This window comes from Ochotona princeps, chromosome 33 (assembly GCF_030435755.1).
Source record: "Ochotona princeps isolate mOchPri1 chromosome 33, mOchPri1.hap1, whole genome shotgun sequence".
In the NCBI taxonomy this organism is placed as follows: Eukaryota; Metazoa; Chordata; class Mammalia; order Lagomorpha; family Ochotonidae; genus Ochotona; species Ochotona princeps.
In genome coordinates, this window is record NC_080864.1 from 4608999 (window position 1) to 4871422 (window position 262424).

The 262424-nt window shown below is 66.1% G+C and overlaps 23 protein-coding genes across 56 annotated transcripts; 12 read left to right on the plus strand and 11 right to left on the minus strand.

The window, feature by feature from the left end:
* The first annotated feature begins 2914 nt into the window (after positions 1-2914).
* TLE6 (TLE family member 6, subcortical maternal complex member) lies at positions 2915-7799 on the plus strand. Its single transcript, XM_058657639.1, has 15 exons — positions 2915-3000; positions 3087-3132; positions 3576-3617; positions 4582-4632; positions 4709-4979; positions 5087-5115; positions 5285-5357; positions 5450-5523; positions 5601-5638; positions 5837-6074; positions 6168-6418; positions 7002-7143; positions 7254-7404; positions 7526-7602; positions 7695-7799. Exons 1-15 carry the CDS (start codon positions 2915-2917, stop codon positions 7797-7799), a joined length of 1674 nt encoding a protein of 557 aa, XP_058513622.1.
* A 5215-nt stretch (positions 7800-13014) lies between these two features.
* Positions 13015-23587, minus strand: TLE2 (TLE family member 2, transcriptional corepressor). Of its 3 annotated transcripts, none has more exons than XM_058657954.1 (20): positions 23195-23587; positions 23022-23119; positions 22857-22920; positions 22550-22594; positions 22003-22065; positions 20719-20760; positions 20396-20552; positions 20244-20263; positions 19256-19378; positions 18638-18682; positions 18399-18548; positions 17249-17387; positions 16570-16718; positions 16397-16473; positions 16025-16274; positions 15579-15826; positions 15344-15491; positions 14743-14893; positions 13727-13803; positions 13015-13248 (listed from the first exon to the last, which is right to left on the minus strand). In XM_058657954.1, the coding sequence occupies exons 1-20, from the start codon at positions 23216-23218 to the stop codon at positions 13141-13143; spliced, it is 2178 nt and encodes a 725-aa protein (XP_058513937.1). In that variant the 5' UTR covers positions 23219-23587; the 3' UTR covers positions 13015-13140. The 3 variants fall into 3 exon arrangements, with proteins under 3 accessions (XP_058513937.1, XP_058513936.1, XP_058513935.1); XM_058657953.1 differs by having other exon boundaries at positions 20396-20549; positions 20686-20760; XM_058657952.1 differs by having other exon boundaries at positions 20686-20760.
* An 8971-nt stretch (positions 23588-32558) lies between these two features.
* TLE5 (TLE family member 5, transcriptional modulator) lies at positions 32559-37309 on the minus strand. Of its 2 annotated transcripts, none has more exons than XM_004595670.2 (7): positions 37120-37309; positions 36269-36366; positions 34634-34697; positions 34211-34255; positions 33732-33794; positions 33252-33326; positions 32559-32900 (listed from the first exon to the last, which is right to left on the minus strand). In XM_004595670.2, the coding sequence occupies exons 1-7, from the start codon at positions 37144-37146 to the stop codon at positions 32682-32684; spliced, it is 591 nt and encodes a 196-aa protein (XP_004595727.1). In that variant the 5' UTR covers positions 37147-37309; the 3' UTR covers positions 32559-32681. The 2 variants fall into 2 exon arrangements, with proteins under 2 accessions (XP_004595727.1, XP_004595726.1); XM_004595669.2 differs by having other exon boundaries at positions 32559-32903; positions 37120-37307.
* Positions 37310-45805: 8496 nt separating this feature from the next.
* GNA11 (G protein subunit alpha 11) lies at positions 45806-56218 on the plus strand. The gene is made up of 7 exons (XM_058657991.1): positions 45806-46141; positions 52014-52198; positions 53643-53797; positions 53952-54080; positions 54776-54905; positions 54989-55142; positions 55575-56218. The coding sequence occupies exons 1-7, from the start codon at positions 46006-46008 to the stop codon at positions 55763-55765; spliced, it is 1080 nt and encodes a 359-aa protein (XP_058513974.1). The 5' UTR covers positions 45806-46005; the 3' UTR covers positions 55766-56218.
* A 2838-nt stretch (positions 56219-59056) lies between these two features.
* On the plus strand, positions 59057-69125 carry GNA15 (G protein subunit alpha 15). Of its 2 annotated transcripts, none has more exons than XM_058657990.1 (7): positions 59057-59429; positions 64966-65150; positions 65945-66096; positions 66185-66313; positions 67592-67721; positions 68153-68306; positions 68606-69125. In XM_058657990.1, exons 1-7 carry the CDS (start codon positions 59288-59290, stop codon positions 68809-68811), a joined length of 1098 nt encoding a protein of 365 aa, XP_058513973.1. In that variant the 5' UTR covers positions 59057-59287; the 3' UTR covers positions 68812-69125. The 2 variants fall into 2 exon arrangements, with proteins under 2 accessions (XP_058513973.1, XP_004595729.2); XM_004595672.2 differs by having other exon boundaries at positions 59059-59429; positions 65942-66096; positions 68606-69124.
* A 1622-nt stretch (positions 69126-70747) lies between these two features.
* NCLN (nicalin) lies at positions 70748-77244 on the plus strand. 2 transcript variants are annotated; one of them, XM_004595673.2, is made up of 15 exons: positions 70748-71041; positions 72744-72934; positions 73294-73438; positions 73587-73681; positions 73859-73939; positions 74115-74218; positions 74377-74465; positions 74668-74807; positions 74899-75077; positions 75194-75281; positions 75399-75437; positions 75534-75697; positions 76143-76196; positions 76297-76375; positions 76491-77244. In XM_004595673.2, exons 1-15 carry the CDS (start codon positions 70858-70860, stop codon positions 76548-76550), a joined length of 1692 nt encoding a protein of 563 aa, XP_004595730.1. In that variant the 5' UTR covers positions 70748-70857; the 3' UTR covers positions 76551-77244. The 2 variants fall into 2 exon arrangements, with proteins under 2 accessions (XP_004595730.1, XP_058513946.1); XM_058657963.1 differs by having other exon boundaries at positions 70771-71041; positions 72744-72928.
* Positions 77245-81819: 4575 nt separating this feature from the next.
* On the plus strand, positions 81820-102283 carry CELF5 (CUGBP Elav-like family member 5). 16 transcript variants are annotated; one of them, XM_004595674.2, is made up of 12 exons: positions 81820-82072; positions 85384-85466; positions 93956-94007; positions 94839-94967; positions 95574-95653; positions 96690-96836; positions 97119-97260; positions 97642-97788; positions 97918-97980; positions 98255-98335; positions 100252-100395; positions 101061-102283. In XM_004595674.2, exons 1-12 carry the CDS (start codon positions 81820-81822, stop codon positions 101186-101188), a joined length of 1449 nt encoding a protein of 482 aa, XP_004595731.2. In that variant the 3' UTR covers positions 101189-102283. The 16 variants fall into 16 exon arrangements, with proteins under 16 accessions (XP_004595731.2, XP_036354041.2, XP_058513957.1 ...); XM_036498148.2 differs by having other exon boundaries at positions 93956-94004; XM_058657974.1 differs by lacking the exons at positions 81820-82072; positions 85384-85466 and adding an exon at positions 92429-92561 and having other exon boundaries at positions 93956-94004; positions 101061-102282.
* A 3028-nt stretch (positions 102284-105311) lies between these two features.
* Positions 105312-145084, plus strand: NFIC (nuclear factor I C). Of its 5 annotated transcripts, none has more exons than XM_058657968.1 (10): positions 105314-105483; positions 126913-127444; positions 137322-137393; positions 138887-138961; positions 139650-139773; positions 139990-140114; positions 141503-141628; positions 141787-141971; positions 143275-143360; positions 144844-145084. In XM_058657968.1, exons 1-9 carry the CDS (start codon positions 105388-105390, stop codon positions 143323-143325), a joined length of 1386 nt encoding a protein of 461 aa, XP_058513951.1. In that variant the 5' UTR covers positions 105314-105387; the 3' UTR covers positions 143326-143360; positions 144844-145084. The 5 variants fall into 5 exon arrangements, with proteins under 5 accessions (XP_058513952.1, XP_058513951.1, XP_058513954.1 ...); XM_058657971.1 differs by lacking the exon at positions 105314-105483 and adding an exon at positions 116947-117217; XM_058657970.1 differs by lacking the exon at positions 105314-105483 and adding an exon at positions 122061-122158.
* Positions 145085-149213: 4129 nt separating this feature from the next.
* Positions 149214-150717, minus strand: SMIM24 (small integral membrane protein 24). Of its 2 annotated transcripts, none has more exons than XM_004595942.2 (4): positions 150592-150717; positions 150294-150405; positions 150127-150192; positions 149214-149650 (listed from the first exon to the last, which is right to left on the minus strand). In XM_004595942.2, exons 1-4 carry the CDS (start codon positions 150656-150658, stop codon positions 149530-149532), a joined length of 366 nt encoding a protein of 121 aa, XP_004595999.2. In that variant the 5' UTR covers positions 150659-150717; the 3' UTR covers positions 149214-149529. The 2 variants fall into 2 exon arrangements, with proteins under 2 accessions (XP_004595999.2, XP_058513980.1); XM_058657997.1 differs by having other exon boundaries at positions 150148-150192; positions 150592-150683.
* A 1138-nt stretch (positions 150718-151855) lies between these two features.
* Positions 151856-152495, minus strand: SMIM44 (small integral membrane protein 44). The gene is made up of 2 exons (XM_058657640.1): positions 152309-152495; positions 151856-152088 (listed from the first exon to the last, which is right to left on the minus strand). Exons 1-2 carry the CDS (start codon positions 152493-152495, stop codon positions 151856-151858), a joined length of 420 nt encoding a protein of 139 aa, XP_058513623.1.
* A 1662-nt stretch (positions 152496-154157) lies between these two features.
* DOHH (deoxyhypusine hydroxylase) lies at positions 154158-156502 on the minus strand. Its single transcript, XM_004595675.2, has 5 exons — positions 156305-156502; positions 155421-155709; positions 155163-155239; positions 154812-155049; positions 154158-154727 (listed from the first exon to the last, which is right to left on the minus strand). The coding sequence occupies exons 2-5, from the start codon at positions 155692-155694 to the stop codon at positions 154408-154410; spliced, it is 909 nt and encodes a 302-aa protein (XP_004595732.2). The 5' UTR covers positions 155695-155709; positions 156305-156502; the 3' UTR covers positions 154158-154407.
* Positions 156503-159137: 2635 nt separating this feature from the next.
* Positions 159138-168466, plus strand: FZR1 (fizzy and cell division cycle 20 related 1). 2 transcript variants are annotated; one of them, XM_058657964.1, is made up of 14 exons: positions 159138-159335; positions 164482-164609; positions 165165-165290; positions 165374-165437; positions 165511-165638; positions 166382-166464; positions 166616-166799; positions 166892-166957; positions 167132-167234; positions 167317-167501; positions 167577-167810; positions 167896-168000; positions 168110-168202; positions 168295-168466. In XM_058657964.1, exons 2-14 carry the CDS (start codon positions 164499-164501, stop codon positions 168334-168336), a joined length of 1524 nt encoding a protein of 507 aa, XP_058513947.1. In that variant the 5' UTR covers positions 159138-159335; positions 164482-164498; the 3' UTR covers positions 168337-168466. The 2 variants fall into 2 exon arrangements, with proteins under 2 accessions (XP_058513947.1, XP_058513948.1); XM_058657965.1 differs by having other exon boundaries at positions 164482-164567.
* A 969-nt stretch (positions 168467-169435) lies between these two features.
* On the plus strand, positions 169436-172649 carry TEKTIP1 (tektin bundle interacting protein 1). Its single transcript, XM_004595943.2, has 4 exons — positions 169436-169573; positions 171883-172121; positions 172209-172334; positions 172461-172649. The coding sequence occupies exons 1-4, from the start codon at positions 169491-169493 to the stop codon at positions 172637-172639; spliced, it is 627 nt and encodes a 208-aa protein (XP_004596000.2). The 5' UTR covers positions 169436-169490; the 3' UTR covers positions 172640-172649.
* A 351-nt stretch (positions 172650-173000) lies between these two features.
* MFSD12 (major facilitator superfamily domain containing 12) lies at positions 173001-179243 on the minus strand. The gene is made up of 10 exons (XM_058657966.1): positions 178862-179243; positions 177124-177334; positions 176205-176346; positions 175938-176120; positions 175704-175796; positions 174979-175071; positions 174435-174605; positions 174061-174155; positions 173238-173368; positions 173001-173084 (listed from the first exon to the last, which is right to left on the minus strand). The coding sequence occupies exons 1-10, from the start codon at positions 179160-179162 to the stop codon at positions 173062-173064; spliced, it is 1443 nt and encodes a 480-aa protein (XP_058513949.1). The 5' UTR covers positions 179163-179243; the 3' UTR covers positions 173001-173061.
* Positions 179244-183380: 4137 nt separating this feature from the next.
* On the plus strand, positions 183381-187744 carry HMG20B (high mobility group 20B). Of its 2 annotated transcripts, none has more exons than XM_058657992.1 (10): positions 183381-183687; positions 183936-183980; positions 184744-184843; positions 185127-185330; positions 185555-185675; positions 186323-186372; positions 186554-186626; positions 186757-186972; positions 187142-187274; positions 187372-187744. In XM_058657992.1, the coding sequence occupies exons 1-10, from the start codon at positions 183578-183580 to the stop codon at positions 187382-187384; spliced, it is 1065 nt and encodes a 354-aa protein (XP_058513975.1). In that variant the 5' UTR covers positions 183381-183577; the 3' UTR covers positions 187385-187744. The 2 variants fall into 2 exon arrangements, with proteins under 2 accessions (XP_058513975.1, XP_058513976.1); XM_058657993.1 differs by having other exon boundaries at positions 183599-183674.
* Positions 187745-189432: 1688 nt separating this feature from the next.
* Positions 189433-192832, plus strand: GIPC3 (GIPC PDZ domain containing family member 3). The gene is made up of 6 exons (XM_058657642.1): positions 189433-189687; positions 190028-190213; positions 190726-190906; positions 192011-192123; positions 192476-192557; positions 192658-192832. Exons 1-6 carry the CDS (start codon positions 189433-189435, stop codon positions 192807-192809), a joined length of 969 nt encoding a protein of 322 aa, XP_058513625.1. The 3' UTR covers positions 192810-192832.
* Positions 192833-195704: 2872 nt separating this feature from the next.
* TBXA2R (thromboxane A2 receptor) lies at positions 195705-197227 on the minus strand. The gene is made up of 2 exons (XM_004595679.2): positions 196409-197227; positions 195705-196128 (listed from the first exon to the last, which is right to left on the minus strand). The coding sequence occupies exons 1-2, from the start codon at positions 197189-197191 to the stop codon at positions 195880-195882; spliced, it is 1032 nt and encodes a 343-aa protein (XP_004595736.2). The 5' UTR covers positions 197192-197227; the 3' UTR covers positions 195705-195879.
* Positions 197228-201571: 4344 nt separating this feature from the next.
* CACTIN (cactin, spliceosome C complex subunit) lies at positions 201572-207240 on the minus strand. Of its 2 annotated transcripts, none has more exons than XM_058657955.1 (10): positions 207084-207236; positions 206205-206664; positions 205690-205785; positions 205267-205412; positions 204954-205116; positions 204347-204461; positions 203881-204073; positions 203411-203533; positions 202832-203133; positions 201572-202331 (listed from the first exon to the last, which is right to left on the minus strand). In XM_058657955.1, exons 1-10 carry the CDS (start codon positions 207185-207187, stop codon positions 201841-201843), a joined length of 2193 nt encoding a protein of 730 aa, XP_058513938.1. In that variant the 5' UTR covers positions 207188-207236; the 3' UTR covers positions 201572-201840. The 2 variants fall into 2 exon arrangements, with proteins under 2 accessions (XP_058513938.1, XP_058513939.1); XM_058657956.1 differs by having other exon boundaries at positions 201573-202331; positions 206205-206613; positions 207084-207240.
* Positions 207241-208848: 1608 nt separating this feature from the next.
* On the minus strand, positions 208849-228899 carry PIP5K1C (phosphatidylinositol-4-phosphate 5-kinase type 1 gamma). Of its 4 annotated transcripts, XM_058657961.1 has the most exons (19): positions 228733-228899; positions 222243-222274; positions 221302-221394; positions 220941-221071; positions 219542-219659; positions 219027-219179; positions 217849-218148; positions 217390-217595; positions 216681-216764; positions 215623-215671; positions 214008-214092; positions 213631-213792; positions 213356-213494; positions 213234-213266; positions 213043-213147; positions 212389-212497; positions 211757-211834; positions 209715-209798; positions 208850-209582 (listed from the first exon to the last, which is right to left on the minus strand). In XM_058657961.1, exons 1-19 carry the CDS (start codon positions 228824-228826, stop codon positions 209580-209582), a joined length of 2058 nt encoding a protein of 685 aa, XP_058513944.1. In that variant the 5' UTR covers positions 228827-228899; the 3' UTR covers positions 208850-209579. The 4 variants fall into 4 exon arrangements, with proteins under 4 accessions (XP_058513942.1, XP_058513944.1, XP_058513941.1 ...); XM_058657959.1 differs by lacking the exon at positions 211757-211834 and having other exon boundaries at positions 208849-209582; positions 213362-213494; XM_058657958.1 differs by lacking the exon at positions 211757-211834 and having other exon boundaries at positions 208851-209582.
* Positions 228900-231214: 2315 nt separating this feature from the next.
* Positions 231215-244416, plus strand: TJP3 (tight junction protein 3). Of its 3 annotated transcripts, XM_058657951.1 has the most exons (22): positions 231215-231442; positions 236126-236182; positions 236268-236383; positions 236948-237050; positions 237204-237555; positions 237750-237853; positions 238203-238368; positions 238465-238573; positions 239427-239485; positions 239810-239894; positions 239990-240146; positions 240580-240688; positions 240893-241124; positions 241581-241792; positions 242027-242122; positions 242553-242623; positions 242843-243053; positions 243129-243229; positions 243390-243507; positions 243544-243698; positions 243964-244010; positions 244253-244416. In XM_058657951.1, exons 2-22 carry the CDS (start codon positions 236135-236137, stop codon positions 244353-244355), a joined length of 2754 nt encoding a protein of 917 aa, XP_058513934.1. In that variant the 5' UTR covers positions 231215-231442; positions 236126-236134; the 3' UTR covers positions 244356-244416. The 3 variants fall into 3 exon arrangements, with proteins under 3 accessions (XP_058513934.1, XP_058513932.1, XP_058513933.1); XM_058657949.1 differs by having other exon boundaries at positions 231223-231442; positions 243390-243698; XM_058657950.1 differs by lacking the exon at positions 231215-231442 and adding an exon at positions 232652-232709 and having other exon boundaries at positions 243390-243698.
* Positions 244417-244457: 41 nt separating this feature from the next.
* APBA3 (amyloid beta precursor protein binding family A member 3) lies at positions 244458-248990 on the minus strand. The gene is made up of 11 exons (XM_058657962.1): positions 248733-248990; positions 247487-248077; positions 247361-247400; positions 246357-246502; positions 246181-246267; positions 245896-246057; positions 245637-245810; positions 245340-245552; positions 245041-245160; positions 244756-244896; positions 244458-244667 (listed from the first exon to the last, which is right to left on the minus strand). Exons 2-11 carry the CDS (start codon positions 248048-248050, stop codon positions 244596-244598), a joined length of 1719 nt encoding a protein of 572 aa, XP_058513945.1. The 5' UTR covers positions 248051-248077; positions 248733-248990; the 3' UTR covers positions 244458-244595.
* A 231-nt stretch (positions 248991-249221) lies between these two features.
* On the plus strand, positions 249222-250551 carry MRPL54 (mitochondrial ribosomal protein L54). Its single transcript, XM_004595949.3, has 3 exons — positions 249222-249374; positions 249994-250150; positions 250357-250551. The coding sequence occupies exons 1-3, from the start codon at positions 249257-249259 to the stop codon at positions 250487-250489; spliced, it is 408 nt and encodes a 135-aa protein (XP_004596006.1). The 5' UTR covers positions 249222-249256; the 3' UTR covers positions 250490-250551.
* A 3134-nt stretch (positions 250552-253685) lies between these two features.
* MATK (megakaryocyte-associated tyrosine kinase) lies at positions 253686-259342 on the minus strand. The gene is made up of 13 exons (XM_004595682.4): positions 259247-259342; positions 258214-258257; positions 257743-257856; positions 257330-257445; positions 256828-257047; positions 256149-256242; positions 255460-255525; positions 255060-255159; positions 254858-254942; positions 254682-254755; positions 254316-254511; positions 254050-254136; positions 253686-253952 (listed from the first exon to the last, which is right to left on the minus strand). Exons 2-13 carry the CDS (start codon positions 258220-258222, stop codon positions 253698-253700), a joined length of 1416 nt encoding a protein of 471 aa, XP_004595739.1. The 5' UTR covers positions 258223-258257; positions 259247-259342; the 3' UTR covers positions 253686-253697.
* Between the last annotated feature and the right edge of the window lie 3082 nt (positions 259343-262424).

The window sequence follows — 262424 nt, forward strand, 5'->3', positions numbered from 1 at the left end:
CGGCCTGGTAGCAGGGACCCCCGGGAAGTTCCCGCACACGCTGGCTCACTCCCATGTGGCTGCCACGGCATGCTCCATCCGGCTCGCCCCATGGGTGCAGGGGCCCAGCACCGGGCTGTTCGCACTATTCTCCCTGCCATCAGCAGGGAGCAGCCGCACCCAGCTGGCTCCCTCCCTTGGGGTGCGGGCGCCCCTGGCCACGGCAGGCCCTTCAGCGTGACGTTCCAACCCACAGCCTTTGCTTGCTCAGTCTGAGGACGCGCGTAACTGGACAGCCGCCCTTGCGCCGGACACCTAGCCCCACAGGGTCTGTGCTGGGGCTAGGGGGGCTAGGGGTGCGGGCTTCCATGACCCCAGAACTGGGTTGCCATCTGTGAAAACCCTGGAGGACTGGAGCTGGGGGCTTGGGAACAGTCGGGGTGTTGGTGGTGGGCACTGCCTGGAGTGCCAGTCACTGCCCCAGCTGTGGCCCGGCCCGGGGCTGAGGCCTCCTGAGGGCAGAACCCACAGAGGAACAGCTCTGTGTCTGTAACTGCCTGTGGGGCGCATCCTTGAGATCGGCCGGGGTCTCCATCACACACAGGTGCCCCTGCCAGGGGAGAGCCAGAGTGACAGCACGGAGCCCCGCCCACACCAGGGGAGAGCCTGAGTGACAGCACGGAGCCCCGCCCACACCGGGGGAGAGCCTGAGTGACAGCACGGAGCCCCGCCCACACCGGGGGAGAGCCTGAGTGACAGCACGGAGCCCCGCCCACACCGGGGGAGAGCCTGAGTGACAGCACGGAGCCCCGCACACACTGGGGGAGAGCCTGAGTGACAGCACGGAGCCCCGCCCACACCGGGGGAGAGCCTGAGTGACAGCAGGCAGCCACTGTCGGGTCCACAAGGTCACCCAGCCAGGACTTCCGACTCCCAGCTAGGACCACTGCCCGCCCCCCTGCCTGCCTGCCTGGGCCTGGCCCCAGCACCGCCTGCTACAGCACCCCCATGTGCAGGAAGGGTCACCCCTGTGAGGGCCCGGGATGCGGCACAGTGGGGAAGGACACTGTCTGCGATGCCGGTTCAAGTTTAAAATTCCCTGAAAGGGGGGCTCCCTGCTGATGCTGCTGGGAAAGCAGAAGCTGGTCCCATGGCACCCCAGTCATGGGAGACCCAGATGGAGCTCCTGGCTCAGGCCTGGCCTCTCTGGTCGTTTGGGGAGTGGCCCACCACTTGAAAGCCCTTAACCCTCCCAGCCCAGCTGCGAGGCCCTTCCCACACTCTCCAGCCTGGCCCCCATGGCACCTGCCCCAGGTGTATGTGGTTTCGGCTGCTTGCATGAGCAGGAGGTGGCAGCCCCAGCCCTTAGTGCACCCTAGCTGACTCAGGGAGCTGTCCCCGCTCGCCCCCCGCACCTGGGAGGTGAAGTCATGCTGCTGCAGCTGGCGGCCCTCCTGCAGGTCCCAGCAGCGCACCGTGTTGTCCAGGCCGCCTGTCCACAGCCGGGTGACATCTGTGTAGCCTTGGAACTGCCTGGAAGGGCTCCACCATCTCCCCGCCACACAGGTCCCAGACCACAATGTGGCCAGACCTTGGTGTTGGAGCTGATTGCCAGGGCGTAGCAAGCGGGGGCCAAGGAGGTCAGCTTGATGCGGGGCGTGGGCGCTGCCAGGTCCCAGATGGAAAGGGTGCTAGCCTCGACACCCACAATCGGGCTCCAGCCATCCAGCTTGCAGGAGCGGATGTAGTTGTCTCTGTTCTGGGGTCGGGGAAGAGAAGAGGTGGGCTGGCCCCTGGGTGGGGTCCGGGAGCAGCCAGGACAGGGTCATGGGGCTCTGAGTTCTGCTCCTAGGCACAAGCCCCACCCAAGCCGGTCAGCTTGCTGATAGTGGCCTTCAGGTGCTGCCCTTATTGGGGAGGCTGTTTCCCACCTGTAGTTACTTCGAGACCTCGGGGTACAGGTGCAGGGGGCGTGGTCTGGGCTGAGAGGGGCGGAGCAAGGCAGGTCAAAATGCCGGCATGGGTGGGAGGGGAAGGAGGCGCTGGCTGGCTGAATCTGCTGGCCACTGGGACTTCCTGAGCCTGCACGCCTCACCAGGTTTGTGTGGACTCCCACGCTGGAAGGAAGGGTGCCAGGCAGAACCAAGGGCTGGCGGCGTCGGGGAGAGAGAAAGCAAGCATTTGCTTTCTGGGGTCCCGGAGGCCACCCTGCCCGCCCTTCCCTGGCCAAATTCTTCTCACCGCACAGGACCTCTCTTGGCCACTACCTGTCCCCTCGCTTCAAGAAGCTGTGCGAAACCGGGCTCGCCCATCCTGCGCTGTGTGCGGGCCCATCTTCCCTGCACCTTGGGGCCCCGGGGGACTCCTATGGCTGCCGGGCGGTAGGGTGTTTGGGGAGGACCTGGCCTGACTTTGTGCCTTGGGCCTGTAGGGTCAGCTTCATCTATGTGAGCCCTGGCTGCCGTGGTCTAGGAGGTGTGTGTGTGTGCGCATGTGTGGGGGGTGCTAGCTTTGTCACTGGGACCTGCCTTCCTGGTATCTGTAGGGTCTTTGGCCACACCGTGGACATGAGGACTCAGGAATTGCTTAGATCGGGGCAGACTCTCACCCTGGCTGCTAGCCAGGTAAGCAGGGCCCCAGCGTGGCGGTGAAGAGGGGCTGCTGGTGGCCACCTGTGCCTGGCCTCCCTGGCAGCAGCTAGAAGCAGTTAAAGCCCCTGGCTGCCTCACCTAGAGACACGCGTAAAAGCCGACAGGTGCATCCAGTAGCCCCTGGTTGCAGGGAAACGCCCCCTCTGCAGTGTGCTGAGGACAGGTTCTGAGAGGGCTCGACGCCCCTACACCCAACCCTGGGGGTGGTCAGACCCCAGGTGGGGTGCCTCTTGGGTAGGTGGGGTTTGCAGCTGCCCGCCTGGCTGGCCCCGCCCCATCTCACCATGGAACTCCTGCCCACTGCCCACCAGGAACTGCCCGTCCGGAATGGTCGGATCATGGTGGACGAGCTCCAGCAGCAGCTTCCCAAGTGAGGGGCGCTCCAGGGCTGGAGAGCGGGCGGCTGAGGGGAGGGGAGTGCTCCAGCCCGCTGTCTGTCCCTGCTCCGTCCCGCAGATTATCACTGAAGGTGACGGCACTGTTGGAGAACATTTACTACTTCGTAAGTGGCAGGGGAGCTGGGGAAGGGTCAGCCCTGTGTGCCGTCTGCCTCACCGCTTTCTAGAGCGTTCCAGAAGGCTCCCTAACCCCAGTGTTGTACAAGGGACCCTAGGAAACGGTTGAGGCCTTGCAAACACAGCTGATAGGGCTGAAGAACTCATGTTTTCCTGCTCTGGAAACTTGGCGGAAAGGCAGCGTGAGAGATGGACAGTTTAACAGGTCCTCCATGCGCTGGCTCACTCCCCACATGGCAGCAACAGCCAGAGCTAGGCGAGCCAGAAACCGGGAGCCAGGAGCCCTGTCCAGGTCCCCTACGGGGGAGCAGGCCCCAGCACTCAGGCTTTCCTGGTTCTGCAGGTGTGGGTGGAGAGCGTGGCGCCCAGGGCCTCATGGGGCTCGGCCCCTACCCCTGCTCCCTGGTGACCTCTGTCCTTCCCCCTGTAGTGCCACAATGTCCGGCGTGACCTCCAGGAGTTCCGGGAGCTGGTGAGCTGCCCAGCTGGGTCACCCCCCTCCAGGGAGCACACGGGGAGTGGGGGGCACCTGTACCCAGAGCCCAATGGGTCCCCCGTCCTCAGGGGGCCAGGGCTCTTGCATGGGTCAGCTGCTTCAGCTCAGAAGGGCCGGCGTTTGTCCCTGGATGCCACGGGCTGGGGTGTGTGGCTGCCACAGGCTGGGAGGGGTGTGTGTGTACGCATAGGTGGGGGTTGCAGCGTGTGCAGGCCCCCCTGCTTCCTCCAGGATGCCCAGCCAGCCGGCCACAACGCGCCCTCCTGCCACCTGGCCTCCTTCCTGCCAAGCTGCTGGCCGGGCCAGCTGTGAATGGCAGGCAGCCAGGGCCATGTCTGCGCCTTAGCAGGGGCCTGGTGTGGGGAGCAGGGGGAGGGCCAGGAAGCCACTGGAACATGGTGATTCATTCATCCAGTCTTTATCCAGTGCCTGAGTGCCAAGGGCTGTCGCGGGTACCAGGATGCCCCAGCCGAGCGCCTTTGGGGTGAGGGGAGTGTGTCCGTCATGGGGGCCTGTCCCCCCATGGGATCTGTCAGGGGCCTGGGTGGACATGGTTCAGCGGCTGAGGGGGTCAGGTGAGGTTACAGCCAGGGGTTACCTGGGTCAGACCTAAGCCAGGAGCTCCATCTGGGTTTCCTGTGGGTACGGGACCCTCACTGCTGCCCCCACAGCAGGGAGCCAGACCAGAAGTGGACTGGAGCCCACCCAGAGGGACGTCGGGGGGGGGGTCTCAGCTTCTGCCCCTCCCCCTCCTGCAGATGCTGGGCCCAGGGGTGGTGCCCTTGGGCGGGCAGACTGGCAGGCAGAGGATGCTTGGGCTGGCAGACTGGCAGGCAGAGGATGCGATCTGCTGGGTGACTGCCCCCGGCGGCCCTGGCTCTGCGTGGGGTGTCCCCCGTGCACCCCTGGACTTGACCCTGACCCTGTCCACCCTCCTCAGATGGACAACTTCTCCGAACTCCTCAAGGCCTGCGACATCCCGTCACTGGAGGTAATGTACTGAGCCCCCGGGGGGTGGGGGGCAAGTCCCCAAGCCTCTCGTGACACCCCTCCCCCCTGCCCCACAGCCCGGGGTGGCCATCCCCTCGCCCAGCATCAGTGATGACACAGACCAGGTGGTACCTGACCTGGTGCCCGAGTCGGAGCCAAGCAGCCCCGAGGCCGCCCAGGAGGTGGACTTCGAAGCCGTAGCGAGAAGCAAACTATCGTCCGACTGGCCAGACCTGGCCTGGGCCCAGGACAGTGAGCCCTGGCTTTGGCAGGATGTGCTCAGCTGGCAGCTGTGGCGGGTGTTGGCAGGACCTGGCCAAGGTAGAGACAAGGAACCCAGGGACCTGAGTGAGTGTCCCGGGGTGCAAGGGGCAGGGCTGGGGGCTGGAGGGGCCTCAGGCAGCACTGTGATCGTCCCCCACCCTGCTGTCCCCCCACTTCCCGCCTCTCTGCAGCCCCAGAGAAGGAGGAGGAACTGGGACTGGTGAGTGAACTGGATCACCGGGACCCTGTGGGCTGCCTGGGCTGGGACACACAGCAGAACTTGACACTAACCTTGGCAAGAAGTGGGGTCCCCGGGCAGTGCCTGTTCAGGCCACCTGAGCTGCCAGTCGGGCAGTGGGCCTGACTCAGGCCTCCGTGTCTGAGGGCAGGAGGACCATGAGCTGGAATCTTGCGACTTGGGCACCAGGGCCAAAGATGTCAGGGCCAAGGACACCAACTCGCGTAAGCTTCATTGGGAGTGCGAAGGGGCCGACGGCTCAGCCCTAGGGCCACCCCTGTGCTCACTGCCCTGCTGGGCCACTGCCTCTCCCCAGCTCCCCAGCCCCCGGAGACCTCCAGCTCCTCTGAGGAATCCCCAGACACCCGAGCAAGCCCGGGCCTGTCCGACGTAAGACCCGGGGCTATAGAGGTGGGGGCAGGTGCACGGGAGTGGATGGGGCAGCTGTGCTCTCCCCCCACCTGCAGGAGCCCGTGGGGAAGGTCCAGCGGCTGCTGAAGCTGCTGTGAGTGTGGGCTAGGTTGGGGAGCTCCCTGAGGAGGGCGGGACTATGGGAGGAGGCCTCCCCCAGATGGGGCAGGGATGACGGGTGGGCAGGAGTTGGCCCTCAGGAGACAGAGCCTTCCAGGCAGGAAGGGGAGTGGGCAGAGGACCCCCCCCAAACCTGCCATCAGGCAGGTCACCCCAAGCCTCCCCTCTCAAGCTCCTGGGACCCCGAAGACTTTGAAGGTGCCGACCGGCGATGCTGGCGCCTGGGGGTCCCGAGCAGGCTGGACAAGAGGTGGACGCTGCTTCATGGGGAGCCAGTGCTGGCTGTGGGGGTGAGCAGCTTCACTCGGCACGCCTTCACCTGCGGCCGGGCCGGCATCAAGGTGTGGAGCCTCGCGGGCCCGGGGGTCGAGGCCCGGCTCCCAGAGAGCTGCTTGTTCCCGCCAGCACAGGTGAAGGGCAGCTGGGCATGTTGCCAAGGTGGGGGTCTGGGGAAGTGGACACTCGGCGGCGAGTGGACACTCACGACTGCCCTGACCCCGCAGAGCTGCGAGGCCTACCTGCGCACCTGCCTGCTCACCTCCAATAACAGGAGCCTGCTCGCAGGTGGCCACAGCCTGACCAGCGTGAGCATGTGGGACCTGGCGGCACCCTCCCTGCGGATCTCACACCAGCTGCCTTGTGCAGGCTATACCTGCCAGGCCCTGGCCGCCAACCTGGATGAAAACCTGGCTTTCGCCAGCTTCACCGATGGCACGGTCAGGATCTGGGACCTGCGCAGTCAGAGCGTGGTCAGGTGCGCCCAGAGCAGGGTCCTTCCCTCACACCCCAGCAGCCTTAGCCCCCAGTGTGCTCTGCCCTGCCAACTCACTCCCAGCATGCCCTGCTGCCCTCATGCCCAGCAGCCCTCACTCCCAGCATGCCCTGCCAACTCTCCAGCAGCCCTCACTCCCAGCATGCCCTGCTGCCTCACTCCCAGCATTCTTGAGCCCGAACTGGAGACAGCAGGAAGCATGGTGTCATTGCCCACATTCGCTGGCCTCAGTTTGTGCCTGTGGCCAGGTGGTTGACATACACAAGGGTTCTGGGGAGGGAAGAGTTGCACGAGCTCGTGGCGCCCGCATCAAGGTCGCCGTGCATGTGGGAGGGATACAGGGCAGCCCCAGCCTCGTCGCTGGTCCCAGAAGGTGGGTCTGGCGGCTGTGCAAGCTGTGTCCTTCCACTTCCCAGCGCATGTGAACTAGAGCTGCCCAGGGTGCAGCTCTGGGATCCCATGTCACGTCAGAGCCCTGGGTACCCTGGGGCGAGCTGGGAGGGTGCAGAGGTGGCCACGGGCAGACAGATGCTGGACACTCAGCCCCACTCCGCCCTCACTGCAGGGACTTCCACGGGCCGCCCCACAGTGCCAAGAGCCTGGTGGTGAAGGCCCAGCAGGTGTGGACAGGAGGCCTGGATGCCTGCTTGCGGGGATGGGACTTCCGCGCCCCAGCCGAGCCCCTGCAGTGGCCCACGGAGTCTCAGGTCTGGGGGTCCAGGGTTGTTCCGAGGGGCACTATGGGGAGGGGTGGGGTCTGCGCTATTCAGGAGACAGGCGGTCGCTCACCCAAGCTGCTGTCCATGTGCCCCCTCAGATCATGAGCCTGGCCCACTGCCCCAACGAGGACGGAGTGGTCCTAGGCCTGGCCAGCGGCGAGCAGTGGCTGCATCCAACCAAGAGCGGCAAGATGTGTTTGCTGGGCAGCCAGGAGAGTCCCATCCTTGGCCTCAAGTTCTCCCCGTTTGGTAGGCAGCTGGGCTGGGGGGCTTGCATCCGCTGTACACAGTCTAGCTTCGTGCCCAGCCCCGCCCTGTCCACCTCGCTGTGCCACCTGCGGCCAGCACCCTACCCCGTTTCTCCTACCAGGCCGGTGGTGGGTGAGTGTGGACACTGAGGGCCTGATCAGCGTCTGCTCCATGCCCCTGGGAGCCAAGGTGGTCCAGGTAGGGTGCAGGGTGTAGCCTGGGTGGGTGCCGGGCTCGTGCCGGGTAGGCGCCGCCCCCACCCCTCAGCTCGCACCCTGTCTCCCACCCAGGTGCCCGAAAACTCGTCCACCATGTGCTGTGACGTGTGTAGCAACAGCTCCCTGGTGGCCGCGGGGACCGGGGACTGCGCTTTCGTGTACCAGGTCGCCTACTGAGTGGCTGCCCCCCGCCATGGGCTCCGGCCCCTGTAATGAGCCTTGAGGGGTTGACGGGGTCTTGTCGACACTGTGAGGTTTAAGTTCGGGGTCTCAGGTCTTTGCTGTGGGTCACGAGGAATAAAGCATTCAACAGAAGGCAAGAGGGGTTCCATGCTGGCCCGGGGGAGGATGGCTCGCCTGTGGTCGCCCTGCCTGGGCCCAGTCCAGCCCCGGGCCTCTGGGGGTGGGTGCTGTGCCCATCAAAGCTATCTTTAGGCCAGAGCCAGGAATGCCAGGGCTTGAGTGGGTGGGGGCAAGGGTTGGCCCTTCCCATGGTGGGAACCCCAAGGCCTAGGGGCCACAGACAGAGCAGAAGGACAGATGCGTGCCTGGGTCACTTGCAGTGCCCCCACCCAAAGCTGCCCCCAGGAGGCAGCACATGCAGGCCCAGGGCTTGGGCCCCTGCACCCAGTGGGAGACCCAGATGGAGCTCCTGGCTTCAGCCGCTCAGCCCTGGCCGCTGGGGGCACCTGGGGAGTTGCCCAGCAGGTGGGGGCTCTGTGAGCAGCCAGGGGGCCAGCTGTGACTGTTGTCACTTGGTAATGGACAGAGGTCGGCCACCAGGTTCCCTCACCTGCACCTGTCTGTGGTGACCAGGGACTCCGAGCATGCCCCGCTGCCCTGGCAGAGAGCCCCTGAGACAGCACCCTGAGGCAGCACCCTGAGGCAGCTGTGATCAATGTTTATTTGCATCCAGGAAGGGCAGGAGGGAGGCCCTGCGATCCTTCAATCTCCACTTCCCTTCTGCCAACCATGCTTTGGGGGTGTGGAGAAGGGCTGTCTTTGGGGACGTCTAAAAAGATGAGGCTCAGGCAGCCTCAGGGTACAGGACGCCTGTGTGAGGCCACCAAGCGTCCCCCCAGCTTGACAGCAGGTGCCAGGCAGGACAATGTCCCAGTCCCACCCAGGGCGCCCGCGACAAGTTCCGGTCCTGTACAGCAGAAGGAAGTTGGGTGGCCTGGGTATGTGCCCGTGGGCACGAGTGTGGAAGCTCAGGAATACACCCTGCCCCAGCACCCATCAAGCAGGGGGTGGCCTCACCATGCCCCCCAGCCAGCCTGGGGGTGACATCACACGTGATGGCATGAGGACGCAGCCACAAAGACCCGCCCCATAGATGGCGACAGAGACCATGAGTTAGCCCCAACCGACCTCAGAGGGTTGTTTTCCGTTTTTGTTTTGAATTTGAGAAGCAGAGACAGCCAGGGAAGAGGAGAGCTCCCCTCTGATTCAGGGTCCCCCCCCCAACTTCCCCAGAGGCTGGAACAGCCTGAAAAGGAGGGGAGGGGACTGGGGGCAGGAGCTGCACTGGGGTCAGCGTGACCACCCCCCACACAGCGAGCCGGACCCAGAGCTGACCCGGGGCTGACAGTGACTGGTAGGGATGGCAGAGGTGGAGATGGAAGCCGGCACTGTGCCTGGGCCAGGTGCCCGAGCACAAATGCAGAGGCGGGGAGTCCACACAGCTCCCTGGGGTCCCCTCTCGACCCTGCACTGCTTGTGGGGGACATGCAGTGTGGTGTGTGTGTTTGGAATCCACTTCCCTCCTGGTTGCTCACCACGGCACCCCTGCACCCATGGGGGAGACCCGGATGGAGCTCCTGGCTGCTGTCATCAGCCTGGCCTGGCCCAGCTCCGGCCGTGGCGGCCATCGGGTGACCCACTGGACAGACTCTGAAGAGGCAGAAGGGTCGGTCAGGTCAGCCGGCCATGCGAGAGCCGCTCAGACCTTGGCCCTTCCTCCACGTCATCGCCGGAGGTGCCTCGCCAGGTAGGGAGCACGCCTGACCGTGTCCACTCCACAGCAGCATGAGGCCCCGCCCACCAGCCTCCAGACCCCGCCCTCTGATGCTCCGCCCCTCACAGACCACCCCCACAAAGGCTCCAGGTCCCGCCCCTCTCCAGCTCCTGTGTGCAGGGGAGGCCAGGGTGGCGCAGGCCAGTGGAGGGCACAGAGGCCCGGGCAGCGCCCCAGGGATCCCAGCATGGGCACAGCACAGAACTCAGCCGGTGCCAGGGAGCCTGAGTGGGCTGCTTCCTGCCTGTGGGCCCTGCAGGTACAACCATTCCCATCCTCCCCTCCCCTAACCCAGCTCAGTGCCCTGCCCAGCCCGGGGCCGCTGGGAGAGGCAGGGCTGGCCAGGGTTCTGTTGGCATCCCCTCTTGCCTCTGTCTGGAGTTTTGTAGTATGTTTCCTTTATTGAAAGATGTATTTATTTTTATTGGAAAGTCAGATATACAGAGAAGACGATCTTCCATCTGCTGATTCACTCCCCAAGTGGCCACAACGGCTGGAGCCAAACTGATCCAAAGCCAGGAGCCAGGAGCTTCCTCCAGGTCTCCCACGCGGGTGCAGGGTCCCATGGCTTTGCGCTGTCCTTCACTGCTTTCCCAGGCCACAGGCAGAGAGCTGGATGGGAAGTGGAGCAGCCGGGACTCGAACCGGCGTCCCTGTGGGATGCTGGCACTGCAGACTGGGGATTAACCTGTAAAGCCAGCATGCGGGTCCCCTGAGACTTTGTTTCAAAGCAGCCCTGGGCCAGGAAGCAGTGGGGACCCTGTCCTCCGGTACAGCCCGATGGCTCCCCCACCCCAACCCCTGCCTCTCCAGGTGTCCCAGCCAAGCTTCAAATCCCTGCACACCCCCATCCTGACCAGCAGCCCCCCACACAGTGGGGGAGGAGAAAGACGAAGAGCAGAGGGTCCCGGTAACAGAGCCTGCTTCCGGGAAGGCCCACGGAGTGCCAGAGGAACAGACCGGCCTTGGCTGTGACCCCACAGCTTAGCCACAAAACCCTGGTTCCTGGGGCGAGATGTTTTCATCGTGGTTCCCAGGGGCAAAGCACCTGTTCTGGGGGGGGTGGGTTTCTGTCCCAGATCATAAGGGATGGGGGAGAGTCCTACCAGGGGACCCCAGTGAGGAGGGGGCTACATAGCAGGAGACCAGGGAGGAAAAGGAGGGGGTGGGGTTGAGGTGTAGCTCTCCCAGAGCAGGGCCTGTGTCCCTGGCAGCTGAGAAGGTCGCCTACAGCCCAGCACTCTATGCTCTTCTCTAATACCCCCTTTCCCCAGCAACGCCACAAAGGGTCAGAGACCAGCCCCTCTCCCAGTCCTGCCCAGGGTGACCCTGGCCATGCCCACAGTTGCCCCAGGCCCCGCACACACCTGCCCATGGGGCATCGGAAGTCCCCCGTCTGAGAAACCCACCCCACCTGCATCTAGTCCATCCCCCACACCGTTTGCTCCTCGCTGCTGGGACTGCAAGGGTTACAGGAGAGGCTCTGTGCTCACTGAATGACAGCCAGGCTGGAGGGCCAGGCACAGCTGGCCAATGGGCGCCGGTGGGCCGTGACACACGTGGGCCAGCAGCCTGGCGATTGGTGGGTGCCGCTTGCCAGCCCACGTGCGGACCCAGGGAGCAGGCCTCGGGGTACAGGTGCAGGGGGCGGGGCCTGGTGTGAGGGGTGGGGCCAGGCTGCACCTGCTGGCCCCTGGCTCCCTGGGCCTGCACCCTTGCCAGGCCTGTGGGCTCCTGCGCTGCAAGGAAGGCTGCCAGGCAGAACCAAGGGCTGGCGGTGTTGGGGAGAAAAAAAGCATTTGCTTTCTGGGGTCCCGGAGGCCACCCCGCCCGCCCTTCTCTGGCCAAGTTCTCTTCACTACATGGGACCTCTCTGACCACTACCTGTCCCCACGCTTCAAGAAGCTGTGTGAAACTAGGCTGGCCCATCCTGCGCTGTGTGCAGGCCCATCTTCCCTGCGCCTCAGGGCCGGGGGGATTCTTGTGGTTGCTGGGCTGTAAGGTGTTTGGGGAGGACCTGGCCTGACTTTGTGCCTTGGGCCTGTAGGGTCAGCTCCTCCATCCCGGGGGCCCTGGGCTCTTGCATGGGTCAGCTGCTTCTGCTCAGAAGGGCCGGCGTTTGTCCCTGGATGCCACGGGCTGGGGTGTGTGTGGCTGCCACAGGCTGGGGTGTCTGTGTGCACGCACAGGTGGGGGTTGCAGCATCTGCAGGCCTCCCTGCTTCCTCCAGGATGCCCAGCCAGCCGGCCACAACGCGCCCTCCTGCCACCTGGCCTCCTTCCTGCCGGGCTGCTGGCCGGGCCAGCTGTGAATGGCAGGCAGCCAGGGCCATGTCTGCGCCTTAGCAGGGGCCTGGTGTGGGGAGCAGGGGGAGGGCCAGGAAGCCACTGGAACATGGTGATTCATTCATCCAGTCTTTATCCAGTGCCTGAGTGCCAAGGGCTGTCGCGGGTACCAGGATGCCCCAGCCGAGCGCCCTTGGGGTGAGGGGAGTGTGTCCATCATGGGGGCCTGTCCCCCCCATGGGATCTGTCAGGGGCCTGGGTGGACATGGTTCAGCGGCTGAGGGGGGTCAGGTGAGGTTACAGTCAGGGGGTACCTGGGACAGGCAGGCTCGTAGGTGTGAATGGTGCAGGGACGGGCTTGCCCAGGGAGGACTTGAGTGTTGGGCCCTGTGGGCAGGAGCTGATTCCAGTGGATCCTTGGCACCTGGGGTGGGGAGGCAGAGGGCCCTGCAGCAGCGGGCCCCTCCCCCAGCCCTCTGCCTCCCTTCTGCTTGGGCTGTGCTGCTCAGAGCCACCCTCCCCAGGGAGGCCTGGGAGATGGCAGCAGCACGGCACGGGAGCGCAGTAAAGTGCCGCTAAATTGCACATTAACAAGCCGGGGTGCGAGGGGGAGGACTCCCCTGAGCTTTCTCTGCAGCCAGGTAGACGGGCTCAGCTGGCGGTGTGGGGGGTACACAGCCCCAGGAGGTCAGGGCTGAGTTACGGGGCTCCCAGGAGTACCCCACACCCAGGCCCCTGCAGTGGCCCCCCCAGCTGCCCCTCCCACCCAGCCTCCTGCGGTGCCACCAGAAGGCAGCACATGGGTTGGGCTCCTGCACCCTGTGGGAGACCCAGAAGGAGCTCCTGGCTTCAGCGGCTCAGCCCTGGCTGCGGGGGCACCCGGGGAGCCGCCCAGCAGGTGGGGGCTCTGTGAGCAGCCCGGGGTGGGGGGCAGCTGTGGTTGTCATCAGTTGGTGCTGGAAGGACAGAGACCGCCCCCCCCAGGGTCCCCTCAGGCCTTGTCTGCACCTGTCTGTGGTGACCAGGGACTCCAAGCATGCCCCGCTGCCCTGGCAGAGAGCCCCTGTGCCAGCATCCCGAGTGGCTGTGATCAATATGTTTATTATCCATCCAGCAGGGCGGGAGGGAGGCGGAGGGACATGGGGGGCCGGGCTGTGGCCATGGGGCACCCAGGAGGGCAGGGCTGTGGCCGGGGGCGCTTGGGTGGGGACAGTCCTCAGTACACGACTTCGTACACCGTGGCCTTCTTGTCCCCTGAGCCCGTGACAATGTACTTGTTGTTCCTGGAGATGTCACAGCTGAGGACGGAGGAGGACTCCTTGGACTGTGAGAGGGGGAGAGTTAGAGGGGGTGGGGCACAGCCGAGCGTTCCCATCGTGGGTTACTATGTGGGTTCAAAGTAGGGGGGTTGGGGAGACGGAGTGGGAAGACAGGACAAGCGAGGAAACGCTTTCTGGAGAAAGACCCAGAAAATTAGAGGAAGAGACGGCAAGACAGAGGGAGGCAACATTGCCCAGAGCAGAAGGGGCGAGCTGGCAGCAGCGGGCGCACCCACCCACGGAGCCACAGGTTTCCCACAAGTGCTCCAGCGAGGTGGACCCCCGAGGCCAGCGGGCTGAGGGGTACCCTTTCTTCTATGGGAACCACTCCCGGGACGTCTGAGGCAAGGCAGAGGGTGCTGGGTCCCTGGGACAGGCAGGAGTGGGAGGGGACGGAGCTCCAGGCTGGGGAGAGAAGGTTCTAGAAGCCAGGGCAAGGTGCAGAGAGGTGTTCAGGGCAGGGACCCCCTCTCCAGCCCCAACCTGGAAGATGCTGGCCCCGTACGGCGTCCTCCACGCATTCAGCAGGTTGTCTTTCCCAGTGCTCACGAACCAGCGGCCTGCAGGACACAGTGAGCCGGGGCGGTGGGCTGGAGTAGAGGCCTGGGCCCGCAGCCGGCCCTCTGCACCTGCCGGCCCTGTGGAGAGCAAGGGGCCTCTCTCTGCCTCTACAATTACAGTTACAATTTATATCCCAGGCCAAGGACTGTGGGGCAACCGTGTGAGCTGTTGCCTGTAATGCCACCATCCCGTATCGGAGCCAGTTTGAGTCCCAGCTGCTCCATCTCCTGTCCAGCTCATGCGGAGAACGGTCCAAGGGCTTGGGCCCTGACCGCATACGGGAGACCTGGAGGAAGCTCCTGGCTCCCGATCAGCACAGCTCTGGCTGTTGCAGCCATTTGGGGAGTTAGCCAACACTTGGAAGAACTCTCTAACTTCCTTGTTCAAATAAATTTCCAAAAATGTCTTAGGCTATCACTGTACTGCAGCACATAAGGCCATGGCCTGTAGTGCCGGCTCCACAGAGGAGCGCTGGTTCGAGTCCTGGCTGCTCCACCTGCCATCTGACTCCCTGCTAGCGCACCAGGGGAAGCAAGCAATAGAGGCCACTGCCCCTGCTGTGGCCCGGCCCGGGGCTGAGGCCTCCTGAGGGCAGAACCCACAGAGGAACAGCTCTGTGTCCGTAACTGCCTGTGGGGCGTATCCTTGAGGTCGGCCTGGGTCCCCATCACACACAGGTGCTGGGGAGGGGTGGGCGAAGATGGCATCACCGTGTCTCAGCCTAAGCTGCAGTGGGCACTGGGAGGGCCTCACCTGCGCGGTGGCCCATGCTCACTCATGTGCGATTCCCAAACCTGCAGCACCCTGGGGTCCCTGAGTCCTCGGGTGGAGGGACCACAGGCCCCGCCCCCACCAGGGAAGAGCCTGAGTGACAGCATGGAGCCCCGCCCACACACCCAGGGGTGAGCCTGAGTGACAGCATGGAGTCCCGCCCTCACCGCAGGACGCGAACTTGAGTGACAGCACGCAGCTCTCATGCAGGTGCAGCTGGTACTTCTCCGGCTTCCGCACGTGCAGGATCTCCACGTTGCTACTCTCCATGCCCACAGCCAGCCAGTCCTGGTTGGGGCAGTGCCCCAGCGAGAAAATCTGGGCCAGAGGAGAGGGGACACGGGGAGAGGCCATGTGGGGTGTGTACGTTCCCACAAGCCCCCCCCCCCGTGTGGTCCCCATTTATCCACTGGCAGGGAGGGTGGGGAGGCCGGCAGGGACAATCGCCCCCTACAGCAGATGGCCGAAGCCGGGCGAGGCAGCCAGCGCTCAAGGTCACCCAGCCAGGACTTCCGACTGCCAGCTAACACCGTTGCCTGCTCCCACCGCCTTCCTGCCTGCCTGGGCCTGGCCCGGCCCCAGCAATGCCTGCTACAGGACCCCCGTATGCAGGAAGGGCCATCTGTGTGAAGGTCCTCTCTAGGCTTCGCTGGCGCCTGTCCCCCCAGGTCAACAACTCCCCCAGATGTGTGTCCCTTGGACACAACAGCAGCTGGCAACCCCAAACCTTAGGCCTCCCCGAGCTGACCCAGGGAGCTGCCCCCGCACCTGGGAGGTGAAGTCATGCTGCTGCAGCTGGCGGCCCTCCCGCAGGTCCCAGCAGCGCACCGTGTTGTCCAGTCCTCCCGTCCACAGCCGGGTGCCATAGTCGGAGATGTCAATGCAACTGGCACCATCCGTGTGGCCCTGGAACTGCCTGGAAGGGCAGGAGCCACTGGGCTCCGGCGCCGCCCCCAGCCGCCTGGCTGCCCATGCTGCCCGCCCACCTTGCCACGCATCCCACCTGACCATGGTCTGGTTCTGCAGGTCCCAGACCACGATGTTACCGTCGCTGCAGCAGGAGAAGCAGACCTTGGCGTCGGGGCTGACGGCCAGGGCGTAGCAAGCGGGGGCCGAGGAGGTCAGCTCTGCCTTGATGCGGGGCGTGGGCGCTGCCAGGTCCCAGATGGACAGGGTGCTGGCCTCACCGCCCACAATCAGGCTCCGGCCATCAGGTAACAGCTTGCAGGAGCGGATGTAGTTGTCTCTGTTCTGGGGTCGGGGAAGAGAAAAGGTGGGCTGGCCCCTGGGTGGGATCTGGGAGCAGCCAGGACAAGGTCATGGGGCTCTGAGTTCTGCCCCTTTGAACATAAGCCCCGCCCCCAGGATACAAGCCCCGCCCCTAGGGCACAAGCCCCACCCCATGCCCCTGGATCACCCCAAAACCCCCCTGAACTCCCCGGCCCTCACCAGGCAGTCGAGCTGGGCCACGGGTGTCTTGGCGCCAGGCTGGCCCACGTCCCAGACCTTGACACAGCCCTTGCCCCCGGTGTAGACATGCTGCGTGGAGCCGCTGATGGTGACGGCGCAAACCACCTCTCCATGGGCCAGCGTGTGTACCTGCCGGGCGTGCCGCGGGATGCCGGCTCCCACGAGCGCATCAGATGGAAAGGGCACGGGCTGCACCTGCCCATCAGCGGACACATGGAAGGAGTAGGCCCTGGGGGCAGGGGCCAGGGACAGGAGGCCAGTGTGACGCACCCAGGGTGGCCTGGTGCCTGCTGTGTGGCCCATCAGGCCCCCTCCACGCTGCGTCCACCTACAGTACAACCCGGTACTCACGGCTTCCCACCAGGGATGCTGCTGGGCAGAGGGGAGATGGACGAGCCGCGGAGGTGCGGGTGGGATTCAAAGGCCATCTGGCGGAAGGCAGAGAGGGCATCAGGGGCTGTGGCAATCACAGCCGTGTCCTCCCCGACCCCGTCCTGCAGAGGCCCACCCTGGCCAGCACTCACCATGGGGGAGCGTCCATATAGCACGGAACTGCTGACCTGCGGGGACAGGTGGAGGCTGACGTAGGCACCGGGCACCGAGAGGTCCCCATGGGAGCCGAGGCTGAAGGATGCGGTGAAGGAGCTAGGCACGGTCAGGGGGCTCCGCAGGGCTGAACGACAAGAACAGGGGTCGGGACTCCAGGCTGGACAGCCGGAGCTCGCCCCACTGCTGGGAGGGGCATGCAACTGTGCCTGGGGGTGCTCACCTGGGGCCTGGACACACACACACACACACTCACGACTCCCCCAGCTGGTCAACCAGCCCTACATCTGACAGCTGGGCCTCCTTGTCCCAAGCCCTGTGGCTTCCGAGAGGCAGATAAGCCCACAGACATCCACCTGCTTTCTGCCGGGTCACTCTCCACTTGTCCTCAACAGCTGGGGGCCTGCAGCATGGCCGGGTCTCCCCACTTCCCACAGCTACCTCCCCCCAGAAGCCTGGACTCGCAGCCTGAGGGGTCTCGACAGCCAGGGGCAATGCCTGCCCATGGGGATGCTGGGACACCCCCTCCTCTTCGAAACTCCTTAGCTTGGTTTGGAAGCCCCAGAAGCAAGTCCCACTGGAAGCTGTCCCCGACCGGGGCCTGGCTGCCTCCATACCCCCATGCTCAGTCTCTCTGCCCGACAGGGGGCTCCTCACCGAGGCTGTCGGTGGATGGCGTGGGCTTGGTGGCCAGCTGGCACAGGTGAGCAGCCGAGCTGGGCCCGGGCGTGGGCGCGTCCTGGGGCGGGGAAGAGTCACAGGACTTGGAGGCGGGCGTACCGGTGGGCAGATCGTTCTGGGGTGGAAACACAGGACAGAGGGGCCTCAGGGCTGTGGGGGGGTTACCCTGTGTGCCCGGCCCCTCGTGCTGACAAGGACTGAAACTGGATGCCCTGGGTTACAGACCCCCTCCCCAACTGGGGGCATGGAGAGTCCCCAGTTCCCGACCTAGGGGCAGGCCTGGCACAGCCCGGTCCTCTGTCTGCCCCACTTGGCATGTCCAGGTGTGCGTACCCACACCCCCCCGCCCCCAGCCACCAGTCACAGCACAGGGCGCTTACTGCAGGCCTAGCCGCCCCAGCCTCCTCTGAAGGTCTTCCCAGAACTGGAGCCCCAACCCTTGGCGGCTGCCATGGCAACCTGGGGGGCGGGGAGGCCTGGAAACCGACAGGGCAGCTCCCGGAGAGGGCAAGGCTTGGAGGGGGGAGAACGTGGGGAGGGGGGCACGCAGCTGGCGTGGGAGGGTTCCACCTCTGGGACAGCCTAGGCCTGCCCACTGCCTTCAAGGTCCCTGATGCCTGCCTGGGGTCGCCACAGCCTCCCTGGGCACACTGAGGCCCCTGATGGCTGCCTGGGGTCGCCACAGCCTCCCCAGACACGCCCAGACATCTCTTTATTTCAAAGGCACCTGCTGGTCACTGGGCAGACGCCCATAAGGGCCAGGGATGGCCTGGGCCAAAGCCAGCAGCCCAGAGCTCCATGCACAGCTCCCCTCCAGGCCCCAGCACTTGGGTGGGCAGGGAAGGTTCCCGCGGACCCTGACAGCGGCAGGCCATGCCCCGCGCCTGGGGGACGCACATGGAGCTCCAGGCTCCCGGCTTCGGCACACCCAGGGAAGAGAAGCAATCTGGCCCAGCATCACAAACCTTACCCCAAAGTTGCTTCTGGGGACGACCAAGCCAGGCACCAAAACATCACCAGGAAACCGCAGGCGATGCCTGCCGCCCGACAATGGGATGGCGACCGTTTCTAGGCCCCCCCACCAGGAGAAAGAACGTCTGTTTCAAGGCGTGCCCCCCCTTCCTACCAGGACAAGCTCCTTAGCTCTGGGGAGCGGAGAGCCGAGGCTGGAGGCCAGGGAGGCTGGGCTGTCCACTAGGTCCCGGCGGGCGGGCACGCAAAGGGGCACCTTGCCACAGGGGGTGGTCGCCGGGCTGGGGGGCTCCGAGGGCTGGTCCTAGATGTAAGGGGGTACCACTGAGGCACAGGGGACTCTGCCTTCACAGGACCCCTGCCCACCCGGAGGCCCCCTCCCGCCACACTCACCTCGTCCACCACCAGGTTGTAGTCACTCTTGTCCTCCTCACTCTCCTGGGAGAGGGGGAGAACGCGCTGGGCAAGGTGTACCCCACCCGGGGCCCTAACACCCTCTCCCGGGGCAGCTGTCACTGCTGGGGGCGGGATCGGCTGCCCAGCAGCAGACTCAGGTTTGAGCCCCAAACCAAAGCTGAGACCAGCCCCACACTTAGCTCTGCTCTGTGAGAACCAGGGGGTGGGGGCGGGCAAGGGGTGTCCTACCCCACCCCGATGGCTGCAGCCTAGCCCCACGCAGGGCGGGGCGACTGCAGAGGACGCTACTGCGACTTTATCAGGACTCTGATGGGGCACTAGCTCTGGGGAGGCAGTCAGGGAGGGCTTCCTGCAGGAGGTGGCATCCAGCAGTCCTCCAATATAGAAACTGGCTTCTGAGAGGGGGGGAGGGGAAGGAAACGAGGGGGATGGAGGAGGGAGGGAGGGGGAAAGGAGGAGGGAAGGGTAGGGGCTGCAGCTACAGTGGGAAGTCGGGCACCCGTGGGCCTCCTCATATTGGCCAAGCACCCCAAGAACAACCAGGAGCTGCGGCAGGCCAGGCCAAGCCAGCTCTGGAAGGCCCCCCCAGCTCACATAAGTTCCCGACACCTCCTTGTCGTCCGCCCTCGGCTTGCTGCTGCTGCCCGGGCCACCCGGCCGTTCCTCCTCCACCAGGCTCTCCGGAGGCGAGGGTGACGCACTCCGTGGAGACGGAGGCTGTGCAGGCAGGGACAGAGCTCAGGGGCCGGGGGAAGAGGGATGCGGGGAGCTGGGGGGATCCCCGCTGCTGCACCCGGTGCCTCCAGCTGGGCCCTGCCCTCCCGAGGGGGCCCTGGAGGCCCAGTTCCCTGGCATGCACACACCCGGCACCCGCCTGACCTAGTGCTGGCCCGTGTGGGCACTCGGGAAGTGACCCAGCGGATGAAGTATCACATGCTCTCTTTAGCGCTCCCTCCCTCCTCCCTCTGTGTTTCAAATAAACAAAAACAATCCTGTCGGTAATTCCTCCTGCTCAAAGGTTCAGGCCGGGCAGAAGGCTCGGATGCTCCCTGACTGGCCCTGGTGCTCCCTGACTGGCCCTGGTGCTCCCTGGCTGGGCCCTGGTGCTCCCTGACTGGGCCCTGGTGCTCCCTGACTGGTCCTGGTTCTCCCTGGCTGGCCCTGGTGCTCCCTAGTTAGGCCCCGGTGCTCCCTGGACGACCCCCTTGCTCCCTGGTTGGCCCCGGTGCTCCCTGATTGGCCCCAATGCTCCCTGGTTGGCCCTGGTACTCCCTAGTCAGGCCCTGGTGTTCCCTGGTTGGCCCTGGTGCTCCCTGACTGGCCCTGGTGCTCCATGGTTGGCCCCGGTGCTCCATGGTTGGCCCCAGTGCTCCCTGGCTGGGCCTGGTACTCCCTGGCTGGGCCCTGGTGCTCCCTGGCTGGTCCCATCAAGGTCAAGATGGAAAAATGCAACAAAATCCCCGCTCAGGGGTGTTTGCACTTATAGGAAGGCTCCAGGGCAGAGGGAGAGAGGCTGGCTGGGAGCCCCGCCCACTCAGGGCCCCCACCTCAAAGCCCCCAAACACAGTGGATCTCCACTTACCCTGCTGGAGCCTCTCTCCACTGGCAGGTTCAGGGGAGCAAAGAGAGAGAGAGAGAGGGGAGAGTCGACTCGCACAGAACCCCCCACAGCAGCAACCAGCCTGCAAGCCACCCCCCCACACACACAATCACTACCCTAACCGCCCCACTCACCTCTGGCTGCCTGGGCCTCTGTACCCGCGCGCTCCTCCTTGGCAGCCGCCAGCTGGGCCTGGGCGGCCAGGGCTCCCGACAGCGCCAGCAGCCCGGCCGGGCGTGGGGTGAGGGGTACGGTGGGGGCGTGGTGGGCCAGCGGCTGGAGCTGTTGCTGCTGGAGCGGGGCGGGGGGAGGTGTGTGTGAAGGTGGACAGGGCTGGCCACGCCTCCCCCCTCAATGCCCTCCCGCCTACCGCTGCCTGGGTGGGCAGGGGTGTCTCTGTGCCACAGGGGCCTGGAAGACTCACCCCGATGAGGCTGTTTAGTTCTCCTACAGTCACCTGCTTGGCGCGCTCCACGGCCTGCAGCACCTGCTGCTGATGCTGGGGAAGGGGCAGGGGGGACAACAGGCGCTGAGCCCAGCGGCCAGGGGCGGGGGGACAAGGGGACAGGTGCTGAGCCAGTGGGCAGGGGGGACGACAGGCGCTGAGCCCAGCGGCCGGGGGGACGAGGGGACAGGCGCTGAGCCCAGCTGCAGCAGTGTGCTAACATGGGACACCAACTCCACAGACCAAACGAAAGTCAGGAGCCAGGTGCCTGTGCCAGGCTTTCCCAGTCGTCTTCTGTGGGCAGCTGGGGCGAGGAACACAGCCAGGCTGACCCAGGCAAGCTCCAGCACCGGGCGCGAGGGGCCCAGCCAGCGGCGTCTTGTGAGCTACGCCAAAGGCTGCCTGCACTAATCAACCTCTTATCACTTTATAGACACTTCACGGCCTCAGTCCCCTGCAGGGCAGGAGATGCCAGCTGCGGCTATGCCAACACAGCTGACGGCACGGGGGCATGTGGACGCCAGTTCCTATCCCAGCTGCTCCACTTCCCATCCAGCTCCCTGCTTGTGGCCCGGAAAAGTAGTGGGGGATGGCCAGAAGCCCTGGGACCCTGCTCCCACTTGGGAGACCTGGAGGAAGTTCCTGGCTCCTGGCTCCGGCCTGGCCCAGCCCTAGCTGTTCATTTAGGAAGTGAGCCAGCAGATGGAAAAATCTTTCTGGGACTCTGCTTTTCAAACAAACAGATCTTTAAAAAAAAGAAAAATCACTTTGTTGGCACAGTTCCGAGAGGGCCGGCTTCAGCCTGTGCACCTCCGTGGTGCCTGGCCCAGCAGCTCGCTGGGTGCACCTGTAGTCTCCACGGGTCTCCATCCTCCCCAGAGGCCACCTGGGCCTCAGCCACCACGGTGCACCCCGCAGGCTGCCCTGCGTGACACCCCGCTCCTGGGCCGGGTGGGGCCCTGAAACACAATGCTGGACTTTCTCTGTTGTTACCTTCCAGCTTTCAGACAACTCCTGTCCCCTGCCCGAGGCTCCGGGGAGGCCTGAACACATCCCGCCCCGTGGGCCAACCTTGCACCGGGACACACAACTGAAGCTGCTTCCAGAACCTTCTCTATGTTCCAAAGTCACACTGCAGTCCCCAGCTGCTGGAACCCCCACTCCCCCAAGCAGCCCAATGCCAGGACCTGGGGATGGGGTCGGGGCGGGGGGGTCGGCACTACAGCTCATAGCCCAGGCAGAGAGAAGGGGGAAGGTCCTGGTCTCCCCTCCCCTTATCCGACTTGTGCCCCTCACCTCCTGCGTCAGAAAGGGGATGATCTGGGCGCAAATCCCACTCAGGCGCTTCACAATTTCAGCCTGGAAGGAGGACATGGGCTGGGGGTGTGGACGGTCCACGTGCTGCCCTCCACAGCCCGCCATCCTGGGCATCTGTTGGCTGAGGCGGCAGGCTCGGTGCCCAGGCCTTGCCCCATCCATCCTTCTGCCCATGGCCCCGGCTCTGAGTAGGGGACCCCGGTGTCTTTGCAGCCCTTCCGAGCTCTCCTAGAGCCTCCCCAGCTCTGGAGGCACCTGCGGGCCTCCCACCCCCAGGGCTAGCTCAGGGACCCTAAAGGCCTCAGCACCTCCTATCCCGGGGCGGGGGTGGGGGGCGTGGAGCTCAGAGCTTCCAGTCCAGCTCAGGATCCCGAGGGCTATGATGGGAGTCGGGTGAACCCCAGAAAATGCCAGGCAGCCACAGCAGCCTCTGGTGTGTGTGTGTGTGTGTGTGTGTGGAAGGGGGCAGGTTCAAATCAACAGGGACCACCCCCAACAGCCCGAGCCTGGCCCCGCCCCCAAGCACCTGTTTGTGCATCTCAATGTTGAGCCCGTAGGACATCTCATAGTACTGCAAGGGAGAAGGAAGGCAGCTGGGGTGGCCTGGACCACGCAGGACACCAGCCCCCCACGTCGTGGGGACTGTGTCCCCTCGGGGGCGGCCAGGGGGTGTCCAGCACTTTCCCAGAGGCAGTGGGAGGCTGGCTCCACAGGGACCCCAGGGCCACGGGCAGCCTGCAGGGCCAGCTGGCCCCAGGCACAGGCAGGAAGAACGAGGCTGGCCAACCAGCCTGGCCCGCTGGGGGTGGGGGGGCGGGTAACACGACTCGCACCATCACATAATGTCGCTGCATCTCCGTCTTCTCGCTCGCCAGCTTCTCACATTCCAGTTTGAGACTGCGGGGAGAGAGGGCAGAGGGTCCCCCGGTTTCCCAAGTGAGGGTTCGAGCCTCCCCCTGGGGGCGCGCTCCCCTTCACCCCTGCCCCACCGCCCGCACCTGTGGTACTGGGCCTGCAAGAACTGGAATTCCTCTTTGATGCGGTCGCAGATCTCCAAGACGGAGAACTTGAAGGGCTGGCCCGACTGCAGCGGGGTCTACGGAAGAGGAGGTTTTAGGGGTCCCGAGCGTCTTGTGCCCCCAGCCCCGCAGCCCCAGGCGCCCTCACTCACCGGGTGCCGGCCTTGGGGGTACATCCTGCAGTCGGCTTCCAGAAGCTCCCCCCCTCCAGCAGCGCCGCCACCGTCACCGCCGCCGCCGCAGCTGGACAATGTGGGGAGGCGAGGGGGGCGCGCGGCCGTGGGAGTGCGGGGGAGGCCGGGGTGGGTGAGGGGATCAGAGGAAGAAGAAGAAGAAGAAAAAGAAGGAGGGGCAGGGGTCCTGGAGTCCTGGAGTCCCTGCCTCGGCGGGCGCGCACCCCGCACTCCGGTGGCACGCGCGAGCGCGCCCGGGCGGCCGCGACCCTCCCCGGGCCGGGCGCAGGCGGCGCGGAAGGCGCGGAAGGCGCGGGGCTCGGCGGGGACCGGGGATCGGGGACCCGGGCGCCCCGCGAGGAGCCGCCTCCCTCCGGCGGGACTCGGCTGGGAGCCGCGGGCTCAGTCGCCTTAAGGTGGCGCCGCGCGCGCCGCGCCCCCCGCCCCTGCTCCTGCGCGCCCCGCGGCGGCAACTTTGTCCCCCACCCCCTTTCCCGGGGAGTCCTCCCTCCTTCTCTGCTAATGGTGGTGGCGGTGGAGGGGGACCACGTCGCGTCCCTCGGTTGGAGAGGGCTCACCTCCCGGCATGGCTGAGCTGGGTGACCAGGGTGGTTGGGTTAGGGGGACACGTTCCTTGCCAGCAGTGCAGGGAGGCACTACTGGATTGCTCATGACTGGGAAGGGACCCGAGGGAGCAGACCAGGGCCCCACCCCACCCATCAGGTACCCCGAGAGGGGCCAGGAGCTGTGGCTGTACAGGCCAGGCCATCAGCACCCATGTGGGCACAGCACCCCTACCCCCACCCCCGCTGCTCCACTTCCTGTCCAGCTCCCTGCTGATGTGCCTGAGAAAGAATGGAGGACAGCCCAGTTGCAGGGGCCGCCACCCGGGAGACCCCGATGGAGCGCCTGGCTGCAGGCAAGGTCGTGTGTCACCATCTGTTTAACGCTGTGGCTTGTCCCCTACCACCGGGAACTTGGAGGGCATCCCACACCCCTGCCCCACCCCGGGGACCCCTAGGGACAGATAAGACAAAGGCATAGCTGGGTTACTATGTGGGTGCCAAGGGAGGACTGGGGGATCGGCCACTTAGGTCCACTCGGCCGCTTGGCTGGGCCAGGAGACCTGGTGGCAGAAGTTGGAGGCGGAGGGGGGAGGGGCCCCAGTGTGCCCATCCGCCCCACACACATACCTGTCCTGGTCGGAGCCTGCCCCCACTCCCTCCATAGTAGCCCCCTGCTCCTGCCCACCCCGGGAGGAGGGCTTGGGCCCCTGCCACTCATGGGGGCAGCCCAGATGCAGCTGGGAGCAGCCTGGACTGGTGCAGCCCCAACCACTGCTGTGGGCCTCTGGGCATGAGGCCTCCATTGTCTGTCTCCCTCCACCTCCACAATCTCCAAAACAAGGGAATACAAATTCTTTTTTTTTTTTAAGATTTATTTTATTTTTATTGCAAAGTCAGAGAAGAGGAGAGACAGAGAGAAAGATCTTCAGTCCGATGATTCACTCCCCAAGTGGTCGCCAGGGCCGGTGCTGTGCCTATCCGTAGCCAGGAGCCAGGAATTTCCTCCAGGTCTCCCATGTGGGTGCAGGGTCCCAAGGCTTTGGGCCGTCCTCAACTGCTTTCCCAGGCCACAAGCAGGGAGCTGGATGGGAAGTGGAGCAGCCAGGACTAGAACCGGCGCCCATATGGGATCCTGGCACATTAAGGCAAGGACTTTAGCAGCTAGGCCACATGCCAGGCCCAGAAATCCAAATTCTAAGCCCACACAGGACCCAGAGGCCTCCCTCCCTGCCCCATGGGGTCATGCGGCCACCGCCCCGCATGCCTAGGGGTCCCTGAAGCAGCTGCCAGCAGCCCAGGTCTGGATCCTCCAGACCCCCGCCTCCTGTGGCTGGGAGTTCCAGGGGGAGGTGCTGGCCCCGAGGCCTTTGTGTGTGCGTGGGTTGTTCCCGGCATGGCTCTTGAGTCTGGGCAGAGTCAGGTATACAGTGGGTGCACACCAGGCCACGAGGAGGAGACACCACAAATCCAGCCAGATGCAGCCGCGTCTTCCACTCATTGGTTCTTTGCTCCTTCATTTATGGGTTTGAAAAGACAGAGAGTGAGTGAGCTTCTATCCACTGCTTGACACCCAAGCCAGGAGCCAGATGCTCCCTGCGGCGTGAGTACAGGGCCTGGGGCTGTGCCAGCGGTCTGGGGGTGCAGGGCAGGCGGAGGGGACCTGGCCGGTCCTGGTCCTGACTCCTCCTGCGGGACTTGCCACCCCCACCATGGCCTGCCCCTCCACTCCACACCCCTTCCACCACCTCCTCACCTCCCAGTTCACCCAGCGGCCCCCTCTCCCCTGCCCTCCTAGGCTGGCCCCAAAACCCAAGGTGTTGAGAGGGAGAGATGGGGGGTTCCAGCCTCCAGCCCTGGGGGTACAGCCATCTCCTGAGAAGGTGTCAACTTAAAAAAAAATTGTTTTAAGATTCATTATTATTATTATTTTTATTGCAAAGTCAGATATACAGAGAGGAGGAGAGAAAGAGAGAAAGATCTTCTGTCTGATGATTCACTCCCCAATTCGATGCAATGTCTGGAACTGAGCTGATCTGAAGCCAGAAGCCAGGAGCCTCTTCTGGGTCTCCCACGTGGGTGCAGGGTCCCAAAGCTTGGGCTGTCTTCCACTGCTTTCCCAGGCCACAGGAAGGGAGCTGGATGGGAAGTGGAGCTGCCGGGATATGATCTGGTGCCCCTATGGGATCCTAGCAAGGCAAGGATTTAGCCATTAGGCTACCGCGCCAGGCCCAGGAATCCAACTTTTGCCCTTGGCCCTGGCAGCCCCGGCTGGCCCTCCCGTGTCTGCCACCTTCCCAGGGCACCCAATTCCCTCCTTTGTGGAACAGATCCCCAGGGCCAGAGCTGTCCTGGAGCCTGCAGCCAGCCCAGCTTCCTGCACAGTTCCACCGGAGGCCCCTGCACTGTGATCTCAGGGTACACACACACACACACACACGCATGGGGGACACAGACTTTCGGTGCTGCTGAATGTGGGGTTCACTGCCAGGGTAGTTTCCTGGGAAGAGGAGGGGGTCTGTCCCCAGCAGCTGGGCAAGCCCGCACACACTGCCCAGTGTCAGGGAGGAGGCCCTGGGCAGCCAGAAGCCAACAGCACCGCCAGCTCCCTGCAGACCCCAATTGTGCTTGGAAGCCCCATGCGGCCACAGAGGCCCACCCCCCTCCCGCCTCAGTTTACCCATCTGCAATATGCCAAATGGGGGTGGGGAGGGCCTGGGCCCTTGAGTGCTCCCCTGCGGCTGTCCACAAAGGCTGCTGGTTCCTGGCTGGGATTTTTTATGATGTGGATGTGGGTTTGGGGAGAGAGAGAGGGAGAAAAAAAAAGGAAGAAAGAAAAAAAAAAAAGCTGCGAGGCGGCTCTGGGGCCACGGATGGCGCAGACCACCTTAAATCAGCCCTGCTACTGTGGCAGCGCTCGCCGCTCGGGGTTGGCTGGACGCGGCTGGACGCGCCAGCCAACGGGCGCGCGCTGCTCCCACCTGGGTCCCTGACGTGCCCACGGCCGCCGGCCTATGGGGGCGCGGGCAGCAGCGGCCAATGGCAGGAGGCCCTGGGCTCGCCGCGCCAATGGGGAGGCAGCGGAGTGTCGGGGGGCCGCTTGGAGGAGCGGGGACCCGCGTGGACACCCGCGATCGCAGTGTAGGGGGGACCCTCCCCGTGCCCACGCGTGACCTCGCCCGAGCCGGCCCACGTGTCGCAGATGGGTAAACTGAGGCCAGCAGCGCTAGACACCTCCCAGGGAGGGACCCCCGGGCTCAGCCTTGGATCCCCCCTAGCCCCCACGGAGGGTGCACCTCCAGCCGGGGGTCCCCGGGGCGCGCAGGCCAGCCGGAGGGGCGATGCGCACTGGAGGACTACGCTGCCCAGAAGGCCTCGCGCGCGGCGCCGGCCCGAGCTGTCCGTCAAAGTAACGTGGGGTGCTCCCCCGCCCGCCGCGCCTGCCAGCTCCCGCTCCCTCCCCGCCGGCTGCGGGGCCCGGCGCGGTATAATTACAGCCCATTGATCCGACCCGGGCCGGGAAAGCGGCTCCCTCGGGGGGAGGCCCGGCCTCTGGCTTCCGACACGGCCAACCCCTGCCTGCCGCGCCCCCAGCTGCGCCGCCGGGCCACCAGCCAGGCCTGTCCCCTCCCGCTGGCCAGCGCGCCGGTGACCTCCTCGCAGCCGCTCCTGCGGGCAAGGAGGGGGCTCCTCTACCAGGCCTGGCCTGCACCTTCCTCCTGGAGGTCTGGGGATGAGGACTGTCCCTCTGTGCCTCGGTTTACCCAGGGCTGAGGTGACACTGTGGTGCAGGGGGCGCAGGGACAGTGGCCAGGCTGGAGGAGCCTTACCCCCCCAGAGTTTGGGGGATTGGGTCCTGGCCCTCACATCCCCCTGGAGAGTGTGTGTTGGTGGGAAAGCTGAAGCTGCTGGCCATGGACCTGACCTGCAGAAAGGGGTCCCTGTGCCTGGTGGGGCCAACCTGGCCCCCACCGCCCCCGCTGCCCCTGCCAGCCCTGCACCTTGCCCTGGAGTGGCCTGGCCAGCTCGGGGTGTCCAGGTACTTCCTGTGTGTGTGTGTGTTGGCATAGGGGGAACAGGTGGGTCCCGGCCCAGGGCCAGGAAGGACACCTGCACCCTCAGGTGGACCCTGGCAGGCAGCAAGGACCCCTTCTGCCACCCACGAGGGGGACCTGGCCGGCGGCCACTGTGGGCCAGTGGTTGGGAGTCTCAGACATATAAACAGGTGAGCTCGGAGACCTAGCTTGCCGCAGGCTGGCCATGCAAACACAGCACAGGGTGCTCCGTGACCTGCCCACCTGGGTAGCCGTGGACAGCAGTGGCGAGGGGCCTAGAGCAGTGTCATTCCGCACAGCCCTAACCCTGACATGGGCCCACGTCCAGAGCGCCTACTCACGGCACACGCGCCCCTGGCACCCATCGCGGAGTTGCAGGAGGCACAGCCAGGATCCAGCTCACTTTCCCAGTTCTAGTGGGTGGTCAGACCTGCCATCCTGGCTGGGCCTCGGTCTTCCCTGAGGTTACACCTGCTGAGACTGGCAGCTGTGACACACACGGGCAGAGAGCAGACCCCTTCCCCATTGGGGTCCAGTCCTGCCTCTCCCCACCACTCCCAGGCAGCCCCAGGTTTCAGGGGCCAGGTCCTCCCCTCCCCATGGCCCAAGTGATCCCAGCCCTCCAGCGCCCCCAGCAGCCTTCTTGCTGACAATGTCAGCACCCAGCAGGAGTCAACATGCAGCAGGTAGGTGTACCCCAAAACGCAGGGCCTGACCTGGGGTGAGAAGGCCCTACCTCTTCCTGTCGGCCTTGGTGACCAGCCAGGCCCAGAGACACCCCGCAACTGTCCCAGGGTCACACACGGGCACTCTGGGTGGCCCCCTTGCTTCTCCTGGGGCTCGGGCGGTGGGGGAGGAAGGGCAGGGCCTGGTGGAGTGCCAGTTCCCTGCACGGGCCACCCCCCTTCCTCCGGGCCAGGAAACCGCTGGAACCACAGCCTGGGCCCAACGTGAACCCGGACAGGCCTCAGCAGGCCTGGGACGAGAGGGGAAGGGAGGGTTCCAGCAGCAGTGGGACCCCAGGGGGCCAGGGAGGGGGGTGGCTGAGAGAGTAAGAAAGGCCTCGAAGGGGAGGGCGGGATGGTGGGGTGGGAGTGTGCAGCCCAGAAACCAGGATCAGGGGCTGCGAAGTGGAGGTGTCTGGGGAGGCAGGGGGTCTGGGCACCCTCTCGGCGGCTCTGACCTCAGAAAGCCCCCAAGCACCAGCCAGACCGACCCCATTAGTTCTAAAGGACGGACTGATTGATTGCAAAGGAAGCTGCAGCAAGATGGCAAGGGAATCTTCCAGTTGCTGGCTCACTTTCGCCCCAGAATGCCCAGAGCAGGTAGCGCTGGACCAGCCAGGAGCTTCTTCCGGGTCTCCCACCCACGTGGGTGCAGGGTCCCAAGGCTTTGGGCCGTCCTCCACTGCTTTCCCAGGCCACAGGCAGGGAGCTGGATGGCAAGTGGAGCAGCCGGGACTTAAATTGGCATCCCTATGGGATGCTGGTGCCACAGGCAGAGGATTAGCCGACCATGCCATCATACTGGCACCACAATTATTTATTTTCAAGACAGAGAGAAATCTTCCATCTGTTGGTATGCTCCCCTGATGCCCATGGCAGCCATGAGCCCCCAGCACGGATTCCATCCTCACTGTTTGCTGGGGGTATGGGCAGGAGCTGGTTGGGAAGTGGAGCCACCGGGACTCAAACCTGGTGTGCTGGACGCTGGTTGTGAGAAAGGTGTTGGCGCATTGTGCTACCAGGGTCGCATCCCCTTCAGAGTCTGCCCTCCCCGGGGAGGGTACCTCTCCTCTGCCATCTCCAGCTCGGCCTATCTGTCTACCCTGCCTGAGAACAGGCGGAGCACGGATTCCGCCAGGGGCTGGGGGCATGGGTAACAAGATGGGATGGGGAGCCAGCAAGACGGGCTGCAGGCACACCGCATGCTGCTGGAGGTGAAGACCGGGCTGGCAGCATCCAGGACAGCCCTTGCCCCATCCCGCTGCACCCCTCACCCCTCTACCCCCTTCCCTGGCCGGCCCTGCTGGACGCTGGCTGGTGGGGTTACTGAGGCAGCTGCGCCTCCATGGCCTGGTCCCACCCCCAGAGGATCCTGGGGCCTCTTGTGGTTGCTATGGTTACCGCCGGCTTCCTCTGGCTCCCTGGGAGCCTGGTGGCTGGGGGGCCCTCCCTCTCCGTCCCCCCCACACACCCTTCCTCTGGCCTGGGGACTCTCTCCACCTGTAGCCCGCTGAGCCGTGCCAAGCCCCCTCCCTACATCCTGGCCCGTGGGCGACTGGGGTGCCAAGCAAGGGATGGCACGGTGCTGCGTGCGCCCTGCTCTGCGCGAGAAGCTGGGGGGCGCCTGCTCCTCCTCTCCCTCTCCGCAGCCTCCTTCCCGTATCCCCCCTACGCCCCTGGCTCCCTGCCCGCGCCCTCCCCCGTCCTCCGCCTCATTAGGCGCGGCCGCGGCGCGGGGCCCATTAGCGGATCAATTAGCCGAGGTCGCCGGCGGCGCAGTCGTTAAGCCCCGGGAGGCGCGGCGGGGAGGGGGCGCGCAGCCCGCCCCGATCGCACCCCCCAGACCTTGGACAGGCTGGAGGGGCTGGACGGCAGGACCCCCGAGGCAGGGGCAGGAGCTGGGGGATCCGGCTGCTGACCTCCCCTCTCCGCCGCCCTGCAGGAAGCCCTGGCTGCTCCAGCGACCCCCGCTCCCACACCCGGGGACTCCTTCAGGATCGGAAATCAGCAAAGTGACTTCACTGGCCCCACATCGCTCCGCGGCCGTCACCATCCCAGATCTGCCCCTGCCACCTGGGGAACCTTGCTTGAGGGACCTGGCTTATCTCTTGCCCCCTGTTGAGGGGTTCTGGGTGAGAGAGACCCCAAGGCACCCTGCTGTCACCAAGCTCGTTTTTCTAGATATGAGCAAGCTGGGGAGAAGGGGCAGGCTGTGACACAACAGGACCCCAGGAGGGCACTGGGGCGTGGCTGCAGGGTGCAGGGGACGAGCACCCACTGCCTCTCCAGGGGCCTATAGTGGCCGGAAGCTGAAGTCAAGGGGGCGTCCCAGCCAATGTCTTCAACAGGGACCCTTGATTGCAGAGTATCTGTGTGTTTGGAAACCATGAGGCCTATCTGAGTTGCTCAGGATGGGAACAGAACATTCCAGGGGCTAAGGGAGAAGGGGACACACCCTGGGGGAGTAGCCAAAGGTACCTCACCCACAACCCCCCTTGGCTGGGCCAACCTCCTGGTTCTCCTTGCTGTGTGGTATTCCACTCTGAGGCTGCGGCTTTCAGCATCAATGCACGTGGAGGTTATTTCCAGCTCAGGGCAGCTGGGACCGATGGCAGTGGCCTGCCACACTGGCCAAGGCCTGGCAGAGTCCTGGGGGCGTACTTCAGGGGAACTGACCTGGGAGGGGGCCGTCTAAACTGGAGAGTAGCAAGCGGTTCCCCCACGCAGGTGGCTTGTACAGCTAAGTTCCTGTTTGTTTTATTCCTACTTATTGGACAGAGACAGGGCGAGATCTTCTATCCATGGCTCACTCTGCTCCCCAAACGCCCACCACGGCCGATGCCAGAAGCTGGGAGTTCCCTCTGGGTCTCCCCCGTGGGCCCGCCACTGTTGCCTCCCCTGGCGTGGGTCGGCAGGAGCCGGATGGGAAGCGGCACAGCCTGGGCAACAGGAAGCCCCTACTGGGGTCCCCGCCGGCCACGTGGACAACCAGATGGATGCAGTGGGTACCTGTAAGCAAGTCGGCTGGGCAGGGGTGGGAGGACATACCTAACCCACAGGGAACATAAACGGGGACCTGGCGTGGCAGCCTAGTGGCGGAAGTCCTCACCTTGCATGCTCCAGCATCCCATATGAGCACTGGAGCTAATCCCAGCAGCCCCACTTCCCATCCAGCTCCCTGCCTGTGGCCCGGGAAGGCAGTGAAGGACGGCCCAAAGCCTTGGGACCCTGCACCCATGTGGGTGACCTGGAAGAAGCGCTGGGCTCCTGGCTACAGATCAGCTCAGCTCTGGCCCTTGTGGCCACTTGGGGAGTGAACCAGCAGATAGAGGATCTTCCTCTTTCTGTAAATCTGATTTTCCAATAAAAAACAAACAACATCTGGCCAAATCCAGCTTTGTGTCTTGGGCCTGAAACGGGGTTGCCTCCTCCCCCGCTTCACCTTGTGACACACAGGCCCAGCTCCCCGCAGTAGAGGCCGGCCACGTGGGGGACTGCATTTTCTTAAAAACGTTGGTCTTATTTAAAACAGCTTCTAACGGAGCAGGGCAGCGGGAAGAGGAGGAGCCGGAAGAGGAGGAGCCGGAAGCGAAAGCCAAGAGGAGCTCAGTACCCTCATCTTTATTGGGGGAGGAGGAGGAAGGCTGGGTCACCCACCCCCACCCTGGCTTCTCCCAGCTAAGCTCTGCCCCTCCCGCCCCCCTTTCCCAGGAGGGGGACCCTCATGGAGGAGGTGAGTGGGCAGGGCGTGGAGGAAGAGGAGGGCGTGGCGGGGAGGGGTGGTTGACCTCATGTTGCATGCAGTGCCAGGGCGGGAGGTTGGTGAGGGCCAGGCGGTCGCCCGTGGGCAAGAAGCGGGCAATGCGTGGCTCCCATGGGCCTGGTCCCCTACCTGCCCCCCTGCGACTTAAGCAGGTGTCACCTCTTTGGGCTGCAAGGGGAAGAGGAGGAGGAGGGAGGCCAGGACTGGGGTGTATGTTTGTGTGTGTGTGTGTGTGTGTGTGTGTGAGGGGTACAGGAGCAAAGCCAGGGGGCAGCACACGGATGGGGAGGACCCCGAGTGGACACTGGAGCCGGACGCACTGCCTGGGCTGTCTCCCTGCGCCCCGGCCTCGGCCGTCTGCTAATCCGACTTCTCCCCGTCGTCGTCCTGGTGGGTGTCCCCGTCATGTCCGTTCTTGTCCTCCTTGGAGAGGTGGGCCTGCGAGCCCAGCGCCGACAGTGACAGGAGACCGGTGCCCGCGCTCACGGCAGGCAGTGCCGGCGGCTGCAGCCCCACGGGCAGGGGCGTCAGGGGCAGGGCCAGGGCCTGCAGCTGGGACAACTGGTGAGCCTGGAGCTGCTGCTGCAGGCGGGACACAGGCAGGACTCAGAGGCCTCGTCCAGGCAGCCCTGGGCCCAGGCCCGACCCACACCCAGGCAGCCCCGTCCCCCAGCCACACACCCAGGCAGCCCCGTCCCCCAGCCACACACCCAGGCAGCCCTGTCCCCGTGTCCAGTATCCTGTCCAGTCCTGATCCCCCTCCAAATGGCTGGCTGTTCCCAGCCCCTGTACCCCCTTTCCCTGTGCCTGGCCTGGCCAGCCTTGGTCCCTTGTCCATTGTCCTGGCCAGCCCTGGTCACCCTCCACGTGGCTGGCCATTCCCAGCCCCCGTGCCCCTGTCCCTGGCCTGGCCAGCTCCCGCACACCTACCCTGATGATGGAGTTCAGCTCAGGGGCGGTCACTTGCTTAGCCCTCTCAATGGCGCCCAGCACCTGCTGCTGGTGCTGGTGGGAGGGAGAGGAAGAGGTCAGAGAGTGCCTCCTGCTGCTGGGGCGAGCAAGGGACCCCAAAACCCAGATGCAGGCGGAGCAAGCACCCTGCACTGGCTCTCCACCCCACGCTCCTGGGGTCCCCCAAGCTCCCCCAAAGTCTGGAACGCACCCTCGTCTTCCCTTTCTGCCTTGGCTGTTAGGAAGGCACCCCGAGGTTCAAGAGGTCCAGAGCTAACCTGTCCTCACACTATGACTCTGGGGTGTGGCCACACGTCTGCACACACGTGCTTGTGTGTGCACCTCTGGTGGGGTCGCACCTGCCCCCGTGAGCCCGCTCTTGGGGAGGACCCAGGCGCACAGCCCAGCATCCTGGAAGGGTTCTGCCATCCCCTGCTGCCAGCCCTGGGTGGGCCTTACCTCCTGGGAGAGGTAGGGCAGGACCTGGGCGCAAATCCCATTCAGCCGCTTCACGATTTCGGCCTGGAAGAGAGGACCGGGCAGCTCAGGGAGTGGGGGGGGCCCAAAGCTACCTGAAGGGGAGAGGCCAGGGCTGGGGGCGGAGCCTGTAGCCACCTGTGAGGGGCGGAGTCTATCACCACCTGCACGGGGTGGAGCTAGGGGTGGGGCCTGCAGCCACCTGTAAGGGGTGGGGCTGGGGGCGGGGCACACAGCCCACCTGCAATGACGGTTAGGGGCGGGAGGCACATCCACCTGTAAGGGGCGGAGCTAGGGGTGGTGCCTGCAGCCACCTGTAAGGGGCGGAGCTAGGGGCGGAGCACACAGCCCACCTGCAAGGGGCAGAGCTAGGGGTGGTGCCTGCAGCCACCTGTAAGGGGCTGGGGCGGGGAGTGGGTGTGTGGGTGTGTGCCTGAGGCCGCCTGCCCCCCAGCACCTACCTGCTTGTGCATCTCGATATTCAGGCCGTAGGACATCTCGTAGTACTGTGGGAGGGTGGGGGACAGCACAAGGAGAGGGAGGTGGGGCGGGGACCCGAGGGGAGCTGACGGGCAGGGACAAAGACAGGGAGAGGAGGGCCCAGCTCCGCCCCCCCGCCCGCCCCTGCATTCCCGGGCTTCTAATCTCTGTCTGTGGGTGGGCCCAGACGGCTGGCCGCCAGCCCCTGGGGAACTGGGCCTCCCCGGGGGAGGAAGCCAAGAGGGTAAACAAACCTGGGCCCCACTGCTGACCCGCCCCCCCTGCAGGGCCTTCGGCTTGGGTCTCCCTCCACCCCTGCCAGTTCAAGACCCAGTGGCGGAGGCCCAGGCGGGGGACTCCAGGCAGCAGGAGCTGGGGTGCAGGGGGCGCCCAGGGGTAGTTACCATCACGTAGTGGCGCTGCATTTCCGACTTCTCGCTGGCCAGCTTGTCACATTCCAGCTTTAGGCTGAGCAGGCACAAGGCAGGAGGAAAGGGGTTGTGTGTGCAGGCAAAGGTACCCCCACCCTGACCCCTGGAGGGCAAACACAAGGCACCCCTAAGATGCTGGTGAGGCCTTAGGCTGCCTGTCATTTGCAGTGGGGAGGGGGGATCCCCAACAATGCCATCTTCCTGTAGCTGGGCAGGATCCCAAGGTCGGGGAGCACAGAGCCCTGACACAACACACCCCCTCAAGGGCGGCAGCAAGCAAGGGGGAGTGTCGTTCAGGTGGGGACCCTGTACCTTGTGGGTCCTTCCTTGTGTGCCCCAGCAGGGAACTGGAGTGTGTGAGGGTATGGGACCCCATGGTGCAGACCCCACCTGACACAGCCTGCTCCCAGACCTGGCCCAACATGCACCCTGAAGGAGCAGGGACCACCCCAGGGCTGTGACTGCCTGTACCCAGCCACGGTGGGGAGACCCGCAGGGAGCTCCCCGCTCCCGCCTGGCCCAGTTCTGACCCTGCTGCTGTGGATCCAGTCCCTTTGCACACCTGACAGGAGGCTAGGAGGGTTCAGGGCTCAGGAGTGTACCCCAAAATTTGGGTGTTGGTTGAAAACAGTCCCCCAATAAAACAAGCATGGACACAACAGGTTTCTGTAAGGCTGTTTTCCCTGGGGTGGTCGTCAGGCCAAGGGCAGCTGCGGGCTGCACCACAAACCCCCAGCCACGAGCCCAGGCTGCTCCCCTACCCTACCCTGCTGGGTACACTCACAGCTTTCAGGCCTTCCTGCCCTCTGACCCCAGAGGTGGACAAAATGTATCCATCTAGGGCTGTGGAGGTGCAGGGGGCAGGCTGTGGGGGTGCAAGGAGTAGGCTGTGGGGTGCAGGGGGCAGGCTTGGGGGTGCAGGGGGCAGGCTTGGGGGTGCAGAGAGCAGGCTTGGGGGGTGCAGGGGGCAGGCTGTGGAGGTGCAGGGGGTGCAGGCTTGGGGTGCAGGGGGCAGGCTGTGCAGGGTGCAGGCTTGGGGGTGCAGGGGGCAGGGTGTGGGGGTGCAGGGGGCAGGCTGTGCAGGGTGCAGGCTTGGGGGTGCAGGGGGCAGGGTGTGGGGGTGCAGGGGGCAGGCTGTGGGGTGCAGGGGCAGGGTGTGGGGGTGCAGGGGGCAGGCTGTGGGGTGCAGGGGGCAGGGTGTGGGGGTGCAGGGGGCAGGATGTGGGGGTGCAGGCTGTGGAGGTGCAGGGGGCAGGCTGTGGAGGTACAGGGGGCAGGCTGTGGGGGTGCAAGGAGCAGGCTTGGGGGGTGCAGGGGGCAGGCTGTGGGGGTGCAGGGGGCAGGCTGTGGGGGTGCAGGCTGTGGGGATGCAAGGAGCAGGCTGTGGGGTGCAGGGGGCAGGCTTGGGGGTGCAGAGAGCAGGCTTGGGGGGTGCAGGGGCAAGCTTGGGGGTGCAGGGGGCAGGCTGTGGGGGTGCAGGGGGCAGCCCAGTAGTTGGGCCTCCATGTTCCCATCTGTGTAATGGGGCTCCACGTGGGCTCAGCACGAGTCCCGCAGTGGGGTGCCCCAGGCCAGGCGGGGACCCCCGGCCCCCAGCCCCCAGCTCACCTGTGATACTGTGCCTGCAGCAGCTGGAACTCATCTTTGATGCGGTCACATGAGTCCGACGTGGTGAATTTGAGCTGCTGGGGTAGGTGCGAGGAGCCCTGTGAGAAGGGAGCGTGCTGCCAGGGTTAGGGGTCAAGGCCAGCAGGGGGAGGGGGCGGGGCGCCCCTTCCTACTCCAGGGGGGCAGCTTGCTGTGGAGCCCCCCATCACCCCACTTCCTGGGTCCTGTTTACAGGCGCCTGGGACGGCCCACACCCTCGCTTCCTGCCCCCACTCTCCCAGGAGAAGCTGAGGGGGGACCTGGGAGCCTGGAGCTGCCCCCCAAGCTGCGGGGAAGCCTTGGAGGACCCGCCCTCGGCAGAGGGGATGGGGCGGGGAGACTGGACATGTTCCCAAGTTGGAGGGGGGTGCGGGTGGCGAAATCTAGCAAAGAAGGGCCTATCCCAGAGTCAGAAGCCTTGAAGGGGGGGTTCGCCCGCCCCAGATCTCCAGCGCCCCTCCCTCTGGGCCACGCTCTTCCGGGAGGGGGTGCGCTTTGGCTCGCCGTCCCCCCTCCCTCCACAGGCCGCTTCCCCCACCCCCCAACCAAGCAATCCCAAGCTAGACTCCCAGAGCGCCCCAGGCCCGAGGCCAAGGCCGTCCCAGGCCCAGCCTGGCTCGGTGGGGGGGAAGGGGTACGCCAGGCCGGCAACGGGGAGGGGGGGTTGGCAGTGGGTAAGCTGGAGAAGCTGGGGAGCCCCGGAGGGAGGGGTGCGCTCCTGCCCGCGAGCCTGGGGAGGAGGGGGTGCGCTGGGCCCCGGGGCCTGGGAGCCGGGGGTGGGGGGCGCCGGGTCGAGCCGGGCCCCCGCTTACCGAATGCCTGCTTTGTGGAAACATCATGTCCGTCGCGGCGGGGGCGCGGGCTGTGCCCCGGCTGTGCGCCCCGGCTCGGGCTGCGCGGGGCGCGGGGCGGCCGCGCCTTTGTCCCGACGCCTCCCGCGCCCGGCCTCGCCCGCTTCCTGCGCCCCCCTCCCCGCGCGCCCGGCCCCGGCGCGCCCCGGGCCCCGCTTCCTGCGCGCCCCTCCCGCCCCTCCCCGCGCCCCCGGCCGCCGCTGCTATTGTCTAATGGCGGCGACGCCGGCCGTGGCCGCCGCTCGGCTCTGCGGAGACGCTGGGCTCCACCTGCCGCCGCCGCCCGAGCCCCGTGCGCGCCGCCGAGGGGGGCGCGCGCGCCCGGGGAGGCCCTGCGGATCCCCACCCCGGCCCGCCTCCCGGGGCCGGCCCCGCCGCGGTGACCTTGGGCCCCCCGGCCTGGCCTTGCCGGATGCGCCTCGGGGTCCTGTCCACCCCCACGACGCGGGTGCAGGGGGCTGCCTGCGTCTACACCGCCTGCCGTGTCATGGCCGCGCGCCACGGACGCGCCGTGTGACCTTGGCACACGGTGCTTCTCGGTTTCCTGCCATGTGCAGGGGGGGCAGCGGGCGCTCCGCCATTCCACTGCCGGGCAAACACACACACACAGTGGGCGCCTACTGTGTCCCAGGCCCCAACACCCCCACTTCCCTGCTGGGAACGCCCCAAGACAGAGAAGCACCAGAGGGTCCGCTGGCCACCACCGTGGACACCGAGGTGTATGCGTGTGAGCGAGCCAGACCAGTGGGCTGCCCGAGGACGGGGGGGGGGGGGGGGGGCGGGAAACGGGGGGACAGGCTGGACAGAGCCCCCCACTCTGGGCTGGTGAGCCTGTCCATCTCTGGCCTGCTTGTGGCCACTTGGGGAGCACCCCGAGTGACCCCAGCAGCTGTCAGCAAGATCTGGGGCAGATTTATGTAATATTCCAGAGAGAGTGAGTTAGCTTCCGTTCACTGGTTCCCCCACTACATCGCCTCTACAGCCAGCACTGGGCCTACCAAAGCCAGGAGCCTGGAGCCTCTTCCGGGTCTCCCCGGTGGGTGCAAGTGCCTCTGGAGGCCTTGGGCCGTCCTCCACTGCTGTCCCAGGCCACAGCAGGGAGCTGGATGGGACGTGGAGCCGCCCGGGATTCGAACTGGCGTTCTCACAAGCGATGCTGGCACCTCGGGCTGGCTGAATGCCTCTGAGCACTGTCCCTTCACCCTCCCCTCCACGTGGCAACAAGGACTTGCCAATTCCTTGATATTTCTGAGAGAGGAGAGTTTGTAGCAGTCACTCCAGTCTGAGGCCCTGGTGGCCTTCGGGGGGTGGTGGGAAGGCCAGAGCTGACCCCTATTCTGGCTGTGGCGAGTGCTGAGCCTGGAACGTGGGTCAGGCCTCTGAGACCCCAAACAGCAAAGCAGCAGGCAGGGGCCGGCAGGACACCCCATGTCAGGGTGCGTGTTCCAGTCCCGATCGGTCCTGTACATTTGAACACTGTGAAATAATAATAATGATCCTAACCCAGTCAGCGTGTGTGGGTCGCGACAACCTTGAAGGGCCAGCGGGCTTGTCTGTTCTGTGTTTGAAAAAATATATATAAAGTTTTATTCCACTGAAAGGCAGAATTTGAAGGAGAGGCTCTTCTGTCTACTGGTTCACTCCCCAAGTGGCTTCAAAGGCCGGAGCTGCGCCGATCCGAAGCCAGGAGCAAGGAACCTCCTCCGGGTCTCCCATGCGGGTGCAGGGTCCCAGAGCTTTGGGCCGTCCTCTGCTGCTTTCCCAGGCCACAGGCAGGGAGCTGGATGGGAAGCAGGGCAGCCAGGACTCGAACCAGCACCCATATGGGATCCCAGTGTGTGCAAGGCAAGGACTTTAACTACTACACTATCACCGGCCCCCTAGCAATGTCTTAAAGATGAGAGAATGCAGAGTGGGGGTGGCTGGGCCAGGCCACCCAGCAAGGACTGATTTTGGTCTGGGTTCACTGTGCATGCCGCCCTCAGGGGAGGCAGGATGGCAGAACCAGGCAACGGGGGGAGGGGGGCCCTAGGTGGTGTACACAAGGCTTGGCTTCGTCCGTCCCTCTCTGGATGGGGCCAGGCCCTGGGCTATACTCCATGTGAGCCGTGACAGCCACACCACAGTCCCCAGGCCTGGCTAGCGTCATCCGCTGGGCGGCAGAACGGCCCCCCTAACCCCCCGCTGGGAAGGAACGGGTCCCCTCGGACACTGGCGAGGGACTGTGCCACGCCCATCCCCGACCCTGTGTGCCCACCACCCTGTCTTCCTGTCCCTAGAGGCTACGGGGGTCAAGCAGGGGCCATCGGGCAGCCGGGGTCCAGCCGGCCTCTCACAGTAACAAATGAGTACCGAGATCCCAGGCCCCGGGGGCAGAGCTGGGCGCTGCTGCCGCGTAATGAATGAGTCTGCTGGGCTATTCATCAGAGGCCGGGAGGAAACAGGTGGCCGTGGTGCGCTGGGGGGACCTCCCTCGGCCAGGCCTGCAGGACCATGTGGGGCGGGGGCTGCTGGCCCGGCCACCTGGGGCTGTGCACCACGTGTGTTTACAGCCCAACCCCTGGTCCCAAGGAGTCGCGCTCATTGGTTCATTTCCCAAATGAGCATTTGTGGAGCACTTGCTGTATACCAGGCACGGACGGGGCAGGGGACATCCCAGCTGTGACTAAGGTGACAGCAGCTGTTACTTGCACAGCTTAGGAAAATTAAAATCAGAGTGGGGTGGGGGCCCGCGCTATGCATAGCAGGCACCGGGATCCCGTGGGACACTGGTTCTAATCCCGGCTGCTCCACTCCCCATCCAGTTCCCTGCTTGTGGCCTGGGAATGCAGCAGAGGACGGCCCAAAGCCTTGGGACCCTGCACCCGCGTGGGCGACCCGGAAGAGGCTCCTGGCTCCTGGCTTTGGATCGGCTCAGTTCCAGCCGTTGCGGTCACTTGGGGAGTGAACAGGGGACGGAAGATCTTCCTCTCTGTCTCTCCTCCTCTCTGTGTATCTGACTTCCCAATGAAAATAAATAAATCTTAACAAAAATAAATAAATCTTAAAAACAGTGTTATTCACCTCCACAGTCACTATATATATTTTTTATTTCACTTCGTTTGGAAGGCAGAGAGAGAGAGAGAGAAAGGTCGCTGGGCAGTGTGGCTCACTCCCTGGGCCTGGGCTGAAGCCAGGCGCTCCCCATGGGCCTCCCACGTGGGCAGCAGGGCCCTGGGCCCCTGGGCCTTGCCGGGTGCTTCTCAGTAGGGGGTGGGGGACACAGCCGCTGGGACAGCCACCCCAGGGGGACCCAGCCCAGCGAACACCGCTCCGCCTTCCAACGAATGTAAGTTGGCCTAGAGATGTGTATGTATGAAATAAATGCAAATATTCCCTGGGCAGTGAGACACATAACCCCACGTGGACACGGGAGCATTCTGGAAGTCCTGAGGTCACTTTGTCTTCAGACCTGGACTGTCCCATGCAGCCCGCGGGGGAAAACTTGGGTTCCAAGTTCAAACTCAGTTGCAAACACTTCAGCCCCAAGGGCCAGGTGTTCTATGGAGAGCAGTGGACCTGAACATTCCAGAACCTTCTAGAACGTTCTAGAACGGGGCAGCTACTCAGTCCTAGGCGATCCTTTCCCAATGACCTGGGCACCGTTTCTGGGGACATCAGAGGTTGACAGATCTGGGGGTGCGCGTGTTGTGGAGTGAGATGGGGCCTGAGGATCCCTCCCGACGAGGACAATGCGCCCCGGGTGTCTGTATTACCCAGGCAGGGGCTTCTGTCTGGCTGTGGTAGCCCCAACCACACAAGAGTCCACGCTCCCAGGGCTGAGCAGCCACAGGTGACCCCTCTGTACTGGACAACACCCACACACAGGGCACCCCTGCACCTTCCAGGCTCCTCACCCCATCAGTGCTGCAGTTCCAGCAGAGTCCATGCGAGGGCAGAGTCTCCCAGCAGCTGCACCCCAGGAGGAGATGGGGTGAGCCCGCCAGGCAGGGTGGCTCCCATTGCTGGGCCCTGGCATGCCCTGCCTGCGCAGGGGCCTTGGGGTGCACAGTGAGCCCAGCTGCGAGTCTAGGGTCCACTGCCCAGCGCCCAGCAGTCAGGGTTGCCACCCACTCCTTGTCCCCAGACACGGCCCATTGTGCCCTCCGGGACAGAGTCACCCAGGTTAGAGCTGGCATTCTGTTCACACATTCCATTCAGAAATGGGAGGCACTTCCACTCTTAAAAAATGTATAGCCCTGGGTCCGGCGGCGTGGCCTAGCGGCTAAAAGTCCTCGCCATATGGGCGCTGGTTCTAATCCCGGCAGCTCCACTTCCCATCCAGCTCCCTGCTTGTGGCCTGGGAAAGCAGTCCAGGACGGCCCAAAGCTTTGGGACCCTGCACCCACGTGGGAGACCAGGAAGAGGTTCCTAGTTCCCGGCATCAGATCGGCACGCACCGGCCCGTTGCGGCTCACTTGGGGAGTGAATCATCGGACTGAAGATCTTCCTCTCTGTCTTTCCTCCTCTCTGTATATCCGCTTTCCAATAATAATAATAAAATCTTTAAAAAAAAATGTATAGCCTTGGTGCAGTGGCTCATTGCTAATCCTCCTGTTGCACACGTGGGGATCCCACAGGGGTACCAGTTAAAGTCCCAGCTGCTCCACTTCCCATCCAGCTCCCTGCCTGTGGCCTGGGAAAGCAGTGGAGGACGACCCAAAACCTTGGGACCCTGCACCCGAGTGGGAGACCCAGAAGAGGCTCCTGGATCCTGGCTTTCGATTGCCTCAGCTCTGGCTGTGGCAGCCACTTGGGGAGTGAACCAGCGGACAGATCTTCTCTGTCTCTCCTCCTCTCTGTATATCTGACTTCGCAATCAAAATAAACAAATCTTTAATAGATAAATACATGTAAAATCGTCTTCCTTGACTGACACAGTCCTCTGTCGTGTTCCGTGACCCGAGCTTTGACCCCTGTGTTTTTCCTGCACCTGCCACATTTCTCTAAGCTCTTTCTTTTCATTCTGAGAGGCATTAAGAGAGTTCAGGCCATGCTTGCCGTCCTGCATGCCCACAGGCAAGGCTGGGCCAGGCTGAAGCCAGAAGCGCCATCCAGCTGGACACTGGCCGGTGACTGGCTCGGCCATGGAGCCAGGCCCCAGGTCCCAGGAAACCCAGCCTGCCCCACAGCTAAATGGGCCACACGGAGACTTCCACTAAGGAATTCCATGGAGTAGGCGTCTCAGCACTGGAGGAGACACAGGAGGCCAGGGTTTGAGTCCCGGCTCCTGCCTCAGCGTCCTGGGGTACAGCAGTGACACCGTGGGTACGTGGGTCCGTGCTGCCCATGGGAGGCCCAGGGTACTCCTGGCTCGGGGTGTCACAGCCGTGGTAGCCATCTGGGGAGCCAACCAGGGGCTACAGGATCTCTTATTCCCTCTGGTGCTCTAACAGTGACTTTAAAAAAAGTTATTTATTTTTATTGGAAAGTCAGACATACAGAGAGAATGAGAGACAGAAAGATCTTCTGTCCCCTGGTTCACTCCCCAAGTGATCACAATGGCCGAAGCTGAGCCGATCCAAAGCTAGGAGTCAGGAGCCTTTTCCGGGTCTCCCACACGGGTGCAGGGTCCCAAGGCTTTGGGCCGTCCTCCACTGCTTTCCCAGGTCACAGGCAGGGAACTGGATGGGAAGTGGAGCAGCCGGGACTCGAACCGGCACCTATATGGGATCCTAGCACTTGCCAGCTGAGGACTTAGCCACTAGGCTACCACATCAGGCCTTCTAACGATGATTTTTAATGTAACTCTCTTCTATATAGGGACCAGCTTAGGGTGGGAGGTCAGAAAGGGGGCAGCGTGGTGGACAATCCCCGTTACTGGAGAGAAGGGCCGGGCCTATGGGTGTCCGGGGGTGGGGTGGGGTTTGGCAGCTTCAGTGGCACCTGCCCTGGGCCCTGAGGCCTTGGTTCAGTGCCCCGGCATCCTGGGCACCCCGGTGTCCCTGGGAGCAGCCCGTCTGCCTGCCTGCCCACTCTGCCTTGCACCTGGGCAGCTGTGTCCAGTCCCGGCCTGTTAGAGCCGGCGGCAGCCGTGGAGCTGGGGTTCCCCGTGGGTCGCCAGGGTCCTCACCCGGGAAAACACGGGGCGTGCCTGCGGTTTTCTCCCTGTGTATCTTCGTCTAACAGGATAAGGGCACTGGCAGAAAAGGCAAGTAAAAGATGGGTTCATTTTGCTGTAAACTTTTTAAAAAGATTCATTTTAAATTTCATTTTGTAAAAAATTGATTTATTTTTACTGGAAAGGCAGAGTCACAGAGAGAAAGATCTTTCATGTTCTGGTTCACTTCCCAAGTGGCGCAACGGCTGGAACTGAGCCGATCCGAAGCCAGGAGCCAGGAGCCTCTTCTGAGTCTCCCATGCGGGTGCAGGGTCCCAAGGCTTTGGGCCGTCCTCGACTGCTTTCCCAGGCCACAAGCAGGGAGCTGGATGGGAAGTGGAGCAACCAGGATACAAACTGGCACCCAGATGGGATCCTGGTGTGTGCAAGGCGAGTATTTAGCCATTGAACCATTGCACTGGGCCCTGATGTGAGCTTTGCTTAAAAAATCATCAATTTAGGGCCAGTGTGGTAGACTAGCAGCTAAAGTCCTCACCTTGCACGCTCCAGGTTACCATATGAGCATTGGATCTAATCCCAGCAGCCCCACCACCCATCCAGCTCCCTGCCTGTGGCCTGGGAAAGCAATTGAAAAGGGCCTAAAGCCTTGGGACCCTGCACCCGCGTGGGAGACCCAGAAGAGGCTCCTGGATCCTGGCTTCAGATTGATCAGCTCAGTGGCCGTTGCAGTCACTTGGAGAGTGAATCAGAAGATGGAAGATCTGCCTCTCTGTCTTTTCTCCTCTCTGTATATCTGCCTTTCCAATTAAAAAGAGAGAGAGAGAGAGAGAGAGAGAGAGAGAGAGAGAGAGAGAGATGCCATTAAAAAAAAAATCCATTTGAAAGACACACAGAGAGGGAGAGAGATCTTCCACCTGCTGGTCCCCTCATCAGATGCCTGCACTGTCTGAAGCCAGGCCAGGTGGGAGCCAGGAGCTCCGTCTGGGGCTCCCACGTGGGTGCAGGTGCCCAGCACCTTGAGCCCTCCCTGGTGGGCGTCAGCAGGCAGCTGGGTGGGAAGTGGAGCAGTTGGGGAGCCCCAAGTCAGGCAGGGCCCTGGTGTGCCGTTGGAGCCTGTGGGGTGATGTTCACCCCAATCTGACCCCGTAAAGCCTCCCTCGTGGCCTTGGACCCTTCCTAAGTCCCAGCTCCTCCAGGTCCAAGGCCATGTTCCAGGGAGGAGCCCCCGCCCCCCACCACAAGGCCACTAGGCCCCGGGTGGCCCAGACTTTGTCCTTTTGGGTGGGGCAGCTAGTGTCTGTCAGCTCCTGGCTGGGCTCCAGGGCTGGCCTAGTTTCCCCTATGTGCCCACCCCAGCCACTGCTGGGCGTCGAGGAGACAACCGCCCCTGTCTTTCTGCCCCTGCACAAGACCTGGACACAGCCTGGGGTGGGAAGGCGAGGGTGTCCTGGGGTTCCTCTCACAAGGCCTGTGGCACCGGTTCAAGCCCCGGCTACTCCACTTCCCATGCAGCTCCTTGCCTGTAGCTTGGGGAGGCAGTGGAGGACAGCCCGTGTGGGCCTTGGGACCCTGCACCCGAGTGGGAGACCCTCATGGAGCTCCCTGCCCCTACAGCAGCTTCTGTCTTCCCAATCTATAATCAATATATGGCTTGTCTGTTGCTGATGGCTGCGAGTTCTTCTTGGCATACAGCCTTCCGCGTGTATTTGTGCTGTATAGCCAGGTGCGACTTTGGGGTACCCCCGTCCTGGCTGGGAGTATCAGGCTAGGGTGCTGTCCTACCCTCATCAAGTAATCAATGCAGACTTTGGCCGCGTCTCCCCAGGCCCTTATCTGTGCAGGAAGGAGGGCTGGGCAGCGGGATAGGTGGGCACCCAGGTCGAGGGAGACAGGGCCAGGGCAGGGCAGGGCAGGGCTGGCTCTCAGTCCTGCACGCCCAGCAGCGTGTTCCTCCTCTGGATCAGAACATGCTGAGTGAGCACCTAGGGGAGTGGGGTGCCATGTGTACTTCCCCCAAGGACGTGGGGCCACGTCGGGGAACATGGTGGAGCAGCAGGCCATAGCTACCTTGTTGCAATGTCCCAATGCCTGCCCTAAGGGAAGCCAGCCAGATTCGGTGCATGCGTGCATGCGTGCCGTGGGCCTGGTGCACGTCCACACGTGGGCAGAGATGCCCACAAGCGGTGCCACCTTCCTGCCTGACCCAGGCCTGGCTTCCAGAGTTGGTCCTTGGCTCCTCCACCGCCGTGGAGCAGGCCAGGAAGACTTGAGCTGCTGCCTGCCGCCCCCTCTCCCTGCCTGGGGAGTGGGAGGACCCGAGCGGAGCCGAGCGCATCCGAGCCGAGCCGAGTGCACCCGAGCAGACCCAAGCCGAGCCGAGCGCAACGAGCCGAGCGCACCCGAGCCGAGCTGACCCGAGCCGACCCGAGCGCACCCGAAGTCGCTGCCCCGAGTCCGCCACGCTCCCACAATCCCCGGCGGCCCCGCCCCGGAGCCCCGCGCCGCGCAGGCCCCGCCCCCGGGCCCGCGCGCTCCTCCCATTGGCCGCGCCGCCTGTCCGTCCGCCGCGGGCTCGGTCGTCCGGCGCTGGCGCTCGGTGGCGGCGGCGGCGGGGACGCGGGTTCGAGCGCGGGCGGCGGCGGACGGCGGCGGGCGCGGCCGGGCGGCGGCCGGAGGGGCGGCGGACGCGGCCGGGCGCAGGGCCGAGGCGGAGGCCGAGAGGCCCCGGCGGGCGGGCGGCCGCGACGATGACGCTGGAGTCCATGATGGCGTGCTGCCTGAGCGACGAGGTGAAGGAGTCCAAGCGCATCAACGCCGAGATCGAGAAGCAGCTGCGGCGGGACAAGCGCGACGCGCGGCGCGAACTCAAGCTGCTGCTGCTGGGTGAGCGCTGGCCAGGGGCAGCGGTGCCCTGAGGTGGGCAGCCCTGGGCCGTGGGCAGCCCGGGGCCCTGCAGCGGTCAGCCCGGGGCCGTGGGCAGCCCGGGGCCTTGCAGCGGTCAGCCCGGGGTCCTGCAGTGGGCAGCCCGGGGCAGCGGGGCCCTGCAGTGGGCAACCCTGCAGTGGTCAGCCCGGGACCGTGGGCAGCCTGGGGTGGCGGGGCCCTGCAGTGGGCAGCCCTGCAGTGGGCAGCCCGGGGCCATGATCAGCCTGAGGCCCTGCAGTGGGCAGCCTGGAACAGTCGGTAGCCAAGGGCCTTGCAGTGGTCATCTCTGCAGTGGGCAGTCCGGGGCCGTGGACAGCCTGATTCCCTGCAGTGGTCAGCCCCAGGCCGTGCGCAACCTGGGGCTGCAGGATGCTGGCTATGGTCAGCCCGGGCCGTGCAGTGGTCAGCCCGGGGCTGTGGTTAGCCTAGGGCAGCAAGACACTGGCCACGGTCAGTCTGGGGCAGCTTGACAGCGGCTGTGATCGTGGGGTCGTGTCAGCCTGGGGCAACAGGGCCATGGCTGTTGGCAGCCGGTGGCTTCTGGGTTGTGGGCAACCCAGGGAAGCGTGGCATTGGCTGTGGGCAGCCAGTGATGGCGAGGTCGTGGGCAGCCCAGGGCAGCAGGACTGTAGCCATGGGCAACCCTCTCCTTCATGCCCATGGGGTTCCCCCTGCTCCAGCCGCTGACAGGCTTGGTCCTCCCTGGGCCGTTACCTGGGGGGTCAGCCCATCTGAACCCTCCACAGCGGTCAGTCCGGCCCTGCTGCCCTCCAGGCCGGGCTGGTGGTCCGTCTCACCCATACATCCCGGGTGGCCCGGAGCTAGCCAGCTGCTGTCCACTCAGCCCGGCAGGGTCCCTGGAGCACCCCTACTACGAGGCCCCTCACCTGCTGGGGTTTTCACCTAGCCCTACGCCCTCCCCTCACACGCTGCTCCCCGACCTGGCTCCCTGCCCCTCCTGGAGGGGGTTCAGAGGGTTGTTATCACCCCAAATAAGAACCTCACCAGCGTTTATACAACAGAGACCCCCCAGCCCTGGAGGGTGAGGAGGGGTGCAGGCCACTGTGTGTGGTGGGCAAGCGGGGTGCCCCATCTGAGGGCAGGGTCGTGGGCCTGGCCAGCCTGTGGGGGGCATGTTGCCAGAGCTCAACCCTGCAGTACAGAGGAGTCCAGCACCCAGGGGTGTGTGTGGTGGGGGCCGCAGCGCCTGCCTGGCCCTGTGTGGCTCCGCCCCCACAGCCTCCACTGCCCACGCCCAGCCTCCTGTGGACTTGAGATGGACCCAGGGTCAAGGCCGTGGGCCTGGCGCTGATAGGGGCCCGGCTGGGCCCCTTGTGCCTGGGACGGGTGTGTGTGTGTCTGTGTGTGCGTGCTGTGGAGTGGCCCAATGGAACCCTAAGCTGGGGAGCCTGTCCCCAAGCAGGGTGTGTGCAGGTGCCAGGCGTGGCCGCATGGCCCCAGGAAGGCAGGCGTGGACATGGGGGCTCCTACGGGGCCCAGCAGCCTTGGGTCTGCATGGAGAGACTTGTGCCCGGGCGGGCTGTTGGGCTGTGGCTGGTGGCGCCAAGAGTCTCCACCTGGGGGAGGCGCTGCAGCAGGAGGCCTGGGGGGCCAAGTCGCCGTGGCGGGGGTCTGCTGGCCCCAGGTATCCCTCACCAAGTCGTGGAGTGGTGGGGCTGCCACCCCCTGACCCCCAGAACTTTCTGGATGGGCAGGCATGGGGCACGCAGGGCTGTGAAGGTGGAGGAAGCCTCAGGCCTGTTCTAGATTTCCACTAGCCTGGCTCTGGGGGCTCCAAGGCTGCCCCCTAGTCCCTCTCCTTCCGGGGGCGCCTGCTAGCGCTGTGGGCATCGGGGCCAGCCTGGGCACTGCAGGCCGTGGAGCAGTGGGTCCGTGTCCACCATGCCCACCCAGCCCACACCCGTCATGATGGCCCCAGGGCTCCTGGGCTCCCTGGGGAGGCAGAATTATGGCTTTTTCCTCTTCGTTTTTTCTTCGAAAGATTTATTCATTTTCACTGGAAAGGCAGATTTATAGAGACAGATCTGTCCCCTGGTTCACTCCCCAATTGGCTGCAATGGCCGGAGTTGAGCCAATCTGAAGACAGGAGGCAGGAACCTCTTCCGGGTCTCCCACACGGGTGCAGGGTCGCAAGGCTTTGTGCCGTCCTCCACTGATCTCCCAGGCCACAAGCAGGGAGCTGGAAGGGAAGTGGAGCAGCTGGGACTCAAACCTGCATGCACAAAGAATGTCACACTTGGGGTAGAGAATTAGCCAGTTGAGAATTGCACCAGCCCCTCCTGTTTGTTTTTAAAAAATATTTGAGGAGAGATCTTCCATGCTCTGGGTCCCTCCCCAAACGCTGGCGACAGCTGTGGCGTGCCCAGTCAGAAGGCAGGAGCCGGGCGGAAGCTATGTCTGGCACTCAGGCGTGCAGGGGCCCAAGCCCTCGGGCTCTCCCAAACGGGGGTCAGCATCACACCTTGGCCCTCTGTGCCCCAGAACCTCCATCTGTGGGCCCGCCGTGCGGGTGATGTGTGTGTGTGTCAGGAGCTCAGGTTTGGGGTGTCCTGTCTGCCATGCCTGCTGCACCCCGTCACTGAGTGTGTCTGCACGCTGACACTCCTGTGGCCAACAGGAGTGGGAAGGGGCTGAAGGCTCCCATGGGCCTGCCTGGCCGCTGGTCCCCAGCACTGCCTATCGGTCCGCCTATGATTGGAGAACCCCCGACCCTGGGTTGCCTGCCCAGGAGGCCCGTGTTGGGCCGGGCCTGCTAAATAAAGCGGGGTGGTGGCTCACTCTGGAGGCTTCCTGTCCGGCCCGTGCTGGCCGGGAAGAGGGCAGGATTTAGTGTGGTATGGGCGGCAGGCAGCCCCTTGGGGAAGTGGTGGGGCGGGGACTGTGGGAGCAGGAAGCGGCCCTTTGTGACCTGGGCGGCTCTGGACCCCCTGGCGGCCCCTGGCTCAGGCCTCTGCCCCGCCCCTGTTCCAGCTGAGCCTGGAGTGGCCATGGAGGAGCCCAGCACCAGGCTCTCTTGGCCCCTGCTCCCAGCTCCGGCTGCTGCAGTTACTGCCGGGGAAGCACTTCCCCCATGATGTTGAGCTGTGGGAAGTTTCCTTGCTGATTTCTGTGGGGGCCCCATGGTGGGTGGGGGTGCCCTGTGCCCTTCCCTGTGGATGGAGGGTTTCCAGGGGTGCCCCAACTTTAGGATGGGGATCCTGTGCCTTTGGGTGCCTGGCTGTGCGATCCCCTTGGCCTGCTGTCTGCCCCAGCATGGGTCTTGGCCTCTTGGGCACTTCCAGGGTACTAGAAGGTCTCCCAGGCCCAGCTGTGGCCAGGAGGCCCATGGCACTGTCACCGGCTCTGGTCATTTACGGGGCTCATGCCATTGTCCATTCCACACTCTCCTCCCGCCACGCTCCTGGCCTCTCAGGGCTGTGTCCAGACCCCAGCCGTGCAGGGTGAGGCTGGGTGGGGTGTAGGGCCAGTGCAGGTGCTATTCAGAGGCCCCTCGGGAGCTGTGTGGCTACCGGTCTGCTCTTGGCATGCTGTGACCATGTGACCATGGGTGCTGTGTGTCCATCGAGGTCTCCCCTCCTGGCTGTGGCTGTGAGGGCTGGGGGACATTCTGGACTCCGCCTCTCTGAGCTGGGAGTTTCCCTGGACCCCAGTCGGCATCCTAGAACCCGGATGCCTGGGTCCTGTGGGTGCATGATGCAGTGGAGGGGAGTATGGTGGGCATTTGGCCTGGCTACCTCGCGGCATGCCCTGGGCACTTCCTGGTGCCCCCCACACCCTGGATGCTCTCATAGTGGGCGCTGGGTGAGCCAGGCAGGTGCAGGTATCCTACCCATATCTCGGGGCTGCAGGGCACCCCCAGTGTGGGGATAAGGGAGTGTGGGCTCTGGGAGGCAGACTCAACCCCGAGCTCTCTGCCCCTTGCTCCCGGGGCCTGCTGGCTCCTGTGTCCACATCCCTTCCTGCCCCACGCTCGGCATGTCTGGTGGTCCCCTGGCGTCAGTGGTCTGTGTCCCCCTGGGGAGCTGGGTCCATGATGAGTGGCTGTGGGTGGGGGCCGGTTCTGTAAAGATGACCAGATCGGCTGCTTCTGCAAAAGGACCACAGGGGACCACCTGTGACACAGGAGGGGGCTCTGGGTGGTGTGGGGACCACCTATTACCCAGGAGGGGCTCTGGGTGGTGTGGGGACCGCCTGTGACACAGGAGGGGCTCTGGGTGGTGTGGGGACCACCTGTGACACGGGAGGGGACTGTGGGTGGTATGGGGATCACCTGTGACACAGGAGGGGCTCTGGGTGGTGTGGGGACCACCTGTGACATGGGAGGGGACTGTGGGTGGTGTGGGGACCACCTGTGACACGGGAGGGGACTGTGGGTGGTGTGGGGACCACCTGTGACACGGGAGGGGACTGTGGGTGGTGTGGGGACCACCTGTGACACGGGAGGGGACTGTGGGTGGTGTGGGGACCACCTGTGACACAGGAGGGGCTCTGGGTGGTGTGGGGACCGCCTGTGACACAGGAGGGGCTCTGGGTGGTGTGGGGACCACCTGTGACATGGGAGGGGACTGTGGGTGGTGTGGGGACCACCTGTGACACGGGAGGGGACTGTGGGTGGTGTGGGGACCACCTGTGACACGGGAGGGGACTGTGGGTGGTATGGGGACCACCTGTGACACGGGAGGGGCTCTGGGTGGTGTGGGGACCGCCTGTGACACAGGCGGGGCTCTGGGTGGTGTGGGGACCACCTGTGACACGGGAGGGGACTGTGGGTGGTGTGGGGACCACCTGTGACACGGGAGGGGACTGTGGGTGGTGTGGGGACCACCTGTGACACGGGAGGGGACTGTGGGTGGTGTGGGGACCACCTGTGACACGGGAGGGGCTCTGGGTGGTGTGGGGACCACCTGTGACATGGGAGGGGACTGTGGGTGGTGTGGGGACCACCTGTGACACAGGAGGGACTGTGGGTGGTGTGGGGACCACCTTGACACGGGAGGGGGCTCTGGGTGGTGTGGAGACCGCCTGTGACATGGGAGGGGCTCTGGGTGGTGTGGGGACCACCTGTGACACAGGAGGGGCTGTGGTAACCTTTCTCCCTCCGTCTCCCGTGATGGGTGCAGGACAGTTCCCAGCACTGCCTCTGTAGTCTAAGTCCTGGGTGAGGGTGAAAGCTCTGACTGGGGACAGCCCACCCGAGGTCCCTTTTCACGGTGTCTCCTGGGGCCAGCAGGCGGCCACGGGACCAGCTGTCTGTCACCTGTTGGTTCCTCTTAGGGCAGGTGCCTGGACAGAGAGGTCGTGGCTGTGTCCATCTCTTTCCCCCACCTGGACCCAGGTGGATGAGGTAGAGCTGTATAGGTGCCCACCTGCTGAGAACCCAGAGCCCCGCTGGGCCCAGCCACGGCAGCTCTAGGGTGCCCGGGTGTGAGAAGCCTCTCGCCAGTCTTGTTGCTGGGTGACGGTGGCGGGGAGCCCTGGTGGCTGTAGGGACTGGGCAGGGCCGAGGAATGCTAGGTTGGTGTAGGTGTGCTTTGTGACCGCAGGGCGTGACCAACCCAGATGCTGCCCACAGCCTCATCTTGGGGCCTGGCATGGCTGAGTGCCCTGGGGCAACGGGAACCCCGAAAGTGGAGGCCGTGGCCCAGCACTCTGCTTCCTGACTGGCCGCTCTGTGCCCACGGGCACCTCCTTGCCCTGGACGCCCATCGCATGGCGGGGAGCGGGTGGGGGCCAGGGCAGGGCTCGGGGCCCAGGAGCCCCCCAGTGCCTGGGCTCACGCCCGTCCCCGCCTGTCCCCCCACCGCCCCAGGCACGGGCGAGAGCGGCAAGAGCACCTTCATCAAGCAGATGCGCATCATCCACGGCGCCGGCTACTCGGAGGAGGACAAGCGTGGCTTCACGCGCCTGGTCTACCAGAACATCTTCACGGCCATGCAGGCCATGATCCGCGCCATGGAGACGCTGAGGATCCTGTACAAGTACGAGCAGAACAAGGTGAGCCCAGCTGCGCGGCCCCGGGACGCGGCCAGGGCTCTCTGCCCATGCAGGCGCAGTGACGCGGCCCCCTCCACCCCTGCCCCTGGGGGCCTCGAGGCCCCTCCGGGCTCTGGAGTTCCCCGTGCTGGGCAGTCTGTGGAGCGCACGCTGGGTGCTCAGTGTGCACTCCCCCAGCACGCGTGTCTGAGCTGTGTGATGCCCTGTGCGGAGGGACCCCCGGTGGCCCCTCCCCCGATAGCATATGCCGAGTTCTGCCCTCCTGTTGGCTGCTGTGAATGTCTGAGTGTGTGTGTGGATCGTGTCTGTGGACAGGGATGTGTGTGTGTGGATGGAGATTTGTGTGTGTGGACGGGTGTGTGTCTGTGTGGACAGGTGTATGTGTGTAGTGTGTGTGTGTGGATCATGTCTATGGACAGGGTATGTGTGCGTGTGTGTGTGTGGATTGTGTCTATGGACAGAGATGTGTATGTGTAGACAGGGGTTTGTGTGTGTGTGTGGATCGTGTCTGCAGACAGGGGTGTGTGGTTGTGTCTGTGTGTGTGTGGATCGTGTCTATGGACAGGGTGTGTGTGTGTGTATGTATGTATCATGTCTATGGACGGGGTGTGTGTGTGTGTGGGCACAGGGCTCTGTGCGGGGCTGGTGAACGTCCATTCCGTCCCGTCCGGGCTCCGTCTGCCGTCCCAGGCGGTGCTGCTGCCCCTGGGCGGGGCCTGGTGGCTGGCCCGGTCTTGGCGCAGAGCTACCGTGTCCGCTTTGGTGGCAGTCGGCAGGCGCTCTGCGGGTGACAGCGCTGCCTGTGTTGAGTCCCCGCTCCTCAGCTTCCGGTTGGCTTCCTGAAGGCTCCGTGCCGGGCTGGAGCTGCGGCTCATGCGGAGGGCTGAGCTGGCATGCGGGGGGAAGCTCTCGCCTGGTGGCGGGGCTGGACATCACGTGGGACACCAGTTCCACAGCTGCTCACGTGGATTTGGCTGAGTCCATGCCGTGCAGTGGGCTGTAGGGTCCTTGCTGGCGGTGTTGAAGATTGGCTTGTTTTGATTCGAGAGAGTTCCGTCTGTAGGAGAGACGGACAGAGAAGTCTTCCTTGTGCTGGCTCACTCCTCAGGCGCCCACATAACGAGGAGCTCCGTCCGGGTCTCCCACGTGGGTGCAGGAGCTGTCCTCCACATCCCTCCTGGGCCATCAGGGAACTGGATGGGAAGTGGAGCAGCAGGGAGCTGAGCCACTTGCCTGGGGGATTCCGGAGGCTTAGCGTGCTCTGCCAGCCCCATCCCCCTCACTTGGACTTAGAGAAGAACAGGTTTTAGTTTGTTCCTGCTGGTGTCTTCCAGCCAGCAGGTGCAAGGGCCGCCCCACCCCGCCTCTCCCTGGCACGTCCTCAGCCTGGCGCCCCATGAGCCCCCTGTGAGCCCACGGCCTCTCCATCTGCCCCCCCGCACAGGCCAACGCGCTGCTGATCCGGGAGGTGGACGTGGAGAAGGTGACCACGTTCGAGCAGCAGCACGTGCAGGCCATCAAGATGCTGTGGGAGGACCCTGGCATCCAGGAGTGCTATGACCGGCGGCGCGAGTACCAGCTCTCGGACTCGGCCAAGTAGTGAGTGCCCGGTCCCGCCCGCGCAGCTGCCTTCTCTGGTGGGCAGCCCGCTGAGCCCACCGGCCCTGGTGCCCTCCCCAGTGGGCTGCCTGCTGAGCCCACCCCACTGTCCTCCCCAGTGGGCAGCCCACTGAGCCTGCCCTGCTGCCCACAGCTACCTGAGTGACGTGGACCGCATCGCCACCTCGGGCTACCTGCCCACCCAGCAGGACGTGCTACGGGTCCGCGTGCCCACCACGGGCATCATTGAGTACCCCTTCGACCTGGAGAACATCATCTTCAGGTACCCGCGGCCGGGGCGGGGAGGGGGCCGAGGCCGTGAGTCTGTGGGGAGTCCGCAGGGCATGAGGTCAGTGTGGGCTGCACGTGACGCTGCGCCCGTGTTGGCAGGGGCAGCAGGATCACAGCTCGGGCTGGGAGTCGTGGGCAAGTGTGTCAGAGCCGGCTCCCTCCCAGGCCCCAGCCGCTTCCACTCAGCCCCGCGTGCCAGTGTCCAGGTCCCCACCAGGGAGAGAGCCTGTCCGCTTCTGGTGGCCGCGTGCCGGCCAGCTGTCCTGGCAGACCCCTTGCCTAGTGGGTGCCTGCCCTGGGTTCCACGGTAGCCGTCCCACCCCTCCCGCGCTGGCTGGTGCTGATGCTGGCGGGGAGGCAGTGTCCATTTCCCCAGCCTCCCATGAGCTCAGCGAGAGCTGGCATCCCCTCAGGACAGGGTGGTGTGGCTGGCACCGTTTTCTGGTCTTTCAGCCTTCTTGGCCTGTGGTCCGAGGCCGTAGGGTGCTGGCCAGGTGTCCCTGCTGGAGGGCTCCAAGGGCAGGGTCCCAGCAGCCAGGCAGCAGGAATGTCTGTGGAGTGATGCCCAGCGCTGCAGGTGGCTGCTGGGGCAGAGCACTGGCCCTCTGCGGTGTGGTGGGCACAGAGCCCCGGAAGCCAGCACTCCTGGGGACGGCCCTCCCGTGCTGAGCGGGGGTGCCCTTGCAGGATGGTGGACGTGGGCGGGCAGCGCTCCGAGCGGAGGAAGTGGATCCACTGCTTCGAGAACGTCACGTCCATCATGTTCCTCGTGGCCCTAAGCGAGTACGACCAGGTCCTGGTGGAGTCGGACAACGAGGTGGGCACAGGGGCCCCCGGGGGCACGCCGGGCAGGGCGCCTGTGCCCCAGGCCCCGTCCGAGCCACTGTCCACCCCCCGCAGAACCGCATGGAGGAGAGCAAGGCCCTGTTCCGTACCATCATCACCTACCCCTGGTTCCAGAACTCCTCCGTCATCCTCTTCCTCAACAAGAAGGACCTGCTGGAGGACAAAATCCTCCACTCACACCTGGTCGACTACTTCCCCGAATTCGACGGTGAGCAGGGCAGGGGCGACTGTGGTGTGTGTTGAGAGGCAGGGAGGGGGCGGGCAGCGCAGGGTGGGACAGGCAGGGCAGGGGCAGGCGGGGCAAGGGGCTGGTGGGGCAGGGCAGCAGGGTAGGGCAGGAGGCAGGCAGGGCAGGGTGGGACAGGCGAGGCAGGGCAGGGCAGGGCAGGGCAGGTAGGGCAGGGGCAGGCGGGGCAGGGCAGCAGGGTAGGGTGGGACAGGCGGGGCAGGTAGGGCAGGGGCAGGCGGGGCAGGGCAGCAGGGTAGGGTGGGACAGGCGGTGCAGGCAGGGCAGGGTAGGGGGCAGGTAGGGCAAGGGCAGGCGGGGCAGGGGGGCTGGTTGGGCAGGGCAGCAGGGTAGGGCAAGGCGGAGCAGGCGGAGCGCTCCGTGCCCAGGGAGCCTCACGCCTGCCTTCCCCAGGGCCGCAGCGGGACGCGCAGGCGGCTCGTGAGTTCATCCTCAAGATGTTTGTGGACCTGAACCCCGACAGCGACAAGATCATCTACTCACACTTCACGTGCGCCACGGACACGGAGAACATCCGCTTCGTGTTCGCCGCCGTCAAGGACACCATCCTGCAGCTCAACCTCAAGGAGTACAACCTGGTGTGAAGCTGCCGGACCCCGCAGGGCAAGGGGCTCCCACCGGATACCGGACACACGGAACCCCCCCCCCCGGGGCTGCACCCCCAGCCCCACGCCCACTCCCGGACCCCCCAAGGGGGCAAGGGGCGCCCGCCGCCTGCCCTGGGAAGTGCCTACATTTTTTTTTTTTTTAAATTTTTATTTGTTCTCTTTTTCCGGGGAAACAAAGGCAGCCTGGCCGCGAAGCGTCGCGGGCACCCCAGGTTGCGGGCATGGGGGGTGGGCAGTACTTTTCCTCGTGGTGTGACCAACGTGGGGGCTGATGGGAATCCCGGAGGCTTCTCAGGTGTGTCCTGGAGAAGCAAGGGGGACCCCATGGCTCTCGGGCTTGGGGCCAGTCCCCTGGGGCGCCCCTGTACCCCCGAGGCCTGAGCCAGGGCCGGGGGGGGCGGTTTCCCTGGGGCACCCCTGTGTCCCTGTCCCCCCCCCCCCGGGCAGGGGGCACCCCCGGGGTTGTGTTGAGCACTACAGCGCCTCCTTGCTCCGGAGGGTCAAGTTTTCTTTGCACAGTCACAGGCAAGAGTGCCGAGTGGCGCTGCCCAACAGTTGACTCAAAAAAAGATCCCAGCCTGGGGTCATTGGCGCCCCCTCCTCACAGCCCCGGTGGGGGCAGCGATGCTCCGGGGCCTCCGTGCCAAGCATCCGCCCCCGGTGGCGGGGAGCGGCAGGTGCTGCTGGTGGGGCGGGGGGGGGGGTTGGTGGTCCCACTTGCATGGCCAGGAGGCTTCTGGGATGGCTGTACCGGCCTCTCAGAGGCACTGAGCTCGCCAGTGGGCTCATATAGGGGCAACCAGCACCCCTGTGGGCCAAGCCAAGTGCATGTGCCAACGCCGCCCACGGGGTGGGGAGTAGGGCACCTCCCAGGAGCCGTGTGCCCCAGGGCGGCCAGACCCCTTGTGCAGTGCCCCGCCTGGCGGCTGTGTCGGGGCGCAGCCAGCCGGCACCTATTTAAAAAGTACCCCGTGCGACGCTCCTTTTAAACCTTTTGTCCTCGGAGACGCATGTGCTGTTTGTCAGGCGCCGAGGGGCCTGCCCCTCGCCCAGCGCTGCCTGGCGCCCACCGACTTTTCATATCTTTCTCCTGAAATGAATTCTGTTTTAAATTGGAATAAATTGTGTTCCTAAACTCTGTGGCCTTCTTTCGTGGTTGGCTTCCTGTTCCTGGGCCCCAGCACCTGCACAGCCCTGGGCCGGCTCTCCCGCACCTCCCAGCTCATGGTCCCCACCCTCCCCACGCACGCACGCACGCGGAAATCATGGCATCTCCTAGCCACCCGCTAGCCCACCTGTGCACATCCAGGACAAGGCAGAGCCACAGACAGGCAGAGTTTCCGTCCCCTGGCTCATTGACCGCATGACCGACCCAGGACTAGAACCAGGGACGTAGCCCACTGCGCCACAGCCATCTCTTACTGCAGGCCTTAGCAATAAGTTCCTTAAGTACGCTAGAGGGACAGATAAACTTCACCTCACAACTCCACTCCCCAAATGGTTCCAACAACCCTGGGTGGGGCCAGGTCCAAAGTCAGGAGCTGCTTCTGGGTCTCCCACGCCGGTGCAGGGTCCCAAGGCTTTGGGCTGTCCTCCACTGCTTTCCCAGGCCACAAGGAAGGAGCTGGATGGGAAGTGGAGCAGCTGGGACTCGAACCGGCAAAGCAGTGCCCCTGTGGGATGCGGCTCAGCGGGAAGCAGCCTCCTTGTCTGTCCATCTCTAAAACTGGCTCTACTTTCCAACCTGGAGCTATGTTAGGGTTAGAGTCCCCCATCCCCAGATGGCTTCCTGCCTGGGACCAAAGACCCTGGGCTGTCAGCGTCCTCTGGGGACATTTGCCCACATCCCTTTTCTGCACCCACATACCCTTTCCTGAGGTGCCCCAGAACCTGGGGCCCTACCCCTGATCACCGCTTAGGATGGGGTCCCCGCACCCTCCAGTGTGGGGTCTGCACACCTGTGTATGGACCCCGTGAGCAAAGTGGACGGGCTGCTGAGCCCGGGGTGGTGCTGAGGCGTGGCAGGACTGGGCCCAGGGAGGGAGAGGAGGCTGGCAGAGGTATGGGGGTGAAGAGAGCCCGGGGGAACTCCCTGAAGCTGAGGGGGAAGGCAGTGTCCTGCCACCAGCATCCAGCAGGTGTCGCCCGAGGCAACGCCTTGATCTGACCCTAACGCTAGAACCCTGCGTGTGTACTCTCTAGGACGGGGGTCCCCAGGGCTCCGCCAGTTGAGAGACCCCTCCTGGGTGTTGGGGTACCCAGAATTGAGACTGACCTTCCGCCGAGCTGTGTGAGTGGCAGTGATGGAAGGGTGTCATGAGAACCAGTGGGGTGTGGGGGGGTGGCTCAGGGGTCCCTGGTGACCCTGGGATGCTGAAGGGGAGAGGAAGCGAATCTTGCCAGGACATCATGGCCACAACTGACTGGACTGGGCAGGTGTGTGACCGGAAGGCAGGACCAGTGTGACAGGTCCCGGGGCGGGGGGGCAGGAGAAAGGGGCACATTGCAAATTCAGTTTTGAGAAGCTGTGATACTTCAGGGTCCCCAGTGGTCTTGTACCCCAATACTGTCTGCCTTTAGCCCCCCAACACCCAGCTGGAGCCCGGGCGGGCATCCCGCCCGCTCACCCCAGTAACCCCGCCCCTGGTGCACTTCCCACGTGCTGCTATGAATCAGCATCGTCTGAGGGGAAGCCACACATGCTAACCAGACAAGCGGGGGCACACCCTCTCTGCAAACCTCAAAGCGCCAGCCTCAGGGCTCCCCCACCCCCAACGGTGGGAGGTTGATCCAGAACTTTCTAGAACTTTCCAGCTTCCAAGCTCCCATGGGCTCATTCACTCTTCAGATATCCAGAGCTGAGCGAGGCCAAAGCCAGCAGCTCCATCCGTGTCTCCCTCGCGGGTGGCTGGGCCAGGGACCTGCCCTGGTGTACACCAGCAGGGAGCCGGGATCAGGAGCTGGAAGCGGGACTCGAACCCCGGACCCCAGGAGGTGGGCCCATGAGGGCTCAGCACCGGCTCACTCACAAATGGTCCTATGTTAGGAAAGGTGTGCGGCATCTCGCTTGCTGGAAGGTTGTCACGTGCGTGACCTTGGTGAGCCCAACCCCCCAGGGTCCCCGGGGTATACAGCTGGCGCTTCCTAAGTGTCCCCTCCTGGAAGCCGCAGTGATGCTGGGAGCCGGGGAGCTGGGTGTCATCCCCTGCCCACCCCGGGGTGCGGCAGAGGAGGCAGCCCCGCGGTGGCGTCACTGCTTGGGCAGAATGAGGAAGGAGGCCGGGCAGGCCCCGCAGGACCAGTGTGCGTGCAGGCCAGCTTCCGCCCCACCCCACCTCACCCAGGGGCCCCGCCTCACCCCTCCCGGGCGCCCTGGGACCTGCCAGGCCCGGTTTGGGCAGGTCGGAGCGGTGGGGTGTTGGGGGAACCAGCTCCCCTGGTGCCTTACCGCACCCGAGGGGAGCAGCGGGGTCCCCCACGGGGTGATGCCCACCCGGCATGGCCCACACCCTGAGCTGGCGTTGCTGCTGGTGCCTGACCGAGGAAGAGAAGGCGGCGGCCCGCGTGGACCAGGAGATCAACAAGTTGTTGTTGGAGCACAAGAGGCAGGTGCGCGGCGAGCTGAAGCTGCTGCTGTTGGGTGAGTTGGTGGGCACCCAGGCTGCAGATGCCACCACTGAGCCCACGGAGCCAGCAGGGCCTCTGTGTGCGAGGGGCTGGCAGCGGCACAGGCAAGCCCAGCCCGTCCTACCTGCTTGGATCACTGCGAGCCCAGGCCCGCGTGGGAGGAACACGGCAGCTGCCCAGGGCCCAGGCCCCGCTCTGCTCTGCTCTGCTGCTGCAAGGGGCAGGGGAGGGTGTGGGGTCCGGCCAGGGTCGGCCGTAGGTGGGTGGGTTTCTGCCGACCTGAGGAGTTGCTGCGTCAGCCTCGGGGGACCCCGGCGTGGGCTCACCCTGCGCCCAGGCAGACAGTATAAGGGAATGTGGTCATTTCTGCGGCAGGAAGGGCCGGGAGGGAACAGCCCTGCTGGGGCGGGCGGGCTCACCGCCCTGCGTGTTTCTGTGGCTGGCAGACGAATCTTGCATGTCTGTTTCATTCCCCTAGCACCCACAGCAACAGCCGGGGCTGGGGTGTGTCGTGCACACCCAGGAGGTGGCAGGGAGAGCTGGGGGTTCCCTGGGGGGCCTCCCCCGTGGGTGGCAAAGGCCCGGGCATGAAGCTGCCACCTGCCAGGACTGGAGATGGGTTGTGGGCTCCCCTCGTACCGCCCCCACCCAGCCTCATAGGTCCTCATCTCCTGGGAGACACGGGGTCGTATCGGACCCGGCCACCACCTTTAGGAGTCCCAGCCTTGCTTCCCATCCAGCTCCCTGCCTGTGGCCTGGGAAAGCAGTGGCAGTGGAGGACGGCCCAAAGCCCTGGGACCCTGTAGCTGTGTGGGAGACCTGGAGGAAGCTCCAAGCTCCTGGCTGGCCATTTGGGGAAGCCCTCTCCCTCTCTTGATCACTCTTCCCAGTAAGTCTCCCGTAGAGAAGGCCAGCCCCCTCTGGCTCTACATCCTGTGCCTCCAGCGGCCACCCTGCAGTCTCCCAGCAGCTGCAGCTTGATTGCAGGTGCCAGGCGTGTCATTGTGGGGCCTCTTAGGCCATCTCCTTTTTTATATTCATTTCTCTACATTAAAGACACACAGACTCTTCCACCTGCTGGGTCACACCCCCAGATGCCCACAGGAGCCAAGGCTGAGCCTGTCCAAAGGCAAGAGCTCCACTCGCCTGTCCCCCCTGGGTGCAGGGCCCCAGCTCTGAGGCCGTCTGCCGCCCTCCCGGGTGGGTGCATGAGCAGAGGGGCTGGATGGGAAGTGGAGCAGCCGGGGCTCGACCCCTGCGCATCCAGCAGAGCACACGGGGTGGAGGGTGTGTAACTGCCAGGACAAACGCCCACCCGTCGCTCAGGGACCACTTGCAGGCAGGAAGCGCCGGCCGCACACAGCCTTCCCGCCTCCCGCAGCCCTCAGTCCCCCTTCCTTCCTCCTATGGCAGTTCCTTTTTCATGTCTTTTTAAAAGAAAGATTTATTTACTTTTATTGCCAAGTCAGATTTACAGAGAGGAGGAGAGACAGAGAGGAAGATCTTCCATCCATGGCAGCCACAACGGCTGGAGCTGAGCCGATCCAAAGCCAGTAGCCAGGAGTCAGGAATCTCTTCTGGGTCTCCCACACCGGTGCAGGGTCCCAAGGCTTTGGGCCGTCCTCTACTGCTTTCCCAGGCCACAGGCAGGGAGCTGGATGGGAAGTGGAGCAGCTGGGATGCGAACTGGTGCCCTTAAGGGATGCCGGCTTCATGGCTGTGGCTTCACTTGCTATGCCAGCTCTCTTTTTGTCCCTGGCCACACTGGTGAGGGGCTTGTCGCCTGCTGTCCCCCTCTTCTCCTCGGGCTCCTTGTACCGGCTGCCGCCCACCGTCTATGGTCATACCCTCCCTGTGTCACCCTGTGTGCGGCTTCCACTCTGCGCCCCCTCGCGCAGGGAGTGTGCCGGCCACCCTGGCTGTCGCCGAGCCCCAGCTCCCTCCTGCGCCCACATGGCCTGTCGCTGCCTGCATGGCCTGCCCGGTCACCCAGCGGACGACATGCATGTGTCACTGCCCCCACGGGCACTGGCGTGAGCATGTGGGGACCTGGACCCAGCAGCAGGTGCTCAGCCAAGGCTTTGCGAACAATGACAGTGTGACTGGACGAGGGGCCCCGTCCTGACCACCCGGCGTGGGGAGCCCTCCTGACAGGGGGGCCATGAAGGGCAAGGGTGCCAACAGCTCGCCAACACCCTGACCCCATCACCTGGAAAATGGGAACTGAATCCAGAAGTTGCTTTTTCCTGGTCTGTTTGAGGAAGGTGCAGAGAGTGCTGGGGGGCTGGGGGGCAGGGAGGGGTCTCAGCAAGGCCACAGGGAGCTAGCCCCCACATGGAGTTTCTGGCCTAGCTGCTTGCTGGTGTGCACCCAGGAATCGGCAGTTAACGGCCCAGGTATTGGGGTCCCCGAACCCCCAGGGAGACCCCAATGGGGCTCCTGGCTTCTGCCTTCCGTGTGGCCCAGCCCTGGCTGCGGTGCCATTTGGGGAGTGAACCATCTGATGAAAGATCTCTCTCTCTCTCTCATTTTTCCATTTAAATATATAAAGCAACCAAGGGTGGCTAGGACCGGCCAAGCCCCTAGCCCTGACTCAGGGCTGCCCAGGTGGGCCCCAGGTTCCTGTCATGGACAAGGTGCTGACCCACACGATGCCCAGGGGCCTGGCACGCTGCCCCCGGCTCCTCCCTGGCAGCTGCTGGGCAGGCCCCACTTCCCCCTTGGCCCTCGGGACAGAAGCAACCACTTCCCAGTGTCTGGACTGCACGCCCCTCATGGTATCTCCCTGCAACCGGCCGGGACCCCTGGCCTCCCTGGGACTAGCTCCCTGGGACTGGCCATCCCCAGACCTGTGAGTGACAGGACACAGGCAGCCTGCTCACAGTGTGACACCGCCATGGCCCGGGTGCCTCATTTTACACCCCTGGGCTGGAGCTGAGGCCCTGAGAGCTGGGGTCCACAGACGACACTCCTTGCTTTTTGTTTTGTAATGAAGATCTTTCCCCCACTGTTTCACTCCCCAAATGGCCGCAGTATCAGCCGGAGCTGAGCTGATCCGAAGCCAGGAGCCTGGAGCTCCATCCAGGTCTCCCACACAGGTGCAAGGTCCCAAGACCTTGGGCCGTCCTCCACTGCTTTCCCAGGCCACAAGCAGGGAGCCAGGTGCCTAGCCTGTATGCCCTGAGAGCCTGGGGGTCCCCGTCCCCCACCAGCTCTCTTTGGGGCAGAACCCCCAGGTCCTAATTTTGCTGCCTGAGAAGCTGCCCAGTGTGTGTCCAGGGGAGCCGAGAGGGGCGTCGGGAGAGCAGAGGGACCCATGCGGAGCCCCTTGCAGGGCCCAGGGCTCGGGAGAAGGGAGCGGGTGGACTCCTGGCTACTGTGCTATGAGTGTCACTGTGGAGGCCACATGAGGAAGTCCAGACACACGGAGGGAACAGAGGTACAGCTTGCCACGTGGTGGCACACAGCTCTCAAAATACAGGGTGGGTCCAGCTCGGTAGCCTTGCGGCTAAAGTCCTCACCTTGCACGCACTAGGATCCCATATGGGCACCGGTTCATTTCCCGCCTGCCCCACTTCCCATCCAGCTCCCTGCTTGTGACCTGGGAAAGCAGTGGAGGACGGTCCAAAGCCTTGGGACCCTGCACCTGCGTGGAAGAGGCTCCTGGCTTTGGATCAGCTCAGCTCCAGCCATTGTGGCCACTTGGGGAGTGAACCAGCAGGTGGAAGATCTTCCTCTCTGTCTCTCCTCCTCTCTGTAAATCTGACTTTCCAATAAAAGTAAATAAATCTTTAAAAAAAAAAAATACAGGAGGGCATGGGTCTGGGGCTGGCATGGTGGGTTAAGCCTTTAGCTGCAGCACCGGCATCCCATGTGGTTGCTGGTTTGAGTCCCAACTGCTCCACTTCCGATCCAGCTCCCTGCCCATGCACGTGGGAGATGGACCCCACCTCCCACCCCTGCCCCCCGGGAGACCAGGATGGAGCCTGCTGGGGCCCAGCACCCTGCTGGACCCACGCGGGTCGGTCCCCGCCTGGGCTGCCCACCTGTCGGTGCGTGGGCGACAAAACCAGCAAAAGCGGGTGAGAGCCGGGAAGTTGGCCGTGACAGCCTCTGGCAACGGAGGGGGGCAGACAGGCCGCAGCAGTCGCTGGCAGGTGCACAGGCGCCAGGCAGGCACGGGGACAAATGACGCCTGGGTAATAGAAACCCCTGGGCACGATACAGCGCACACGCACCCCCAACGGGAAGCGCCCACGGGCTGTGCAATCACGGTCGCGTCCACGCATCCATTCGTCACGCACTTTCAGAGAATATGTACGCCTTTGGTGGAACTTCTTTTTTTTCAATTGGAAAGGCAGATCAGATTGAGAGACAGAGAGGAAGATCTTCCACCTGCTGGTTCACTCTCCATGTGGCCGCCTAGGCACCCCCGGCTAGGACCTGCTTCTCTGCTGCCCTGCCGTCCCTCACAGGAGGGGGGTGTATGCAGCCAAGGCTGGGGTTCCCCCTGGCTGATTTCTCCTGTGGCACCTACTGCACCCTCACCCCAGGGGGAGACACAGGCCGTCCTGTCCTATGCTCCCCTTCTCCAGCCCCTGGCTGGCCCCACACTGAGGTATCCACACCTCCCTTTGCTGGGGGAGGTCTACAGAGGCAGACCCAGGGCTCTGATGTCTGAGAGCTGGCTGCCCAGAGCCCTGGCCAGCTGAGTGCCCCCCACGCCAGGCCTGGCAGGCTCTGTCCCCCGAGACCTGGTGAGCTCTGTCCCCCAGGCCTGGCAGTCTGTCCCTGGGACCTGGCAGGCTGTGTCCCCTGAGGCCTGGTGAGCTCTGTCCCCTGAGACCAGGTGGGCTCTGTCTACCTGAGGCCTGGAGGGCTCTGTCCCCTGAGACCTGAGGCGCTCTGTCCCCCGAGACCTGGTGAGCTCTGTCCCCTGAGGCCTGGCGGGCTCTGTCCCCTGAGACCTGGTGAGCTCTGTCCCCTGAGGCCAGGCGGGCTCTGTCCCCTGAGGCCTGGCGGGCTGTGTCTCTTGAGGCCTGGTGAGCTCTGTCCCCCAGGCCTGGCAGTCTGTCCCTGGGACCTGGCAGGCTGTGTCCCCTGAGGCCTGGTGAGCACTGTCCCCCGAGGCCAGGAGGGCTCTGTCCCACCCCTCTGAGACCTGGTGCGGTCCCCAGCTCCCGCTGTACCCCTCAGTCCATCTGAACCTCTGGGGGTTGGTTCTGCCCGCTGCATCTTTGCCCTGGGCTCGTGCCTGGCCAGCTGGCACCCCCCAAGTTCTTCTGCCTGCTGAGCTTGGTCACTTGACCACCCGGAGCCTCCTTCATGATCCAATTCCCAGTTTGTCCCCACAAGTCATCGCAGAAGATGAAAGTGCCCCGGGCCCCTCGCTACCCGCCCTGGCCCACGCTGCCCGCCCCGGGCTGGGGTCCACGTGCTGTACAGACGGGGCAGGGTCTGCTCCCAGCAGGGCGGGGGTCTCGGGTCTGTGTGCCCAGGCCGAGCTCCCACGGTGCAAGGCTGAGAGGTCGCCCGGTCCCCACTTCCAGGGCCCGGCGAGAGCGGCAAGAGCACCTTCATCAAGCAGATGCGCATCATCCACGGCGCCGGCTACTCGGAGGAGGAGCGCAAGGCCTTCCGGCCACTCGTCTACCAAAACATCTTCGTGTCGGTGCAGGCCCTGCTGGACGCCATGGGGCGGCTGCACATCCCGTTCAGCCGGGCCGAGAGCCAGGTGGGCGGGGCCAACAGCCAGGGGCGGGGCCGAGAGCCAGATGGGGCGGGGTCGAGAGCCGGTGGGGGCGGGACCGGGAGCCAGGGTGGGCGAGGCTGAGAGCCAGGCGGGAGCGGGATCAACCAGAATGGGCGGGACCAGCAGCCAGGGGCGGGGCCGGGAGCCAGGGTGGGCGTGGCCAGAACCAGTGGGAGGAGCCAGTGAGTCCGTGCATGGGTGAGAGCCATGTGGGCGGGCCCTGGCGGATCAGGGGCGGGGCCAGCCTGAAAGCCCCGCCCTCCCCGCCACTGGGATCCGGGTCCTGAAGCCTCCGGAGTTGGATCCAAAAACATAAGTTCTCACTTGTTATGATTGTTACTTGAGAATGTTGTAGACATTTCCTAAGAAAAGAAAGGACTTTCTGCAGATTTCTTTATTCTGAAGTTTGAGAGACAGTAAAGGAACCGTCCGCTGGTTCACTTTCCAAGTGGCCATAATGGCCTAGCTGAGCCGATCCGAAGCCAGGAGCCAGGAGCCTGTTCCAGGTCTCCCACGTAGGTGCAGGGTCCCAAGGCTTTGGGCCGTCCTCCACTGCTTTCCCAGGCCACGGCAGGGAGCTGCATAGGAAGCGGGGCTGCTGGGACACGAACCGGTGCCCATACGGGATCCCAGCACACATGGTCACTTGAGCTGACCACCCTGCTCCGAGGTGCCTGGGCAGGAGGCCAGGGAGGCTGGCGGGCAACGCTGGGCAGGCCACTCCTATCCCCCCAGGGCTCACCTGGCCTGGCCCTTCCCTGTGTTCCCCACAGCAGCACGCCAGGCTGGTCATGAGCCAGGACCCCTACAAAGTGACCGTCTTCGAGAAGTGCCTGGCCACGGCCATGCAGAGCCTGTGGCGCGACGCCGGTGTGCGGGCCTGCTATGAGCGCCGACGCGAGTTCCACCTGCTTGACTCGGCCATGTAGTGAGTGTGGGGGTCTCAGGGTTCGGGGGCCGGACGGGGGCTCTTCCCAGTCCACTCTGTGAATCCAGCAGCATCCCCACCTGTGCAGCTACCTGTCACACCTGGAGCGCATAGCGGAGGAGAGCTACGTGCCCACGGCACAGGACGTGCTGCGCAGCCGCCTGCCCACCACGGGCATCAATGAGTACTGCTTCTCAGTGAACAAGACCAACCTGCGGTGAGTGGACACAGAAGGTGCCCGGGGCAGGGCCAGCGCCCAGGGAGCCGCAGGCTGGAAGGGACGGTGCCGAGGGCTCCAGGGGACAGCACAGGCAGAGGGTGCCCGGGGCAGGGCCAGCGCCCAGGCCAGCACCCACGGAGCCACAGGCCGGAAGGGCTCCAGAGGACAGCAAGGGACAGCACAGGCAGAGGGTGCCCGGGGCAGGGCCAGCGCCCAGGCCAGCACCCAGGCTCACCCCCTGGAGCCAGCCGCATCAGGCAGGGGCTGGGCAAGTGGGCACTGGGGTTCTGGAGCGCAGGGTGCAGCAGCGCTGAAGGGGAGGCCTGCCAGGGAGGGCATCAGAGCTGGTGGTGGGGCGATGCTGTTATCCAGCTGGGAGTGTGGACAGAGGAGCCAGGGTGAGGGCAGGAGTGTGGCGCTGGAGCCAGACCCAGAGGTGCCTGGGGAAGGGGTGTGGGGCCGGCCCATGGGCGGGGCAAGCAGAGGAAATGAGGCAGGTGGTTGTCAGCGACCCAGTTGCTTGGGGGTGCAGGCTTCTGCGTGCTGTGGGGTGTGCATGAACCTGAACCAATTGGGAAGGAGGGTGCACCTGCCAGGGTGCAGAGAGGAAGGCTGAGCGTTAGAGCCAGCAGCACCCCAGGGTGGGCCTCCTATGGGCCACCGTGCCCTCACCTCAGCCTTCCCATCCTGGGAGCTCAGCCCCCATCAGCCCTGCACCCCAGTCCCCCTCAGCCCTGCACCTCCTGCACCCCAGCCCCACTCAGCCCTGCACCTCCTGCACCCCAGCCCCCCTCAGCCCTGCACCCCAGCCCCCCTTAGCCCTGCACCTCCTGCACCCCAGCCCCCCTCAGCCCTGCACCCCAGCCCCCCTCAGCCCTGCACCCCAGCCCCCCTCAGCCCTGCACCCCAGTCTCTCTGTCCTGGGTCCCCTAGCCCCCAGCCCTGCACCCCAGCCCCCCTCAGCCCTGCACCCCAGCCCCACTCAGCTCTGCACCTCCTGCACCCCAGCCCCCTCAGCCCTGCACCTCCTGCACCCCAGCCCCCTCAGCCCTGCACCCCAGCCTCGCTGTCTTGGGTCCCCCAGCCCCCCTCAGCCCTGCACCCCAGCCTCCCCAGCACCCGGAGGCCTGGACCTTCCACCGTGGGGGACAGGCCAGCGGCCCGGGGCGTGTCCTCCTGCGTATGCAGTGTCAGCCGTCGTTCCTGGCGCACCCCGCATGCAGCCTGGGGTCCCCGTGAGCTCTGAGCTCTGAATGGGCCCTGGTCCCCACGCAGGATCGTGGACGTGGGAGGCCAGAAGTCGGAGCGCAAGAAGTGGATCCACTGCTTTGAGAACGTGATCGCCCTCATCTACCTGGCCTCGCTGAGCGAGTACGACCAGTGCCTGGAGGAGAACGACCAGGAGGTGAGGGTGGGGGCGGGGCCTGGGGAGGGCGGGGCCTGGAGGAGGGGCGGGGTCTGGATGGAGGGGCCTGGAGAACAACCAGGAGGTGAGGGCGGGGCCTGGAGGAGGGGTGGGGCCGGGAGTGAGGGCGGGGCCTGGAGGAGGGGAGGGTGTGGCCTGGAGGGGTGAGGGGGGGGCCTTGGCTGAGCTGGTCCCTTCCCCATGGGCTGTGTGTGTGTGTGTGTGTCTGTCTGTCTCTCTGTCTGCGCTGAGCTGGCCCTTTCTCCACGGGCTGTGTGTGTGTATGTGTCTCTGTCTGCGCTGAGCTGGTCCCTTCCCCATGGGCTGTGTGTGTGTGTGTGTCTGTCTGTCTGCGCTGAGCTGGCCCTTTCTCCACGGGCTGTGTGTGTGTATGTGTGTCTGTCTGCGCTGAGCTGGCCCCTCCGTCCCAGAACCGCATGAAGGAGAGCCTGGCCCTGTTTGGCACCATCCTGGAGCTGCCGTGGTTCCAGAGCACCTCCGTCATCCTGTTCCTCAACAAGACAGACATCCTGCAGGACAAGATCGCCACCTCCCACCTGGCCACCTACTTCCCCAGCTTCCGAGGTGAGTGCTTCCAGAATGTTCCATGCCCTCGGCCCCCTGCACCGCCCCAGCTCCCTGGCCTCAGGGCTCCCCTTGGCCCCCCTGCACCACCCCAGCTCCCTGGCCTCAGGGCTCCCTGTGTCTCTGGGGCTAACACCCCCCAGCACCTGTCACCCGCCTCCTCCTCCTCTCTGGGCCCCTCCATGTCCCGTGGGCTCCTGGGCGCACCTGCCCTGATACTCCCATTGCTTTGGGCAGCACCCTGTGTGACCCAAGCAGGGTCTTGAGCCCCCCACCCTGCACCCCACTTCCCCACCCAGGCCCCAAGCAAGACGTGGAGGCCGCCAAGAGGTTTATCCTGGACATGTACACCAGCATGTACGTGGGCTGTGCCGCCGGCCCGCGCTCACGCCGCCTGTTCAGCCACTACACGTGTGCCACGGACACGCAGAATATCCGTACGGTGTTCAAGGACGTGCGTGACTCTGTGCTGGCGCGCTACCTGGACGAAATCAACCTGCTGTGACAGCCAGGGACCCGGGGGGCCCTGCGGGGACGCCCCACCCCACCCCGTGCACCGCAAGGGTCGTCCCAGTGGACTCTGGGTGCCCCACGTGGCCAGCGGCAGGAGGGCAAGGCCTCCTCTGCATCTGTATTTATTTCCCCCCTTGGCATGGCCCCTGCCGGACACACGTTAAAGAACGACATTGTGGAATTGGCACGGTGGCCTGATGGCTAAAGTCCTCGCCTAGCACGCCAGGGATTCTCTGTGGGCGTCGGTTCTAATCCCAGCAGCTCCACTTCCCATCCAGCTTCCTGCTTGTGGCCTGGGAAAGCAGTGGAGGATGGCCCAAAGCCTTGGGACCCTGCACCCGCATGGGAGACCTGGAAGAGCTCCTGCCTTTGGATCAGCTCAGCTCCAGCTGTTGCGGTCACCTGGGGAGTGAACCACTGGACAGAAGATCTTCCTCTCTGTCTCTCCTCCTCTCTGTGTATCTGACTTTTCAATAAAAATAAAATAAATCTTAAAAAAAAAAAAACCAAACAAATGACATTGCAGGCTGTGACACGGTGTGTCCTACTGTCCCTGCTGGGTGACTGGCCCCGGCTAGGTGTGTGCAGGGAGAAGCGGGAGCTCCCCACTGGGAGCTGCTGCACCCCGCCATTTGGGCACTGACCCTGCCCGGCTCCCTGGCCGTTTAACCTGGTGGCGACGAGCAGTGCCTGCTGGACGACACACGTTGGGCACCTGCTGCCTGTTGGGCTTGGCTTGGGAAGCGGTGGGGGGCTCAGGGTACCCACAGGCTGACAGTTCAACATTCATTCCCTGCAGGGTCCCCCTCCTCAACAGGAAGTGATGGGCCAGTAGGAGGGACCCCGTGTGCCACGGCCAGGTGGAGCAGGTGGCCGGCTGCCCGTCCGGGGACAGCTTCTTCTGCACATGCGAGCTGCTGGCCAGCGTGTCCAGGAGGGCAAGGATTGCCACCTGGCCTGACGCCAGGTGAGTCGTGAGGGGTGCTGGCTGGCAGGGAGGGGGATGCGGTGGCTGCTGGCCGCCTGCAGCCACCAACAGGAAACATCTCCAATTCTGCTTTTCCGCACGCCCCCTTGGCTGTCCCCCGACTCCTGTGGCAGATACGCCCCCTCTCTGCCCTCCTGCGTCCACCCCGGGGGTTCCTGCCCCTCTCCTCTGCACATCATTACCTCCAGTCAGGCCTGCATTCTGGGGTCCCTGCGAGTGGAGTCGGAGTGTGCACCCCAGGACTGGGGCCCCTCTCCCTGTTCCTGTGTGTAGCTGGGAGGCTCCCAGGCTTCCCCTTCCTGCCATGACAACAGCCCTTCCTGGTCCTGCTCGCAGCCTGGGGCAGCCTCACCTCCTCCAGGAAGCCTCCCAGGGTCTCCCTGCCTCCCTGGGCCCCCTGGGAGGGGAAGTAGCCGGGAAGGACCAAGACCCCGGGCAGTTGGGAGCTCGCCCCTCAAGGAATGAATGAATGAATGAGTGAATGAATGAATGAATGAGACTGGTCCCTCGCTCTCCGCCCAGAGGGGTCCCATCCCGGCGCCCCTCTGCGCCCCGGGGCCCACCCGGCCAAGGACACCGGGCTGCGGACCCCAAGGACCTCCGTGCACCCTCAATGGACAGAGCACCCCGACACTGCTTCGGCCTTGGGGGGGCTCCGCGTGGACCCCGACACTGCTTCGGCCTCGGGGGGGGCTCCGAGGGGACCCCGACATTCCCCTCGCCAGTCTGAACTCCCCTGGCTTCCGAGTCCCCTCTGCACCTGCAGAAACTTCTCCGGGGACTACAACTCCCACGAGCTCCTGTGCCCGGGCGACTACAACTCCCAGCAAACCCAGCGCGCTCGAGCACCACTTTCCGCTTCCCCGTCTTCCCCATTTCCGGCTCCCGGACTACGAGTCCCAGGCCGCAGCGCGGGCGGGGCGCTGCCCGCGGCGCCCGCAGGACCCCGGCGTGCGGCTGGGCTGCCCGCGGCACGCCTGCAGGACCCCGGCGGCCGTGCACGCCGAGCCGAGCCCCCGGTCGCCGTGCCCGGTTCCCCCGCCGGCCACGATGCTGGAGGAAGCGGGTGAGGTGCTGGAGAACGTGCTCCGGGCGTCGTGTCTGCCGCTCGGCTTCATCGTCTTCCTGCCAGCCGTGCTGCTGCTTGTGGCACCGCCGCTGCCCGCGGCCGACGCGGCGCACGAGTTCACCGTGTACCGCATGCAGCAGTACGACCTGCAGGGCCAGCCGTACGGTGCGTGCCGGGGGGGGACCCCAGCCCGGGACCGATCCCGGGACTCCGATCCCCGGGACCCCGAGACCTCGAGACCCTCGGGACCCAGAGCCCCGGGACCCTCAGGACCCCCGGGACCCCGAGCCCCGACTCCCGGGACCCCGATTCCCCCAGGATCCAGAACCCCGGGACCCCCAGGACCTAGAACCCCAGGACCCTGACCCCCGATTCCCCCGGGACCCCGAGCCCCCAGGACTAGAACACCGGGGCCCTGACCCCTGGGACCCCGATCCCCGACCCCCCAGAACCCCGAGACCCCGAGTCCCCAGGACCAGAACCCCGAGTCCCCAGGACCAGAACCCCAAGACCCTGAGCCCCGCGACCCTGGCACCCCGAACCCACCCAGGACCCCCAGTACCCCCAGATCCGCAATCCCCAGGACCCTGACCCAGGCCTGGTCCCCCAGGTCACCAGGTGCATGCCTGGTCACCCAGGTCCTCCGTGTCCACTCCCACCCCCCGTTCCTAGCTGCTGTCCACTGGCAGCCGGTGTCCCCACTCTTAGGCCTGGGGTGCATGCTGCGGCCACCCGCGGTCAGCTAGTCCCTGGCCAGCCCGTCCCTGGCCAGCCCGTCCCTGGTCACCCTGTCCCTGGTCAGCCCATCCCTGGTCAGCCCATCCCTGATCAGCTCGTCCCTGATCAGCTCGTCCCTGGTCGGCCCGTCCCTGGTCGGCCCGTCCCTGGTCACCCCGTCCCTGGTCACCCCGTCCCTGGTCGGCCCGTCCCTGGTCAGCCCGTCCCTGGTCACCCTGTCCCTGGTCACCCCGTCCCTGGTCAGCCAGTCCCTGATCAGCCCGTCCCTGGTCACCCCGTCCCTGATCAGCCCGTCCCTGGTCACCCCGTCCCTGATCAGCTCGTCCCTGGTCGGCCCGTCCCTGGTCACCCCGTCCCTGGTCACCCCGTCCCTGGTCGGCCCGTCCCTGGTCAGCCCGTCCCTGGTCAGCCCATCCCTGGTCACCCTGTCCCTGGTCACCCCATCCCTGGTCAGCCAGTCCCTGATCAGCCCGTCCCTGGTCAGCCCGTCCCTGGTCACCCCGTCCCTGGTCAGCCAATCCCTGATCAGCCCGTCCCTGGTCAGCCCGTCCCTGGTCAGCCCGTCCCTGGTCAACCCGTCCCTGGTCAGCCCGTCCCTGGTCAGCCCGTCCCTGGTCAACCCCGTCCCTGGTCAACCTGTCCCTGGTCACCCCGTCCCTGGTCAGCCTGTCCCTGGTCAGCCCGTCCCTGCTTCCGGCTTTCTGCACACGGACCCCGTTCCCCACCTGGAGATGGCTGGCCACTCCTCAGAAGGCCAAAGCTGCGCCTGCACGGGGTCACCCAGGTGGCTGTGGGGTGTGGCTGACCCCGAGCCCCTGACCCCGAGTCCCTGGCTGACCCGGAACCCCTTGGCTGACCTGAGCCCCTGACCTCGAGTCCCTGGCTGACCCGAGCCCCTGACCTCGAGTCCCTTGGCTGACCCGAGACCCTGGCTGACCCTGAACCCCTTGGCTGACCTCGAGTCCCCCGTCTGACCCGGAGTCCCTGGATGACCCCGAGGCCCTGGCAGACCCCGATTAGCTGGCTGACCCTTAGCTCCTGGCTGACCCCGCTGCCCTGACCCTTACCCCTGGCTGACCCCGATCCCCTGGCTGACCCCGCTGCCCTGACCCTGGCCGCCCCTCTCTAGGCACGAGGAACGCCGTGCTCAACACCGAGGCGCGCACCGTGGACGCGGCCGTGCTGAGCCGCCGCTGCGTCCTCATGCGCCTGCTGGACTTCTCGTACGAGCGCTACCAGAAGGCGCTGCGGCAGTCGGCGGGCGCCGTGGTCATCATCCTGCCGCGCGCCATGGCGGCCGTGCCGCAGGACGTGGTGCGGGTGAGGGGCGGGGCCTGCGGGTAGGCGGGGCCGAGGGGCGGGGAGAGACCTGTGGGGGCGGGGCCATGGCGGCCATGCTGTAGAACTTCCAGTGGGTGTGGGGCAGGGCCGGGGAGGATCCCGTGATGTGTGGATGGAGTCAGGGGAGGAGCCATTGCTTGGTGGGCGGGACCATGGCAGCTGTGTTGGGGTGGGGACTGTGTGGGCGTGGCAACGGAGGAGCCAGTGCTTGGTGGGCGGGGCCATGGCAGCTGTGTTGGGGTGGGGACTGTGTGGGCGTGGCAACGGAGGAGCCAGTGCTTGGTGGGCGGGGCCAGGGAGCCTGCCCATCACCCCGCCCTGCCCCACGTCTCCCACAGCAATTCATGGCGGTGGAGCCCGAGATGCTGGCCATGGAGACCGTGGTGCCCGTGTACTTCGCCGTGGAGGACGATGCCCTGCTGTCCATCTATGAGCAGACGCAGGCCGCCTCCGCGTCCCAGGGCTCGGCCTCGGCCGCGGAAGGTGGGGTGCCGGGGGTGCAGCACCCCAAGCCGGGAGGGGCCGCGTCGGTGGGCGTCGGGGTGGAAGGCTTCTGGAACGTTCTTGTGCCTCGGTCTGTGGGGTGACCCCCACCTGGGGTCCCCATGACCGAGACTGCGTCCCCCGCCAGTGCTGCTGCACACGGCCACGGCCAACGGCTTCCAGATGGTCACGAGTGGGCTGCAGAGCAAGGCCCTGAGTGACTGGCTCATCACCAGCGTGGAGGTGAGCGCCATGCCCGGGCGCCTCTGCCCCACCTGCCCTGCCCCTGCCACCCTATGCCCCTGCCCTGCCCCTGCCACCCAATGCCCCTGTCCTGCCCCTGCCGCCCCACACCCCCTGCCCTGCCCTGCCACCCCATGCCCCAGCCCCGGCTGCCCTGACCTGTCTCCCCCTCCTCAGGGCCGGCTGACAGGCCTGGGTGGAGACGACCTGCCGACCATCGTCCTGGTGGCACACTACGACGCCTTTGGAGTGGCCCCCGTATGTCCGCCCTCCTGTCCCTGGGACCCCGTGGGGCGGCCGAGTCAGGGGTGGCCCCGTTTTCTGTGGGGCGGACGGGGACAGGGTGGCCCTGTTCCCACCCTTGGGGCAGAGGCCCCTGGGGCCGAGCTGTGCCCTGTGTCTGCCGGCCTGCTGACCGGCCCCTGCCCCGCAGTGGCTGTCGCTCGGCGCAGACTCCAACGGGAGCGGCGTTTCGGTGCTGCTGGAGCTGGCGCGCCTCTTCTCCCGCCTCTACACCTACAAGCGCACGCACGCCGCGTGAGTGCCCCCAGTGTGCCTGCCCTGCGCCCCGGGTTCGGGACCCCCTTGCTGCACGTGCAGGTCCAGGCTGGGGGGTGGCCCAGGGTCACCCCAGGTCCTGCGCATCCTTGGACAGGCCAGTGACCTCCAACCGCACCATCCCCTCTCCTACGCAGGTACAACCTGCTGTTCTTTGCTTCCGGAGGGGGCAAGTTTAACTACCAGGGCACCAAGCGCTGGCTGGAGGACAACCTGGACCACACGGGTGCGGCCTGCGGGAAATGGGGTGGGGGGGGCTTGGCTCTCGCCCCGCCCCTGGACCCTGGACCCGCCCTCTGTCCTGGCCCCGCCCACTCTGACACAGGCTCCACACGCTGACCCCGCCCTCTGTCCTGGCCCGGCTGTCGGGCCCTGACTCCGCCCCTAGCCCCGCCCAGCCCCTGAGCCCGCCCACCTGCCGCCCGCAGACTCCAGCCTGCTGCAGGACAACGTGGCCTTCGTGCTGTGCCTGGACACGCTGGGCCGCGGCAGCAGCCTGCACCTGCACGTGTCCAAGCCGCCGCGGGAGGGGACGCTGCAGCACGCCTTCCTGCGGGAGCTGCAGACGGTGGGCGCCGGGAGAGGGGGTGTCCGCGGGGTGGTGCGCCGGCCGCTGACCCCCGACCCCTGGCCCCTGAGCCCTGCCCCGACCCTTGCAGGTGGCCGCCCACCAGTTCCCCGAGGTGCGCTTCTCCATGGTGCACAAGAAGATCAACCTGGCGGACGAGGTGCTGGCCTGGGAGCACGAGCGCTTCGCCATCCGCCGCCTGCCGGCCTTCACGCTGTCCCACCTGGAGAGCCACCGCGACGGGCAGCGCAGCAGCATCATGGACCTGCGGTGAGCGGGCGACAGGCCAGGGCCTGGACCCAGGGCGGGCGCAGCAGCCCCCAGAGCTCACCCCACCACCCGAAGCGTCAAGCCCCCTGAGTTCACCAGCTCCCCTCCCCAAGCAGGTCCCGGGTTGACTCCAAGACCCTGACGCGCAACACGCGCATCGTGGCTGAGGCCCTGACCCGTGTCATCTACAACCTGACGGAGAAGGTGCGTCCAGCCCTGGCCGTCCCCCATCCCCTGCCCGCCCCGCCAAGCCCGTCCCCCACATCCCCTGCCTGCCTTGTCCCCAGCTGGCCTGAAACCCCATCCCTGCTCTCTCCCCAGGGCACACCCCCTGACATGCCTGTATTCACGGAGCAGATGGTGAGGCCTGGAGGGTTCGGGGCGGTGGGGGGGGGGTGCCTTCTGGTGGGCGGGGCCGGAGGTGGGGCCAGGCTGTGACAGGCGCCCACCCTGCAGCAGGTGCAGCGGGAGCAGCTGGACTCGGTCATGGACTGGCTCACCAGTCAGCCGCGGGCCGCCCAGCTGCTGGACAAGGACGGCACGTTCCTCAGCACGCTGGGCCACTACCTGGGCCGCTACCTGAAGGACGTGAAGCAGCACCACGTGAAGGCTGACAAGCGGTGAGGCCACCGGGCCCTGCGCCCCACAGCCCTTCTAGACTGTTCTGTCTGCTCCCAGCACGTTACCCCACAGCCCTTCTAGACTGTTCCACCTGCTCCCAGCCTGTTACCCCACAGCCCTTCTAGACTGTTCCGTCTGCTCCCAGACCATTACCCCACAACCCCTCTGGACTGCTCTGTCTGCTCCCAACCCGTTACCCCACAGCCCTTCTAGACTGTTCCACCTGCTCCCAGCCCGTTAGCCATAGCCCTCCTGGACTGTTCCGTCTGCTCCCATTGGTGTTGGGAGAAAAGTAAACAGCAGGCAGGTGCTCCAGTGAGAACCAGGAGGGACTCTCACACCCTGTCAGGTGTTCTGCCTCCTCAGGGCGCCTGACTCCAGGGGACCAGGGTGGGGGAGGGCTCGGAGTCCCCCAACCCACCAAGAGCCCCCATGTCTCTCCAGGGACCCCGAGTTCGTCTTCTACGACCAGCTGAAGCAGGTGATGAACGCGTACAGGTAAGCACCCCGGGTTGCTGGTTGCGTGCGGGGCTGCCCTGCTGGGAACCCGGCCAGGGTGCTTGCCCTGCCCTGACCCCGACGCGCCACAACTTCACAGGGTCAAACCGGCCATCTTCGACCTGCTGCTGGCTGTCTGCATTAGCGCCTACCTCGGGCTGGCCTACACGGCGGTCCAGGTGAGTGGGCCAAGGCTGGGTGGCTGTAGCCTCATGGCACCCCTCCTCACAGCACCCCCTCCTCACGGCACCCCTCCCTGTTCCCTCCTCACGGCGCCCCTTCCCCGCCCCCCAGCACTTCGACCTCTTGTACAAGTCGGTGCAGCGGCTGCTGGTGAAGTCGAAGGCTCAGTGACCATCTCCGCCCGGGCCTCGCTGCCTCCTACCCAGCCATCGGCCTTGTCAGAGCTGAGCCAGCCAGGGTCCCCAGGAACAGCGCCCAGAGGAGCCCTGGCCCCATGGTGACTGGGGGTGCCTGTGGATTCTGCAGCCTCAGGCGTGGGCCTGACCCGGCCTGTGCCCCGCCACCGCACCTGCCCACGACCTGGACGGTCATCATTGCTCGGCCCTCCTCCTGTGGGCAAGGAGATGGGGTGACCCCCAGCCCAGCGCCCAGCGTGCCCTGCCCACCTCTGCTGTGCCCAGGGACCCGCCGGCCCGGCCCACACCACACCTCTGCACTCCCAGCCTCGCCTGAGCGTGCGGTGGGGAAGACACGTCCCACTGCCCCCCGAGGAGGGCAGGCGGAAAGGCAGGCCTGGCCCAGGTGGGGGCGCTGACCTCAGGGAAACCCCGGTGTGCGGCGTCCGTAGCAATAGAACTGGCGAGGGCGCACAGCCCCACAGGTGGGTTCTGGGGTGCGTGGCTCCTTGGCCGGCTGCAGCCGGGGTCCTGTGCAAACCAGTAGGGCCGTCCTGGCACCCCAAGTGCACTGAATGCCCAGGGCAGGGCCACTGTGTGGGAGAACCTCCGGGTTGGCCCGGGAAGGCAGGCCTTGGCTGTTTAGGGGTCCCAGGTGCGTGATGAGAAATAAAGCCATACTGAACGAGTGAGGCCCTTGTTGGGGAGCCCCAGGCTGCAGGAGGGCCGGAGGGCATTGGGTCATGGGGACGGCGGGCTGCGGGAGGGCAGGGTTGGGCCATGGGCCACGGGCAGCGGGCAGCAGTAACCTCTGGGCTGGGGCCCCAGCAGGCGGGCATTGCGGTGTTCAGCTGAAGGGGGCCATATTGCTTGTGGTCAGCCTGATCCTGGAGTCTCCGTCTGTGGGCAGGGTCCTCAGCTCCTTGGGGGCCCAGGAGAGATGGGATGGCTCCCCCCAAGGCAGGCCTGAACCCGGAACACCAGGGAGGGCAGACAGGAGCTAGCCGTGTGGCTGGAGTGCAGGCTTGGGGATGCTGAGGGTAGAGCTGCACCCCGACTCCATTCCAGGGGGACAGAGAAGAGCTGCCCCTGACTGCAGTCCCCACAGCACCCCCTGGTGGTTGGACTGGTCCTGGGGGGGACAGACTGAGATCCTGAAGGGGTCAGAGCCTGAGGGTTCCAGGGCTGTGTCTCCCCCACCCCCGCCCGCGGGGTAAGCTGTCAGAGCTGCCCCGGGGGAACAGCCCTAGCGCTGTGACGTTCTGGTGGGATGACGCTGCTCTGTACCTCTCAGTGGACCTGGGGCACAGCCCCGGCAGGTGTACCAGCCCTGGCTGGGGCAACCGGATGGCTGGTGGCAGACCGCCAGAGCAGCCACCCGCTGGGGGGATGGTTGGGGGGTGTCTACTCCTCCCCCAGGCATCTGGTCCACTGGTGTGCCCAGGCTGGGCCAGCTGCAGCCAGGAGCCCCATCGGGGTCCCTGCCCCTGGGCTGTCCTCCACTGCTCTCCTGGACGCACCAGCAGGAAGTGGAACAGCTAAGACTTGAGCAAGTGCCATGTAGGGTGGAAGGGGGCAGCTCCACCCGCTGCACGCTCACCCCTTCGGACAGACATGGGGTGCAGGGGGAGGCTCTGCGGGTAGCCAGCCTGCAGTGGGGGGCCTCTGAATGACAAGGACATTCAGGGATCGGCCAGTTCCCACAAGGCAGCACGGTGCCTGGACACCCCGGCCATGCGGTCCAGGAGCAGCAGCTGGACAAGACGTGCCCTGCAAGGACACCCGGGGAGGTGGTGGCCAGTGGCTGTGGTCACTTCCTGAGTGGAGGTCTCCTGCAGGGCCCTGCCAAGGGCATGCATGCTGCACATGCGTGTTCAGGGCTCGGTGATGTCACACACAGCAGGGGCCCTGGGCCCTGTGAGCCTTCCCTGGTGGTGGGCACACACAGCTGCTCATGAGGACTAACTCCTGCCTTGCCCTCTCCTTGCCCCTGCCTCTGCCCTGTGGAGACCAGATGGCACCCCTGGCTTCCTTCCGCCTGGCCCCTTGTGGGCAGGGAGGGGGTGAACCAGTAGAGAGAGGACCCCTATCTCCCCACTTTGGTTCTGTGCCCCGAGTGACACTTCTGCAGCCCAAGGGTCTTGGATGTGAGCCCAGGGCAAGTCCAGTGGGAGCACACCAGGGGGGATGGAGCCATGTTCAACCCTACATTCAGGGTGCTGAGTGCCAGAAACCCAAGGACCTGGGGTGCAACAGGCTGGTGGGCCCCACCAGGCCTGGAGAGGCTGGGGTTCGGGCCGGGTTTGCCCAGCAGGTTGAGGGGGCACACTCAGGCCTCTGGAATGTGCTAGAAAGAGTTGTGGGCAGCCTGCTGTGTCCCGTCACCCTGGTAACGGCAGCGGTGAGCCGCTGCTCCCTGGGGGTGCAGGTCTTGCAGGTGGCCTCGAACAGTAGGTCAGCGGGTCGGGGACCCATGCGGTGCCCAAGGCCACGGGACGGAACCCCAGCCACAAGGCAGCTGACTGGGCACACCGTCCCCCTCTGGTCTCCTTGGAGACGCCGCCGCCCCTGCACCTGCATTGTTCTAGAATTTCTGTGAAAAGCAGAGCGGTCTTTCTGGGTCTCCCACGTGGGTGCGGGGACCCCAGCACGCTGGGCATCCTTCACAGGTCCCCTCGCGGGGGGAGCTACACTGGAACCTGCACTGTGACACGGGATGCTGTGGCAGGCTGAAGGCGGGACCTGCGCTTGGACCCTGCCCTACAAGCTGCCTTTTGGGGGGGACATGGCACTACACCCGATTTGGCCAGGGCGTCAGGAGTTGGTCTGTGGGCTGGGGGAGTTTGGCTCCCCACACCTGTGTTGTGTAAATGCCCTGGGCACACTGGGATGAGGGTGGCCGGGCAGCCAGGTGGCTGGGCAGCCTAGCGGCCCTGTCTCTGTTCCTAGCTCACATTTAAATGGAAAAGAAAGCATGGAAATGCAGTAAAACGGAAATGTGAGACCAGGGGCCAGTGGGGTGGCTCAACAGGCTAACCTGCACCTGCACTGGGATCCCATATGGGAACTGGTTCAAGTCCTGGCTGCCCCACTTCCCATCCAGCTCCTTGCTTGTGGCCTGGGAAAGCAGTCAAGGATGGCCCAAAGCCTTGGGACCCTACATCCATGTGGGAGACCCAGAAGAGGCTCCTGGCTCCTGGTTTTGGATCAGCTCAGCTCCAGCCATTGCGGCCACTTGGGGAGTGAATCATCAGATGGAAGATCTACCTCTCGTCCTCTCTGTATATCTGAATTTCAAATTAAAAAAAAAAAGCCTTTAAAAAGAATATGAGATGCAACTCGGGGCGGGCACAGCCGTGGGGTGCAGACCTTGGGTGTAGCTAGATCTGGGTGTCCTGGGAGCTTCTGCAGGGGTCCCCGGTATCTCATTTATTTGAGATTCGGAGTCTTCGCTCCCCTGCTTCATGCCGCAGATGCCCACAGCATCCCAAGGTTAGGCCTGGCCGGACCCAGGAGCCAGGAGCTGCAGCCGGCTCTCCCATGTGGGTGGCAGGGCCCGGGCGCAGGGGAGCCCCCCCACCTGCTGCCTCCCAGGGTGGGCGTCCACGGGCAGGGAGCACCCAACCCCAAGAGCTGTCTGTGTCCATGCTGGAAGAAGCTGTGGGGGGACAGCAGGGCCAGTGAGGGGGTGCAGTGAGGGGCCAGGCCAACCCAGGCCAACCCAGCAGCCATGGGGAGTGATGGGGTAGGGGGAACTGTGTCTTTCAGATGGGTGAATGACCAGGGACACAGCCTGCAGCTAGGGGGCTGCTCTGTGAGGTCGGGGTCCTGGGCAGTGATGTGCCCGGGCATCTGCCCAAGGTGTCCCTGCTGCTGCTTGTGCCACTGTGGCCACAGGACTGCAGGTTCCAGGGAGCCAGGGTACTGGGGTGTCAGGGTACCAAAGTGCTGGAGTATCAGGGTGCCAGGATTCTGGGGTGCTGGAGAGTTGCAATGCTGGGGTATGTGCTATGCCCAAGGTGTGGGATTATCGGGGTGCACACCTGGGGTGCTAGGATTCCAGGGTGCTAGGGTACCAAGATGCCAAGATTCCAGGGTGTGCAGCTGCGGAGCTGTGATATTGAGATGCAGGGGTGCTTGGAAGCCCGTACTGGAGTGCGTGGGGTGGGGGTTAGGGTGCAGTGGAGCTGGGGTGCGCACCCAGGGAGTCGGAGTTGGGGAGCTGGGGTGCGTGGGGAGCTGGGGTGCATGTCCAGAGAGCCAAGAAGTTCTGTGGTATTGGATAGCATAGGTGCCATGGACCTGAGGTGCATGCCTGGGGTACCGGCGTGTGGGCAAGGTGGGGTATGTGTTGGGCAACCAGAGGCCGAAATGTTGGGAAACTGGGGTGCATGCTCAGGGTGCAGTGGTGTCAGGGTGTCAGGGTGTCAGGAAGCCTGGGTGCTGTGGAGCTGGGGTGTGAGCCTGGGGTGTCGGGGTATCAGGGTATCCTGGTGCTGGGGTGCCAAGGTGCCATGGAGCTGGGTGCGCACCTGGGTTACTGGGGTGTCAGGGTGCCTAGGTGCCAGGGTGTTGGGTTGCTGTGGAGCTGAGGTGCCAGGATGTTGGGGAGCTGGGGTGTTGGGGAGCCCTGTGCCATGGTGCTAGAGTACTAGAGTGCCATGAGCTAGTGAGCCTAGGTGCTGAGGTGCGGGGGTACCAGGGTGTTGCGGTGCCGTGGAGCTGGGGTGTGTGCCTGGGATGCCAAGGTACATGGATGTTGAGATGCTGGTGCCGGGGTGTCGAGGTGCCATGGAGCTGGGGTGCCATGGAGCTGAGTGTGCACCTGGGATGCCAGGGTACTGGGGTATCAGGGTGCCATGGTTCTGGGGTACCAGGGTGCTGTGGTTAGGGGGTGTGGGAAAGCTGGGGTGAGTGCCTGGGGTGCCGGGATATTGGGGTGTTGGGATGCTGGTGCCGGGGTGTCAAGGTGCCATGGTGCTGGGGTTCCGGTGTGCCATGCATGGAGTTGGGTGCGCGCCTGGGGTACCGGGGTGCCATGGAGCTGGGTGCGCGCCTGGGGTACCCGGGCGCCATGGAGTTGGGTACGCGCCTGGGGTACCGGGGTTCCGGGGTGCCACGGAGCTGGGTGCGCGCCTGGGTACCGGGGTGCCAGGGTGTCGGGGAGCCCGCGTGCGCGGCCGGCAGAGGCCGCTGCCGAGCCGCCTTTGTGGTCCCGCGGGCGGCGGGCGGGCGCGGGGGAGCCGCTCGGTCCCGCGCCCGCCATGGCCCGGCTGACGGAGAGCGAGGCGCGGCGGCAGCAGCTCCTCCCGCCGCGGCCGGCGCCCCTGGGCAGCAGCGGCGGGCCCGAGCCCCACGGCCGGCCGGCCGGCATGAAGGACCTGGACGCCATCAAGCTGTTCGTGGGGCAGATCCCGCGCAACCTGGACGAGCAGGACCTCAAGCCGCTCTTCGAGCAGTTCGGCCGCATCTACGAGCTCACGGTGCTCAAGGATCCCTACACCGGCATGCACAAAGGTGGGCGCCCGCCCGGCACTACGGCCTCGTCGTCGGTCGGCGGCCCGGCCAGCCGGGGACATGGATGGACCGACGCCCCCCGGGCGGTGACTACAAAGGGAGAGGCGGGGCGGGCGAAGGCCGCGGCTGCGCCCCCTCCAGTGGACCCTGGCCGAGGCCAGCAGGACAATGAGCGAGCCTGGAGCAGCCTGGGCTGGGCGGGCGGAGGCGGCAGGCGAGGGGGTGCCCAGCACCCTGGCTCTGGTCATGGCCTCGCTTGCTGGGGTGCGGTGGGCCGAGCTGCCCCGGAGTGGGTGGGGGACACTGGACGGTGGCTTCGGGGAGGGGGGCCCAGGACTGGACCGGCTGGTGACCCAGTTCACACCCGGCTGACTCCCGGGGCTGCCCCTGCCCAGTGTGCCTGCAAGCTGTTTGTTGAATGAATGAATGAATGATCGAGCGCAGGGGTGAGAAGGGGTGATGCCCTGGCCCTGCCAGGTATGTGGAGGGGGGAGGTGGGGGAGCGGCTCTCCCATCCCCCTCCCATCCATGGGGCCTGGGAATCCGAGGGGGGAGCCCAGCTCTGCTGGGGAGCATGGTGCTAGGCGCCTGCTGCTTCTAGAAGGATTCCCCTGGGCCTGGGGTCGGGTGCCTCAGGAGGGCAGCGGGGGAGCAGGGTCTGGGTCTGTTGGGGGACTCAGACTGCACTTTGGGGGTCCCCAGGAGGGCCACACCCCTGTCAGCCCTCTGTCCCATGGGATGGGGGTGGTGGTCTACCCCTCAAGCGAGGCCTGCCAGTGGAGGTGGGGGGGGCAACCTCCGGCCCACATGTACCTGGTTGGGCAGCACCCCCCGGGTGGCCCTGGGAACCGGGGTGGGGCACACCATGGGACCCGAACCAGTGCCAGGACAGACTTCCAGTGCCATCCAGCCCCACCCCGCTGGGGGGCTATTGGGTCCGCCTCCCAACAGGAGCTCAGGTGGGTTTCAGGGCCAGGCACGTGTTCAGGAGATGGAGGCGCCTGCTGGGCGCCCACAGGCCCCCATCTCACCTGCCTCCCAGACAGCAGGAGGCAGATGGTGTCTGTGGGCGAGGAGGGGTGTGACAGTTCCCACCCCAGGGGGCGGCCCCCAGAGATGGCAATGAGGAAGGGAGGGCTCAGAGTGTTAGAGCAGCCTTCTGGTGGCTGAGGGACCCGAAAGGGCAGGGCAGGGCAAAGGGCAGGGCAGGGCAGGGCAGGGCAGAGCTGGGCAGGGATGGGCGGGGACAGGCAGGGCAGGGCATGACAGGGCATGGCAGGGCAGGGGAACCCAGTGTAGCTGTGTGGCCTTTGGGGAGATGGAGTCAGGGCGAGCATGGGGCTGCTCCTGTCTGTGCCGAGCCTTGGCCACAGACGATGGACCCTGGTCCCCGTGCCGCCTGGGCTGGTTCCCCTCCCGCGCCCTCCTCCAGGGACCTCCCCTGGGATGGCAGGATGCTGAGCTGTCCCGGCCAGGGATGCCCGAGCATCCCAGGCAGCCACTGGCTTCCACACGCGGCCCTGTGGATGGTAATGGCGTTGGAATTTGCATGTTAATGCTAATATTTGTCTTAAAGTGGAGGTTGTGCTGGAGGCTGGGGGTCGGTTTCCATGGGAACAGTAGCTGCCAGCTCAGGGCAGCCACCAGGGGCCGCTGTGGGCTGCACGGGTCAGGGCAGCGGGGCCCACTGGGCTAATGTCCAGAGCTGCTTCCCCAGAGGCCATTGTTCAACTCTGAACTGCCATCCACGCGGATCTGTCAGAGAGACAGAGAGAGAGTGTGGGGAGGGTCCTACCCCCGACATGCCTCCATGCCCACAGCAGCTAGGGCTGGCCAGGCGGGAGCCGGGAGCTCCACCCCGGGCAGAGCAGCCACGCCTGGCTCAGGGTCTGAACTGAGGACCTGCTGTGCCAGAATGCCCGGCCGCTCACTCAGGCAGGGGACAGGCGGCATCTACCGGGGGCCGGCCCAGGGCGGGAGGCGGGGTGCAGGGGCTGCACGGTCATCTACACGTGTGACCCCATGTATTATGCACCGGCTGGGTACCAGGTTCAGTTTTAGACTTGGGGTGGTCCCAGAGCCGCTTCCCCAGGCGGAAGGGGTGAGGGTCCCTGGTCCTGGTGGGGGGCAGTTCCCAGGGACTTCTTTGAAGGGAACATGGAACCTTTCACTTTTTACTCCTGTCCCTGGCCAGTGAGGCTGGACCGTGGAGGTCACCCTGTAGGGTCCCCCTATCCATCCATTCAGCCAGCGCACCCTCAGGAAAGCATTCCTGTCCCCTCCAGAGTTGGACCCAAAGCCCCTCCTCGCTGAGCCCACCTCTGTGGGGGCCCGAGAGCAGAGGGAGGGCGAGCCGGTAGCGAGTGAGTGGGACAACACCTCAGGCTGCAGGGGGAAGCCAGAGAACCCCAACACGACAGCTGGGAGAGGCAAGGGCAGAGGAGCTGTGGGCAGGGGTGTGGCTGGACATTGTCCTGCCGAGTTTCTGGCCACCCCCGAGCACACAGGGCTGTGGGGGGCAGCACCCCTTGTTCTGCTCAGGGCTTCAGTCCCTGCACGCCACAAACTCAGGCCTGGAGGCAGAAGGCAGAGACTGGCTCAGCTTCAGCCTCGAGAGCCGCCTGCTTCCTCTCCAACTATGGACGTGGCGGGCATCCTGGCGACTGCACACCTGCTGGTGTCAGTGCTGGGGGTGAAGGCGTGGGCAGGGCTGGCCTCCCCAAGGCGGGGGGACTCCAGCAGCCCTGGGCATGTCCTGCAGCTGTCAGAGGTTCGCCCATCCCTGCTCCCATGTCTGCGTGCCTTATTCCCTGTGTCTGCCCCGGGCAGCTGGGCCAGAAGGGCAGCGATCAGCACCGAGGACAGCGGCCCTGGCCCTGGCCAGCCCCTCAGGCAGCTGCAGGGGCGCCCGTGGGCTGTGCAGAATGACCAGGGCGCGTGTATCCCACTCCCCCGAGGGGCTGCTGGGCCCCGTGCGCCATGGGGGCCACAGGGGGGGACACGGATGGCCGTTGGTGACCCCCTTCCCTGCCGGTCAGGGGGCGTGTGTGTTTTTTCTTCTGTCACTCGCGTGTTGTGCAGCGATCACAGTCCCAGCTTCCCCAGCGTGGGTGGGCAGTCACCTTCCTGGGTGTGGCCAGCTCCCCTGGGCTGTGGCTGCATCGCGCTGGGCCCCTCTGGCAGCATCGCTGTCCCTGTCCTGTCCTCACCCCTTCACCCCCTCACTCCTCGTCCCCCCGCCTGCCCTCGCTCCCTCACTGGACAGCGCCCCTGGCCGTCCTGGCCCTCACTGCCCTCCCCTCTCCCCTCAGGCTGCGCCTTCCTCACCTACTGCGCCCGGGACTCGGCCATCAAAGCGCAGACGGCGCTGCACGAGCAGAAGACCCTGCCCGGGGTGAGTGGGGGCAGGGGCGGGGCCTGCCGCTGGCAGAGGGCGGGGCTGCAGAGGGGCGGGGCCTCCCGCTGGCAGAGGGCGGGACTTACGGCGTGGGTGGGACTGGTTCTGGCAGGGCGGGGGCTTACTGTGGGGGCGGGACCTGCGGTGGGCAGTGCATGCTGGGGTGGGGCCTTCAGGGCTGGGTGAGGACCCTGGGCTGAGCAGGTGTGACTCCCCGAGGGCAGCCACTCCGGTCCTGACCTGCAGAGAGGGTGGACACGGAGGCCCCCTGAGCAGGGCAGGGTGGGAGGTGGACAGTGGGGAGGCAGAGTGACCGGAACCGGGGGACGGCCAGGGATGGGCAGGGGACGGGCAGGGGTCAGGCAGATGACAGGCAGGGGACAGGTAGGGGATGGGCAGGGGACGGGCAGGCTGTGGGCAGTGTGGACCCCGTCCAGGGGCAGAGGCAGGGGACGGGCAGGGGACAGGTAGGGGACAGGTAGGGGATGGGCAGGGGACGGGCAGGCTGTGGGCAGTGTGGACCCTGTCCAGGGGCACAGGCAGGGGACGGGCAGGCTGCTCAGCTGACACCTTTGGTGGAGGGGCCCCAGCATTCGCTCCTGGGCTCTGCAGGTCCCCCTCCCTTTGGACGTCCCAGGGTGATGGGTGCCATCCATCCCTGGAAGGGGCTGGGAGCCACGGCGTGGCTGCTGGCTTCCCCCACGGGGCACCTCGATTCTGTCGTCGCAGGGCAGGGTGCAGAGCAAGGGCCGAACGAGGCCCCTGCAGAGGTTTGATCTCGGGGCATGGGGGAACCAGCTTGGTGCTGACTTGGGAGGGTCCAGGCAGTAGGCTGGAGGCAGGGCAGGGCAGGGCAGCTGCAGGCCCCAGGCTGTGAACAGGCCCACTGCCTGGGCCCTCAGTGTCCAGGGGCCGGACGCTATTCCCTCTGGGCGGGGCCCGAGCTGGGTGGGAGATCTGTCAGGAGGGGGTCGGGTGGACGGATCTGAACAGCGACAGCCACACGCCCCCACCCCCCGGGCCCTGCCTGCCTGCCTCGCCAGGCCGCCGTGGCCCCTGTAGGCTCAGAGGATGCCACAACAGCCCTTCCCCGTCAGCCCTGAGCGTCCTCTGTCCTCTCCCTGCAGATTATCCTGAGGCCATCCCATTGATGAGATGCCATCCACGCCCCTCTTCACCTGTGCTCATTCACCACCCAGCTGCCTGTGACCACTCCCCTACTGACCGCTCCACCCACCCACCCATCCACTCACCCACCCATCCATCCATCTACCCACTCACCCATCCACCTATCCATCCATCCACCCACCCATCCACTCACCAACCCACCCACCCATCCATCCAGCCAGCCAGCCACTCATCAGCCCACCCACCAACCCGTCCACCCACCCACCCACTCATCCATCCATCCATCCACCCACCCATTCATCCATCCACCCATCCATCCATCCACCCACCCACTCATCCATCCATCCACCCATCCATCCATCCACCCACCCATCCATCCATCCACCCATCCATCCATCCATCCACCCATCCATCCATCCACCCACCCATCCATCCATCCACCCATCCATCCATCCATCCACCCATCCATCCATCCACCCACCCATCCATCCATCCACCCACCCATCCATCCATCCACCCATCCATCCATCCATCCACCCATCCATCCATCCACTCATCCATCCATCCACCCACCCATCCATCCATCCACCCATCCATCCATCCACCCACCCATCCATCCATCCACCCATCCATCCATCCACCCACCCATCCATCCATCCACCCATCCATCCATCCATCCACCCATCCATCCATCCACCCATTCATCCATCCATCCACCCATCCATCCACCCACCCACTCATCCATCCACCCATCCATCCACCCACCCACTCATCCATCCATCCATCCACCCACCCATCCACCCACCCATCCATCCACCCACCCATTCATCCATCCACCTATCCATCCATCCATCCATCTACCCACTCACCCATCCAACCCATCCATCCACCCACCCACCAACCCGCTCACCCACCCACCCATCCACCCACTCACCCACCCACCCACCCACTCATCCATCCACCCACCCATTCATCCATCCACCCATCCATCCATCCACCCACTCATCCATCCACCCACCCCCATCCACCCATCCATCATCTACCCACCTGCCATTTTTCCAGCCACCAAATGTCATCACCATTTCTGACTGAGCAACTTGGCAGACCCAACAGGGCTCCGACTGGCCCGACATCGCGCTGGACCAGCTCTTCCTGCAGCTCTGGGCATCACCACCCTGGCTCCTCTTCGCATTGCCCCATAGCCTGTGCCCTCCTCCCCCACCACGGCATTACAGGGCTCCATGCTTGTCGCCTCCCTTCTCCGCCTCTGAGCTCCCTGAGCTCCAATCCCAGCCCCACCCTCTGGAGCAACACGGCTCCCTCCAGCCAGCACATCACCTCCTCCCTCTGCCCAAATTAGAGGGAAGATTTCAGGAGGCAAGGGGAATGTGGATGCCCACTTGCGGGGAGGGCCACCCCTTAACATGGGTCTCTGGCCGCCTCTCCCTGGGTGGCAGGTCATTCCACCGGGGGCTGGAGAGGAGCCCAATGGAGTCCAGAGATCTCAGGTTAGGACAGGTCAGCTGTCACTAGCCGGGGCAGCCCTGTCCCCCAGGGAGTGTTGGGCAGAGCCTGTGCCTGTGTGGGGATCATGATGGGGAGCGGGCAGGAGCTGTGCACCTTGCAGTGCCCAGCACAGCCCCACCCCAGGGTCCGCGACGTGAGCAGCAGGGCCTGGGCCTAGCAGAGGGAGCACTTGAAAAACATTCCAGAACTCTGCTGCCTTAGCTTAGGAGCCACATGTATAACCCAGCGTCATCTGGGGGCAGCCATGGGAAGATCAGAAGGCAGCAGTAGGTGAACTCAGCTCCCCACGCACCCGGAACCTTCCCATCTCAGCACGCAGCCGCAGAGAGACACAGGAATGCTGTCTGTGACATTCCGACTGGCTTAGAATGCTGAATGCAACATGCAGCCACTGCCAGAAAGGGAGTCCTGCTCCCGCCCATGCACACCCAGGAGGCGGCAGGGACGGTCGGGATGCTGGGGCCCCCCGCACGCACACGGGAGACCCCCACATGGAGTCCCTGGCTCCTGGCCCTGTCCTGGCTCAGCCCTGGCTGCTGTGGGCATCCGGGCAGGGAACCCGTTGTATGTAAGGTCTAGCAGGCTCTGTCAAATAAGTAAAACTTACATAGATGTACGTGGATAATTTTAACAATGGAGAAAGTACTGTTACGTACCCCAAGCTGTTCTTTCCATTTTTTCTTCATTTGAAAGGCAGATCAGGAGAAAGAGGGAGAGACAGAGAGAGATCAGGGTTCCTCCCGCTGAGTCACTCCTCACATGTCTGCAGCAGCCAGGGCTGGGCCCGGCAGAAGCCAGGAGCTCCATCAGGGTCACCCCAAGCTCGGCATGGCCCAGCATGTAGGTCAGCTCCCTTCTCAGCTGAATCCCTGGCAGGGAGTTGGGTCAGAAACGGAGCAGCCGGGCCTCGAACCAGTGGCTTGTTTTGGCTTCCCAGGCCACACAGCTCGGGGGGAGTATGTCAGAGGTCACAGCTGATGGCCAGACTGGGTACCCTCAATGCTGCAGCAGGGGCTTTGCCAAGGCAGGGTCAGTTGGGGCCAGCTCAGCTGGGGTCAGGTCAGCCAGGGCAGGGTCAGTCAGGGCAGGGTCAGCCGGGGCAGGACCAGGGCCATGGTGTACCCAGTCCTCTCCAAGTTGACGCCCCATGCTGGAGAGAAGCTCCCAGCTCTGTGAGGCGGCCAGTGAGCCCACTGGCCAGGCTTCTTAATATTCTGCATTGTACATGGGGAGGGCACCACTGCGTGGGTGTGGGGCTGGTGGCCACATTCCTGGACAGTGCAGACCTGGCGTGTTACAACAGTGACTCAACTCTGATTCAGAATGTTCTAGGCTGGGGTCAGCTGCATGTCATCACAGACCTGGAGTGTTCTAGGCTGGGGTCGACTGCGTGTTAGCACTGCCCTGGAGGGAATGTTCTAGGCTGGGATCAGCTGTGTCGTCACTGACTTGGAATGTTCTAGGCTGGGGTCAGCTGCGTGTCAGCACTGCCCTGGAGGGAATGTTCCAGACTGGGGCCCTGCTGTCATACTGGACAGCGCTGGTCTTGGGGTTCTGGCTGTGGGAGCCAACCCTGTCTTGGGCCACGCACGCAGCTCTTGGCCATTCTGCACCCAGCTCCGGGTCCTCTTGTACGGTCAGGTCCTGGAGCCAGAGACAGCCCAGTCTGTAGCCGCTGGGCTCTGCGCATGTCTGTAATGAGCCTGCCCGGCCCGGCTGACCTGCCCTGCAGCCACTGACACGCCCCACGCATGCACAGTGCTGGGCCCCTGAGGTGGCACCCCCGTGATGACATCATCATCCCAGTGATGTCACGGCTGTGTCACTCCAGGCACCTAACGTTGCTCTCGCCACCACAGACCCACACACCAATGCCTCTTCACGGCTGTTACCCTCGTGGGTGGCCTGTGGCCACAGCACCGTGGGAACACAGGGTCCTTCCAGGGTGGGGCTCCAGGTCCCTGCCAGCTCAGGCCCTCTTTCTCTCCGTGAGCCTGCTGCCCAGCCCACACTGAGGTGCCCAGCTCACCATCCCCTGGCAGTCCTTGGCAGCCACATACAACAGCTGTGCCAGCCCGGCTGACAGACGCCAGCTCACTGTGCTGGGGAGCGGGAGAGGGCGCTGTGTGTGGCTCAGCGAGGCGGAGGGCAACCAAAGCTACCCAGCCCCACCTCTCGGGGGGCCTTTCCTTGGCTTCTTCGTCCCAGTCTTCTGCAAGCAGGGGCGCTCAGAGGGGCCCCGACCCAAGGCCCAGGCAGCTGGCTCTGCGAGTGGGGCTTGGGATGGCGGAAGCAAGTGCAGCCACCAAGCTGGGGCTGGGGTGCCCACATTCCCTGCCGGGGCCCTGGGTCCCACGCCTGTTGTTTCTCACATAGTTCCTTGCTCATGCGCACCTGGGGGCAGCAGGGGAAGGCTCTAAATTGGGTCCCTGCACCCACATGGGATGCCCAGAGGGAGCTCTTGGCCCTGGACCTCAGGCCCGGCCCAGCCATGCAGATGCCTGGGGCACAAAGCAGCGGGTGGGAGGTGCCGGCCTGCCTCTTCAGTGGGTTCTGTGTACGTAACTTACTGCTCTTGACGGGGTGAGCAGGCACCCTGGTGGCAGTGTTGGGGGTGCCTGGGGGTCCAAAGGGCCTCCTTGCTCCTGGCTGCTGGTTCAGCTGCCTTGGCCGGGGTCCCACCAGCCGTCAGGGTCAGCAGTGGTGGCCAAGCAGGGAGCAGGGCTGGGCCCTCAGTGTGCTCTGTGTGTCCCCTCCCCTCTCCCTCCCATCCGACCCTCCTGGCGGCTGAGTGTGACCATGGCAGGTGTCGGTGGGGGACGCCATTTAATCAAACTGCAGCCTTCTGGAATCGGATCCTAAACTGAATATCACAGAATACAAGCAGGGCCATGCGGGGCCTGGGAATCCAGCTGGGCTGAGACCCCTGCCTGGGCCGCCTGCTGACCACCTGAGGCAGATGCTGTGGACTGGCTGGGAGACCCTGTCCCCTCCCCCAGCCCGCAAGGGAGGTCCCTGAGGGGACACTCCACGTGAGGCTGCAGAGCTTGGCCCAGCTGGGGCCTCACGGTGCTCAGGTCACAAGATTTAACCTCTGTGGGCCTGTTTGCTCAGCTGTGAAATGGGACAGCCCAAGTGTGGCCTCAGGGCCGGACCCTTGGGGTCCACATGGACACGGCCGAGCTTTCATGGTCACTTGTTGTGCCCACAGCAGCTCAGTCAGCCTGACTTCCTGGGCTCCTGGCGGGAAGAAGGGGCAGCCGTGCCCAGTGGCCTTGCTCTAGAGGATGAAGTGTGCAGCAGGGGGAGGAGGAAGGGGTGCCCAGGCTCACTGCTGGCCATAGGGGCGTGCAGAGCCGGGCTGGAGGTGTTGGCAGGGAGCTGGACTGCGCAAGTGGGCCGGATGGCCATTCAGTGAGAGGCCGTGAAGTCACCCCCTTAAGAATGCCCCGTGGCTGGAAGGTCAGCCAGGCCCTCAGGTTGCCCTCCACTCACAGGATAGCCCCGACTCCAGAAAGGAGATGAGTTGGGCCGGGGACATAGGAGAGGAGCGCTCCAATACAGCGCACCATCCCCCCCGAACTCCTACCCCTACTGCAGAGCCCTTGGCGGTGTCTCCATCTGGGCTAGCCCCAGAGATACTTCTGGCTTGCGCCCCATCTGCCCCCTACGTGCCCAGCCTGGGAACCCTCCCCTTGCCCAGACCCCTGGGAGCACCCCGTCCAGCAGGCAGTGTCCCAGCTACTGGGACACACCGGAAATGTTGCTGAATAAATGTTCAGGGACCTTGGCGGGACAGATGGAGAGAGGGAGCCGGAAGGAGGTGGGCAGGGCCAGATGGGCGGGCTGGGGGAGGGCCGGCTCCCTGCCTGGTGCGGCGCAGGGCGCGGGGCCCGGCGTGCGTGCGGCGTGCGCGCCCGGGCGGTGCTGGCGGCACGTGGGTGCCAGCCTGGTGCGCGTCTCCAGGCCGGTGGGTAAGGCGGGCGCCGGGCCGCGGGCTGGGCAGGGCCGGCCTGGGGTGGCAGGTGCAGGGCGCACAGGAGGGGGCTGTCCCGCCAGGCTTCGGGGAGGGACGGGGCACCAGGAGTCCCCCTGGCCACGGCCGCCGCTGCCGGGCTGCTCCAGGAGGTGGGAAGGGGCTTGCCTCCCAGTGCAGGCCCAGCGGCCGGCTGGAATACGGGGGGGAGCAAGGCCCTCTCTGACCCCCCGAGAATGAGAGCAGAGTGTGGGGGGCACCGATTCCGGCCCCCCACGACCGCCCACTCGCCCTCCCTCCCGGGGCCCATCCATCTCCACGAGATTATATTTAAATATCTCTTTTGTGCGAGGCAGGAGCTGGGCTCGCCCCTAAGAGGCGGTTTCCATGGCAACAACAATTGCCGGCTTCCGTGTGGTGAATCAGTGTTGCCGTGGCAACCCCATCCTCCTCTGCTCAAGGTGCTGGGAGGGGGGAGGTGAGGGCCAGCGGAGGCGGGGTGGGAGGGGTGCGGGGAGCCGGGTGTGGGGTGCGGGCAGGTGCCTCCCACCTCCCCGCCCAGGAGCTGGTCCCAGCCGTGAGAGAGCTTCCCTCCTCCCTGCATCCAGTGGGGTGTGGTGCTCAGGTGGAGGGGCCCTGGCGGGGGGGCAGTGGATGGGAGCGGGGAGGGGGTGAGCCCCCTGCAGGTGGCCGGGACCTCTGAGGGTGTGGCTGGGTGTGTGTGGGGGGCTGCTGGTGGACAGAGGCCTCCCTGGTCCTGGGACTGCCAGGGCTGAGCTGATTCTGGGACCCACACTCAGAAACAGGGAGGAGGGAGAAGGAGGGGAATGGGGGAGGGTTCGGGGTTGACCTGGGTTGGGGTCTGGGGAACTAACAGTGGCAAGATGGGGTGCACAGCGGGAGGGGGTGGCCCTTCCCGTGGGAGTGGGTGCATGGAGGTTTGAATCGGCATCAGGAGTACACCTCCCGAGCCCCCCTCCAGCCTTGATATTTTCATCTGTGGGATGGGTGACTGTAGAGCATGCTGGCACACCGGGGACTCAGAGCCGGGGCCCAGGGCACGTCGGCTGCTTCCTCCTGGCCCTTGCTGGTCAGCGGCTGCCTGGGAATGCTCCAGAACCCCCGGCCATGTGTGTATGTATGTGGGAGGGGTGACAGCACAGCTGACCAAGCAGGACGTGGACATGCCAGAGGGGCGATTTGAGGGGCCCCCACCGGGGGGCGTGTCAGCTGGGTTTTGCAGGAAGTGTAGGCATTTACCCCCAGGTCTCCGATGGCTGCCCAGCAGGCTCCATGTTCGCTCGGACACAGGCCTGGGCAGTGCACGGGGCTGGCACGCAGTGGGGCATCAGCTTGGGGGCAGTGACCCCAGCAAGGCTGGTTTGGGGGGTCAGGGGTGCAGTGCAGGCTGGGCGCTGGGGCACGGTAGCCACTCCACCTGGGGCCCAGCGGGGAGTTGGCATATCAATCCCCACCCGGCTGTGCCTGTCTGCATGTTTCGTGGTTCGGTCAGTTCCAGGTGGGCCCCTGGTGGATGGGGCCCTGCCCGTCTGCCCATCTCAGGGTTCCTGGGGACCTCTCCCAAGGCTCCACCACACATTCAGCGCACGCCATGGGCTGTGGTTCTCAGGCCGCGGTGTTGGGGTGAGGCAGTAGGCGCCGCTGTTGGCAGAAGCTGGAGTCCCGTGCCACCCACGAGGACCCACCGTCCTGCTGAGCCTGTGTCACGTGGGGGAGGCAGGGGCTTCCTGGAGGAAGGGGTATTTCTGTTGGGTTTTGAGGGCTGGCTAGGAGCGTGCGCTGGGGTTGACAGTGTGGGTGGGCCGGGGTGGCTGACTCTACGGCTCTCCTGCAGATGGCCCGCCCGATCCAGGTGAAGCCTGCCGACAGCGAGAGCCGCGGAGGTAGTTGTCATCGCTTCGGGGCGTCTCTCTGGGCTGGGGGGCAGAAGTCGCATCTGTCCTGCCCTGCATGTGTGTGGGGGGCTCCCCACTGTGCAACCCAGGGGCCTTGGACTAGGCACAGGGAGCTGCTGGCTGGGGCAGTGGGTGCCCCGGGGATAGGGGAGGCAGGGATCTCCGTGGCTTGGGTCGGCAGTGCGGGGCAGGGCTGGCAGGACCCCCGTGCGTGTGTAGGAGCCCGGAAGGCCGCCTGCGTGGGAGCCACCTGCACTTCTTCCGTGGCTGGTGGAGGGGCTTGGCAGCGGCAGCCCCAGCTCTGTCCTTCCCTCTGGCTGTCTCTCTTTGTGTCGTTGCCTCCAGTTCTGTTTCCATCTCTCTCTCTCCTCCTTTTCTGGTTTCTCTCCGTCTCCCCAGCCTGTGCCCCCCTCCCTCCCACCGCCCTGACTGACAGCTGCTGCTGTGCGGTTTCCATAGTAACCAGCTTGCCATCCCTGGGAGCCCTGGCTGCCACGTCCCTTGGTTACCAGGCAGCCAAGCAATTACCCGCGGGGCAGAGGCGGCCGTGGCCTCTGGCCTTGGCCGGGATGGGGAGCAGGTCCCCAAGTTGGCTGGCCAGGAGGGTGCTTGGCGGGCACCGTGAGGGTGCTAGGCCCAGCAAGGCAGCCCCTGCTGTGTGAGGGTTGCCATGGGTTGGGGGCGCACCGTGGAAGGGGGCTTGTGCCCGAGAGGGTGCACTCCCACGCACACACGCAGGCATGTGCACAGCCCGGGTACCCTGCATTTCCTGGGAGGGCGGGGAAGCCCCGGACGCGGCTGAGGAGGTGTCTCCGCCCCCAGGGGACCGGAAGCTGTTTGTGGGCATGCTGAACAAGCAGCAGTCGGAGGAGGACGTGCTGCGGCTCTTCCAGCCCTTCGGGGTCATTGACGAGTGCACGGTGCTCCGTGGGCCCGACGGCAGCAGCAAAGGTGACGTGTGGGTGCCCGGGACAGGGCGTGCAGGCTGGGAGAGCTCACCGGGGCAGGTGTGTGTGTCAGGTGGGGAGGGCCTGGAGGGAGAGCTGGGGCTGCTGGGCCAGGCCCCTCAAGCCTGGGCAGGGGGCGCTGGGGGCAGGGCCGGTTCCTGGGTGGGAGCGGAGCTGCTGCCCACCAGGCCAGCCCCTGCAGGGTGGGACTGTGTGTCCCCCGGCTCCCGTGTCTGGGGGTGCCGGCCTGTGGTGCCAGGGACTGGATCGGCCACCCAGCGCACGTGTCTCTCCCCATGGGGTCTGGCTGTTTTGACATCCAATTGCTGTAAACCTCATATCCACGCAGTGCTTGGACTCTTGGCTCTTCCACAGCTCCTATGGCCTGCCCTGCGGCCTCTGTCCTCCCGGGTGCCGTGGCCCTTCCATGGCACAAGAGGGGTTTCGTCTCCATCCCTCCCCGGTTGTCCCTCCCTGGCGGGAGTTGTCTTGGTCTGTTTGGCCGTCCTGGTGCCTGGCCACATGTGCCCTGCTGACCGGCTCCCCCAGCTCCCTGCCCCCTCTGCTGTGGCCCTGCGTCACCCCTCACCTCCTGTTCCCCCCATCACAGGCTGTGCCTTTGTGAAGTTCGCCTCCCACACGGAGGCACAGGCGGCTATCCACGCCCTGCACGGTAGCCAGACGATGCCGGTGAGTGGGACCCCAGGTGCACACAGGCGCAGCCCTGGCTTGTGGGGAAGGGTTAGCTGTGTGACATGTTTGTGTGTGACCACATGTGTGAGCACGTGTGTATTAGGTCTGGGTAAGTCTGCGTGTGGGCATGTGTGTGTGGGAGTGCAGGTACGAACTCGCCTGGGGGTTGGGGAACAGTGTATGCGTGTGACTAGGTGTCCACACGTTGGGCCAGGCTGTGTGAGCGTGTCTGTGTGTGTGTGCACAGGGAGAGTGCCATGGGTGTGTGTCTACAAGGGGCTGTGCTGGGCAGTGGGGGCGGGACGGGTACCCCAGGGAGCAGAGGGCGGGACAGCAGACAACAGCAGTGAGACTAAGTGCTGAACCAAGAAAGTGGGGGCCTGGAACGCAGCCTGGGCGGCCTGGAGGGAGACCCGAGCTGAGAAGGGCTGAGTCCTGGGGACCCCTAGGGGTTGAAGCAGAGGCTCACGTGGCAATGGGGGAGGGCTCTGTGCCACGGTCCCTGGACCAGAAAGGCCCCGTTAGCTTCTGGCTGGCACCCCGAGTCCAGCTTGAAGCTGCGGTGGGATGCCTGCCGGCAGGTCTCGTGAGGTATAAGGTGTCCATCGAGCAGGCACCTTGGCCGCATCAGGAAGGCCATGGCCTGGCTCACCAGGAGAAGCCTGGAGGCAGGGTGCGGCTATAGCCGGGCCTACCCAAGCTCAGGGACCGGGCTGCCTGTGGCCACCAGGCCCCACCCCGCTTCAGCTGCAGGGCAGTCTCCCTCCATTCACCCCGTGCAGGATCCGATACCCTGCCTTGACCCAGCTCTGAGCCCTGAGCCCACACGGGGTCCTCTCTGTGCTGCCTAGCTCAGCTCCAGGAGTGGGGGACCCTTGGTCAGCCACATGAACCCGCTCCCGCCCCCTGACACAGCTCTCCGAGCTCAGACGCTGCAGCTGCACAGCCGTGGGTCCCAGGGGACCAAACTGGGAGGGCTGGGGTCCTGCAGCCACCTCCTGCCCCCGCTTCCCACCTGCTGCTGTCCCCGCAGGGAGCCTCCTCCAGCCTGGTGGTCAAGTTCGCGGACACAGACAAGGAGCGGACCCTGCGACGCATGCAACAAATGGTGGGCCAGCTGGGCATCCTGACGCCGTCCCTCACCCTGCCCTTCAGCCCCTACAGTGCCTACGCCCAGGCTGTGAGTGGCCACACGAGCCCCGTCTGCGGGGCTCCAGGGACCAGGTTAGGGGTCTGGCTGGGTCCCCCGCCCCTTGCTCCCTTCCTGCAGAGGCCCCTGCGAGGGTGGCTGCCTGCTGCTGGCTGCGCCTACCCCGCCTGGCCCTGCCAGGGGAGCTGGTCCCGCCCACGCCCTGAGCCTCCTGGCTGACCCTGAAGGCTGAGCCTGGATCCCTAGCCTGAGCCTGGATCCCAGGCCTGCCCTGCCCCTGCCTGAGCCCACTGGCTGCCCTTCCTCCCCTAGCTCATGCAGCAGCAGACCACGGTCTTGTCCACCTCGGGCAGCTACCTGAGCCCCGGCGTGGCCTTCTCGCCCTGCCACATCCAGCAGATCGGGGCTGTGAGCCTTAACGGGCTGCCTGCCACCCCCATCGCCCCTGCCTCCGGTGAGCGAGGGGGGAGGGGGCTGCGACGGGGGAGGGGCTTGGGATGGGCGGGGCCTGGGTGAGAGGGCGGGGCCTGGGACAGGGCGGAGCAGCTGCTGGAGGCAGGGTTGATGGAGGGGGCGGGGACAAGGCTGTGGAAGCGCCCCCTGACCCTGGCATCCCTGGACTCTGGTGCCCTGTGACCCTGGCACCCTCTGATACCCATGCCCCCGACCCCAGTGCCTCTGACTCTGGTGCCCTGTGACCCTGGTGCCCCCTTACCCCTATGCCTTCTGACCCCTGTACCCCTCACCCCAGTCTCCCCTGACCCTGATGCCCCCTGTCCCCGATGCCCCCTGACCCAGGCACCCCTTGACCCCGCACCCCCTGACTCTGGTGCAGGTCTGCACTCGCCACCCCTGCTCAGCACCGCCGCCATGCCTGGCCTCGTGGCGCCCATCACCAATGGCTTCGCAGGGGTGGTGCCCTTCCCCGGTGGGCACCCAGCCCTGGAGACGGTGTATGCCAATGGCCTCGTGCCCTACCCAGGTAGCTCGGGGCAGGGGAGGAGGGCAGCGATTGCACGGTGTATGTGCAGGAGTGGGCAGCGGGCAGCTGGGGCCTCGCTTCAGGAGGGGTGGCTGCTGGCCCCCACTCAGCCCCTCACTCGTCCGGCAGCTCAGAGTCCCACGGTGGCAGACACCCTTCACCCCGCCTTCTCCGGAGTGCAGCAGTACACAGGTACTGGCCCTGCCCTCCAGGGGCTCCCCTGCACCCCCAGGCCCACCCGCCCACAGCCCTGCTCTCCAGGGGCTCCCCTGCACCCCCAGGCCCGCGCTCCCGCGTCTGCACGTGGACTCAGCCTGTATCCCTACAAGGCCCCTCGGACCCCTTCTTTGGTCTTGTGTCCTGTTGTTTCTGCGGGTCACCCGCCATCACCCCTCCACGCATGTCCCCGCCTCCTCTCACCCCCTTTCCATCCTGGCTCCGCCCTCACGGCCTGCTCCGTCCACAGCCATGTACCCCGCCGCGGCCATCACGCCCATCGCACACAGTGTCCCGCAGCCGCCTCCGGTCCTGCAGCAGCAGCGAGAAGGTGAGGGGCCCGATGCCCCCTTGCCTGGCCTCACAGCCCCCTGCCCACCCTCACAGCCCCCTGCCCACCCTTGCAGCCTGCTGCCCACCCTTTGAGCGTCCCTGCCCACGGGGCATCACAGAGCCTGCCTGGTTTGAGGGAGGGGACAGCCGTCACCTCCAGGTTGAGGGTCGGGGGCTTCACTTCCAGAGCGCACAGACAGGGTTATGTGCACCCCCGTTCTGTCCGGTGAGGGCCTGGGTCAGGGAGGTGCAGCTGGGCTCCTGACTACCTGGACTCGCAGGTTGGGGTGGGCAAGGGGCTGGCAGGCTCAGGCCGTTGGAACACGGGTGTCCAGCACGGGGCCTCTGGGCGCTGGGAGGGTCGTGCCAGCAGTGCGGGAGATCCGCTGTCCTTGCCATTGGCACCTATGTTGCCTAGCTACACCCAGCAACAGTAGAAACGTGTGGGTAGGATGGTCCCTCCGTGTCGGGCACCCCGCTGCCCTGTCTCGCTTGATTTGGGGGGCATGATTCTGGGCTGAGCAAGCATGAGCTGCTTCCAACACCCCCCAATGTCCAGCTTGGGGTCAGTGACCAGCGATGAAAAATGCAGGAGCAAGAGGCTAGACGCAATCCAAAACCCTTATCATCTTCCCTGCTCTGGACACGTTGTGGGTTCCACCTGCTTCCCAGAGGGACTGGTCAGCTCAGACCGGGTGGGCATCCGAGGGGTGGCCACCGGGCATGGCCAATGCTGTTGTCATGCTGTGGCCACTCCCGTGTTCCTCGGGGCTGTGCTGAAGAGGGTACAACTCTGATGACACCGCGTGTACGTGACACCTATGTGGGACCTGATGCCACAAAAACCGCCTGCTGGAGGGTCTGGGTCCGAGTCCTGGCTCCAGCTCCCAATCCAGCTCTTGCCAGCACACGCTCTGGCGTAGCCTGGGTGGAGCTGTAAGCTGGGACCTGGCTCAGCCCTGCTCCTTCTGGGCATTTGTGGAAGAAACTAGTTGGTAGGCTCTCTCTAATATATTTTTCTTATGGAGGAAGGCGGGTTGAGAGGAGTCAGGAAATGGTATGTCCCTAGGGAAGTGCCATGTGACCTGTTGCCCATGGGGGTGGGCAGCATCTTCCCCTGCCCCAGCGACATTCTGCAAGTTCATGTGCCACGCTGGGGAGGGAAGGAGGAACTAAGGCACCCATGGGCCCAGCAGCCAGTCAGCGCAGTCCGTCCTCGGCCGTTTGCAACAGCTGTGCCTGCAGAGCTGTGGCCTGGAAGAGAATGTTGCCCAGAGAGGGGGGTCCTATAGCACCTGCCTAGTGCTGGCTCACCTCCAAAAAGGGTCAGGCAGAAGCCAGCAGTTCCCTCCGGGTCTCCCACACGAGTGCAGGGGCCTCCATGACTCTCCCAGGCGCATTAGCAGGGAGTTGAAGGGAAACTGGAGCAGCTGGGACTTGAACCAGCGCCCGTTTGGGCTGCTGGCGTCGCAGGCCTCAGGGCCGGCCACAGGGAGTCATCTGGAGGTTGGCGGGGAGTCACAGGCAGGCAGAGGGGAAGCTGACTGAGATGACCGAGGGGGGCACATAGCTGGCACCCCAGGGCTGCCCTGCGCAGGGCTGACCTTCTGAAAGGCCGGTGCGTGATGTCACGTCTGTACAGCCTGAGGCCGCGGGCTGGCCGGCCTTGGCGAAGGGACAGTCGCCTGTGGCCGAGCGGGTTTGCCGTGCTGGCACCCTGTGAGCCCAGGCAGCTTGCAGGTCCCGGGTACCCGAGCTGGAGGTCAGCGTGGATGGGCTGGGCCCTGGGGGGATTGAAGGTGCAGCTGGGTGTGGAGTTGGATCCCTGTGCCCTGCCCGCCCCTGCCCGTCCCCCCACCCTCAGGGGGCCCCCCTCCCCTCCTGGGAGTTTATGTCTGTCTCTCCCACCCGCAGGTCCCGAAGGCTGTAACCTGTTTATCTACCACCTCCCCCAGGAGTTTGGAGACGCGGAGCTGACACAGATGTTCCTGCCGTTCGGCAACATCATCTCCTCCAAGGTGTTTATGGACCGGGCTACCCACCAGAGCAAGTGCTTCGGTGAGTGCCTTGGCCCCACCCCCGCGGGGCCAGGACACGCCCCCTTCCACTAGCTCCTCCCCCTCCACGGACACGCCTCCTCCTGCCAGGCCCCTCCTCCTCCCCTCTCACGGACATGCCTCCTCCGCCAGGCCCCTCCTCCTCCCCAGGTCCCTCTTCCTCCTGCTAGGCCCCTCCTCCTCCCCAGGCCCCGCCCCCCAGGCCCCTCCTCTCGCTGGACACGCCTCCCTGCTCTGGGCCCAGCTGGGTTCTGTGGGAAGGCAGGTCAGATGTGGGTGGCTCCCATGTCACCCCAGTGTCACCCCTTGGTTTCTCACACTGAGCTTAAACATCTGCAGGGGTTGAAGGTGCAGTTTTCAGGCACCGCACCGTGTCCTATTTAAAATCCAAACCACATCCCATCCTTGTTTGAGAGTGAGTTCCCATGTGCCAGTCCACTTCTAGAATGGACAGCAGTGGCTGCTGGGCCAGGCTAGGGTCCCTCTGGCCCAGGGTGAGCGGGAGCAGACTAGAGCTAGCCGACCATGCAGGGCAGTCCTTGGGTCCGGTTCCTGGCAGACAACCCCAGGTCCTGTTCCTGGCTGTGTGGTGGGGCGGACAGGGAGGGAGACAGGCCCAGGCAGGGTCCTTGGCCCACACAGCTGCCGGCCCCGCGGTCTCCGCAGGCTTCGTGAGCTTTGACAACCCAGCCAGCGCCCAGACAGCCATCCAGGCCATGAACGGCTTCCAGATTGGCATGAAGAGGCTCAAAGTACAGCTGAAACGGCCCAAGGACCCGGGACACCCCTACTGACCCCTCCCCGGGGCGGGTCGGACACAGACCCCTTCAACCCTGGCCTCCTGGAGGGAAGGGAAACCAGGGTCCACGGTGTGTGTGTGTGTATGGAAGCGGGGGCCAGGCCTGCTGGACTTTTGAGAGCTGAATCGGACTTGACCTTAAGGCCTGGGGAGGCTACGATTCCCTTCCGTTACCCACAGACATGCGTAGGCTGCCCATCCTGGACCCCGGCACCCCACATAGGTGACTGCCACCCAGGGCCCACACTGGGGGCATGGGGACTGACCACGCTGCCTGAGCTCACAGCCACCCCATGAGCCTGGGCTGTGGAAAGGGCAGGTGGGCCGGCCCTGGGGACCCTGGCTGGGCTCAGGCCCCACGGGAGCTCCCTGCAGGCCCTGGCCAGCCCCAGCCTCCACCCCCTGCCCCCTTGCACCTGCCACCTTCAGAGAAGATGAGGGTCCTGGGACTCCTAATGCCACCCCTCCCTCCCTGCCCCATGAAATGTGAAGTCCCCAGCGGGGCCGGGTCGGCCGGGCCACCGTCCTCTGTGTATATATGCACATAGCCGCCAAGCGAGAGAGACGCTAGATCTATTTTTTGAGTATGAAACCACGGGACCAAACTTTTTCTCCTAACTCCCTTTGCGCACCCTGTGAGTGAGGACCCCGGGCTGGGGTGTTGGGGGGTGTGGGAGGGGTCCAGGCTCTTCACTGCCAATGCCAAATACCTCTGACACACCCCCTCCCTCCCGGCCCACACCCCTGGAGTCGCTCCGGGCCTGCCCACCCTGCTGCGTCCCTCCATCTTGGCCTTACTCTGCGACCACCGGTTCCTTAGCTTCTGCAGGGTCGGGGTGGGGGTGCGAGCCGGGCAGCCCTCCCTGCCCCGCTCTGGGTGGGTCACCACCCTTCCAAGCCTTCCGATCACCAGCCTCGAGTTTAAGGTCGTGTAGCCCAGGTTGCCCGGGCACCCCTGGGAACACAGTGAACTTAATTTTCATACCTCTGCAGAGAAAAAGAAAAACATTTTTTTTTTCTTTCCTTTTTGGTCTTTCTGAGCAGGTAATAAAGAAGAAACAGACAAACCAGTGGGGGTGGGAGGGGGGGATCAGAGTGGATTCCTGTTTGCCCCGGGAGGGGTGGGTCCCGTGGGCACGTGTACAAAAGCCCAGCCCACCACACCCACGGCCAAAGCACACACCCGGGCCTCGAACCCACGGAGCCCTAACGGAGTAAGCTCAAAAATTAAAAAAAAAAAATTTTCCTTTGTTTCTGCCAAAACGTGTGGACTTGACCTGGAAAAAGAAAAAAAAACAAAAAGCCAGCCCACCACTCTGAGCGTGTGTGCGTCCCGTGTGGTCCCTGGCGCCCACCCGCTGTACATACCGTCTTACACACCTGCTCCTTCCTCCTCCTCTTCCTCCTCCCCTCCCCCTCCTTCCTTTCCTTGCTCCCTCGCCCTTCCATCCTTCCCCCACCGTGGTTTGCACACTGAACCCCGTTTTCTGCTACCAAGTCACTTCAAGCTCTGACTTGCACACGCACGCATATGCCAGGAGAGGGCTCCCGCGGCCGGCGTGTCCAGAGAGCCCTCAATCGCGAAGCGGGGGGTGGGGGGATGTCCCCACGGTTCTCCCTGGTCTAAAAAAAAAAAAACTCAAAAAGTTTATTTAATAAAAGTCTTACTTGCTATAGGGCCGACTCTGCCCCTGACTTGTCCTGCTCCCTCCACTGAGGGTCCTAGCTGGCACCATCCCCTAGGGGCACGGGTTTGAGTCTCGGCTGCTCCACTTCCCTGGCAGCTCCGTGCCTGTGCGTAGACTCAGGTGGAACTCTGCAGCGCCTCTAACACTGCCTGACAGATACATTAGCAGGGATATATATATATATATATTTGTATATACAAATATTATATATATATTTGTGGAGGCCTCAGGCCAGGCCAGCATTTATTAGACCACAAATGTGTGCCAGCCAGGCTCTGCACTGGGGAGGTGATACGAGCTGGGGTGGGGAAAGGCAGGTGGCTGCTGTCCACTAGGCGAGCCTGGTCACGTGCTGGGAGCACCTCCAGAAAGGCTGGCCAGGGTGGAGACACCCCGATCGGCCAGCACAAAGGCCCCGAGGTGGGAATCACCCAGTTGGGGACCCGAGCTTCCCTTCTATTTTGGCCCACAGGGCGTGCGTGTGCCCAGATCTGGACACGCAGGGGACAAAGATGGCAGGAGCTCCTGGCCCTGTCCCCAGCCCATGCCCAGCTCAACAAGCACATCCGGGGGCTCTGTGGAGGCACCCTGGGGTGCCCGCCATCCCAGTGGTCCGTCCTGCCGGCAGCACCCAGGGCTGATGTCCTCCACCCAGAGCCCTCGGAGTGCGGGTGGTGGCCAGGAGTCGGGGTGCGCAGCCATGGCACCAGGATCCACAGGCAGAAGCTGAGGTCCAGCTCCCTGCTGGCCCCACAATCTTCCGTGACTTCCCCCCTTCCAGTCTGAGGGTCATGCTGCTCTCACTGGCGTTTGCCGAGTAGCCCCAGGGGTTGCTCCTCTCCAGACATGGCTGGCCATGGCCAAGGGCAAGGGTAGAGTTGGGGCGGGGCAGGGCAGAGCTGGGCAGGGTAGGACAGGGCAGGGCAGAGCTGGGCAGGGCAGGAATGGGCAGGGCAGAGCTGGGCTGGACAGGGTAGGGCAGAGCTGGGCTGGACAGGGTAGGGCAGGGCAGAGCTGGGCAGGGCAGGGCAGGGATCCACTGGGCAGGGCAGCGCAGGGATGGGCAGGGCAGGGCAGCGCAGGCAGAACAAGACAGATCCCTCTCAGCATCTCCTCTCCCTCCCGTTGTGGTTCTGAGTAAAGTGGGACGAGGCTGGAGGGTAAACTGAGGCACGGGCTGCTGGACGAGGCGGAGCCTGGCCTCCCTGCCCGCCTGTGTGCTTTGAAAACACATGTTTATATGGAGAAAGAGATTGTTCCCCCGCTGGGTCGCTCCGGGGGGCGGGGCCTGATGCAGCCCCGCCCACAGACGCCTAGCCGCGCCGGCCCGGCAGCCCTTACGCATTCACGCACGCACATACGCACGCACGTAAGCTGTCGCCCATGAGGCTCTCCCGCCATTTTGCACGCAGCCCGTGGCGCCTGCGCGCAGCGCTCGCTGTGTCCCAGCTCACCCGGGCGACTTTCAGGTCCTGGGGCGGCTGCAGGCGGAAGTGAGGGGGCACGAGGGTCCCAGATGAGGAGAGGGGCCAGGCCCGTGTCCCCCATGTCCCCGGGGTGAGGAGAGGGGCCAGGCCCGTGTCCCCCATGTCCCCGGGGTGAGGAGAGGGGCCAGGCCCGTGTCCCCCATGTCCCCCATGTCCCCGAGGTGAGGAGAGGGGCCAGGCCATTGTCCCCCATGTCCCCGGGGCGAGGAAAGGGGTCAGGCCCGTGTCCCCCATGTCCCTGGGGTGAGGAGAGGGGTCAGGCCCGTGTCCCCCATGTCCCCCATGTCCCCGAGGTGAGGAGAGGGGCCAGGCCATTGTCCCCCATGTCCCCTTGGCGAGGAGAGGGGCCAGGCCCGTGTCCCCCATGTCCCCCATGTCCCCGAGGTGAGGAGAGGGGCCAGGCCATTGTCCCCCATGTCCCCGGGGAGAGGAGAGGGGTCAGGCCATTGTCCCCCGGGGAACAGGGCAGCCCTGCAGAGCCCGGAACACTGTGCCCGCTACCCACCGTGCAGGCTGCTCTGGGCCGGCCCGGGCTGTGGGTGGGCGGTGGGGGGCGGCGGCCAGGCCCGGGGGAGCGGGCGGGAGTTCCGGGGGGCGGGCCGCATTGGAGCGGCCACGGCCTCATTCACACACACACACACACACACACACACACGCGGCTTGGCAGGCGCTGGGTAACTGGGGGTGCGCAGCCTGGCCTGCCTTCCCTGCTGGGCACCTTGCAGCCCTCTGCATCCTGCAGCCCTCCATCCCTGCTTCGTACCAGCTTGCAGCCAGGCACCCTCTTCTGCCCCCACAGCCCTCTGTCCCTGCTCTGAACCCCACACCCCTCTGCACCCGGCAGTCAGGCACCCTCCTCTGCCCCCACAGCCCTCCCTCCCTGCTCCGCACCCCACAGCCAGGCACCCTCCTCTGCCCCTACCCCGGGGCCATGGGCGCCTGCCACCCGCGTCCCAGTCCCCTGGCCCCGCACGCACCACTGTCCGGGTGACGAGCCGCCCCGCTCCGGCTGCCCCAGCATGGAGGTGCCCGGGCCCCCCGGAGCCAGCAAGCCGGGGGAGACAGCAGTCAAGTGGCAGCTATGCTATGATATGACGGCCAAGATGTGGTGGATGGTGAGTGGGGGGGGTGGTCTGGGGCATTGCTGTGCCCCCATGGGGCTAGGCTGCTGCTCCCCACACCCCAAGAGTGGGGACCCAGCTGGATGCGGGGGGTGGGGGGGGAAGTGATTCCAGGGCAAGCCTGGGGTCCTGGGAGCTGATTGGCGGGCCTCCTGGCCTGGTGGGCATGCTATGGGACCCCACATGGGGGCTCAACCTCTCTGAACTCCCTGGTGGTTGGAGGGGTTCTCAGAGTGCCTCAGGCGGGGCAGACAGGCCTGGAGGGGGCATGAGGCACTTGGGGACATGCCCTGATCCCCCCACAGTCGCCGCCTGTTTGCAGGGATGGGGTGGGGGTCACCCTCGGTTTGGTTTGTTCTCCTTGGGCCAGCATGTACGATGTACCTACAGTATCCCAGCATGGAGGAAGGCAGCGGGAACGGGATCTGGGGGTGCAGGGGCCTGCGTGGCTGTGCCCTGGCTTCCAGTTTTAACAGTTCCTTAGGCTGTTGAGGGTCACCTCTGGGGGAGCCAGTGACAGCAGCCTTGCCCTGGTGTGCGGTCAGCTGGCTGGGCTTGGAGAGGGTCGCGCAGAACTGGGGTTTTCAGCGTGGTCCTGGGGTGTTATCGACAGTACCTGTTCAGGGCCCAACTGGGAGTGGAGGCAGGCAGCACCCAAGCCAGGAGCTGTGGATGTGCACACAGGGAGAGCGGGGATAGAGATGGGGTGCCAGGCCATCTGAGTGGGGCTGCAATGGCTTTGCAAGTTGTGGGCAGGGGTGTCTGTGAGGCAGGCCCAGGGTCTGGGGGCAGCGGGCAGAGCCGTGCAAACGCCCTGGGGCAGAATGGAGGTACCCAGGGGGAGGGGAGGGCTGGGGTGCCCCATCTCCCCAGCCCCCCGGCCCGAGCCCGCCTGGCCGCCGCCCACTCTGCCCACATCTGAGACTCCAAGGAGCCGGCCAGTCTGCAGCAAACCACGGAATGTTTCCCGGAGCGCCGGGGCCGGGAATGTCGTGGCGAGCAGGGCAGGGTGGGGAGGTTGCAGGGGTGAGGCAGGGATGCAGAGCAGGGGTGAGGCTCGTCTGACAGGGGAGGGCCACGTCCACTCCTCACGGTTGTCACAGATGAGGTGGCGTGGGGAGCAGGTGGGTGGGGGCAGTGGTCAGGGGGCACAGGGCACGGTGGCCATTCCTGAAGGCCAGGTGTGTCTGACTCACGTGGCCTGGACTCCAGGTCTCTCAGTAGAAGCCCCTGGTACTGGGGTCTGGGCTGGCGTGGGAGGTGGTTTAGGGGGACACAAAGGCCCCACTCACTGTGGCTGCTGAGAGGAAGAGGGGCCGCACCCCAAGGTTGGGAGGAGGAAGTGAGCGAGACATGTCGGGTCGAAGTGTGTGGGGGGTAATGGCCGAGTGGACCCCAGCCAGGGTGCAGTGGACGGTGGAGGGCCCCAGGCGGGCAGAGAGAGTGTGTTGGGGGCCTGAGGGTGCTCTGGACAGTGGCTGTGCATAGTCATGGAGCCCAGGACAGCGCCTGGAGCGTCCCACGGGCCAGGGATCCGTCACTGTGGTGGGCACGTGATGGACACGTAGGTGAGGGGGTGCAGGGGGTGGGGGAGGAGCAGCCCTCGTGTGTGGGTGCAGGACCTGAGCCCCCCTGCCACCCCCCGTCCCGGCCATGCTCTGGGGGGCCCACCGCAGACAAATCATGGAAAATTAAAATAGTGCCTGTCGCCGGCCATCGCTGCGCGGCCCGGTGCGTAATGACCCCTTCTGGGATTGCTACCAGCTGCAGGGGCTGGGGAGGGCACAGCGCCCACCCAGCCTGGCGTGGGGGGGTGCAGAGGGGGACTCGGGTGCATGGCAGGCCCCGTCTGGTATGTCACTGCCTCGGGGCAGCCCACCCGGGTTAGATGCCCAGAGGCCATGGCCTGGCCCGCTCACCTGGACAGGACTTGGGCAGGGATGTGTGAGGGAGCAGGCACCCGCCCCTCTTGGCTTGCTGCCCTTGGTGGGTGTGTGGCAGGACAGGGATGTTCTGGGCAGACCACAGACATGGACTGCACATGGAGGGACACGCGGGCACACAGGCCCCAGCCATGCCAGTCCCGGATGATGTGAGCAGGCTGCGTCATCAGAGCATGTGGAGTCAGAGCCGCTGAGCCACCACCCGGGCCAACAGCCTCCCTGGCTGCCCCCAGAGGGCACCTGACGGTGGCCACCCCTTGCCCCGGGCTGCAGCCCCTCTGCAGGAGCCATGCCCCCTGCCTGCCGTGCCCTAGCTCTATCTCAGGTCCTGCGCTATCTGCTTGCACCCAGTGACCTAGGGCAGCGGGGACACCTTCCAGGTGCCCCGAGAGGACAGCAGCAGGCACCCCTGGGTGCCCGGCTCTTAGCCCCACCATGTGGGACATGCAGCAGTGGCCGTGTTCCCCCCCCTCCACCGTTGTGTGTCCCCCATTGCGTGTTCTGAGCTCTGTCGGGGCAAAGCTGTGGGGCTATTGCAGACAACTTGGGGGTGGGGTGGTGGCAGGTCCAGCAGGTAAAAGTCAGTCCTTGGTTTCAGGGGTGAGCTTGGCAACCTGGCACTTCCTCTCCCTGCATTCCCCACACCCCCAGGACACGCCAGTGCTGAATCAGGCTGGGAAGCAGGTGAGGGTAGCACCACCGGGCCGCCTACACCCCTGCCCAGTGGGGGCTTGTGTCAGCGTCAACCTGGAGTTCTTCATTTGAAAGGCTGGCCCGAGAGGATTCCATCTTCTGGTTCACTCCCTAGAACAATGCAATGGCTGGGGCCGGGCCGGGCCGAAGCCAGGAGCCCCACGCTGGTCTCCCACGTGCGTGCAGGGGCCCACGGACTTGGTCCGTCACTTGCAGCTTTCCCACAGGCAGAGAACTGATGGGAAGTGCAGCAGCCGGGACTTGAACCGGCGCTGGATGGCATGCCGGTGCTGCAGGAGGCGCTGAAATGGCCTTGCCACAGTGGCAGCTCCCGGAACGGAACGTGCGTTTTCTGGGATGGGTGTGCGTGTGTGCTGAGCGATCAGAACGGAAGGGAGGAAGGATGCGGGACACGCCTTCTAGCAGCCAAGCGAGCGGGCTTTCCAGTTTACAGTGGTGTGGCCCCAGTCACAGGGCCAGCTCCATCCTCCCTCCGTCCCCCATGGCTGGAACTGGGAGCCACAGGAGAGTGCCCCCAGTGGACACAAGGCCACCTCTATCCCCCTCTCCACTCCTGTCCCCTGTCTCCTCTGTTCTCTGTCCCTTCTGTCCCCTGTCCCCTCCGTGCCCTCTGTCCTCTGACCTGTCCCCCTCTGTCCGCTTCTATCCCCTCTGTCCCCTGTCCCTCCTGTCCCCCTCTCTCCCCTCTGTCCACTAGTCAGCTGCCCAGCAGAGCTGCGTCGGTGGCGGCGGCCGGCAGAGGGCAGCAGGGGACCAAGAGACTGACGCAGGATTCCTGATCCTGTGGACACCTCGGGCTCCGACGGGAAGCTCCCCACGTTCCTGCCCCCGTGACCGGCGGGCGGACGGAAAGAACACGGACGGACGCCACAGCGTCCGAGTCCGCGGGCCTGCTGCCCTCCTGGTGGTGCAGTGCCCCGTAAGGCGGGAGGCCCAGGCCCCTAGCGGGGCACGGGGGAGAGATGTGGGATGGGCCCTGCCTGGTGCCCAAGCCTGCAGCCCCAGCTCTGCCTTGGGCCCTGACCACACACCCTGGCCCCGCCCCAGGCCCTTGGCCCACCCCCGTCCTTGCCCCGCCCCTGGCCCCGGCCCCGCCCCCGGGCCCTCACCCGACTCCTGTCCACCCTGTGGCCACTGGGCTGAGGAGCCGACCTGGGAGAACAGGTCGGGCTGGGCCGTAGTCCGTCCTTGGGCCCCAGCGCCCCAGGCAGGGCCTGATTCCCAGACAAGGGCCGGGTGACTCCTCAGGGACCGCAGCTGCTCTCAGCGCCGAGTCATGGGGAGAAGGAGACGGCGGGACAGACACATGTCCACACACACACGCACGTGTCCACACACACAGAGACACGTGTCCACACATACCCATGTGTCCACACAGACACATGTCCACACACACCTGCACACACAGAGACGTGTCCACACACATGTTCCATGCACAGACACGCATCCACACACCTTCACACAGAGACACATGTCCACACAGACACATATCCACATACACACCCTCAGAGACAGACATGTGTCCCCACAAAGACATGTCCACACACATGTTCCACACACACCTTCACATACATACACATGTCCACACACCCTGGCTGTCTGGGGGAGGTGCACCTGGGCCACCCCCGTGGGTGCAGGGGCCCGGCCCTTGGGCTGTCACCAGGAGCCCCTGACACTGCATGTGGGTTTCCTCACCCCGATCCAGCTTCTCCCCCATCCGTGGAGCTTGGCAGCCCCTGTGACCCCCCACCCTGTGGTTTTGTTGCTTGTGTCTGCTGTGGCGTTCCGGGGCCCCTTGTCAGCGTGTGTCTGGAAGACGCTGGGGCCGCCCAAGCCCACATCTTCCCCATGAGCATGCCATGCCTGCCGGCAGCCTCGGCCCCAGACGCAGGAACACAGCCCACGGCCGGCCACCCCTGAACTCCAAAACTGTAGTCAGGTGGCACATGATGGGGCCGGCAAGGAGCGGCGGCTGCTGTGATTTAGCACCGACTATATCCCAGGTTCCAAAACCCCAGAACCCCCACAGACCGACAGGGCCGGCCTTGGGCTGGTGCACTGGTAATGCAGGTGCCGGGGTCACCCCCTCCCCCTCCCAGCTCAGCCCAACTCCTGGGAGCCTCCCTGGGCAGGCCCGCCCCACCCCACCCCCCAGGCTGCCCAGGAAATGCCAGCATCTAAGCCCAGCCGGCCCTGGGCCCCCCGGGAGGAGAGGACGCAGTGTCCCTGTGTGTTTGTCTCCCTGGGGCTGGGGGCGGGGCACGCGGCCAGCCCAGGTCCAGGCTGGGGCGGGCGGAGGCGCCATTGCAAGGACCCTGCCCTGGGGGAGGGGGAACTCAGGGCCAGCTCTGGGATCCAGGACTGACATGGTGGTGGTGGGGTCAGCCCGCCCTGGGGCTGGGGGGCACTGACTCTGGGCAGGGTTTTGCTTTTCAAAAGATTCAGTTGTTTAGAGTGAGCAGACAGATTGCGCAGAAAAGGAGAGACAGAAAGACCTTCCATCTGCCGGGTCACTCCTCAAGTGGCCAGAGCTGGCCCACCAGGAGCCAAGAGCTTTTTCCGGGTCTCCCATGTGGGTGCAGGATCCCAAGCTTTGGGCCGTCCTCCACTGTTTTCCCAAGTCACAAGCAGGGAGCTGGCTGGGAAGCGGGGCCACCAGGATTAGAACTGGTGCCCACATGGGATGCCGGTGCTTGCGAGGGAAAGACTGGCCAGTTCATCATGCTGGGCCCAAGGGTTTTTCTTAAGACCAGGGTGAGAGTTATGGGGGCATTTGGGTTGGCTCTAGGACCACCGTAGCATCTGACTCCCCTCAGGCAGACAGCTCAGAAGTGGGGTCTCCCTGGCTTTGACAGCCGCCTCTACCCGGCAGGTCCCTGAGAGCAGAAAAACCTGTGAGGACCAAGCAGGAGATGCCTGGGTCACAGCCCATGGGATCCGAACCCTGCTCCTCCCTCTGGACCACCTGTGCCTCGGTTTTCCCATCTGTAAACTGGGGACTTGGAGGGGACCCCCTCTTCCTAAGGGGTCACTGAGTAGCACACTCAAGCAAGGGAAATGTGCACTGGGGTGGCCCATGCTGACATGGGTTCACCGAGCCTGGCGGCCAGAGGCAGGTCATGGACTGAGCTGGGAGTTAGGAAACTAAGCCAGGGATCCCCGAACCACCCCCACAGCCTGATGGAGCCTGGGGGTTACGTGGAGTGGCAGGTCGCAGTGTCCAGTCAGTGGCCACCTCCCTGGGAGCTCGAACAGCTCTGGTGGGCTGTCATGTGGGGTGCCTGCAGCCCCCACCCCCACCTCCTTGCTGCCAGACAGGAAGCCAGCCAGCAACTCGCTCTGTGCCCGCCAACTTCCTGCCTTTACCCACCCCACTGCTGCCAGCCGTGTACCTGCCACCCCTGCCTCCAGATCCCAGACCTGTGTTTGCTGGTCCTGGCCTGGGACACCCATTTGGGTGAGGCTGCATGCTGAGCGCCCCTGAGTCAAAGCTCTGGGTTCAGAGGGCACCTATCCAGGTGCAGCCCAGCTGCTGAGGGGGAGACTGTGCCATGCACACCCCGTCCTGGGAAGAAGAAGGGGCTGGAGTGGCGGGGTCACCCAAGGGCATCCGAGAGCCATAGGCACATGGCAAGGTGGTGCCCAGTTTTGGATGAGCACACAGGCGCGGTGTTGGGGCGGAGTGGACTCCTGAGGGCTGAGGCCCAGTGTCCACTCTGGCGTGCATGCTGGGCACAAGGGAATACTGCTGCTAGGTCTAGCCCAGTGGCCGGTGAGCAAGGGAGGGTGGCTGGCTCCAGGGTGCCTGCAGCTAGCCTTGCACGACAGGGTGAAGCTGGGAGTGGCACTGGGGCCTCCTCTGCCACCTCTGGTCCCCTTCCTCTGCCATCTGCACCTGTGCCCCTCACCCCTGGGCCAAGCCCCGTCCCTGCTTGCAAGGTTGGGGGAGCAGAGCCCCAGGGTGCTCAAACCTGCTGGCCATGCCTCCCCATGCCTGGAGAGCCAGGTGCTGTGGTCACTGGGTGATGGGAAAGGTGCAGGCCAAGCCTCAAGTGGCCCCTGGACTCAGGCTCAGGGTACCCCAGGCAGGTGTGTCTGGGGGGGTCTGGTGGGAAAAAGCCCTAGGGGACTCACCTGCCAGGGTCATGCAGGAGTCACCATGGTAAGACATGGAAGCTTCCATGGTGGCCCCATGGGTGGTCATCACATGGGGCTGGGGTGCTCAGTGACAGTTCCATGTGTGCCCCCCGAATTCACCCCGGACATGAGGAAGACCCTCGACCATGTGCAGCACTCCCATTTAGCAGAGGGGAAGGTTGAGCCCCAGAGAGGGCTGGGCGGGGCCCCAGGACAACACACCTGGCCCAGCCAGCCTTCCGGAAACTAGCAGCAGGACATCCGAGGGTGGCGAGCAGCAACCCCGGGCACTGGCCGCCCGGGGGCGCAGGGCTGGGAAGCAGCCGAGGGGTGCACCTTGCGACCTCGCCTCTGTCCAGTGAGCGCGTCCTGCTGAGTGCACCTCCACCCCAGGAGGCAGCACATTGGCTCCTGGGGGCTGGGGGCGGGCTCAGCGCGGGAATGGCATTCATTGAGCGCCTGCTGTATGCCAGGTGCTGTGGGTGGGGTCGGGGGCGGCCACAGGACCTTTGCACACGATGACGGCAGGTGCTGCAGCAGGGCAGGAACCGAGCAAGGATGGGTCTGGGGTCCCGGTGCCTGTGGCACCTCGGCCATCCTCTGCAGGGTCCTGGCACCCGTGACGCCCACTTTGGGAGGCAGCTGACAGTGCGCTGCTCCCATGGGGGAGCATGGCTGTTGACTCTCACAGGAGTCAACACCGTTTAGTAAACCATGGGGAGGCTGGGAAGGGGCCTGGAGCGCGCAGATCCACCCTCTGGGCCCTGCTGCCTACGGGGCGGACTCTGTGCCACCGGGGCAGGGCTTGAGAATCACGGGTATGTCTACCTGCTGGAAACTTGTATATGGTGTCCAGGGTCCTGCCCCTACCAGGAGATGGCCCCGGGAGGAACCAGCAAGGACAGCGCCATCTGCCCACACAGTGCAGGCCTCAACTTCCCAGTCTATAAAGTGGGCACAGGAGGCCGGTTCCTGCGGGTCCGCCCCTGCCACTGTTCCTAGGAGGGGTCACCTAGTGAACTCCCGGGGCTCCTTCAGGGGGCAATTCCACCCAGCAGCGCCACCTCTTCCCCCGGGATCCCCAACATCTGCTCCATGTCTGCATCGTCTGGGGTGGACCTAGGGCAGGCTGCGCGGTGTCCACCAGGGGCAGGGGGCAGCCCCTCTGTGCGGCCACAGTGGCCTTATCGCCTCTCCTTTCCAGCATTGTTCTCGGAAGCCTCACTTTTTTTTTTTAAGATTTATTTTCATTGCAAAGTCAGACATACAGAGAGGAGGAGAGACAGAGAGGAAGATCGTTTGCTCACGGATTCACTCCCCAAGTGACTGCAATGGATGGTGCTACGCTGATCCAAAGCCAGGAGCCAGGAGCCTCTTGCAGGTCTCCCATGCAGGTGCAGGGCCCCAAGGCTTTGGGCCATCCTCCACTGCTTTCCCAGGCCACAGGCAGGGAGCTGGATGGGAAATGGAGCAGCTGGGACTCAAACTACTGCCCCTCTGGGATGCTGGAGCTGCAAGAGATGGCTTACCCCACTGTGCCACTGCAGGTTCATGCAGACAGCGGACACCTTGAGGGCCAGGTGTCCCCCCCAGGATCTGGACTGTGAGGTCTGTGTTTGCCCTGGGACTGAGCCCCATATTCCGTCTGTATGCTGCCTGACCTGGAGGCTCCTGCTGAAATGACGGGGTGCAGCCCCGGTCTGTGGCTTCCTGGGGTTGTGTGTGGGCAGGGCTGTGGGTGGGCCCTGTGCCAGAGCAGACCCACCGCCAGGCCACCTGGGGAGGACAGCTTCGCAGGAGCACAGAGGTCAGGGCCCATCCCAGAACCACATGCTGTCCGCCTGCAGCCGGGCGCATCCTGCCACAGACCGGCTGTTCTGGTCGTTAGGTTATTCTGTTTATTTGGAAGGTAGAGTCAGAGAGAGAGAGAGAGCTCGCTCTCCCCAAAAGCTGCACAGCCAGGGCTGGAACTCTATCTGGGTCTCCCACACGGGAGCAGGGTACCAAAGCTTTGGGCCGTCCTCCACTGCTTTTCCAGGCCACAAGCAGGGAGCTGGATGGGAAGTGGAGCTGCCGGGATACGAACCAGCACTCATTGTGGGTAGCCAGCATTTCAGGTGGTGGCTTAACGAGCTAAGCCATAACAGCAGCCTCCTATCAGATGAAGTGTGTGTGTGAGTGTGGTGGGTCCCTGTGTGTGAGAGGGTCCCTGTGTGTGTGAATGTGAGAAGGGGATCCCTCTGTGTGTGAGGGGGTCCCTGTGTGTGTATCTGTGTGTGCGTGAGGGGTCCCTCTGTTTGTGTGTGTGTGTCATGGGGTCGCTGTGTGTGTGTGTGTATTGCCTCAGTTCTTTCTGGTACAATCGGAGGTGCTGGAAGGCAAGTGAGAAGGGGTGTGGCTCCTGGATGTGACTGCTCCTGGACAGTGTCCCACTGAAGTCCCAGCCGCACCCCAGGAGGCTGTGGTGCCAGGCCCCTGAGCCCCGGCTGGAGCTCCATCCGCCCGGCCATCAGTGAGCAAACGGCACAGAAGGCCCTTCTTTCCCTCCCTCTCGGCTGTAACACTTTTTAAAAGTGACCAGGTCTCCCGAGAAAATGCACAGAATCAAGGGATGCCCTGCTGTCCCAAGGAACACTGCCTTGGAAGCCGTGAACTTGGGGCGCTGTGCTGCAGCTGTTTCCAAGCTGGGGGAGGAGGGACCCTAAGGACCTGCGACCCCCTATGCAGATCCTAAAAGACGCAACAGACCCACCAGTGCTGTAAACCCATCTGGGAAGTGGACCTGCACAGGGTGGAACGCCCAGGCCGGCTTCCTGGGGGTGCACTCCCCAGCCCTGATTCCCCAGGGATTAGCAGGGGAGATTAGAGCGTGGGTCTCTAACCACTTAACCCTTGCCTTTCCAGGCCCACTGCCATCACAGTGTGTGAGGTGGCTCTCCCCCCACCAGTCCTGGGTGGGGCACTGCCCCCCCAGCACTGGGACCCCTGTGGCTCTCCCACACACATGCCAGAGTGGGGCACTGCCCCCCGGAGTACCAGGACCCCTGTGGCTCTCCTACACACACACACACACACATCCTGGGGTGGGGCACTGCCCCTCCCAGCACCAGGACCCCTGTGGCTCTCCTACACACATCCCGGGGTGGGGCACTGCCCCCCCAGCACCAGGACCCCTGTGGCTCTCCTACACACATCCCGGGGTGGGGCACTGCCCCCCCAGCACCAGGACCCCTGTGGCTCTCCTACACACATCCCGGGGTGGGGCACTGCCCCCCCAGCACCAGGACCCCTGTGGCTCTCCTACACACATCCCGGGGTGGGGCACTGCCCCCCCCAGCACCAGGACCCCTGTGGCTCTCCTACACACACATCCCAGGGTGGGGCACTGCCCCCCCCCAGTACCAGGACCCCTGTGGCTCTCCTACACACACATCCCAGGGTGGGGCACTGCCCCCCCCCCCCCGTACCAGGACCCCTGTGGCTCTCCTACACACATCCCGGGGTGGGGCACTGCCCCCCGGAGTACCAGGACCTGTGGCTCTCCTCCGCCCCGCGGGAGGGGGAGGGGGTCGGCCAGTGTGTCAGTGAAGTTAGAGAAGACTCGGCCCTGCGAGTGCGGACATGCAGCGTGCAATAACTCAGCGCCTGCTGTGCTGTGCACACAAGACTGGCTCCCCTCTGTGTCTCAAGTCCCCCCCCACCCCACGCAGCCCCTCGGGATGCCCAGCTTGTCCCGCCCCGAGCCCACTAGCGGCAGGCCCCTCTCCAGCCTCTTCCTGGGGTGCTGCCTGTCCTCAGCGCCCCCAAACCCTGCAGGAAGATATGGGGGTGCTCCTGGAATGCTGCAGCCCGAGCCCCGGAGAGAGGCGCTCCCGACCATAGGGTCGTGGGCAGGAAGTCGTGGTGGCTAAGGGATCCCCTTCCCCACGCTGCACCAGCCGCAGAGCAGGGGGTTGGGGGGAGAGGGGGCGGCGCCAGCTCTGCGGCTGCCGAAGGAGGGGGGCACTGCGGGAGCGCGCTGCAGGAGGGGGCGCTGCGGCAGAGGCGTCGGGGTCAACCCGCCTCGGCCGGCCCCTCCCCCGCTGCGGAGGCCTCTCCGCGCAGCCTCCCTCCCCCTGCGCTCCCCGTCCCCCCATCCCCCACCCCGTCTGGAGTCCCAGGGGAGCCCCCCGCCCCCAGGTCTGTCGTCCTCTACGTCTGTGTCCCCGCGTGTCCCCGTCTCCCCCGCTGCGCGCGTGTCTGTGTATACGGGACACCTGCGGCCTCCCACCCCCGCCAGCTGTGCGCAAGGGCCGGGGTCCTGGCTGGGTGGCGTGTCTGCTGGGGGGCAGCAAGTGCCTGGGCTGTCCCTGTCCCTTCTGGGACTGTCAGGCGGTGTGAGGGTCGGTGTGTGTGGGAGAGGGCTGTCCCGCAGGCTGAGTGCGCTCCCCGGGGCGGAGGTGACCCACAGGAGGTGTGTTCTGGGATACGAGCCCCCCTCCCCGTCCCCAGGGCTGTGGGTTTGCAACGCTGAGCCTGCGGGTGGCGGAGGCCGGAGCCGCGAGTGTCCCCGAGTCGCCTGCGTGTGTCTGTGTGTGGGGCGGGAGGAGGAGGGAGCGAGCGCGCGCGCGCCGCGGCCAAGGTGGATCCGCGAGCCGAGCCCGGGCCTGCGACCCGCCGCCTCCGCCGCTCGGCCTCCCCGCGCGCGCGCGGGCCGGGCCGGCCAAGGGATGCAGCCGCCGCAGCCACCGCAGCCGGAGCGCAGAGCGGCCTGAAGCGCGCGGGCCCGGGGGGAGGGCGGGTCGAGGGGAGGGTCCCGCGGGCCGGGGGGGCGGGCGCGGCGCGCCCCCTCCCTCGCGCGCTCGCGCCCTCCCTCGCCGCCTCCGGCCCCCCCTCGCCGGGGACCGAGCGCGCTCGCTCCGGCGCGGGCCTCGCCTCCTCGCAGCAGCGCCATGGTACGTCGCCGCCCCCACTTTCGTTTTCGCCTGGGGACTTTTTTGGGGTGGTGCGTGGGCTCCGGGCGAAAGTTGCGAGGCCTGGGGCGGGGGGTCATAGGGGCCGCTCGGAGGAAGGACTGGACCCGGGACGCCCCTGTTCCGCCGGTCGCCGCGGGACCCCCACCCGCTGATCGCCAACCCACTCCTCCTCACCCCCCCCCCCGCCGCCGCTCTCCCGGTTGGGGGGAGGCGGGGCGCAGCATTGAGGGGGGACCCCAAGTCGGGGGCTCCTTGCAGGCGCCGTGGAGTTGGCGCGGAGGGCGGGACTCCCGGGAGAAGCCCCCCCCTCCCGCAGCCTGGGGCTCCCGCCCCCTCCCCCGCCCGCCCTGAGGCGGGAGGGCGCGGCCCAGGGTGCACGAACCCCACCGAGCGCGCAGCTTGCGGGGAGTCCCCGGGGCCGAGGAGGGGGCAGCAGGAGGAGCCGTGTGGGGGGCGAGGGTCGTAGCGGGCCCGGTCGGGTGCCCGGGGCTGGCAGAGAGCGGCGCGCCAGCTAGCGGAAAATGGCCGCTGCGGCGAGGGGCGGAGAGCGCGGCGCGGGCCGCCGCCGGGCGCCGTGAACTTGGAGCCGGGCAGGGGGCTGCCCTGGCGAGCGCCCGAGCCCCGCCCCCCACCCACCCGGGCCCTGCTGCGGCTGCAGCAGCGACGCGCACTGGGTCCCAGCTGCCAAGGGTGTCGGGGTCTCTCCCCCCCCCCCCCGTCAGCTGTGGGGGCTGCACCGCTCCAGGCGGGGTGCAGGAGGGGTCAGGAAGGTGCGTGCCTGGACCCCCGGCCCGGGCACCCGCTGGAATGGCCGCGGTCCGTGGTCCCGGCCGTGCGGTACTTGTATATGAGTATGAGCTTCCCCACGCGCCGGGGCGCTCCTTTATGTCCCGCGTGTTTCCGCACACGTGCTGCGTGTTGTGTGTGTGAGCTTTGTGTGGCCGTAGGGCACCGAGGCCTTGTGTCCCCGGGTTACTGGGGTGTTGCCCTGTGAGTCTGGTGAGGGACAGGGGCTGCGTCCCAGGGGTACAGCTGAGGGTGCGTGCCTGGCACAGAGGGTCCTGTGCCCCGGGATGGGTCCTTGCGCCTTGCCTCGCCCTTGCCTCTTCCCTAGTTCCCGTTTTCCTGTAAGTAGTGGGGGCCGTGGCCCTGCCTCCAGCGTGGTGACGCCTAGCTCCTCCTCTGCCCGCCCCTGAAGGCACACCCTCCCTGGCCTCCCCCAGCCCCATGGCCCGAAGTGGTGCCCGGCTTGGGCACGGGTGCGAGGTGGCGCCGGGCTGGGAGCCCTGAGCAGCCGCGATGTCGCCTGCTTGCCAAGGGCTGCGCGTGTGCGGGAACCTGCCCCGGAGGGGGCGGGGTACCGGTCCACACCCCCCTTTTGCCCCCAAGAAGGCTACAGGACTGGGGGGTACTGGCTACGGAGCTCAGGGGCCTGGTGGGATGCAGCAGGCAGGTGAGGGTACCCTCCGCTATTGCCCTTTGGCACCGGGGACACTCTAAGCGCGCCCTGGCGAGGTTCTTCCAGGGGAATCCCCGCCGCGCCCTGCCCCCCCCACACATGAGTTTTACATAATTTCCTAAACAGCTATGCTCTGAGACCAAGCTGGGACACCGCCTCCCCCTCCAATCCTAGGTGTGCACTTAGCGGGGCGATGGGGGCAGGGAGATACCTAGGAGGGGTAGACCCTCAGGGTATCACATACTGCAGGATCCGGCCCAGCCCTTCCTCGTGCTGGGGGTCCCTCACCCTACTAGCCACTGCCTGCCGTGTCTCAACCTGGGAGCGGGCCGGGCTTGACCACGCTCCTAAGCCTGGGACACACCCTCCGGCCCGCGTGCAAGTCCTGCCACACAGGTGCACACGCAGGTGCACACGGGCTGACTCGCGCCTGCACGTGCGTGCGTCTGTGTGTGTGTGTGAGAGAGAGGGAGGGAGGGAGGGAAGACCTACATGGTGCTGTTCCCCTTTGCTGCCTGTAACGATCTGCCCAGCCAAGAACAAGGGGAGCTTGTGAGGGGAAGAGAGGGGTTGAGGGTCTTGTTCGGTGTGCGATCCCCGCGGTGCGATCCGCAACTTGTATCTGCGCCTGGGTGGCGTTCCCGCGAAATCCCTTAGGGATGATGGTGGGCAGAGGAAGGGGGCGGTGGGAGGTTGGGTGCGAGTCAGTCGCATGTCTGCGTGTGACTCGTGTGCGTCTGTGCTGTATGGCTCGGCCTGAGTCCCTTTCTGCCCGCAGATCCTGGATTGGGTCGGGGTTTCCCACCCGTAACATGAGCGGTGGCGCGCCGGGGGTCCCGGGAGAGTGGCCTGTCCCGTGGAGTGCTCCCTCCCGTGTTCCATGTACTGTCGCACCCCCCACCACGCCGCGTACTACTCACTTTGTACAAGTTATTAAACTCGATATCATAGAACCGATCCCTGGTGGAGACGGTCTCCGATGGCGCTGCTCGCCCGAACCGGGTACACCAATATTCCTGGGAAAAGATACAGCGCCTGGCGCGCACCCTCGGAGCAGCCCGCATGCGCACGGCAGCGCCAGCCGGGGTAGCGCTCCGGCAGAGCGCCCGGCGCGCGCATGCGTGTGGGTGGAGCCTGCTGCAGCCGCTCGGTGGCCGGAGGAGGGACTCGGGCACCTGTTACACGGGATGCAGGCGCGCGTTCCGCTACAAGGTGCGCCGCGTTTGCCGAAGGTTTACAGCTGCACGCTCTCGAAGCGGGACCCTCGCTTTGCCCTCCTGGGGTCGTGCAGCGCATTTCCACCCCGCGTGCTTCCCCGAGGGGTCTGGGCCGTGTCTGGGGACATGTGTAGTTGTCCACTACCATGTTCGCCACTGAAACGGGTGGACACGGAAAAGCGGGGGTGTCTGGGGAGGAGGGCACGGCCCTGGTGGCTACCGCGGGAGCTCTTGCTCTGTGTCCGGCGTTGGGAATCGCTGTCCTTTGGCGCAGGCTGGACCCCTTTTGGAAGGGTGGTAGCGCTGCTCTCCGCGGTCCCGCGGCCGCGCTGGGAAGACACCGCGTGCGGCCGCTGCTGCTTCTGAGCTGGCCGTATGTAGTGTGTCGCCGGCAGGCAGGCGGCACCTCGGCGATCCTGTGTCCTGGACAAACCACAGGAAAGCCCGGCTGGGTAACCTTTGTCAAACGTTGAGCACGTGCACCCTGTGTAGACTCCGTGTTTCCCTTCCGGTCCCCCCACACGCAGGTGCACAACCAGCGATGCTACCGCTGCCATAGGGGGAAGGGCTGCCCCTATTTCACAGAACAGTAGATGAAGGAAAAAAGACGTGGACAGGGCGATGGCCTGCGGCCCCCCCGCCCCCCTAGGCTGGCGCGGAAACACGGCGGGCGTGTCCTGCGCGCACTGCTGTGAGTTCTCGGCATTCACACGCGTGTCCGTTGTATGCTCTCTTAGCGTGTTAGGCGTGTGATGTTAGCACCCGGATCCTCACACACACACCAACCAGCGCGTCGCTTTCAATGTTGCCCCCCCTGTAGTTGCAAAGTGTTTTTTTTTCCCCATGCTCATTTATTTATTTATTATTAGTTCGCAAGGCGGGGAGAGAGAGCGTGCGCCCCTGCGCACTGGTTCAGTCCGCACAAGCCGACATTTGGAGCTGGGCCGGGCTAAAGCTGAGCGATGCAGATTGTCCCCCAAGTCTCTCATGTGAATGGCAGGGACCTAAGGACTAAAGCTGCACCCCCTGTTGCCTCCCAGGGTGTGTACCTTAGCAAGGAGCTGGGCTCAACAACTGAGTGGGCCCTAGAACCCAGGCCCCGCAAGGGTGGGACCCTTACACGTGGCGGAGCTGGCCCCTGAGGGAGTGGCCTATGTCCTGCGGGCTTTGGCAGGGAAGGTCGGGGCCGCTGCGCCCCCAGGCCAGAGGGTCCACTGCGGATTTAGCAGGAGTTGCAGGTCTGGCCGCCACTGGGAGGGAGGCAGGCCGGAGGTGGCAGTGACCGCGGGGGTGGGGGCGGGAGCCTGGAGGCGGGAGGGGGAGCAAGCAAGCTCTAGGGGGGTGGGGAGGCAGGGGCTTGTTCCTGGGGAGCCTGTGACCTGGTACCTCAAGTTTCTGGCTCTGTGCAATGGGCACAGACACCTCTTTCCTTGGAAGGACCCCTCTGTGCAGTCAGGGGTCCCACCTTCCTGAAGCCACCCTCTTGGGGTGCTGGGGGTCACCAAGTGGTAGAGGCCACGCCTCCCCACCCTCCCCCCAGGAATGCAGGGCCCCAGGGAGCCTCTGGGACTCCTCCTGGCCGAGGGAGAGGTGGGCGGCCCCGGAGATGTGGTGATTTTGGGCTCGGGGGCTCTGTGGGGCCCCGGGCCGGGAAGGGTACGAGGGTCGCTGCGCCCTGCCGCCCGCCCGGGTCGTGCGTCTTTAAGGGGAAAGTCGCCGGCGGCCTCTGCGCACGTCACTTCGTTCTGTCCCTCCGCCCCCCCTGGCTCGGGTCCTGCCACATCCAGGCCAGCTCCAAGATGGGGGGGGTGGGGGACCATCTGTCCCAGGTCCCCAAAAGCATCCAGCGACACCCCCTTGCCCATTTGTCCCAGTGTATATGTGTGTGCGGTAGTTGAGGGGGGAGACAAGGGCTCCAAGGAACCCGGAGTCGCGTCGGGGATCGGGGTGCTGGAGGGTGGGGGGCGCGCGGTTGCCTCGTTCGCGCTTTTTTTTTTTCCCTCCTTTCTTTGAAAGTTGGATGCGGAGAGGTAGGAGGGGAGAGAAATTGGGGAGAGGCTGCCAGCGGGCGGAGGAGAGAGGGGGCAGGAGGGGGGAGAGGCGGGCGCTGGAGAGAGGAGGGAGGGGCGGGAGGGGGGGCGGGAAAATGACTCAGTGAGTCCCGCGCGCGCCGCCCGCTCCGGCCGCCTGCGCCTCCCGCCGCGCCCGCCCGGGATGTATTCGTCCCCGCTCTGCCTGACCCAGGTACGGCCCGCGCACCCAAGTACCCCAGGGCCCGGGGTACTGAAACCCCAAGAGGCGGGACCGGGTGCTGCTGTGTGTTGGGGCGGGGGTGGGGGAGAAGACACTCGCGTCCCTCGGGCTACTCTGGGTGGAAGGGGCCAGGACACCTCTTGCCTGCGGCCAGCCCGTGGCTGGGGCGGGTGGGGGATGGGCTGGACACTCCGTGGGCCCCACGATTCCCAGAGATTTCCGCATAGCCCCCCGTCGACTGCCCCATCCACCCGCACACCCCGGGGCTGCCTTCCTAGCCCGGACCTGGAGCTCTGGCTAGCCGCTTCTGCCCCCTCCCCACCCGGGCCAGGTGCAGAACAGCACCCTGGACCTGGTCCCCCAAGCACCCCACCCTGGGCAGAGGTTTCTGGCTGAACACTGCTCACCCGTCTCCCTCCAGCTCCCTATAAACGGGGACCCCGCGTGGTGTCCCCCCCACCACAGCGCGAGGCCCGCTGCTCGCTCTGCCCCCACCCCTGGCCCACGTGTGCGTCGGGGCGGGGAGGGGGGCGCCTGCGAAGTTGGAGGCCGGGGCGAGGGGCGAGGGGCGAGGAGGGCGTGTGGGCGCCGGGAGGTCCCGTCGGTGTCCCCCTCCCCCCAGCCCCCATTTCTTTTTTTCTCCGCCGCATCGATTGTGGATGACTGAGTGGCCGCTGCTGCGGGGCGGGGAGGAGCCGGAGGCCGCGGGCGCGCGCGCGGGTCCGGCTCGGGGCCTTGCCACTGCGGCGCTGCGGCCGGCCGCCCTGTCTGCTCCCTGCGCCCCGCACACCTGCCCCTGCCCCCAACCCGCAGCCTCTCACCCCTGGCCGCACTCCCAGACCGCCCTGGGGCTGAGCCTTGTGCAACCATCGACGGCCTAGGCACAGGCAGGGGGAGGGGCTGGCCTGGGGAGGGGGCGCCATCTCTCACCCCACCCCACCCCTGTAGCAGACCCTGTCCCTGGATCTGGATCTTGCTGAGCGTCCTTGGGCCACTGTGAGGGGAGGGGGTCCCCTGCAGGAATGTGAGGGGCTTCCACAGGTGCTGGGGGTGGGGGCGGTGAGGGAGGCAGGGGTCTGTGGCCTTCCTGCAGCCCCTCCCACAGGCCTGGGGCCCAACTATCCCCACCCCCACCCCCGTGGGTGACCTTGGACAAACCCCTGTCCCTGCGCGGGCCTCCTCCCAGCAGACCCACTGGACTGGGGGTGGGGCTGCTGTGTGACCTCGGACAGGCCTGGTGGGCTCTCTGGGCCGCCTGGGTGGCTTCCGCTGCGCCCGCCCCCTGCGCCCCAGCCTCATTGGGAAGGCCGCCTTTGGCGCTGGAATTCCCCCCTGGCCAGCAGGGCCGCCAGGTCGGAAGGCCTGGGTCCTGGGCGCTGGCAGGCGATGGTCTGGGTCGGGGGCTGCACCTCGGTCACCCTGGGAGCTAGAGGGACTCATGGTGGGTGGTGGAAAGGTAGCAACTGGAGGACTCACAGCCGTCCAGCGTGGCCATGTGCGAGTGAGCGACAGGGAGAGAGGAAGGAGAGAGAGATAGCGCGCCTGCGCGCCTGGGCCAGGGTGGGCATAGGGCAGGGGGGTCCCCGCCCCCACCGCAGCCTGTCATGGGCCTGCAGCTGGCTGAAGGGGCCTGTCCCTTCACCTTGGCCTCTGCCCCCTGCTCTGGGCTCTCCCTGTCTCTCCCTTCTCTGTCTCTCTTTCTCTGTCTCCCCCTCCTTGCCTGGCTAATTTTACAACCTGAGCGCAACCTAAAATAGCTCCTTTTGGCTGATCCGCCTGCACCTCCCGTGCCAGCCCGCCTTGTGCCACCCCTCTCCTCCCCCCCCAGGCTGGGCACTGGCCCTGGAGGATCCTGGGACCCCCATCCCCTGGGGGTTTTCACTTTTCCTTCCAAGAGGAGCCGTGCAGGGCGCTTGAGCCCCCATAAATCCTGCCGCGGGAAGCGCCCCGCCCCGCCCTGGCCGTCCTCGTCACTGCCACGTTACTTATTCCGGGTTTGGGGCCAAATCCATCTTGGCTGCGGCAGGCAGGACTCCCCGGGCCTGGGCCACCTCGGCGGCGGCGCCTGCCTCCCGGCCCCTCCTCCCGCATTCCTCGGCCGGCCAGCGCACCTGGACGGACAGGCGGCCTGTCCTCCAGCGGCTGCGGGGAGAGGCCGGGGTGCCCCGGGGGTGCGCAGGGCCCCCTCCCGTGGCCTTGGGTGTTGCTCCCCTTGGAGCGCGGTGTCCCCCTGGCCTGGGTAGGTCCATCCCCGCCCCCCACACTGCGCCACAGTGCCTTCTAGCAGGGCCAGGCGCCCGGTAAATCACCAAGTGCGATTCTGGCCCAGTCAGCGTTCTCTCACGCTCTGCTCCTTTCTCCGTCTCCCTCCCTCTCTCCCTCCCTGTCTGGACTGGAAATGCTGCCAGGGCCTCCTGCCCCCCAACGCCTCAGGTGAGGGCTTTCTCACCTGGTCCCCAGGTCGGAAACCCGCTGTTCTCAGCCAGACTCACCTCCTGGGGCTATCCTTGGGCCTGGTATACAGCGGGTGCTTAATAATCACTGTGGGTGGGGGGAGGGGTGGGGTGATTCCCAGTTCCAACGAAACTGTATCACATAATACAATGTAACCAATGAATTTAAAAAAATCTTAAGAAAATAAATAATCACTGTGGGGGACAGTTCTGGTGATTGGCAAAGGGGGACCCTGGTTTATCCCTCCTGCCCTGGGGACTTCACTGTGCCCGCCCTGTCTTACCCCCAGCACAACCCCTGGTGCCAAATAAATGCTCTGGTGTGGCTGTTGTTGAACCTGCTTCGTGTAAGCATGAACTGGGTTTCTAGTTCTCTGCCACGTTCATTCCCTCACCTGGAGGAGCCTAAGGAGGGGACGGGTGGTCTCAGGGGCCATCAGGGTGCAGGGAGCCAGCTCAGCTCCCTCCTGGCCATGTGGCTTGGAGTGGACACCTTGAGCCTGACTGGCCCACCAGGGGACACATGAGTCTTGAGGGGGCACCCCAGTTAGGGTCTCCCACATTCCCTGACCTGTCATATGTCCGAGTGAATGTGGACTCTGTCCTCCATGAGTAAATGAGAACTTGAGGGGAAGGACTGGGTGCACCCAAGGGGCCTGGGGTGGAGGGGGAGCCCCCCACTGGCCAGCTGCGTGCCCTGCAGGCACCATGGAGAGAGCAGGGGTTAGGACCGAGTGGGGGGGCCCATCCCCAGAGCTGAGGCTCCATGCCAGGACAGGAGGGCCCCAGGGAAGGGGTCCGGTGGGGCACGCAGGAGTGTGGGAAGACGGCAATGCCCGCCAGCCTTGGCTATCAGCTCTTGAGGGCCCAGGTGGGCATGGGGCCTGACTGCAGGCTGTTCGTGGTCAGGACCCCCGGGGTCAGTGGTCAGAGATGAGGAGGGCTGCCTCCCCGCGACCTGCCCCAAGAGGGCACAGGGGGCGGAGCTGAGAGGGGGAAGAGGAGGAGGGGATGGTTACCCCTCCCCCCACAGTCCCAGGAAGCACAGAGCTGGGGGCTGGGCTTTAGCCCCCTCCCAATCGTCCCACTGGACCCTGAACCCAAACTCCACCCACCGTGGGTCCAAGTGACCAGGTGGGGGCAGGGGCCTGGGTTGGGTGGGGACCCTGGAGGTGGCAGCTGTCTTGGTGACGCACACTGGGGACAGTGGCCTGGGGGGGTGCTTGCCGAGCCCTGCCCGCCCCACCCTGGCCTCAGCAGGCCCCAGGGCTATTTCCAGATCTCCAGGGTCAGGCTGCACGGGCACGGCTGGGAGGTGGCTCCAGGCAGGGTGGACAGAGCCCAGAGGGGCGGGAGCAGGGTAGGTGCCCTGAGTGTCCAGGCCTGGGTGAAGTGGGGGTTGGGCACTGACCCCTGGGCCCAAAAGGAAACCTAGGATCTGCCCACAGCTACTCTGAGAAAGGGGGTGACACTACTTCTCCGCCTCTTGGCTAAGATCAAGTGAAAGGGGCCACAGCCGCCGAAGATGGTGGTGGGGGGACCTCAGCCAGTGGGGGCGCCACCCGCTGGGAAGATGGGGTGACCCCAGCAGCAGCACTCACAGGAGTGATGCGTGTGGGGAGGCGAGGACCCGCAGCCCAGGGGGACCCACGCATATGGGAGCTTCCTCCTGCCCCCCAATCCAACCCTGCTGGCTACACCCATTTCTCCTGGTCTCAGTGTTGTCAGCAACAAGATTGGGCACATGGGCCACCCCTCTGTGGAACCACCCAGCCTCCCTGCCGCCCCCCAGCCTCTCTGCCTGGACATGGGAGCGCTTGGGGCAGCCCCTTGTTCTCACTCGTGATTCACACACACAGCTGGCTGCTTTCTCCTGTGTATATTGAACACCACTGTATACCTGGCCCTGCCCCTGCCCCGAGGAGGAGGGGGCTTGCACATCACAGGCCTGGATGCCTGACACTTGTGTCTGCCAATAAAATTTTATTGGGACCCACCGCACGGCCATGTGGTCCCTTCCTATGCGTGTCCGCCGGCCTTGGTCTCCGCGTCCCTGGATTCAGGGTTGCCCATCTGCAGAATGGGTCCTCCTCCGCGGCAGCCTGCTCTGCGCTGGAGATGTAGGACCACCAGTCCAGGGGTTTAAGGTCAGCTGCGACCCCTAACGGCAATGCCGGGGTGCAGCCACTGGCTCCTGGCTCCTGGCTCCAGCTGCGCCCGGCACGGGCACTGCATGGGCATTGAGGGACAGGGTGGCACCCGCTGAGCCCCGCTGTCTCTGTGCCCCCCTAGGATGAGTTCCACCCGTTCATCGAGGCGCTGCTGCCGCACGTCCGCGCCTTCGCCTACACCTGGTTCAACCTGCAGGCGCGCAAACGCAAGTACTTCAAGAAGCACGAGAAGCGGATGTCCAAGGATGAGGAGCGCGCGGTGAAGGATGAGCTGCTGGGCGAGAAGCCCGAGGTCAAGCAGAAGTGGGCATCCCGGCTGTTGGCCAAGCTGCGCAAGGACATCCGGCCCGAGTGCCGCGAGGACTTCGTGCTGGCCATCACGGGCAAGAAGCCGCCGGGCTGCGTGCTCTCCAACCCCGACCAGAAGGGCAAGATGCGTCGCATCGACTGCCTGCGTCAGGCCGACAAGGTGTGGCGACTGGACCTGGTCATGGTCATCCTGTTCAAGGGCATCCCACTCGAGAGCACGGACGGCGAGCGCCTGGTGAAAGCAGCGCAGTGCGGCCACCCCGTGCTCTGCGTGCAGCCCCACCACATCGGTGTGGCCGTCAAGGAGCTTGATCTCTACCTGGCCTACTTCGTGCGAGAGCGTGGTGAGTGCGCAGGGCGGGGCCGGGCGGGGCCGGGCGGAGCGGCCAGGGGGTGTCGGGGGACACCGGGCGGTCTCGGCGAGGACCGGACAGCCAGAGGGAGTCCGAGGGTGGCAAGGTACCACGCGCAGGAGATGGCACAGGTCCGTGGGCACAGCCTGCGTGTGATCGTAGGGGTCTGAGGGCGGCAGGAGCGGGGCAGGTGAGTCCAGGTGAGTCCAGGGCCTTGGGGGTCTGTGCGGGGTTGGGGGAGGAGGGAGAGGAGAGCCCACCCCACCCCGGAGACCTGGGTGTGTGGCTTGTGCCACCTGCTCCAGGTTGGCGCCTGAGCCAGATGTCTGTGCAATGGGTCTTGCATTCCAAATTCAGTTTCTGCCACCCAGCACGCGCGCGCGCACGTGCACACGCACACACACACACACGGATCTGGTGCAGCCCTGGCAGGGCTAGGAGGGGAGCAGCCAGAGGAGCAGGGTGTCAGCCCGAGGCCGCTTGGCTGGCGACGCCATTGTGCGCACACAGTGCACGCCCCCGCCCACCCAGGACACAGACCCTGGAGCACGTGTGAACATGGATGGCTTTGCGCAACCTGACAGGAGTGGGGTGGGGGGTGGGAAGCTGCGGCTGCACACGCCAGTCCTCCCAGGCCCGACCTTGAGCCCTGGCCCTGACTCCGGCCCCGCCCCCACCGCTGGACAGAGCCTGCAGCGGCCGCCATGCGGGGCCTGGCTCCGGGCTCCCGCCCCCGCCTCCGAGCTGCTACCATTTTCAGAGCTAGTTTTCTGCCGCAATCAGCCGGCGCCTCCCCTGCTCCTCAGGCCCCCAGACCTCCCCAGACCTCCCCAGACACCTTCAAGTCCAGCCCCGGCGCCCCCGCAGGAGGGCTGCGCGAAGGTCAGTGCTGCTGCAGGCCCCAGGGGAAGCCTGGCCTGGGGCTGACCGCACGGCTCTCCTCCCATCCGTGATGCGCGGCCCCTCCTCCGGGACCCAGCCGCCTGCCAACCGCTGGCCTCCTGCTCTGTGAAGTGGGAAGCTCCTGGGCAGCGGTTAGCAGGGCATCCCCAGGAGGAGGGGGGGGGCGCCCTGGCTGCTCCACTTCCCAGCCAGCTCCCTGTTCATGCGCAACTGGGAGGCATGCAAGTGAGACCCCTGTCCCCTGGGGCAGACCCACGGCTCCTGGCTCCTGACTCCAGCCCGGCTGCAAGCATTTGAGTGAACCAATGGATGGAAGATCTCTTTCTCCCCCACCGCTGAGCAAGGAGAGAACCCAGCCCCCCTGCAGGGAGCCGGGAACTGCCATGCGGGCGCCTGCAGCCTCTGCAGGTGCAGGCTGGCCTCTGTGCCTGCCCCGCTGTGGAGAGCCAGGTGCTCGCAGGCCCAGCCCTGCCTCCAGCCTCCTTTCCCCTCCGGAGTCCCAACTACCGGCTGAAGCCTGATCAGCCCTGAGGGCAACACAGCTCTCTCTTTTTCTTTCTTTTTAAAAGATTTATCTATTTTTAATGGAAAGGCAAATTTATAGAGAGAAGGGCAGGCAGAAAGAATGACGTTTGGTCGGCTGGTTCACTTCCCAGATGGCTGCCATGTCCGGAGCTGAGGCATTCTGAAGCCAGGAGCCAGGAGCTTCTTCCGGGTCTCCCACACGGGTGCAGGGGCCCAAGGCTCTGGGCCGTCCTCCACTGCTTTCCCAGGCCACAGGCAGGGAGCTGGAAGGGAAGCGGAGCAGCCAGGACAGGAACCAGCATGCAGTGGAATGCTGGTGCTTGTAAGGGGAAGATTAGCCACTTGATCCCCTTGGCAGTTATTTCCCACTTTAAAGATGGAGCAATAGGGGTTACACCGGCTGGCCCTGAGTCCTCCGTGACTGGCAAACGCTCACAGACGGCTGCTGCCCCTGCAAAGCACCACAAGCTGCAGGCAACACGGCCTGTGTGGTTGGGCACCAGACAGAGCCCCAGCTCCAGGGCCTCCATCCAGGAACCCTCCCCATCCCCCATCCAGGGCTGTAGGACCAGCAGGTGCTGGCTGGGCTGGGGACTCCAGGAGCATTGGGGGGTGTGGGGGAAATACCCCCAGAACCCTACATCTCCAGTGGGCAGTGGCTGAGGGACAGTCACAGGGTGGGGGACAGGCTTATATGAACCCCTGGCAGGCACTGGCCTCAGGGTCCGATGGAGCTGCCTCCTCCCCCAGCCCCCCGACTCCTGGGGCTGCAGCTGTACTGGGGGCTGTGCCCTACTGGGGAACCTTGGCCCCCCAAGTCCCCCAGTGTGCTTTGGGGGATAGAACCCAGACCAGTTGGTATGACCTGGTGGAGCTACCAGGGCAGAATGTGGCTGCCCCAGGCGGCATCAAGGTAGTGTCCTGTGGCCACAGGGGCCTGGAGGATGTGGGGGAGAGGGCAAAGCCAGCCCTGGGGTTCAGTTAATGAGGGAACTTGTGCATTGGCGAGGAGCCCTGGGGTGAGGCAGTGCAAAGGCCCGGAGGTCACTGCAGGGAGCAAGGCTAGGGGCATGAGGACTCCCCCCGTAAGGGCAGGAGTGGGACCCCAGGCCCCAAGAGCCGGGCTGCCTGCCCTGGGCCACAGCCCAACCGGGCCGCCCCACCCCCTCGCGGCAGCCTGAGAAACCCGAGGCGCGGGCGGGCACCGTGCCAGGGCTGGGGGGAGGGGCTGCCAAGCCCGCCCCGGCAGCTGCCAGCCCGCCTGCCTGCCCGCACCGGCGGCCCAGATGGTGGCCATCTGCTGAGGCCGCCGCGGGCCTGCGCCCCGAGTGGCGATGTGGGCAGGGGGTCTGACCCCGAGGAGGGTGGCAGGAAGAACGAGATGGCCTGGGCAGTGGGGGTGGTCCGCCATGCAACAGGGGGTGGGAGGGTAGGAGAGCAGCGAGGCAGGCGGCAGCCATGCCAGTTCAGGCCTGCGCATGCCCACCAGGTCTGCTCTCACAGCAACACTGTAGCAAGACCTGCTCCTGGCTGGCAGACAGAGCCAGAGAGGCCAGCCACTGGCCCAGGATCACACAGCAGGAATCCTTAAAACTCCATCAAAAAAAAAAAAAAAAGCAAGTAAAGAATGCAGCAGGGGCCACACCCCAGAGGAGGCGGGACCCAGTGAGAAGCAGGCCTTGGTGGCCAAAAGGAGGGAGTGAGCCAGCCACTGGAGAAGGAAGACGGGCTGGCACGCCCTGGCCTGCTGCAAGCTCTGCCCTGCTCCGGCTTCACTGTGTGACCTCTCTGGTGTGGGCCAGATCAGGGGCAGGCTGCACAGTGCTCCCGAGTCTGCTGGGTGGCCAAGGGGCTCCTGGGGACACCCTGGCACTCTCCCCAGGCCAGACGGCCAGGTGTGCCAGCCCCCCGTTGGCCCATCCATCCGGCTGTGCACCCAGACACCAGCTGAGGTGTATTTATAGCCCCACAGCAGCACCCCCCGGCCTAGGGCAGCAATGGGGGGAGGGGCAGGGGGCACAGTGTGGGTAGCAGGTGGGCCGCCCACTAGGGCTGAGTGCCATGCCAGGAGCGGCCAGGCCTGGGTACCATGCCCTCCCCTGCCAGCCATGTGGCCTTCAGCAAAGAACTCCTCTAGCCTGGCTGCCTGCTTCCTGCCTGGTATGATGAGGTGATTTAAACTATACGTTCATTTATCTGACAGGCAGAGAAAGGGGGAGATAGGGATAGAGGCCCTTCATCTGCTGGCTCACTCCCCAAGTGGCTGCAGTAACCAGATCTGAGCAAGGTACTCCATCCGGGTCTCCCACATGGGGCAGGGGCCCAAGTGCCTCGGCCGCCTTCCGTGGCTGCCCCAAGTGCATCAACAGGGAGCTGGATGGGAAATGGAGCAGCCGGGACTCGAACTGGCGCCCACAGGGGATGCCAGCGTTACAGTCTGAACTTTACATGCTACACCACAGCGCCGGCCAACATGGGGTGATTTTAACAGAGTTGGTGGCTCTGCATTAAGACCGTGTGTACCAAGAGCCAAAACAGCCTGGAATGTGCCCATCTTCAGTGCTCAAAGTACTTATCCTAAGATGGGTTCCAGGCTCAGTGAGATGGCTCAGCTGGCTAATCCTCCCCCTTTAAGCACCGGCAACATATAGGCACTGGTTCCCGTATCAGCTGCTCCACTCCCCTTCCAGCTCCCTGCCTGTGGCCTGGGAAAGCAGTGGAGGACGGCCCAAAGCCTTGGGACCCTGCACCCACATGGGAGACCCGAAAGAGGCTCCTGGCTCCTGACTTCAGATCGGCTCATCTCTGGCTGTGGTGGCCATTTGGAGAGTACAACAGTAGATGGAAGATCTTTCTTTGTCAATCTGCTCTTCCAGTTTGAAAAAGGGGGGTAGGGATTCTATCAGTTCAGCCTGGGGGGCCCTGGACTGTGCTCAGGGAGCGGGCACGCCCCCTGCAGGGCCCAGAGAGAGGAAGTGGACGGGGTGTGCGGGCAGAGGCGGGGCTGCCCAGCTGCTCCCACGGTGAGTTTTCATTTCACCGCAGCTTTTTATGTTGCTGCTATTTGCTGTTCATGCTAAATAGTGAGGTGCATCACGATGCCATAAAAACACGTGATTCGGGCAGGCTGCAGCCACAAGCACAGCAAGCAGGAGCAGGCGACATGGCCCCCCACATCCCAGCTGTCTCACTCTGCGCCCTATTCCGTCAGCCTGGCCCTCACCTGCCCAGATCAGTCAGCCCAGTGCGCAGGCATCCCATGCCGCAGGGCCGGGTTCAGATCCTACCTCCAGCTCCCCAGCTCCCACATGGAGGCTCCGGCAGGACCACTCCCCTGCAGACCCCCAGCAGGACCCCAGGATGGCTCAAGATGCCAATGACACGAACAACCAGGGCGGCAAGGGCACCTCCAGCCCCGTGGATGCCCCAGCCACCTGTCCCCAGGGCACCTCCCCTGGCGCCAGTGCTGGGGTGCACACCGTTGGGGTGTTATGCTGCACCTGCAGCTGCCGTCGTTGTGGCGGGCAGCAGTTGCCATGCTGGCCCCATGCCCAGGAGTCAAGGGGCAGCTAAGGGCAGCTCCGGACAGCTGCCAGGCCAGCCCCTCTCTGTCCAGCTGGGTGTGTGCAGCAAGTCACGGATGACCATGACAGGTGTGTGGGTATAACATGGGGCACCTGGGGACCCGAGGCTCCAAAGGCAAGGAGTAGACCAGGGAGCATCTGCATGGCCATCAGCTGGTCTCAGGAGTCCCAGGGCAGGCCCTTGGGGGAAGAAGGTTCTAGAATCTTGAGGCCAGAAACCTGGGATGACCACAGTGTGGTGGATTCACACTTTGAGGTGTCCCCACCAGGACATGTCCGCTGCCCTGAGGGAGCCCCCTGGGGGGCGCTGTGTCTGCAACACACACTTAGAACTCCCAGTGGGTTCTAGAACATTCCATAGATTGGGCGTGTTGAGACTGCACACCTGTGCTGAGAATGTTCCAGAAAATTTCCCACAGATTTTGGTAGCCCGGGGCTTCCTTGTGTGTGGAGGGTTCCCCACTGCTGCTATGGGGCTGGGAGAAACTGGAAATGGAGGGGGCTGGGGACACAGGCGGGTGAAAGTGTGCTCTCGCGCGTGCCAAGGGGCTGACCACACAGGGGTGCCCAGGGCACAGCCGCAGACCTGACCCCTGCTGGCCTCGTCCCCATCCACGACTGTGTCCTGGCGGCCAGCAGGTGCGGCTCAGTCCCGAGGAAGTTGGGGCTCCCACTCCTGCAGGCCTGGCCAGGCCCCTCCCTGCCCGTGGGCTGGCAGCAGGCAGCTGAAAGGGCCCCTTGTTCCTGGCCACACCCGCCCCTTGGGGTCACCCGGGGACAAGCCTGGGCAGCCAGCTCCCTTAAAGGGCCAGCGCCCCAAAGGGAAGGCGGGATGAGAAAAGGGGGCGCCCCTGTGCTGGGGAGGGGTGTTGGGGCTGCACCTTGAAATAGCAGCCCCCTCCTGCCTCGCCTCAGTTCCCCCTGTAGGGTGCAGCTCCCTCATGGCGCAGCGTCCAGCAGCCACGAGGCCTCAGACAGGCTGCTGGAGGGAATTACAGAGGTCTCCTCCAAGCTGGGCCCGCCAGCTCACATGCATACATAGAGCGCCTGCTGCATACTGGGCCATGTCAGAGGTGGTCATGCTGCGGAGCGGCCCCGGGGCAGGCTGCTGCCCGATGGACAGGCCCAGTGCTCGGCCGTCTTATGTAAGCGGCTTGTGTAAGGGCGGCCGGGCACTTACATAAGGGAGAGGCGGCGCCCGCGGGGCGAGGAGGGCTTACAGGGGTGCCTGCTTGCACCCCCAGGTCCACTTGGGGCCTGGCATGTGTGTGCGGGTGCAAGCTCCCTGTGACCCCCTCCCCCCCCAGCTGTGAGCAGGAGGCCCCAGGGACCCCCGAGGATGGCTGCCGGCTGGGCCTTACTGCCCCGTGGCAGGCACATCCTCCTGGCTTCGCCATGGGGATCCTGGGGCACCCCAGGGGCACCACCTGGGTGGCGACCCACACACACACACCGGCCCCGGGTCCTCCACGAGGCGTAGACAACCCCCTCCGTATCTTTTTTCCTGTCCAGCATTTAGTATGCACCTACTGCATGCCAGGCCCCATCAGGGTGGCAGCTCCGCCCTCTCTGGGCACCCCTGGCTGCGGAGGAGCGCGCGCCGTCCCCGGGGAGGCAGGCCTGGCCCGGGCCGCCTGCCCAGCTCGCTCCCCGCCTTCCGGGCTGGCCTCGGAAGGAAGCGGCGGCGGGGAGGGGTGGCCCCCCGCGCCCACCCGCGCCCCGGGCACTTCCGGCGGCCGCGTCCTCCCCCGGGAAGGCGGCGGCGGCGGCGGCCAGGAACCGCGCGCGCCGTGTAAACAAGCGGGTTATTTTAAGCCACCCCTCCCCCGCGGCGGACACGCTCGCGCGGGGCGGGGCGCGCGCCAGGAGGGTTCCCCTTCTTGCTTCCTTCCTCTCCTGTGGCGGGGCGCCCCGAAAGCCCTCGGCGGGGACTCCCGCCCGCCTCCCCCGAGCGTAGCAGGGGCGGCTGGCTGGGTGGGCTCGGCTCCCGGGGCCCCGTGCCAGGCGCTGCTCCCGAGCGCACAAAATGGCCGCCCCGGGGCCCAGAGAAGCATCTGGAACTGGGGGGGGGGGAGGCGGAGAGAGGGAGAAAAGAGGCGAGAAAATGGCCGCCTGGTGGTGATGTCACGGGGGTGGCGTGGCCTCCCCCCGGGGCCGGGCCGGGCCGTGCGTTGTGTGTCCACGCGCCGGCCGGACACCGCGGCGTGGGCAGCGCGCACGGGAGGGGGGACCCCGGGGCTGCCCCCCGGGGCCAGGGTGGGTCGTGTCGCCGAGGAGGCCGCGCTGCGCGCCTCCTCGACCCTGACCCGCTGGCCCGAGTGTCCACGGGCGAGCAAGCGCACAGGGCCCCGGCCCAGGCCGCGAAGCCGCGTGGGAGGGGAGGGACACTCTGACAGTGACTCGGAGCTGCTGGCTGGAGCCCAGGCCGCCCGGGCGGGGAGAGGAGCTGCAGATGGCGGCCTGGAGGCCTGGGAGGCCGAGGCGGCGGTGGGTGGAGGGCTGCGCGTCCAGGGCTTGTCCATGCAGCCCACCCCGCCTGCCCCAGGAGCAGCCCCGGTGGAGGGGTCCCCCGTGGGCACAGGGGAAGGGGCTCGGACAGTTGGAGGACGAAGGCCAAGTGGGCGGGATCCTCTCCGGAAGCTGGTCAGGGCCAGGCCCCCTGGGCAGGTCACGTGGACGCTTGCCACGCCGGCATCCCAGGCGGGACACCAGTTCGAATCCGAGCTGCTCCATTTCCCCTGCAGCTCCTCGCTCATGACGTAAAAAACAGCAGGGACATATCAACTCCGGGCGCCCCTGCCCCCTACCGGGGCGACCACCCGGATGGACTCCAGCTTTTGGCCTGGCCCTGACCCAGATGCCGCTGTCAGTGTTTGGGAAGGAAGACCCACCTTTCTCTCTCTGCCTTTCCAACACACCAATACATTAAACAGGCCTGCAACGCCCGGAACTCGAGGGCTTGGCTTTGGCTGGGGCCGGAAGGGGCACGTGGGGGGTCCTGGCCCAGCTGCTGGGCAAGCCCTGTGTTTGGAGAGTCATGGTGGACGTCCCTGGACACCCCCCCCCCCCCCGCCCGCCAAGTGCTCCGACCCCATCTGCTTCCAGAACCTTTTCCGGAAGCCATGAGGCTGCAGCTGAGAAGAGCTGGGGCGTCCTAGGGCCCCTCCGTGCTGCGCCCCCCCATGCTGGTCTCCCTCACCCTCTAACTCTCAGGACTTTTCTTTTTAATCCCAAAGAATCGACCCAAAAAAGTGATTTCTAAAGTCAGTTGCATTCCTGATGGCTAGCATGGGCAGTCGAGCCCCAGGTCAGGGTAGGGTCCCCCTCCCCTACCAGGACACCCCCACAAAGTGGGCTTTTTGTTCATATGTGATTGTCTTGTATTTTACTTGAAAAACAGAATCTTCCATCCACTGACTTAGGAGCTCCATCCTGGTCTCCAGTGTTGGGGGGTGTCCAGGGACCCCAAGTGTGGGGGGGGCCTCTCATAGCACCACTTAGGGGATTCCAGAGCAGGGTGCTGGGTCAAACATGAGCACTCAGGACTTGAACCCCCTGACACCCCACGTGGTCACCCACCCAGGAAGTGCAGCTCAGGCTGGGACCACTGTCCCCCAGGGCACAGCATGGGGGAGCTGTGAGTGTGGGCTCCCAGCGGCAGCGGGCAGAGCTAGGGGGGCCAGGGCCCTGCACCACGTCACGGTGTAGCAGCAAGGTGACAGTCGTGGCGATGAGAAGAGAAAGCCAGGCAGGGTGGCCAAGCCACACTTGAGTTCCTGTCGGCCACAGCCCCCTTGGCAGGTGTGGGGGCAGGGTGGAGGGGCAAGCCTGCCTGCTGGACAGGAGCCGTGAGGCCAGGATGACCCAAGGGGATGACTGGATGCCCTTCTGATTCCACGATGCTTGCTCTGGCGCAGGCAGGGGCCAGCTGGGCGCCACTGCCTGCTGAGGCCTGCTGGATGCTGGCTTCCTGTGCCCGAGCGGCCGGCTGCCCAGGCTGGGTCCTTCCCCAGTGGGGCAGCCAGCCGTGCCCAGCCTCAAGGCACTCCAAGCAGGACTGGCCAGCTCAAGGGGCCGCTGGCTGCCCTGCCTGGGCGCAGCGACAGGGCTCAGGGCCCAGCCGGGCACGCTCCCCGTGGCCACTGCCCAGGATGCCCCGAGCCCAGTGGGCCACGCGGGACAGCGAGGACTGCCCCTTCGCTCGGGGCATGAGGGCTGGGCCTGCACGCCTGGGGACACCGGACCTGACCACCATTCTCACCCTCACTTTTCCCTGTCTCTGAGATGGGATCACAGGGTCAGGTGTTTGGGGCTGGCTTAGGTTCCCACTCTGGGTCCCCGCTCACCTACCCAGCGGGGGATGGGGCGGGGTGCAGGGTGGCTCAGTCACTTGGGCCCTGCCAGCCACAGGGGAGACACGGGTGCAGCCCGCGCTGTTGGCTGTGGCTGGCCCAGCCCCCATGGTTACCAGCGTTTGGGGAGTGACCCAGTGGACGACCCCCATCGTCTCTAAGCGTGACGGTGCTCTCACATCAGGTCCCCCCCAACCTCTCACTGCTGGGTGGGGAGCGGGGGTCCTCCCTGGAGGTGGGCCCTGCCCTGCCCCAGGCCGCCTAACAAAAAGCGCTGAGCTCAGCGTCTGCTACCGGCGCCCGCGGCCAAGGAGCCCGGTATTTTTAGATAAGATGGGAGTGGGGGCAGGGCGCAACATCACTTGGGGCTGCAGGCACTGAGGTCCAGGGCCGGGTCCCCTGCCCTCCCCCCCCCCCCCCCGCGTCTGTGAAATGGCCCTGTGGTGCTATGGTGCCCTTCCCACCCGGGAGCAGCTGGTCACCCTGTCTCCCCTTCCCCTGCAGACACAGAGCAGAGTGGCAGCCCCCGGGCAGGCATGGGGACCGACCAGGAGGACAGCAAGCCGGTCACGCTGGGTGAGTCGGAGGGGCAGACCTCACAGTCCTGGGGTGCAGGGAGGGTCTGGAAGCCTCAGTCGAGGCCGTCACAGGTCTCCCCAGGCCCCCTTCTCAGGCCGGTCTCGGGTGGCTGGTGGTCACTTTCCCTGGGGGTTCCTGATGACAGGGTGTCTGTCGTGACCAGCGCAAGGTCCCAGGGGCTGCACATCGGCTTAGGAGGAGCAGAGGCGGGGCCTGGGAGATTGACAGGGGAGGAGTCTGGGGGAGAGGGACAGGGGTGGGACCTGGGGGGAGGGACAGGGGGAGGAGCCTGGGGTTGGACTGGGGAGGGACAGGGGTGGGACCTGGGGAGAGGGACAGGGGGAGGAACTGAGAGAGGGACAGGGGAGGAGCCTGGGGTGGGCAGGGGCAGGGCCTGGAGAGGGACAGGGGCGGGGCCTGGGGAGAGGGACAGGGGGAGGAGCCTGGGGTTGGGCAGGGGCGGGGCCTGGAGAGGGACAGAGGGAGGAGCCTCGGGAAACAGGATGCTGAACCTGGAGACAGGAGCAGCTGACCACGCCTTCCAGGAGGTGGTCTGTGCTGACCAGGGAGTCCCTCTCAGCCACTGCACAAACAGGAAATCCAGAGGGGTGCGGCCAGCAGGAAATGACCACTACCACTTCTTCCGCTGTCCAGGCCGCCATAGGGCTGTGGCCTGAACAGAACACTGGGCCCGCCCGGGGCCCCAGGCGTGGGTTTCCCGCCTCCCAGCAAGGCGCTGGGCCACCAGGTTCACAGATGTGGGTCTCTCCCCTACCCTGAGCAGGACACTGGGGCCACATGCGTGGGTCGCCCTCCTACTCCAAATAGGGCATTGGCCCTGCAGGGGTCACAGGTATGGGTGCTGGCCATTGGTCTCCTGCAGTCCAGGCTGCCCCCAGACCCTGCTGACTGCCAGCCCGGTCCTGCTGCCCCTGCTGCAGCCCAGGGCAGCTCTGGCCCCTGCTGGTCTGACTGACCAAATGAGCTGTAGAAGCACAGGGGACACGTGGGAACCAGGGGCCACTGGATCCATGCAGGTACACCCTGACAAATGGCATCCCATGCTGACCCGAAGCTCCATTCCAGAACATTCCATCATCTCCTGCAACCACACACCCCCTCGCTGTCCCTGGGACTCCCCTGTCAGTGTTCCCTGAGCAGGGTGTCCTCACCTGCCCTCCCTCCTCCAGCCTCCCAGGTGTGGGCTTAACGCTGTGTCCACTCATTCCTTGCTGGATGCCTGACCTATAGTGTGGCCTATGTGGGCACCAGTCGTTACCAACCCCTCCCGTGTGGGGGCCGTCTCCCCGGCCTGCCTGTGTGAAGGGTTGTCACCCTGGCCTGTCCGTGTGGGGGGCCTGCCCATGCCCTGCTCCATGTCCGGCTGCCTCAGGGCACAGCTGGCCCAGGGCCCTGCTGTCCTGGAGCTGTCCCCCAGAAGGGTCCAGGCACCTGGCAGCCCCTCACTGACCCCCACCTCTCCCCTGCAGACACCACTGACTTCCAGGAGAGTTTCATCACCTCCGGCGTGTTCAGCGTCACCGAGCTCATCCAGGTGTCACGCAGTGAGTGTCAGGGGGCCTCTCTGAACACACAACCCCATGGGCACCAGGTCCTGGGGACACACACACACACAGCTCCATGGTGCACCGGGTCCTGGGGACACACACACACACACACAGCCCCATGGTGCACCGGGTCCTGGGGACACACACACACACACAGCCCCATGGTGCACCGGGTCCTGGGGACACACACACACACACACAGCCCCATGGTGCACCGGGTCCTGGGGACACACACACACACACAGCCCCATGGTGCACCGGGTCCTGGGGACACACACACAGCCCCATGGTGCACCAGGTCCTGGGGACACACACACAGCCCCATGGTGCACCGGATCCTGGGGACACACACACAGCCCCATGGTGCACCAGGTCCTGGGGACACACACACACACAGGCCCATGGGCACCGGGTCCTGGGGACACACACACACAGCCTGTCTTGTGCACGTGCACGCACACACACAGCTCCTTGCAGGCACCCCCGCCCCGTCCATCCCTGTGGACCTGCTGGAGACCCCTGCACCCCCTTTCCTCACGGCCTGGGCGTGTCTGGGTCATGGCCCGCCCTGGGACCTGGATGGCCTCTGCCTGGGCATGCCCCTGCCCTGCCCACTGCGGGGTCTCTGCACTTTGGAGGCGCACCCCCGGGCTGGCCCTGAGCGCCCCGCTGTCCCTCCCTGCAGCTCCCGTGGTCACCGGGACAGGACCCAACTTCTCTCTGGGGGAGCTGCAGGGGCACCTGGCCTACGACCTGAACCCGGCCGGCACGGGCGTGCGACGGACGCTCCCCAGCACCTCCTCCAGCGGGTACGTGCCAGCGCCCCGGCACCCCGAGATCGCAGGCCGACAGGCCTGGGGGTGCGAGCTGATCCCGCGTGGACCCCCGACTGTCCTCCCTGGGAACCGGGGGCGGCGGAAACCGCTGTTCCCCGACCTAGCCGGAAGCTCGCCCCGCTCCCGAGCCGGAAGTTGGCGTCTCCGTGGTAACCGGCCGCCGCTTCCCTCCCCCGCCCCGCCCTCCAGGAGCAAGCGGCACAAATCCGGCTCGATGGAGGACGACGTGGACACGAGCCCCGGCGGCGACTACTACACCTCGCCCAACTCGCCCACGAGTAGCAGCCGCAACTGGACTGAGGACATGGAAGGAGGTGGGGCGGGCGGGCGTCCCCGAGGCCGGAACTACAGATCCCGGCAGGCTCTGCGCGGGCGCCGGGTGCCTGGAGCGGGTTTGGGGCCGCGTGGCGTCCTGGGAGTTGTAGTTTCCATGAGCTGAGGCGCCGTGTCAGTGAGGCGGACACTGTGCAGCGGGAGGACGTGTACCTATCTCACCCAGGGTGTCCGGCGCAGGGGACACGGAGGAGCTGGCGCAGAACCCAGCCGTGTCGCACACACACCCAGGGAAATCGCCCCTGGTGTGGCCCTGGGCAGCCCTCCCCGTCCCCCTGTCCTCCCCCCCGCAGGGTCCCTGCCATGCTCTTGTGGGGGCCTGGGCTCCCCGGGGTGCCCCGCAGACAGGAAGAGAAGCTGGGAGCTGGATGGCCATGCCCTGTGGCCGCATCCTCTAACCCTGAGCCACCAACGGTGCCTGGGGGCTGTGATGTGCCTGCTGCGGACACCTGTGGGCGCTGTGGCTCCCACGGAACTGTCCCCAGGGCTGTCCAGGTTGGGGGGTGCTCTACCCCAGGCGGAGCCCCCCAGGAACCCAGAGACTCCTCCCCACTGTGCCGACTTCTGCAGGCCCCATGTCAGCACAGGGAGATATACAGGGGTGCACACACACACCCACAGCCCAGTGCATACACGGCCCACGTGCACACACACACCCACGGCCCAGTGCATACACAGCCCACGTGCACAGATACACGGCCCATGTGCACACCTGCACACACGGCCCAATGTACACATGACCCAGTGCACACATGGCCCAGTGCACACATGCACACACGGCCCACGTACACATACAGCTCACGTGCACTCCATGGCCCATGTACACACAGATACACGGCCCATGTGCACACACAGGGCCGACGTACACACATACCGCCCATGGCCTATGTACACACCCATGCACGCACAGCACCCATGTACACACACAATCCACACACATGCACACATACACATACATGACCTAGTGTACACACCGCCAATGTACACACATATGGCCCACATACACACAGCCCATGTGCACACACACAGCCCACATGCACACACAGGGCCCACGTACACACATGCCGCCCATGGCCTATGTACACACCCATGCACGCACAGCGCCCATGTACACACATGATCCACACACATGCACACACAGCCAATGTACACACATATGGCCCACATACACACAGTCCATGTGCACACACACGGCCCACATGTACACATATGGCCCACGTACACATACACAGCCCACATACACACACACAATCCACATGCACGCAAAGCCACACGCATGTGGGCTGTGCAGGGCCAACCTGGCTTCCACCTCCTTTAGGGCCCCTCAACTCCCTGGCAGTCCCTGACCCCGGCACCTGTCCCCGCACAGGCATCTCTTCGCCGGTGAAGAAGACCGAGATGGACAAGTCACCCTTTCACAGCCCGTCGCCCCAGGACTCGCCCCGTCTCTCCAGCTTCACGCAGCACCACCGGCCGGTGATCGCGGTGCACAGCGGTGAGGACTCCGTGGGCGGCACCTGCATGCCAACCCCGATGGATGGGCGCCCCCTCCCCCCCTTCTGCGGCGTGGAGGCTCCTGTGACCACGCCCCCACCCCACCCCACCCGCGGCACTGGCCGACCCCCTGACCACCTCTCCCTGCCATCCCCGCAGGCATCGCCCGCAGCCCCCACCCGTCCTCGGCCCTACACTTCCCCACCACGTCCATTCTGCCCCAGACGGCCTCCACCTACTTCCCCCACACGGCCATCCGCTACCCGCCTCATCTCAACCCTCAGGACCCGCTCAAAGATCTCGTCTCGCTGGCCTGCGATCCGGCCAGCCAGCAGCCGGGCCCGGTAAGTGTGCGCCGTGGAACTTGCCAGAACAGCCTGGGCTTCGCCGCAGGTGCAGCCTGTCCACACTGCGAGGCTCGTGGGGCCACACGGCGAGGTCACGGATGGCTACATGGGTTAGGACAGGAGAGGGAGATGGGGTGGAGTGCGATCGGGTCCCTGCTGATTCTGCCGTGGCCAGTGTCAGGCTGCCCAACCTTGCGTCCCTGCCAGTGCCCTAGTCCCTTGCCAGCCACCCCAGATGGGCCTCCTAGCCGCGGCTCTGTGTCCCCACAGTGGGAACAGCTCATGCAGCCTCACACCTCCCCCCCCCCCCCGCTTCCTGGCCGGCCTGGCTGAGTCCTGGGCAGCGGGCTGCGGTGTGTGCCCGGGTGGACGTGAGACCTGTGCTGGCCCCAGGTTCGGGACAAGGTGCGGGCCGACCTCCATGCCTGACTCCCAGGGAAAACACTGGTGGCCCATGCCCTGGGGTGGACACCACATGCTTCAGCCGTGGGCGACCGAGCTGACAGGGCAAGAGCGGGAGAGAGCCCTCTACCGATCGGGATGGCTGCGCAGGGCAGGCTGGAACCACGAGCCCCAGCCAAGCCTCCCACCAGGGCCTGGCATCTGTCACTTCCCCTGGGCAATGCACAAGGAGTTGGTTGGGACGTGGGGACCTGTGTTCCTAGAGCGGCTCCAATCCCATGCCCCATGCCCACCCCTGACCCTGGAAGCCCCCCACCCCCACCCCTTCTAGACTTTTCTGTCTGAGTCTCTTGCTCAGTCCTGTCAGGACAGAGGTCCTGGCCTCCTGTGTGACCTCGGGCGTGGGCCTGCCCGCCTGGGCTTGGCCTGACAGGGTCCCGAACCTGCGCCACGCGGGCTTGAATCAGGCGGTGACGGCGTGAGCACGGTAAAGTAGCCACTGGGCTACAGTGGGCACTCAGTAGCTGCACAATGAACAGAGACCCCTCCCCTTAACCGCAGGGTCCCCCAGCGTGGCTGCCCCACTACTCCCACTCGGGGAGCCACTTGGTGCTGACAAAACGCAGCGGGTGAGAGTAAAGTGAGAGAGGCTTGGAGACTGCACCCCCCCGCCCTCTGCAAGAGGAGAATTAATAAATAAATGCCCTCAATAATTGATGCGGGCCCGCGGATAGCGCGGGCTGTGCCACAGCGAGAGGCGAGGCCGGCCGCGGTGAAAGCCGCTGAATAATTCATGGTGGCCAGCTTCCCGGGGAGGGCCGGCTGTGTGACCCTGGGCAGCGCACAGCCTCTCTGGGCCTGGCTGCTAACGGGCTCTCGGTCTCTCTCCTCCCCGCAGCCTACTCTACGCCCGACACGTCCCCTGCAAACCGTTCCTTTGTGGGATTAGCAACAAGGGATTCCGCGGGCGGTGTTCAGGCACAGGTAGGGGCCAAGAGGCCGGCCGCTGGGGGGGCGGGGGGACAGGGCCCCAGAGCTTGCCGGCCAGAGCCGGGGGCTGCTGAGACCCAGAGAGGCAAGGGCATCTGCCCAGAGCCACACAGCGTGGCCGCCGGAACCTCCCCCCCTACACACACCCTTACCTTGCCAGCAAACCCAGCCCAGACAGCAGGGGCTGGGGGCGAGGCCGGGGCTGGGGGCGAGGCCAGGGCTGCACTCCAGCCCAGCCCACCCCCAGCCCCGGCCTCTGGGGGCGTCCCAGGGAGAAGGGGCCCAGCCAGGGCCGGTGGAGCTGCCGTGGCCTCTGCCCCTCCTGCCAGGGGCCGGGAGCTTCTCCCCTGGGTGCTTCTGTAGGCAAAGTCAAGCTAGCAGAAGCCCCCAGGGCGTTGGCCCGGCCCCTACGCCCCCCCAAGCCCCTTGCAGTGCCCCCCACCCCCCAACCCCGGCCTCAGTGGGGACCCAGCTTGGACACAGCAGTGGACGTGCAGGGCCGGCCAGGCAGGGGGAAGAGGGGGCCCACCCCCACGACCGGGGCAGCCACGCCGCGGCGTAGAGGGAGGGAGGCCTGCAGAGTCTAAGAGCAGGGAGGGAGGAAGCCGCCCGCAGGCCCCTCGCCGCCATTCCGCCTCCGTCAGCACTTCCTGCCTCTGACTCTTATTCCTGGCGCCCCGCCCTCTCTCCTTCCTTCTCCCAGCCCCCACCAATCAATACTGATTGATTCCACTCCTCCGTGGGGCTCTCGCCTGTCCGCGCCCCCGCCCAACCCTGAGGCACCCCGACCTGGGCCTGCCGCATGGGCTGCACCCCACGCCCCATCCCTGACACCTGCCCGGGTGACGTGCCCAGAGCCCCCAGGGGGCCGGGGGAGCCTGTCCATCGTGGGGGGAGGGTCACGCCCAGGGCCTGTCTGGTTGCCAACGGAAACCAGACATGAGGTAATGGCCAGGACGAACGTGAACTTGGCTGAAGGGTGGGGGGCTGGGAGCTCGCACTTCCTCGGCGGGATGGCCGGGGAATTGCCTGGTGGGCGGGAGCGCCCCATACGTGGTGGGGAGTGTGTGCGTATAGGGGGCGACGGGGCCTGTCTCCCACTCCAAGCCCGGGGAGGGCGAGCCACCCGCCGCAGCCTGCTCTGTGCCAGGGTCCGCGCCGGCATCTCCCCTTCTCTGAAACAGGGTGCCCCCCTTCTCCTGGGCAAACCAGGGGTGCGAGCAGGGCCCTAGGCACTGGGGTGGCACCGTGGGCCCGGCAGAACCTCAGCGCTCCTCGTCCTCTTGCAGCCTGGGCGAGGGGATCCACGCAGACGCGTCCGCTGGTCATGGGGTGGGAGCTCCCAGTACCCCCAGGTTGGGCAGCCTGGTGCAGGCGGCAGAGCCCGGGGCAGGGAGAGGGTGGGGGCGGCTGGGACGGTGCCCGAGCCTGACCACGCTGTCTTTTTCCATCTCTCTCCTCCCTCGGACCCGCGCAGTCCTGGTACCTGGGATAGCGAAGGTCCTCGTCCCCCCCATCCAACGCCCCTTCTCATCATCCAACGAATCCCAGGGGGCACCCCAGCCAGCGCCCCCTCCCCCACGCCACTCTGTCGGTGGAAAACTAGAGCGAGCAAGAAGAGCCCTGCCACCTCCCAGCCCGGCCGAAAAGACAAAACAGCCACACTGATGCAGGAGGAAGAGGGAGAGCTCCCCGTGGGAGGGGGCGCGGCGCAGAACCCCGCCAGGAAGGCGGAAGGCGCGGGCGCTGCGCTCGAACTCGGTCCCTCCTGCACCTGCCGCGCCGCGTGTCCGGGCCAGGCCCAGGTGAGCTCCGCCCGGCCGGGCCCGCCTCTCCTGGGCCACCGATGGCGGCTCGCGCGATGGTGCTGGAGGGCAGGGGGGTCGGGCAGCCGAGGGGGCCTGGGGAGACCCGATCGCGGGGGTGGGGTGGACCCGGCCTGCCCGCTCGCTCTGACCACCTCTCTCTCCTCTCTGCGCTCTCTGTCCCTGGGGACGGAGGCTCTCCATCCTCCCGCCTGCCCTGTTCTATGCAATTGCCACCCCCAGCCGGCATGGGAGGCCCCGCCCCGGGGACCCCCTCCCCTCCCCCGTTGCACACTAAGAAATGCACTTTCCGAGGGAGGGAGGGCGGGGGCTGGGGGAGGGGAGGGGGCGGACACCAGAGCGAGTGGTTCAAGTGCCTGACCCCCGCCCTTCGTCCAGCCGGGACACCGAGTGGCCGCGGGGCGTCCTCCCCCACCCCGCCCACCTCGCCCCCCACCCCGTCACCTCCACTCATTGCTGCCGCCCCCTCAGAGCTCGAGCTGGGAGCCCAGGGGGGCGCGGGGCACCCGGCCCGCAATGCTGGGGCGCGGAGGTGGGACGTGGGGGGAGCCGGCGGGCACCCCCCTGCGCCTCCTCCGCCAGTGCCTTACAACCCAGAGCGACCCCTCCCAGGTGCCCCCGCCCCGCCGGGGGCCGCCCGTTTGCACTTTCATCCCCCCCACCCACCCACCCACCAATGCGGGGTGCTGCCGGGGGTGGGGGGTCCCCAGAAGGAGAGAGAGAAGGCCGGAGGGCGCAGAGCCGGAGCGCGCGGCAGGGGCGCCAGCATCTTCCCTTGAGCCGCCCCAGAACACTAAGCCGGGGGGCGCCGGCTGCCCCCAACACCTCCCCGTCCCCGCCCCCACTGACTCCCTTCAGCCCGGCGCGCGGAGTGCACCCCACCACTCCCGCGCCCCGCTGCTCCCCCACCTAGGCCAAAGTCATGGTCAGGGGCGCCCCCCGCCCCTCCGGCGGGCGGTGCGGTCCATCCGTCCTCCCGGCAGCGCGGGCCTGTCCCCCCAAAACATGCATGGTGCTTCTAGCGGGAGAACCGCGGCCGCCGCGTGCATGGCAGACCCCGCCCGCCCCCCAAAAGACAAAAACTTAGAAAAAAAAACATAAAAAAAATCCAGAAAAGCTTAAAAAAAAAAAAAAAAGCTCCATGTTTCCTAATTTGCACGAAGTTTTATACCACATGACGTGCCTTGCCTTGGAGAATACGTATTCCGATATCAGCGCACAGGAGCTGCATGCCTGCTTGTAGTTAATCAACGCCGAGAGGCGACCGCCGGGGAGGGAGGTGTTTCTAAGTAAAGCAGAGAGAAACCTTTTTGTTTTTTTTTTTTTTAAGAAAAAAAAAAAAAAGAAAAAAACGGAAAACTGTGCTGGAAGAGAAGTCCCCCCCCCTCGCCCGCCCCGTCGTCCCACGTGCCCATCCGGCGCTGTGGGGCCCTGGTGCTCCCGCGCCCCCAGCCCACCGACCTCAGGGGCCAGTCGCACCCAGGCAGCCCCTGCCCCGGGGCTGGGGAGTCACCCCCCCCAAGGCTGCAGCCCCGGCCCCATCCCACGCCAGGCCCTGCGTCCCCTCCGCGCTCCTCCGGCCTTCCCAGGGGCTCTGGGGGGGGACAGCCCACCGGGGGAGGTCACATATGCAATAGCTTCTGTCCCCGCGCGGCCAGGAGCAGGGAGGCTGGCCGGGCGGCCCCTGTCGTCCTCATCTTGAACTTTTGTGTTATTCTTTCAAGTTCTGGTTTCCTTTGCTTTCCACTCGACCAAAGCTAAGACAATAGCCAGATTGGGGGGGGGCGGGGGCGGGGGCTGGGGGGAGGTGTGGGGAGGCGCCCCCCACCCACCCCCGTGGCAGCGTGAGGGGTGGCCACCCTGGCCCCGCGGCTCGCACCCATGCCAGTGCATCCCCAGGGGACAGTGCAGCCAGCCTTGCTGGGGAGGGGGATGAGGGGCAGCCACGCGGGGTGCAGGGGACCCCAGGGTTCCCCACCATTGCTTCCACGCCCCGGGCCAGCCCTTCCCAGGTGGCTATAGCCCCTTCCTCAGAAAACCTGACCACCACAGACCCCCAAGTTTGGGGGGCGGGGCTGAGGGTGTTTCCTTGTATGAAATTGACATGCTGTCAAACCCGGTGCCCCCCTCAAGTTTCTCCGGGGGAGATGCCGATGTGGGGGTCCCTGAGGCGGGAGGCGGGGAGGCCCCCCCACTCTATGCAAACCTCCCCCCAGCACCCGCCTTGGCGGGCGGCGATGAGAACGGAAGGGCAGGGGCTTCTGGGAGCCCCCACCCCCAGGGCTGGACAATCAGGGTGGGGGAGGCCCCACTGTCCCCTGAGACAAGGGCCAGGGGTCCCCCGCCATCCTGCGTGCGTCTCCCTTTCCCACCCGGCCACACGGCAAGGAGGCCCCGCTGGCGGCCTCCGGCAGGGCTGCCTGTCCCTCCACACACTCACATAGGCGTGTATGTTGATCGTCCTGGAACTTTCTCTCTCCCTTCCTGAGCCTCGGCCCCGTCCGTGCCGTGGGGGTGGGGTGCCGGGGCTGGGGGAGCCACAGCCGCGCCAGCAGCGTTTGTAGTCACCAAACCAAACCCAAGTCCGCTAAAGCAGTGCCTCACGTCTGCTGGTGTGGCTCCGGGGGCCGCCTCCCTCGGCACCCCAGCAGGGCCACGCTCCCACCTGGGAGAGCGGGGCCGGGGGAGACGGCGCCCCACACTGCACCCCAACAGCGTCAGCCCAGGGCGCCCCCTGCACCCCCACGCAGGGGCCGCGCCACCCCGGGGCAGGGCGGGGCGCAGGGAAGAGCGAGAGACAAGGGGTTCCTGCTATGTTTCTTTTTTTTTTCTTTCTTTCTTTCGAGATACTATTTTTTTTTGAGATTTTTTTTTTTGTTTCCATTTTATATTTTTCTGATATTACCAGAATAGCTGTCTCCTGCTTGCCGCACACACAGCACACGCATGAACACCCACGGACACGCACGCACTCACACTGACACGCACACACACACGCACACGCGCTCACCCCCCTCCGACGGGAGAAGCCGCCCTCGGGGTCCGCCAGCACCCCCTGCCCCCTCCACGTCGCGGACGGGGCTGGGGGCTGCGGGGCCCCTCCCCGCCGAGCCCCCTCATAATCTTGTATATTATGCGTCATTTTGGTTTTCAGTCGCGCCTACCTAGGTACCATTTACAGAAAGTCTGCCTGTTGTTTGTTTCCCTATGCAAAACAAAAAACAAAAACAAAACAAAAAAAAAACCACGGGGGTTCCATAAAAGATTCAATAAAAGGCAAAAAAAAAAAAAGAAAAAAGTGTATAAAAAATTAAACAAGCTATGCTTCGAGTTTCTCTGTGTTGAGTCGTCCTTTCTGGGGTCCCATTGGGCCCAGCAAGTGCCAGCGAGACATGGAGAGCAAGTGTTTCCCTGTAGGGGACAGTGGGCAGTATGGGGGGCTGGTGCCACGGGGGATGGATGGGTGGGAGAGTGGGTGCAGGGATGGGAGCATGGGTGGTGGGTGCAGGGATGGATGGGTGGGTGGATGGGTGAGTGCAGGGGTGAAGTGATGAACTGAGGGGAAAGTAGGGTGACAAATGGACAACAGGTGATGTGATGGGGTGGTTACAGGGATCCAGTGTGGGAGGCGTGTCGGGGTTGGTGAGGTCAGAGGGAAGAACCCCCTGGCCCTCCCCAGCACCCTCCCCGGCCCCAAAGGTGCCCCCCAGCCCAGTGCCAAACTACCTGGCAGAGCCCACTGTGACCACCAGCTGAAGGAAGGGGAGCCCAGGGTGTCCTCACCCCATGCGAGCAGCGCAGACTGCAGCAGGAAGCAGGAAGGGCAAGGAGGAGCATGGCTCCCCCTCCCAAGATGCCCACCCTGTGGGGGACAACCGGGGAGGGACAGAGGAGACCCCTGTTAAGATGCAGTCTTGGCCAGAGCCCACCCGGAACACCCCTCTTCCTAAGCTGCTGGGCACCCTGCACCCAGGAGCGTGGGTCCTACTGCACAGCTGCCAGAGGACAGCATGGGGTACGCTCAGGGTTCCAGCTGTTTATTTATGTTTTCATACACAGGCAGGGGGTCTCACAGAAGCCCCTGACCCCACACGCCAGTCACGCACGGAGCTCGCACGTCACTAGGCAGAAGTCCCCGAGACCGCACCAGGGCTCAAAGTCCAGGAGCAGGGGGCAGGTGAGGTGAGGCACAGCAGAGCACGGGGCATGGGGTGGGGCACCCCAGGGAGCCCCGGGGGCAGGAGGGAGGGGCTGAGCCCAGAGCTGCCCGGTTGGGGGGCAGAAGCCAGTGCAACTGGGAGGCAGTGGGGCCTTCAAGGACCGTGGGTGTCCAGGCCTCACAGCTGCGTCATCTTGGTGGTGTCCTCATCTTCCAGCTCTAGCCCCATGTTGTTCTCCCCGGTCTTCTGAGCTTTCTTCTCCTTTTTCTTCTCTTTCTTCCCCTTCTTGGGTTCCCCACTATGGAGAAACATAGCAGATGGGTGGGTGGGTGGGTGGATGGATGGACGGATGAGTAGATGCATGGGTAGATGGATGGATGGATGGATGGACAAGTGGATGGATGGATGGATGGGTGGGTGGGTGAGTGGATGCGTGGGTAGATGGGTGGACAAGTGGATGGATGATGGGTGGGTGTGTGGGCCTGGCTGTACTCTCTCACAACACCTGCTGTCTGCCAGGCCCCCGAATCCAGCACCCAGTGCTCCTCACCCGGTGATGGGCTGATCCAGCTCCCACTGGTGTGCAGCATGGAGAAAGAGTAGAATCCGTGGGCCAGATGCCCGGATGGTGGGGGGATGGAGGGAGAGCCGCTGCCCGGGAGGGGGAGCAGCAGGGGGTGGCGCCCAGGAGCAGGGACAGTGGCCGCGGGGCTCGGTGGGGGAGCAGTCCCCCCACTCCACCCCTCGCAGTCTGCACACACTAAGGCCGGCTACCTCAGACGCGCATCCTGGTACACGCTGTCTTCCATATTGATGCTGGTCTGCTCCTCGTCCTGAGCTCTGAGGACAGAGTTGGGCGTGAGGGTGGGGGACGGTGGCGCCAGCCTGTGTTTGGTGCCCCTAACCCCACCCCAGCGGGTGCACCAAAAGCAGGGCCCCACCTGGCCTTGGAGCACCACACGCGGTTCACCAGCAGCAACACGAAGACGATGAATAAGAATACCACCACGGCCGTCAGGCCCACCAGCCACGGCTTCAGGCGGCGCCCCCTGGCTGCCGAGACGGACGGGGGCGGCTCAGGGGGTGGTGCAGGGCAGGGCACCCCAGGGAGACACGTCCTTGAGGCTGCCCGCCCCTACCTCCCCCTCGCTCCCTCCCTCCCCACTCCAAGGCCTCGGTTTTCCAGGCTGGAAGTTGGGAGACTTGCAGATCCATGAGCCCGTAGGCGGGGGTCCTTACCCTGCTGGGCCTCCGCAGGTGTGAGGAGCAAGGCCACCAGGACGAGCAGGGTCCCCAGGGTCTCCATGGTCGCGGTCAGAGCCAGTGGTGACAGCAGTGGTAACAGCAGTCCCTGGCCAGCGTGTGGGCGAGGCCCTGATAAGGCAGGGGTGGGGCTGGGCGGGGTGAGGGTGGACCTAGGACCCGGGGAGGGGGGTGGCACCTGCCCGAACCCCTCCTCCCCACTGCGAGGCAGACACCTTGCACCTGCTGTAACAATTAACCTAGGGGCGTCCAGCCCCTGCCACCCAGGCCCCCGGGGGACCTTGCTGACCAGATGGGTGTGGGGGCCACCAGCCCAGTCGGACTGTGTCGAGCCATCGCCTCGGGGCCAGCCTCCCTGCATCCTTACCCTTGGTCCCCACCTGATCAGATAAAGCAGCCCTGCCTGGGCAAAGGGAGACCCCACCCCGGCCTACTGCCACGGGGACAGCTGCCGCCCAGCACGTGGCCAGCACAGAGTGAGAACTGTTTACATTGGAAAGAGGGACAGGACTGAGAGCCCACCCCACCTCGGTCAGGCAGTCCAGCAGGTGCAGGGCGCGCTCTCCAGTGTCACCCCACCCGGATCCCAAACACCACGACAAGTAGTGCCCCGGACTCGCACTTTATTTGACCAGGAATTCCCAGACGTCCAGTGTCCCGGTGGGGTCCTTGGGCAGGTGGCGGGAAGTGCAAGAGGCGCTTGGCGGTCACACACACCCATGCGGGGACCCATCTCTGCCGGGCCTGCCCGCCTTGGGCTGCACGCCTGCACACCAATCTGACGCTTTTGGCAAAAAATGGAACTCTGCTCTTCATGGCAATTCCCCACAGACTTTGTCAGGAAACGGTGTCTATTTCCAAGCAGAGAGCAGAGCTTCCAGCCGGCAGGCCCAGCACTGAGCAGCCCGAGACCTGTGTGCTGTGCTGGATGCCCACGCTTTCCGCCAGCTTGGCTCTCCAGGAGGGACAGGAGCGCTCGGGCACTGTGCTGCCCCTCACAGGCTCAGGGAGGACTTTATTAAACGCCTTCTGTGTACTCGACCCAGGGCAAGGCTCCAAGTTGAGATCCTCCCTCCCGCAAACACAGACCCACAGCCGAGCTGGGGAGGGGGTGGGAGGGATGAGGGGCGGCCCGTCCAGGCTAGGTGCCTGCACCAGACTGAGGGCTCCAAGGCCCGGCTGCTGCGTGGTGCCATGCGGGCGCAGCAGCTCCAGGTCGTGTTGGGGTGCAGCTAGGGGCTCAGCTCAGCTTCCAGAAGGAGCCGCTGGCGGGCGGGTCCTTGAAGGCGATGGACGGGCGCCGAGGGTCCGGGGCAGTGGCTTCTGCCGGGGTCGCCTCGCCCTCGCCGTCCTCGTCCTCGCGCCAGGCCAAGGCCAGCTGCAGGTCCAGCTCTTCCAGGTCTTCGCCGGCCAGGCTGGCGCGCAGCTCACGGGGGCCTTCCTCCAGGTCCTGCTTCGGCCCGAAGACCCAGTCTGAGGAGGAGACGCAGCTCAGGGCACCCCAAGGGCGTCATCTCGCACGGAGGAGCTGGGGGTCCCTACCAGGCTGCCCCCTGCGCGGTGCACACAAACCCGGATGTCACCCATGCGTGGGGTGTGCAGACCCGGGGTGCCATCCCCTGCGTGGGGCATGCAGACCCAGTGTGCCATCCCCTGCCGACCCCCCAGTGCGCGGTCCTGGGGCACAGCTCACCAGCCAGGTCATGTGCAAGATCCTTGATGAGGTGTCCGACGATGGCGTAGGCCACGGCCACCACCAGCAGCGCGGCCATGAGCAGGTAGAGCACATAGCGGGGCAGGCGCACGGCGTCCAGCGGAGGTGGCCGGTACTCCTCATACAGCGGTGGGGCGCGGCTCGCATCCTCGGCCGCCGCCGCCATGGCGCCCACCCGCCGGTGACCCACGCAGCGGAAGTATTAAGAAGTATCAAGGGACGCGCAGCTAAGAGGATTCATCCGGCCACTGCCCTGCAGCTGCCATCTGCCCGGCTTAGCACCCAGGAAATCACTCCCCCTGCAGCTGACAGGCTGGCCAGGGTCGGGGGGACAGGCAGGACGTGAGGGGGACAGCCAGGAGGACGTGAGGGAGACAGGCAGGAGGTGAGGTGGACAGCCCAGAGGAGGTGTGGGGGACAGCCAGGAGGTGAGGTGGACAGCCCAGAGGAGGTGTGGGGGACAGCCTAGAGGACATGAGGGGGACAGCCCAGAGGACGTGAGGGGGACAGTCAGGACGTGAGCGGGACAGGCAGGACATGAGGGGGACAGCCCAGAGGAGGTGAGGGGGACAGCCCAGAGGTGAGGATGGGGCAGCTCCCTGGGCGGCTCTCGTGTGCCCTCTGGTGTCTGCTGTTGGGAACACATGCTGCTGGATGGTCAGTGGCCACGGCGGCTCCAGGGATAGGACAGCGCTGCCCTTCGTAGGGGACACTGGTGCCCAGGTAGGGTACATGGGTGCTCTGGTGGGGTCACAGCCACCCTGGGGAGACACTGCCGCCCCCCAGGGCCTGCCTCTATGGTCATGTGTTGCAGAGCAGCCGAGGGCTGGTGAAAGCGTGGGGGCGTTCAGGAGACGTGGGCCGTGTCACACAGCAGTTGCCTGGCCATGGCCACTCCGGCCCAGTGTGTGGCGTGGGCTCATGCGGTCACAATGCTGTTCAGCAGCGTGGAAAGCTGCCAGCAGCCACGGCTGGCTGCCTGCTCTGCCCCAGGAGTGGCCCTGGTGGATGTCCCCCCTCAGGTAGCAGGGTCTCCCCAGAAGGTGGGCCACACTCATCAGGGCTTCTGTCACAGGAATTGGCCGTCCCAGGATGGCCTGCAGCTGGGGGTCCCCCCCGACACCCCAAGCTGGTGGCCCCCCTGCTTCGGCTGCGACCACCGACTGCGTCCGCCAGCGGCTGACCCTGCGTCCCACCGGTGTGCCCACAGCAGGGCCCTGACCCCCACGGAGGGACCCCGACTGGGCTCCTGGCTTGAGCCTGGCCCAGCTTGGAGCTTGCAGGTAAGTGGGGTGCCATCTCTGGAGGTTAGAGGTAGGACCCTGCCCCCACAAGCAAAATGCATAGCCAGCGAGTTCACATCACCGGGTTCAAAAAAATGTATTTAATTATTTAAAAAAAGTGCTGTTCACTCCCCAAGTGGCAGCAACAGCCGGAGCTGAGCTGATTTGAAGCCAGGAGCCTCTTCCAGGTCTCCCATGCAGGTGCAGGGTCTCAAGGCTTTGTGAGGTCCTCGACTGCTTTCCCAGGCCACAGGTAGGGAGCTGGATGGGAAGTGGAGCTTCCAGGAACACGAACCGGCGCCCCATGGGATATGGGTGCTTGGGATGGGAGGATTCGCCTGTTGAGCCATGGTTCCGGCCCCTCGGCAGCCACTTTACAGAGGATGCCACAGGACTTTGTCTTCTGGGAGCCGGGCAGGTGGCACCCCCCGGTCACTGGAGGGAGACCCAGGTGACGACTTTGCAGTGTCTGTAGGACCCCTGGCCACCATTCCTGGGCCCTGCCCCCCAGCGCAGCCCTCCCCCCCACACAGAGGAGTCTGCACTTGCGCAAAAATAATTTATTGTTTCCTGTGGGCAGCACCGTGGCCGCTGTGGATCCCTCTGTGGGCTCCAGTACCCTAGCCCAGGCCACTTCCTGGGACCCTGGTCCCTCCCTGAACACCCTCCACTGCTCAGAACAGCCCCTGGGTCACCCAATGTCCACCCCTGGCACTGGGGCAGCAGCCCGTGGACAGCCAGGTCACCCAATGAGGCTCCGGGTGGCACGGGCACCCGCTGAGCACCCTGGCACCTCTAGCAGGGGTGCGCACGCACGCGCTCCAGCCCGTCTGCATACTGGAAGGCCGGCCCACGCTCATGCTCGTACATGTCCAGGGCCACCTCACAGCTCTCACGCACCACGCGCTCGGGGTCGGCCGCGTGGGCCCGCAGCGCTGCCAGGCAGGCGGGCTGCGCGATGGCACCCAGGGCCTCGGCGCACTCGTGCCGCACCATGGCGTTCTCGGCCCGGCGCGCCAGGGCGGCCGCCAGCTCGGGAATAGCTGCCTCATGCTGCAGCTGGCCCAGCACATAGCCCACCTCGTGCCGAAACAGGGCGCTGCCACAGCGCAGACCTGTGGGACAGGAGAGATGGGGTCATGCATGGGGACCTGGACCCCAGCCACCTGCCCGCCCTGGGACCCTTTCTTCTTCCTCACCCTCAGCCAGCGCCAGGGCAGCCTCCTCACCGCCCAAATTGCGCAGGGCGAACATGGCACGGTAGCGGTCGAAGAGCGGCAGGGCCTCGTCCAGCAGTGTTGCCCGCAGCCGGGCCACGTTGCGCTCTTCGGCCGGTGGGGCGGGGTCCACGGACAGGTAGGGCCCGGCTGCCGGCTCCCCGCCGTGCTGCTGCAGCCACTCCAGCCGCCGCACTGCCAGCTGGCATGTCTCAGCCACCTGTCAGGCGAACGGGTGGGCATGAGGGGCCACAAACGGGGCAAGGAGTATCAGGGTGGCCTGGACGCCCTGTTCCACCTGCTCCACCCTGGGACTGGGAGAGGCCTGCTCACCTCTGGCACCGGGTCCGCGGAATATTCCTTCAGCAGCTCCAGGACCTGGGGGTCCCCGATAGCTCCCAGGGCCTCCCCTGCAAAAGGGGCAGCAGGAGCTCAGGGCTTCCTAGGACCAAGGGGGGGTTCCTGCCCGGGGCCACTGCTGCTGGAGCGGCAGTGGACACAGGCTGCAGGCTGGCCAGGATCTGGAGTGGCACCTGCCGGACCTCCTCAGCCACAGCCCGCACCAGGACACCTGTCCTTCCGGCCACTCACCGGCCTCATGGCGCACCATGGGCTCCTGCGCCTGGTCTCGCAGCACGGTCACCAGCACGGGGATGGCGCGGGCATCCTGCATCTGGCCCAGGCAGTAGGCCAGCTCGTGCTTGAGCAGGGCCGAGTCGTCCCGGAAGGCCTGGCTGATCCAGGAGATGGCACCGGGGCCCCCCAGCCCGCGCAGTGTGAACAGCGCCCGGAAGCGGGCCTGAAGGGGCTGCCCAGGGTCCACCAGCGTGCGCCCGATGGCCTCCAGCTCCGACTCCGTCACCATAGCGTCCACTCAGACCTGCAGCCAAAGGATGGAAATTGGGGGTCACAGACACCCCAGCCCCCAGCTCTGCTAGGCTGCACGCCCCGGGGAGCAGGGGCACCTAGATGGAATTGTGGGCTCGCAGCTTCTGGGGCGATGAGCCAGCAGGCAGAACCACTTAAATACTAACACATTTTGGGGTTCCTTCAAGTTCCCGGAAGGCCTTTTCAAAATCCCAAGTTTAGAGATGTGGGTAAATGAGAACTGGGAGTCTTTTTTGGGGGTTCATGTCTTACCCCCTCGCTTCAGGGAGTCCAGGGTGGAATTCCCGGCCACCTCCAAGCCCCCCATCTCACATCATGGGAATGGGGATGTGCCTTGGGCCAGCAGGGTGATGGGGCTCAGCACCCCCATGCACACCCACCCCACACACCAGAGTCATCCCACAGACCGGGGGAGAGCACCCCTCAAGGGCAGCACTGAGGGAGGGGGTGCCCCGCATCGGGGGACAGGGCTGCGGACCTCCGGACACCCCAACCCCAGGTCCCCCTTCCCTGACCCCCAGGTTCCCCTTCCCCGACCTCCAAATCCCCCTTCCCCGACCCCACACAGCGATCCCCGCTGGACTCACCGACCGCCCGGGGCTGTTCCGCCTTCACTCGCGATGCGCCCTGCAGGCCGCCATCTTCTGCCCACGTGACCGGCGCGGACGGAACCAACGCAGGCGGGCGCGGGGGGGAGCGCAGCGGCGGAGCCGGGTCTGGAAGGCCGAGCAGCCGGACCCGCCGCCCGGCGGCCTCCGAAGCCAGGAACGGTGCTCGGGGAGCGGATAGGGGCCGCGTCGGGCTTTCCTCGCCGGCTTCGCTACCGCCGTCCGCCCGCCAGCGGAGATGGAACTGCCCAGCCAGACGGAGCGGCTAGCCACGGCGCATGCGTGGAGGCGGGGCCAGGCCTGTCAGGTGGGGAACCCCAGGGCCCCCCAAAGGCCGGCGTGGTGTCCTCGCCCTGGGACAGCCGGGGCCCTCGGTGCTGGGGGACCCCAGTGATGCCCTGGAAGGGCGCTGAGCTGGCCACAGCGGAGGGGTGCAGGAGGACCACGGTGGAGGGAGCCTACCCTGCCCTGTCCAGGGATGCAGGAGGACCCCCAGTGGAGGGAGCATTCTGGCCTGCCCAGTCTGCCCAGGGACCCGCCTCTGGCCTGGCTCTCAGGGTCCTCCCAAGCCCATGTGGACGGTGCTCCAGATGCTCATTTCACAGGGGGTGGGTGCGACCCCTTTGGGAACACACACCCTCTCCTGCCGTCCCCCGAGGGAGCGAGGGCAGCCAAAGATGGTGTTGGGGTGCAGTGGGCCGAGCCCCTGTTTTGGTCCACCCTACCTGCCTGGCAGGGTCGCCGGACCTCAGGCCTGGCTGGTCTGCTTCCTGCTGATAGCCGGGGAGGCCAGGCCTGGGTGCTGAGTCTAGCTTGGGCCCTGCCACCCTCCTGGGAGGGACGCACATCAGTGAGTCAGCAGGCAGCAGGCAGAGCTCACTATGTAAATAAACACAAGTTTGTTTGTCTTTAAAGGTGTGTGTGGGGGGGCAGCCTCAAGGGCTAAAATACTCACCATGCACGCCCAGGATCCCATAGAGGTGCTGGTTCTGATCCTGGAAGCCCCACTTCCCATGCAGCTCCTTGCCTGCTTGTGGCCTGGGAAAGCAGTCGACCTCACAAAGCCTTAGGAACCTGCACCCATGTGGGAGACCCGGAATAGGCTCCTGCCCTTGGATCAGCACAGCTCCGCTGTTGTAGCCACTTGGGGAGTGAACCAGCAGATGGAAGATCCTCCTCTCTGTCTGTCCTCCTCTCTGTATATCTGCCTTCCAATAAAAATAAATAAATCTTTTTTTAAGATTTATTTTTATTACAAAGTCAGATACACAGAGAGGAGGAGAGACAGAGAGGAAGATCTTCAGTCCGATGATACACTCCCCAAGTGACCGCCAACGGCCAGTACTGTGCTGAGCCAGGAACTTCCTCCAGGTCTCCCACATGGCTGCAGAGTCTCAAAGCTCCCTGCTTTCCCACGCCACAAACAGGGCCTGGATGGGAAGTGGAGCTGCCAGGATTAGAACCGGCGCTCATATGGGATCCCAGCGCGCCGATAGGCCATGCCATTGGGCCCAAATCTTAAAAAAAAAAAAAGCAAGCATCTAATATGGGCACCAGGGGTCCATCTGCCCCCTACTGATGTGCCTGGGAAAGCAACGGAGGACGCCCCAATTCCTTATGCTCCTGCACCCCTGTGGGGACCCTAATGGAGCTTGTGCCTCAGCTGTGCCTCAGCTGTGCCCAGCAGCGGTCTGCATCCTGCGTGGGCCCAACCTTCTGGGGCGGCGTCCACTGCCTGCCCGGCTGCAGTGCTGAGCAGGGTGGGCAGTACGGCCTGCAAGTCATGCTGCAGGAAGCAGGGAAGAATGGGCGGATGGGCAGCTGGGTGCCAGGCCTTGGGGTCCAGCTGTCTGAATGGCCTGGTCAACCGTGGTCAGGGGTCAACCGTGGTCAGGGGGTCAGCTGTGTCAGAGGTCAGCCGTGGTCAGGGGGTCAGCCATGTAGGGGTCAGCCCTGCCGGGGGTCAGCTGTGTTGGAGGGGGGTCAGCCGTGTCAGGGGTCAGCTGTGTCAGGGGCGTCAGCTGTGTTGGGGGGTCAGGCGTGTCGGGGGGTCAGCTGTGTTGGGAAGGTCAGTCGTGTTGGGGGTCAGCCATGTGTTGGGGGTCAGCCATGTGTTGGGGGGAATCAGCCGTGTCGGGGGGGTCAGCCATGGTCAGGGGCTCAGCCGTGTCGGGGGGTCAGCCCTGCCGGGCGTCAGCTGTGTTGGGGGGTCAGCCGTGTCGGGGGTCAGCTGTGTTGGGAAGGTCAGTCGTGTTGGGGGTTAGCCATGTATTGGGGGTCAGCCATGTGTTGGGGGGAATCAGCCGTGTCGGGGGGGGGGTCAGTCATGGTCAGGGGCTCAGCCGTGTCGGGGGGTCAGCCTTGTCGGGGATCAGTCATGGTCAGGAGGTCACCCATTTCAGGGGTCAGCCATGGTCAGTAGGTCAGCCGTCTCGGGGGGTCAGCCATGGTCAGGGGGTCAGCCGTATTGGAGGTCAGCCCTGTCGGCGTCAAGGGGTGCGGAGGTCCCCGTCCTGCCGCCCCGCCCCAGCCCGGTCCAAACTCTTCCGTCCGCCGTTGCCCTGGGCAACGCGTGGGGGAGCGCTTCCTGTATTGATTCGAATCGGTGTGACATCACTCCTCCCGAGATGCCCGAGGCGCGCAGGCGCCGTGGCGCCCGGGAAAGGGGCGTGTCTGAGAGCGCGCGACACCAGGGGGCGTGGCTGCGTGCGGCGCCGAGGGCGTGCCCTGCCGCAGGGGGCGTGGCTGCGTGCGGCGCCGGGGGCGTGTCCGGCCGCAGGGGGCACGCGCGCGTGCCCGGGCGGCGGCGGGGGCGCGCGCGGCGGCGGCGGGCGGGAGCCGGGCGGCCGCGGAGCAGCGACGCCGCCATATTAAGGCAGCGCGGAAAGCCGGCGTCCCGGCGCGGGGCTGAGGCGGTGGGGCCTGGCGGAACGGCGGGCGGCCCCGAGGCGGGAGCGGCGCCACGCCTGGCGAGGCGGGGCCGGCGGGAGGCCGGCGGGCGGTGAGCCAGGTAAGGACCCGCCCCCCGTGTGGGCGCGGCGGCGACCCCCAGGACCTGCCTGGGACCCCGCTGCCCGGGACCCCCGTGTGTCCCTCCTAGGCTGTCCCCGGCCCCCTGTGTGTCCCTCCTGAGCTGTCCCAGGCCCACTGTCCAGGACCCCCTGCCCTGGCTGCCCAGCACCCCCTGCCCAGGACCCTGCTCCCCAGGACCCCCTGCCCGTGACCCTGTTCCTTGGACCCCCTCCCCAGAACCCTCTGCCCAAGACCACACTGCCCTGGCTCCCCAGGACCTGCTCCCCAGGACCACACTGCCCAGGACCCCCTGCCCAGGACCCCTTGCCCAGTACCCCCTGCCCAGGAACCTTCTGCCCAGGACCCTGCTCCCCAGGACCCCCTGCCCTGCCTCCCTGCAAGCTGAGCCTCCTCTGACGGACCCCCCCACTCTGAAGTCCCCCCCCCCCCGGTGGCCCGCTGAGCCTGGGTCGCCTGCACCCAGGTACCTGCACCAGGTTGGACTGCTTAGGACCCGGAAATGCGCCACTTCCTGGGTGCCCGGGGCTCCGGGGTCACCCCACCTCCCTGCTGCCCTCACGGGCCAGGCAGGTGTCAGCAGGGACCCCCGCACTTGTCAGTCATGCCTGGTGGTGCAGGTGTGCGGCCCCCCAGGGTGCCCCCCACACAGGCACCACGGGTGTGGGGTGCCAGGGGAGCCTGGCTGGGGTTCTGCAGCATCCTGCCTGGGGTGCCCCCTCCTGCCCAGCCGCCCTGTGACCTCTGTGCTCGGCTTCCCTGACTCAGGCAGCAGAGGCGCCTGGGCTGCTGGCTCAAGGTAGCTGTTGACACTAAGAGTGTTGCCAGCTGCGAGTGAGGGGTCGGGGATGCTACCCCACGCCCCGCAGTGCCCGGCATGGGTCCCCACCCTGGAGGGCTGCGTGGGGCTGGAGTGGCCACTGGCCACCTGCAAGTGACCTGGCTTGTCCCCATCCTGTGTGTGGTTGGGGGATCCTGAACCCCGCGATCTCATTGGGGCTTTGGCACCTTGGCTGCTGGCTCTGCCAGCCCCATGTGTCGCTCCTGGGCTGTCCCCAGCCCCGTCTGTCCTTCCTGAGCTGTTCCCCCCCGGCCCCCTGTGTGCCCTTCCTGAGTTGTCCCCTGGCCTCCTGTGTGCCCTGTGTCCTTCCTGAGCTGACTCCCTATGTGTCCTGTATGTCCCTCCTGGGTGGTCCCCTGGCCCCCCGTGTGTCTTTTGAGCTGTCCCTGGCCCCCATGTGGCTCGTGTGCCCCTCCTGAGCTGGCCCCCTGGCCCCCTGGCCCCCTGTGTGTCTCATGTGTCCCTCCTGGGCTGTCTCCCAGCTCCGTGTGCACAGGAGCCAGCCTGGGCCGCTCTGTGTGTTCAGGTCTGCTATTTTAGAGGGGTACCTAGCGCCATCACCCCCACTTCCTGCCCTTGGGTCTCCCACTTGGTGTGTGAGGTGCCTATGGTTGCCAGTGCCCCTTCCCGCAGTGCGCAACTCCTGTCCCTGGCTGTGTAGTGCTCCGCCTGGCTGGGTCCTGCCCGGGGCTCTGCCTGGACCGTGAGGGTGGCCGTAGTGGCAGGTCCTCGCAGGCAGCGCTGGTGCCTGCCTTGGGGAGTGCTTCCCTGGTTGGGGGTCCCTCCCGAGTTGTGTGTGTCTGCTGGCTGTCCTGTGCTCTGGCCACCTGCTGGACGGCTGGGTCCTCTTATGGACTGGATGGGGCTGGGAAGCTCCATACCCCACCACCCCACGAGCTGTGGGGTCTGCAGCGAGGTGGCCGAGAGGCGCTTCCTGCTGGCCTGGCCTGCAGAGTGGTGCCCTTGCTCCACAGCTGCTGCAGGTGCGGGTCCCCTGGGGCGTGGATCTAGGCGGGACCAGCTGGGAAGCGGGCAGTGCCCAGTGAGCGAGCAAGTAGGCCTAGTGCCGTGGGCTGCGGGGTGCTCCGAGTTTGGCCTAGGCCTACCTGTGTATGCCTGTGGCTTGGGTGGGGGATGTGCAGAGGACCTCAGGGCCAGGCAGGAGCCAGGGTGACAGCCAGCAGGTGGGCCAGGGCAGGTGTGGGTGGCGTACAACTGCTGTCCAGAACAGGGAGGGGCCGGGGGCCAGGGCTGCGGGTGAGGGGCCTGGCACGGGTGCCTGCCGGCAGCTGCGGGAACTGGCCTGCAGAGATTTCCAGCAGCAAGGTCTGCCTCGGGGCCGGGTCCCCAGGCAGGGTGGTGGCCAGCAGGGGCTGGGCTGCATGTCCCCACCCCCACTCAGGACTGCAGGGGCTCCTCTGGTTGGGGTGCTGGCCCCCCGGGAGTGCCCAGGCCAAACCCTAGTTGCACTGCCCGAACCCAGGAGCTCGCTGCCTCCTCTCGACCCTTGGAGACAGCCAGCCAGCCAGGACCAGTTCTCCTGGTGAGCTGGGTCTGAGGGACTCTGGTAGAAACTTCCAGAACCCTGGCGTTCGGATCTGAGACTGGACGGGTAGCAGGGAGAACCAGAGCTCACAGCCCCCGCCTGGCTGGGGGCCCCTGGCCCCGGAAGCCACACACTTGTCACTGACTGGCTCAGACCCAGCCCCATGGCACAGCCTGGGGGCACAGAAATGAGGGAGAACAAGTCTGGCCAGTGGACAGCCGGGGACAGGGGCGGGGGAGGGTGGCCTTTGGCCCTACTTGAATTCCAGCAGCTCTAGAACAGGCTCTAGAAGGTCTGTCTATTTAGCTGGAGGAGTTAGAGACGGGGGATAGCCATCTTGCACCTGCTGGTCTGCCCCCAAGGCCACAGTGGCTGGGGCCGGGCCAGGCTGCAGCTGGGAGCTCCCTTCAGGGCCCCAGCACTGGGGTCAGCTTGTGCATTAGCACAGAAATGGATAGGAAGTGGAGGAGCTGGGATTTGAACCAGCGCTCCTGTGGGATGCTGGAACTGTGGGGCCACAGTGCTGGGCCCAGTAGGCTGTTTTGAAGGGGCTAGTTCGTGGCGTTTGTGACAGTGAAGTGTCCACGTGGCCCTTGGCAGAGGAAAGGCCTCTGGGCGAGGGGGACACTGTGGCTAAGAGGGCTGCCCTGACCCAGCAGCCCACGCTGCGCCCCGGCTGGGGGTGAAGGCTCAGGGCTTCAGGCTTGCTGGGCCAGGGAGCCCAGGTCTTGAGCTATGCCAGGGAGAGGAGACATGGGTTCCTGGCCATGGGGGCAGCACAGAGCTGGGGTTCCTTGGTGTGGGGGGCAGCACAGAGCTGGGGTTCCTTGGTGTGGGGGGCAGCACAGAGCTGGGGTTCCTTGGTGTGGGGGGCAGCACAGAGCTGGGGTTCCTTGGTGTGGGGGGCAGGGCCGCACAGAGCTGGGGTTCCTTGGTGTGGGGGGCAGGGCCGCACAGAGCTGGGGTTCCTGGCCATGGGGACAGCACAGACCTGGGGTTCCTTGGTGTGGGGGGCAGGGCTGCACAGAGCTGGGGTTCCTGGCCATGGGGACAGCACAGACCTGGGGTTCCTTGGTGTGGGGGGCAGGGCCGCACAGAGCTGGGGTTCCTTGGTGTGGGGACAGCACAGAGCTGGGGTTCTTTGGTATGAGGGGCAGGGCCGCACAGAGCTGGGGTTCCTGGCCATGGGGGAGCCTCAGGTTGCCAAGTTTCTAGGGAGGATTCTTCGAAGCCGAGCTGGCTGCCAGGGCGTGCTGCTCCCACGCCGCGGGGGTGCTGAGCTGCTGCCTGAGCGCCGTTCACAGCTCCTGCTGGGGGTGTGTGTGTCTGTGTGTGCATGTGTGTAGGCCGCAGCCCTCAGGAGGCGGATGGCTGCCTGGCTGTGTGAATGCATCCTTCTCTTTTTAAAGATTTTACGAATGTACATGAAAGAGTGGCAGAGAGGGAAAGAGATTCCGTGTCCACTGGTGCACTCCCCAGGGCCAGCGTGGACACGGACACTCACACGGAAGCTATGAGCTCCATCCAGGTCTCCCACGTGGATGCAGGGTCCCTAGCACTTGGGCCGTCCTCCACTGCTTTCCCAGGCCACAAGCAGGGAGCTGGGTGGGAAGTGGAGCTGCCGGGACATGAACCTGTGTCCACTTGGGGTGCTGGCATTGCAGACACATCACTCCCATCTTTTCTGGGGTGGCATCTTCTGCTACCCTCCCAAATACCTTCAGCGACAGGGCTGCGTCTGACCCCCTACCCCCACCCCCTCTACAGGGTGCAGGGTGCACCCTGCAGGGTGCGGGGACTGGGTACTGTGTCCGACCCGCTACCCCCACCCCCTAAGGGGTGCAGGGCTGAACCCGGGAGCTGGGTGCTGTGTCCGGCACCTTATGGGGGTACAGAGTCAGGAGCGCTGAGTGGCCCTGTGGCCCCAAGGGGGTGGGTGTCAGTGGGCGCCCTTACTGGCCTCCTAACAGACTGTGGCCCCAGCATGTTGCTGGAGGCTTGGAGCAACCAGGACAAGGACTCAAGGGGTCCCCGGGCTCCTAGGCCCCTCAGCTCGGTCACCTGGCCCTGCACTTGGACATGGCCAGGCCATATGGTTAAAGTGGGACGCCAGTGCTGGGGACCAGCTTATCCACGGTGCTGGGCCTTGGAGTCCGCACTGGCCTTTTCTCTGGTCTGCAGAGCAAACCCTGTGAGGGGGGACCCCAGGCTCTGCCTCCTGGCTGGAGGAGACTGAGGCCACCAGGGGGCGTCCTCCCAGCCTTGCTGCCCTCCCCGGGTGGCCGCTGCGTGTCCCATCCCTGGGGGACGGGACAGGCACCTGCTCCCATGGCCGGAACATTGCACGCAGAAAACTAGCCTTCCGCAGTTGAACTTTTATTGTTAGAGTTTTTTTATTTTACTTGAGAGGGAAAGAGGCCTTCCATGTGCTGGTTCACTCTCTAAGTAGCCCCAGTGGCGGGAGCTGGGCTGGGTGGGCGTGGGGTCAGGTGGGGCTGAGTGCCCATGGGTGCAGAGTGGACAGGTGGGCTGCACGTCCCTGATCCCCGGCTATCCTGCGCTGGCTGCGCCCCCCACTCCTCCATCCCTTCCCGTCTCCACTCTCCAGCAGCCTCCTCTGAGAGGCCCGTTGGGTCCCGCCTCCCTGCAGGCCTTTGGGATAGGTCAGGACCTGGGCTTGGGGGACACAGTCCCATCCCACCCTGCCAGGCCTGAGCCTACCCGCCCTTCCCACTGCAGCTGAACAGGGCCCCGCCATGGACCAGGACTACGAGCGACGCCTGCTGCGGCAGATTGTCACGCAGAAGGAGAACACCATGCCCTGCGTGAGTGCCCACGTCCACCCTGGGCAGCGCCCCCCGCCCTGCGTGAGTGCCCGCATCCACCCTGGGCAGCGCCCCCCACCCTGCGTGAGTGCCCGCGTCCACCCTGGGCAGTGCCCCTGCCCCACCCAAAGGACCACCCCACAGTGCCCCCCCACCTTGCAGGACCATCCTGGGCAGCACCCCCCGCCCTACCCCGTAGGATCACCCTGGGCACACACCTACCCAGCGGGAGGGCCCAGAGACCCAGCCCAGCCCTGCGGGCGCCTGTGCAGTCCTCTCCTGAGCCCCTGGGTGAGCTGTGGGGTAGAGTTGAGCAAGTTGCTGAGGCAGGTGGGTCAGGGTCCCTGAGGGATGGGTGCTGGGGTGGGGGTGCTGAAGCAGGCACCCCATATTGCATCCTCACACAAGGTCCTGCCCATTGCTGCCCCTCCACCTGCAGCCCCAATGGCACAAGGCCCAGAGTACAGTGGGCCCTTCCTGCCCAGGCTCACTTTGGTGCTGATGTGGGGGGGCCCGGGGTGACGGCGTGGCCTGCCCTGGTGCTGGCGTGGGGGGCCTGTGGAGTGGCCCGGGTGACGGCCCGGCCTCCTCCTGCAGGTCTCTGAGCTGCGGCGCACGCTGACGCCCTCCAACTCGCCCGTGTCCTCGCCCAGCAAGCACGGGGACCGCTTCATCCCCTCGCGGGCTGGGGCCAACTGGAGCGTCAACTTCCACAGAATCAATGTGAGCACTGGGCGGACGGCAGGCTGGGGGACGGGCTGCAGCATGGGCTGGGGGGTCCCTCACGCTTACTCTCGGCTCCCCAGGAAAACGAGAAGTCTCCCAGCCAAAACCGGAAAGCCAAGGACGCCACCTCGGACAGCGGCAAAGGTGAGCACGGTGTGCCCAGGTGTGGCCCACTCCCGTCCCCAGCCGCGGTCACTCATGTGCCTGCTCCCCGCAGATGGCCTGGCCTACTCGGCCCTGCTCAAGAACGAGCTGCTAGGTGCTGGCATCGAGAAGGTGCAGGACCCGCAGACTGAGGACCGCCGGCTGCAGCCCTCCACACCCGAGAGGAAGGGGCTGTTCACGGTGAGCCGCCCACTGCGGGCTGTGTGCGTGGGAGGGCTGTGTGCGTGGGGAGGGCTGTGTGCGTGGGGAGGGCTGTGTGCGTGGGGAGGGCTGTGTGCGTGGGGAGGGCTGTGTGCGTGTGGGGAGGGCTGTGTGCGTGGGGAGGGCTGTGTGCGTGGGGAGGGCTGTGTGCGTGGGGAGGGCTGTGTGTGTCTGGGGAGGGCTGTGTGCGTGTGGGGAGGGCTGTGTGTGTGGGGAGGGCTGTGTGGGGAGGGCTGTGTGCGTGTGGCGAGGGCTGTGTGTGTGGGTTGGGCTATGTGTGTGGGGAGGGCTGTGTATGTGGGTTGGGCTGTGTGGGGGAAGGGCTGTGTGGGGGGAGGGCTGTGTGCATGGGGAGAGGGCTGTGTGCTTGTTGAGGGGCTGTGTGCCTCTGGGGAGGGGCTGCCTGTTAGAGGGCTGTGTGTGTGTGGGGAGGGCTGTGTGCGTGTGGGGAGGGCTGTGTGCGTGGGGAGGGCTGTGTGCGTGGGGAGGGCTGTGTGTGTGGGGAGGGCTGTGTGTGTCTGGGGAGGGCTGTGTGTGTCTGGGGAGGGCTGTGTGTGTGTGGGGAGGGCTGTGTGCCTGTTGGGGGGCTCTGTGTGCGTGTACATGCACACATGTGGGGAGGGCTGCAGCCAGAAGCCTGTAGGTGTTGCTCCACGATGCTGCTTCTTGGCGGGGACCCCCACCCTGAGAGCCCGCCCACTGAGCAGGTGCCTGCCCCGCAGTATTCCCTCAGCACCAAGCGTGCAAGCCCCGATGATGGCAACGACGTCTCTCCCTACTCCTTGTCCCCCGTCAGCAACAAGAGGTGGGTCTAGGCCAGGCGGTAGCCGGGCTCCGTGGGCCTGGTGGCGTGCAGGTTGGCTCTGTGGGCGTGGTGGTGGGCGGCGGGGCTCCGTGGGCTGGTGGCGGGCGGCCAGGCTCCGTGGGCCAGGCCTGACCCCTCTTGCTGCCCGCAGCCAGAAGCTGCTGCGCTCGCCGCGGAAGCCGGCCCGTAAGATCTCCAAGATCCCCTTCAAGGTGCTGGACGCGCCCGAGCTGCAGGACGACTTCTACCTGAACTTGGTCGACTGGTCCTCGCTCAACGTGCTCAGCGTGGGCCTGGGCACCTGCGTCTACCTGTGGAGCGCGTGTACCAGCCAGGTGCAGCCGGGGAGCCCACGCCGGCCTGGGCCCCAGGTGGACAGGAGGGCATCCCCGTGGGCAGCGCTGAACTCACACTGGGCTGTCCCCAGGTGACCCGGCTGTGTGACCTCTCTGTGGAAGGCGACTCGGTGACCTCGGTGGGCTGGTCCGAGCGGGTGAGTCTCCCGGCTCCGGGTGGGGTGGGGGAGACCTGGCGAGCACCACCCAGCCACCTCGTGTCCTGAGGTCACCCGTGTGTGGCTGCGGGGCCAGGAGTTGGACTCCAACAATGTCTGCCCTGCTGGGAGCCACAAGGGGTGCCCACGTGTGACCTGACCCCACTCCCACAGGGGAACCTGGTGGCCGTGGGCACGCACAAGGGCTTCGTGCAGATCTGGGACGCGGCGGCCGGCAAGAAGCTGTCGGTGCTGGAGGGCCACACAGCGCGTGTGGGTGAGGCCCGGGCCCTGCTGGGGGGACGGGGGCAGGGGTGCCCAGGCCCGGCCGCCTCGCCGAGCCCGCTCTGCCCTCCCAGGGGCGCTGGCCTGGAACGCCGAGCAGCTCTCGTCCGGAAGCCGTGACCGAGTCATCCTGCAGCGGGATGTCCGCTCGCCACCGCTGCAGTCCGAGCGGCGGCTGCAGGGCCACCGGCAGGAGGTGTGCGGCCTCAAGTGGTCCACGGACCACCAGCTGCTGGCCTCGGGGGGCAACGACAACAAGGTCAGGGGGCGTCAGGACTTGGGGGTGGTGGGCTGCAGGTGTGGGGGCGCTGACGCCCCCCTCTTGCCGTCCCAGCTGCTGGTGTGGAACCACTCGAGCCTGGCGCCGGCGCAGCAGTACACGGAGCACCTGGCGGCGGTCAAGGCCATCGCCTGGTCCCCGCACCAGCACGGGCTGCTGGCCTCAGGCGGCGGCACGGCCGACCGCTGCATCCGCTTCTGGAACACGCTTACAGGCCAGCCGCTACAGTGCATCGACACGGGCTCACAGGTGTGCAACCTGGCCTGGTCCAAGCACGCCAACGAGCTGGTGAGTGTCACAGGGGCTGGGGGGCCCAGGCCAGGGCCTCCCCTGCACCCCTCTGACCGCCCCCCGCCATCCTCTTCCCTCCCAGGTGAGCACCCATGGCTACTCGCAGAACCAGATCCTGGTGTGGAAGTACCCGTCGCTGACCCAGGTGGCCAAGCTGACCGGGCATTCGTACCGCGTCCTCTACCTGGTGAGTGGGACCGCCCGGAGCCTCCCTGTCCCCACCCTCTGCCCCGGGCACCCCTCCCCCCCGCATTTCCCGTGCGTGTGCCCCGAGTGACCCCGGCTCGGCCCCCTAGGCCATGTCCCCCGATGGGGAGGCCATCGTCACTGGTGCTGGAGACGAGACGCTGCGCTTCTGGAATGTCTTTAGCAAAACGCGCTCCACGAAGGTGCGTGAGGCTGCGGGGCTCCATGGAAGGGGCAGCTGGGCTCCCCCAAGGCCGTGTGGTCTTAGCAGCCCCTCCCCCCGTCCTGCCCGCAGGAGTCCGTGTCCGTCCTCAACCTGTTCACCAGGATCCGGTAAAGCCGGGACCGCCACGCCCTTGGCCTGCGTGGCCCCGTGCTCCCCGCACGCGGCCCAGGACGGGCGGCGGCCGGGTGGGGGGAGCTGGCCCGGAGGGAGCCCGGGAGTCTGATTAAACGCCTGATTGTGAGCCGCGGCCACCGTGTCTGGAGGGACTGGGGACCCTCGGACCGCCGAGCACGGACCCCATGACCTCCGGCATTCGCTCCCCGAAGCACACAGCCCGTTGCTCGAGGAGAGTCGGACCAAGTGCTGGACGCCAGCGGCCGTGACCTTGAGGACTCGCGATGTGGGCTTGTCGCGGTGGCCGGAGTGCCCCTACAGGAATGAGCGCTGTGTGTGTGCTCACTTGTGTCTGGGACCTAACTGGGGTCTGTGGCTGGAAGCGGGGTCCTGGAGCCGAGCTGGCCAAGGAGGGCGACCGTGACCCTGACAGCCGGTGGGGCCACGTGGGCGGGGTGAGCCAGGGTGAGGATGATGGCTCTGCCGGGTGGGGGCGCCGAGCCCTGAGGAAGGAGGCAGCCAGACGTGGGTGTAGGGGGCAAAAGCAAGTGGGGAGGGGCCGGACCCCGGGGACCCTGGAGCAGAGGAGGGGGGCCAGGCCCTTCCTCCAGGCGAGGTGGGGACCAGGGTCACGGGCAGGAGAGCAGTGAAGGATGGGCAGGGTGCGAGGGGGCTCAGGACCCCCGGCCCGAGCAGGCAGGTGGGCGGGAGGAGGCTGGCCCGTTTTGTTTACATATCTGTGGTGAAATACACTGATCCAACACGCCTTCCGGAGGTGCGTGCCTGCCGTGTGTGCGTGCCTGCCGTGTGTGCTGCGCCGTCCCCTGGGTGTGTGTGTGTGTGTGTGTGTGTGTGTGTGTGTGTGTGTGCTATGCCATCCCCACCCAGGCGTGTGTGTGTCCCCATCCACCCCAGCCTGGCCCCACTCCAGGATGGCTCCCTGTCCATGGGGACACATCAGTGGCTCCCCATCCCGGCTCCCACAGGAGCCACAGACCCCAGCCGTGGCCGTGCTCTGGAAGCCACACGAGGACACGGTGGGGAAGCGGGCAAGGGCGGGGCTGGCGTTGCCAGGACACCTGGTGGCCTTTGTCGCGTCAGCAGTGGCCCCGGGGAGCTCTGGGACAGAGCTCCGGGCACCTGAGGCAGACATGCAGACCCCCTGGTGGCCGGCTGCCCGGCCCTACGTCCCCTTGGGGACTTTGGAAGTGAGCTTCCCGGCCCCCCTGTACAGGTGAGCCGCTCCCTGGGCCATGTCACCGTGGACTGGAGGGCCTTCCTGCTCATCTCCAAAACCAATCCCAGGCACCCACTGGCTGGGGTTCTGAGAATTGAGCCCAATGGTGCCTGTTTGAGCCACAGCAAAACACCTCGCAGCTGTGACAAATGGGTGCAAACCTTTCCCTTGCCTTCCAAGACACCAGCTCGGGGGACCCACCCACGCCCGAGCACAGCATGCCTACCACCCACGCAAGGGATCCAGAGGGAGCCCCGGCCATGGTGGCCGTCTGGGGAGTGACCCAGCCAAGGGAGCCGGCACTCATTCCCAGATGTGAGAGCAGCTGTGACCTGGGCAGGGCGGCCCAGGCAGACCCCCAGCCTTCTCTGCTTTAAGCCTTCCATCTGCCGGTCACACAGCCTGGGCCTGGCCACGGTAGGAGAGCGCGCCATCCAGGTCTCCCATGTGGGTACAGGGACCCCAAGCACTGGATCATCACTGCTGCCTCCCAGGCCAAGAGCGGGGAAGTAGAACAGCTGGGACTTGGACCAGTGCCCCTGTGGGATGCTGGCAACATCACAGGTGGCTTAAGCCACTATACCATGGCACTGACCCCAAACATCACGAACAGGAGACCAAGTGTGTGGGGTCCTTTGACAGGTGCCCAGATTGCTGGGCACTGGGGCCCAAGGCCTGCTGACCCTCCCCAGGCAAGGGTGTGTGATGGGTTGCCCCTCCCTGCCGGGTACTCCCCCAGTCTTTTATTGTTAAATATCTTCCATCTGATGACAGCAATGGTCAGTGCTGTGCCGATCCGAAGCCGGGAACCAGGAACCCCTCTTCGGGTCTCCCACACGGGTGCAGGGTCCCAAAAGTTTGGGCTGTCCTCGGCTGCTTTCCCAGGACGCAAGCAGGGAGCTGGGTGGGAAGTGGAGCTACCGGGATTAGAACCGGCATCCGATGCGTTCAAGGCGAGGACTTTAACCCCTGGGCTATGGGACCATCCCACCCACCCCCAGTTTGTTTGAGGCCTAAGTTGCTCTAGGGCTTTTTTTTCTTATTACAAAGATACACAGATGGTAGGGGAGACAGAGGAGGATCTTCTGTCCGATGGTTCACTCCCCAAGTGACTGCACCAATCCGAACCCAGGAACCAGGAACCCCTCTTCGGGTCTCCCACACGGGTGCAGGGTCCCAAAAGTTCGGGCTGTCCTCGGCTGCTTTCCCAGGACGCGGGTAGGGAGCTGGGTGGGAAGTGGAGCTGCCGGGATTAGAACCGGCATCTGGTGCATTCAAGGCGAGGACTTTAACCCCTGGGCTATGGAACCATCCCACCCACCCCCAGTTTGTTTGAGGGCTAAGTTGCTCTAGGATTTTTTTCTTAAAGTTTTTTTTTTTAATTACAAAGATACACAGATGGTAGGAGAGACAGAGAGGAAGATCTGTCCAATGGTTCACTCCCCAAGTGACTGCACCAATCCGAACCCAGGAACCAGGAACCCTGCTTCGGGTCTCCCACACGGGTGCAGGGTCCCAAAAGTTCGGGCTGTCCTCGGCTGCTTTCCCAGGACGCAGGCAGGGAGCTGGGTGGGAAGTGGAGCTGCCGGGATTAGAACCGGTATCTGGTGCATTCAGGGCGAGGACTTTAACCGCTGGGCTATGGAACCATCCCACCCACCCCCAGTTTGTTTGAGGGCTAAGTTGCTCTAGGTTTTTTTTCTTAAATTTTTTTAATTACAAAGATACACAGATGGTAGGAGAAACAGAGAGGAAGATCTTCTGTCCGATGGTTCACTCCCCAAGTGACCGCACCAATCCGAACCCAGGAACCAAGAACCCCGCTTCGGGTCTCCCACATGGGTGCAGGGTCCCAAAAGTTTGGGGCCGTCCTCGGCTGCTTTCCCAGGATGCAAGCAGGGAGCTGGGTGGGAAGTGGAGCTGCCGGGATTAGAACCGGCATCTGGTGCGTTCAAGGCGAGGACTTTAGCCACTACGCCATGGTACTGCCCCATCCACCCCCAGTTTGTTTCAGGGGTAAGTTGCTCTAGGTTTTCTAGTGGCCTCATCAGTTCTTGGCTTTTCTAGAGGCCCAGGAGACTTCTGCCCCTTGGCTCCGGTTGTCCGCCCACCAAGGCCAGAAGTCCCCCTCCCCCGTGCCCTCCCTCCTGGGGGGACTGGCCGAGCCTCCCTCGGAGCCCACTTCCTGCTGGCCAGAGGGCCTGTCTGAAGGAAGCATGAAGGAGCCCAAGCCTTGGGGAGGCTGGGTGCGGGCTGAGGTCGCCTTGCCGAGCTGGCCGCAGGCTCAGTCCTTTGCCGTCCCTCAGCGATGACTACCTGTCCCTGGAGGGGCCCCGCTGGTCGCCAGCCATCCAGCAAGCCACGCGCTGGAAGTCCACGCCCATGGGGAGGGATGCGGCCGGCCAGCTGTGCTACACGGGCCTGACGAACCGCGGGCCCCACGAGGCCTGGCACATCCTGGCCGGGCTCCCGGAGAGCCCCTACCGTGAGGCCTACCACCGCTGGCATGAATGCTTTGGGCACCGGCAACGAAGCCTGCCCGCAGGTGAGTGTGGCCCTCCCTGCCGTGGGTACACCCGGCCCCATGCCACAGGGGCGAGTTTGACCTGCCCCCTGCCCCCCGTGCCCGCAGCCTACACACAACACCTGCGGGAGACAGCCTGGCACGACCCCATCGTCCCTCCCCAGTACGAGAGCACCAGCACCCGGTGGGGCAGCACGCTGTGGAAAGACAGGCCCTCACGGGGCAAGGAGTACGGTGAGGCTGGGCGTGCATGCGTGCAGGGGCTAGAGGGCACGGGGTCGGGATGGGAGTGGGGCCAGGGCCACACGGGGTCGGGCTGGGAGAAGAGGCAGCCGTGCGCTGATAGCTCCTTGGCCTCAGTCATCAGCAGGAGCCGATTCGGGGCGGAGCCTCTGTGGCGGGCACCAGACTACGTGCCACACCTGTCGGCGCCCCAGCGGCCACCCTACACAACGCAGAGCTTCCGCCACTGGGCCCTGGGACAGAGCCCCTCTACTGGCCAGCGGGCCCTGCCCACCTACATGCCCACTTTCTCATAAAAGTCCTGTTGCCAAGCTGTCCCCGGAGCCCTGCGCCACCCCGGGGGTGGGGCTGATGGTCAGGACAAATCACCAGGGCGCAGAAGCCCAGCACGCCTGCCCGCCCTGTCCATCCCCCAGGCACACAGGAGCCAGGCCCAGTTGGCACCAGCCAACAGTTCTTTATTCACACAGCAGGGTCCTCAGAGGACTGGCTAGCCCCCAGCCATGCTCACGGCCACGTCCAGCTTTGCTGGGTCTCCTGGTGGGCCCAGTGGCCAGGGCCAACCTCAGGGGGACTCTCACTCCTGAGAGAGGGGTGCCAACACACACAGACCCCTGCAGGCAGCCTTGTGCAGACACCCTCACGATCCGGGGCAGTCCTGTGCCAGCGTGGGCACGGGAACACAGCTCTGGGGCCTCACAGCCATGGCAGCGAGGGCTCAGGGTCGCTCCTCCAGGTCCCCTGCAAGCCCCGCCAGATGGGCTGTGAGGGGTGTGGGAGGGCCGGACCCCCGCCCTCCCCATGGGTGGGTCTGCCACTCCGGGATCCCCTCCCTCCCCATGGGGGGGCTCCCACCCATGGACCCCCGCCCTCCCCATGGGGCCTGCCACTCACGGTGTCGCAGATGGATGGGCCACAGCATCAGGCTGCACAGGGCCAGGGCGGCCACGACACCCACGCCGCCGGTCACGGCCACCATCACCCAGTGGTAGAAGCCCACACAGGCCTTACAGCACAGCTCAGAGCTGGAGGGGGACGGGAGGGCACTGGGTGGACATGCCCTGACCGCAGCCCAAAGCAGGGCCTGCAGGTCCCACGGCCAGCCAGCAGGAGGCCCAGTACCCGCATGCCACAGCCTGGCCACCACCCAGTCTGAACGCAGATCCCAGACCCCGCTCCGCCTGCCCCCCAGGGTATGCTCAGCAACCTTCTCCCACAGGCCACCCCACACACACAAAACTCCCCACACATAAACGGGACACCTCCCAACATGGGGCACCCCACACACGGGTCATCCCACACAGTCACCCCACACACGGGCTACCCCACACATGGTCATCCAACACACGGGTCACCCCCCCCACAAAACACCCCACACAAATGGGACACCCCCTCAACATGGGCCACCCCACACACGGGTCACCCCACATGTGGATCACCCCACATACGGGTCACCCAACACACAGGTCACCCCACACACACGAAACACCCCACAGGTGGATCACCCCACACACGTTTCACCCCACACATGGGACACCCCACACACGGGACACCCCACACATGGGCCACATAACACAAGGGTCACCCCATACATGGGACACCCCATACATGGGACACCCCACACAGTCACCCCACACATGGGCCACATAACACAAGGGTCACCCCACACACGGGTCACCCCACACATACTTGGGGACCCGCTGGCCCAGGCACTCACGGACAGGGGTGCAGGCTCTGGACGGCCATGACCGCCAGCCCGTTGGCCACCTTGTCCGAGAAGCTCATAGCGCCATACACAAAGGCTCCGCTGCGCTGGGGGAGCCGGACGGGGGGCGCAGGGGTCAGTGCCCGTCCACAGGGCCCGCACCTCACACTCCGCTGTGCACACCCTGAACCCCTCCGTCCATGCGCACCCCACACCCCGCCGCCCATGCACACCCCGCTGTCCATGCACACCCCTCCGTCCACACCCCGCACCCCTCCGTCCACACCCCGCACCCCTCCGTGCACACCCTGAACCCCTCCCTCCATGCACACCCCTCCGTCCACACCCCGCACCCCGCCGTGCACACCCCGCACTCGCCGCCCTACCGTGTGCGGCCCGATGAGGTCCGCCGTCATGGCCAGCGAGGTGACGAGGATGGTGGCGCAGCCGGCGCCCAGCAGCACGGCCCCCGCGTACACGGCCGCGCCCATGGCGCCCACCAGGGCCGCCCAGGCCGCGAACGCCAGGACCACCAGCAGGCCTGAGAAGTAGGTGAGCTGCGGGGCGCATGCGCGGGTCAGGGCAGGCCACGCCCACTCGAACCCGCCCCATGATGGCCCCGCCCGCCGAGGCACAGTCCTGTGGAGACCACGCCCACTCAGACCAGCCCGTTGAAGCCCCGCCCACCGAGGGCCTAGTCCGATCGGAGGCCACGCCCACCAGGGGGGCTCTGTCCCTCCGCAAGCCCCGCCCGTCCAAGGCCCCGTCCCGAGAAGCCCCGCCCACCTACGGTCACTTCCCTCGACAGGCCGGGACATCCAGGCTCCGCCCCTCGGCAGCCCCACCCAGTTAAGGGTCGCCCGTCCATAAGCCACGCCCCCTGGTAAGCCACGCCCCCGCAAGGCTGCTCGCTGGCCCCGCCCCACTCACGTTCCGGCCGAGGCACCTGTTGACCGGCTTCATGAGGAAGGACGCGAAGAAGCCGCTGAGGTACATGATAAGGGGGATGGTGGCGATGAACCTCTACGGGGGTGTGGGGGAGCTCCAGGAGCGGCTCCGGGGGCGGGGGCGCCCCAAGACCACCCGGGGACACCCCAAGACCACCCGGGAACACACCCCAAGACCACCCGGGGACACCCCAAGACCATTCGGGGGCATCCCAAGACCACCCGGGGACACCCCAAGACCATTCGGGGGCATCCCAAGACCACCCAGGCACACACTCCAAGATCCCCCGGGGACACACTCCAAGATCCCCAGGGGGCACCCCAAGACCACCCGGGGACACCCCAAGACCACCCGGTGACACCCCAAGACTACCCAGGGGCACCTCAAGACCACCCGGGGACACACTCCAAGATCCCCCAGGGGCACCTCAAGACCACCCGGGGACACTCCAAGATCCCCTGGGGGCACCTCAAGACCACCCGGTGACACCCCAAGACTACCCGGGGGCATCTCAAGACCACCCCGGGACATACTCCAAGATCCCCCGGGGGCACCTCAAGACCACCCGGGGACACACTCCAAGATCCCCCGGGGGCACCCCAAGACCACCCGGGGACACTCCAAGATCCCCCGGGGGCACCTCAAGACCACCCGGGGATGCCCCAAGATCCCCCGGGGACACCCCAACACCACTCGGGGACACGCACCTTGGGCAGGTGGAGAGAGTAGGTGAGGTACATGGCCATGTAGGCCTGGGACAGGTTCACGATGAGTCTGGTGCTCATGTACAGCACGCCCACCTGTGGGGACAGCCCCGGGGTCCTCGTGTCCTCCCGGGCAGCCCCCTGCCCACCCCCTGCGTCCCGCCCGGGCAGCCCCCTGCCCACCCCCCTGCCCACCGTGCAGCAGGGCCCTGGCTGCCAGCTGGCCGGGCAGCACACCTGGTAGAAGGCCGGCTCCCGCAGCCAGTGCTTCCAGAGCAGCAGTGAGGGCCGGGCCTGTGGGGCCAGCAGGGGACTCTGCTCATCCGGCGCCTGCACGCTGAGCCCACGGCGCTCACGGGTGCCCAGGTGAAACAGCAGGGAAAAGACGGCGCCCACGCCCACCACCAGCAGGGACAGGTTCTACGGGCAGGCAGAGGTGGTCAGCAGCAGCGGCTCCTGCCGCCCCTCACCCCCACCCCACCCTCTGTGGGGACCCCAGCTCACCCGGAACACGGGCACGTCCTGCGGGCCCAGCTGGTCGCCCACACCCACGTCCGGCGTGGGCCCTGGGCCCTTGCCCTGCAGGTGCAGCAGGAGCCAGGCGGCCCCAAACACGGCGATATTGGCCACCACGGTGAAGGCGTATCTGGTGGGGGGGGTGCCGGGCACCCTCAGCATCTGGCCTGGATACCCCAAGGCCACAGGTGCCCGCTCTGCCACCATCCCTCGGGCAACTGTGGAGCCTTGTCTCGTGTTCCCCAGCCTGCAGTATATGAACCCTGTGCCCCCCACGCCCCCCGTGAGCTGCAACAGCCTCTGGGGACCCAGGGCTGGGCACTACCCCAAAGCCCCGAACCTGAGATGCGGCAGACAGGGTCCCCTCTCAGAGCCCACCCAGGGAGGCTGGGGGCGGGTCTGCCTCTCCACCCCCGGGGAGCCCTGCCCTTAGCACCTGAGCTGGGAGCAGGGGGCAGACTCCACACTGCCCTGCCCCACGTGGGGACCCACACGGAGCTCCCCGCTTCTGCCCAGCCCGGCCCAGCCCTGGGGATGAAGCAGAAGCTGGAAGGTCTCTGCTTTTCAAATCAGTTGCTTATGAAAATGCTCATGGTACCAGAGACAACCTCCCTCAAGGCAGGTGGCTGGCAGAGCCCCCCACAGTCCCCGGGCCAGGGTGAGGGAGGCCATGTCCTGTCCAGGGCCCGGCGTGGGGCGTGGGCAGCAGGACCTGCCATCCTGGCCAGGAGCGGGTCCCCCTGCCACTCCAGCCGGGGCTCTGCACAGCCGCCCCAGGACTTAGGGCACCCCCAGCCTCCATCGCCCCTGGGGCTTAGCGGCCCCCTGACCACCAAGGTCCCCCGGGCTTAGGGGACCCCTGACTTCCGTGGCCACCCCGCCCCCGGCCTCCACGGCCCACGGGTACCTGAGGGCCGTCAGCTCCACCTTCTCGTGGTCACTTGTGACTAGCTCGGGGATGAGGCTGAGGTGGGCGATCTGCGTGGCGGCCCAGCCGAATTGGAAGACCACAATGAAGGGGCCATAGTAGAGTAGGGCCGCCCACTCGGGCGTGGCCGTCCCGCAGCCCAGGCAGGGGCTGAAAATGAAGGGGAAGGAGAGGAGGACGCAGATGGTGCCTGGAGGGAGATGGGGGCGGGGGAGTGCAGAAAGGGGACAGTGAGCCAGGGCGCCGGGGCCAGGCTCTGGGCCAGGGAGTCCTGTCACCCCACAGTTGCCTCCCCAGCCCGGCTGTCCACATGGCAACTTCCCCTTCCACGTCTGAAGGCCCGAAAGTGTGACACCATCATCCCCATTTTATAGATGAGCTATTTGAGGCCTGGGGAGAGCTGGGGGGTCCCCCTTTCTCTCCCTGTCTGGAACAGGTGTTGCGGCGAACCCTGGGCTGGTCCCTGCTTGTCAGCTGTACCCACTGGCTCCATCCAGCCACAGGCCCTGACACTGCAGGCCAGGAATTAGGTAATGAAACCACAGAGACCATGGCTCATTCCGCGGAAACTGGGGAATTTGAGGGGGGCACCCCCCCGGGCCGGGGCAGCTCTGAACTGTGGACTCAGCGCCTCTGCGGCGCCCAGGCCAGTTAACCATTGCCGGACAGGCCACACCGTGGGCCCTCAGGCCAATCCCCAGCCACTCAGGGCCTCAACTTCCAGAGCCCGGAGGAAGCTCCGGGCGCAGGGGCAGCCTGGGGGTCTGGCGGCTGAGTGTCACATCCCAGCTCCCTGCCACTCACAGCGGAGACTCAGATGGCGCTGCCGCTCCTGGTGCCCCGCGGACTCAGCCAGGGCAAGAAGGGGGCCAGGCTGGCACAGGCCCCTCTCCTGTGCTCCGGCCCAGCCCACAGACTTGGGGTGGGGGAAATAGAGAAGTAGGCACCCTGCCAAGGTGGCCGCCCTGCAGCCTTCCGGGGTCGCGGCTGGGTCCTCCCCTCTGCCCCTCCTGGAAGTCAAGCCTGGAATTTCCACGAGTGGGCCGTGCTGGCTTGGCCACAGCACTGCCTGGCCTGTGGCCCACACAGGAGCCGGGGCAGACACAGGACCGGCCGTGGAGGAGGGGAGGCCTGGGCAGACACGCCCCACAACCTTATCAGGGTGCACCACCAGGCAGGAGGAGGGTTCCCCACCCTGGAAGTCAGCTGGCCAGCTGGGAGGCACAGCAGCGCTGACACCCCAGCCCATGCCACGGGAGCCAGCAGGTCAGGTGGGGGCAGAACGGGGCTGACACCCCAGCCCATGCCACGGGAGCCAGCAGGTCAGGTGGGGGCAGAATGGGGCTCAGACATCTCCCACCCTGGAAGCCAGCGGGTCAGGTGTGGGGAGAGCAAGGCCTCCACACCCTCCAGTCCCACGCCCCATGTACCAGTCTGGACCAGAGACTGGGTGCGGTGTGGGCAGAGTCCTGACCCTGCGCGCTTGGAGATGGGACAGGAAGGGCAGATGGCCAGCACAGGCTGGACCGCGCAGGCTGACAGGTCCACCCCGGGGAGGGCTCGGGGTTTACCGTGGAGGCTGGGCCTGTCGCATGGAGGGAGCTCCCGACGGGGAAGGGGGGTTGGCTCACGGGTCAGGCAGGGGATGCTGGGCAGCGGGGACAGCCACACGGACACACAGGGACAGGAGCGGCCGGCCCGGGGCGGGGGCGCTTACCGACCAGATGCCAGGCCTTGCGCGGGCCGTAGCGGACGCAGCGTCCGGCGGCGCGGTCGGCCTCGTAGCCCACGAGCGGCGTGCACAGCCCGTCGGCCACCTGGCCCAGCAGCAGCAGGAGGCCGGCGCCGCGCGAGCTGTAGGCGCGCACGGAGTGCAGGTAGAGCAGCAGGTAGGTGAACCACATGGACGCGCACAGGTCGTTCAGGAAGTGACCCACGGCGTAGCTGAGCCGGGCGGCCAGAGTCAGCGGCCTCGGAGTGCCCCCCGTGCCGGCCGGCAGCGGCGGCCCCGGGCCCATGGCGGGCAGCGCCCCGCGATCCGCCCCGTGCGCCCCGCGCTCCGAGGTGGCCTCTACGCCCGCCGCGCCCACCGGGAAATTCAGGCCGCGCAGGGGAGCGGCGGGCGTCTCCGCCAATCGGGCCCCCGCGCCGGGGCTCGGAGCCAATGGGCAGTGCGCAGGGCGTGGACGCGCGGCTGGGCGGGTCCTAGAGCCGGGCGGGCAGCAGGCGGGGAGGGGGTGCGCGCCCTGGGGTCCCCCACCATCACCCCCAGCGTGGATGGGGGGACGCGCGCCTGGGCGGGCAGCAGCCGGGGAGGGAGTGCGCGCCCTGGGGTCCCCCCCCACTGTAGCCCCCAGCCGGGATGGGGGACGCTCGCCTGGGTGGGCACCAGCCGGGGAGGGGTTGCGCACCCTCGGGTGCCTTGGGGTCCCCCACCGTCACCCCCAGCCAGGATCGGGGGTCCTTCGGGTTCCAGTTCCCGGACCCGCTAGGGGGAGAGATGTGTGGTCGAAGCAGGGACGTGTTTCCTGGAGGTGTGGGGGACTCGTGGTCCTGGGCCACCTCGGGGTAGCGGGGACGGGACTTCGTAGCCCGGGGGAGACCCCACACGGAGTGCGTGCGTTCCTCCTAATTAGTGACTCATTAGGAGTAATAACGGGATAATCGCACCCTCATAGCCGTCCCCGCAGGCCCACGTGGCGGCTGAGTCAGGTGAGCGCCCCTTGGCCTCCTCCGCCCACGTCGCCATCACCAGATGCGGTTTCAGTTTCTGCACCGGGTGGGCGCCCCCCCCGAACCTCCTCAAGGCTTGGAAACTTGGGGCTGGCATCCTGAACGCCAGGCCCTGGGGTGCCATCGGCCTGCCACCCCTTCCTGGGCGAGTCCCTTCCACCGAGCCTCAGTCTGCCAGGCTGTAGGATGGGTTCTGGGGTGTGTTAGGATCCCAGCTGTTCCACTTCCCATCAGGCTCCCTGCTAAGATGCCTGGACCCCCACTTCCACGGGGCAGCCCAGAAGGAGTTCCTAGCTCCCACTGGCCCAGCTCTGGGCAGTGGACCAGCTGACCCCTGAACCGCCTGCGGTGGGGGGACAACCCCATGCCTGGGAGGCAGGATCTCCATCCGGGTCCCCTACAGTGGGTGGCCAGGACCCCGGGGCACTTGGGCCATCACTGCTGCTTCCCAGGGTGCCCTTCAACAGGAAGCCGGGTACAGGAGCCCATCCCAGGGTCTCAGGTGGCGGGGGGCAGGGGGACACCCCAGGCTCTCAGATGGCCAGCCGGGGGCAGGGGGACACCCCAGGCTCTTGGATGGCAGGGGGCAGAGCAGGACAGGGGGACACCCCAGGCTCTTGGATGGCCAGCCGGGGGCAGGGGGACACTTCCGGGGCACCTACCTGCCTGCAGCGTGTTGGATCCCCTTGAAGGGGGCTAACATGTTTGCTAAGATCAATTGATTTGAAAGACTAGAGCAGCTGGCACCAGGAGCTGCCAGGTCACAGCTCCTGCCAGGTCACGGCTCCTCCTCAGCTGTGCCAGGGGGAAAGGGCTGGGGGGAGACTCTGGGTGCTTGCCATCCCCCACAACCTGCCTCCTCTAAACCCTCACCACCACCTCGTACCTCCCACTCCCCCAAAACAGCACACCTTCAACCTGTCTGCTCCGTCTGTCCAGTGACTGGGCAGGACAGCTCGAGGCAGGCTAACCACAGCCACCAGCCGGTTCTTCCCCGGCCCGGAGTGGCCCACAAGGCACGGGCCTCAGGCACAGGCCAGGCTGGGCAGGCAGATGAGAGATAGGGCGCCCAACCCCAGTGGGGCGATAAGAGCTATGCGGTTTCGTCCCTTCATTTCTCAGAGGGCATTGCAAGGTGCCCTGAAGGCCACCAGGCCCTCGAGTCCCAGGATGGCCAGTGTGCGTTCCCCAGCGGAAGGAGACGGGACCTGCAGGGCAGGAGCCTGGGGGCCCACGGCAATGGCTCAAATGGCTGATCCTCCCCTTACAAGTGCCAGGACCCCACAGGGCTGCTGGTTCATGTCCTGGCAGCCCCGCTTCCCATCCAGCTCCCTGCCTGTGGCCTGGGAAAGCAGTGGAGGTCGGCCCAAAGCCTTGGGACCCTGCACCCGCACGGGAGAACTGGAAGAAGCTCCTGGCTCCTGGCTTTGGATCGGCTCAGCTCTGGCCATTGGGGCCACTTGGGGAGTGAATGAGCAGATAGAAGATCTTTCTCTCTGTCTCCTTTCTGAAAATCTGACTTTCTAAGAAAAATAAATCTTTAAAACAGATTTTCAAAGAGAAGCTGGTTAGGCAGGGCGTGGATGGGGTGGGCGGGGCCTGGGTCTAGGCCAGCTTGCCACCCTAGCCGGGCTACCGCTCACCGCTCAGCTGACAACGGACCTGCCGCCAGGAGGGGGGGGGCGACCGCCAGGGATCCGGCCGGCAGCCTTTGATGTCCCCGCAGTGTCCCAGCTGCCTCGGACATGGACGCCGAGCTGGCCGCGTCCTGCCTCGCGTGGCTGGAGATCGGATGTCCCAGTGGGCGCCGTGCAGCCCCAGGGCTGGCTTGTGGAGGGAAGGTGGGGTGCCCCCCACTCCGGCTGGCTTTGATGGGCGTGTCAGCTCCCCGGAAGCCTCCTCAGATCTGAGGGAGACCAAGCCAGCTGGCGTCACAGCTAGGTGGCCCACCAGGAAGCCACAATGCTCTATTTCATTCCCACTTCCCTGGGCTGCTGAGGGCTGGGGGAGATGGAGTGGCTTAGCTGGGCCCAGCGAGTCCCCAACGGCCACTGGACTCGGGGAGGGGGAGAGTTGGGGTGGCTGTAGGTCATCAGGAAGTTTCTGGAAGGAACGGGGAATGGCCTGTGGCGAAGACTCCAGCACACAGTCCCTCGTGGGGAGCCCCGGGTACAGCCTTCCACCTCTGCCTGGCCCTGCGCCCTCGAGGGGAGCCCCGACAGAATCCCCCCCACCTATGTTCGGCCCTGCGCCCTCGTGGGGAGCCCTGGACACGGCCCCCCGCCTCTGCCTGGCCCTGCGCCCTCGTGGGGAGCCCTGGACACAGCCCCCAGCCTCTGCCCAGCCCTGTGCCCTTGTGCGCCCTTGTGGGGAGCCCTGCACCCCTGTTGGGAGCTCTGGATGCGGCCTCCTGCCTTTGCCAGACCATTGTGGGTCTTCGGGGAGTGACCCACACTTGTTAGGGGAGTGCTGGGCGCCCATCCTCAGACCTAATTAGGAAGCAGGGACAGTGGACGGCAGACGGGTGAGGTCATGGGGCGGCTGCAGCATGACTGGCGCCCTCACGAGGGACACTGGGTCACTGACTGGGCGGGGACAGCATGAGCGCCCACAGGCTTGGCTGGAGGTGACGGGCCACGGCCAGCGGCTCCCTGCTTGTGCACACCCAGGGAAGCAACATCGCTGGCCGCACACCCACCAGGCCTTCGTGTGCCAGCAAGGCGCGCGGTTTATGTGTGTGTGACCCTGTGTGTGTGTGTAGGGGACCCTGCGTGTGTATATAGGGGACTGTGTGTGTGTGAGACCCTGTGTGTAGGGGACCCTGTGTGTGACCCTGTGTGTGTGTGTGTGTGTAGGGGACCCTGTGTGTGTGACCCTGTGTGTGTGTGTGTAGGGGACCCTGTGTGTGTGTGTGTGACCCTGTGTGTGTGTGTGTGTAGGGGACCCTGTGTGTGTGACCCTGTGTGTGTGTGTGTAGGGGACCCTGTGTGTGTGTGTAGGAGACCCCGTGTGTGTGTGTGTGTGTGTGTGTATGTGCAGAGGACCCTGTGTGTCCCTCTGTGTGTGTGTCCCTCTGTGTGTGTGGCGTCAGTTTCTATGGCAACACCAGCCTGGCCATCACTTCCCCAAACCCCCTGCCCTGCTGAGGCTGCCCCACCGAGCTGCCCTCGCCCTGGCCAGGAGACCCGGGGTCGGAGGGCAGCTCCCCCCTGCTGAGAGCTGACGGGACAGACCACGCACACAAGCCGCGGGACGGGCCAGCACCCCGAGCCCCGGGTGTCTCCCGGAGGCCCTGCCCGGCGGGTCCAGGACCCCCGTGACCCCGCCGTGGTGTGGCCGTCAGGGCGGGAGGCGGCGGGGCGGCTGCAGCCGGGAACACACGCAGTGGGAAGCTCGCCCCTAGTTCTGCCTCCCAGGACTGCTGTCCGCGGGGTCACCTGCAGGCGGCGCTCTGCATCCCGAGCAGGGCGCGCGCTGGCCCTTTAAGAGGCCCCGCTGAGGGCCTGGGCCCGCCCCCTCTTCCGCCCCGAGCGCCGCCGATTGGCCCCGAGCGCGGCCGAGCGCAGCCGAACTTGACGCACCGCCCGCAGCCTCCTCGGTCCGCCTCCCCGACGCGACGCTCCGGCCGCTTCAGCCAATCGCGGCTCGTCGCGCCGACCCGTATCTGCATGACCACGCCCAGGAGGCGGCGCCGCAGCCAATGGGAGCTCCAGGACAGCTGCGGGAGGCGGGGCGGGCAGGGCGCGCTTGGTTGGAGCGGAGCGGCCCGTGGAAGGTCCGGGAAAGTTTGTGTGGAGGTGAAAACTCGGGGTGCGCGGGGGGCGGGGGACCCCGAGACCCGGAGGGACGGCCCGGAAACACAGGGGGGACCCCGAGATCCGGGGGGACGGCCCGGGAACACATGGGGGTCCCGGAGACCCGGGGGGACGGCCGGAAACCAAGGGGGGACCCCGAGACCCGGGGGGACGGCCCTGGACTCAGGCTCGACACCCCGAATCCCGGCGGGTGACCCCGAACCCCACTGGGCGCCCGGGGCCCTCACGCCGTCTGCCTTGCAGGTCCAGCCGAGCGGCCATGTCCCAGGGCCCCAGGCAGGCCGCCCCGTGAGTGACCTCCTGCCTGCGACCCTGACCTGCGACCCCCGCTGACCCCGCGCCCCCTGACCCCATGTCTACTAACCTCGTCTCCCCCTGACCCCTTGTCCTCCACTGACCCCGTATCGCACTGACCCCACGTCCCCTGACCTCATGTCCACTGACCCCATGTCCCCTGCTGACCCACATCACATTGACCCCACGTCCCCTGACCCCGTTTCTTGCTGACCCCACATCCCCTGCTGACCCCATGTCACGTGACCACATGTCCGCTGCTGACCCCATGTCCCAGACCCCTTGTCCCCTGATCCCGTGTCCTCCACTGACCCAACATCCCCGCTGACCCCTTTCCCCACTGACCCCATGTCCCTGATCCTGCGTCCACTGACCCCGTGTTCCTGACCCCGGGTCCTTGTCCCGTGTCCCTGACCCTGTGTCCCCTGACCCTGCATTGGTCCCTGACCCTGCATTGACTGACCTCATGTCCCCTGACCCGGTGTCCCTGACCCCTGTGTCCCTTACCCCATGTCCCTGACCCCTATCCCCTGACCCTGCGTCCTGTTGACCCTGTGTCCTCCTGACTCCCTGTCCCTGACCCCGTGTCCCTGACCCCTGTCCCCTGACCCCGTGTCCCTGACCCCTGTCCCCTGACCCTGCGTCCTGTTGACCCTGTGTCCTCCTGACTCCCTGTCCCTGACCCCGTGTCCCTGACCCCTGTCCCCTGACCCCATGTCCCTGACCCCTGTCCCCGACCCCGCGTCCCCCACACCAGGCCCGCGAGCAGCAGGGCTCCGGGCCCCCACGGCTACGTGGTTCCGGTCAAGCAGGAACGCGACCCTCGGCCGGGAGAGAAGGGGCCTGCAGAGGAGGAGGTGAGCCCCGCCCCCGGAGGCCACGCCCCGAGAGGCCACGCCCCACGAGGCCACGCCCTGGGAGCTCTGCCCTCAGGGCGGCCACACCCCCGGGAGACCCCACCCAAGAGGCCGCGCCCCCAGGGAGCCCACACCCCAAGAGGCCACCCCGGGAGGCCATGCCCCTCGGGGCCCAAGCATCGCCCCTCGCTGTCCATGCCCTGGTCACGCCCTCCCCCGCTGACCACGCCCTCCCTCCCGCTGGCCCCGCCCTCCCCGCTGGCCCCACCCTGGCCCCGCCCAGCCCGTCAAGAAGCGCGGCTGGCCCAAGGGCAAGAAGCGGAAGAAGGTGCTGCCCAACGGGCCCAAGGCGCCGGTCACCGGCTATGTGCGCTTCCTCAACGAGCGGCGGGAGCAGATCCGCACGCGCCACCCCGACCTGCCCTTCCCCGAGATCACCAAGATGCTGGGCGCCGAGTGGAGCAAGCTGCAGCCTGCCGAGAAGCAGGTGGGCGCGGGGGCGGAGGGGGCGCGGGGAGACCCCGGGGAACCCCTCGGTGCAGGGAGGGCCTGGGGGTGTGGGAAGCCCCTCGGTGGGTGCACGGAGGACCTAGGGCGCAGGGAGACCCTGAGGAGGGGTGCGGGGAACCCCTCGGTGGGTGCCGGGAGGGCCTCGGTGGGCACAGGGAGGCCTGGGGTCGTCCTCACCCCAGCGCCCCCGCCCGCCCCCAGCGGTACCTGGATGAGGCGGAGCGTGAGAAGCAGCAGTACATGAAGGAGCTGCGCGCCTACCAGCAGTCAGAGGCCTACAAGGTGTGCGCCGAGCGACTGCAGGAGAAGAAGATCAAGAGAGGTTGGCAGGGGTGCAGGAGGCGGGGCAGTGGGTGCATGGGATAGAGCTGTGGGGTGCAGGGGCAGGGCTGTGGGGTGCAGGGGTGGGGTAGTGGGGTGCAGGGGCAGGGCTGTGGGGTGCAGGGGCGGGGCTGTGGGGTGCAGGGGTGGGGCTGGGGTGTAGGAATGGGGCTGGGGTGCAGGTGAGGGGCTGTGGGGTGCAGGGGCAGGGCTGTGGGGTGCAGGGGCGGGGCTGTGGGGTGCAGGGGTGAGGCTGGGGTGCAGGGGTGGGGCTGGGGTGCAGGAATGGGGCTGGGGTGCAGGGGAGGGGCTGTGGGGTGCAGGGATGGAGCTGTGGGGTGCAGGGGTAGGGCTGTGGGGTGCAGGGGTGGGGCTGTGGATGCAGGGGCGGGGCTGTGGATGCAGGGGCGGGGCTGTGGGGTGCAGGGGTGGGGCTGTGGGTGCAGGGGTGGGGCAGTGGGATGCAGGGGCAGGGCTGTGGGGTGCAGGGGCGGCGCTGTGGGTGCAGGGGTGGGGCTGGGGTGCAGGGGTGCAGGGGTGGGGCTGTGGGGTACAGGGATGGGGCAGTGGGTGCAGGGGCGGAGCTGTGGCCTGCAGGGGTGGAGCTGTGGGGTTCAGGGGGCTGACCCTCCCCTCCCCGTCCCCCAGAGGACTCGGGCTCCCCTGGCCTCCTCAGCGCGGTGCTCAATGGACACAAGGTGAGCACCCCGACCAGGAGAGCCTCCCAGAACTGTTTGGAAGCTTCCAGGCCTCCAGTGGCCAGGGCAGCCTGGGGGCTGGGGGGCTCCCTGCACCCCAGGACACTGACCCTGGCCTGGGGAACGGTGGTGTCGGGGTGGGGGCTGTGCCCCACAACATGGCCCCGTTCCTCCGTCCCAGCCCGGGGACTGCGATGGGCTGTCTGCGTTCGACGTGCCCATCTTTACGGAGGAGTTTCTGGACCAAAACAAAGGTGGGCGTCCAGGGGTGGGTGGGCATCCAGGGGAGGGTGATGGGCGCCCAGAGGTGGGTGGGCATCCCCTTGCATGGGCGTTCAGGCACCCGGCCTGGGCTGTGGGGTGAGCGGGCCTGACTCCCTGCAGCACGCGAGGCGGAGCTGCGGCGCCTGCGCAAAATGAACGTGGCCTTCGAGGAGCAGAACGCGGTGCTGCAGCGGCACACGCAGAGCATGAGCAGCGCGCGGGAGCGCCTGGAGCAGGAGCTGGCGCTGGAGGAGCGGCGCACGCTGGCACTGCAGCAGCAACTGCAGGCCGTGCGCCAGGCGCTCACCGCCAGCTTCGCTGCGCTGCCCGTGCCCGGTGCGTTGGGGCGGGGGCAGCTCGGAGCCGGTCCATGTCCCTCCTGGGGGCTCGTCCCTGCCCTGCCCTGCCGGGAGCCCCTTGCCCTGCTCGGGTGGCCCATCCCCTCCCCAGCGACCCTACCTCCCTGGCCTGGCTAACCCTCTGACCCGGTCCCTGACACCCACAGGCACGGGCGAGACGCCCACGCTGGGCACACTTGACCTGTACATGGCGCGGCTGCACGGTGCCATTGAGCGTGACCCCACGCGCCATGAGGCCCTCATTGCCCGCATCAAAGAGATCCTGGCTCAGGTGGCCAGGTGGGTACCTCGTGGGTCCCTGGGGTCTGTGGGGGCCGCGAGCTGGGAGGCACGGGGGTGTGTGTGGGGAGTTCACACGCCCTGCCGTCTCCTGCAGCGAGCACCTGTGAAGGGGAACCTGGGGCAGCCCCTTCCCACAGCCGCCCACGGAGCAGAGGCTGCAGTCCGCTGTGGGGGTCCGCTACAGGGACCAGGCCCCATCCTGCACCTTGGGGCTCCAGCCGCCCCCCCCCCAGACTAAGCTCCCCCCAGGCACCGGTTCCTGGGTCACCTGACGGGGCAGGGTGTGGAGGGGGCACACGGGTGCCCACCCCCAGGCGGGGACAGGGGCTCGCTCTGGCTGCGCCTCCCTGGCACCTGGAGGACCCCGCCTTCCTCACCATGGGGTGCCCACTGGGAGTGGGGGTGCTGGTGCTGACGGGGCGACGGGCTCCACCCACTGCGTAATAAAGCTGTGGACAATTACTTCATGGTTGTGTCTGTTTCTGTGGGTGTGCCTAGGGCCCCCACACCTCTGCCCCCAACTCTGAGGTGTGAGATTGCGAACTCGCCCTGGGAACGTGGAAGACAGCGCCCCGCTTCCCCACTGCATCCGTGTCCCCATCCCAGCCCCGCAACCCTGGGGCCGCGCTCAGGTGCCCCATGCCAGGGCCCTTCTCAGCACGGCCCACCATCTTCTCAGGACACCCACCATCTTGTGTCGCCCCACAGAGCAGCCCACCCCTCTGGCCGGGTGGTCCCGTGCTGTGTCCCCTCCCGGCCGGGCAGTCCCCTGCCGTGGCCTCTGGCGGCCATCGGGGAGTGAACCAGCCGAGGCCAGACTCTCCGTGCCTTAACTATAAGTGAACGGAAGCAGTTTGCGGAATCCCTTGGCCCGCAGCCTGCAGGCGGGGGCCGGGGCTGGGTTTCCTCCGGGGCTGGCCCTCGCCTGCTCCCAGGCCTTATTAGGCAAGCGGGCGGCACAGGGAATTAGTCAAGATGAGCTCATGGCCGGCCTGGGGTCACCCTGCTGGCCACCGCAGCCTGGGGTCACAGAACACACATTGACGCATTGCTGTAAAATACATGTCAGGCTCTGTCCCCAGCCCTGAGGTGGACATTGGCCACCAGGACGGTTCCCCCGCGCCGGCAGCTTCAGAGACGGGGGGCTCAGCCTGGTCACAATGCTGCACCCCGTCTCACATGCTACGGGGGGGGTGGCAGCAGGTCCGTGGCCCCACATCCACATGGGAGCCCCCGATGGAGTTCCTGGCCGCTGGCTGCTGGCTCCCCCCCGGCCCTGCTCGCCCGCTGCAGCAAAGCTGCATCTCAGGAAAGTAAAAATAAGTATAAAGAAATCTTTGCAGGAACTTTTAAAAGGAATCCTTCATTATTGTTATTGATTTGCAACACAGACCTTCCTTCTGCTGGCGACTTCCCAAGTAGCCACAATGACCTGAGGGGACACAGGCGGGGCCTGCGTCAGGCTAAAGCAGGGAGCTCATCAGGGTCCCATGGGTGCAGGCGCCAGAGGAACGGGGCAGAGCAGGGTGCAGGTTAGCGGGGTGCTGGATGGAAGGAGGAGCAGCTGGGACTTGAACTGGTGGACTGTTACGGCAGCTACACTCACTGACAGTAGTGTCTGTGTGTGTGTGTGGGCTGTCCAGGGGTTCCTGTGTGGGGGGGGGGGCTGTCCAGGGGTTCCTGTGTGTGGGGGGGGCTGTCCAGGGTTCCTGTGTGTGTGGGGGGCTGTCCAGGGTTCCTGTGTGTGTGGGGCTGTCCAGGGGCTCCTGTGTGTGGTGGGATCCTTGGAGTGCTGGGGGCAGAGGTCATAGGCTGGGGTCAATGGATGGGGACCCTGTGTGTAGGGGGTCCTTGCAGGCTGGGGGCGGAGGTCACAGGGTGGGGGTTCTCCCCTCTTGCACAGGCTCTATGTTTGTGAGTCTTGTTACCAAGCCTTGGCTCAGGTCCCTGGGGAGGGCGCAGCTGGCCCCGGCAGGGCCCCTGGTCCCCGCGGTATCGCCTTCCCCCCCAGGCATCGGGTTCCCGGATCCCCTTACCCAGGGGGTGGCTCGGCTGTGCACTGGGCCAGGGGGCGGGGAGGGCGGCTGCAGGAAGTGGCGGATCCGGACAAGGCGGCGGCCGAGGCCCCTGGTGGGTGGCCGAGCTTCCCGTGGCCATGGAGAGCCCGGCGCCCCCCGAGGCCCCACGCACGCCCCCCGAGTCCCCACGCGCGCCCCCCGAGTCCCCACGCGCGCCCCCCGAGGCCCCGCACGCGCACCCCGAGCCCCCTGCCGCACCCCGTGCCCGCCCGCGTCTCGTCTTCCGCACGCAGCTGGCCCACGGCAGCCCCACGGGCAAGATCGAAGGCTTCACCAACGTCCGTGAGCTCTACGCCAAGATCGCCGAGGCCTTCGGCATCGCACCCACCGAGGTGAGCGTCCCCGGGGACCTGGGGCCTGGACAGGTTGGGGTCCCCCAGCACCCCGCCTCCAGGCTACAGCCCGACCCGCGCCCCATGGCTATCGGGGGACACCCCGTCCAGCCCCTCGCCACGCTCGCCCTGCGGGTCCCTGGGTCTGCTGGACTGGGCTTAGCTCTCAGCCTCAGGGTCCCCTCGGCGGCTCCAGGGCGCGGAAAGCGCGTGGGGCGGCGGTGTGGGGGCGCCGTGGTCACCAGGGGCCGCCCCTCCCCAGGGCCTGCAGAGGTCCCCGCCGCGCGTCCAGGGTGGGGTACGGGGGCCTGAGCCTGCGCCCCCCACCCCCTGCGGGCAGATCCTCTTCTGCACGCTCAACAGCCACAAGGTGGACATGCAGAAGCTCCTGGGCGGCCAGATCGGCCTGGAGGACTTCATCTTTGCCCACGTGCGCGGGGAGACCAAGGAGGTGGAGGTCACCAAGACGGAGGACGCCCTCGGGCTGACCATCACGGACAACGGAGCTGGCTACGCCTTCATCAAGGTGCGCAGAGGGTGGGGACCCTGCCCTGGTGCGCAGAGGGTGCTGACCCTGCCCTGGGTGCTGACCCTGCCCTGGGTGCTGACCCTGCCCTGGGTGCCTGACCCTGCCCTGGGGTGCCTGACCCTGCCCTGGGGTGCTGACCCTGCCCTGGGTGCTGACCCTGCCCTGGGGTGCTGACCCTGCCCTGGGTGCCTGACCCTGCCCTGGGGTGCTGACCCTGCCCTGGGTGCTGACCCTGTCCTGGGTGCTGACCCTGCCCTGGGTGCTGACCCTGCCCTGGGGTGCTGACCCTGCCCTGGGTGCTGACCCTGCCCTGGGGTGCTGACCCTGCCCTGGGTGCCTGACCCTGCCCTGGGTGCTGACCCTGCCCTGGGTGCTGACCCTGCCCTGGGTCCTGACCCTGCCCTGGGGTGCCTGACCCTGCCCTGGGGTGCTGACCCTGCCCTGGGTGCTGACCCTGCCCTGGGGTGCCTGACCCTGCCCTGGGTGCTGACCCCGCACCCGTTCCGCAGAGAATCAAGGAAGGCAGCATCATCAACCGCATCGAGGCGGTGTGCGTGGGCGACAGCATCGAAGCCATTAACGACCACTCCATCGTGGGCTGCCGGCACTACGAGGTGGCTCGGATGCTCCGGGAGTTACCCAAAAGTCAGCCCTTCACTCTGCGGCTCGTGCAGCCCAAGCGGGCCTTCGGTGAGGGACCCCAGACCCAGGCGAGGGGGCGGAAGGTTCTAGATGCAAGGCTGGTGTGTGCGTGTGTTGGGGGAGGGTCTTCTCCAGGTCACCGCAGAGGGAGCACACAGCCAGACAAGAGGGCATGAGATGGGAGAGGGGCCTGGCTGGCAGCTTGCTTGGAGGATCTGATGTGTTCTAGAAAGTTCCAGAAAGTTCTAGAATGCTGCTTTCCAAAGCAAAACCTACCCGTGCTGGGTCCAGGGGTGAGATAAGGAGGGGGAAAATGCCACCTGAGATGCCCGTATTGCGTGTCGGAGCTCCTGCTCCCGTTTCTAGCTCCCTGCCGACCCACAGCCTGGGGAGACAGTGATGACGGTTCCTGCACCCACATGGGAGACCCAGAGCTGCCCTGCCAGGCCCAGCGCGCCTGGGCATCTGGGAGTGAATCCGCACATTAGTTTCTAAGATATATATAATTTTTAAGAAATAGTGTCTGTGTGAGCGAGAGGAGCTGGCTCTGGCGGCCCCCAGCCCTTAGGGACATTGTACCCCATCCTCCTCTCCGATGGGGTGACCTGCACCCCCACTCTGGCCAGGAGCGCCTCCCGGTCCTGCACGTCCCCCCTGCCCCCTGCTCAGCCCCAGGACGGCTCTGGTTCCATTTAGGCCAGCAGGCACGTCCTCCTCCCTCCCCAGCGAGCGGCCTTCCAGAACATTTCTCCTTGGGCACCCACTCGGAGCGCCTGGTGTGGCTGGGGAACGGGCTGGGTGTGGGGGACCTGAGGGCCAGGGCCAGGGCATTCTCCCAGTGCAGACATTTCTAGAACACTGAGCTGCAGCACAGTGCTTTCGGCTTCCCTCCCAGATGGTTAGTTTGTTCATTATTTATTCACTTGGAATTTCACCTGCTGGTCGGCTCCCCAAGTGCTGGGCCAGGACCACAGCTAGGGGCTCCATCTCCCCCGTGGGGGTGGGCAGGGACCCCAACACCTGGGCTGTCCACTCCCGGACAGCTGAGTGTCCCAGAGCAGGAGAATCTTCGGGGTACAGACTGCGTCCCGCTTTGGGTGGGCAGAAGGTTCTAGAATGGCCGTGGTGGGGGGGCCCTGCTTCACCCCTCAGATATGATCGCTCAGCGGCACCGCAGCAGCAAGGGGCCCACGGAGGCCAAGGTGGCCAGCGGCAGGGAGACGCTGCGGCTTCGCGCGGGCGGCACGGCCACCGTGGAGGAGGTGGTGAGTGAGGGTCCAGGCTGGGAGTGGGGGTGCACAAGCCAGGGTGGGGGGCCAGGAGGGCAGTGGGGCGCCCCTGGGTGGGGGGCCAGGAGGGCAACGGGGCGCCCCTGGGTGGGGGGCCAGGAGGGCAGTGGGGCGCCCCTGGGTGGGGGGCCAGGAGGGCAGTGGAGCGCCCCTGGGTGGGGGGCCAGGAGGGCAACGGGGCGCCCCTGGGTGGGGGGCCAGGAGGGCAACGGGGCGCCCCTGGGTGGGGGGCCAGGAGGGCAACGGGGCGCCCCTCACCCCCTCACCCCCTCACTCGGCCCTGGCGCCCCTCACCCCCTCACCCCTCGCCCGGCCCTGGCGCCCCCAGCCCAGCGCGTTCGAGGAGGAGGCCTCGCAGAAGGTAGATGAGCTGCTGGAGAGCTACATGGGCATCCGGGACCCCGAGCTGGGTAAGGGGCCAGGGTAAGCTGGGGGGCGCCCCCGGGGGAGGCTGGGCCAGGGACCCTGCCGGCCCCCGCGCCGCCACCACGGGCTCCCGTCCCCCCGCAGCGGCCACCATGGTGGAGAGCGCCAAGAAGACGGCCAGCGTGCGGGAGTTTGCGCGCTGCTTGGATTCCGTCTTGGGCGAGTTTGCCTTCCCGGACGAGTTTGTGGTGGAGGTGTGGGCCGCCATCGGCGACGCCAGAGAGGCCTGCGGGTAGAACGGGCCTGCGGGGGGCGCAGCGCGGGGACCGGGGAGTGCGCGGCGGGGCAGAAACGCGGGGGGCCGGAGGCCACGCCCCGAGCACAGGCCACGCCCTGCTCCAAGACCACAGCCCAGTCCAGAGCCACGCCCCGAACACAGGCCACGCCCCACTCCAAGACCACGCCCCGAACACAGGCCACACCCCCATGCGTGGAGGCCATGCCCCGAGCACAGGCCACGCCCTGCTCCAAGACCACAGCCCAGTCCAGAGCCACGCCCCGAACACAGGCCACGCCCCACCCCAAGACCACGCCCCGAACACAGGCCACACCCCCATGCGTGGAGGCCATGCCCCGAGCACAGGCCACGCCCCGCACAGAGGCCACGCCCCGTGTAGAGGCCACGCCCTGCAGAGAAGCCATGCCCTGCACAGAGGCCACGCCCCGAGCACAGGCCACATCCCATACAGAGGCCACGCCCCGCGTAGAGGCCACGCCCTACTCCAAGACCACAGCCCAGTCCAGAGCCATGCCCCGAGCACAGGTCACGTCCCATACAGAGGCCACGCCCTGTGTAGAGGCCACGCCCTGCAGAGAAGCCATGCCCCGCACAGAGGCCACGCCCCGAGCACAGGCCACATCCCATACAGAGGCCACGCCCCGCGTAGAGGCCATGCCCTGCTCAAAGACCACGCCCCGTGCAGAGACCCCGCCCTGTGCAGAGGTCACGCCCTGCAACGAGGCCACTGCCCAGTCCAAGATCACACCCTGTGATGAGGCCACGCCCATGTCCAAGGCCCTGCCCAGCTCCGAGGCCACACACTGCAATCAGACCCCGCCCCATGCTGAGGCCACGCCCCACCCTGAGGCCACGCCCCACCACAGAGCTGTGCACAACCTGCCCAGGCCCAGCCACAAGACCACACTCAGCCCCAAGGTCAGTGCGGTCAGTCCTGAGGTCAGTGGGATCAGCCCCAAGGTCAGCAGGGTCAGCTCCAAGGTCAGCGGGGTCAGCCCCAAGATCAGCAGGGTCAGCCCCAAGGTCAGCAGGGTCAGCCCCAAGGTCAGTAGGGTCAGCCCCAAGGTCAGCGGGGTCAGTCCTGAGGTCAGTGGGGTCAGCCCCAAAGTCAGTGGGATCAGCTCCAGGGTCAGTGTGGTCAGTTCCAAGGTCAGCAGGGTCAGCTCCAAGGTCAGTGGGGTCAGCCCCAAGGTCAGTAGGGTCAGCTCCAAGGTCAGTGGGGTCAGCCCCAAGGTCAGTGGGGTCAGCCCCAAGATCAGTGGGGTCAGTCCTGAGGTCAGTGGAGTCAGTCCCGAGGTCAGTAGGGTCAGCTCCAAGGTCAGTGTGGTCAGTCCTGAGGTCAGTGGGGTCAGTCCTGAGGTCAGTGGGGTCAGTCCTGAGGTCAGTGGGGTCAGCCCCGAGGTCAGTGGGGTCAGTCCTGAGGTCAGTGGAGTCAGCCCCGAGGTCAGTGGGGTCAGTCCTGAGGTCGCCCACACAGAGCCCTGCTCAGCAGCCCAGGCAAGGCCGGACGTCCAGCCCTGTGCCCGCCCTGGGGCTCGGGTCACTCTGGGGCCACCACCGCTCAGCCGTGGGGTCCAGGCCACAGGGACCCGGGGCAGCCCCAGATCCCAGGTCCCCGCTGCCGGCCTGCCCCGCTCCCGAGGCCAGCCTCACACCGACTTCCGCGCTGGGCGCCCTCCCGTGGGGACTGACCCCCGGGAGAAGTCCAGCACCCACACCCGGCCTGCGTGCAGCAGCTCGGGAACCCAGACCGACTTCCAGGTCTGGCCCACCTCCAGGGCAGCTCGGCTCCGCACCGGGGCACAGACGGAGCCCCCCAGGGTGGCTGGGCTGAGCTCCCAGAGCCTGGCTAGGGCTGACCCCAGGCCCAGCACGGGAACCCAGACCTGCCCAACGCCCCCCAGCTCCCGGCCCTCACCCCAGGCTTTGCCTCCACCCAGCCCGGGAGCCTCGCCTGGCTCCAGCCCTGCAACTCAGGCCTGGCCCGGGACCCGGCTCGGGCCCCGGAGTGACGTCCGCCCACAAACCCCAGGCCCGGCCCCCGGAGCCCTGTCTCCAGCCCTTGTGGTTCAGCCTGGGCAGCTGGCACCCCTGCCCGGCTCCCCAGCCTCCCACCTGGCCCCCCGGCATCCAGCACTGACCCCTGAGCCCCAGCTGGAGCCTCAGAAGTCTCCCCCACCCACCACGACTGTCGTCCCCCGACCTACCCCCAGTGCAGCCCCCCCAGGTTCCCCCAGCCCCCCAGCTTGGGGTCAAGCCCCCTCACCCAGGCTGGGGGCACCAGGGCCTCTGCCCCCCAGCACAAGCCTTTAGAGTGAATGTGATGCTGTAGTCCCCTGTGCAGCTGCAGGAAGCAGCAGGTGGGGGAACCAGCTTGGGTTTCAGCGGGCCTGTCTTGGAGACGCTGTGAGCCGAGGCTCCACACCCCAGCCCCGCCGCTGCCTGAGGGACACCCGGAGTCCTTGCCCCTCCTGCTGAATATGGGGAGCAGGGAGACTCCACCTGCAGCACTGGCATCCCTTAGGGGCGCCGGTTCAAGTCCCGGTGGCGCCACTTCCCTGTTGATGCGCCTGGGAAAGCAGTAGAAGACAGCTCAAGGGCCTGGGCCCGGCTGGAGCGCCTGGCTGCCTCTGGCCCAGCCCTGGCCATGGCGGCAACCTGGACAGTGAGCCAGTGCATGCAACATCTCGCTGCCTCTCTGTAACTCTGCCTTTGAATAAATAAACCACCTGCTGTTCAATCAAGTGCAGCAACTACCCGGGGATTCAAAGACCACTCCTGGCCCTCAGCAGATGGGAAGGGGATGTCCCTGTTGCCCCCACCTATTCCCCAGCCCCTGCCGGGCACACGGAGGCCCCAGACCACAGAGAGAGGCGGCCAGACGCGAGCTGGATTCTTGCAGGTGTCAGGGACACCTGCGTTCATTTTTGAGACTATAATTTTGAGGTGGGGGTCAGGTGCACCCCAGGAGGTAGGGCCTGGTGCCCCTTTCAGGAAGGGGAGGCCTGGCCCCTCGGAGGGCCCCCAAAACTGCTTCTTGGGGGGCTCAGCACCCCCACCACTCAACCCTACCGCAGCGCTGTCGTCTCGTTGGAGAGCTGGGGCCGCAGGGAGAGCGCCCGGGCGCGGGCACTGGCGCGGGGCTGCAGGCGCCGCAGCACGGCGCGGCGGAACAGGATGTACACCCAGGGGTCCAGGATCTGGTTCCAGGTGGCCACGCGCAGGTAGATGAGCAGCTGGCGCTCGGTGGCAGGGGGCAGCTGTCCCTCAGGGCTCATGGCTGGAGGAACAAGCAGCACTGTGTGCGCGATGAAGACCTGCCGAGCAGGGGTGGCCGTGAGCCGGGGTGCGTGTGCCCACCCTCTCCACAGCACCCCCAAGCCTGGCCTCGGTCTTCCCCCACCCCGGGGGGGGGCTGGGCGGAACTCGGGGATCCCTGCTCCAGGGGTGACCCTTGCGGCCTGGGAAGTGGGGCTGGCCACATCTCCATCCCACGTGGGCACCGGTTCGAGTTCCGGCTGCTTCACTGTTCTGGCGCCCGTTGCATGGGGGACCCCCGCAGTGCGGGCCTGTTGTGGGGTCCCCGGCCCCACTCACCAGCAACGGCAGCCAGCACGCGCTGGCCACCAGCATGATGCCCAACAGCTGCACCATCATCTCCACCTCGCAGTCCCGCGGCCGCTGCCGGGCAGCCTCCCGGCCGTGGTAAACATGGCAGAGCGTGGCCACGCTCACGGTGTTGAGCACGAAGGACAGCGCCACCGACAGGCTGCCCAGCAGCGCGAAGAGCAGACCGAAGGCCACATCGCCCGGCCCTGCGCCCAGCGTGAGGAAGCACCAGGAGCCCGGGTACTGCACCGAGTAGCGGCCCAGGCCCAGCAGCGGCAGCAGCCCCAGCGCCAGCGCGGCTGCCCATACCAGCGCCACGGTGGCCCACGCACGGCGTGGCGAGGCGGCCGCTGGGCGCGAGAAGGGCCGCGTGATGCCCAGGAAGCGCTCCGAGGCCATGGCGGCGCCCAGCAGCAGCGGGCACAGCCCAAAGAAGACCATGACGACGCCCATGAAGTGGCACAGACGGCAGCCGGGGTCCACGGCGCGCCAGTCCAAGCGGGCGGCATGCTGGGCCGCCACGATGACGCCTGTGACCAGCAGCCCCAGGAAGTCGGTCAGCACCAGGCCGCCCAGCAGGGTTAGGAAGGAGGAACGCTGCGGGCCGCCACCCCGGGCGCCTGCCAGCACGCTCAGTGCCAGCAAGTTGGAGGCCAGGCCCACGATGCAGAAAGAGGCGGCGAACCAGGGCGACGCGATGAGCTGGCGCTCCTCCAGGCTGAGGTTGCTGGGCCGGAAGCAGGGCCCCAGGGAGCTGTTGTTGGACCACATGGCCCCGGGCCTCACGGCGCCATGGGGCTGCGGATGCACCTGCAGGCAGAGAGGAGAGAAGGCAGGGCTTGTCTTGCAGAGCTCCCACTTGGGTTCAGGGCCCACGGGGGCTTCCATCCCACACGGGAACTTGGGGGGCACCTCTACCCTTCCTCACAGGCCACACGCGTGAGATCATGCAGTGAGAACTGGTGCCGTTTTCGCTTGTCACCCATATCGCTTTTGTCACAGAAACCCAATTCCATTTTTAGGAGCAGAAACAAGAATGCCAGCTCCTCTGGGCGCGGGCTCCCTGGAGACCGGCTCCAAAGGGCACCAGGGTGGGACCCGAATGATGGGACAGGCCCGCCACGCAGCAACACGGGGCCACAGCCTGAGGCAGAACCAGAGACGCTGAGACGCTTGCAACCCACGCCCCAGTGTCCAGGGACCCTGGCCCAGCTCCCTGCCCATGCATGCCACCCTGGGCAGGGACCGGAAGGGCTTGGGCACCCACGTCCCGAGAGATGCCTGCATGGGAGCTCCTGGCTGGCTCCTGGCCTTCAAGCTCTTCTTGACTCCTCCGATGCCCAAGATAGCCCGGGCAGGGCCAGGCCAAAGCCTGCTGGGAGCTGGGAGCTCCATCCGGGCCTCCCACGAGGCTGGCAGGGGCCCAAGGCCTGGAGCCAGCCCCGCTGTGCGTCAGCAGGGAGCTGGGGGGAAAGCAGGGGAGCTGGGACTTGAACTAGGTACAGGAGGGAGGCTGGCACAGCGGGCAAGAGCCAGGCTGGGTCCCAGGTCAGGCCTTCACCCCACCCCCACCTCACAGCCCAAGTAATGCAGCAATGCAGCTGACCTGGGTGGGACCCTCACAGTCCAGGCCTTCACCTGGAGCCCATTTCCCTTGGTGGCCACACAGGGCTGCTGCTGCACAGAGATCTTGTGGCTGGGTTCGCAGGTATGTCTGGGAGGCCCGATGCCCACCCCACCCCACACCCACCTTGAGGAGCCTCAGCAGTCTGTGGTTCCTGCTGGGCTGGCTGAGCGTCCCTGCTGGCTACCGGCTGTGCGGCCTGTGGCCTGGGGACAGGGAGGGGGCCTCCGGCCTGTGAGCACCAGGCCCTTCTGGGGCTCAGGCGCCCTGTCTCCGGCCCCCAGGCCAGGAGCTCCACAGCAGAGCCCTCAGCTGGGGGAGGCTGGGGAACCAGCCCGCCCTCCCCACCCGGCCCAGCACTGCCCACTGAGGGTTCGGGGAACAGTGGCCATCTTGGGGGGTCCCTGGACGAGGACTCAGCTCAGTCCCCAAGCAGCAGCATTGTGAAGCCTGGCTCCCCCAGCGCACCTCACAGTCTGCAATACCAAATAGCTGGGGACTTGGGTGGGATTGGGGGTTGGGTCCTGGGGTTTCCCGAAACTGCGCATGCAGTTGCCAAGGCCCTGGGTAGAGGCCGGTGCGCCCCTACAGTGACCGGCTGGTCCAGGGCCCTGAGCCGTCCTCCCCCCTGGAATGCGACCGTCCCCTCCTCCATCAGTTTGTGTTTTACCCGGCCCCGCCAGCCCCCAGCGCCTGGCCCTGTGCCCTGGGCCCATCCAGCTCCCTCTAGAGCTCCCCAGAGCCTGGACGGCAGCCTCGCCACATCCCTCTGTGAAATGGGACCAGCCAGGACCCCTCACTGCTGGGACGGAGCCATCCTGGCCAGGTACAGGGGGACCCCGTGATCTCGACCCCCCACATCTCCAAGGCTGGTGTGGGGACATGTGCTTGTCACACATGGACACGCACACACACGCACTGCCCCCACCCCAGCTTCCCGCGGAGGGGGTCCCTGTTTGGGCACACTTCCTGTTTGTAGCACCAGAAGGCCCCACGCTTCAGAGCTCCGTGTCAGTCCTGCCGGGACTCCAGGGCTGGCTGGGGCACAGGACGCAGCGCCAATGACCAGAGCGAGTCCCGCCAAAGCGGCGGCCACGGGAGACAGACAGGCGCGCGTGTGCGCTTGGGGCTCGGGGGTTCACAGCCCCCTGCTCGCCCTGGCCGGATGCACGGGTCAGCTTGGGCGGCCCGGAGCCTGCTGTCCACCCACCCGGCCCAGACGCCCAGCCCGGAGCCGCCCACCGACACACCCACAGCCCGTGCGCCCCGAGCTCACCTGGACCTGTCGGCCGGGGGCGCAGGAGGCCGAGTAGGGCCCGCGGCCGTGCAGGGGCTCCCCAGGGAGGCCGAGTCCCGTGCGCCCCGTCCGGGGGGCTGAGCGACCCGCGCGCGCGCCGCCGTGGGGTCCCGCCGGCTCTCTCTGCCGGCCCCGCCCCGGCTCGCGCTGGGTCCGCCCCTTCCCGGGCCGCGGCGGGTGGGGGCGGGACCCTCAGGGTGCAGAGGAGAGCCCGTGGGACCCTCGAGGTGCCGCCGGCCTCTCGGGCGCCACGCCACCCTCCCCCAAGCCCCGGGCCGCTGCTTCCCGGCACTCCCGCCGCCAGGCCCCCCTCCCCGCGTTCTTGAGCGTCTGGGCATCGCCCCAGGCTGCAGGGGGAGGGCTGGCAAGGCTGCTAGCTCCCCGAGGACGCCAGGCCGGCATACAGCTGGTGCTTACTAAGCACAGGGCCCGTTCCGCAGGGTGTGTGTGGTGGGGGGACCTGGTGCAGTGTGACACCTGCGGCTGGGGTGAGGGTCCTGGCAGGTGCCTGGGGGAGTTCCAGAGGAGGCTGGGGTGCTTGCACCCCCCTCCACACTCCAGGTTCACTCAGGACCCCCGGTTGGGGGACAGGAGGCCGAGGGGATCCCAGCACCAACTGCTCCGCCAAGGTTTGCTGGTGGAGCAGATGTGACCTCGGCCCTAAGCTGGGCCTCCAGTGGGACGCCCACCCCGTCCCAGGGCACTCTGAGCCTATCTGCTGCCCAGCCAGCCTGCCTTCTCCCATGTCCTGTCCGTGTCCCCGTCCCCCGAGGGTCCCCCATCCTGTCCGTGTCCCCGTCCCCCGAGGGTCCCCCATCCTGTCCGTGTCCCCGTCCCCCGAGGGTCCCCCATCCTGTTGATGTCCCCCTATCCCCCGAGGGTCCCCCATCATGTCCGTGTCCCTGTCCTCCGAGAGTCCCCCATCCTGTCCGTGTTCCCCTGCCCCCGAGGGTCCCCCATCCTGTCCGTGTTTCCCTGCCCCCAAGGGTCCCCCATCCTGTCTGTGAAACCCCCGCCCCCTGAGGGTGCCCCATCCTGTTGATGTCCCCCTGCCCCCAAGCGTCCCCCATCCTGTCCATGTCCCCACTCCCGAGGGTCCCCCATCCTGTCCGTGTTTCCCTGCCCCTGAGAGTCCCCCATCCTGTCCATGTCCCCCTGCCCCCGAGGGTCCCCCATCCTCCGCGTCCCCCATCCTGTCCATGTCCCCACCCCCGAGGATCCCCCAATCCTGTTGATGTCCCCCCTACCCCCAGGGTCCCCCGTCCTGTCCATTTCCCGCTGCCCCTGAGGGTCCCCCGTCCTGTTGATGTCCCCTTACCCCACAAGGATCCCACCCTGTCCTGTACATGTGGCCCCTCCCTGCCTAAGGGGAGCAGGGCAGAGGGTCCCTGTGGGCTGGGGGTGCCCCCATGACTGGGCTGCAGGATGGGAGGTAGTGGAGGTCTCCAAGAACTGGCTCTGAGGGACAGGCTGGTGGAGGCAGGGTGGCTGTTCCGGCCCCACTTCCTGCATCCCGAGATAGGACAATGTCCAGCCTGCTGGGAAGCAGCCGGGCAGGGGGCACCTCCGCGGGGCAGGGCTCCGGATGCCTGGTTCACGCTCTGGTCCCCCCACATCCGGGGCACTGACTGGTTGGCCGGGGCTTTCCCCTGTTCCCACGGACTCGGGTCGCATGGTGTGTGGGGCTGTGGCGGCCTTGGGGGCCCCAGTGGTGGGAGGGAAGGCGGTCAGGATGCGCCCCCCGTGGCTGTGGTTTCCGGTGGCGGCAGCACGTGCACAGCTATTCTTGATCTGGACACAGCCGGCCAGGAAGAGTGGGGGTTGGGGGTCAGCCGCCAGGGTGCCAGGGTGCCAGGTGAGCCTGGGTCACGGGGAGGCTGGGTGGGGGTTGCTGGATGCAGCCCTGGCCCCCGAGGATGCTGGGAGCCCATGGCCACCCACCCAGCGCTTCCCAGGGGCCCGGGGCTGGGGGGGGGGGCGGCTGTTACCAGAGACGAGACGTCAGCTGTGGGGGGGCGCAGCCGGTCTGTGAACCTACGATTATTGTAAAATAAAACATTTATTAGAAAAACATGTCGTTTCACAAGCGGACAATTCTGTGAAAATAATGGATTTTCCACCTAAGAAAAAGTTTCTTTAGAGAAACAGAAACGCTTCCAGCTGCGGGCGGCAGGCCCGGCGGGGTGGGGCGGCCTGCGGGCTCTGGGCCGGCGGGGTGTGGGGGTGCCTGCAGGACCCGGCCAGCGCGGGCAGGTGCTGACGGCGGGCCACGGCCCCTGCACGCCCACCTGGGGCAGCTAAGCGCTGCAGGACCTCAGGGTGCCGCGGCCGGGTTCCTGCAGGCCCCCAGGAAGTCCCGGGGTGCCCCTGCCAGGGCCCAGCAGTCCCGGGGTGCCCCTGCCAGGGCCCAGCAGTCCCGGGGTGCCCCTGCCAGGGCCCAGCAGTCCCGGGGTGCCCCTGCCAGGGCCCAGCAGTCCCGGGGTGCCCGGTGTCCCCGGCTCAGCGGCGGTAGCGGTACCGCTTGAAGTGGAACCAGAGCTGGAAGATGCCGTTGGCGAACTGGCAGCGGAAGCCGTGGCGGTGCGAGTACTCCCACTCGCGGTTGACGATCTTGAAGGCGATGTCCTCGTAGGGCGGCCCCGCGTGGAAGCGCAGCACGGCGAAGTCGCGGTTGTCGGCGCAGGCCTCCAGGAAGTACTCGGGCGTGGCGCGCTTGTCGATGAGGTCGGGGTAGAAGATGTTGAACTTGTAGCCCTGCACGATCTTGGGCGGCGGGTTGTCGAAGTCGTAGTGCGTCTGGTTGTACTTGTTCCACTCGAAGCCCGTGTGCACGCGGTTGAAGAAGCGCGGCTTGCGCGGCCGGTACTTGTCGGCCCACAGGTAGGCGCGGCCGCTCAGCGGCATCTCCACGCTGAACTGCGCCTCGTCCTGCCCCATGCCCTCGCGCGCCCGGCGGAAGAAGATGTCCTCGGCGCTCTCGCTCGCGTCCCCTGGGGTCAGGGCGGGGTGGGGGTGAGGGCAGGACCCCCGACCACCCCGCTGCCAGGCCCCGCCCCTCACCGCAGGCCCCGCCCCTCACCGCAGGCCCCGCCCTCATCTGGCCCCACCTCACCGGCCCCGCCCCTCACCTCAGGCCCCGCCCTCCCGGGCCCGCTCTCATCTGGCCCCACCTCACCAGCCCCGCCCTCATCTGGCCCCAGCCCTCACCGGCCCCGCCCTCATCTGGCCCCACCTCACTGGCCCCGCCCTCACCTGGCCCCGCCCCCATCTGGCCCCACCTCACCGGCCCCGCCCCCATCTGGCCCCACCTCACCGGCCCCGCCCCTCCTCAGGTCCTGCCCTTCCTCCCTGGCCCCACCCCTATCCGGCCCTGCCCTCCACAGGCCCCTCCCAGACCCCGCCCCTCCCTCCACAGGCCCCTCCCAGACCCCGCCTCTATCCGGCCCCGCCCCCTCCCCAGGCCCCGCCCTCTCCCTGCCCTGCCGCCCACCCGTGACCTGCAGCTGCTGCCTGGACAGCTGCAGGCGCTGCAGGTCCTCGTCGGGCTCCAGCACGTGCGCGTCCAGCGGCAGCTCGTGGGCCGACAGCAGCCGCGGGCTGTACTTGCCGGCGTCGTAGTCGTCCAGGCTCTGCTGGATCAGGTCCTCCTCCATGAGCACGGCCTCCCCGTCACCCTCGCCGTCGCCCTCACCCTCGGCCGGCGGTGCTGCGTCCTCGGCCTCGGGCTCGGTGGGGGCCCCGTCAGTGCCCGAGGGTCCCGGGGGGCTGGGTGCCGGGGGCTCGGGCTGCAGGCTGGGAGGGAGAGGCGGTGGGCGGGGCATGAGAGGGCGGGGCCTCAGGGTGGGCGGGACCCTGGGGGAGAGGGCGGGACCCTAGGGGAGAAGGCGGGCATAAGGGGGAGGGCGGGGCCTCAGGGGAGAGGGCGGGACCCTAGGGGAGAGGGCGGAGCCACAGGGGTGGGTGGGACCCTAGGGGAGAGGGCGGAGCCGCAGGGGTGGGCGGGACCCTAGGGGAGAAGGCGGGGCATAAGGGGGAGGGCGGGGCCTCAGGGGAGAGGGCGGGGCCATACCTGTGGCTGGGGGAGTGGGGTTCAGTCTTGATGATGGGGAACAGCGGCTGGCTCTCCACGCCCTGCTCCTGTTTCAGCTTGTACAGCTTCTGCCGCAGCACGTCCTGGTGGCGCTCACGGAGCCTGCGCAGGGGCCAGGAGGGCATGGCTGGGGCCTGGAGCCCTGTCCCTCCCCCACCAGGGGCCGTGGAGGCCACGGGCCCTGTCCCCCTGCCTCGGTCCCTGACACCCCCACCCCCAGCCGGGATGCTCCCACCAGCCCCGCTGGGCCCCGAAGGACGTGTGGCCGAGGGGCCAGGCAGCGACGGGCCCGTCCCAGGGCGCACACTCACAGGCGTGGGCCGAGACCAGGCCCCAGTGCCTGAGGCCCGCCGAGCCGTAGCTGCCTGGGACGGGAGCAGAGCCCTGGGTGGCGGGGCCAAGCAGGCCGGGGATCCGTGCTCACACATGGCGGTGCACGGCGGGCTCACCTGGCCCGGGCCATGTGTGCGCGCAGCTGCTGCAGCAGGCTCTCCCAGTAGCCCATGTCCAGGTTGGGGCCGCCCGCCCGGATCTTGCCCTCGATGCCCTGGAAGATGACCTGCAGCTGGCTGTACGTCTTGCCCTTGAACACCGACTGCACGTCCGAGCTGACCGAGGCGTTGACCCCCTCTCGGCGCTCGCCTGCGGGGACGGGGGTCGCTCAGCACGGCCATGCAGGGGCCCTCCCGGCCCCACCCCTGCGCAAGGCCCACCTGGGCTGCCCTGTCAGGCCTGGAAGGTGGCCAATGCCGGCATCCGCCGCAGGACTGGGGGATGAAGTGGAAGCTGCTGCTGCTGCTGGCACCCCTCTGGCCTTCTGGGGCTCCCCCTCCCCGGCTCCACCTGCCTGCCCGTGACTGCCCCAGAAGGCGGCTGCGGGGGCGGCAGGGCTGGCGGGGGACCTGTCCAGCACACCTGGGCCCTTGCCCGAGGCCTCCAGCTTCCGCAGCTTGGCCGTCTCGTCCTCAGTGATGACCGTCATGTCCCGCCAGAAATCGGCATTCTTGCCCTGCTCCAGCTCCATATAGACCTGTGGCAGCAGGAGGGGAGCGGGGTGAGGGGAGGTGAGGGGGAGGCCAGCCCTGGGTGGGAGCTGAGGCATACAGGGGGAGGCCAGCCCTGTGGGGTGGGCGCAGTGTGTAGGGGGAGGCCAGCCCTGTGGGGTGGGGTGTGTAGGGGGAGGCCAGCCCTGTGGGGTGGGCGCAGTGTGTAGGGGGAGGCCAGCCCTGTGGGTGGGCGCAGTGTGCAGGGGGAGGCCAGCCCTGTGGGGTGGGCGCAGTGTGTAGGGGGAGGCCAGCCCTGTGGGGTGGGGTGTGTAGGGGGAGGCCAGCCCTGTGGGGTGGGTGCAGTGTGCAGGGGGAGGCCAGCCCTGTGGGGTGGGCGCGGTGTGCAGGGGGAGGCCAGCCCTGTGGGGTGGGCGCGGTGTGCAGGGGGAGGCCAGCCCTGTGGGGTGGGCGCGGTGTGCAGGGGGAGGCCAGCCCTGTGGGTGGGCGCAGTGTGCAGGGGGAGGCCGGCCGTGGACCTGGATGTCCTCCAGCAGGTCCTCCATGTCGGCCACGGTGAGGCCGTTGAGGAAGGTGTAGGGCTCGTGCATCTCCACGGCCAGGTCGTCGTCCTCGGCGCTGATGTACTTGGCCAGCAGGTCGATGGGCTTGGCCCGCCCGTCCCGGATGCGGATCTTGGAGCTGCGGGGCAGGGGGTGTCAGCGGGCGGGAGGGGCCGGGCACACACCCATGCACTGTGCGCTCCCTTGGCCCGCACCCGCACCTCCGCACCCCCTCACACGCCCTCACCCCTCAGGCTCCCGCACCCCTGCACCCCTGCACCCCGCGCACCGCAGCTTGGCCTGCTGCAGGTGGAAGTTGTCCTCCTGCTCCTCCCACGTCTTGAAGTGCTCGGCCTCCTTCTCCCGCTGCAGCAGCTCCAGCTCCTGCTCCCGCATGGCCTTCTCCCGCTCGCGCTCCAGTCGGAGCTGCTTCACCTGCGGGGCGTGAGGCGCGTGAGGGGCTGTGGGCGGGGCTTGCGCCTGACGCAGCGTGCGCGTGGCCGTGACGCAGCGTGCGCGTGGCCGTGACGCAGCGTGCGCGTGGCCGTGACGCAGCGTACGCGTGGCCGTGACACAGCGTGGGGGCATGGGCAGGGTGTGAGAGCGTGCTCGTGTCCGCGGCCAGTGGGCGTGGTGACGTGTGCTCCTGCCCAGCGGTGCGTGGGCGTGGCCGTGGGCGTGTCTGCGCGCTGGGGGCGGGGCTCCCGCTGACCTTCTGCAGCTCCAGCCGGTTGTCCTCCTGGATGCGCTTGTTACGCTCCTTCAGCTCCTTCTCCTCCAGGTGGCTGATGCCTTTCTTCTCCAGCGCCTGCAGGGACGCGGTGCTGAGGGGCAACCCGAGGCCGGGCAGTGCGGGAGGGGAGGCGGGCCACAGGGTGCCAGGGCCCCAGGACCATCCCGGGCAGCGTGGGGACACTCGGGGAGCCCAGGGTGAGCACTGGGGAGCATCCCGCCGCTGTGTCCCCCAGAAGCTGGGCTGACATCCGGACACTCTGGCTTTGCAGAACAAGTGGGATGAGGAGAGGCCGCCGCTCCCCAGGGTGCCAGCTCGGTGGATCCCACCAAGTGCAGGCGGGGGCAGAGGCTGGCAGGGCTGGGGCCACCCTGCAGGGCATAGGCCACAGCACCCCAAGGAGGGCCAGAGCAGCACACGGCACCCCAACGAGGGCCGGGCCAGCACACGGCACCCCAACGAGGGCCGGGCCAGCACAGGGCAGCCGAGCCCACCTTGTTCCAGATGAAGGTGCCCAGCAGATTGTTGTCCCCGAAGGGGTTGTCGGTGTTGGTGTAGCCCAGGTACTCCTCGCCCCAGCCCATCTTCTCCCGCTTCTTGCGCTCCTTGGCCTCCTTCTTGGCCAGCCGGCGCGCGCGCTTCTCCTCGGGCGTCTCAAAGGCCTTGAGCAGCTCCTCCTGCTGCTTGCGCTCCTGCCGCAGCCGCAGCCGCTCCTGCAGCCTCTGCTGCCGGCTCAGGGCCGCCTCGGCCTCGGTGGGGCTGTGCGTGCGGCTGCCGGACGACGAGCCCCGGGACCAGGAGCGCCGCGCCCGCCGCGCCTCTCCGGAGCCCGAGCGTGATCGCCGCCTGCGGGGCCGGGGGCTCTGGCTGCGCCGCTGCCTGCGGCCGTCCTCGGAGCCAGACCTGGGCGACAGGGGTGGGTCAGGGGACAGGCCCCGGGAGCACAGCCACCTGCTGCAGGGAGCAGGGGGAGGGCACCAGATACGGGGTGTGTGAGCACGGGGTGTCTATAGAATCGTGGTGTCCATAGGGACGGGGTGCCTACAGGGACAGGGTGTCTATATGGTCGCAGTGTCTATAAGGACGCGGTGTCTTTAGGGTCGCGGTGTCCATAGGGACGGGGTGTCTATAGGGTCGCGGTGTCTATAAGGTCGGGGTGTCTTTAGGGTCGCGGTATCTATAGGGTCGGGTGTCTATAGGCTCATGGTGTCAATAGGATCGCGGTGTCTACAAGGACGGGGTGTCCATAGGGACAGGGTGTCTTTAGGCTCGCGGTGTCTACGGGGTCGCCGCGTCCCCGGTGTCTGCGTTCGGGTCCCGGGACGGGCTGTCTCGGGGCCCCGCCGTCTCTCTGCCGCCCCCACGGCGCCCACCTGCGCTCCCGGCTCCCCCGCCGATCGTGCGCCCCGCGCTCCCGCCGTCGTCCATGGCCCCGGCGCCCCGGCGAGCGCGAGCGGGAGCGGCTGTGCCGACCCATCGGGCAGCCGGCCGGCCTCGCACCCCGAGCCGGGGGCCTTCCGTGGCCGCGGCGCACGCCGGGCTGCCTCGTCGGCGCCCGCCCCGGCACAGCCCGAGCTCCGGCCCGCCGAGCCCGCCAGGACGCCCGGCGCCCGCGCACGTCGCTGCTGCCGCTCTCCGCGGCCCGAGCGCCGGACACACCAGCGGCCACGGCCTCCGCGGGCGGCGCTCGTGCGTCAGGCAGTGCTGGGGGCAGCCCCGGCAGGGCCCTGCGCGGCTTCCGGGGTCCTGAGGCGCCGAGTGGGCGGCACGGAGGGCATGGCCAGCTGCGTGTTGTGGGCGTGGCGACGCGTGGGCGTGACCACCAGAAGGCGTGCCTGAGAGCCCGAGCTCGGCCAGGTCGCAGGTTCGAGCCCCGTCCCGGGAGGACGACGAGCCGCTCCCACCGTCCCCATCCCCGCGCCCTTGGCGCTGTCACCCGACCCAGCTCTGCCCCCCCCTCGTGCCAGAGCTGACAGTACTGGTCCTGGGATGCAGGTTGCCATGGTGCCGGGAAGACGTGGTCCAGGGCAGTCCCTGCGTTTCCCCTTCTGTGACTGCCACTGGAACATGTGGAGGCGGGCAAGGGCTTGTGCTTGTTCAATGCTGTTGGGGGCGTCACTGTGGTGGGAACGGGGTACCACCCCAGGGTGCCAGTGTCACCTGGATGTCAGAAGCTTCCAGCTGGAGCCCAGAGGCAGTCATGGCTGTCTGGGCTCTGTACCCCGAGGTTTGTTCACTCCTCCAACCCCAGCCAGGTCCCCAGGGACAGAGCGCATGAGCGAGAGCCGGAGGCAAAGGCAGGGGCAGCTGGCTGATGGCAATACCCAATTTATTAATCTCAACGTAAAAAGAGGGACTGTGGGGAGGGTGGCTGGGGGACCAGGGCTGCATTCGGGTACGTCTGGTCTGGGGCCAGCAGCAGCGTGCTGGACCACGGGGTCCCCTGGCCCTGGCACCCCAGCAGGATTGTCACGTCCCAGACCGTTGGGGGGAGGACACAGGGCCCCTGGGGACACTTAAGACACAGGTTTGCAGATTCATTTCGGAATCGGTTTGGACGCAGAAACGAGGGTGGGCGGGAGTGATGCATGTGACCCACTGGAGAAAGGGTGGCCGGGGGCCGAGGGGCCGCGGCGACAGTACCGTAGCGGGGGCTGGGGGCCGGGGCCGTATTGCACTGAGCCAGGTGTAGGGGGAGGGTGGCCGGAGCAGGGGGACAGCGGAGTGGCCAGCTTGTCAGTCTTCAGTATTACAGTACAAGGATTCAGACCCCTGGGGGTCGAGTGGGGGCGGGGTCCTCGGGTGTGACATCACCCACAAGCCCCTCCCAAACCTGGTGCCTCCCCCACCCCCCACCCCGTCAGGTCTCTGGTCCTCAAGCAGGGGCCCGCTGGGGGCCTCTGCGACGTCACACACATACGCACACGCACGCACGCACATACACAGGACAGTCAGGGCAGCGGGGCATCCCCTGGCCCAGGCCAGCCTCTTGGCTCTGGGCAGGCGACAACGTGGTCCCTGTGTGTCCCTCCTGGCCCCCAGCTGGAGGCCGGGGATGTGGGCAGGCCAGGCAGCAGCAGAGTGGCCAACGTGGGGGTAGGGGCGAGGGCAGCACTGTGAGGAGGTCCCAATGACTTCAAGAAACTAACCAAGCAGATTCCTTGATGGGGATACCCCCAGGCTGGTCCCTGCTTCCTCCAGAGCCACCCAGCACAGCTCCCCCAAACACAACAGTGGCCCCTGGTGGCCCCCCTGCGAGCTCTGGGCCCGGCAGTGCCCTGGAGTGGCTGCCCCTGCAGGGGTGCACCTGCTCCAGTGTCCAGAGCATACTTCCAGGGCCTGGGATGCCATAGCTGCCCCCGTCCACTCCGTCCGCCCTGGGTCACACACTCCGGCCTCCTGGCAGTCAGGGGGCTGCTGGGACGCAGCTGAGACAGGGACGCTGGCAGGAAACAAAGATCCCGCGGCTGTGAGGACGGGCCTGTCGCCGGGGTCCCCAGACCTGAGCGGAGGGAGGGATGACCTGTCGGAGGTGGGGGTGGCCCTGGATCCTCTGGGCTCAGAGCTGCCCCGTGGGCAAGGCGGGGCCGGGGCACCAGCTCCCAGGAACTGAGGCGAGGAGCCTGAGGGTGCGGCCCCCTCCTCCTCTGTCACTGTGCTCCTCTGTGCGGCAGGAGGGACCCAAACAATAAATACGGGGAGGGGATGGCGCACGGGGAGTCAGCGGCACGGGGCCCATGGGCGCTGCAGCCCGGAGCTGTGCGGCAGGGAAGGGCACAGCCGCTGCCTCTGTCCAGGGGGCAGCCGGGGCCTCGGAGGATGGCGGCGGTGGCAGGCGCTGGGCTCCGGGTCCAGGAACTGCATAGAAGTTACTGCAAGGGAGAGAGGGGGTGGTGGTGAGGCTGGGGGCAAGCAGGCAGGTGAGGGCCCTGCCCGCCGGGCCACCTGCAGCCAGGGACTCTCCGGGGAGCCTCGGAGGCCCCAGCTGGCCGGGCCGCACTTACTGTGTCGCTCTCGCCGTCCGAGGCCGGCTGGGCCTGCGCGCTATAGTGAAGCGGGGAGTACACCCAGCTCCTCTCATCGGTGGGCTGTGGGCGGGCGGGCGCGTGCAGGAAGAGCAGGGTGCAGGAGGCGCGAAAGGCAGAGGGAGGAAGGAAGAAACAGGAGAAAATAAAAAGAGAACCCGAGGGGCGGCTGAGCAGCGGCCCGAAGCCCGCCCCGCTCCCGTGGCTGGCCCTCTCTGACCCGGACCTGCCCCCAGTCCGTGGCCGGCCCGGCTCAGCTGGCTGGAGAGCGGGGTTGGCAGCAGGAAGCGGTTAGCTGGGTCGAGACAGTGGCCTGAGGCAGTGACAGACGGAGGAAAAGGCAGGAGCGGTGGGGGGGGGGACGTGGTAGGAGGGGGCTGGGCTGCCTCTGGGACCCACCCTGGCCCAGCTCCGAGAGCCCAGGGACCCCCTCAGCCACGCTCTGGTCTCTGGGGGCCACTGGGGGCCTGGCCCAGGGTCAGATCCAACCCCGCCCTCCCTACCTGGCCTGAAAGCTACCAGCCGCACCCCGCTCTTCCAAGGGCCCCGTGTCACCACCAGCATGGCAGCTGCTGAGCTCAGCCAGGCCGGCCACATCCAGCTGAGTGGCCTTGGCTGTGAACACGCAGCCAGTACGAGCGCGGCCAGGCTTCCTGCACCCATCCGGCCCCGCAGCAGCCAGGGACCAACAGCATCTCCACTCCACCTGAGTTCTGCGCACCTGCCTACTCAGAGCATTGCTGGACCCCCACTCCCCCAGCCCCACATGTACCTGCAGCTGCTCCGTCATCTGTGCTGGCCCACCTCCCCTAGTGCCCAGGCTCCGCCAGACAGTCTGTTGCATGCTACTAGGCCTGACTCCACAGGCCCCACGCGGCCCAGCCCCGGCTCCCCAGAGCGGGTGGCCCCCAGCCCTGGCTCCCTGCGGCGAGTGACACCCCCAGCCCTGGCTCGCCACAGCAGGTGCCAACCAGCTCAGCCCCTGGCTCTCCACAGCGGGCACCACCCGGGCCAGCCCTGGCTCCCCACAGAGGCTGCCAGCCCCCTAGCCCCTGGCTCCCTGTGGCGAGTGACGCCCTCAACCTTGGCTCCCCACATTGGGTGCCAGTCTCCCAGCCCCTGACTATCCATAGCAAGTGCTGAAGCATTGCCCAGCCTCTGGCTGCCAACACTGGGCGACGTCCTGAGACCCCGGCCGACCACAGTGGGTGATGCCCCCAGGCCCTGGCTGCCCACGGTGGGTGATGCCCCCAGCCCCTGGCTGCCCACAGCGGGCATGGAGGTAGTGCCCAGACCCTGGCTTGCTAAAGGCAGCTCAGGCCATCTTCCTGACAGTTGGCCCAGGCCCCGTGGGCTGCTCTGTTCTAACCAAGGGTAAAAGGAGCCATGCCTAGGGAATGAGACATGGGGCAGCCACTGCCCCAGTGAGTCCCTGGGGAGCTACCCTAGAGGGAGGGGTACCCCATTTGCTTTCTGCCTGCCTCCTGCTACACATGCCCCCAACCCTGCCAGCCCCTTTGGGAGCTCTGCCTGTGGCTTTGGGTTGGTCCACCCAGCGCACACCTGGCAGCACTGAATGCTTAGCTGAGGGCAAGGGGGCGACAGAGCTCTGAGGGGCTCCATGTCAGGGACATGGACTCCGGCGCAGGCCTGTCCCCTGTCCCACTGCCGTGTGCTTCTGCCTAGACCCCTCTGCTTCTCTAGGCCCCGGATGAAGTGTTCTCTAGGTGTGCAACCACATGGTGGCCATGCCAGGCACCCAGGTCTGGCTGCACCAGCTGGGCAGTGGCCCTCAGATCGCAGCCTCTGGCAGTCAGTTGCCCTGTGGCAGTGGGAAGCGTCGTGCCCCACACCCCACCACAGCAGGGGCTGTGCCGGGGTCTGGGCAGACCCCAACACGTGTGGGTGCACTTGTCCATGCCTGCAGTGGTGGGTGACGGGCAGCCGCAGCCAGGACATCCCCGAGGCGGATGCCGGGGGGCTGGGGAGTCGGGCCAGGGTGGCCGGCTGCGGTCACTTACAGCGCCCGAGGAGCTCGGGGTCACGGCCCGCAGTCGGCGATGGCGGGGAGAATAAATCCAGTACCTCCCGTCCGTGAACTGGGCGGGTGCGGGGGCAGGAAGGAGACAGAGAGCGGGTGAGGCGACAGGAGCCCAGCAGGCAGGCGGCGGGAGCATAAGCAGGGGTGCTGGGAAGGCTCTCGGGGTGCCCTGCCACCTTCGTGTGCCCCCCCACCCCCACAGCAGCACAGGACCAGGCCACCTCGCCCACCGTGCAGATGCCAGGAAGCCCACAGCTCAGCCCTGGGCAGGTGGCGGGGAGCAAACTTACAGCCCTTCCTTGCTTCCGCAGGAGGGAGCCCCGCCTGGCCCAGCCTCACCCCTGGCCGGCCTTGGGCTTCCCTGTTGCCTGGGCCCGAGCTGAGCCCGACCGGACCTCTGGCTCCCCAGGTCAGAGGTTGCCTCTGGCACAGGATCGTGGGCTCAGTCCCACATGGGGCGGAATCCCCAAGGAACCAGAGCCTCAGTCCTGGCCTGGCTCTCCCTTGGGGTCGAGGGGTGAGTGGTCAACGGCCACGCACGTGGGTTCGATGTGCCAGTGTGAGTGCGAGCAGCTGTGTGCGCATCGGGACGGGGGCCTGTGGGGCACTCACAAAGTAAATGTCCGGGGCCGGTGTGTCTTCCTCGTCCGAGGCCTGGCTGGCGGGCTCTGAGGCCTGGCTGGCCGTCTCCGCCTCCACAGCGGCCGAGGTAGCCTCCACCCTGGGGGATATGGGGCAGATCGGATCGGGCTGATCTCAGCCCACGCGCCTGCCGCTGCTCATATGCCTCGGCTGCACCCCTTCCCTGTGAGCAGTCACCCGCTTGTGCCCTGGGCCCGAGCCTCTCTGTGGTTGTCACAGGTGTGTGCGGGTATGTGAGTGTGTGTATAGGTGTGTGTGTGTGTGTGCAGGTGCGTGTGTGTATGTGTGTAATAAACATCACGGCAGGCCCCGTGGGGAACCTCAGCTTGCACAGTGGGAGATGAGGCATCCTGAAACAAAAAGATGGGGTGCCAGGCAGGGGCGCCTGGCGGAGCCCTGGGTCCTTGAGCGGGCACAGTATGTGTGGGCAGAGGGCAATAAGTAACAAGCGAGCAAGGACAGGCTCCAGGGTCTAGCCCCCTGTGGATGCCCCCGGGACCCCCCACGCCCACGGGGGAGACCCCGATGGAGGTCCTGGCTCCTGGCCCAGCCCTGGCTGTAGTGGGCATGTAGGGAGGGGGCCAGCAGGTGAAGAACTTCTGCCCCGGCCCACCGCCAGCTCACCCTGCAGCCGCCTCCGTGGGCTCCACAATCTCCACGCTGCAGGCTGGCTCCACCTGCACGCTGAGCTGCTGCGCGTCCTCCTCGGCCGGCGGCTCCTCGGGAGGCCTGTGGGAACCCCCGTTACCCTGGGCACCTCCTGATGCCACGGAAGGACCCCCTCCCCATGGGGAAGCCCAGGGCTGGGGTCTCACCGGCCATCCTGTCCCGACGACTGCGTGCGCCGCCTGCAGAGACGCCAATGCCAGCTGGTGAGGTGAGGAGGGCACCTGCCTGCCCGCTCGCCCGCCCATGGTCCCGCCCACAGCCCGCCCACCTGTACCGCGGCTGCTCCGACGTCTCGGACGGCGACCGCTCTGGGAGGGACAGGGAGGTGGACGACAGGGTCGTGGCAATGGAGGCAGTGGTGGCTTCCTCAAAAGACGGCGGAGTGCAGGGCAGGAGGTCTGGCCGGCCTGCGGGCAGGGGCGGCCACTCAGGCGACGGATCTACCCCTAGTACCTGCAGAGGCGTGTGCCACTGTCCCTCCGCAAGGTCCCCAGGGATATCCCCTGGATCTCAAAATCAAACCCAGTGTCCACCCGCTGTCACCTTCATCCTCCAGCGTGGGGTAGCTGCGTGCACCCCGCAGGTCATACTGCGCGTCATCCCGCTCGCTGGGGATCTGGCTGGCTGAGAAGGCGGCTGTGGGCCCCAGTGGCTTGACCGCCAGCAAGGCACCACGCCCCTTCTTGGAGGGCGAGGACTTCAGAGCTGCAGGGGCAGAGAGGAGAGGGGCGGAGGAGTGGTCAGGGCTGCCCACCGGCCCCTACGGCCTCCCCTCTGCACTCAGGCCTGGAATGTGTACATGGCTGCTCCCCTGCCCGCACGGGGACACCGGCTCCGGGCTCTGCAGGGGTTGGGCTGTGAGCCCAGGGACAAGGGCCTCCCTGACCCCTCGCTTTGCGGCATCCCTTGGGGTGGCTCACAGGAGTTCTTCCGGAACACGGTGTTGCTCATGAACTTGAAGAAGCGCTCGGCATAGAAGCTGGGCCGGTGGACGGAGACGGTGTCCTGCAACAGAGTGCGGCTCAGCTGTGGGTGTGCGAGGGCAAGGCTGGCATGGGCTCCTTAATGCACCAGCCTGTCTGCCCTTCAGCATTTGGAACCCACTGGGCAAAACCAGGTCCAAGGCTTGAACCAGGAGGCAGGCCAGCAGAGGGCATAGCCTCTGACACAGGCCCCGAGCCTGCATTGCTGAGCAGCTTCTATTGGCACAGGCGTGTGCCCGCAGGCTGCCAGCAGGAGCGCGTGCTCCGTTGGTATAGAGCCCGCCCGAGGCCTGGATGAGTGGTGTCCATCTGTATGGAGCCGCCTGTTTGAGGGGTGCTACATCGGTGGGGAGCAGAAGGCCTGGATCTTTCCATCCTTTGGCAGCCCACGTGCTCGGTGATCCCACGTGCCTGGTTGGGGCAGAGCAGTGTCCCTGCCCCCATGCCATGCCAGGGGCTCACCCAGACAGGACCCAGTGTCCCGGGGCAGGCCAGTTGCCCCTGCTAAGCCCCTGCTAAGCCCCTGCAGGGACGTACCTGGATCCAGGAGCACACACGGCCTCCTGTGGCTGAGCTGTGGCCACGGGACTTGGGCCTGGCCTGACAGGCTCTCCACCCCGGCTGAGGCCAGCTCAGCTCCCCTGCCCTGCCCAGCCGCCGGGGCCAGGGTTTGAGGCTCACCCAGGGTGGCGAGCCACGGCTCAGCAGTGCCACGGGGCCTTGGGGAGGTGGTGCATGGGGATGCACATGTGTGTGTACGTGTGTGCGGACTGCATGCAGGCACACACATGCGTGTGTTACTTCTTGCGTGCCTGCAGGTGTCATGTGCATATGTGTAACGTGTGCGTATCTACATATATATACACATGTGTATACACACGTGTGCAGTGTGTATACCTGTGCACACAGGTGTGGGTGGGCGTGCATGGTTGCAGGTGAGTGTAGCTGCATGTATGTCAGGGTGTGTGTACACTGTGTGTACACTGTGTGCACGTGTGTACATTGGGGGGCATGTACTGTTGCAGGTAAGTGTATTTGCACATATAGGTGCATTAGGATGTGTGTGACTTGGGGCTGAGAGAGACAGAGCGCCCTCCTGTGGCCCAAATGCTTACAGCCGAAGGGCCAAACCAGGGGCTAGAGCCTCAGCCAGGGCCCCTCCGGGCAGCCCGCAGCGCCGGGCACAGGGCTCAGCAGCTAAGGCTGTCCCCACACCCAGGCACTTGGGCAAGGCTCCGACAGAGGGCTGCACCCTGACCTTCCCGAAGAACATTCTGGAACGCCCTGCTCAGCCCCACCCCGTCTTCAGGGTCTCCTGAACTATGGACAGATTCTGCATAGGCAGAATGGGTCTGAAGCGTGGCCAGGGCAGCGGAGGGGCACCCCGACCCCACAAGACCCCCCATGGGCCAAGGCCTGGGGACACCTCGGGAGGGACTGGCCCTCAGGGGTACAAATGGGCCCTCAGGGGTCTGCCCGATGGATGCCATGAGCGGACGAGCCAGCGCAGGAGTGAGGGAGGGAACAAGCGAGCGAGCTGGCAGCCACTCACCCCGTCATGCACGAGAGCCTTCCAGGTGTGCTCGAGCTTTTTGATGAACCTAGGGGGACAGGCATCGGCTTAGCACAGCTGGGGCCAGCCAGAGGTGGAGGGGCGCCCCATGTCCCCGCTCCAGGGCCAGGTGCTGAGGAAGCCTCAGGCTGCTCACCCCCGCCCTGCTTCAACACCCAGCACCCTCAGCCTGCCCACCTCCACCCTGCCTCGACACCCAGCACCCTCAGCCTGCCCACCTCCACCCTGCCTCAATACCCAGCACCCTCAGCCCTCCCACCTCCGCCCTGCCTCAACACCCAGCACCCTCAGCCTGCCCACCTCCACCCTGCCTCAATACCCAGCACCCTCAGCCTGCCCACCTCCGCCCTGCCTTGACACCCAGCACTCTCAGGCTGCCCACATGCACCCTGCCTCAACACCCAGCACCCTCAACCTGCCCACCTCCACCCTGCCTCAACACCCAGCACCCTCAGCCCTCCCACCTCCACCCTGCCTCGACACCCAGCACCCTCAGCCTGCCCGCATGCACCCTGCCTCAACACCCAGCACCCTCAGCCTGCCCACATGCACTCTGCCTCAACACCCAGCACCCTCAGCCCTCCCACCTCCGCCCTGCCTCGACACCCAGCACCCTCAGTGAGGATTTGTGAGAGAGGACGGGGAGTAAGACCATATGAGAGAGAGGACAGGGAGTGAGGATGGGAGACAGGAGGAGGACCTAGGCTTGGCAGTGAAGCCTAAATGCCATCGAGGTGCAGCTGTTGCCAGCTTCCAGCCCAGCAGGCGTGTCACCTGCGTGGACACCTCTGGATTGTCCCGCCGTCAGCAAGGGGCATGGAGCTGAGGACGGTGGATGTGCCCGCCACCCATGCCTGCACGCGCAGTGTGGAGGGAAGCAGCCGGTAGGCTGCACACAGCACAGGGAGGGAGCTGCAGGCAGGGGGAACTGCTTCCTGGGGCCCTGCCCTGCCCAACGCGGGAACCACCCTAGCCTCTCCCTGCCCCTTGTGGCCCCACCCCACCCGCGTGGCCCCACCCTGCGTGGTCGTGCACACCTGTAGGACTGCAGGATGTCAATGATTCCGATATGCAGCAGCAGCCGCTCTCCGCGGCCGTTCACGGCGGGGATGCCACCCATCCTATGGGAGAGGCCGTGGTCAGCACAGCAGGCAGGGCCGGGGCAGGTGCCAGGGTCTTCCGGGGCATCTCAGTGCAGAGAGCATCAGGGCCCAGGCGGGATGCCAGGGTCTCCCGGGACATCTCGGCGCAGAGAGCATCAGGGCCCACGCACGTTTCCCGGCATGCACCATGGTGCACCCTGCCCACAGCAGGCAGTGGACGTGTGTCCACTCATGCACACTCTTGTCCAGCAGGGCCACGGCAGGCTCAGGGTCCGAAGGGGAGTAAGTGTGGGCCAGGACAGCTCCCACCTGCGCCCCATGGGACCGAGCACCCCTACCCTCGTCCCAAGGGACCCAGTACCCTCACCCCTGCCCCAAATGGCTGAGCTCCCCCACCCCAAAGGGCCCAGTGCCCCCCCGCCCCAGTCCCAAGGGGCCCAGCGCCCCTGCTCCTGCCCCATGGGATCTGGTGCCCCTACCTCCACCCCCATCCTAAGGGAACTGACACCCCCACCCTGGCTCCATGAGGCCCAGCAGCCCCTCCCCGGCTCCACTGGGCCGCACCCCACGCCCATTCCAGCTACAGCACAGCCCACCAGGCTCCCCTATGGCACCGTGTAGCTCCTGGGCCCGCGCCACCTACGAGTCATCCGTCCCAATGGCCTCCCCGCGCGCTGCCCCGCCCTGGATGGACTCCATGGCTGTGGAATAGAGCGCCTTCTGGCCCACGGGCCGCTTCTCGTCCAAGGGGCTCTGCACGCCCTCGGCCTGGCGCTCGCGCTCCTGCTGGTCAATGTTGTGCACGCCCAGCAGCAGGCTATAATCCATGATCTTGAAGCTCTCCAGCACCTGGGGACGGTGGGAGGGAGTCAGGCTTCGGCACACCTCCACACAGGGCCACCCCCTACCCCCCCCAGGGCCCTGTGGTCACATGCAGGGCCCACAGGCGCTCTGACCCGAGCCCGCCCACACCTAGGGCGGAGCCTGGGACCCTGTTCCTGCAGCAGACCTTCCTGGGTCCCAGGCGCAGGCTCCACCCACCAGGCACAGGGTGCCCTGGCATCTGCCCAGCCCCGCCCACCCCCACAGGCAGGTGGCCCACCAGGCAGTCCCGCTGCAGCGTCTTGAGCAGCGCGCTGAAGGTGTCGGCGTCCAGCAGCAGCCCCTCGGGCATGTCCTGCATGAAATCCAGGTCCTTGTAGGTGGGCGCACCCTTCTCCTTCTCCTTCCGGCTGGCGCGCCGCTTGTACGTGGAGCCCTTGAGGTCGAACTTGAGGTGCATCTTGACCACGCGGGGCAGCACGTTGTTCATGACCACCACGCGGATGTTCTTGCCGCCCGACTGCACGCAGTACAGCCCGTAGAACTTGGGCAGCAGCGTGCGCGGGTTCTGGTTCAGGTTCTGTGGGGCACACGCAGCCGGCAGGACGTCAGGGGAGCTCCCGGCTCTGAGGGACCAGCCCACACAGCACTGTTCCCCAGAGCTGGCTCGGGTCCCCGGGGCCCCTGCCCTCGCCCAGGCGCGTGGACTGCACGGGCTCCGCAGGCCCTGGGAGGCACAGGCCGGCAGCCAGCTCCCGTCTACAGATCACGGCCCTGACACCGTCAATCGCCAGGAGCCAGGGACTACATGTGGGTCTCCCCGTGGGTGCAGGAGCCAGGGCACTGGGGGTGGGCGTCACAGGGAGCCAGATGGGGAGTGCAGCACTGGGGACTCGAACCCAGGGGCTCAGATGAGGGACAGGGGTCCCAAGGCGCATAAGAACCACCAGGTCACTTCCAGGTCACTGTGGGTCAGCCTGCTGGGGGGACCCTGGCCCACCCCTGGGGGGGAAAGGCTGGAGGGGCAGAGCCTAGGGGAGGGCAGGGCCTTGGGAGGAGCATGACCTCAGGTGGGTGTGGCCTAGAGTAGAGGGCGTGGCCTCCAGGAGTGGAGGGTGGGGCCTTAGGAAGGAGCAAGGCATAGGGAGGGGAGGGGCCTCGGGAAGGGGCGTGGCCCTAGGGAGAGCGGGCATCAGGGAGTAGAGGGTGGAGCCTGGGGGAATGGATGGGGCCTTAGAATGGGTGTGGCCTGGGGAGGGGCGTGGCCTAGCATTAGTGGGGGCGGGTCCTGGGATGGGATGGGCCCGGGTGGGCGTGGTCCAGGAGGGACAGAACCCAATTGAGGGGCGTGGTCTAGGACAGCGCGGCCTAGCCTCTGTGGGGGCGGGGCTTGGTATGGGCCGAGCCTGGGTGGGCGTGGCCCAGGAGGGGCGTGGCCCGGGCCGGCCAGGTGCGCACCATGTAGTAGCCGGGCAGCAGCTTCTGCAGGAACTCGGCTTCCTTGTGCATGACGGTCTTAATGATGAACTCGTCGTCACTGGTGACGTAGAACAGGGAGCCGCTGGCCCCGGGGTTGGACAGCTCGATGAGTGGCTCGTTGCACAGCGAGTACTGAGCAGGGCAGGCAGCCGTGAGTGCTGGGCACGTGGTCACTTGCGCACTGCCCCCACCCAGGCCACGGAGCAAGACACGGGGGCCCAGGCTGAGCCCCGCAGTCGCCCCTTGCGCCAACCCGGGACAGGGTCCCATCCCAGCTGGATGTGTGCTCAACGTCTGCCCTGACGCCGCCAGCAAATGCTGGGAGCCAGGGCACCCGGGGAGATGCCCAGCCCCCCACATGCCCTCCTGCGACCCTCCGCCCTGCCACGCAGCAGGGGCTGCCAAGGGCTGCACCCCTCTCCAGCCAGGAGTGTCTGAATCAGCACGGGCATGTGGGCGTCAGCCAAGACCCCCAGCCTGCCGACCCTGCTCACCAGGTAGTCATCTGGCCGGATCCCAAAGAGCTCCCGGAAGTAGCGGAAGGCGACAGGTGCGTAGGTCTTGAAACGGAAGTCCTGGAAGTGGTGGGCAGGGGTCAGGTTGCTGCCTTCGCTGTAAGGAAGCACACAGGGGTGTCCGTGAGTCATGGCCGGTGTGGGGGACCCTTCCCAGCTCACGCCTATGCAGGCAATGCCCCCAGCCTCCAGCCCTGAGCAAGCGCTGCGGGCTGCAGCGGGAGGGAGGCAGGGCTGCACTGGTCTTCTGTGGCCTGGCAGTGGAGCCCAGGGGTACTGGGCAGGGCTGGTCTTGCTGGTGGTTGGTAGACCGCACTCAGCCAATCAGGCGCCAATGGGGCAGAAGCCACACGGGGGGTTTCCTGGCTGTGCCCTCTCTACCCCTTGCTGTGAGGAGGCAGGCCCGATGGCAGGAGCCTGGGCAGCCACCTGAGACATGAAGGCGGAGGGTCCCGCTCCATTGAATCACCTGACTGTCCCACCTTCTTCCTCTGAGCGCTTGTTTTATTTACTTGAAAGGCAGTGAGAGGTCAGGGGCATTGTGGGTAAAACCCAGGCCTACAAGTCCTGCATCACACAGGGCGCTGGTTCTAATCCCAGCTGCCCCACTTCCCATCCAGCTCCCTGCCTGTGCCCTGGGAAAGCAGTCGAGGACGGCCCAAAGCCTTGGGACCCTGCACCTGCGTGGGAGACCCTGGGGAGGCTCCTGGCTCCTGCCTGGCTTAGCCATAGCCTTTGCAGTCATTTGGGGAGTGAACCAGTAGATGGAAGATATGTCTTTTTTCTGTCTTGCTTTTCCGATAAACACAAATTAAGAAAGGAAACCTGCTCTTCTGTGGGAGTTAAGCAGCAAGCAGCAATCAAGCAGGGCCGGGTGGGACCCTGACTGCAGTACAGGCCTGGGGCCTGGACCAGGCTGGGAGGCAGGTGGGGCCAAGGAGAAGGCGGGGTGTGGGTGGGGCCAGATAGAAGGCGGAGCCTGGAGAAGGCGGGCCAGGGAGAGGGCGGAGCCTGGAGAAGGCAGGGCCAGGGAGAGGGCGGAGCCTGGAGAAGGCAGGGCCAGGGAGAAGGTGGGGCCAAGGAGAGGGCAGGGGGGTGTGGGCATAGCCAGAGAAGGCAAAACCTGGAGAGGGCAGAGCCAGGAATAAGGTGGAGCCAGAAGGCGGGACCAAGGAAGGGGCGGGGCCAGTGAGAGGGCAGAGCCAGAAGGCGGGGCCAGGGAGAGGGCGGAGCCAGGAGAAGGCGGGGCCAGGGAGAGGGCGGAACCTGGAGAAGGCGGGGCCAGGGAGAGGGTGGAGCCTGGAGAGGGCAGAGTGGGCAGGGCCAGGAAGCAGCGCCGGCTTGGTGGGCAAGGCTGCATCCCGGCCAGTGTTCCCACCTGGGGAAGAAGATGCTCTCCACTACGTAGAAGTCCTGCATGAGCACATCACGCTCCGGCTTGGAGCTCAGGTTGCCCACGGTGTAGCCGATGCCCAGCTGGATGGCGCCCTTCAGGGTGGAGGAGGTGGTCTGTGGGCGAGACCGGCCGTCAGGACCCCTCCCCACACAGCCTCAGCGTGGGCAGGGCCTGGTCGACCTGCCATGTGTTGCTCTGTGTTTCCAGAAGGTGCCAGACCTCTGTCCAGAGGAGCCAGACCAGCCGCCTGGAGAGGACAGCGTCCACCAAGGGGCCCAGGGAGGACCTGGTCCAGCCCACCCAGGACCTGTGGCCCCCCATTTCCCACCCAGCAGCTCAGTACCTTCTTGTAGGTCGTCTCCCCAGATGCGTCCACACTACGATGGCCCAACTTTTTCCCATGGCCCGGGCCTGGCTGCCCAGTCGTGGACAGAACCTGGGGACAAGGAAGCAGGACATGTGAAGTCAGCAGGGGGCCCGGAAGGTTCTGGAAGGTTCTGACATGACGGGGGTCATGATCACAAGTGCGTGCAGGGAGGCGCTGGCCGAGGTGGGCCATGCAGTCAGCAGGGGCCCCCATCCCATTGTCCAGGGGCAGACACAGGGTCCCTCAGGAGCAGGTGACCCCGGCCCACCCGCTCCACACTGGGAGCTCCCCCGGTCGGGATGACCACAGCATCCAGAGATGACGGGGCTGTGGGAAGCTGACAGGGCCACCCCCATACTGCCATGTCCCCGGAGTGCCAGGCAGGCCTGGTCCCAGCGAGTTGTCCGCAGCACCACCAGGGGGCAGGCTCTTCCCAGGAACCGTGCCAGGCCCAGGGCCAGGTCTCCCATAGTCACAGCTGGGGTTCTAGGGCATGTTGTGCAGACCCCCCAGGGGGCTCTCAGAGCCCCCTAAGCCTCCCCTGCCGCCAGCTCCTTTTGGGGACAGCACCGTCCCACAGCCCCAAGGGTACCTCGGGCCTGGGGGTCCTGCACAGGATAGCAGAGCAAGACTCAATGGACAGAAAGGGGGGCCATCACACATAGCGCCCCCCACATGTGCAGGGCCACTTAAGTATCCAGCAGCCCACCCTGAGCCTGGTGACCCCCAAGGGGTGAGTGTCCAGGCAGAACCCCCAACCTGCCAGCAGCCAGCTCCGAGCCCTGTCCTCGGGGCGCTGGCTGGAGGGTCCCGCAGGGCTCTGTGGGCAGGTAGTGCTGGCAGTACCAAGACCCCACAGTGCCAGTGACCCCATGAGCCCAGGGCCCCAAGCCCCTTCTCTCGCTCCCAGAACTCACCTCTACCACAGCTGTCTTCTTCTGGCCCAGACCTGTGGGGACAGAGGGATGCTTGGCTTGGGCACGTGGCCAGCTGGGTGCACAGGCTCCGCACGGGCTGCAGGGCCCCGGGGCACAGGGCTCTGGGAGCAGTGCAGGGAGAGGTCACCCGTATGGGGGCCCCAGGCTCCCAACACCAGTCCTGGGCCTCCTCACTGCGTGCTTACAGGGCCGTTGAGATGGCACAAGCAGGGTGGACCTGTCGCAGGCCCGGCCGGGGAGCCGGAGTCGTGCAGGTGGTCTGGACCGGGGGGAATGTGTGTCTGCTACAAGTCACGGCCATGCCGAGCCAGCAGTGGTACCAGGGAGGAGGTGCAGAGAGACCCCCAAGACATGAAACATGGGGGCCGAGGTCACAGCACCGGCCCTGGTTCCCCTGTATCTCCTCAGGCCCCCAACACCTTACGGGGTCCTTACCACCTACCCTGGCGTTCTGACAGGTTCAAGGTCATCCCCACCCCCACCTGGATGGCCACACGACAGCAGGAGACGTGGGGAGACGAGGGGGCAGCACAGACCCAGGCCATGTCGGGGGGCCCCCACCTGTGTCTGTGGCCCCTCCCTCAAAGACCCCGCACACTGCATGTGCAGCCCTGGGTTCTCCATGGCCCCCCAGCCCTCTCCCCAAGTGTGAGGGGTAGGCAGAGATCCTCCTGGGCCATATGGGCAGCCTGGGTGGCAGTGAGGTCCCCAGGCCCCACTCCTCGGGTGGTAGTGGGGTCCCAGGCCCTCCATCCCTGGGCAGCCAGTGAGGTCCCTGACCCCCCACCCCCAGACGACAGTGACGTCCCCAGGCCCCACCCCCAGGCGGCAGTGGGGTCCCCAGCTCCCTGGGCAGCCCTGGGTGGGGGACAGTACCAGGAAGGAGCAGAGCAGAGCTGGTCTGCTCCCACCAGTGCACACGACCCCCTGCATGACAATGTAATGATCCAAGACATGGCTACAAAATCCCCACCTCCTCCAAGACCCCCCACAGCCCTCCAAGCAGAGAGGGGGTCCCCGACTGGTCTGCCCCCAGAGGCCCAGGCTTGTCTGATCCTGCAAGGAACCCTGCGGAGGTGGGGATGCAAGCCCAGCATCCATCAGGTGCCCAGGCCAAGGCAGCAAGCCAGCAAGAGGGGCAACCTCACTCTAGCGGGCCAGTGCTGCTCCTGGGGGTCCAGCAGGAGTCCAGGCTGGGCGCTTGGAGGGGCACTGCCAACCCTCAGGCTGGGTTGGTCAGGGGTAGGGCTAGGGTCAAGGTCAGGGCCAGCGTCAGCATCAGGATCAGGACCAAGGACAGGGCCAGGCCAAGGTCAAGGTCAGGGTCAGGGCCAAGGTCAGGGCCTGGGGTCAGCATCAATACCAGGACCAGAGCAGGGTCAGGGTCACAGCCAGGGTCAGGGTCGTGGCCAAGGGCTACTCACAGCCAACTGCTTTGAGTGGGAATGGACATGGGACGTGACCAAGGGGCAGAGGGTGGCCTGGGCCTGGCGGCAGGAAGGTCTCAGGCGAGAATCCTGAGCCAGGGAAGCCACTGGCTGGCTGGCTGGCTGGCCGGCCGGCGGGTAGCCGAGACAGAGGAGGACAGAGGAGGCAGAGAAGGGCAGATGGCCGGCGGGCAGCTGATGCAGGGGGCAGCCGGCTGGTGTACGCTGCTACGGCTCCACACTGTCTCTCTCAGGGGCCACCTATGCAGCGCAGCTTCAGGGATCAGACCGGGACATGGCTGGGTGCCTCGCAGGGCCTGCTCACCCGGCACGCGGCGGGCCCTGCCCTGACAGGACGTGATGCCTGGCACGTGGCGGGCAACCGACAAACACCCCCTAGCAGCACACAAACAGGAAGACACCGTCGGAGCCGCTGGTTGGGCCCCGAGGTGGGCGCCTGGGCCTCAGCAAGGGAGGGGGCGACCACAGCATCCCCAGGGCCAGGGGCACCAGCTGCCCAGGAGGGACGGGCTGAGACGTCCACCTGCAGCATCTTCTGCCTCCCCCAGCTGGGCCCACAGATGAAGTACGGCCAGGACACAGGGCCAGTAGCCCAGGACCACCAGCTCCAGAGAACCCCTACTCCCCTATAGGCCACACAGCCACCTGGCATCGCAGGTCGGGCACGCAGAGAGCTGTCCTTCCGGCTCCAGGGTGACTGTGCCCGCCCATCTCCGGCCCCCCTGCTTCCCCTCTTCCCGCTGGCCACTAGGGAGACCCTGTCCCCACCCCGCATCTGCAGAGGCAGGACGTCCCCGCCCAGCCCTGTTTCCGCAGCCTCCCAGCTCCCAGGGAGCTCCCTGAACGGCCACCTGTCCAGGCTCAAGGCTGCGGCCCCGTGGAGCCCACGCTGGCTACCGCCCTGCAGGCCCCAGTGAGCTCGGTGGACAGCCAGGCCTCCCAGCAGCCTTTCCACACAAACTGGCTCAGGCGCCACCAAGGGAAATGGGGGCCCAGGACTCCACCCACCACCCCACTGTCTGCCTCGATGCTGGCTGAGGACACTCCTGGTGAGCAAGGCAGCAGCTGCCAAGCTCTGGGTTCCCTGCCCCCGGTCCCCTCACATGAGGCCTCAGACAAATATTGGGGCGTCATGCATAGGCAAAGGCCCGGCCCAGCCACTGCCCCCTGGCCCCTTACCGAGACAGCTGAGGAGGGCAGGGTGAGGGCTCCAGGCCGGACTGCACCAGGGCTGACCAGCCCTGACCTGAGAGAGGGGACCCACTGCAAAGTCTCAGGCAATCTGTGCTGGCCACGAGTCTGTCCTGCTGGGCCCCCCTGGAGAGCCAGGGGCCGAGGGACTACGGCCACGGGGGACAGGAGGACGCGTCACCCACCCACACAGGCCCCTCCCTGCCGGGGACAGTCCCTTGTCCCTCTCAGGTGGGTGCTGGTGGCTTCCTGGCATCGGGCTGGGCTGGGCACCCACCCTCCTCCCCACACACAAGCCCGTGGCTCCTCTCCAAAGGTGACAGATGGCTGGGGTGAGCCGACAGGAACAGCCAGCCTCAGGTGCCCACCACGGCAGGGTGGACAAGGTGTTCCGGAGGGCCACAGGTCAGTGGTCACCCTTCCCCCACAAGCCCAGAGCTTGTTAACCCCCAGCAGGTGCAGGACCCCCCCACACACCCCCAGGTACAGGACCCCCCACACACCTAGGTGTAGGACCCCCTCACACACCCAGGTGCAGGACCCCCCACACCCAGGTGCAGGACACCACACCCACACCCCACACACCCCCAGGTGCAGGACCCCCCCACACCCAGGTGCAGGACACCACACACACACCCCACAAGGGCCATCGTGTACAACAACAAGCTGGGCAGCCCTTGGAACAGGCCCTGGCTGTGGCCAGCTGCCCTTCCCGACCTCTGTCCCTGCAATGGCCAAGGTGTCTGTGCTCCTGGGCCCGGCCCTGCAGTGGGTCACAGGCTGCAGTGGGTCCCGGCCCCGGCCCTGCAGTGGGTCACGGCCTGGCCCTGCAGTGGGTCACAGGCTGCAGTGGGTCCTGGCCTGGCCCTGCAGTGGGTCCCGGTCCTGGCTCTGCAGTGGGTCACGAGCTGCAGTGGGTCCTGGCCACCGTCACATGCGGCTACACTATGCCTCTGCAGCAGTGAGGGGGCACACTGGCAGGTGGGACCATGTGGGGCCCGGAGGGTAGGCAGTGGCCTGCGGAAAGACCAGGAGCAAGGTAAGTGGCTGCTCGGGGCAGCCACGGCCCCGACACGAGGGCTGGGGTTCGAGTCCCACCTCTGGGGCCCAGCTCCCTGCAGGCCATGGCTCAGGTGCTGGGGGTCCTGTCCCTCTGCCCAGCCCCGCAGCTGACAGCCACACGGCTCCAGCCTGGGCAGAGGCCCCAGCCCAGATGGCAGCGGGGCCTGGAGGGCTGCTGAGGTGCACCCCAGGACAGGGGGAGGAGAAGAGCGTTGTGCGGTTCCAGCAGTAAAGGAAGGACAGCTCCCCTACCGCCAGCAGGAAGAGCTTGGCTGTGGACACAACGCCCCAATCCTAGCCCTGCCGTGTCCCGACGGGCACTACCACCACCCCGGGACCAGGACCTGCACCCGGGCAGCCACCTACCACATATCCCAAGCCCCCAGCGTCCACAAGCAGGCAGATGGCCTACGGCATGCCTCGTGGTGGCAACAACCCCCTTCTCAGTGCATCGGAGAGGTGTTCGTATCCCCCCTTTATTTAATGTTATTTCAAAGAGACACAGAGCACTCCTCCACCCACTGGCTCACCCCCAGATGTCCACCCCATGCAGCTGGGGGGTCCCAGCACTGCACTGTGCATAACCGGGGCCTACAGAGTCCCAGTGTGGACACAGGCGTCCAAGCCGTGCCCAGCGCCCCCTCCACCCCAGCAGAACAAGGAAGTAAAATGAGAAATGAAACCGCCCAAGCGCTAATTCCTCATGCCCGCCGTGACCCCGGGCCCACACTACAGGCCGGGGCCTCGGACGCCTGCCCTGCCCCAGGGCCAGCCTGGCTAATCCAGCAGGTAATCCCAGCAGCACCAGCCCACGACTCCAGCTGGCTGGCCAGCAGCGGACCTTGCGCGGGAGCTCCCTGGCCTCTCCCAAGGCCTCTAGACCCCATCTTGCCCCAGGGATGGCAGGGCGGACTAGGCCCCAGCCACACTCCCGGCCCAGCACAGGGGGCTCCTCTTCAGCAGGGGCTCAGGTCCCCAACCAGGCCAGTGCAGCACACGCGGAGGGAGACCCCACAGCTGCCACAGGGCTAGCCAGAGGCCTGCCCTCAATTGCAGCCCCGCCCTTGGTCTCACACCTGCTCCTGCACCTCGGGGTCCCCTTGTGGGCTGGGGAGGAGAGCAGGGGCTGCTGGGCAGCAGGAAAACTCGGGCTCTGATCCTAAGAGAGGTGCCGGCATATGGAGGCTGAGGAAGAAGAGGCAGCCAGCAGGTACATCCCCAGTCCGAGCTGACACATCGCCCAGCAGATGGGACGTGGGCGGACGGGCGGGCAGGAAGCAGCTCAGGCCAGAACTCCCACCCGCCCCAGCCAGGGTCCCTTCCCCCCCCACCCGGCTTCCCCTGCGCCCAGGATCCCCATACAGCCTCCCCTGTGCCCACGGTCCCTGCGCCACCTCCCCTGTGTTCAGGATCTCCACACGGCCTACCTTATGCCCACGGTCCCCGCACAGCCGACAGACTCCCCTGTGCACAGGGTCCTGATACCACCTCCCCTGTATCCAGGTTCCCCGCACCGCCTTCCCTGTGCCCAGGGTCCCCACACTGCCTCCCCTATGCCCAGGGTTCCCATAGGAGGCAAAAACTAGTCTCAGCTGCATCCCCCAGGTTCCTACACAGGCCCTCCTGACATGGACACTCTGACAGCGGTGGGGAGACCCTGCAAACCCCATGGGGCTCCCAGTGCGAGTGGCATCAACTGGGTCATCCGCCACCCTCTGGACTCCTAGTGGAAGCTTCTGGAGGCCAGAGGGTGCCCTGGGGCCTGGGGGGGGACACACGGAGGACATCAGGGAGCCGGTGCCTGGAACACCGCAGGAGAAGCAGCCAGCCAAGGAGGGGATAACCCAGGAGGGGTGAAGTAGCTGAATGGGGCTCAGTGGCTTCCACAGAGAGGACACCCTGCACCTGCACCCCAGGAGGGAGATGGGGTGCCCTCGGGCCAGCACCCCAGGAGACACAGGGCACCCCCACAACTGCACCCCAACAGGGAGATACAGGGCATCCTCACAGCTGCCCCAGGAGATGTGGGGCGCTTCATGCCTGCACCCAAGGAGGGAGACGTGTGACATCCTCAGGCCTGCACCCCAGGAGACGAGGGGCAACCCCATGCCTGCACCCCAGGAGGTGTGGGGCAACCCCATGCCTGCACCCCAGGAGACGAGGGGCAACCCCATGCCTGCACCCCAGGAGAAGAGGGGCACCCCCATGCCTGTACCTCAACAGGCAGACACGGGGTGCCCCATGCATGCCTCCCAACAGACGCGGGGCACCCCCACAGCTGCACCCCAACAGGGAGACACTGGGCCCCCATGCCTGCATTGCAGGAGACATGGGACCCCTACAGCTGCACCCCAACAGGGAGACGCGGAGACCCAGAGCTGCACCCCAAAAGGGAAACGTGGGTACCCCATAGCTGCACCACAGGGGGAGACAAGGGACTCCCACAGCTGCACCCCAGGAGCAGACACAGGACCCCCACAGGTGCACCCCAACAGGGAGACGCGGCGCCCCCACAGCTGCACCCCAAGAAGGAGACGCGGCGCCCTCACAGCTGCACCCCAACAGGGAGACGCGGCGCCCCCACAGCTGACCCCAAGGAGACGCGACGCCCCCACAGCTGCACCCCAAGAAGGAGACGCGGCGCCCCCACAACTGCACCCCAAGGAGACGCGGCGCCCCCACAGCTGCACCCCAACAGGGAGACGCGGCGCCCTCACCCCGCGTTGGGTCGCCACCCCCACCCGCAGGCCTAGCCCGGCCCACGTTACCTGCGGCCGCCCCGCTGTCCGCCGGCCAGCCGGCGTCCCCGCCCGCCGGCCCCGCCTCGGCGCTCTCGGCCCCGTCCGGCAGCTCCGGCTCCATGTCCGCGCGGGGCGGGCGGAGCCCGAGGGCCCCGAGCTCGGCCGGGCCGGAACAACAGGGCGGCGGGGGCGGGGCCTGGCGTCACGCGCGGGGCGGGGACTACGGGCTGCGTCACGCGCGGGGCGGGGCTAGTGTTGCGTCAGCGCGCAGGGTGGGCGGGGTTGCGTCACGCGCGGGGCGGGGCTACGGGCGCGCACGCGTAGGGCGGGGGTATGGGTTGCGTCAGCGCGCCGGGCGGGGCTATGGGTTGCGTCAGCGTGCAGGGTGGGCGGGGCCCCGTCGCGCGCGGGGGCGGGGCGGGGCCGGGCGTCACGCGCGGGGCGGGGATACGGACTGCGTCACGCGCAGAGGCGGGACTAAGGAGAGTGCGTCAGCGCTTGGGGAGGGGCTACGGAGCGTTAGTAGCCCGCACGGGGCGGGGCCTGTGTGGGCGGGTCTTACATTGGGCGGGGCCTGTCTTGCGGGGCGGGGCCTGCACGAGGCGGGGCCTCGAGCGCCCCCGTGCGTCCCGGGGCGGCAAAACAGCGGTGTCGTCACATCTCCCGGGTTCACAAACACAAGTTTCATTCATTTTAATACATTTGATTGTGGTAAGAAGAACAATACGTACAGCAGCTCAGTTAGGTGTTGGCGACATCCCGCACTTCCGCTCCATCAAGCTGTGTTAACGTCATGTCCACGACAGAACTGCTGACATAATACAAACATGATGTCACAATGAAAAGTATGTCATCACATGAAGGGTATAATCATATTTATTTGGTTTACATACTACGCTATATGGTGTAGTTATTTTTAAAGATTTGATTTTTATTGGAAAGTCAGATATACAGAGAGGAGGAGAGACAGAGAGGAAGTCTTCTGTCTGATGGTTCACTCCCCAAGTGACCGCAATGGCCAGTGCTGTGCCTATCAGGAGCCAGGAACCTCTTCCAGGTCTCCCACGCGGGTGCAGGGTCCCAAGGCTTTGGGCCGTCCTCCACTGCTTTCCCAGGCCACAAGCAGGGAGCTGGATGGGAAGTGGAGCAGCCGGGATTGGAACCGGCGCTCCTATGGGATCCTGGCACGTACAAGGTGAGGACCCTAGCAGCTAGGCCACCGTGCTGGGCCCGCCCTACGGTGTATTAAGCGTATGTCTGCAAATACACACACTTGTCATAGACTGTTCATCCATTGTGCTGGAATATTCTGTACTTACTATGCAAATCAGGACAGCCTATGGACATAGTTGTTTTTTTTTTTTTAAGATGCATTTATTTTTATTGGAAGGGCAGATGTACAGAAAGCAGGAGAGACAGAAAGATCTTCCACTGGCTGGTTCCCTCCCAAGAGGCCACTGCAGGTGTCTGGGGTCACAAGGGCAGCCCTCTGCTGCCTGTCCCGTAACCACGGCGGAGGCCAGGGACAGGGAGAGGCCACTCCAGGTGGACAGCCCTGCAGGACACCCACCCTCCCCAGGACCTCAGAACCCACACAGGAAGTGGGGCCGGGGAGCTCCCTTCTGGAAAAAGAAAGTTCTGGAGGCAGCCCCCCCCACTTGGGCGGCTCGGGGACCCTAAAGGCCAGTGCCCAGAGCTTCTGGTTCCCGCGGGGTCCCCTGCCCAGCAGGCAGACCTCCAGGGCCTGGGCTGCCCCGAGCCCCCTGGCCCAGCGGTTGAGCAGGGGCGGTGCATGACAGAGTCTGAAGAGGAAGTAAGCTCAGCTCAGAAAAGCTAAGAATGAAACCCCAAGAACGGGGAAGTCCAGGACAGGGGAAAAACTTGGCTCCAGGAGGAGGAAGGGGCCTTGGGCGGGGTCGGCAGAGCCCTTATGGCCAGTGGCCAGCGATTCCCTTAACAACCCTGAGAAGTGACTCAGAACTTTGCAATGCAAGCCCAGCGAGTGGGGGGTGAGGAGGTAGGGGCTGAGCTGCCTCCTGGGGGGTCAAGGGGTGTGTGTGGGCGGGGTGCTGGGCTTGTCTTGCCATCCCATTTTGCAGAATGGAAAACTGAGGCCGCCTGTCTGCAGCCGGTTGTCTGGCGTCTAGCACCCACTGGTAGCCTCAGTGGTGACCCCCATCAGCACATGTTCAGATGAGGGCTCCCAGCTCCCCGCCATGCAGGCCACCGGCCCGCATGTGTCCAATACCTTCCCAAGGCGTGTCTGGCTTGAACGGCAGAGCTGGGGCACGGCAGCTTCCAGCTAAATGGCCAATGCAGCCAGCCGCTCCTCCGGGGCTCCCATGTGGGTGGCCAGTAGCTGCTACATCCCAGAGTGTGCTCGGGCGCCCACCCTGTCCCCCAACACTGAGGAGGTGCAAAACCAGAGAAAGTACGAGATGTTCCCGGCTCAGGGGATGTGAGGGGAGCAGGGGGCCGTCTGTGCCAGGCTCTGCTGGGTAGCATCAGGGGCGTGGAGCGCCGGGCCGGCAGGGGTTAAGCGCGGCACCGCCCACTTGAATACACCTTGCAACACTGCCACCAGCCCTGCCCTGCCGGCCCCCGCCAGCCACGGGCCCCCTGTGCTGGCCACGGGCACAGACCCTGCCAGCTGCCACCACCACCAGCAAGGAGCCGCCCGGAGTAGGAGGTGACCGCGGCGGCCAGCCCCCTCCCAGCCACCCGCCACCCAGGCCAGGTGAGCACCCAGGCTTTGGCTCTTCCCATCTGCCCAGAGGCCACCCCATCCCCAAGGGGACAGGCAAGCCCCCATGCCTGCCAGCAGCCCCCCGATGCCTGCCAGCCACAACAACCTCATCCCAACCATGGTTGGGGGGCTTCCCAACCCAGGGTTCTGCCCCTGCCCCCACCACCACACCATTGGGAAGCAGGAAGCCCAGCTCCCCGGCGGGCATCGGCACACTTTCCGAGGGATTATCTGACTGGCAGCTAGCACCACTGGCATGCTGCCCAGAGTGCCCGGCCGGACGGTGAAAGCAGGCATTGTTGGCTCTGGGGCAGCAGGGCTGCAGGGGCCGGAAGGGCTGCTCCTAGAGTGGGGAGCAGGGATGCAGGCGGGACAGGGGATGGGGGCAGGTGGGACAGGGCACAGTTGGGATGGGGGGCAGGTGGGATAGAGGGCAGGTGGGACAGGGAGCAGGTGGGACAGGGAGCAGGTGGGACAGAGGACAGATGGGACAAGAGGGCAGATGGGACAGGGGGCAGGGGACAGGTAGGACAGGGGGCAGGTGGGCAGGTGGAGCGGGAGGACAGGGGAGACAGGGGGCAGGCATACGGGTGGGCAGGCAGGCAGTTGGGCGGACAGCCTCCTGGGTTCCAGATTCAGGCCTGCCCCGCCTGACCTGGCTGCAGCCGCCCCGGGGCGGGATCCTCTCCCTTACCTCGGTCAGGTCTCGGAACAAACCGGTGCAGCCTGGAGACGCAAGCTGGGCCAGGACTGGATGAAGAGGGGAGGCCGGCTGGCCTTGGGGACATCGGGGCATGCCAGCCCCAGAGGGCCCACAGACGGGTGGCTTCAGCTTTTTTCCTTTATTTTTTTTTTTTCTGGGTCATTCGTGCCCAGAGGGGCAGGACCCAGACAGTGTCTGATGACACCTGAGGAACCTGGGGCCAGCCTGGGCGCCTCCAGCCGCCCTGGGCCCAGCGTAGGGCAGCGGACTTCGGAGGTCGGAACCCCCACAACCCACGCCCCGGGCCCCGGGGCTCCACACCTCCGGGCGCCCAGCAACAAAGGGAAAGTCCACTAAACGGAACTGGGTTCAGGGTTTCGGCCGAGCCAGGGCCTGGTGGGGCAAGCAGGGAGAGGTGTTTGCCCAGGGCGGGGCCTTACCCTTTGGAACCCACACAGGTGGGCGGGAGGCGAGGCCACAGCTGCTGGGGAGTGAACGGGCACTCATTGATCACTTACTGTATGCAATTGCAAGGAAGCCGAGACACCAGCCAGGGTGAGTGGATCGACCAGCGTCCCGGGTATCCTGTGATGGCGATGGACCCTGGCACTGGCTGACAGGGTGGTCCTGCAAGGCCGGGCAGGTGCTCGAAGGGCCGAGCCTGGAGTGCCAGGAGGGAGGGAAGGAAGGGAGGCCGAGAGGTGGTAGGTGGGCCTAGGTAGGGGGGCTTCAGTTCTCAGGGAGGTGGGAGCCCTAGGAGGCAGGACGAGGAGCGGGCAGGTGCTCACGCACGCCCGCTTGTGGCCAGTGCTGGGAATGCATACCATGAGGGGCCAGAGGTGGGAGCCGAGGCAGGTGGTGGGGGACAAGGGGATGGGGTGAAGCCTCTCACATGGCTCAGCCAGGGGCAGGTGCCTGGGGCCTGCACCCACAACCGTACCCTAGTCTGACCAAGCTCCCACACGAGAGGTCCTGGGTCCTCACCGGCTGCCTCCCTGGAGCGCCTGAGCAGGGAACTAGGTGGGAAGTGGAGCCGCTGGGACTGGCGGGGTAGGAGAGGCTGGCCTCCGTGGGGTGTGCAGCCTGCGGTCCTAACCCAGGCCTCAGGGGCACAGACAGGGGTCCCCTAGAGCCGGCATATCCACGCCAGAGCGGTGGGGAGAGGGGTGTCCCCGCATTACAAACAGGAAAACAGAAGCAGCAGGTGCCAGATCAGGAATTGGCACTGGGCACGCCCTATTTCTGGATTCCCCTCCAAGACGCTGGGCTTCTAAAAGTTTCTATTTCGCTGCCCCCCACCGCAACCCTGGTGGCTTTGCGGCCTGGGGTCCTTGCTCACCGCTGCCCGGAGGAGTACACAGTGGATTTGCAGCCAAAGTCCCTGACCTTGTCCCCTCCTCACCACGCTTGGGTTTCCGGTCCCACCCGTCACCCATCCAGGCGGACAAGGCATCCACTCCTCCAGGGAGGGTACCACGGCCTCCCCCCAACCCTGCCTGACCCCAAGGGCTTGCACCCCCACCAGCCCTGCCCCCTTTGGGGTGCTGCACGTTCAGGCTAGAAGAAGCTGGTCTCTGGGCCAGCAGGTGCTGGGTAACTCATCCAGCCCAGAGCCAGGCGTTAGGGACCCCATCCGGGTCTCCCACATGGGTACAGGGTTCCAGGTGCTGGGGCTGCCACTTGGGTGGACTGTTAACTCACCTGCTAAGCCCCAGCTGCCCTGCCCCTCTCCTATTGGAAGCTGTTCCTGACCAACCCCCGCCGCGTGCCTTAGGGTTTCCTGTCCCTGACTGCCTGGTCACCACTGGACAGGGCTGGGAAGGGGTGTTGTCACCTGGGGTCACCCTTTCAACCCTGGCTTGGGGTGGGGCTGGTTGTTGTTGGAATGAGTGGGTGGGGTCACCTCTGCCAGCTCCACCTCCCCCCCACACACACAGGTGTTTCCCAGCTGGAGGCGCTGGCCCAGCCCACCTGGGGAATCCAGCTGGGCAGGGAGAAGGCCACCTGAGTGCCCCCCCCACCAGGCCTGGGGGACAGGCTGGGAAAGGGCAAGAGGGGAGGACCCCACAGGGTACCGGCCTCATCCAAGGAGGCCCTCACAAAGTGCCCATTTCACAGAGGGCCAACGCAAGTCGTAGGCTCTGCTCCCAAGGTGGACGGCTTCCCAGCCAGGTCTTCCTTGCAGCCCAGTCCAGTCAGGGCCAGGACATTCTGCCCCCGGGGGCCAGGATCCCTCGGTGGGTGCTGAGGCCCCTGGCTTCCCGGAGGCGTGGCTGCCCGTGGAGGCGGGGCCCGCGGAATCCCGGAGGAGGAAGAGGAGCAGGTGCCGCCCGGGAGAGAAGGCGAGAGTGGCACCCACACCCTGCCAGACCCACTCCTCCCCCTGGGGTGGGGGCCGGTTGACTGATTTCAACCCCCCCCTCGGGCAGGGGCTTGTGGGAGAGTCTCGGGGGTGCACCATGGCTGTGAGATTCCAGGCAAGTAGCCCGTGAGGGCCGTGGTGGGCGGGGACTGCGCCGGGCTGTGGTGCGGGGACAGGCTGTCCCCACCTCCCAGCACCCTGCAGACCCCATGGGGAAATGGAGGTTGCCCCTTCACCACCTAGGGCTGAATCCTAAGCACCCCTTGACCACCCCACCCCTGCCTGGTTGCCCGCTCCCCCCACTGCTGGGCAGACCTGGGTTCAAATTCTGACCACATGGTTCTGGGCCTCTCCCTTCCTCTGCCCACCTGTGAAATGGGCCAGCGTCCTTTCAATGGGGCACCCCGTGCGTCCTTCATGGTGGGTTCCGGATGCGACTCCCGTGCGGGCTGGAACCCATTTATCAGGTGCCTGCTATGTACAGGGTCACGAGGCTGCGGAAGCTGGCCTGGCCCGGGGTTCAGCTTTCCTCAGGAGCGCAGTGGCTGGCTGGGGTGGGGGGGTTCTCCCCACTGCATGGAATGCCCCCAGGGTGGACCGAGACAGCCAGGCAGGGTGGGCAGTGGTTCCTGATTCTCCACCCCAGGGGCAGCTCCCAGAATCCCCGTCCCTGCCTCCCTCTCAGATAATTGTCCCCAGGTACGTGCCTGGGAAGGCATCCCCATACTTGGGTGTTTGTGTCCTGCAGGTGCCTGAGGGGAGGGGATGGAGACCACGCCCCTTGGGCTCACATGGCTGAGGGCGGGACCAACACGCACCTGTCCCAATGTCCTTTGTTCTGCCCCGTGCTTGGTGCTGTGAGGGCCACGCCTCCCTACTGGGGGCTGTGGGGACCTCGCTGAGCCTTCCAGGCCAGGGGGTGGGCTCGCTACACAGCGGCCTGGGGATGTGCAGGGGGAAGGCGATGATGGGGCCGCTTGGTCCCCTGCCTGGGGTGTGGGTGGCAGGTGCAACGTATATCTGAGGCGACTGGACAGAACCTGGTTGTTTTCACAGTTGCTGACGATGGGCAGCAGCAAGGCGGGGGTGGGGGTGGGGGAGCTCGGTGGAACAGAGGCCACGCAAGCTGGGACAAGCCCAGGCCACCTGCGCCACCCCTCCACCCGCCAGGGCCTGGTTCCCAGGGCGCCAAGTCCTCCCGTGGTCCCTGGAAGCACAATTCCAGGGGCCATGTGGGCTAGAGAGCTCATCCCCACCCCACACACAAACCCTCAATCCCTGGGCAGCTTTGAGCCTGCAACCTTGGGGGCCCCAGTGGCTGCCTCAGGGGCTCCAGGCACTCCCCCGCTACAGTAATGGCCGTGGGATGTGCAGGGGGCCCGGGGAGCAGGAGCAAGGAGGGCCAGGCGTGGACGCTGAGGGGAGAGGGAGACAGCACGGACCCTCCCCGGGTCTGTGACACAGCAAGGCACCCCACTCAGGGGCATCCCCTGAGTCTCCCCACTAACTCCACCCTGGGCGAGTCTGGGGGTGACCCGGGGGCTTGGGTCAAGGGAGGATCCAGCTGGACTGTGTGGCCTTGTGCCCACCTGCCCTGTGTCCCCCGCAGGTGGCCAGCATGGAGGAGATGACCATCTGGGAACAGCACACGGCCACCATCTACAAGGTGAGGCACCCCCTCCTGCAGGCGTGGGGGTCAGCCCCTGTCCAGAGCGGGGATGGCCCAGCTCTCCCGCCTGCTGCTCCCGCAGGACCCCCGCCGAGGTTTTGGCGTTGCCCTGTCCGGAGGAGGCCGCGACCGGCCCGGCGGCGGCTCCGTGGTGGTGTCCGACGTGGTGCCTGGAGGCCCGGCCGAGGGCCGGCTACAGTGAGTTCTGGGCAGCGGGCCTGGGAGGAGGGCTTGGGGCGGGCCATGGCCGCTGCCTGGCGCCTGCCTGCTCGGTCAACACTCGCAAGGCTTTGGCCAGGGACCAGCCCAGCTCCCCCAGGGCACTTCCTGGTCCACCTTTCCCAGAATGCCCCAAGAGTGGGTAAATTGACTTTGGGCCCCGTGGGGCTGTCGGGTGACACTGCTGAGCTCCTCAGACCCAACCACCAGGTTCTGCCCCGCAAGTGCCTACACCAGCCAAAGCCAACAGCTCCATTCAGGTCTCCCACTTGGGTGCAGGGCCCCAGCACTGGGGCCATCCTCCACTGCCTTGCTTGGCACATGAGCAGGGAGCTGGATGGGAAGTGCAGCAGCCGGGACTTGAACAGGTGTCCATAGGGGATGCTGGCACTGCTTATGGCAGCTTAACCCACTGTGCGATGGCACTGGCTCCAGAACTTACTAACAGTGAATAAAACAACAGTCCATGTCCCCGTGTCCCCCCTGCGGGGTCACTTAGACCAGACATCACCCAGTCATCAGAACCCCGCCCTCCTCCGGCAGGACCGGCGACCACCTCGTCATGGTGAATGGCGTCTCCATGGAGAATGTCCCATCCACCTTCGCCATTCAGATCCTGAGAACCTGTGCCAAGATGGCCAACGTGGTGAGGGGCGCGGGGGAGGGTACAGGTCTGGGACCACACGGGGGTGGTGCTGAACTGGCCATGGGCGCCCCCAGGCAGCAGGTCTGGGACCACACAGGGACCTGCCCAGGACCACGCAGGGCCTTCCACTACTGACTCTACTTCCCCCCACAGACGGTGAAGCGGCCACGGAGAGTGTACTTACCCGCCACCAAGGCCGGCCCCTTGGGCTCCGGGCACCTGGACTCGGATGAAGAGGATGGGCAGCGGTTGGAGGAGGCAGACCACGGCCAAGGCTACGAGGGCGACTCCTCCAGCGGCTCGGGGCGTTCCTGGAGTGGTGGGCGGTCCCGACGGCCACGGGCCGGCCGCCGCAGCCGGGCTGGCAGTCACGGGCGCAGGAGCCCCGGTGCCGACTCCGAGGCCAACGGGCTGGCCCTGGTGTCCGGCTTCAAGCGGCTGCCCCGGCAGGATGTGGTCACACGGCCCGTGACATCGGTGCTGGTGAGGCGGAAGGAAGATGAAGGTGAGGGCGGAGCACTGTTGGAGACCTGGGGCAGGGGCAGGGAGGGCCACGGGGGACCCGTCACCACCTCCACCTCTCCCCTCCCCCACTGCACTGAACTATTGACATTGCAACCCGGGCAGGGGGGGCATGTGATGTCATGGGGTGTTGGGAGACGTGAACACTGCCTCAGTGTCCCCCCCTCAACCCCTCAGAGTTCGGGGTCCAGTTAGGCAGTCAGATCTTCATCAAGCACATCACAGAATCGGGCCTGGCCGCGCGCAGCCAAGAGCTCCAGGAGGGCGACCTCATCTTGCAGGTGAGCTGTGAGTGTAGGCACCCAGACCGGGGCCCACAGCGATGCTGGTTGGCCCCACTGGAGCTGGCAGCCCTATGGCCCTGCCACTTGCCCCCACCCACATCCCCAGCTGCCAGCGTCTGCATCCCGTGCCTCCTGGGGCACAGCTGGTCACCCCCTCCTCCCGTGCATTCGGGGGGACCACCGCGGCTGCTAGAGGGAGCTGCCAGCTGACTCCTGAGGCGCCTCTGGGGTAGGGGGGGACCCCGATGTGCTCCCCCAGGAAGTGTCTCTTTCCGGCAGGCTGGGGGTGTGAGTTGCCAAGTTCCCCTCACGCACTCTCTGCCCCCTCACTCCCGGGTCCCCCCAGATCAACGGGGTATCCAGCCAGAACCTGTCACTGGACGATACACGGCGCCTGATCGAGAAGTCGGAGGGCAGGTTGACACTGGTGGTGCTGCGGGACCGGCGGCAGTTCCTGGTCAACCTCCCGCCGGCCATCAGCGACCATGAGAGTGAAAACTCCCTTCTGGAGGGTGAGGGGCCAGACCAGAGACCACCCCCACACCCCCATGTTCCTGACCAGGCCATGGGCCCAGTCGACTGATGAGACATCCCCTCTTCCCACACAGACATCTCAGAACTCGGTTCGGAGCTGTCGCAGGCGCCGCCTTCCCACGTCCCACCGCCACCCCAGCATGGACATAGGAGCTCAGATGCCAGTTCGGCCGGCTCCCCTCGGTATGGCCCCCCACCATGGGCAGGAGGGGGAGGGGACGTAGCTTGACCCCCCCACCCTGGTGTGGCTTCTGCAACTCCCCCAGCCAAGCCAGAGCCACAAACGCCGTGGGGGGGGGTCAGCGTGGCACCCCAGCCCCGGCCTCTGTGGCTCTCCCAGTCAAGCCAGAGCCACACCCCTGTGCCTGGGCAGCCACACCCAGTCCTGGACCCGAGCCCTGGCCTGGCCGGTTGGCGCCACCATAGCAGGACACACCTGGCTGGCGCTGGGTCAGCCCTGGAGGCACCGAGTCCACCCAAGGTCAGATCCTGGCGTGTGGCCGTCTCCCTGTGCCCTGCTGCGGCTGGCTTGCTGGCTCCAATCCATGCAGAGCTGGGCCGGGAGCCAGGAGCGCCATCTGGGACCCCTGTAGGCACGGGAGCCCTTGCTGCTTTCGGGGTGTGTTGGTAGAGGGCTGGATGGGAAGTGGGGCAGCCGGGACTGGAACCAGCCACCACATCACAACAGCAGCTCCTCTGTAGCTTTTGGACAAAACAGCCACCATGGTTAGCCACACGTGGATCCTGCACCCCATAAGATGAGGTCACTTAGCGTAGGATGCGGCATGCTGCTAAGGGATCCCACCTGTACTGACACAAGCCCAAGTGGAGGAGATGCCCACAGCCCACATCGAGGGCCTGGATTCCAGCCCTGCTCCCCGCTGTGTTCACGCAGTCCTGGATGGAGCGCCTGGCTCCCCCCGCCTGACTGATGGGGCTCTAGGGGGAGTGAACTGGCAGATGGAAGATTTTTGTGTTTCCTTTCGAATACAGTGTCTTTAAAGATCATCCCCTCTTGTTAATCCGTCTCTACCAGGGAGCGTCGGGCACCTCCGCGGCGACAGCGGGAACGGTCAGTGACTGGGACAGGAGCAGGTGAGCGGGGCCGGGGGTCCCTGGGCAGGGACACAGTCAGAGAGCTGGGGAGGGGGAGCAGAGCCAGGGTTGCCAGGCAGGGCCAGTGGCGGATGGCCAGGGAGGTGGGCAGAGCTGGGGTGGAGGGCAGGGGTCGCCAGGCAGGGCCATGGGTAGAGGGTTGGGGTGGGCATTGCCAGGTGAGGGGGCTGGAGAGCAAGATTGTGTCTGGCAGGGCAGGTTGAGGTCCATCTAAGCATTTGTGGGGGCAGGGAGGACATTGCTGAGGGGACAGGAAGGGACAGGACACCCCCGAGAAACCACCGCCCTGCTGGCCCCTTGCAGATTCGCCCGAGCACGGCGGCTATGACCTCTACAGGGTGCCCAGCAGACAGAGCGTGGACAGTGAGGAGAGCACACTTGACCGCGGGTGCGCACACTCCCAGCCTTTCTGGGCGGCCCACGCAGCAACATGTCTCCCACTCCAGGCCTGACTCCGTTGTCCCTCTCCATGCCCCACGGCAGGTACAGCCCAGACACACGGGTCGTCCGCTTTCCCAAGGGCACGAGCATCGGGCTGAAGCTGGCCGGGGGCAATGACGTGGGCATCTTTGTGTCCGGGGTACAGGCGGGCAGCCCGGCAGATGGCCAGGGCATCCAGGAAGGCGATCAGATCCTGCAGGTGACTGGGGGGGTGGGCGGTCCTCCCTACATATCACCGCAAGGGACTGACCAGGCCCCAAGGGATAGCGGATTTTTTCTGTTTATTTTATTTTTTTTTGAATGCAAGTTGAAAGAGAGATGTCCTAACTACTGCTGGTTCACTCCCCAGATGCCCACAGCAGCCAGGGCTGCGCCAGGCCAGAGCCAGGAGCTCCATCCAGGGTCTCCCTCGTGGGTGCAGGGCCCCAGGACCTGGGGCATCCCCTGCCACCCCTAGGCCCATGGATAGGGTGTTGGGAGATGGCAGCAAGGCTGGGTCTTGTACCAGGCAGGGAAGGCGGGCGTCCCCCCTAAGCCTGAGCACCTGCACACATCTGCCTGGCACTTGGCGCTGACCCCGGCAGCCCCGGCTGGGCAGCTGGCCATTGCAGGACTCATTTGACCCCCGGCAGGTGAATGAGCTACCCTTCCGAAACCTGACACGGGAGGAGGCCGTGCAGTTCCTGTTGGGGCTTCCCCCGGGCAAGGAGATGGAGCTGGTGACGCAGCGAAAGCAAGACAGTGAGTGTGTGCGTGTGCGGCCGGGCCCTTCCCGTGTCCCCTGAGCTGGACCCGCATGGGGCCGGGCCCTTCCCCGCGTCCCCTGGGCTGACACCCCGTGTGTGCACTCTCCCCCCCCCGCCCGCTGGGGAGGGCTGCAGTGTGTGTGGAAGTGCAGTGGCCTCCCAGAGGCTCACCCTGCTGCCCCTTACCCCAACACTCCAGTCTTTCGGAAGATGCTGCAGTCGCGCGTGGGCGACTCCTTCTACATCCGCACGCACTTTGAGCTGGAGCCGAACCCGCCGTCTGGCCTGGGCTTCACACGTGGGGACGTCTTCCACGTGGTGGACACGCTCTACCCGGCCGCCGGACACAGCCGAGGGGGCTACTGGCTGGCGGCGCGCATGGGACGTGACCTCCGTGAGCAGGAACGCGGCGTCATCCCCAACCAGAGCAGGTAGGGGTCGCCCCTAGGGCCACCTGTGCCCTCACTGCTTAGCCACACCCACGGGTGGGGGCCCTTACACGGCTCTCCTCCTGGTGACCACACAGTCCTTGCCGGGCAAGGGCCTCCTGGGGTTCCCGCCTTCCCTTCCCAGCTGCCAGAGGTGGTGCCTCCTTGGGCTCCTGTCCCCAGGAATGGTGGACCCTCTCCTGTGTCCATGCTGGTCCCTGAGTCCCTGTGCCCCCGGGGGTGACACTCAGGACCCTTGCCCATCTCTCTGTGGGTCCCTGAGCCCCCCTTTGCTCCGGGGTCACCCTCAGGACCCTGAGCGCCCTTTGCCCCCGGGGTCACCCTCAGGACCCTGATCCCTCTGTGCCCCCGGGGCGCAGGCATGGCCAAGCTTCCGTGGGCCGGTGGATTCCTGATGCCCAGGTCTTCAGCTGTCCCTGTCCCCCTCTTTCCGCCCAGGGCCGAGCAGCTGGCCAGCCTGGAGGCCGCCCAGCGCGCCGTGGGGGCCGCGCCCGGCTCAGCCGGCGGCTCCAACGCCCGGGCCGAGTTCTGGCGGCTGCGTGGTCTGCGCCGCGGGGCCAAGCGGGCCACCCAGAGGAGCCGCGAGGACCTGTCCGCGCTGACCAAGCAGGGCCACTACCCGCCCTACGAGCGAGTGGTGCTGCGGGAAGGTGCGGCCCGAGCTCGTTTCTCTGCTTGTCGTTGAGTTAGTCAGAGGGGCAGAGGCAACGCGAGGCCGGCCATGCGCCTGGTCACTTGGGCACCGCGCACCGCAAAGTCGGCTGGGAGTTGTAGTCTCGCTGGGCTGCCATGGACACTCTGGGGTTAGTCACTGTAGTGGAAGCGGGAAGGGGGACCTGGTGGGGGTCCTGAGCTGGGTTATTCCTCTGCCACCCTCCCCCCAGCCAGCTTCAAGCGCCCGGTGGTGATTCTGGGGCCTGTGACGGACATTGCGATGCACAAACTCGTGGCTGAGATGCCGGACCAGTTTGAAATTGCAGGTAGGAAATCTCCCTGCGTGGGGACAAACAGACCCCCCCCTCCTGCCCCAGCCCCCTCCCAGAGGTGTGTGTGGGTCTCCATCACAGCCCCGGTGCCTGCTGGGGGCCATCTTGGTGAGGTGGCAGAGAAGGGTGAGCTTGCACCTGTGGGTGGGTCACAGACTGGGAACTGGGTTTCCCGTGGACACACTCGTGTCCGCTGAGGCGAAGCCGCCTGGGGGTTCCCACCATGGCCAGGCAGTGTGGGCCACCCCGACACTGCACTGTACCCCTTCCAGGAGCATGAGCAAGGCTATGGCACCCGCATGGAGGGACCCTAGAGTGTCACATTGCTGACAGACAGGGCAGCAGTGGAGTGGGTGGGAGGGTATGCGGGGTCAGAGCTGCCCTTCTACCATTGCCAGTTCTTCCACCATCCCCCCACCTACAGAGAGCGTGCTGAAGCCGGACAGTCCATCCAAAGTCATCAAGCTGGACGCCGTGCGGGTCATCGCCGAGAAGGTGAGCAGGGCCCTGCCTGGGCTCCCTCCCCTGCAGGTGGCAGGTGTGGGTGGGTGGCGGGTGGCAGAGGTGGACCTGCGGCAGGTGTGGGTCAGTGGTAGGTGTGGACAGGAGGCGAATGTGGGACGGTGGCAGGTATGAGCGCAACCATCCCAGGTGACGGGTGCGGGCAGCGGGGGTCTGCTCAGACTCCGGACTCCTCTGCGTATCCCGCCCCAGGACAAGCACGCGCTGCTGGACGTGACGCCCTCGGCCATCGAGCGCCTCAACTACGTGCAGTACTATCCCATCGTGGTCTTCTGCGCCCCCGAGAGCCGCGCAGCCCTCAAGTCCCTGCGGGAGTGGCTGGCGCCTGCCTCCCGCCGCAGCAGCCGCCGCCTCTACGGGCAGGCCCAGAAGCTGCGCAAACATCAGAGCCACCTGTTCACGGGTAGGCTGGCATGGGGCATCGGGGGAGGCGGCCAGCACGGGCCTGGGCTCACTGCCGCTCCCTGCCTGCCCGCAGCCACCATCCCCCTGCTGGGCACCAGTCAGAGCTGGTTCCAGGAGTTGCAGGCGGTCATCCGGGAGCAGCAGGCACGGCCCATCTGGACGGCTGAGGACCAGGTACCGGGCTTGGGTGCAGGAGGGGCTGCGGGGCTCAGGTCTGCTCCTAGGGCTGCAGTCCAGGGCTCATCCTTGGGTCAGGGGTGTATGTGGGCGGATGGCATCTTGTGGCCAGGCGCGGGGCTGGGCTGGAAGTCTTGCCCGTCTGCCTGTCCTGTAGCTGGACACCTCGGAGGAGAACCTCGACTTGCCCCGCCGCGGCCTGGCCGACAGCTCGGCTGACCTTAGCTGTGACAGTCGGGTCAACAGCGACTATGAGACGGACGGCGAGGGCGGCGGCTACACGGATGGTGAGGGTTACACGGATGGTGAAGGCTACACGGATGGCGAAGGCTACACGGACGGCGAGGGCGTAGATGCCAAGGGGCCCCCGGCTCCGGCCCTGGCCCGCTCCTCGGAGCCTGTGCACCTGGTAGATGAACCTCAGAGCCCAAGGCATGAGAGAACTCCAGCTCCTGAGGAGGCCCAGGTGAGCTGGGGGAGGTCCTGGCCATGGGGTATATGCATGGACCAGATGGGAGTTCTGGGGGTCTCTGCCTGTGACCCAGCTCCCTGCTCACGGACCATCTGGACACCGGAGCCTGTTGGAGCCGCGCACTGCGGCCTGGCCCAGCCCTGGCTGCTGTATGCATTCAGGGAGTGAACCAGCAGGTGGGAGATCTCTGGGCTCAGGCAGCCTGAGCAGGTAGTGCTGGGTGAGTGGCGGGTGGGCCTCAGCCCCTTCTCTGCTGCAGGTGGACGGACGCCACGCTCAAGGCCAGAGGAGACAGGACAGCATGAGGTGGGACCAGGCCCTTCCCCTGGGGGTGGGGTGGGCGGGAACCTGAACAGGGGTATGGAAGTTTCTAGAACAACCGTGTGCCCAGAGCCAAGCAGCCGGGACCTGGGCATGGCTGGGAAGACTTCCCAGAGGAGGGATGTTCGGCCTGGGGCTTGGACCCGGAGTGCCCAGCAGGCCTGAGATAGCGGGGGCTTCAGCCCCTGGCCTCCCTGCTCAGCTGCTATCCCACTCCCTGGCCCCAGGACCTATGAGCGGGAGGCCCTGAGGAGGAAGTTCACGCACGCGAGGGACGCCGAGTCCTCCTCAGATGAAGCCTACAGCTGGGGCCCGGCCACCGACCTGTGACCCCGTCTCCTCCTCTCTCACCCCACCCCCTCCCGACCTGGCATAAAGTATTTTCGCAGTACTGGCTTCTAGCAGTTTCCAGAGGAACAGCCGCGAGACCGATGAGCTTTTGGGATTTTTATATCAGAAAATAATTAGGGCCAGGATTCCTCTGGGGCCCCGGCCAGCCGAGGAGGGGCGGGCAAGGCACTCAGGTGGGCAGGGGCGGGCAAGGCACTTCAGGTGGGCAGGGGGCGGCCATCACAGGTACACTGGCTGCTCCTGGCCCGTGAGCAGGCGGTAGGTGGCGGCTGGCATGGTCCTGATATGAACCTGGGAGGCGGGGAGGCGGAGCTCAGGGCCTGGCTCCGGGCTGGGGGTGCCCCCGTCTGCCCACCCGCGCCCGCCCGCGCATGCACACCTCGTCGTGGGCCTCGGTGAGCAGTTCCACGATGCGGGTGTGGGGCGTGGCCACCACACTCTGTCCATTGATCTCGATGATACGGTGCCCTACGCGTACACCCCCGCGTTCAGCGATGCCCCCGCGGAGAAGGCTGCAGATCTGTGGGGGACCCCAGGATGGGGCATGGAGGTGAGGCGGAGGAGGCTGCGAGATCTGGGGGTGGAGCCCAGGCCAGGGCGTGAAGCTGAAGGGGGCCGGGCTGGAGGCACCTGTCCCCTTGCCCCCTCATCCCGCCACACTCACAATGCCATCTTCCACACAGAAGCCCAGCTGCTCCCGCGAGTGGGGCCGCCGGATGATGGCCGTGGTCACGGGCGGGCAGTGCACAATGCTCAGGGTGACCGCTGTGTGCGACTTCACCTCCTGCAGGCCGCGAGCCAGCTTTGAGCCAGCTTGGCCAGTGGCAGCACCCCACATCCCACAGGCACTTATGCGGATGGCGGCCTGGCTCCGCAGGAGACAGCACCCCACACTCCCGTTCACCCAGGGGCAGACGGGCTAACGGGGAGGCAGGGTCGCCTCCCCTCCCCATGGGTACTCACACGGATGGCAGCCTGGCAGGCGGCCAGCGGTAGCCCCACCAGGCTGGCCCCATTAATGGCGGTGACCCGGTCCCCAATGCTGAGCTCCCCACAGCGCTCAGCCGGCCCACCATGCAGCAGGTTGGCGATGACCGCCGTGGGCAGCAGCGAGCCCCAGCCGGATTCCACCAGGGCCACGCCCAGGCCCTCGCCCCGCCGCTTCTCAATGTGCACCTGCCGGGGATCCGGGGATCCAGAGCTGAGGGCTGTCCACCCCTCCTCCCCCACCCCCAGCCCACTCCGTGGCAGCCCGCTCACCTCCCGGCAGTTCTCGCTGTTGGAGAAATGGTCCAGATCCCCATTGTGCAAGTGGCCGGGGCTGGTGGCCCGGGGCCGGGAGCCCACCTGGCTGGGGTCAATGCCGTTCTCCCGCAGGAACTGGCTGTAGGCCACGGCGAAGGCCTGGCCGATGGCCTGTGCAATGAGCTGGGCCTGCGGGCAGTGTGGGAGCAACCTCGTCCCACGCCTGCCCCCTGGAGCCCTGGGTGGACCCTGCTGGGAAGCACCCCCCACTCACGTCCTCCGCGTGGAACACGTGGCACAGCATCTTATAGAGGCGGCGTTCCCGCTCCTGCGGCCTGGCGCCCCGGGCCAGCCGCCGCCGCGCCATCAGCACGAGTACCGGGCCGATGTCGGCTATGTAGGAGATGGTCTGCAGGGCGTGGTCCATCAAGGCCTCCTGCGGGTGGGAGAGGGCGGGGGGCTGCGGGGAGCCTCAGGGACATCACACCACTCGCGCCACCCCCTGCTGTCCCCGGGGACCCCAAGCTGCCCCCACCGCCCCCCATGCCGTGGTTGGTACCTGAGCATCAGCCATCAAGACTTTGATCCTCTTGGTGGACACGAAGAGGTCCACCGGGGTCATGGGCTGCGTCTCCCCATCGGGCGCCTGAGGAGCACAGGGGGCAGAGGTGAGGGTGCCGCTGGCCCCACCCACCCTCCGAAGTCCCGCCCCCAGCAGGTGCAGCCCAGCCTCACCTTGACGCGGTCCACGGCTTCCTGGGCCTGTGCCATGCGGGTGCTGGGGGGCGGGTTCCGCTCCGACAGCAGCTGGGTGGAGCCTAGGTACTTGGCCCCGAACAGGACGCCGTCCAGGAGGTCCTCGTGGTCGCAGGGCCCGGGCACTGGGAGTGGCAGTGAGCAGAGGGTCAGGGCAACCGGCCAGCTCCACATGGGTGGCTGCGTGCCCACGCATCTCCCATCCCAGGGTGGGATCTCCCAGCCCGGCTCCCATCCCAAACCACAACCGTGTGGAGCCGTAGCAACCCCCGTGGATGGCCAGCTGCCCCATGTTCTAGAATTCTCAGCTAGGACTGCTGGGCCAGAGTTCCAGGCCCCCAGATGTCCCTGGCATTGAAGACTCTCAGGGGTCCCAGTGGCCCACGGGGCCACACTGCCCATCTGGTATTGGACCTGGAGTCCTAATGGCTGCAGGAGCACCCTCCTCCCCCTCAGCCCAGCTCGGAGCTCCAATGTTCCAGGACTCCCAAGCCAGCCAGAATCAGACAGAATGTTCCAGCTCTTTGGTTCCAAGTGGGACACTCCATGGGAAAATGTTCACCCTGGCCAGTGCTGCCCGGTTCCAGGACTGCACCCAGCTACACTATAACACTTTGTGGTCACAGCATAGCTGGGGTTGAAAGACTCTGGGACAGCCCACGTGCACAGGCCCCTGAACCCATCGGGGAGACTGGGATGGGCTCCTGGCTGTAGCCTGGCCCGGCTCCGACTGCTTTGGCCATGTGGGCAGTGAAGCATGTGTGGTAGCAGGGGGGCGCGACTGGAACTCAAACAGACGATGGCACCCCATTCGCTTTAGAACATTCTGCAGGCTGGCTTTTGTCTCCCCCCAGCAAGGAGGGCTGTCTCTTGCCCACGTCCACACGGGCAGGCAATGTGGCCTCGGGAACTCCTGGTGTCCGGGACGGGCAGGCACTGCAGCCGTAGGACCCCCAGCACCCCAGGGTGGCAGGGACACTCACCATGGGACAGGGCAGGGCACGAGGCCAGGGCCTCAGGGCTCTGCAAGAGGACAAAAGAAACCAGGCACTGAGCGGCCCCCACTCAATTCTGGGGCAGTGAGGACCGCACGGCAAGACGGGCCCTACCTGGGTGCCAGCCCGCGGCTCCTCTGGCCCCACCAGGGGCGCCGTCTCCAGCCAGGGCTCCGGGGAGCTACTGGAACTCCGGCTGCCATCCCCCTCCACAGAGGCTCCCACCGTCCACTCCAGCGGGATGGGCTCCTCGGGTGGGTCCTCGGGGGGCTGCAGCAGGTACAACGGGGGCTCCGGAAGGCCCTGGGCGCCGGGCAGGGAAGGCGCACTGTCACATCGCAGCAGGCTCAGCAGGTTGTCCCGGCCCGCCTCGGCTGATAGCAGCCCGTGGGCATCTGCGGGCCCCTGGGATGCCTGGCCCAGGCCTGTGGCCACATGCAGGGGGCAGGGCGCTCCGTCTGGGGCAAGGTCCCCCAGGTTCCCCGGCAGTGCCTCAAAGTGCCGCACCAGGTCTCGCAGGCCTGGCCCGTCTAGCTCCATGTGCCCTGGGCCACCCGGCTCTGGGTCCCATTGGCCTGCGGGGGCGAGGTTGTTGCAGGACACAGGGGCATCCGTGGGTTCCTCCAGGTCCATGGCCGGAGGCCCAGCAGCGGGCGGCGGGGTCGTCAGGAAGTCCATGGCTGGAGCCTGGGCTCATGCTGGCATCTTCATGAGACAGAGAGAGAGTGCAGGGGCCAAGTGGGTTGGGGCACACCCTTGTACTGGTCAGCCTACAGACACAGTCAGCAAGTGCCGTGTCAAGCCACCCAGGGTCAGGGGGTCCTGTGTCACGCCACCCGGGGTCAGCAGGTCCGTGCCCCCCACAAAGGGTCAGTGGGTAGGGTCAGCGGGTCCGTGCCCCCTACCCAGGGTCAGCAGGTCCGTGCCCCCACCCAGGGTCAGTGGGTCCCGCATCCCCCACCCAGGTCAGCGGGTCGTGTGTCACGCCAGCCAGGGTCAGTAGCTCCGTGTCCCCAATAGAGGGTAAGTGAGTTCTTGCCCCCCCCCACACAGGGTCAGTGGGCAGGGTCAGCGGGTCCATGTCTCCCACCCGGGGTCAGTGGGCAGTGTCAGCGGGTTCATGTCTCCCACCCGGGGTCAGTGGGCAGGGTCAGTGGGTTCATGTCTCCCACCCGGGGTCAGTGGGCAGGGTCAGCAGGCCCGAGCCCCCACCCCGGCCTCCCGGTGCTCCCCGTGACGTGCACCGCGGCCCCGCCCAGCGCCCCGTCCACCCCGGTCCAGGCTCCCAGCCCCGCGCAGCGCGGACCCCCCCAGGACCTCCCATGCCTCCCACGTCCACGCCGCGCTCGGGGACACTCACGTCCGTCACTCCGCGGCCCCGGCCGGCCCTGCTTCGACCCTGTGCGCCCCGAGCCGGCGCGGACACCCGGTCCGTCAAGCCCCAGCTGGCCGGCTCCTCCGTCCTGGCAGAACCCGGCTCAACGAGCATGCGCGACCCGCGGTGCCTGCTGGGAAATGTAGTTCTCTCAAGTGCGTGGCGTCGCGGGTTCTAATCCGGCAGTGGGAGATCGGGCTGGCCCTCAGATTTAGTGGTGACATGGGGTTGGTCTTCGCCGGCCTGTGTGCCATGGCTGTGTCATTACCACAGGGGAGGGCAGAGGGTCAAACACAGTTGGGAAACGCTCCCGAGGGACAACCAGCTGCCGCGGCAGGCGGACTTCCGGTCAGGGAGAAAAGATGGCGCGCCCCGGGGTAGCCGGTTCAGACGAGTCACAGCAGGAACGCAGCGAGGACTACATTTCCCAGAAAGCACCAGGCGGCCTACAACTCCCACACAGCTGCGGGCCAGTGACGTAAGCGCAGACATACACATGTGCAGACGTCATGGCGGCCAGGAGCCTCGTCGGGGCCGCCCGGGCCTGCGCCGGCTGGGGCGTCTGGGCGCCCCGAGTTGGCGTCGCGCCCGCGTCGTCGTCGGCGCGCGGTTACGCCAAGAAACCGGGTGAGCGGGGCTAGCCCGGGACCAAGATGGGGACGGCGGGTTCTCGGGGACGGGACTAGTGCGCAGGCGCCGCGTCCCGGAGTCACGTGGCACCACTCAGGCGGAGGGCAGGCCACTGCGCAGGCGCAGTCCTCGATACTAGGCATCCTGAGTGACAGATGTGAGTTCTGGTCCCGCCCCCGGAGGCTCTGTGCGCAGGCGCAGTCCGCCAGACCAGGCAGCCTGAGTGACAGGTGTCAGAGTCCTGGCCCCGCCTCCCGCCCAGGGCTGGCCCCGGTGAGCCCGGGCACCTGCTGACCCTGGGTGGGGGACACGGGACCCTCTCACCCTGGGTGGGGGACACGGGACCCACTGACCCTGGGTGGGGGACACGGGACCCTCTCACCCTGGGTGGGGGACATGGACCCGCTGACCCTGGGTGGGACAAGGACCCGCTGACCGTGTCCATGCGGTGAGCCTGTGGGTGGATGCCTGCTACTCAGTGTGGTCGGGTGGGCCTGTGGGTGGGTGCCTGCTGCCCGGTGGGGATGGGTGAGCCCCAGTGGGGATGGGTGGGCCTGCAGGTGGGTGCAAGGTCCAGCCCCAGTTAACACCAGCCACCACACCCCTGTCTCCCCAGTCACCAAGGGCAGCAAAGGTGGTGCCATAGGCGAGGCCCTTAAGGACCCAGAGGTGTGCACTGACCCCGTGCGACTCACCACCCACGCCATGGGTGTCAACATCTACAAGGAAGGCCCCGACGTGGCCCTGAGGCCGGACGCCGAGTACCCAGCATGGTGAGTGAACACTGTGGGTGGTGGGACCCCCTGGGAGGGGATGGGGTCCCTCAGTGAGGGTTGGGGACCAGGGAGGGATGGGGACCAGGACCAGTGTGGGCGGGAGTGCCTTCCAAGATAGCAGGTAGACCTGGGAGGCAGGAAGGAGAGATGGGGTGGCGCCTGGGGTCACCCTGCAGCTCTGAGCCCCACCTGCACCCCGCCAGGCTCTTCGAGATGAATGTGGGGCCCCCCAAGAAGCTGGAGGAGCTGGACCCTGAGAGCCGCGAGTACTGGAGGCTGCTGCGAAAGCACAACATTTGGAGGCACAACAGGCTGAGCCGCAACAAGAAGCTGTAGGGGGACCGAAGGCCGGGGAGGACAGGTGCCTCTTCACTCCCCAGTAAAGCTCTGCGTGTGCACCCCAAGGCCCCAGTGTTGTGCCGCGTCCTGCCCACTCCTGCAGGGGAGTCTCAGCGAGGCCTGCCTTGACCCACGTCCCTCGCTTCTGGCCCCGGCCGGCCCTGGCCACCTGCAACCTCACCTGGTTCCCTGGGCCGGCCCTGACTGCCCTCGGTCTGACCTGCTGCCCTAGCCTGGCTGGACACAAGTCCCTTGCTGCTGGCCCCAGCTGACCCTGACCATCCGCGGACTCACCTGGTGCCCAGGCCGAGTTCACCTCCCACCCTGTCCAGACGCATTCAGTGGGTGAGCGGTCCTCATGTCCTCATGGGTCTGCTCCCAACCCATGGTGGCCTCCCTGCCATTTGACCCACCCAGACACATTAGACGGACAGGGGAACCGATGCCCCAGCAGGCGCCCGGGAGTCTTGGGTCACATGCTGCCCCTGTGAGGGTGGCCCGGGGAGGCAGGGCAGGGTCACCGGCCGGCTGAGTTCCATGTCATCCAGCAGCCAGGCCCTTTGTGGAACCTGTGCGTACTCCTTGGCCAGCAGCTGCAGGGATGTTGCCGGAGGACTGGCCGAGGGCAGGCCGGGGTCTCGGATACCCACAGCCCCTAGGCTGCACCACAGCCGGAGGGCGGCAGGGGTGGGTCGCTGCGAGTGCACCTGCTACCTGCCGCCCACCCTGTCCCCTCACCCTCCCCACAGCAGGTGCACCCCACCGGCCACCAGCTCCTCGCTGTGGGGTAGTGCCAGGCTGCTCCATTTGCTGCACTTGGTGCGTGGTGAAGGTCGCGTGGCTGCGATGGCACTTGTCTAGGTGGCCTTCTCGCACCTGGCCTGGCCGCCAGCCCCTTGCTAGGGCTCGGGAACCTGGTTGGAGGGACCATCCCTTCTCTCCTCCCCCATAGTGGCTGTCATTTGTCTGCCTTCCATCCCCACTCCTGTCCACGCTGGACTGGCTGGGCCCCGGAGGCCACTCCCCCGTCTCTCTCTCTCTCTCTCTCTCCCCCTTCCTTTCCTCGCCTATGTCCAGGACCAACCACCGCCCTCTGCACACCTGCCCAGCACCCATCACCCATTTCCTGTGGCCTGGCCATTGGTCTGTCTGCTGGGTGGTCGGGGCCGCAGGATTAACCTGAGGTGATTCACCAAGGTCCTCTACGTGGCTGCCCCAGGGCAGGGCTGGGATCTGGTACCCACAGTGGACACCACGGGCAGGCCTCTTCTCGCGCCTCAGTTTCCCCGGGACCTAAGCATGTGAGCATCGAGCATCACGGTGCTCACGGTGCTCCAGGGGCACAAGTATAGTGGGGGTCGGCTGGCACTGGAACCAGTGCCCATACGGGAGGTTCCTCTCGTAGGGCTGACCGCCCGCGCACACGTGAAGGCCCCCATGGCACTCCCAGCTCCTGGTGCAGTCAAGATGCAACACGCAGCTCTCTGCATTTTTTTCAAGTAAAACTAAAAGGATGGATGTCAAGAGGGGCCATGTTGGGGGTCATGGTGTGCATGGGGTGGCCTGGGGGAGGAAGTGAGTGCAGGCCGGGGCGGCTGGGCCCCATGGGAGGTGAGCGAGGCCACGGGGCGCAGGCGCTGGTGTGGGGTAGCCATGAGGCCCAGCAAGGGAGATGTCACTAGCGGGGACGCAGGGGCCAGTGGCAGTGCCCGAGGTGGGGGGGCTCCTGTCACTGGGAGGACCCCCCCCCCCACTCCAGCATTGACACCGCTCGGGGCCCAGGCAGGACCCAGGCCTGCAAACCAGAGCCTGGGTAGGAGAAGCTAGGACCAAGAGATGGATCCTTCTAGAATGCTGGCTTGGAAGGCGGTAGCAGGGCCCGCCCCCCACCCCCACCCCCAGGAACACACAGAGATTGGGGCTCCAGGACACTGGGCGGGCGGTCTGAAGGGCATTGAGGGTGGGGATTACAAGCCCCGGTGGGGGGGACAGTCCTCTCCATCTCCCACTTCACTGCTCTGCTTTCTTTAAAAAATGTGTTTATTTGAAAGAGGGAGACAGCGTTCTTCCACCCGCCGGTTCCCTCCTCAAATGCCTGCTGCAGTGGGGGCCTGGCCAGGTAGAAACGTGGCGCTCCATCCGGGTGTCTCACACAGGTGCAGGGACCCAGGCACCCGAGCTACTCCCTGCCACTTGCCAGGGGCCCGTGCACCCAAGCCAGCTGCGGCCACTTGCCGGGGGGAGGGTCATGGGCTCCCTGGTGGGATGTGCCCGTGGCCAGAGCGTCTCAGGACCTCCAGGTCTCTGTGCTGGGCTGGCTCTGGGCACGCGCCTGCCCCCCACCAGCTCACCCCACAGCCTGATGCATCACGGGGCCCTCCCAGACCCTGCACCCAAAGGCTTGGGGACTTCCTGCCACAGCCCCCGATGGGAGCAGCCCAGGACCACGCTGGTTGGCCGTGGGTGGGCACCAGGCCCACAGCTCAGGGAGGGTGAGTTGGGACTGAACCCTGCTCACCACGGCTGAGTGTGGGCAGCCAGCACGGCTCAGCGATTCTAGCCCTGCGGTCCTGGGTCTGCCTACCACGTCCCCAGGGAAAGGTCAGCCCTGAGCTGGCTGGTGCCTCAAGGGGCCCATCACACTGTGGGTGCAGAAGGGGCAGGTGGGTGGGGGAACGCAGGGTGTTGGAGAGTCCAGGCCAGCGACCTCCAAGCCTTCCTGGCATTGTCTGCGACACAGGCTGACCCAGACACACCTTATCTACCCCAGTGTTCTGCCAACCCTCCACAAGATGGGCTCAAGCACCCCCAGGCAACCTTGGGGGACCCCACAACATCCTCTCCATGGGACATGGTGGGGGCTGGGACCCTGAGGGGTTCCTGTTTTCCCACAACCCTGACACTCTGAGCAGGATCCCCCCCATTCCTGTTTTGGGGGTTGCATCTGGGTCCCCAGCCTGGAAATGGCAGGTAGTGGCAGGTTGCTGGGTGTGCTGTGGCAAGGGATGTTTGGGGGCCGCTGGAACCTCCAGACCTAGCAGGCAGCACCCAGAATCCTTCTCTGGGTTGGGGAGCAGCAGGACCAAGGGGCAAGGAGGGACAGAGGCAGCCCCGGGGGTGCGAAGAGGCACAGAGGGCGCGGCCTGCGTGATTTCTCGGTGTGTGCGCTGCTCTGCCCACTGAGCAGTGTCCGGGGAGGGGGCTGTCACGGCTCCTGGCTCCGGGGCGCACTGGAGGAGGAGGCAGGATCGGCGTCCTGCCCAGCGCCAGGCGCCTGGGCCGGGGTGCCCGCAGCCCGCAGTTCCCGCGCCAGCTTCTCGGCCAGTTTGCGAAAGGGCGGCCTGCGTGCGGGCTCTGCCTCCCAGCAGCTGCCCATGAGTGCATGCACTGTGCCCGGACAGCCCTCGGGGGGCTCCATGCGGTACCCCTTCTCCACAGCTTCTGACACCTCCTTCAGAGACTGCGGACAGAGCGCACCGGGCCGGGAGCGGGGTCAGGCCAGAGGCCCCCACAACCTGACCCGCGCGAGGGTCCCCAACCCCCGCAGCCCTGCTCACCATCTTAGGGTACGGAGCTCGGCCGTAGGAGAAGACCTCCCAAAGCAGCACCCCGAAACTCCACACATCCGACTTGCTGGTGAACTTCTGTGGGTGGAGGCCCAGTGAGCAGGTGTCCCCTTTCACCCCCACGCCCCTAGCCTCTAGCTGGACTCTGACTCAGACCAAGGAGGGTAGCGGTCAGGGATACTTGGCAGGTCTGTCCGGCACCCCAGTGCTGGTCACCCGCCCCCCACACACACCCTGGGGGACGGCAGGAGGCTCACCCCTTGCTTGAGCGCCTCGGGGGCCGTCCACTTGACCGGCAGCCTGCTTGAGTCCAGCCCCTTGCGCTCAGCCTTGGCCAGGCCGAAATCGCTGACCTTGGCCACCAGGTCCTCAGACACCAGGATGTTGCGGGCGGCCAGGTCACGGTGCACCAGCCGCTTGTTCTCCAGGTACTCCATGCCCTCGGCCACGTGTCTGTAGGGGACACAGCATGCTCCGAAGAGGCGCCCCTGGACCTGGGCCACCCCCGCTGCCCACCAGCCGGACTCGATGCCCTCAGCCACGGGCCTGTGTGGGGATGCGACAGGAAGCTTTCCCTGGACCTGGGCCACCCTGCTGCCCAAGCCCCTGACTGCCCCACTCACAGAGAGAACTGTAGCAGCTGGGCCGTGCTCACCAGGGCCCGGCCGCGGGTGCGCAGGAAGTTCACCAGGTTGCCCTGTTTTGGGGGGACAGACGCGGGTGGGAGGTGGGGGGAGCTGCAGGCTGGTGGGCAGGTCCCAGCTTGGCCCCATCCTGGGGTGGCCCCGGCCCCACCCACCTTGCTCAGGTGCTCCATGACGATGTATAGCCCCTGGTGCAGGATCACGCCCAGGAGGCGCACCAAGTTACGGTGTTTCATCTTCCTGAGGGCGGGGTGGGGTGGTGGTGAGGGCGGCCAGCCCCACGCACTCCAAGGCCCCGCAGGTCATGACCTCGGTGAGGGGCTCCCATGCACACGCACCCCAAGGCCCCACACTCACGTCATGACCGCCGTCTCATCCAGGAAGGCCTGGGCTGTGACATCACACTTGATGTTCTTCACGGCCACTTTCTGCCCCAGGTACTCACCCTGCAGGACGGCTGGGGTCGGGGTGGGGTGGGAAGACTCAGGAAAACTGGGGACCCCAGCTTCTTGCTGCTGTACATCCCAGGAGTCAGCAGGTGGACCCCCACACCCACAAGGGAGACCCCTAAGCTGGCTTCAGCCTGGCCCAGCCCTCGGGGCTTGAACCAGCACAACGAAGACGTGGGGTTGGCCACTGTGCCTGCTGGGGTTGCCGTTACCCATAGTTCTCCAGCAGCGTACGTGGGGGCATGGGGTGGTGATGTGCAGTGTGTCCACACACACCCTAACCGCCCGGGTGCTTCATGCCCCCTCACCTCCAAACTCGCCCTCCCCGATCTGTGCGCCCAGGGTCAGATGCTCCAAGTTCAGCAACCAGCCGGCTGTGGAGCAAAGGCCCGGTCAGGGGAAGGTCTGGGACACCGCCCACCCACAGGGGTGCACCTGGCCAGGTGGCTCCAAGGTCACCGACACGCACACGGGGTGGCCGCTGTCCCCAGCAATGCCTTCAGAGCCCCGCAGAGGGCGACAACCCCATTCCTGGGATCAGTGGGACCCGAAGCAACAGCAGGGATGAGGTGGGGGGGTTGAAGGCAGGGCTTGGCTGGAGATGCAGGTGGCATCCCAGAAAAGGAGGACTTGGGGGACCCAGGGACAGATCCTCGCTGGAGCAGAGTGGACTTGGGGGTCCCTGAGGGGCAGGGCCTTGCTGAGTGGACTTGGGGACCCCCAGAGGCAGGGCCTCACTGGGGCACAGTGGACTTGGGGGTCCCCAAGGGGACGGTCTCCCCGGTGTGAGGCTGCTCCACAGTTTCTGGGAGTTGGAAGGCAGAACCCACCGGCCCAGGCTGACCCCACCGGCCCTGGCTGACCCCGCCGGCCCTGGCTGACCCCGCCGGCCCAGGCTGACCCCGCCGGCCCTGGCTGACCCCGCCGGCCCTGGCTGACCCCGCAGGTCCTGGCTGACCCCACCGGCCCTGGCTGACCCCGCTCATGCAGTGCCCACCCTTGGCCAGCTCCTCTTCTGCCGACTTGGTGCCCTGTTTCCTCCGGGGTTTCACAAGCTTGGTACAGATGGCGCCCTTGTTCCGGCTGTAGTGCTGGTGGGGTGCAAGCGGGAGAGCCGGGTGAGCTGGGCACCCCTCTGCCTCCCTCCCAGAGTAGGTTGTGTGCTTGGGATGGGGTGCAGGGTGGGTGGTTCAGGGTCCCACCCCAGGGTAGGGGGGATGTGGAAGGAATACTCCCACCCCCTGTGTCCTATAATGGGAGCCTGGAGGGTGGGGTGTGGCCTGAGCGGTCTGCGGGGTGTGAGGTCCCGGGTGTGGATCAGCCTGTGGCCTGTGGGGTCTGTGGGGTGCACGGCGTGAGGTCTGTGGGGTGTGCTGTGTGTGGTCTGTTGTGTGTGGGGTTCGTGATGTCTGTGAGCTGTGGGGTCTGTGGGGTGTGGGGTCCATGGGGTGCACTGTGCAGGTTAGCCTGTGGCCTGTGGGGTCTTTGGCGTACATGGCATGAGGTTTGTGGGCTGTGGGATCCATGGTATAGGGTCCATGGGGTGTACCGTGCGGGTTAGCCTGTGGCCTGTGGGGTCTTTGGGGTACACGGCAGGAGGTCTGTGGGCTTTGGGGTCCGTGGTGCGGGGTCTGTGGGGTCTGTAGGGTGCAGGGTTCGTGGTGCGGGGTCCGCACCTCCACCATGTCCATGAGGTTGCTGAAGCTCGCGGCCTCGTCGATGGTCAGGCGGCCGTCGCGGTGCAGCACGCGGTAGTGGATGACGTCGCGGCCGAAGCTCACGCACAGCACGTAGTCTCCGGGGTGCCGCGCCGACTCGCGCACCAGGAACAGCCCGTCCTCGGGCGGCTGCAGCTGCTGCACGGCCTCCTGGCCGGAGATCTTCCCGTGGAACCAGCTGGGCGGGGCGTGGCCGTGGCGTCGGGCTCCGCCCCGAACCATGCCCCAGGGGAGCCCCGCCCCGGACACGCCCCTCAAGGCGCCCGCCACGCCCAGTGGGAGCCCCGCCCCCTACGTCGGAACCGCGCCCACCGCGCCAGCGCCCCGCCCCCGCACCAGTGCCGCCCTTTCGAGCGAGCCCCGCCCCGGGACACGCCCCTCGGGGGAGTCACCAAGCACCAGCGGGAGCCTCGCCCACCGCGCCAGCGCCCCGCCCCCGCCAGCGGCCCCGCCCACTCACGGCATCAGGCTGAGCCTCGGGTCCGCCGACAGCGCCTCCCGCTCCCGCAGCGCGCCGGCCGCGAGCAGCCCCTCCTGGCCGCTGGCGTGGTGCTTGGCGCGGTACCAGCTCTTGTTCTGAGGGAGGCAGGAATGGGCGGGGCCCGGAGCCCCGCCCCCGACCGTCGAGCCCCGCCCCTCGCCGGGAGCCCCGCCCCTCACCGGGAGTTTCACCCCTCACCCGGGAACCCGGCCCCGTGCCGGAGCCCCGCCCCTCCCCAGGAGCTCCACCCTTCACCCGGGTACCACGCCCCCGTGCCGGAGCCCCGCCCCTGACCCGGGAGTCCCGCCCCTCAACAGGAGCTCCACCCTCGCCGGGAGCCCCGCCCCTGAACCTCGAGCCCCGCCCCTTGACCATCGAGCCCCGCCCCTCACCTCGCAAGGCTCCAGGATGGTGACCACGTCGCCCTTGCGGAAGGCCAGCTCCCCCGGCTTGGGCCGCGAGTGCTCGCACCTGGTGATGCACTGGGTGCCGGGCGCCCAGCGCCGCTGTCGGGGTGCGCGGGGACGCGGAGGTGCGGGAGGACCGGGTCAGGACCCCACCCTGCAGCCCCTCCTGGCCGGGGGACCCTACCCTACACCCCGCTACCAAACGGGGGACCCCCACCCTACACCCCACCCCTGGCCGGGGACCCCTACTTTACACCCCACCCCCGGCCGGGGGACCCCTACTTTACACCCCGCCCCCGGCCGGGGGACCCCCACCCTACACCTGTCCCTGGCCGGGGGACCCCCCCACCCTACACCCCGCTACCAAACGGGAGATCGGGGGACCCCCACCCTCCACCCCGCTCCCGGCCGGGGGACCCCCACCCTGCAGCCCGCTCCCGGCGGGGGGTCACTCACCGTGGGCATCCTGGCTCAGACGTGGCCGGGCTTGAGGAACGGGGGGCTCACCTGGGGGCGCAGAGACGAGCTCTGGGGCCCAAAGTTCCACCACTTCCCGCCAGCTCCCGTGCCGGCCGGGGCGGGGCCGCCCCAGCAGCCTCCCGGACAAGTCCAGGGGCGACCCTGTGACCCTCCCAGCGCCGAGATCCCCCAAGAGTCTCTTTCCTGGGGGTGCCAGTGGCGCTGGGGGTCAGGCCAGGCGGGGTGGGCAGGACTGGGTGTGACCTGACCTAGGCCGCTTCCTCTTCTGCGCCGAGTGGACAGGGAAATAGGAACCCATGATTCAAGGTCATTCCCCCAGCACGTCTGAGCCCGGAGGTGGAACAGGGGCCACAGGTGGGGACCCCCAGAGGAGCCCCAGGGACCCCGGAACCCCATCCCTGGGCCCAGATGGCAGCTGGGACCGTGAGCCTCGCTCCTGTCCCTCCCCCACCACAGGTGGCTGGGCAGCGCCCTGCCTCTGGCCCCAGCCAGGGTCCCGGGGCGCAGGGTGAACCCACGGAAAGGCGGGGCGGCTTGCGCACAGGTGCCCAGGGGCGCAAAGGAAAGTCAAGGATGCCCCCCGCCGCTCCAGGCAGGTGCGTGCCCAGGTGCACCCGTGCGGGCCCAGGGAACCCCTGCACCTGCTCCCCGCCCCCAGCGCACGCCACCCAGACCCGCGCTGGAACACCTGGGCGCGCAGAGCTGTGCACTCGCATGTTAGCTACACGCGCACGGGCCCTGCACGTGGACGCGCGGGGCACACACACACACACCCAGGGCGCGTAGCCGCGCACTCCCGCACCCAGAAAAACATCCGCGCCGCCGCCCCCCAGCCCCCGCACCCACGCCACCCCACGCCCGAACGCCGCTGGCCACTCGCGCCCCAGCTGCGCACTCGCCGCGCGCGCACCAGCCCCTCCCGGGGACCCCCGGGGGGCTCCCTCTGCCTTCGCCTCCTCCACCCTGGCCTCCCGGGCTTCCGCGCCCACCCCTGCGTCCCCCACCTGCACTCACCTGCTCAGGGGACACCCCCGGGCCGCGCCCCGCGCCCGGCCCCAGGAGGTCCCCCCGCGAGCCGGCTGCGCACCCCGAGGCGGTCCGGGCTGCACAACTTGGAGCAAGTTGCTCCGTTTCCTCATTTTGGGGTTGGGGGAAAGATGGTCGGGGGAATGGGGGGGGGGGTTGTGCAGCGGGAGGCGCCTGGGCCTGGGCGGCCCCTGCGGGTCCTAGCGCCGGCCGCACTGCGGTGCGCTCCGCGCGCGCGCGCCGCCCCGCCCCCGCGCCGGCCGGGTGGGGTCTCGGGGCGCACGCTCGCGGGGGCCCACGGTTGCTCCTGAAATGGCTCGACGGATGTGCGCGTCACCCACCCCCGGTTGGAGGGGCAGGCGCAGCACAGGAGTGACGCGCCAAGCAAGTCCGGAGCTCAGGACCCCTGCCCGTTCTGCAATACCAACTCGTTACACATATTTTTAATTTATTGAGAAGCAAAGACGGTAGAAGGCGGGAAGACAGGTTCCCCCTTCCCCCCATCCACTGGTTGGTTCTTGTCCAAAATGCCCCCCCAACAGGCAGTGCTGGGCCAGACCTGGAGCCAGGAGCTTCTTCCGGGTCTCCCACGCAGGTGCAGGATCCCAAGGCTTTGGGCCGTCCTCCACTGCTTTCCCAGGCCACAAGCAGGGAGCTGGATGGGAAGTGGAGCCACTGGGACTAGAACTGGCGCCCACCTGAAATGTCAGCGCCCCAGACAGGCCTAAACCAGTGCTCTGCATGGCTCATGCCTTCACTTCCCCCTGTCTTGGTCAGTGTCACCCTCTGTCATGTGGTGTCTTTATCAGCAGTGCAGAGGAAGTGGGGTGATGGGGGCTGAGCCCTCCCGAGGAACCTCTGGCCAGGCTCACAGGCGACAGTTCCCCATGGGAAGGTTCCAGAAGACCACCCTGCTGTGCACCACAACATGTGGGGTGCTTCCAGGCTCCCCGTGGCTGATCTCATGTGCTGGGGACGGGGTCAGGGGTGGGGGGGGCAGGTGGCTCCCCAACAGGCTGGGGACCTGTAGCCCAGCAGGTGCCAAAATAGAAGCGGCAGGTCCAAGTGTGAGCAACAGAAACCTCGCGCCGGCTGTGTCCACCGAGCCAGCCCGGGGCCACGGCTCTGTCCCCAGGGCTGCCTGTCCATCTGCGTCCAAGGCAGAACACGCCAAGGAGGCCGGCAGACAGCTGCCTTGGAGGGGTCCCTGCAACTCCTGCTGGGGAGGCCCCCCGGGGCCAGCCTGCCTCCCGGGCTGTAGACTAAATCTACAGCGTATGTGGGTCACAGCCACAGAAGGGGAGTGAGCACCCTGGCCTCGTTGAATTGCACCCCTGTGGCTCCTGCCCCATACCCCCAGCCCCTTGGGGGCCTGGCCAGCACACCCCACACACCCCACCTCCCTGCCCACCTGCTTCTCACCCTTTCCCTTCTGGCACTCCCCTGGGGCAGGAGGACAGGCCGGCAGGCCGTCCCCTCCCCCTGACCAGCTGCCGCCGGGACCTTCCACTGCCTGCAGACCACAACCTGGACACCCCGCCCGGCACCCACAGAATCTGGGCATCGGCCTCCCTTCATCCCTGCACCCCCATGGAGCCCTACTCAGCAGTGGGCTGTGGGACTGCCCACCTGCACTCCAGCTCTCGCCTGGGCCACAGGTGGTGGACAATGGGGCCGTCTGTCTCGGTCTGGGGGAAGACATGGGATCCATGTGCTACGTTGAGCCTGGTTCCCACTCCTCCAGCAGGCCTGGTGGCCATTCATAGCCATGGGATAGCATGTCATCCCATGTCTCACCGTCTTGGCTTAGTATGACAATTCCTAACCCTAAAATGACTGCCAGGGCTCCAGCCATCCCACCTGCATCCCATCTGTGAGGAGTGGGACGAGGGGAGTGTTTGTGTGTGGGGGTGCCTGTCTTTTCTTTACAGCCCTCCTTATCCAGGGCAGGGAACTGCCCTGGGGGCAGTGGGCACTGGCCCCCTAGTCCTACCACCACAGGGCTCTGTCCTCCTCCCCCTGGAACAGCTCCCCCACCCTTCCTAGCAAACCCATGGATGCTCTACAGGGCCACCGGGCTCTTACCAAGGACCCACCTCGTTGTGTTCACCTGCCTGGGCCCTCTTCTGTGGGCACCCCGGGGATGGCGCTGTGAAGAGCTAGGCGGTCACCCATGAGCCCAGCTCACAGACGGTAACACCAAGGCATGGGGCGGGAAAGTCTTGACCCCAGGACACAGGAAGTGGTGGGCTGAGCTGTGAGCCCAGGCCTGTCTGGCAAGGCCTCGGAGCGGGGTGGGGGTGAGGGCACACACACACGTGCCCCAAGATGGAGGGCCTGCTGGGAAGGGCGGCAGGAGCGAGTGGTCGGATCTGAATGACTGTCCTAATTACCGTGCCTTTAAATTTAGCTCCGCTCCCCCCACTGCTAGGGGACTCCGGGACTGGGGAGGAACACGCTGGCACAGTGCCACCTGGCAGGGGCAGGCAGTGCCAGGCCCTTCTTCCGTGCCTGGGGGGGATCACCCCTCAGGGAACAGACATGTTGGGACACAATCCTGGGGAAGGGGGCGACGGCACGGCTCCCTTCCCCGTCCCTGGGACCCCGTCCCAGTGACCACGACCTCAGGACCTCATTCCTGGCCGCAGGGGACAGCACGCTGCATGAAGCCCTTGTGCCAGGGCGGCGCGTGGGACACGCAGGCCGGCTGGGGGCGCAGCTGCGTTCTGGTGGATCCCCTGGACACAGGATTGGAAGCCCAGTAGCACTGGGGTTTCCACATGTCCCACAGTACAAGGATTCTCTGGCTTTTGCCCACTTGGCCGTGGGCCTGCAGGACAGAGGGCGGGACGGACGTGGTATTGGCATCTGAGTGGGTGTGTCTGTCCGTCTGCTGAATGAACTGGGCTGACACGCACGGAACATGCTGAGCTCGGAGTGTCCAGCAAGCAACAGAGGGCACTGATACCCAGCACTGACCTTCCAGCAGACCTGAGACAAGCCGGCAGGTTCGGGGTGTCCAGCTGTATGCTGAATGCCACGTTTCCAACCAGCCGGCTTCACACAGCTGCTTGACCCACGCGGTGGACCATCGCGAGTGGGCCTTCTGGAGCCGTGCGTGCCACAGCCATGTTTCTTAGGACCAACTCTTTGATGTCCCT

Coding starts and splice junctions, on each gene's coding strand:
- GNA11 (XM_058657991.1), top strand. CDS start 46,006: ATGACGCTGGAGTCCATGATGGCGTGCTGCCTGAGCGACGAGGTGAAG. Junction 52,199..53,642: donor ACAAGTACGAGCAGAACAAG/GTGAGCCCAGCT, acceptor CCCCCCGCACAG/GCCAACGCGCTGCTGATCCG. Junction 54,906..54,988: donor TGGTGGAGTCGGACAACGAG/GTGGGCACAGGG, acceptor CACCCCCCGCAG/AACCGCATGGAGGAGAGCAA.
- FZR1 (XM_058657964.1), top strand. CDS start 164,499: ATGGACCAGGACTACGAGCGACGCCTGCTGCGGCAGATTGTCACGCAG. Junction 167,811..167,895: donor CCAAGCACGCCAACGAGCTG/GTGAGTGTCACA, acceptor CTTCCCTCCCAG/GTGAGCACCCATGGCTACTC. Junction 168,001..168,109: donor CGTACCGCGTCCTCTACCTG/GTGAGTGGGACC, acceptor TCGGCCCCCTAG/GCCATGTCCCCCGATGGGGA.
- TLE5 (XM_004595669.2), bottom strand. CDS start 37,146: ATGATGTTTCCACAAAGCAGGCATTCG. Junction 36,367..37,119: donor TTCCACAAAGCAGGCATTCG/GTAAGCGGGGGC, acceptor CCCTTCTCACAG/GGCTCCTCGCACCTACCCCA. Junction 32,904..33,251: donor AGCTGAACTCCATCATCAGG/GTAGGTGTGCGG, acceptor TCCCGCCTGCAG/CAGCAGCTCCAGGCTCACCA.
- TEKTIP1 (XM_004595943.2), top strand. CDS start 169,491: ATGCAGACCCCCTGGTGGCCGGCTGCCCGGCCCTACGTCCCCTTGGGG. Junction 172,122..172,208: donor GCAACGAAGCCTGCCCGCAG/GTGAGTGTGGCC, acceptor CCGTGCCCGCAG/CCTACACACAACACCTGCGG. Junction 172,335..172,460: donor CTCACGGGGCAAGGAGTACG/GTGAGGCTGGGC, acceptor CCTTGGCCTCAG/TCATCAGCAGGAGCCGATTC.
- SMIM24 (XM_004595942.2), bottom strand. CDS start 150,658: ATGGAGACCCTGGGGACCCTGCTCGTCCTGGTGGCCTTGCTCCTCACA. Junction 150,193..150,293: donor GTGTGGTGCTCCAAGGCCAG/GTGGGGCCCTGC, acceptor CTCTGTCCTCAG/AGCTCAGGACGAGGAGCAGA. Junction 149,651..150,126: donor TACCAGGATGCGCGTCTGAG/GTAGCCGGCCTT, acceptor GTTTCTCCATAG/TGGGGAACCCAAGAAGGGGA.
- GIPC3 (XM_058657642.1), top strand. CDS start 189,433: ATGGAGAGCCCGGCGCCCCCCGAGGCCCCACGCACGCCCCCCGAGTCC. Junction 189,688..190,027: donor TCGGCATCGCACCCACCGAG/GTGAGCGTCCCC, acceptor CCCTGCGGGCAG/ATCCTCTTCTGCACGCTCAA. Junction 192,558..192,657: donor CATCCGGGACCCCGAGCTGG/GTAAGGGGCCAG, acceptor GTCCCCCCGCAG/CGGCCACCATGGTGGAGAGC.
- PIP5K1C (XM_058657961.1), bottom strand. CDS start 228,826: ATGGAGCCGGAGCTGCCGGACGGGGCCGAGAGCGCCGAGGCGGGGCCG. Junction 221,395..222,242: donor AGAAGACAGCTGTGGTAGAG/GTGAGTTCTGGG, acceptor CCTTGTCCCCAG/GTTCTGTCCACGACTGGGCA. Junction 219,660..220,940: donor GAGAGCATCTTCTTCCCCAG/GTGGGAACACTG, acceptor GCTTCCTTACAG/CGAAGGCAGCAACCTGACCC.
- NCLN (XM_004595673.2), top strand. CDS start 70,858: ATGCTGGAGGAAGCGGGTGAGGTGCTGGAGAACGTGCTCCGGGCGTCG. Junction 74,466..74,667: donor GGACAACCTGGACCACACGG/GTGCGGCCTGCG, acceptor TGCCGCCCGCAG/ACTCCAGCCTGCTGCAGGAC. Junction 75,438..75,533: donor CTGTATTCACGGAGCAGATG/GTGAGGCCTGGA, acceptor CCCACCCTGCAG/CAGGTGCAGCGGGAGCAGCT.
- CELF5 (XM_004595674.2), top strand. CDS start 81,820: ATGGCCCGGCTGACGGAGAGCGAGGCGCGGCGGCAGCAGCTCCTCCCG. Junction 85,467..93,955: donor AGCAGAAGACCCTGCCCGGG/GTGAGTGGGGGC, acceptor GCTCTCCTGCAG/ATGGCCCGCCCGATCCAGGT. Junction 94,968..95,573: donor GCCCGACGGCAGCAGCAAAG/GTGACGTGTGGG, acceptor CCCCCATCACAG/GCTGTGCCTTTGTGAAGTTC.
- NFIC (XM_058657968.1), top strand. CDS start 105,388: ATGGAGGTGCCCGGGCCCCCCGGAGCCAGCAAGCCGGGGGAGACAGCA. Junction 105,484..126,912: donor CGGCCAAGATGTGGTGGATG/GTGAGTGGGGGG, acceptor GTGCCCCCCTAG/GATGAGTTCCACCCGTTCAT. Junction 140,115..141,502: donor GACTGAGGACATGGAAGGAG/GTGGGGCGGGCG, acceptor GTCCCCGCACAG/GCATCTCTTCGCCGGTGAAG.
- MATK (XM_004595682.4), bottom strand. Junction 256,243..256,827: donor ACCTCATGGACATGGTGGAG/GTGCGGACCCCG, acceptor GCACCCCACCAG/CACTACAGCCGGAACAAGGG. Junction 254,137..254,315: donor CCGAGGCGCTCAAGCAAGGG/GTGAGCCTCCTG, acceptor CTCCACCCACAG/AAGTTCACCAGCAAGTCGGA.
- TBXA2R (XM_004595679.2), bottom strand. CDS start 197,191: ATGTGGTCCAACAACAGCTCCCTGGGGCCCTGCTTCCGGCCCAGCAAC. Junction 196,129..196,408: donor CGTGCTGGCTGCCGTTGCTG/GTGAGTGGGGCC, acceptor CCTGCTCGGCAG/GTCTTCATCGCGCACACAGT.
- TLE2 (XM_058657952.1), bottom strand. CDS start 23,218: ATGTACCCCCAAGGCCGGCACCCG. Junction 18,683..19,255: donor AGGAGGTGTCGGGAACTTAT/GTGAGCTGGGGG, acceptor CCCCTCTCCCAG/GAGAGTGAGGAGGACAAGAG. Junction 17,388..18,398: donor GAGCTAAGGAGCTTGTCCTG/GTAGGAAGGGGG, acceptor TTTCCACCCCAG/AACGATCTGCCCACCGGTAC.
- MFSD12 (XM_058657966.1), bottom strand. CDS start 179,162: ATGGGCCCGGGGCCGCCGCTGCCGGCCGGCACGGGGGGCACTCCGAGG. Junction 176,347..177,123: donor GTGGAGCTGACGGCCCTCAG/GTACCCGTGGGC, acceptor CCCCCCCACCAG/ATACGCCTTCACCGTGGTGG. Junction 176,121..176,204: donor AGGACGTGCCCGTGTTCCGG/GTGAGCTGGGGT, acceptor GCCTGCCCGTAG/AACCTGTCCCTGCTGGTGGT.
- TLE6 (XM_058657639.1), top strand. CDS start 2,915: ATGGAACTCCTGCCCACTGCCCACCAGGAACTGCCCGTCCGGAATGGT. Junction 3,001..3,086: donor CTCCAGCAGCAGCTTCCCAA/GTGAGGGGCGCT, acceptor TCCGTCCCGCAG/ATTATCACTGAAGGTGACGG. Junction 7,405..7,525: donor CCTCAAGTTCTCCCCGTTTG/GTAGGCAGCTGG, acceptor TTCTCCTACCAG/GCCGGTGGTGGGTGAGTGTG.
- APBA3 (XM_058657962.1), bottom strand. CDS start 248,050: ATGGACTTCCTGACGACCCCGCCGCCCGCTGCTGGGCCTCCGGCCATG. Junction 246,058..246,180: donor TCTTGATGGCTGATGCTCAG/GTACCAACCACG, acceptor TCCCACCCGCAG/GAGGCCTTGATGGACCACGC. Junction 245,161..245,339: donor CCTGCCAGGCTGCCATCCGT/GTGAGTACCCAT, acceptor CGCGGCCTGCAG/GAGGTGAAGTCGCACACAGC.
- HMG20B (XM_058657992.1), top strand. CDS start 183,578: ATGGGAGCTCCAGGACAGCTGCGGGAGGCGGGGCGGGCAGGGCGCGCT. Junction 185,676..186,322: donor GGAGAAGAAGATCAAGAGAG/GTTGGCAGGGGT, acceptor CCCGTCCCCCAG/AGGACTCGGGCTCCCCTGGC. Junction 186,627..186,756: donor GTTTCTGGACCAAAACAAAG/GTGGGCGTCCAG, acceptor GACTCCCTGCAG/CACGCGAGGCGGAGCTGCGG.
- SMIM44 (XM_058657640.1), bottom strand. CDS start 152,495: ATGGCGGCGGCGGCCGAGGATGCGAGCCGCGCCCCACCGCTGTATGAG. Junction 152,089..152,308: donor TCTTGCACATGACCTGGCTG/GTGAGCTGTGCC, acceptor TCTCCTCCTCAG/ACTGGGTCTTCGGGCCGAAG.
- TJP3 (XM_058657949.1), top strand. CDS start 236,135: ATGGAGGAGATGACCATCTGGGAACAGCACACGGCCACCATCTACAAG. Junction 239,895..239,989: donor GAGAGCACACTTGACCGCGG/GTGCGCACACTC, acceptor GCCCCACGGCAG/GTACAGCCCAGACACACGGG. Junction 243,230..243,389: donor TCTGGACGGCTGAGGACCAG/GTACCGGGCTTG, acceptor CCTGTCCTGTAG/CTGGACACCTCGGAGGAGAA.
- CACTIN (XM_058657955.1), bottom strand. CDS start 207,187: ATGGGTCGGCACAGCCGCTCCCGCTCGCGCTCGCCGGGGCGCCGGGGC. Junction 206,665..207,083: donor CGGGGGAGCCGGGAGCGCAG/GTGGGCGCCGTG, acceptor TGCTCCCTGCAG/CAGGTGGCTGTGCTCCCGGG. Junction 205,786..206,204: donor GCACCTTCATCTGGAACAAG/GTGGGCTCGGCT, acceptor GCGTCCCTGCAG/GCGCTGGAGAAGAAAGGCAT.
- GNA15 (XM_004595672.2), top strand. CDS start 59,288: ATGGCCCACACCCTGAGCTGGCGTTGCTGCTGGTGCCTGACCGAGGAA. Junction 59,430..64,965: donor GCTGAAGCTGCTGCTGTTGG/GTGAGTTGGTGG, acceptor CCCCACTTCCAG/GGCCCGGCGAGAGCGGCAAG. Junction 67,722..68,152: donor TGGAGGAGAACGACCAGGAG/GTGAGGGTGGGG, acceptor CCTCCGTCCCAG/AACCGCATGAAGGAGAGCCT.
- DOHH (XM_004595675.2), bottom strand. CDS start 155,694: ATGGTGACGGAGTCGGAGCTGGAGGCCATCGGGCGCACGCTGGTGGAC. Junction 155,050..155,162: donor CCGCGGACCCGGTGCCAGAG/GTGAGCAGGCCT, acceptor TTCGCCTGACAG/GTGGCTGAGACATGCCAGCT. Junction 154,728..154,811: donor TGCCCTGGCGCTGGCTGAGG/GTGAGGAAGAAG, acceptor CCTGTCCCACAG/GTCTGCGCTGTGGCAGCGCC.
- MRPL54 (XM_004595949.3), top strand. CDS start 249,257: ATGGCGGCCAGGAGCCTCGTCGGGGCCGCCCGGGCCTGCGCCGGCTGG. Junction 249,375..249,993: donor CGGTTACGCCAAGAAACCGG/GTGAGCGGGGCT, acceptor CTGTCTCCCCAG/TCACCAAGGGCAGCAAAGGT. Junction 250,151..250,356: donor GACGCCGAGTACCCAGCATG/GTGAGTGAACAC, acceptor GCACCCCGCCAG/GCTCTTCGAGATGAATGTGG.